At 37.7% G+C, this 288,358-nt stretch overlaps 20 protein-coding genes across 30 annotated transcripts; 9 read left to right on the plus strand and 11 right to left on the minus strand.

Moving 5' to 3' along the window:
- Positions 1-15,112: 15,112 nt before the first annotated feature.
- On the minus strand, positions 15,113-32,069 carry LOC6046089 (delta-1-pyrroline-5-carboxylate synthase). Its single transcript, XM_038263144.1, has 6 exons — positions 31,647-32,069; positions 16,860-17,841; positions 16,560-16,801; positions 16,020-16,503; positions 15,683-15,961; positions 15,113-15,620 (listed from the first exon to the last, which is right to left on the minus strand). Exons 1-6 carry the CDS (start codon positions 31,779-31,781, stop codon positions 15,361-15,363), a joined length of 2,382 nt encoding a protein of 793 aa, XP_038119072.1. The 5' UTR covers positions 31,782-32,069; the 3' UTR covers positions 15,113-15,360.
- A 7,689-nt stretch (positions 32,070-39,758) lies between these two features.
- LOC6046088 (nuclear receptor-binding factor 2) lies at positions 39,759-40,875 on the plus strand. Its single transcript, XM_038265993.1, has 3 exons — positions 39,759-39,905; positions 40,036-40,209; positions 40,269-40,875. The coding sequence occupies exons 1-3, from the start codon at positions 39,882-39,884 to the stop codon at positions 40,767-40,769; spliced, it is 699 nt and encodes a 232-aa protein (XP_038121921.1). The 5' UTR covers positions 39,759-39,881; the 3' UTR covers positions 40,770-40,875.
- A 4,412-nt stretch (positions 40,876-45,287) lies between these two features.
- On the plus strand, positions 45,288-48,937 carry LOC6046087 (NEDD4-binding protein 2). Its single transcript, XM_038263101.1, has 4 exons — positions 45,288-45,536; positions 45,640-45,750; positions 45,805-48,673; positions 48,733-48,937. The coding sequence occupies exons 2-4, from the start codon at positions 45,654-45,656 to the stop codon at positions 48,818-48,820; spliced, it is 3,054 nt and encodes a 1,017-aa protein (XP_038119029.1). The 5' UTR covers positions 45,288-45,536; positions 45,640-45,653; the 3' UTR covers positions 48,821-48,937.
- LOC6046086 (MAPK/MAK/MRK overlapping kinase) lies at positions 48,911-53,672 on the minus strand. The gene is made up of 4 exons (XM_038263102.1): positions 53,643-53,672; positions 53,377-53,581; positions 52,540-53,314; positions 48,911-49,198 (listed from the first exon to the last, which is right to left on the minus strand). Exons 1-4 carry the CDS (start codon positions 53,662-53,664, stop codon positions 48,986-48,988), a joined length of 1,215 nt encoding a protein of 404 aa, XP_038119030.1. The 5' UTR covers positions 53,665-53,672; the 3' UTR covers positions 48,911-48,985.
- A 92-nt stretch (positions 53,673-53,764) lies between these two features.
- Positions 53,765-54,766, minus strand: LOC6046084. Its single transcript, XM_001863302.2, has 2 exons — positions 54,651-54,766; positions 53,765-54,586 (listed from the first exon to the last, which is right to left on the minus strand). The coding sequence occupies exon 2, from the start codon at positions 54,535-54,537 to the stop codon at positions 53,902-53,904; it is 636 nt and encodes a 211-aa protein (XP_001863337.2). The 5' UTR covers positions 54,538-54,586; positions 54,651-54,766; the 3' UTR covers positions 53,765-53,901.
- A 2,814-nt stretch (positions 54,767-57,580) lies between these two features.
- Positions 57,581-65,900, plus strand: LOC6046083 (DCN1-like protein 4). Of its 5 annotated transcripts, none has more exons than XM_038262518.1 (6): positions 57,581-57,903; positions 58,437-58,678; positions 61,679-61,776; positions 61,834-62,087; positions 62,151-62,358; positions 64,837-65,900. In XM_038262518.1, exons 2-6 carry the CDS (start codon positions 58,578-58,580, stop codon positions 64,902-64,904), a joined length of 729 nt encoding a protein of 242 aa, XP_038118446.1. In that variant the 5' UTR covers positions 57,581-57,903; positions 58,437-58,577; the 3' UTR covers positions 64,905-65,900. The 5 variants fall into 5 exon arrangements, with proteins under 5 accessions (XP_038118446.1, XP_038118448.1, XP_038118447.1 ...); XM_038262520.1 differs by lacking the exon at positions 57,581-57,903 and adding an exon at positions 58,192-58,318; XM_038262519.1 differs by lacking the exon at positions 57,581-57,903 and adding an exon at positions 58,310-58,371.
- Positions 65,896-66,958, minus strand: LOC6046082 (protein FRG1 homolog). Its single transcript, XM_038262517.1, has 3 exons — positions 66,797-66,958; positions 66,136-66,726; positions 65,896-66,072 (listed from the first exon to the last, which is right to left on the minus strand). Exons 1-3 carry the CDS (start codon positions 66,853-66,855, stop codon positions 65,925-65,927), a joined length of 798 nt encoding a protein of 265 aa, XP_038118445.1. The 5' UTR covers positions 66,856-66,958; the 3' UTR covers positions 65,896-65,924.
- Positions 66,959-74,014: 7,056 nt separating this feature from the next.
- On the plus strand, positions 74,015-124,342 carry LOC6046078. The gene is made up of 8 exons (XM_038259243.1): positions 74,015-75,051; positions 113,803-114,356; positions 116,813-117,886; positions 117,986-118,116; positions 120,693-121,179; positions 121,238-121,915; positions 121,981-122,063; positions 122,125-124,342. The coding sequence occupies exons 2-8, from the start codon at positions 114,248-114,250 to the stop codon at positions 122,836-122,838; spliced, it is 3,276 nt and encodes a 1,091-aa protein (XP_038115171.1). The 5' UTR covers positions 74,015-75,051; positions 113,803-114,247; the 3' UTR covers positions 122,839-124,342.
- LOC6046079 (cilia- and flagella-associated protein 157) lies at positions 118,136-120,649 on the plus strand. The gene has a single exon (XM_001863298.2). The coding sequence runs from the start codon at positions 118,886-118,888 to the stop codon at positions 120,611-120,613; it is 1,728 nt and encodes a 575-aa protein (XP_001863333.2). The 5' UTR covers positions 118,136-118,885; the 3' UTR covers positions 120,614-120,649.
- Positions 124,343-124,407: 65 nt separating the features above from the next.
- LOC6046077 (actin-interacting protein 1) lies at positions 124,408-131,221 on the minus strand. Its single transcript, XM_001863296.2, has 4 exons — positions 130,911-131,221; positions 125,345-126,876; positions 125,118-125,268; positions 124,408-125,046 (listed from the first exon to the last, which is right to left on the minus strand). Exons 1-4 carry the CDS (start codon positions 130,924-130,926, stop codon positions 124,934-124,936), a joined length of 1,812 nt encoding a protein of 603 aa, XP_001863331.1. The 5' UTR covers positions 130,927-131,221; the 3' UTR covers positions 124,408-124,933.
- On the plus strand, positions 128,781-129,435 carry LOC119768687. The gene is made up of 2 exons (XM_038259245.1): positions 128,781-128,942; positions 129,001-129,435. Exons 1-2 carry the CDS (start codon positions 128,931-128,933, stop codon positions 129,331-129,333), a joined length of 345 nt encoding a protein of 114 aa, XP_038115173.1. The 5' UTR covers positions 128,781-128,930; the 3' UTR covers positions 129,334-129,435.
- A 341-nt stretch (positions 131,222-131,562) lies between the features above and the next one.
- Positions 131,563-132,626, plus strand: LOC6046076 (GPN-loop GTPase 2). The gene has a single exon (XM_001863295.2). The coding sequence runs from the start codon at positions 131,666-131,668 to the stop codon at positions 132,587-132,589; it is 924 nt and encodes a 307-aa protein (XP_001863330.2). The 5' UTR covers positions 131,563-131,665; the 3' UTR covers positions 132,590-132,626.
- A 4-nt stretch (positions 132,627-132,630) lies between these two features.
- Positions 132,631-140,446, minus strand: LOC6046075 (serine protease inhibitor 77Ba). The gene is made up of 6 exons (XM_001863294.2): positions 140,210-140,446; positions 139,867-139,988; positions 139,605-139,804; positions 139,085-139,550; positions 133,004-133,192; positions 132,631-132,946 (listed from the first exon to the last, which is right to left on the minus strand). The coding sequence occupies exons 1-6, from the start codon at positions 140,220-140,222 to the stop codon at positions 132,680-132,682; spliced, it is 1,257 nt and encodes a 418-aa protein (XP_001863329.2). The 5' UTR covers positions 140,223-140,446; the 3' UTR covers positions 132,631-132,679.
- Positions 140,447-142,730: 2,284 nt separating this feature from the next.
- On the minus strand, positions 142,731-144,283 carry LOC6046074 (peroxisomal biogenesis factor 3). Its single transcript, XM_001863293.2, has one exon. It carries the CDS (start codon positions 144,090-144,092, stop codon positions 142,944-142,946), a length of 1,149 nt encoding a protein of 382 aa, XP_001863328.1. The 5' UTR covers positions 144,093-144,283; the 3' UTR covers positions 142,731-142,943.
- Positions 144,284-146,030: 1,747 nt separating this feature from the next.
- On the plus strand, positions 146,031-151,569 carry LOC6046071 (alpha-soluble NSF attachment protein). The gene is made up of 5 exons (XM_001863292.2): positions 146,031-146,336; positions 148,068-148,254; positions 148,331-148,462; positions 148,519-148,839; positions 150,060-151,569. Exons 1-5 carry the CDS (start codon positions 146,245-146,247, stop codon positions 150,207-150,209), a joined length of 882 nt encoding a protein of 293 aa, XP_001863327.1. The 5' UTR covers positions 146,031-146,244; the 3' UTR covers positions 150,210-151,569.
- Positions 151,570-158,100: 6,531 nt separating this feature from the next.
- LOC6046070 (glycoprotein 3-alpha-L-fucosyltransferase A) lies at positions 158,101-165,903 on the plus strand. The gene is made up of 5 exons (XM_038264003.1): positions 158,101-159,268; positions 159,543-159,651; positions 163,688-164,271; positions 164,458-164,641; positions 164,697-165,903. Exons 1-5 carry the CDS (start codon positions 159,183-159,185, stop codon positions 165,210-165,212), a joined length of 1,479 nt encoding a protein of 492 aa, XP_038119931.1. The 5' UTR covers positions 158,101-159,182; the 3' UTR covers positions 165,213-165,903.
- Positions 165,904-168,465: 2,562 nt separating this feature from the next.
- On the minus strand, positions 168,466-177,134 carry LOC6046073 (probable DNA mismatch repair protein Msh6). The gene is made up of 7 exons (XM_001863290.2): positions 176,486-177,134; positions 176,343-176,429; positions 176,179-176,283; positions 174,477-176,116; positions 169,067-169,820; positions 168,849-169,004; positions 168,466-168,782 (listed from the first exon to the last, which is right to left on the minus strand). Exons 1-7 carry the CDS (start codon positions 177,014-177,016, stop codon positions 168,663-168,665), a joined length of 3,393 nt encoding a protein of 1,130 aa, XP_001863325.2. The 5' UTR covers positions 177,017-177,134; the 3' UTR covers positions 168,466-168,662.
- A 3,203-nt stretch (positions 177,135-180,337) lies between these two features.
- Positions 180,338-197,663, minus strand: LOC6046068 (protein tramtrack, beta isoform). 6 transcript variants are annotated; one of them, XM_038263710.1, is made up of 6 exons: positions 197,534-197,663; positions 197,017-197,180; positions 183,673-183,806; positions 183,291-183,608; positions 181,984-183,227; positions 180,338-181,921 (listed from the first exon to the last, which is right to left on the minus strand). In XM_038263710.1, exons 3-6 carry the CDS (start codon positions 183,751-183,753, stop codon positions 181,318-181,320), a joined length of 2,247 nt encoding a protein of 748 aa, XP_038119638.1. In that variant the 5' UTR covers positions 183,754-183,806; positions 197,017-197,180; positions 197,534-197,663; the 3' UTR covers positions 180,338-181,317. The 6 variants fall into 6 exon arrangements, with proteins under 6 accessions (XP_038119638.1, XP_038119637.1, XP_038119641.1 ...); XM_038263709.1 differs by having other exon boundaries at positions 197,381-197,663; XM_038263713.1 differs by lacking the exons at positions 197,017-197,180; positions 197,534-197,663 and adding an exon at positions 196,519-196,803.
- Positions 197,664-224,367: 26,704 nt separating this feature from the next.
- Positions 224,368-233,668, minus strand: LOC6046072 (tyrosine-protein phosphatase 69D). Its single transcript, XM_038260462.1, has 12 exons — positions 233,191-233,668; positions 232,611-232,719; positions 230,668-232,541; positions 228,614-228,853; positions 228,293-228,551; positions 227,647-228,232; positions 227,267-227,587; positions 226,949-227,101; positions 226,593-226,883; positions 226,220-226,518; positions 225,639-225,774; positions 224,368-225,576 (listed from the first exon to the last, which is right to left on the minus strand). Exons 1-12 carry the CDS (start codon positions 233,282-233,284, stop codon positions 225,493-225,495), a joined length of 4,446 nt encoding a protein of 1,481 aa, XP_038116390.1. The 5' UTR covers positions 233,285-233,668; the 3' UTR covers positions 224,368-225,492.
- A 14,197-nt stretch (positions 233,669-247,865) lies between these two features.
- LOC6046099 (upstream stimulatory factor 1) lies at positions 247,866-264,705 on the minus strand. 2 transcript variants are annotated; one of them, XM_038259792.1, is made up of 7 exons: positions 263,826-264,705; positions 263,290-263,327; positions 263,149-263,196; positions 261,133-261,252; positions 260,778-260,902; positions 250,883-250,927; positions 247,866-248,941 (listed from the first exon to the last, which is right to left on the minus strand). In XM_038259792.1, exons 1-7 carry the CDS (start codon positions 263,864-263,866, stop codon positions 248,558-248,560), a joined length of 801 nt encoding a protein of 266 aa, XP_038115720.1. In that variant the 5' UTR covers positions 263,867-264,705; the 3' UTR covers positions 247,866-248,557. The 2 variants fall into 2 exon arrangements, with proteins under 2 accessions (XP_038115720.1, XP_038115721.1); XM_038259793.1 differs by lacking the exon at positions 250,883-250,927 and having other exon boundaries at positions 263,826-264,703.
- Between the last annotated feature and the right edge of the window lie 23,653 nt (positions 264,706-288,358).

Consider the following 288,358-nt stretch of genomic DNA (forward strand, 5'->3'; position numbering starts at 1 on the left):
CAGACCTTTTTCTGGCCGTTGCCCTCGCCAGTCAACATTAATTTTCACATCTCCCTTTCCCAAGTCAAACAGGAAGGACTGGAAAGTTGAAAACCCAGGAAAAGAAAACCATTTTACAGCGCCCTTCACTTCAGGCTAGCAAAAACCAGCAAATTTTAGACATGGATTGTCTTTCACTCAGAACATCAGCCGGAAGACGAAGGACCACTTCATGGTTTTTTTTTTTCGTATTCGTTCTCCCAGAATAAGTGCTACTCAGGGGCTACGAGAGCTGCCATAATTGGCACAAACCATTAGAGCGATATTATTAAACATTCAAATAAATGGCAGTCAACAATCGTGCTTCGAAGACTCTCGCCAAATTGCCTTAATTGCCACTTGAAAACGGATTATTTGGAACATAGTAACATAGTACCACACAATCCTTCCAATTTGCAAATTCGGTTGGGTTCAATTATGCGCATGTAGGTAGGGATAGATTGTTAGGTTCTTTGTCTGAAAAAAAAAGCATCTTTCCAATTTTGTGGAATCCGACAAGATTTTGTTTTTGACAAATTGTCGGATTAGTTTTGAAAAGCCCATTTTGCATCAGTACGAAAAACCATGTTCAAAAATCAATTCTCGAAATCGTGAATTGTGGTCTTGAATATAAGAACCACGAAGGAATTTATTCATGAGTATGGTGCATTTGCACTATAAACGTGAATATATTACTTCGTGGTACGCAAATTCATGAACATAATTCACGATTTTAGGAAATGACTTTTTTTTAAAACAAATGAAATATTGTTTCAATTTGTAGAAAAACGAAAATTAGTGCCGGAGGTCACGGTGGCTCTTACGGCTTTTTGAAAGCTCACCCGAGAATTATTCTCTTGGCGTTACTTTTGTTCAAATCATTACCAAAAATAGTTCATAATAATAGCTCATACCAATGCTATTTTTCATAAATTATTTAAATTAAATGAGTTGAACAAAAGGAATTTTTATCATTTTTTTTTTATTTATGTGCAAAATTTCGTTACTCTCACTGAACTGTTACAATTTTTACCCAGTTACACTATCTTTATTTCTTTACCCTCTCATAGCTTCTGTGCAAATATCCCGCAAGAAAATTGCGATCTTAACAAGCGCGCCTGTTGCAGGACCTGGTGACAACGGCGGCGTAGATGCACTAAATCAAGGAACGCCAACGTCAGGTCACGTAGCGTTCGCCGACGCCGCCGAAGAAGAAGATCCAAGTTGGCTGGGAAATTATATGCAGCAGCAAGGAAGTGAGCGTCGTCGTCGACGTCGTGATTCCAAGGTGAACGAAGCACGCACACGTTTCGGGCAAATGCATTTTGTCACAAACTCTGCGGCTCTCCCAGGGTGGTAATTGCATTTGCACGGCAGTGCGAGCGTAATAAATGAAATTAACACTTGAGAATCCTAGAATCGGATAAAAAGACACTTTGAATTTCTTGCACGTAATCTAGCAGTGTTCAGTGGCAGCGCGCACTAATTTGCATTCTGTTTTTAATTTGGATACCGATCTAATCACTTCAAACTATTCAAATTAACCCGATTACACGCGGCTTAACTTAGATATACAATAAATAAACCAACTGGAAGATAACATGTGTAATGAACGATGTTTAATTGCAAATAATGCAAGCGTGGCTAATGAATATTTATTCATCGTTATAAATTTATCGTCCATTTGAAATGTGTAACCAAATCGATTAGTTTATTAGGGTCGCAACATCAGTTTGATGAGATATGTTACACGGAGAAAAATTTTTCTAAAAAACCGTGGAAATGGAAACTACGAACACATTGTAGGTTCCCAATTTCATGAACGCTTGGACACGATTTTAGGACCCAATTTTTCTCCGTGTAAAGCTATTTTATTTCAATTCATTTAACTTTACCCCTCAATTTAAATAGAGTACCACGCCAAAAAAAATCGCCATTCGGTGTTATCTACTCCTTGGAGTGATTGATGACGATGCCACAAGAAAAATCAAATATACGCACTGACAAGCAACGCGATAATCGTTAAATAATGAAGAATTTGATCTCGATTAGCATTCAAGATCAGGTTAAGCTAATACATACGCAGGTGGGTCTTATGGTAATCGGAGAGGAAATTACGTAGGTGTCGTTGCTCTATATACTGTCGGTTTTGCATGTTTTACTTCCGTCTCCGTATTTTTCCTCACACAAAATGATAAGACATTAATCTTCATTATACGACGACTTTTTGCACCAAATGTCCGTCGTTTAAACAAAACGACCCAAGTCAATTCTGGTAATGTGACTTTTCCGGTGGTTTCCAGAAAAGTCAATTCATTTGGCATCATTCGGTTAAACATCCACCCACGGCTGCTGTTGCCATCTCGATTCGCAAAACAGAGGCGTGGGGGCCACGACACCGAGTGTCAGAGGACGGAAATTTTCTCATCATCGTTTCAGGTTCGCAGATGTGCTTTCTTTTATTTCAGGAATCCATATGGTTCTAATGATGAGAACTGAGCATAATGCTGCAAACAAGCATGTTGTGAAGAGACAGTTCCAGAAAAGGATTCATTGATTTCACATTTCAATAGTATCAAATTAATTAACGTTCTTTTGAATTTCATGCCAAAAGGCTTCTTGAACTGTGACAATCAATTGATACCAATACACGTATAATACCGGACATGTTTGGTCTTTGATTGATTGTGTTTATTTATGTCGCTTCACCCAAAATTATTATTTCCCATTTCCTATGATTACTGTTTTGCCAGATTTGTAAACGCCTAAGCAATCGACAAGCTCCAACCCAACAGACAGCAGTATCAGCTTTCTATCCAATCAATCCGATACCTATATCCAGTGGTGTTTTCCAGTCTCGGTAAATATAATATCCAATATCCCCGGTCCATATTTGCCCGAGTGACAATGACCAGAGACCAGAACAAGGAAGAGCAGATGCTCGAGTTGAGGGTTTGGGGCAACAAGCCTCTGTCGAAAACAACCGACTACCATTTATTCACAATATTGAGAGTGGGAGCACTTGGCTTTTCGAATACGGTAGAACCGGGGTGGTTCGACACTTTTCCAACTGAAAAGTGACTCCATTCGTTTGACAACCAGCACTGCAGAACCAGCGGGGTTCTACCGTAGGCTATAAATTTGGCAAGTTGATAAATCAACCAAGCAATTCAGAGCCGACAAAAATTAAACGTTTGTAGATGAATATGCTCGGTACGCAATAAATTCCTCAAGAGTCAATCATGATGAATCGAAAAATTGTATTTTGAAAATGAAGCTTTTTTATTTGCAAGAAAAAAATGTAACACTGGGCATTTGTCAGACCGAAGATTCAACGACATGAGGACTCTCAAAATGTTTAGCAAAAAAGTAAAACGATGAAACTTTTTGTTTACCCGTACAGTAATAACAAAACCTTAAAAAACATATAAGTGGTTGTTGCCTTCCTCACTCGGCAGTGTTTCTCAATATTTATTTTAATTGATTAGTAAGACTTAGCTAAGCATTTAAAAAATCCAGGCTCGATTATCGGAAGGTTTGTATGTGAATTCTGATAAACGAATCTTGAACAACAAACACTTTGTTTCGTATTTTTATTTTCTTTCTTTCAACATCAAATTCGGTTTCGGCGACCCCATTTTAATGAAATTTGAGTTCACCAAATTCTCAATATTTCTTCACCGCCATTTTGACCACACATTTAACAACTCATAATAATTTAATTTTTTTTTTAAGATCGTGTATCGTTAGGAGACGGTGATTTTAGCGGATTGCAGACTGTATTTCACCATGTTATGATCGGCCAAGCCCAAGTTACAGTATGTAAAAAAATTATTTACAACCCTTGGGCACTATGCACATTTTGTGATGGAACATGTGAAAAATTAAAGTTTGACAGGAACCTAATACATACTACGTTTTGTTCAAAAACTCATGCCAAACATTTTGCTACAAAAAGCTCATAAAAAGATGATTTCTATAAAAAGTTATATAGCAAATACTATTACAAAAATCAAAACAGGTGCAAAACAAGTTTGTACACCTTTTGAAAAATTAACTTAAATAAAGTTCCAAATTTCCAAAGTTATATAAACTTTTATACTAAGTAGTTAGTTAACTTTATATTCAATCCAAATTGTTTTTTTAATCACTCAAGGATGCCTATTTGGAGTTGGGAGACTGGATTTATGGTGATTTGTCAACAAATAACTTTATTTATGTTAATTTTTCGAAAGGTGTACAAACTTATTTGCACCTTTTTTTTATTTTTGTAATTGTTATATAACTTTTTATAGAAATGAGCTTTTTGTAGCAAAACGTTTGGCATGAGTTTTTGAACAAAACGTAGTACTAGGTTTCTGTCAACATTAAATTGTTTAGATGTTTCATCACAATATGTACATTGTGCAAAAGGGGTGTAAATACTTTTTTTACATACTGTACCTAGAAAATGGCAATTGTCAAAAAAATGCAAAAAATACCAGCCCGGGACCATGTTGACAGCTCCCATACATTTTTTTTGTAAAGCCTTGAAACCACTGCGACCAATTATAGGAATATACATAATGAGCGTACCTCTTTTGTGTGGGCTCAGTGGGCCTAAGATGGCGGCCTTCAATATTATCTAGCCAAACTTTTGAAAATGGCGAAAATTTTAAATAAATATAGTTTTTACCTTGTTTCGGTTTAAAACGACAGAATAAGACGTCTGGAATCATTTTCTTTAACAACTTGTTTAGAGATACGCCACGTTCAAATATTAGGCTAGCACAGTTGAGATGAGCGTGCCACGAAAGCCGTCACGAAAAAAAAGTTTCCCATGCAAATTATGAGTTGCGTATTTAATGGGCGGACTGAGGCCCACTGGCCATCTGTCGGTAAATACGCGCAACTCACGAAAACTGTCATCTTAGGGTTCGGCTGAAAAATACTGACACATCACTTTTAAAAAAAATAAATATTGACTAGAATCAGGATTTCATTTCCCAGGAAGTTGGACGCTCTTGTGCTGAGAAAACATATTTAAATTTTTTGTTACACACAAATATTTGTTCAGTATTTGAAGTCGATTAGTCTTGGATTAATCCACCTAAAGGTGGCTCACTCTTTGAATTGCTTTATAGCCTGTGCTCAATAAGAAAGACGTACACTGTGATAAAATTTTATCATCGTTCAGGAAAAAAATCAGATTACGTGACATTACCCGCAGAAGAAGTGTCTGAAAAAATGGGGGTCAAAAAGATAGACGATAAATCATCGGCAGACACTTAGACAGTGCTCTATCATCGGTATGTGTGCCTTTTGATTCCTCTCCTTTTTTCACAAACATACAAAGTACACGATAAATGGCGTGAAACACCTGTAGTTCGTGTGTCTAGCAAAGTGGAGCTTGGGAACAAAGATGTCAACTTTGATTTATTGCAGTGTTCAGCGAGCTGAAAAAAAAGTTCTCGTGAGAATTTTTTGTTTAGATTCTCGGAAAGAAAATCGATCAATACAGTTTCATGGAGGATGCTGGTGAAAGTATCGTTTTAATAGAGCCATCATCACGAAATTTGATCAATAAAAACTCAACGAGCAATTTTCAACCAGTTTCTTGTACCTTTTCCACGATGTTATCACAGACCAAAGGGTGGAACACATCACACACCCCCTTTGTTGTGTGCACGTCACTTTGCGTTAATTCGACACATTATGCCACGTGGTACTTCCTGCGGTGACAACTAAAAACAGATTCAATCATGTGGAAAATTTCCCACCGCAGGTAGCAAATCCCGTGCGCCATAAATCAGTTGCTCATAATCGCACTGTCTCCGCGCGCGCTGAATATTGTCACAGCACCACGCCACCGTTCACGATAACCATCACGGGGTCACTCACAGGGGCGGTTGAATGAATGTGTTCCAGGTTAACCGCGCCGGGGCAGGTCAACGTATAGAGCCACAGCTAATTACATTTTTCCGGGCTGCCACAGGCGGCAAACCGAAAAAATACACACACACCATTATAGTCCTAGGGTTAGGAATTAGGGACACATTGTAATTTGCATAATTAATTTATAAGCCCTTTGCGAGCAAAAAAAAGTAAAGAGTCACACGCATTTGCACACAATCCAGCGCAAAGTGTGGAGCTAAAAAACGGCGGACAGCACAGAAAAGATCTACTCTCTATTGTTATCACAAAACCCGGAAAAATGGGCAGTAAAAACGCAAAGTGTTAATTAATGTCGTCCCATACAGGAGGTAAACGGTGTCTCGCACGGGACGGTGCAAAATTAATCAACATTCCAGCTTGGGAAAAAATGAGCTCAAAATGAGTTTAAACTATTAACTAGATGTATCCAGTAAGGGATTTCGACGATTAAGCTTAAAGCATAATGCTTCTCCATAATTTTGAGTGGGGTTGTTTGTTGTGATGGAGTAGCTCGATACTTCAGAAAAAAAAGTATTTGCCAGCCAGCCAAGAAAAAAAAGTGTAAATGATGTAATATTCCTCAATTTAGACTGAAAAAGTGGCCAAGCACTGAACAATAGCAATACATGAAATAGAGTTGCAAAATAAAGATTTGTCCAGCAGTCAAAAAACATCTAATCAGATAAATAAAATCAGAAAATTTTGCTAACAATTTCTACCTAAATTTTAGTTGAATCCCTACAATTTCGAAATTGTTTCGGGATTTTTAATTCAGTTTTTTATAGATTTGGATGGAACTTTACCGCCCCTGATCGCATAAATGTCCCATATGCATTTTCATCGATTTCGAGTTTTTGATGCAGTTTGGTTCAAAATCGTGTGCTCTTTCAAAAGAGCCTATAACATCCAGTACTTTGTTTCTAGAAATTAGGAGGAAATCCAGTTTTTTCGCGAAAACTTAACACGTAGCCTTATGTTTGGGACAAACTTTAAATGCGTTTTTCTCAGTTTACTGTTTTAGCATATGGGACATTTATGCGAACATGAGCAGTTTATCCATGCACGAAAAAATGTCAATTCTCGAAATCGTTAATTATGTGCATGAAATTGAGAAGCACGAAGCAATATATTCACGTTTATAGTGCAAATGCACTACACTCATGAATAAATTTCTACGTGTTGAGAACCATGTAGAAATTTATCCACGATAACGGTAACGGGAATTGATTCGTATGTAAAAATAAGTCCATTAGTCTTTTCCAAACAAGGCTCCAAAAAATGTGATGGCTGGCCATTAGGGTGACAGTAAGAAATCGACCCCTGATTTAATTTCTTAGGCAAAACAAAGTAACTGAAAATTTTGATAGAAATCGATTAAGGGATAAGAGGCGCTTTTTATCGTTTAAGTTGATGAAAAAACAAATATTTTCATACAAAAACAAGTCAAGGTTGACTTTCTGTTTGTCATAAAAGGAGAATGGGCGAATTTGGTCCAAGGATGTACACGAACGGGACCAACTTTTTTCGAAAGATCTCGCCGAGACATGAAAAAAAGTCTTCTGGACCAACTCTCTAGACCCCGGGGTTCAAAAGTTACAAGCTGTTGAAGTTTGAGCATTTTAGGTAAAAATGTATAAAAAATTGTATTTTTACTATTTCTAAAATCATTCATAAAATCTCTATTTTATTACGGATTTCGATCATCTTGACTTCATTCAAAGCGTATCAGCAAAAACTATTAGTTCTGATATGTCTTAGCATGATTGAAACATGAATTATCTTGTTTCTATCCGTTTGAAACGTTTGTGCAAGAGGTATACCATAGAAACAAGTCGAAACATCAAGATTTTTAAACCGGGTCCTACCCAGACTGCTTCAGTGAGTATGGAAGGCTACAGTGCAATGTTGTAACAACTTATTGGGATGTTCTGAGTCATCCGAGAACTCCTGGGAGTTAAGACCGGTGAATAACGCCGTAACGAACAAGACGTCGGCGGTTTTGACCGCTGATCATACCCGCATAGCTTCAGTGAGTATGGCAGACTACTTTCTAATGTGTTGAAGGTCCTGGGTCATCCAAGGACTCCCTGGAGTTAGGATCTGTAGATCTTCCGCCGTAACAAGCCAGAGGTCGACGGTGTTTGACCCCGGAACAAACTCGCAAAGCTCCAGTCAGTAGGGTAGACTGCTTAGTTAATGAGTTTTGATGTCTTGGGTCATCCTAGGATTTTCTGGAGTTAAGATATGTGGGTCACTGAAACAAGAAAAAGGTTGACGGTTTTTAACTGCGCATCATAACCGCATAGATTCATTGAGTATCGCACACTGTATTGCTGTTATATTGGGATGTTCTGAACCATTCCAGGGAGTTCTTGTAACAGCCGTAGACCCACAGATCATAACTCCAGGAAGTCCTTAGAAGATCCAAGACAGGCGAACCCAGGATATTTCAAAACATTAATAAGGTATTCTATCATACTCACTGAAGCTATGGGGGTATGATCCGTTATCAAAACCGATCGACATATTACTTGTTACGGTAAAAGACCCACAGATCTTAACTCCAGGGAGTCCTAGGATAACCCAGGACATTCCAACACATTAGCAAAGTAGTCTGCCATACTCACTGAAGCTATGCGGGTATGATCAGCGGTCAAAAACCGCCGACCTCTTGCTCGTTACGGCGGTAGATTCACCGGTCTTAATCCCAGGAGTTCTCGGATGACTCAGAACATCCCAATATGTTGTTACAACATTGCACTGTAGCCTTTCATACTCACTAAAGCAGTATGGGTAGGGGACCATCCATAAACCACGTGGACACTTTTTTGGAAATCTCGAACCCCCCCCCCCCCCCTCGTGGACAATTGTCCATACAAAAAAAATCTTTTTTGTATGGAGCGTGGACAATCGCCATACCCCCCCCTCCCCCCTACAGTGTCCACGTGGTTTATGAATGGTCCCTAGGATCTGGTTTAAAAATCTTGATGTTTCGACTTGTTTCTATGGTATACCTCTTGCACAAACGTTTCAAACGGATAGAAACAAGAGAATTCATGTTTCAATCATGCTTAGACATATCAGAACTCATAGGTTTTGCTGATACGCGTCGAATGAAGTCAAGATTATTTTAATCCATAATAAAATAGAGATTTTATTAATGATTTTAGAAACTGTAAAAATACCATTTTTATACATTTTTACCTAAAATGCTCAAACTTCAACAGCTTGTAACTTTTGAACCCCGGGGTCTAGAGAGTTGGTCCAGAAGACTTTTTTTCATGTCTCGGCGAGATCTTTCGAAAAAAGTTGGCCCCGTTCGTGTACATTCTTGGACCAGCTCCCATACAAATTTGCCCATTCTCCTTTTACATAGGAATCTCACACTTGACAATGATCCGACACATTTAACGCAACCTTTTGGCTAAATTTAAAATTTTTTGCTTTTCCCCATACATTTTTTCGAATTTTCCCATACAAACTTCTACAATAAAATGCGACCATTGACCCTACATCGATTTGGCTCAAATTGGCACAGTAGTTATTTTTACCTAAATAATCGAGCTTACAATTAAAAAAACCTTTTTTCTTGTCACCCTACTGGCCATACAACATTGACATGTGGATATTTGAAAATCTGTATGTTTAGAAGGAATTTTTCATAATAAGGACTTTTCATGACAAAATTGTTCTGATTCTTTTCTATTTTTCAAATCACTAAATGTTTAACTCCCAAAAAAAATATTTTCATTTTTTTAGGGCATTGAGGCCATTTTAAATTTTATTATTTCATTTATTTCAAACTTCTGTTCCCACCCTCCAAAAAATCCCGATAAAATCAGAGAGCTTAACAATTTAATTCAAAATGATAAAAGCAAGGCAATTTATTTTTGATTTTGAAATTTTGTTTGACAATATTTGATTTATTTCCTATAAGGTTGTTGTTGCAAATATTTTTCTAGGTTTTTGTTTATAGGCAAACTAAATATTATTTCGAATTTCAAAATTTGAATGAAAATTAAATTTAAATGAGCTGAAAACCAGTTAAAATGCATTTTCCTGCGTTCATAATCATATTAAGCATGTTTGAACTCCTTTGAAAACATTTTAAATTTTCATAAAATACCAATGGAATATTTTGAAAACTAATAACTGGAAAGCAACTGGGCGCGTGTAAAATGCATTTTAAAACACTTTTTTTCATCCAAATGTTGAAACCTACGCTTGTAATTTCAATTTTTATACGAAGAAAAGGCTATTTCCGAAAATGCAGAAAATTACATAGTTTTGGGCAGAGCCTTTATTTCTTATTCTATTGATTTATTTCTAACTATCTATGATTATTTGTTATTGACTGCTTTTTTCGAACTTGTAGGTACAGAGTTGGATCAAACAGTTGTGTCCAAGTTGTTGACACTTCACAAAAAAAACATAATTGCATTGAGGAGTTGTATACGATGCTGTATAATTGTATGGTGCAATGTACTGCTGTAATTTTAACTTAATTTGAGTGAAAATCGCATCTTTTTTTTTGTTCCTTGAATTAAGGTTGCAGCTCTGAAATTACACATTATATCAGGAGAGCTCTTGGGAACACAGTAACACAAATTCACTGCATGGTGGAAAATAGTCACATTTGAAAAACATTTATGAATTATAATATCGAAAAAGTTTTTCCTATAGTACAACGGATTAAAAATATGTCTCTGAATATTTGAAACATGTTTTTTTTTTGTTCGCACATTTTTTTTTTTCTAGGTGCTGTGCACCCCAACAGTCGGATCCACTGACTCGTCAGTATGCATTGTCAGATGTGCAGCCTTAATTCAAGGAACAAAAAAAAGTAAAACATTTTCGAAACTGAAACGATTCGTCACTCCAATTAAGATTAAATTGCAACTTGTACACAGTGACATACAATTTAACAACGTCGTGTACAACACCTCAATGTAACTGCGTGCTGCTATGTTGCGCTCTTCTAAAATGTAAATTCCAATTATTTTCATTCCCGTTGGGAGCAGCCTGAGCAGAGCAGAGCGTTTACGTTTCAATGCTTTTCCCCCTTGGCAGCGAAAGCACCATTTGGGGCGAAGTTTGTTTTCTATTTCCCTTTCGCCGAAATGATGTAATATTTTCTATTTATTGTAATGAGAGAGTGAGGGGGAGAAAGAGCTGGAAAACTCCGCGACCGGTGGTTTTCTATACGTATTTTGTCTGGATTCTTAAGCATTGTGATGCTGCGAAGAAAGGAAAATGCTTATGAATTGTGGTTTTAAATTTAATGCTCAATGGGACGTCAGATTAAAATATGACATTATAAATACACAACGTTTTTCCAGAAGTATGCAAATGGCTTTGTATTGCTTGTGCCTGCTTTCCACTTCCAGAGAATACTAATTTGAGTCATTTCTTACAACTCTGTCGCTCGAGCATCGTCCCAGAAAAGACAATCTCAACACGAAACCACGTTCTGGTGATGCAACCAACCAACCTTCACCGGATGGTTCAGAGAGCAGTTGTACGGAAGAAAATTGCAAACTGTCGACAAGCATCAGCAATTTCATCACTTGCTGCCCCATCATCCGTTTGGCATCATACGGAAAACTTTGCCACCATCATCGTTCGTCAAGAACTTACTTCTACTACTAGTACACTATACTAGTATATATATTGGCACTTTGACGTGCCCACATCACACGACGGTCGAGAAAACACTATCGCAAGTGTTAATTGGAAAACGTACTAATGAATACATTTTATGTACAAGCTTTGAGTCGCAAAACTTTGATTCATTACGCAGCGCACGATTGTTAGTGCCGAACGAAATACAAAAGCTTAGATCCGTACAGAGTAGTTGTCGAATGGGGGAAAATAGCATCCATTTCAGTTTAATAAGTCACCTCCGGCGGCAATTTGAACCACGCACAGTCGTCGGTACCATCAAATTAAGCAAATGCATTTTAATTGAACTTTCCCGCCCGCGACTTCTATTGTGTGGACGCGAAATATCGCCGGTTATCGTGATCTGTTGCTTCTCTGATTATAATGTTAATGTGCATACCAACCCGAGCCAGAGGAAATATCACGTAAAATGCGTAATAATACCTATCTGTGGTATTGTTGCTACATTTAGCTGATCCCCTACCCTTGAAAATAAGTCTTCAGGGTAAAAAAAAACTAGAAGTATTAAAAGTATTGTAGATTTTTTATGAGATGTACAGTAGGGTGGGTACGGATTTTGAGAAGTTCTCAGATCAAGTTCTGGTGTGGTTCCCCTTGTAGGGCATACCCATAGGGACTCTGACGCCAAATTTCAGCTCATTTGGTTGAAAACTATTTTATGTAGGGCATACCCATAGGGACTCCACACCAGAACTTGATCTGAAAACTTCTCAAAATCCGTACCCACCCTAATGTACAGTCATCCCTCGTATTCGAAACAGTTTACAGACCTGCCAATGTTCAACAAATCATAGAAATTCGATAATTGAACATAATGATTTGCTTTTTCCTTCATGTGAAAGCTTTTTTTGCGATCTTTCGATTGATGTATAGACTTGCTGTACATTTTTACGTTTTAAATCAAGTTTTTGAAGAAAAACTTTGACCCTTGAAATCCACAAATTCGGAACACTTTTTTCTTACGGATGTAAACAAACTTTGGATCTCTCCAGGAGTACATTTTTGTAACAAAATAATGACTTTACACTCTGAAACCAATAAAACTCATGCTAAATGATGTTTTAAACATGGTTTGATAACTTTTTTGTGAAAATATCAATTGAATTCAGGTGTCCCACAATTGTGGGAGGCACAATAACATCCAACAATCATGGAACAGGCAATTTGGAGGAAATTTTTTGCTGCTCTGGATAAAACAGTCTTGAAATGAGGTTTTTTGTTCAAAAAGTACTATTTTTACTAGTGAAATAGCAAGAGAATGTCCAAATAAAGGTCCTAAAAATAGCAGGGACGACAGAAATGCATTTTGCATCCTATTAACAAATTACCACAAAAGTGTTCCGAATTTGTGGGTGTTCCGAATATGTGGGATGACTGTACCGTTTTTATGTAATATCTACTTCAAGGTATACATTTTCCTTTTTTTGAATTTTAAAAATAATTCTAGAAAAAACACCCCCGAAAAAAATATGTTTGAAAAGCTGAGAAAATTCCCTACATTTTTTTCTCTGATGCTTTGAAAATCGGGCAATTCGTTTCTGAGATACAGCAGCACAAACAATTCGAATCGATGAAAAATGTAAAAACGTAACTTAATCCACCTTTAGATGGTTGGTGCCTTCCTCTCATGTATAGTGGTTCCAACCCCCCTAAAGTATCCACATGTGTATGGATCTCCCCTAACGTTCGCAGCACCTAAGAGGTCCTAATAAAAATAGGTGATGAGTAAAAAAACAGACTACCTACAGATTTTTTGCCAAGATTATACAGACACCGCCTTTAAGGAAAATGGCATCCCTTTACACGGCTTTTTCGTGGCGATCAGACCCAACCAGTTGAGGTTATGTGAATTTAGACCATTTCTTAAACTGCTTGTAATTTAAGATAGGTAAGTCAGATCTTGAAAATTCTTAATCCACAAGAAAGGTCATTTTAGAACCTTTCTAAAAATACACAATTTGGCAGGTTCCCATGCAAAAGCCACCCTTTTTTGCAAATTGTTAAATTTATATGCATCAGTTTTTCAAGCATAACTTTTGATGTGCTTTACTAAATTTTATAAATTTCAATAGGAACTTATGGGACCCCAAGACGAATCGAATTAGGCCAATACAGTCAAAATCGGTTCAGCTAGTGACGAGACATTCCAGTGACATTTATTTGGTACACATGCCTACATACAGCCAAACACACAGACATTTGCTCAGCTGGTGATTCTGAGTCGATATGTACAAATGAAGGTAGGTCTAAGAGGTCTAATTAAAAAGTTCATTTTCCGAGTCATTTAGCCTAACCTCAGTAAGATGAGGAAGGCAAAAAATTAAACATTTGTGAAATTTTCTGATCTTTTCAATAAAAGTAATTTCAAAATCATAGAGCCTGAAGATGATGGAAAAGATTTGAAAATTGATAGTTTCAATTCCAATTCCATAGTTCAGAAAAAATCGCGAAATTAATAAAAAAAATTGTAGAGCACTATTCCTATGTAGATTGTCCATGGCATTATTTGAAAAAAGAACTAAAGTCGATACGTTTCTCTGAATTAATTCAAAGTTTTCATTACTTTTTATCAAAATAATGGTTTAATTTCTTTAGTATGCATCAAGGGCACATTTCAACAACTTCGATGGCTGGAGGCGAAGTTATTGTAAAGTATATTTGTAACACTCTCGGTTTTAAGCTATTGCAGCATGTCTCAGTCCCAGATGTCGAGTTGTGTATTTAGACTCCAAATCGCCTTTGGAAATTAGGGATCGGCGAATATTAAATATATGATTTGTGTCATTGGTCAACTCAACACAATGAGTCAATTCACTTCTACACAGCAAAAAAAAGGATGAATTTTGGAAGGTCGAAATTGTTTATATGTATAGGTAAGAAGAAGAAGATAGATGATGAAAATTTTACCAGTCTCTGGTGTTACACTTTTTTGACACAAAATCTGGCACCATTCCCAGAAGTAATATCAATGTCATTTTGTTTTACTGTGAATTGAAATATGTATGTATTTAATATCAAAATTTGGTACTCCCGTGTTATTTTCCTCTGCTCGGGAAGTGCACACCAAGAGCACGAACCTTTTTTAATTATTCATTGCATGGTCATAAATTATTCGGATAATTAATTACGCTTTCCAATGTACCCACTGCGAGTGTGTGTTTGAACGAATTACAACTGTGCATCGGAATGCATCGAAAATGAAACACGCTACCGTCAAATTTGGTGAATAAGGATAAAGTGATGACAACACTAGTGGGTCTCGTGGCGCAGGGGTAGCGGCTTCGGCTGCCGATCCCGATGATGCTATGAGACGCGGGTTCGATTCCCGCCTTATCCACTGAGCTTCTATCGGATGGTGAAGTAAAACGTCGGTCCCGGTTTCTCCTGTCTCGTCAGAGGCGCTGGAGCAGAAATCCCACGTTAGAGGAAGGCCATGCCCCGGGGGGCGTAGTGCCAATAGTTTCGTTTTCGATGACAACACTAACTTAGAACAAAAGGGTAAAAATTAAAACACTAAAATATCTCCTTTATTCAGCTGTAATGTTCATACTCGCCCCATTTGACGGAATGACAATATTTACGGTTTATACAGGACGTTTTTGGGGGGCGGCATTAATTGTCAAAAGGTAATGGGTGTTTTTAAACAATAGCTTCTACAATTATTGCTAGAAGGTCACCATGAACTAACGAAAATTTCTCTTATAAACTAAAAATTCTTTTCACTAGAGTCCACCAACTTTTACGCAGTCATTCGACCGGCAGCGTTTCGTGAATCCATTTGCGCGAGCCCTCCGAAAAGTCTGCCGCGGCGTGGTCAACTCCGCTCAGAATCCATTTGGTAGTTAGCAGGCCCTCCACTCCCACCGGACCTCTGGCGTGGATGCGAGCAGTGGAAATTCCAACTTCCGCCCCCAGCCCAAAGCGAAAACCATCCGCAAATCGACTGCTAGCGTTGTGGAACACACAGGCACTGTCCACGTGGCTTTGAAAGTAGCGCGCGCTCGAATCTGGAAAAAAGGGAAAGGAAATTAGATTGGAAATCAATCGATTGTCGTCATTAAACGCGTACCGTTTTCCGTAACAATCACATCGGTGTGGCCACTTCCGTACGCGTGCACGTGGTCGATCGCTTCCTCCAGGTCCTTCACCACCTCGATGCTGCACTCGAGTGCACCGTACTCGTGCTTCAAAGACTTTGCCTGCGGTGGTCCGAACGTCAGCAACTGGTTCAGCTTGGGTCCCGAATTAATTTTGACACCCTCCCGCTTCAGCATGTTGCACACGTCGGCGAAGAAGCTTCCACTCAACAGTTCCTCGTGAATCAGCAGAGTTTCCATCGCGTTACAAGCTTGAAAAGAATCATTAAACTGTTAGAATTGTACAAAATTTTGGTTGATTAAACTTACCCGCCGGATAGTCACACTTGGAATCGCGAATAATTTTCAGGGCTTTCTCCAAATTTGCTTCCTTATCAACGTACACGTGGCAGATACCTTCGGCATGTCCCATAACGGGAATGTGCTGTGATTTTTCCTGAATACCACGCACAAGCTCACTCGATCCTCGCGGAATGATCAAATCAATGTGTTGATCCATGGAAAGAAGATCGCTAATCTCTTCGCGAGTAGACACCAGCGAGATTGCATTTTGGGCACCAACCGTACCGAGCGCCTCCTTAACCAGTTCCATCAACGCCCGGTTGCTGTGCGCAGCTTCCTTGCCACCCTTCAGCAGGAGACCGTTGCCGGAAGCCATAGCCAGTGCAGCGACCTGCGGCAGTGAATCCGGTCTGGACTCGAAAATCACCAACAAAACTCCAATCGGCACGGTAATTTGTTTCAGTTCAAGCCCGTCGGCTAGCTTCGTCCGGCGCAGGACGCGACCAACATTCTAAAAAGAACATTTCAATACACTCTGTCTAAACATAACATCATCAAAATACTCACCCTGTGGCTATCGTCCGCGATCTGCCGCAAGCCCACCGCAAGACTCTCCAGCTTGGCCGGAGTTAGTGAGAGGCGCGACAAAAGTGGCTTCGCCAGGCCGGACTTTTTCGCCTCGTCCAAATCCTTCGCGTTAGCTTCCAGGATTTGCGGCTGCTTGGAGATCAGCAGGTCAGCCAACGTGTTGACGCACAGGGCGCGATCGCTCGCGGAAAGATTCTGCATTACGCGGCTTCCGATGCGAGCTGTGGGAAGAATAAGGTTAACATACATTTCAAATTGATCCTTGTGATTAAATCTTACCATTCTCCGCCAACTGATCAACCGGGGTAGCCTTATCGACGGTGGACTCCGTGAAGAACGTGCCGACCTTTCGTCCAGTGAGGATGTGCTTGATCGCCTTTTCCTGAGTACCGTTGCAAATGACGACACTAACTCCGCGGTCCAACGCCCACGTTGCAGCCGTCACCTTGGAGTCCATTCCACCAGTTCCGACCTTTGATTTTTGCCCAAACTTGATCAAGTCCTTGTCGGCCGAGGTATAAGTGTGCATCAGACGTGCTCCGTCCTCCCAAGGCGGCTTGTTGTAAATTCCGTCAACATCAGACATCAAAATCAACAAATCGGCGTGGACCTCGGCCGCAAGCAGAGCAGCTAAACTGTCGTTATCCCGGATCTTGATTCCCTTCTTTATCCCCGTAGCGGACACCTCCTGGTCTACAATGAACATCGGTGGCATAACCGCATCGTTGGTGTTGATAATCGGCACAATGTTCAAACTGATCAACTCCGACAGCGTCGTGAACAAATTCCTCCTCGTTTCCTCGTTGTAGAAATCCGGTTCAGTCACTAATACTTGCGCCACCTTTATACCGTACTGGGCAAACATCGCGTCATACAGGGACATCAACCCACTCTGACCAACGGCAGCGGCCGCACGTGGTTCCAACATGGTACCAGCGTCCTGGCGGGTGTGATCGGCATGCGACAATGTTTCCCTCATCGACATGCTCATCAGCATCTCCTGGGTCAACTTCTGCTTTCCGAACGCCACCGCACCACTCGTCACCATAATACACTCGCGACCCTCCACGTGGTACTCGGCGACCTGCTCCACGATCGACGCCAACCGTCCCAGGGCCAATCCATGCTCGTCCTCGCGGGTGATGACGGCGCTGCCCAGCTTCACGACCATCCGGCGAGCAGACTTGAGCTGGCTTCGCTCGGTAATCTCTGCCCGGGTGCGATCGTGGATCGAGTGCAGCGTACGATTCTGGCGGGAAACCTTGATTGAACGAATGATTAATATTAATATTATTATCTATTACTATCTGTTACTATTTGATCTTCATCCGTATTGACTTTCTCGCATTTATGATTTTCAACGATTTTTCTATCCGCATTGACTTTTTCTTATTTCTGTCTTTCAGTTCTTCTTATGCTCTCTCTATCATCTGTCTCCTTTATGTCCTTGTTGGGGGGTCATCTTATCTTTCTTCATATTTTCCATAGTCTTTTTTCACACTAACTACCCCTCTTTGTGAGGGGATACTGAGCTCGATTTGCTCTCCAACCGCATTGACTTTTTCTCATCTATGATATTCTTATTTATTTTTGTAATTCTAGGCAACGGCTACATAAGTTTTGCTTGCACGGTGTAATTACAAATCGAAATTTTGTTTAAAGTTCACGAGAACGCCAAAAAAGATAAATCCACTTGAAATTGAAACCAATTTATCAGCAAGCGAAAAATTCACCATAAATTGTGATACATGTTTTATGTTCACAGATCGTTTCGCAAAGAAACAATCGTGGGTTTAGATTCCACTTTAACGCCAAGCGATTCAATAAAACTTGATACGATACCAGCGAACGGTGCAAACACATCTTGGTCAAGTATCTTCTTGCTCTCAACAATCAGTACCAGCTTCGATTGTGATTAAAAATTAATTGAAAAGATGAAGTGCTCCAAGCAGAAAGTAATAAAATTTGCTTTTTTTCAACCTGATTCCAGCAAGTCAATACCATTGACGTGGGCAAGGACACACAAACGTTTAGGGACATTTGCTTTTTTAAACTGTTGAAAGCTTTTCAAAGCAATTCCCTGGAGAGCTTTAATGGCTAAGCGGAATGGAAAAAAAACCTTGATTTTTTGTAAAATATTTGAATAATGTTTAAAACGAATAACTTTAATGGGTAACACAAGTATCCCAATTCCAACTGGGGCACCGCAATAGCCAGACAAAGGCAATCGCAGCAATCTGGAACAACCCCCGCACAGGAGATGAACTGATTGGGAAGTAAATAAATAAAACAGAAATCAAACAGTTCCATCCTGGCAGCCAAAGTCCAACAGGACACGTGCCTCATTTGCTCATCGCCCACTATACGTGATTTGGCCTGCGGACTGGAGTAGGGTAGAGTAGTCATCAATGAGACACGGGGAACAATGATAAAATGGCTCTCACAATTTGTAGTTTCAACCAATCAGGCTCATATTTGGGGGAAAGGTGTGTCTACTGGATACACGTCTGCCATATTAGTGGCTTTGGTTATGGACGCTCCCTTGAAAAGTAATTCATAAATGTTTGATTCTGGGGTGTAAAAGTAAATTATGGACAAAAAATACTTGTTCGCTCGTAGGCTGCCATTCACACCAAAACTAATATTTCTTCAAATTTCTTTCGACGTTCTATAGGGATTAAGTTGGGCTACAATGTCCTTTCATTAGATTTGGCCAAAATTTAGAATATACCCAGAATCCAGGGCTGTCTCATTGTTCCCCACTCATTTCAGCCCATGGGTAACAATGAGACACTTTGATTTTTCTTCAATAAACTTTTCAAAATCGATGGAAATCTTTCAAAACATGAATTAAAAGTGATTTTTGGCATATTTACAGAGTTTAAACTTCATTTAACCAAAAATACAAAGTTATTTGATATTAATATATGGATTTTACAAAATTGAAATACTTTTTAGTGTAACTTTTGTTATTAAAAGTTTCATGTTGGCAAAATTGCTCTAAAATGTTCAAGGCAAGTCACCTGCAATGGAACAATACAAAAACATGATGTTTTGCTAGAAAAATGTTGATTTTCGTAGAGTGTCTCATTGTTCCCCAGCTGTCTCATTGTTCCTGCCAAGTGCGTCTACAATGAGACAGTTGAATAACTCTGGTTATAGATGTCGGATCGATCTCATATCTTTGTCAATGTTAGAACACATTAAAAGAATGATTATGCAACTAAAAGCTCATTAAAACATGCTGATGAAAAAAATAGAAAAATCGTTGAAAGTTGAAAACCAAAAGTGTCTCATTGATGACTACCCTACCCTACTGCTGTTTAGTCGAAGTAAGCCGTTATCATGGCACTCTGTTGTCAAACAAACAGACGCTTGAAAATATAGAAAATAACGCATACTTCTACAGTGGACTCTCTCGTTGTCGATATTGAAGGGACCGTCGAGGCCGGGGGTTATCAAATTACAGCACGAAAAATCAAAGCATGCTTTTTCAATGGACTGAAAAAAAATATTGACAGCTGGTGCATTATTGATATCGAGAAGATCGACAGCCGGAGAGTCGACTGTATTTAGTTTGTCTATGAAATTTTCGATAAACATAGCGTATCTGTTTGTTTGGAATTTCCTTCCTATTGCGTCATTGCGTCCCACGGCGCATCTAGAAACAAAGGACTTCTCCGATATCCTTGGGAGATGATCAGCGTTCGATGCTCAATCGATGGAATCGGTTCGCAAACAAACAAATACAAGAGAAAGCAAGCCAACGAGCCATCGGTTGCTTTGACAGAAAACCGCACTTTGGAACGAACGGTCCTTTCCGCTGACGCAATCTGATTTCCCCGTCCCCGATCCAATGCGAAGCAATAAACACAGCAAGCCGAGCCTTATCAACGATCTGATTCTTATCATCATCCAAGTAGTCGCTACGGCTGTGTGAGAGTTGAGCTATCATCAGCGAAAACATTGTTGTTTCCCCTTATTGACTTTAGCGGTGTTATTGCCACTGACGGTCAACAAGTGGCAAAAGGTCTACTTCAAAAGCCCTCTGTCCAGGATGGCTGCAGGCTGTAGGGGCTATATAGATTGCCGCAGACAGACAACTACCCTCCTGTGCACTACGACGACGACGACGACGACGACGCCGACCGATTGCAGAAGAGTTTTACAAGTTTCACTCCCTGTTATCAGCTGGAGGGCGATGATGGCTTGGGTTTTTGCTGATACAACACACAAGTCATGATGCTCAACCGTTGAAGGGACAGTGTGGCGCGCTAACGATTGAAGGACATTCTCTCTCGCAGGATGAGTTGTGATGCCAATGAATAGGCAATGAACTTTGCTAATGATTCGTGCACGCAGCAAACCTGGGAATTTCATGTCATTTCCTATGTATTTCAAATAAAAATTAAAAAAAAAATGATGAAAATTCATTATTTTTCCCCTTTTCAAAATCAAACCATTAATTATCAACAATTTAAACAGTTTATTTTTATTTAGTTGCTTTTGGAACTGCATCACACTTTTGATCATCATCCATCATCATTCTGCACTTTAGACGAATCAGCCCTATTTCTCTTTTATTTTTCAGTAACCTCTCCTTTGAAGCGAAAATAAAGAACATTTTGCAAGTTTCTCAGCATCAACTGAGTCCATTGCGTAACTGAAACCATTATCGATCAGGTTTTTAAATCTGCTTTGCAAATAGCTACTGATGATATTTTGTTGTTTGAGCTTAACATACAAATTTTAGTTTATTTAAAATTTAAGGCATGATTGCAAAATTCTGAAAATATTTTTGTGGAAAAGTCCCACACAAACCAAAACAAAAGTGCTCGGATCGGGCTCAAATTTGGGCGGGAGGTTCTCTGGCAGTAACAATGAGACCTACGCCATGTGGCGTGGTCAAATCGGTTAAAAGGGCACAGAGTTATGATTTTCTGGAAATGCGTTTTTTTTTTTGCGACAATGGATTAAAAAACAATTGCGTACACAGTAAAAAAAATAATTAATTTCGAAGGTGTCGTTTTGGAAGGTTGAATATTACCTATTTTATGACGTAATTTTACCTCAATTTTACTGAAAAAGTTATATTAAACAGAAAAGTGTTAAAATTACATAAGATGTACCCCTCCCCAGATGAAATATTACCATGATTTTTTTTCTGTGTAGGTCACCCTAATGGCAAAACAATCAAAAATACGGGTTTTATTATTGTGGCCAAGGAACCCTAAGAAAATATTTGAGCCCGATCGGAGATTTTTTTTCTGGTTTATGCTCTTTTCAAATGAAATTGAATAAACCAGAGGGTAAAGGTCGGTCTACGAACTATCTGTGAAAAGTTCATATTTAGAGCAAAATTCCCGGGATTTTTCAAAAACCGGTTACCCTCCACTCTCCCGGGATTTTTTTTATATTTTGTCCCGGGAATTTCCGAAATTGAAAAAAAATCAAATCATGGTGTGAAAATTCAGATAGCGTTTAAATGTTAATTCAGCATATATTAGCATTTATATCAAAATGTTAAAATTTGGGTTATAGATCAGCAAAATGCCAAGCGCTTTAACTATTTTCTATTTAATTTTTATATATATTTGAAAAGAGTGAGTATAATACATAGGTATATCGTGATTTTAAATTAAAATACATAATGGGTAATTCTCTACCAACTCACACGAAATCGGGAAAAGTTGCCCCGACCCCTCTTCGATTTGCGTGAAACTTTGTCCTAAGGGGTTTTGTCCCTGATCACGAATCCGAGGTCCGTTTTTTTATATCTCGTGACGGAGGGGCGGTACGACCCCTTCCATTTTTGAACATGCGAAAAAAGAGGTGTGTTTCAATAATTTGCAGCCTGAAACGGTGATGAGATAGAAATTTGGTGTCAAAGGGACTTTTATGTAAAATTAGACGCCCGATTTGAAGGCGTACTCAGAATTCCGAAAAAACGTATTTTTCATCGAAGAAAACACTAAAAAAGTTTTCAAAATTCTCCCATTTTCCGTAACTCGACGGTAAATTTTTTTGGAACATGTCATTTTATGGGAAATTTAATGTACTTTTTGAATCTACATTGACCCAGAAGGGTAATTTTTTCATTTAGAACAAAATTTTTCATTTTAATTTTTTTTTTTATAAACATCACGAGTTATCGCGATTGTCCCGCCCGTGTGGATCAATCGGACCGCGCACTGGACTCACAATCCAGAGGTCGCCGGTTCGAATCCCGCGGCGGGCGCTCTAAAATTCTTTGTGTAAATATGGGTATTCGACGCCGTCGCTCCGTGCCATACTTTCATACACTTAGGAGCCCAGGGCGGCGAAATCCTTGTAGATAAAAGGAAGACACTAGTGGTTGGTACTAGCAATGGTGGCCGACAGCTATAAAGTCAACTTCGTTAGTTATCGCGATTTTACGAGAAAAACTTTTGAGTTTGCTTTTAAATCTGTATTCCAGATTTTTTACAGGCGGAAGTGACTTAATGATAATTTGTGAAATATTTTTAGATAAAACATGCAATTCTAAACTTATCTATCTAAATTTTTATTGACTGGTATAATTTATTTGCTGTCGCTTCTTTTTTAGACATTTTTGAAGAAAGTTTTTAAACTGCTCTAGTCAAGTCAAAAGTTCCCTTTTTGGTCCCCTTAAACGAAACTATTGGCACTACGCCCCCCGGGGCATGGCCTTCCTCTAACGTGGGATTTCTGCTCCAGCGCACAGTGGGCGAAATGGAACCCAAAATCGGACTTAATTGAACGCGGCTGGTTCCCTGGTATAAAACATAGTGTTTCTTATGTAAAAAAATCCGGGAAATCGATTGGTGATGGATTCATCCACCGCACGAAACGGCAAAGGGTCCATTTTGCCCCAATTACTCATTTTTTAACATTTTTTCTTGAAAATCGGTCTGTATTTAGAGCGGAGGCTTTTTGCGGCCTTCCAAAATGCACTTAACTTATTTGAAAATGTCCCAGGAATCCAGTAAAAATAACCACATGCACCGCAAAAATCATCTAGGGTCCATTTAACCCCAATTCCGCTATAAAATCATTTTTGGCCGTTTTCAAATGTTAGGTCAGATTTCAAAAATCTGAAAATATTTTTATCGTAAAGATCAGACAATTTTACATAAGAATGACGATTTGCACTTGAAAGTTTGACACATTTATGTTGATATAGAAATTAAACTAAATAAAAAGATTGAAGAATCACTTTTGGGCCAATTTTCCCAAACGCAGAATAAACTGCCTTTCACATACATTTTATTTTTAACAACATAAATGTGTCAAACTATCAAGTGCAAATCGTTATTCTTATGTAAAATTGTCTGATCTTTACGATAAAAATATTTTCAGATTTTTAAAATCTGACCTAACATTTGAAAACGGCCAAAAATGATTTTATAGCGGAATTGGGGTTAAATGGACCCTAGATGATTTTTGCGGTGCATGTGGTTATTTTTACTGGATTCCTGGGACATTTTCAAATAAGTTAAGTGCATTTTGGAAGGCCGCATAAAGCCTCCGCTCTGAATACAGACCGATTTTCAAGAAAAAATGTAAAAAAATGGGGAATTGGGGCAAAATGGACCCTTTGTCGTTTCGTGCGGTGGATGAAACCATCAAAAATCGATTCCTCGGACTTTTTTACATAAGAAACACTATTATTCATACCAGGGAACCAGCCGCGTTCAATTAAGTCCGATTTTGGGTTCCATTTCGCCCACTGTGCAGCGCCTCTGACGAGACAGGAGAAACCGGGACCGACGTTTTACTTCACCATCCGATAGAAGCTCAGTGGATAAGGCGGGAATCGAACCCGCGTCGCATAGCATCATCGGGATCGGCAGCCGAAGCCGCTACCCCTGCGCCACGAGACCCACATACATATTTAAAAACAAAATAAAGTTTTTGGGAATTCAACTTTTTTTGCATTTTTTAAGTTAAAATTTTTGAAAAATAATTAAATATGTAACAAGCATCAACTTAATATAGGACATTTAAAAAAAAAACTTTGAAGATTTTAGAATGCATAAAAATATATCCAAGTTTCATAATTTGTTTGTCCTATTTTCACAAAAAAAAAATAAATTTAACGGTGACAATTACTTAGCTATTTTTAGTAACAAAAAAATAGTTAAAATTCGGATAGATACTTTACAAGATAAAGTTATGGGTAATTCTCCGCCAACTCACACAGCAGTTGCCCCGACCCCTCTTCGATTTTCGTGAAACTTTGTCCTAAGAGGTAACTTTTGTCCCTGATCACGAAACCGAGGTCCGTTTTTTGATATCTCATGACGGAGGGGCGGTACGACCCCTTCCAATTTTGAACATGTGAAAAAAGAGGTGTTTTTCAATAATTTGCAGCCTGAAACGGTGATGAGATAGAAATTTGGTGTCAAAAGTACTTTTGTGTAAAATTAGACGCCCGATTTGATGACGTACTCAGAATTCCGAATAAACGTATTTTTCATCGAAAAAAACACTAAAAAAGTTTTAAAAATTCTCCCATTTTCCGTTACTCGACTGTAAAATTTTTTGAAACATGTCATTTTATGGGAAATTTAATGTACTTTTTGAATCTACATTGTCCCAGAAGGGTCATTTTTTCATTTAGAACAAAATTTTTCATTTTTAAATTTCGTGTTTTTTCTAACTTTGCAGGGTTATTTTTTAGAGTGTAACAATGTTCTACAAAGTTGTAGAACAGACAATTACAAAAAAATTTATATATAGACATAAGGGGTTTGCTTATAAACATCACGAGTTATCGCAATTTTACGAAAAAAAAGTTTTGAAAAAGTTGGTCGTCATCGATCATGGCCGTTCATGGTCACCCGCGACAGACACGGACGACGAAACAAAGAGAAACGCAAAAAGTAACTTTTTCAAAACTTTTTTTTCGTAAAATCGCGATAACTCGTGATGTTAATAAGAAAACCCCTTATGTCTATATATAATTTTTTTTGTAATTGTCTGCTCTACAACTTTGTAGAACATTGTTACACTCTAAAAAATAACCCTGCAAAGTTAGAAAAAAAACACGAAATTTTAAAATGAAAATTTTGTTCTAAATGAAAAAATGACCCTTCTGGGTCAATGTAGATTCGAAAAGTACATTAAATTTCCCATAAAATGACATGTTCCAAAAATTTTTACAGTCGAGTAACGGAAAATGGGAGAATTTTAAAACTTTTTAGTGTTTTTTCGATGAAAATACGTTTATTCGGAATTCTGAGTACGCCATCAAATTGGGCGTCTAATTTTACATAAAAGTCCCTTTGACACCAAATTTCTATCTCATCACCGTTTCAGGCTGCAAATTGTTGAAAAACACCTCTTTTTCGCATGTTCAAAATGGAAGGGGTCGTACCGCCCTCCGTCATGAGATATCAAAAAACGGACCTCGGATTCGTGATCAGGGACAAAAGTTACCCCTTAGGACAAAGTTTCACGCAAATCGAAGAGGGGTCGGGGCAACTTTTCCCGATTTCGTGTGAGTTGGTAGAGAATTACCCTTATATCAGCAGATATCGTTAACCTGATAGGCGGAAATAGCCATAAGAAGATTAAACATAGCTGTTCTGGACGATGATTAAGCTTGAATGTCAAACTTTACTTAAGAAAATATTTTGTTACAATCATCAAAACCGCGTTTATAAAAAAAAAATCTTGTTACATTTTTTTTTTTTTTTTTTTTTTTTTTTTTGGGGTTTTAAAGGTTTGTTTATTTAGACATAATTCGTGTTACAAAACTTTCCCTGCTCTAACAAATGTTCAATAAGCTTCCGAAACAAAACCTAGCGTTTTTACGTTCATTCCACCTATGCTCTCTGATTTCTTTTTTCAACACGAATAGTGATGGTTCTGATACTCTCAAGTTGTAACTAATAGTTTTTACTGCAAGCCATAAAGCTGCTTTTTCTGAAATGCTTTTTTCATCGAGTTCAAATTGAAGAATATCCTCTAAATCAACAACGTTTAAATTATAGCGATTTTGGACAATACGACTGCTCCACTCCCACACTTCCTTTGCTTTCGGGCACTCTTTTATTCTGTGTGCATTAGAGTCAATTCCACCACACTTGTCACATACACTTGAAGTCAGATTACCAATATTGTAGCTCATTAGTTTCTCTTTGTTCGGTATCAAATCATTTACAAAATCATACATCTTTGCACGGTCTTTCATTTCAAGAAAATTTGCGCTACAATTTTTCCAGATTAAATCCCACTTTAAACTAACTTTGCCTTCGACATCTGGAGAATTACTATCAAGTGAAACAAAATAGTTATAAAACAGTTTAACAGTATTGATATCAAAATTTTCAACCACCACCTTCCCTTCATTTAACCATTCTCTTGCGTTACGTGTAAGTTTTTGTTGTGAAACGAAATCTACCAAATAACTTTCATCAGTTGGAATGCCATGAACATTAAAATTACAAAAAATATGTTTAAGGAATAATGCCTTAGATTTTGCTTCCGGATCAACAAGCCTGAGACCTCCTTTGAGAAAGTCTAGATAAAGTTGTTTTCTATCCAATTTGAAAATGTATCCTTTCCAAATGAACTTGCCACACGCTGATTTTATTTGAGCTAGATGAGAATTTGCCGGTGGAAACAGTTGTGCAACGTACCATAGTTTTGATAAAATATAAGTATTTAAAATTATACACCGTTCAATTATATTAATTTTCCTTACATTATGCTGAAGCATTGATAAATTGATGTTCGTAACAAGTCGCTTATAATTATTGTTTACTGTAGTTGACCAATTTTTTCCAAAAGTGATCCCAAGAACTTTTAAAGAGTCAGTCTCTTTAAATTTCTGTGGACCAAGCAAAGCATTGTTTAGCCTTAAAAAAACTGATTTTGAAAAATTTATTCTGATCGATGCATACTTTGAAAATGTGTCAATTACTTCTATTAAACTATCAAATTCATAATCTTTCTTAACAAAAACAACAATGTCATCGGCAAAAGCTAAAACATTTATGAATTTTCCATATACTAAAACGGGAGGAATAGTAACTGCAATTTTTCTAAGCAGAGGTTCTATGTAAAGTACAAATAGGATCATGCTTAAAGGACAACCCTGTCGTACTGAACTACTAATATTTATTTCAGCAGTTAAAAATCCGTTGACCAGAACACGAGAGGCTGCATTAGAATACAAGCTTTTAAACAATTTATTAGTAGAGTAGGTAGCCCAAACTTTTCCAAAACTTTCCAGAGATAAGTGTGATTAACTCTATCAAATGCTTTGTTCAAATCCGCGCTCACTAAACAACCTTTAAATCGCTTAGACTCACATGAACGTGTGAGAATACGGCGAATATCTTTCAAATTTTCTATGCAAGAAGTATTTGGCAAACAAGCTGTTTGGCCAAAACCCAGCAATTTACTCATATAAAACTTCAAACGTTCAGCAATAATTTTCATGAATAATTTATAATCGCAATTCAACAAACTAATCGGACGATAGTCATCCAAATCTACACTATTAGCGCCTTTTTTAGGAATCAAAGTTATAATTCCGTCTGTAAAACTTTTCGACGGTCGCATATTTCCCGAAAGATATCCATTAAATAATATTAATAAATCAGCTTTCAAAGAATCAAAATTATTTATATAAAACTCATATGTTAATCCATCAGGGCCCGGTGATTTTTTACGTGTACAATTTTTTAAGATTTCCTCGATTTCAAATTCTGCTATAGGCCGCATAATGTCATCGCGGTCCTCTTGATCTAGTGAATTACTTAAACAATGTATAGGATCCTCTGCACTGAGTTGTTGAGAATCGTTATTATCTTCAGTGAATAAATTAGAATAATATTGATAAACTTTATTTTTCAAAATATTTATGTCTACGACTAAGATGTTACCCTCCTTAAGTCTTAAATTTGAACTAGAATTAAGTCTCTTTATTTGAGCTGAAACTTGGTACAAATTTACCATTTCATTCTGCAACAAATTTCCATTATTTAAATTGTTTCCTAAATGCATCAAACGGTTTGATTCAATCTCATATAAACGAGATTTAATCATTTTAATATCTAATAAGGTTTCTTCATTCTTATTTTTCTTGTCCATCCATTCTATCATTTTTCCATAAAAGTAAGATTTTTCATTAGAAATACGTTGGTTCAACTCCCAGCTCTTATTTTGATAAAATTGTTTAAACTTAATTTTTGCAATACTGTTCCACCAAAAATTTTTATCATCGGTGTACTGATGTCTTAACTTCCATACTTCAAAACATTCAGAAAATTGATCCGACACTGCATTATCGTTAACGATTGTACTGTTTATTTTCCAATAACCACGACCTCTTACAGAAAGCTCACTGCAAGATTTGATCTTCATCATAATTGCATTATGATCAGAAAATGCAACCGGGAGTGTTGCATAATCTAAAACATTTTCCAAAAAAGCAGATGGCGCATAAAAACGATCAAGCCTTGACTCTGTGTCACCCCGAAAGAAAGTAAACTGATTTTTACGTATATCAACAGCAATGTCTCTAAAATTAAAAAGTTCAACAAGTCGCTTCAAACCGGTAGAATAATTTTTATTCGAACCAGCAGTGTCGAACGCGTTCAAAATGCAGTTAAAATCTCCTCCAACCACACAGAATTTGGACCCCGCTTTATTTAAATGGATTGTCATATTGTCCAAAAATAAAACATCCCGCTCTTTCTTACGGTTTGTGCCCGAGAATGCATACACATTAATATAGTTGATGTGATTAATTATCACTGAGGATATTCTTCCATTTGGGTCGAGAAGAGGGCTGCTGAAATCAAAAGTTTTTCTAATCAAAATGGCAGTACCAGAACCACTATCACTTAAATTAACGATGGGAGCATGCGATGGAATAAACGAAAAGTTATCATAGGATACCTCTTGCAGGAAAATAACGTCTAAATCATTAATATAAATAAAATCTTTCAAGAGCTGTTTGTTAATTACACTATTCGAACTATTTAAATTTACAGATCCTAATTTATAAGTGAAATTCATCATTAAAACCTATCAATTACTAAACTAATTAAATCTAATATGCAAAATTACAACTAAAGAAAATAAATGCAAAAAAAGAAACCCTATTCTCCTACCAAATCACAGTGAAACGTCGTCCAAAACTTCCCCCACACCCCTGTTCCCCCAGTCCCCTGTTCCCCCGGTTCCCTGTCCCCCCCAGACCCCGCTACCTTCATTTCGTCGACGCCATCCACATCCATCTCACCACTACTCAGCTGCTTGGCTGCCTCGTTCGTCTCTGCCGTCACGATGATCTTCGGCTTCTTCGAGTCGCCGTTCTTCGGTGCCGATCGACTTCTGTCTCTGTTCCGCTGCGCATCACTGATAGCGGTCGGACGCGGAGTTCGCGGACGCAAAAACTTCGGATCGACCGAACCCGATGCACCCGATGAACCAGCCGAACTTGAACGCACTTTCTTTGGGTTTTTCTTGTTCTTCTCCTTCTTCGGTGGCACCACGCGCCAGCCGTCTCCATCTTGCTTGTTCTCCTGCTGTGGCTGCTGCAATTGATCTGCGACTGCTGCTAAAGCTTGAGACCAAAGATCGTCCGTCTCCTTCGCCGCTGTGATCTGCTTTCCGCTGGAAGGTCCAGCGGGGGGAGCCTTTTCCTTCACTTCCACCATACTCTGCTGCGGTTTCATCAAAGCCGTTTGAGGAAACAGAGCGTTGAGGTTCGTCATCGTTGCCTCTGGTTCCTTGCTCAAGGTCGGTTCCGCCATTTTCTGCTTGAACCACCGAGCAGCTCCACCAGCAACTGCGGCACTGTAGGAACCGCGGCTAGCATCCAACCGGGTATTGACAGTTTTCCGTTCGGGACACTCTGCCTTGATATGGTCCGTCGCACCGCAAAGGAAGCACTTGTTCACCAAACCTTCGTAGAAAACCCTTGCTCGAATGTTCCGCACATGAAGGGACGCCGGAATCTCCGTACCCTCCTTCAGCTCGATGTACGCTCCTCGGACGGATGTCCAGATAGGGAAACCCGTTTCCTCGCCGTACTTTTCGCGAATCAGCCGCTGGATTCGGCCGTACTTGGACAGAGCCGTCCCGATCTCGCGATCGTCCACCTCCGGCGGTAGGTTGAACAGCCGCACGTACTTCACCACCGCGTTTGCTGGTGACAGGCGAACCTGCGTCGACTCGTACTTGTTGTACGCAAACTCCATGGTTCCGGGCAACCTGGCCAGAGTGGCCTTGAATTCTTCCTCGTTCTTGAACTTCACGATCACAGAAGCGTCCAACTTGTCCTTGTACATGGACAGCAGATGGTCCGCCTTCAGCTTCATCTTCCCGCGCATGAAATCAAAGATTTCCGGTTCCGTAGGTTCTCGGCAGTTGCCGGCAAACCGAATCTTCAAGGAGTTGGTCTTGAGGTCACTTTCCGCCATTTTCACTCCGCGTTATCGAAATAACAAAAGAAAAAAAAAACCACTATTGTTCTTATAACAAAGAACCGGCAGCGCGCACGCTGGTCACGAATCGGAAGATTTTAGATACTCGCTCTTGAAACACGTCTAGCTGTGACAATGTCCAAACACGAACTTGAGATTGGAACTACATTTGTAATAATATTTAACTGTTTTACATGGGATTAAACGAACCAATTTTCTAGTTTCATTCTGTACAGCCAACGTACGTATAGAGCTGAGACAGTAGCATGTGTTGTTCATTTCCTGTTCGCGTGATTCGAGCTTAGTGATAGTCGGTTGAGAGCATACTTGAACTTCGTGAGTGGCAAAAGTTTGTCGGGCTAAGAAAAGCACTTATCGTGCAGACGATTTATTAAATTTCTTGGCGCACACACAAACACAAGCGCCAAGCTCGTTTGTTCGCCAGAGTATCAAATTCAATTCATAGAGGAAACTTTTCAACTGAACCGAACTGCTCATCACTCTAATTAATCTGTAGCGCAAAATTTGGAGTATCAAAGTACTCTCGAAAAATCATCCAGCCTCGAATATCTCCACTGGAGTAAAGTTTATGGAATGGAGGCAAGTTTCCGATACTTACTTGTTTCGCCAGGTACGCGCCAACGCTGGGACTGCTTACAACCGAGAAACTTTTGCCATTTTTCAGCGGCTGAAGGAATCTGCCCCGGGACATGGCACCGCGGTAAAGTCCCAAGCCACGCAAGCACATCGACATTTTTCACGTTTTTACGAGGACTTTCGTTCTATATCGATAAAACTCTTCTCGCAGCGCGACTGGACTGGACGATGTTCAACGGAAGATAACTTTTTTAACAAGATGAGAAGTTTATTCACTTTTACCGTCACTCAACTTAACTATAAATCACAGCGTTTTCATTCTAAGGCTCACTTTTCTTTCGAAACGGTTGACTGACTTGACTCTGACTCTGAGTTCAGAACCGTGGATCAGAAGGCACTTTCCAACCGACTGGCTCACACTCGACTAATGGTCGTTGGGATTAAGCTTTCAAATCATCTGCCCAGAATCGGTCATTCTGCGAAAGGGAGAACTATATACAAAGACTCCTGGTTTGTTTACACTTTATTTCCTCGCTCTTTATATTAAACACCAATAGTAATCACTCAATACCGACTGATAAGACGCGTGTACTATTTACGGTTTTGCTCTCTCTCTGTCTCGGTCTCGACCTGTGTCATGGTGCCTCATAATACATTACAATCATATGGTCATCCGGGAGCAAGGGTAGATGTACGCGTAGGTAGATGCCATACCACTTCACGGTGACAAAAAAAAAAGTTGATGAATCAACGCAACGCATATCAGGTAGGTAGGTCAGTAAATTATTTCTCGCTTGTCGAATCCAATTCGTGACATCCTACCTAAACTCCGGCTATTTTTACCTTCCTTCACTACATCGGATGCTGCCAACTGATAACCAACTGTACTACCCAGGCAAACACAGGACATGTGCATTTCGACAAACGTGACACATCAAATCCGCAGTGACAACCCAGCCAGTCGTCGGTAGGTGTCGGCGGGCTGTTTTATGACCTTAACAACATGGAAACATAAATATGATTCACTCGGTACAGCACCAGGGGCCACCACTCGACCAATCGCACGTTGGCGGTAGTTTTATGGTCGCCACCCCGTGCGTGAACGTGTCCAAGACTGATAAGCTGACGGGTATTAATACTTCAACATTTCGAACGTGATCTCAATTTTTAATCAGATTGGCCTATAATTGCGTGCGTGTGTGTGTGCGTCCCCGTACCGAAAATGTAAAACTATAAATTACGATCATGCGTCGAAATACCTATGCGTGGGCGGTGATGGTTTTGCAGATAATGCTCGTTTTGGTGTTAAAAGGCTAAATGTTCGACTTGTCACGTTTTCTGGTAGTTTTATCAAATAAAAATATGAGGTTTAAACTAGCGAACCTGTCAGAGCTATATTCTGATTCAAATTGCCGTTTTCCGAACCTATAATGATTGTCAACGTGCTGTAGAACCGCAAAAGAACATAATTATGTGCTGACATTATCCCTCGCATTTTATTTTATTTTGAAATGTTTAGAATTCACATTTTTAAACAAAATGTAAAAAAAATCAAAAAGTTAAAGATTTTTGTTAACAAATATTTGCAATCAAAGAGTACTTTAAAGAAATTTGGATAAAGTGCATACTTTTCTAATCTTAGAGATAACTTAATTTTATAAGATAACTTTTTAGAACATTTTTTAAAACTAAAATAATCAAAATGTCAAAAATTACCGAAATTACCAAATTGGCAAAAATTACCAAAATTTCCAAATTGGCAAACATTATCAAAATACCCGTAATTACCAAAATTACACAAATTACAAAAATTGCTAAATTTACCGAAATTATCAAAATAACCGAAATCATCAAAATTACCAAAGCGATTAAAATTATCAAAATTACACAAATTACACAAATTACCAAAATTACAAAAATTAACAACATGACCAAAATTACTACGATGGCCAAAGTTACACAAAATTACCAAAATGACCGAAATGAGCGAAGTAACCAAAATTAACAAAATGGCCAACGTTACCAAAATGACCGAAATGACCTAAATTACCAAAAAATAACCAAAATTACAAGAATAAAGTAAATCTTTCCGTGTTCCTGAGGAGAACACCCGTGAAGAGTATCGGGGCCGGCATTTACTAAGCGGATTCAGTGACAGTTTATTAATCAACATAATGCTCATTTTAATGTTAACATTCCATCGATTGTCTTCCCAAGGTGTCATGATAAGGTCCAGTTTGTGACGAAACACTACCTTCCCTTTACTAAGCAATCTATTCCAGAAGGGAAAACATCACCAATTGTGTTGGTCCGAGCCGGGATTTGAACCCCGATCTACCGCTTACGAGGCGGAAGCGTTACCGAAATTACAAAAATTACCAAAATTACCAAAATGGCCAAAATAACCAAAATAGAAAATTACCAAATGGCCAAAATGACCAAAATGACCAAAATGACCGAAGTGACCAAAATTACCGAAATGATTAAAATTACCAAAACGACCAAAATGGCTAAAATGACCAAAATGACCAAAATAACCAAAATGACCGAAATGACCAATATTGCCAAAGTGACCTAAATGACCAAAATTACCAAAATTACCTAAATGACAAAAAAAAACAAAATGACCATTGGTCACTTTGGTCCTTTTGGTTTTTTTGTCATTTAGGTCATTTTGGTAATTTTGGTAATTTTGGCCATTAAAGTCACTTTGGCAATATTGGTCATTTCGGTCATTTTGGTTATTTTGGTCATTTTGGTCATTTCAACCATTTTGGTCGTTTTGGTCATTTTAATCATTTCGGTAATTTTGGTCACTTCGGTAATTTTGGTCATTTTGACCAAAATGGCCGAAATGGCCAAAATGACCCAAATTAACAAAATTACCAAAATTACCAAAATGGCCAAAATGACCGAAATGTTTAAAATGACCAAAATGGCCAAAATGACGAAAATGACCAAAAAAGCCAAAATGACCGAAATTACCAAAATGACTAAAATTACCAAAATGGTCAAAATGACCAATATTATCGAAATGACCAAAATGACCAAAATGACCGAAATGACCAAAATCACCAAAATTACCAAAATGACCAAAATTACCAAAATGGTCAAATTACCAAAATTACCGAGATGACCAAAATGGTCAATATTACTGAAATGACCAAAATAACCAAAATTACCGAAATGATCAAAATAACCAAAATTACCAAAATGACCAAAATGGCCAAAATAACCAAAATGACCTAAATGGCCAAAATGACCAAAATGGTCAAAATTACTGAAATGACCGAAATGACTAAAATAACCAAAATTACCGAAATGACCAAAATGGCCAAAATGACCTAAAATGACCAAAATGGCCAAAATGGCCAAAATAACAAAAATGACCAAAATGATCTAAATGACCAAAATGACCAAAGTGACCAAAATAACCAAAATTACCAAAATGACCGAAATGGCCAAAAATTACCAAAATGACCAAAATGGCCAAAATGACCGAAGTGACCAAAATTACCGAAATGATAAAAATGACCAAAACGACCAAAATGGCTAAAATGACCAAAATAGCCAAAATGACCGAAATGACAAATATTGCCAAAATAATCCAAATTAACAAAATTACCAAAATTACCAAAATAACCAAAATGCCCAAAATAACCAAATGATCGAAATTATCAAAATTACCAAAATGACCAAAATGACCAAAATGGTCAAAATGACCGAAATGACCAAAATCACCTAAAATACCGAAATGACCAAAATGGCCAAAATGGACAAAATGGCCAAAATGGTCAAAATGGCCAGAATGACCGGAATTACCAGAATGACCGAAATTACCATAATGACCAAAATTACCAAAATGGTCAAAATTACCAAAATTACCAAAATGATCAAAACGACCAAAATTACCGAGATGACCAAAATGGCCAAAATTACCAAAATGGTCAAAATTACTGAAATGACCAAAATAACCAAAATTATCGAAATGACCAAAATGACCAAAATTACCAAAATGACCAAAATGGCCAAAATAGCAAAAATGACCAAAATGATCTAAATGGCCAAAATAACCATAATGACCAAAATGGTTAAAATGGCCAAAATGACCAAAATGGTCAAAATGACCTAAATAACCAAAATTGTCAAAATTACTGAAATGACCGAAATGACTAAAAAACCAAAATTACCGAAATGACCAAAATGTCCAAAATTACCAAAGTGGCCAAAATGACCAAAATGATCGAAATGACCAAAATTACCAAAATGACCGAAATGACCAAAATTACCAAAATTACCAAAATGGCCAAAATAACCAAAATGACCAAAATGACCAAAATGACCTAAGGCCGTTGCAAATATTTTTATTTTTTTTTTTTTAATTAAATGAATCTTTATTGAACGTTCTTATAATGATTACATTTAATTTACATTTTAAGTGGTATGGCTAAATGCTCTTCATCATTGTTGTATTTTTCGTTTTGTTATTAACTGTTCACATTCATTTATTTGCTTCGAATTGTTTTACATTTTTGCATTGAATCGAATACATTTGGGTAAAAAAGAAAAAAAAACTTCAACAACTTATCCTAACTTAAAACTAAAATAAAAATTCTTTGAAATATTTAAGATCATTAGAACGAGTAAACTACAAACTGTATTTTAAGATAAATCCTCCAAGCGTTCTCAAGAGAGCGGGATCTGTTCGAGTGGTTCCAAAATTACCAAAATGACCAAAATGAAAAAAAAATGACCAAAATGACCAAAATGGCCAAAATGGCCAAAATTACCAAAATGGTCAAAATGACCAAAATGGCCAAAATGACCAAAATGACCAAAATGAACAAAATGACCAAAATGGCCAAAATTACCAAAATGACCAAAATGGCCAAAATGACCAAAATGGCCAAAATGGTCAAAATGACCAAAATGGCCAAAATGACCAAAATGACCAAAATGACCAAAATGGCCTAAAAGATCGAAATGACCAAAATGACCAAAATAACCAAAATTACCGAAATTACCAAAATGACCAATAAGACCAAAATGGTCAAAATTACCAAAATGACCAAAATGATCAAAATTACCAAAATGGTCAAAATGACCAAAATGGCCAAAATGACCAAAATGACCAAAATGACCAAAATGACCAAAATGGCCAAAATGGCCAAAATGACCAAAATGGCCAAAATGGTCAATATTACCAAAATGGCCAAAATGACCAAAATTGCCTAAAAGACCGACATGACCAAAATGACCAAAATAACCAAAATTACCAAAATGGCCAAAATGACCAAAATGGCCAAAATGGCCAAAATGACCAAAATGGCCAAAATGACCAAAATGATCAAAATGATCAAATGATCAAAATGACCAAAATGACCAAAATGGCCAAATGACCAAAATTACCAAAATGGCCAAAATGACCAAAATGACCTAAATGGTCAAAATGACCAAAATGGCCAAATGACCAAAATGGTCTAAAAGACCGAAAAGACCGAAATGACCAAAATGACCAAAATGACCAAAATGGCCAAAATGGCCAAAAGACCAAAATGGCCAAAATGGCCAAAATGACCAAAATGACCAAAATGACCAAAATTACCAAAATGGCCAAAATGACCAAAATGACCAAAATGGGTATAAGACCGAAATGACCAAAATTACCAAAATAACCAGAATTACCAAAATGGCCAAAATGACCAAAATGACCAAAATGACCAAAATGACCAAAATGGCCAAAATGACAAAAATGATCAAAATGATCAAAATGATCAAAATGACCAAAATGACCAAAATGACCAAAATGGCCAAAATGGCCAAATGACCAAAATGGCCAAAATAACCAAAATTACCAAAATGGCCAAAATGACCAAAATGACCAAAATGGTCAAAATGACCAAAATGACCAAAATGGCCAAATGACCAAAATGGCCTAAAAGACCGAAATGACCAAAATGACCAAAATAACCAAAATTACCGAAATGACCAAAATTGCCAAAATGACCAATAAGACCAAAATGGTCAAAATGACCAAAATGACCAAAATTATCAAAATTACCAAAATGGTCAAAATGACCAAAATGGCCAAAATGACCAAAATGGCCAAAATGATTAAAATGGCCAAAATGGCCAAAATGGCCAAAATGACCAAAATGGCCAAAATGGTCAAAATTACCAAAATGACCAAAATGGCCAAAATGGCCCAAAAGACCGAAATGATCAAATTGACCAAAATAACCAGAATTACCAAAATGGCCAAAATGACCAAAATGACCAAAATGGCCAAAATGACCAAAATGGGTAAAAGACCGAAATGGCCTAAAAGACCGAAATGACCAAAATGACCAAAATAACCAAAATTACCGAAATTACCAAAATTGCCAAAATGACCAATAAGACCAAAATGGTCAAAATGACCAAAATGACCAAAATAATCAAAATTACCAAAATGGTCAAAATGACCAAAATGGCCAAAATGACCAAAATGACCAAAATGGCCAAAATGACCAAAATGACCAAAATGGCCAAAATGGTCAAAATTACCAAAATGACCAAAATGGCCAAAATGACCTAAAAGACCGAAATGATCAAATTGACCAAAATAACCAGAATTACCAAAATGGCCAAAATAACCAAAATTACCAAAATGGCCAAAATGGCCAAAATGACCAAAATGGCCAAAATGGTCAAAATTACCAAAATGGCCAAAATGACCAAAATGACCAAAATGGTCAAAATGACCAAAATGACCAAAATGGGTAAAAGACCGAAATGACCAAAATTACCAAAATAACCAGAATTACCAAAATGGCCAAAATTACCAAAATTACCAAAATTACCAAATTGGTCAAAATGACCAAAATTACCGAGATGACAAAAATGACCGAAATTACCAAAATGGTCAAAATGACCAAAATTACCAAAATGACCAAAATGAAAAAAAAAAATGACCAAAATGACCAAAATGGCCAAAATTACCAAAATGGACAAAATGACCAAATGGCCAAAATGACCAAAATTACCAAAATGGACAAAATGACCAAATGGCCAAAATGACCGAAATTACCAAAATGACCAAAATTACCGAAATGACCAAAATGACCAAAATAATCGAACTAACTAAAAAGTCTTTGCTATTTTGAGAAATAAGTTGCTGGAAGGGGAACAAAAAACATTCAAGAGTACTACTATGGTATCTTGACAAACAATCTCTACTTCAGAATAGATCACGTTTCGCGCAATCTATACACTTTAAATACATAAACACTTCAAAATGATCAAAGCTCGACCAACAGGATTGAAACTCTTTTCCCGATTCCCTGGGTGTTATCATAGACCCGACTAAAGGCAAACAGAGATTGACCACTACGGCCACAGCGCGTCTGATCCAATTATCGCGGCATCGTTAGAAATGAAAATTAAAAACAAATTGGTTTGCTTGGCAAAAAAAAAGCTGCAACTAACCATTGCTTGGTTCAAAGCTTTCCCTCTAGGCCACGCTGTTTGAATAGCACGCTATCGTATACTAACGATTTGCACCAGGAAGAACGATTGATTTTTATGGCGCATCGAATGCATCCAACTCAAACATCAAAGATAAGTTTCTGTATTAAGAGAGACTCATTAAAAACCTGTTAAAACTATCGAAATCGAAACAAAATGAAACGAAAAATGATATGTTTTTATCTAGCAAACATTTTCAAATAGAAATTGGTTTTTCAATTTGAAATTATTTATTTTTTCGTTGTAAGTTGTTAGTTTTTTTTTCTATTTCTTTGCATGATTTTTTTTTGGGAAGGTGATCCAGCCGCACATCGTTGATGTTAAAACCTCTAAACTGGGCCCTCGTCCTATCACGTCCGTCAATAGTCTTGTCGTACATTACAAATTTAAAAAAAAAATCCCACATCGGATCAAATCATACTCCTTGACAAAACAAGCATCAAACCTATGATACTCATTATGACAAAGTCCAGGGTTGCATGAAAATTTTTATTTTAAAATTACAAGTTTTATAATCGATAATCGGCAAATGTATCTTTTTTCAATTTATTTGAAAAAAAAAGAAAAACTTTTTCACTTCACTGTCATAGTTTTACTTTCAGTGTATCATCACTGACAAGAATGTCAGTGCCAGGGAACGTTTTCGTAACCTTGAATAAAATCAAAACATAAACATTCGATTGGAACAAAGGCTTTTACCAATTATTTTCAAAACAAAATCAAACCACATCTAATTATCGAACTTAAAATAATGGAAAATTCTTATTTAAATGTGGTAAGTTTTGTAGAAACACATGGAGATCACAACGGAGAAGGAGAATAGACACGACTCTACGTATAGAGTGTTGTAGGAGTTTCACCGTTTTAACAGCTTGACTTGATGCGTAAATTTCCATTTCTGACAGGCTCACGTCTACAGTAGAAAGGCGGAATACTTTTCGAAAAAAGGTCGCTACGATGAAGCAATGGAGTGCCACCGCAAAACGGTCACGAACTTGGATTTGGCCCTGAAAATCTCGCCCCCTTCTACGGTTATCTTGGAGTCGCTACAAATACAAAAGAAGTACCACTTGAAACAGGTAATATTGGCTTATTTTGTAATTATTTTGAGCGAAACTTTTTATGAAATTAATTCTAGGTGGAATCTTTAAAACTCAAAAAACAACAACACGAACGCTACATGAAAGCCCTGGAATACCAACGCCGAAGGAATCCCGAATACCTAGCCCAGCAAATGGAGAAGCTAGACAAGTACAACGAGCTGCAGATTGCCATTTATCACAACTTGGACGACACGGACACGTTGCTGGAATCGCTTCAAAAGTCCCGCCTGGGAGGACAGCCGGATCCCGCCGCTGGCAAGGCTCCGGTGGACGAGCTGGTTTCACTGAACCACGCGCTGCACCTGCTAATCCATAAAATGGCGCAAAACTTTGACGAGTACGCCACCGAGAATGAAAATCTAAAGGAGAAGCTGAGACTTTACGAAAAAGAATCCGAAAATCAACCAGCGGTTGCGAACTCGCTGGAAACAGGCCGAGATGCGCTCGAGGCGATCGAGTTCCATTCGCAGGAGCTGCCGGCGTTGGCGCCGCTGGAATTGCCGTCGTTTGATGTTTCCGGGTTTGAAAACAATTAGTGAGATTAGTGGTTTTTAAGTTAGTCTAAGGGAATAATCAATATGTTAGCATAATTAATTTGGGTAAGCTTCTTGGTTGATTTATGAAATAAATCTTGAGACATGACTTTGGCTTTGCTTCTTAGACAATTTTAATTTAATTTATGTATTATTTGAGTCCAATAGTTTTGCTACCGCATATTAGATTTGAAATGCAGAGATTTGGAGAACATTTTATGGGGCCCACATTTTTTTGATCTGCGTTCCAAATTTTAAGCTCACATGAGCTTACGGGCCAAATGTTGTTGTTTATTTTATTAACGTGACTTTAACCTAGAGAGGTCTTTCGTCACGGGCCAAATGAGAATTTCATAAAAGCTTCAGACGCGATAAGGTGGGCAGGGAGCGAATAAACAACGGAGTTTTCTCTCTTCTACGAACTTTGCTCTCTCCCTGCTCACGTCTTCATACAATAGGTCTATTCCCGTACTTGCAGAATTGCAGAATTTCTGCAGCTTCTGCAGAATTCTGCAGCCAGCATAAGTCACTTTTTTGCAGCACGTTCCCGTACTTTTCAGCTCGCTCTCTTCATCTCTCTCTTTTGCAGAAGTTCTGCAAGCTTGCAAAACCGCAAAACTTTTGCCTGGGTAGCGCGTTCCAGTACTTTTTCTGCAATATTGTACACAGCTGAGTGGATTTACTCAAATTGGGTATTAAAGTTGTTTAATTATTTCAAAATATTTAAAAAATGGTTCACAAAAAAGTAATTGAAAGAATTCTTAAGTTATGTTTACCTCTATAACGGGGATATTATTTTGTATGCAGTACAACATTTTATTTAAAAATCAAGGATGTATTATTTATTAAGTAACTAGAAATTAATTATGCTTAGGTAGAAATTAATATTAGAAACAACTCAAATTTTTCACATCAGGTAAAAAATACAAATGAGAGTGGCAGGTACGTTTAATAAATATGATTTAAAAAAAGACAAACAAAGGTTTTATATAGAAGGGACCAACACATGTTTTAATTGCAGAATGTTTGAAAGATTATTCATAATAACATAAATGAATTATGACTGGATGTCACACGAAAGAACAACGGTGACGCAGCAAAATTGACAAAATTAAAAAAATAATCAATCAAAAACTCAAAAAAAAAAATGAAACACTTAAATTAAGAAATCTGGAAATTACAAAATCCATAACTAATAATATTTAAAAAAACTAATATTTTCAAATTGAGAAACTTTTAAAAAACATACATCAGATATTTGAGAAATTTAAAAATGAAAAACAAAAAAAGAATAATAAATCACAAATTTTAAGCTTAAATATCAAATAATTATAAACTAAATATTTCAAAATGTTTTAAATTTCAAAAGAATTTTAACTTTAAAAATTCAAAATAAAAAAAAGGTTGAAAACGAAATCGGAATAAAAAAACAAAAGTTTGAATATTTATGAGTTCAGAACACCAAAAATTCAAAAGCTACAGTTAAAAATAATAAGATAGAAAATTTAAGAAAAATAATTTCAAAAATAAGTAAAATTAAAAAATTGTAAATCAAAAATTTTAAAACTCAAACATAAATTTAATAGAAACAGTCCAAATTTCCAATCTCTAGGTCGTCTAAATTTTAGTTTCTGACCTAAGATATGACTTCAATATATGTGTGTTTTTTATGATTCAAGATGGCGAAAAAATCCAGAATTTAAGAATTTAGGAACTTAAGAATTTAATAATTTGAGAATTTATGAATTTAAGAATTCAAGAATTTCAGAGTTCCAGAATTTTTACATTTACAATTACATTAATATTTTTTATGTTCATATAAGAATAAAAATTGGTAGCACCGTTTAAGGTACAATTTATTATTTTCCAATTAAATTTACCTATTATTTTAACACATATATTTAGTATATTCAAAATCAATTTAAGATCAAAAATTATTCCCAAACAAATAACCACAAGTTCTTCCAGGATGCTTTCTTCGGACTGGCTGCGCTTGTGTTCAATTAGATTAGATTAGAAAAATTATTCCCAAACAAATATTTATTTGAATTTATTAAACTCAAAAGAAATGTTCAAAAGTTTTTAAAACAATTTGTTTTTATAGTACTTTTTTTAGTTGAGGTACTAGCCGTGCTGTAATACTATGGTTTAAGCTTTCAATTTTTTTATCAGGTAAAAATAGTAACACTAAAAAAATCGCTTTATCATTTACATGACTGAACCAAGCCTGAAATCGTTAACATAAAAAATCGTTCTCAATAAAACCAGACATAAAAAAAACTACCCCAAAACATTTATTATTACAACTAATAATAAAATGCTTGATTTCACCCAACTTGCAAATTTTATGTAAGCGTGTACTCAACATCCATCACACCAAATTGCAGTAACTTTTCAACAAGAAAGAGAAGAGAGAGCTTGCAGCAAAGTACGGGAACGGGTTTGCTGCAACTTTAACCTCTCTCATTGCAGAAGTTCTGCCTGAGAGAAAAGTTACTTTTGTTGCAGAAAAGTACGGGAACGCTCTGCTGCCGTTTTTGTGCAGAATTGCAGAATTCTGCAGTACGGGAATAGACCTAATGTTGGCAGGTTTCATACAAAAATGGTACGTAAATATTCAAATAGCTGTAACTTTTGAAGGAATTTTCTGATCAATTTGGTGTCTTGCGCAAAGTTGTAGGTATTGATGATGACTTTTTCCCTGGGGGACATTCAGAACCGGTTCCAAAGTGGCCAGTGGCTATTCAATTATTTAGGTTGTCCATTTCTGAGATGTCCTTCCAAAATGAAAAAAAAAAGATTCCAATAATGACAGGTTTTGCTCTGATCAGATATTAGCCTCTTCGGTGGTTCCCCGCGAGACATTCAGTATCGGTTCTGGAGTGGCCAATGGCCACCAAATTATTTCGGAGAACCATTTCTGGAACTAGAGCACAACAAATACTGCATTTAACATCAAAAGATATTATGTTTGCATCGAAATTGCTTCTTTCAGTTGCGTTGCTTGGAGTCGCTTCTAGTCGCGTCCACTCTGGGGCAAAAATCCAGTCGCGCGTTGTCGCGTACAGTCGCTTGGTCTGTCAAATTAGTCGCGTCGCTTGTAGCATCGCTTGTAGCGTCCACTCTGTAGGCACCCTAAGAGACATTGAAGATTGGATCTCTGGTTGCTGGGATACAGCGGCTTAAAGAAAAAGAAACAGGAAATTTAAAGTTTTTTAAGTCTCACTCAAACGACCCATCAATTTCACCCTAAAATGTTCTTTCAATTTAAAAAAAAAATTCGTGAAATTTTCCGATCTTTTCGAAAACAATATTTTCAATATTTTTAAATGGCGACTAACGTTTCAAATGGGCGTAATATAATTTTGTTTATAGGCAAACTCCGGACTTTTCATCAGGGCAAGGATGGGTTGTACAAAGTAGTTGTTTAATTGGTGAAAATCAACAAATAGGATGCAGTTAGGAGTGAGTGCTTTACCTTCCGAACATATGAGAATCTCCCCTATGTAGCTTTAGACATCAGACATCATTCTCAAACAGAGTAGGCAAACTTACCCGTTGCAGCTTTCCTTGGCATCATTCAGCCACCGATCGATCGCTATCGTCGGCCGGATAGACCGTATATCAGCCTTACGTCGAGCAGTAACACATAGTCACTAACGGACTTTTTTTTTTCACTGGCACATGACTTTTTTAGCAAATTACGAAATTTTTACCATTTTCTAAAAATGCTCAGAATAGTTTAAACAACCAGCAACTTTTTTCGCATGCATTTTCGGAATAATTGCAAAAACATCGCTTTTTAAAATATTCACACACACACACTCACCACCCCCCACGAATCGACCGGGCACACTTTTTTTCTTCTGATCACCGAAACTCAAAATCTGAATCGCACGACGCACACCGAAAAGCAGAAACCGACGCGACGACGCTTGTTGGAATAATTTTATTGGCGGAGGAAAATGCCTTTTGCGGTAAACACTATCTAACACTATCACTCTGGATCACCGATTGATTAACATAACTGTTTAATATGCATTGAATGAATGGAACCACACGCAGCCATTCAAGAAAAGTGCAAAATTTTAACAAGAATGATCCAAGCCACGATCGCGATCGCGTGCTGTTGAGCTGCTGTCAGAACTGTGGCAAAGTTGCCAGATTTTCAGACATTTAAATTTTGTTGTTGCAGACCTCCAGGTAAGAGATTTTTAATTTTTTTAGGTTGAATAACGCAAAGTATGGAGAAATTAAAAGTGAGAGTGTGTGCGTGCAACATGGTGTTAAACTTTCCTAAGTGCCATGGAAATCTTCACAGCAACTGCACAGAAAGTTTAACTCCATGTTGCACACACTCTCACTTTTATTTTCTCGATAGGTACGAAACGACTCAACGACTAAGGAATTTCAGCGGAAAATCTAGTATTTTAAGACTATCCCGGACCTTCAGTGTACCTTTTTTCACGCAAGTCGTGACGTGATTTGATTATCACCCCCTTTTGCGTTCCCGATCTCTGAACGAAAACAACTGTCAAAATCCGTCGACGCGCGTGTTGTTATTTACTCGGTTTATTATTGTAAAGTTTTGCTGACTCAACTCAAAATTTCGCTCGCGCGAACCAAGCTTAAAAAATTCATTCGTAAAACGCAGTATTAAGGTGCTAGTTCTTATCACCCACAACCACTCTCTTCATTCCGGACGACGATTCCCCCCCACCTGAAACGTGTTCCAATCGTGCCTTTATTCGCGGCGAAACTCCCACCAAGGTCAGTCAGCTCAGATTAGGAAGCTTTCTCTAGATAATATTATTTATATTGCGCGCATTTTTTTGTGTTTTGACCTTCGAATGCCTTTTTGTTTTCTCAATAGCTGACTATTGCAAAATGCAGACGGACGAGATGTTGGCCCAGCTAACGGAGATGTTTGGCGATTACATGGACCAAACGCGCATTGCGACGGCCGTCCTCTGCAACAAGGATTGTGAGTATTTCGAAACATTACATAAATAAGTTTTTTAACTTATTGGTTTTTCAGTGGAATCCTGTATAGAGTTTCTGCTAAAGGACGATGCCAAAGAAGTGGCCCAACCACAGTCTACCTCAACGGGTGCCATCAAGAAGACGGTTCCTCAGAAATCGAACGGACCAGTCGATTTTGCATCATTTCTCAAGGGTGGCAACCAGCAATTTGGAGTTTTGCCCCAGCGACCAAACTCCAGAGGTGGCCGCGGGGACGATTACCCGCCGAACTTTGCCGAGATCGTCGAGATGATCTCCAAGGGGTTGCGGGTTATGGTGCTGATGCGTGGGCCGCCCGGATCTGGTAAGTCACACCTGGCCCGAGCGCTTATTGATAAAACGCTGGGCAATTCGGACTACCGGAACCATGTGTTTGGGGCAGACGATTACTTTCTGGTTAATGGGGTGTACCGGTGGCAACCGGACCGGTTGGACGACGCCCACCGCTTCAACCAGAGCAATGTCCGCAATAAGGCCATCGCCGGGTGGAGTCCGATTGTCGTGGACAATACGCATATGAAGCATTGGGAGATGCACGCGTATGTCGAGATCGCGGCGGAGAACGGGTATGTCGTGCGGGTTCTGGAACCGGTGACTCACTGGAGGAAGAGCGCGCGAGCTTTGGCGGGGAGGAATGTGCACGGTGTGCCGGAAGCGAAAATCAAAACCATGCTGTTGAACTACGAACGACTGTCGGACGTTTCGGAGCTGTTTCGGCAGTGCAAGCTGGAACGCGCACTCGATTCGCCACCCAAGATGCGACACTACCCGATTGTGCGGGAAGACTTGCTGGACGACGGGAAAACAAGCGGCGACGAAGCGCCAGTGTGGAGTACGACCTCCGACTGGGAGGCTTCTAACGATGTTCCGTCCAATTCGCCGGAAACGAGCGAGCGCGAGTGCGTTGATTTGGCCAGCATTCCATTGCCGAAACCCCCCAGGCAAACGCCAGTTCATCAGCAGTCAGCAAACAAGTCGCCTCAAGTTGAGGAAGAAATTCTCGCGGTCAACGATGGGGACGAATGGAGCTGGCCGCTGGCCAGTAACGATGGCGTGATCAGCTGGAAACCGTACGACGAGGAAAGTGCCAACTTTTGGACGGGAACCGACCACGAAGGTCAGATGGCCAGCGCCGCGCGCATCGAGCCGCAGACACCGTTCAGTTTACTGTCGAAAGTGGCCATTCCTGCCGAGTGGAAGACTCCGGACAGCTCGAGCGGAGTGACGCCGACGAAGGCCAAAGAGAAACGAAGCGAGCGGAAGAAATCGGACAAAAAGCGGATCGCGTTGGTGAGGCATCGCCGGGGTTGTGAGAATGAGAACTCTAGCTTTTCGGAGATTTGCAACCTTTATCCGCTCGTGCCGGCATCGTACCTGTGGGATCTGTTTGAAAAGTGCAACGGGGATGGAGACTGGACGGCCAATTTGCTGCTGGAGGATCAGACCGTGCACGAGTACAGCGAGGGGGAGAATGGGACGGTCGTTGAGCAAGAGGTTGGGGGAAACGTGCTCGAGTGTAGCTGTAACGAACCGGTGGCAGTGCAAGTTACTTCGACGGGAGAAGAAACTGATCGGTCGGCGGTTAACTCACCCCGGAGTACAATGAGAAAAAAGGATAAGACTATTTCGGGGGATGTCCAACTTGCCAAGAAACAGCTAGAATCGTTGGTGGTGCTGGAGAGACAGAATTACTCGAAGCACATTCAGCAAATTCGAGTGGCGAAAGGAATAATAACTAAAGAGGAGCTTGAGCAGGACGCGGATATGGAGCCGTCATGCTCCTACGAGACAATCGACCCGGTTCCGGAAGTGCTTGAGGTCACTTTAGGGGTTGAGCTGATAAAGCAGTTGTATGAAACGTTCAAAAAGAAACACTCGACGAAATCATTTTCAATTGACGACTTGACGCCGGAAAGGACCAAAGTGTTTATGGCCAGTGAAATGGCGGAGCAAATTTACCTCTCGTTTATGGACTCGGTTTATAGCCGTCGCGAGGAGGAGAGACTAGTCACAATGAAAAGGGACGCTCAAATGGCGAAGCAGATGGACGTGAAGGAGCGATATCCGACGTTGTTCAACGAAAAGCTCAATAGCTCGGACACGCCGAACCTGGCGGACATCATCGATATGGAGCAGGCCATGACGGCGTACCGGAACGAAATGAACGGATGGACCAAGGAAGCGCCCCGTGACCTGGCAGCCCAGATGACGCGCCAAAAACTTGCAGAAATGTACCCCAGCGTCGAGCAGAACGTCCTGGCGGAGATCCTCCACGCCCACGACAACAAATTCAACGACACGGTCGACGTGCTCAACAACTCCATCCCCGCCACACTCCGCAATCAGATTGCACGTGAGCGTGAAGCACTGCTCAAACGAACCGAACCCGTCCCCGTTGTACCGCCTCCCCCGCCCGGACTCGAGCAAAGCATTTCCGGCGAGGAAGCCATCAACCTGCACCTGAAAACGGCCGAAGAATGCCGCAACCTGGCCCAGCACCACCAAGATCTCAAGAACGAATGCCACGAAAAGGCACGGAACGCCATCCAGCGGGGCATCGCCGGCGTTGCCGAGTATTACGCCCAAATCGCGCGACTTCACCGCACCAAGATCGACCTGTACAACAGCAAGGCTTCAAATTCCATCATGGAAGTGCACAAGCTCACGCTGAACAACGCCGACGTCCTCGATCTGCACTACCTGCACTCGGAAGAGGCGCTGCGCTGTTTGGAGATGTTCCTGGCCGAGCACGCTCGCAAGCTGCGAACCAGGCAGCAACAGTTCAAGGAACTGTTTATCATCACGGGACGCGGCCTGCACTCGGCCGACGGAATTCCCATCATCAAACACCGCGTCAAGGCCATGTTGCGAGACTTGGGACTGAGGTGAGTTGTATTGTATTGAATGGTCCTCACACCTTACAAACATCCAATTTCCATTCTAGAGCGGTGGAACTGAACCCAGGATTCCTCAAGATCAAGGTGTACAACAATGCGGACGTGTTGGAGCGGTTATTGGTGCCTCAGTGCTAGTGTAAGTAAGACAACAGCAATAAATGCAGTAAATTAAGTGTTTTTTTGTTTTTTTTTTATCTGTTCATATAATAGCTTCAAAATAGAGTGTAAAAAATATTTTCCTACAAGAAAAAACAAATACTCAAAAATACTTTCCACGAAAGAAATCGCCCTCCCTTCCGGCTACGAGCACAACCGGGACGAGGTGGTGTGAATCTGCTGGACGAGTCGCGCCTTGCCCGGGCTGTCCGCCATGCCCCAGACGCGCTCCAGGTTCTTGTGCTTCAGCATCTCCAGCGACAGCTTTTGCTTGCCACCTGCGCCTGCGCCGGAAACGGTTGTGACGCTGCTGCTGCCGTTGCTGCGGCGGTCCCACGAGCCGGCACTTTGGGGGAACTTGAGGTGGGGGAGGGGGAATGGGATTACAATTTGAGATCCAGATTATCAAGCGAGCGATCGTTCAATTTCTGGCGTAATATAGGGTCGGCTTTATAAATTTTGAACACATCTTTATTAAGAATCCAAAATTTAAAAAAAGAAAAAAAAAACAACTGAAATATTTTTGTTTTTTGCTCTTTACGATGAAAATGATTTCGAAAATTGAAAATCAACCCTTTCAAAATGTGTTCAAGTTTCAAAATATTTCAAATAAAAAGTGCAATTTTTAAAAGTTTGATTCAAACATTGAAAATTGAACCAAAACACTGACAAAAAAAAAATCTTTTCATTTAATTCAAGCTTCGGTCAACAAAGTCTGTATAAGAAAATTGTAGCAAATTTTCTGAGCTGGCCGAAAATCTTTTTTGTAGGGGCGCTTTTCTTTCAAGAAATATTTCCAGAATTTGCAGTCCGGTAAAACTTATCAAAAAGTTTAATTAATCAAACTCGCCCATTTTTTATAGCTGCTCTGAACATCATTTTTTTTTTGTAGTTTTAGCTTAACCGGTGTTGAAAAATTGCTATACTCTCGTCTGCCGAAATCAGAACAACTTATCGATTTACCCGAGCAGACGGAAATAACTTGAGAATAAAAATTTTTGATATTTGAAAATACGAGTCCAATAACATTCAATGTTATTTATAACAAGATTTTTTATTTGCCGTTAAGTTTTTTTTGTTATTGTAATAACAGACTAAAAACATTTTTAGTTATTCTTCGAACAAATCTTCGTTATTTTTTTTTTTTTTTTTTTTTTGTTATTTTAACAACTAATCCGATCATCCCAATAACAGTTGGAGGTATTCTTCCATAAAAAAAATGTTATTCCAACACAACATTCAACAAATATCAGACTGTCAACATAATCTGTTATTAAACCCTTATGTAAAAATGGATTTTTCAAGAAGATTCCATAACATTTTCTGTTATTTTAACAGTATTTGTTATTGAAATGGCATGAATTTTGTTAATACCGTCTGCCCGGGTAGGCTTCAGGCTGTTCAAGTGTTATTGCGACAAAATTGTCACATTTACTTTTTAAATCATCTAAAAAGCTCTGGTAATAAGAAACTACTTAAACTTCTATTTTCGGAAAAATGAATTTCATAAAAATAAATAAATTATAAGAATATTTCCCAAGCGAATCAATAAAAAATTATTTGAATTTCTTATCTTCATATTTATTAAGAAATATAATGTCAATAAAATAAGTTTCATCAAGAAATTGCGCTGGATTTTCAATGATATGTAATTCATTTTGACGAAATTTGGTTCTGCCACTTCGCGTTGAAAAATTATACTTATTATTTTTTTAAATTTTTATGAAGGATTTTTTTCCTTTTTTTTAACTACACCAAATTGAAATCCAATGCAAAATCAGCTAAAATTTTTACGAAACCGGAAATGTTCTTTGCTAATTGATTTGATTTGATTTTATGTGATAACCAACAGGGCCACAAGGATGGCCTATGTAGCGATTGCCTAGAATTACGCACCCTTTTGGGGGCCTAAAAGGGCGCGTCTACCGCGCTGGAGACTGACAGAGGTCAATAGGTGTAGACATTAGACAAACCTTCAGAATTGTATAACTAATCAACTATTTCCCCGTTGTGACGTAGTTCTGGTCTTCCACAGTCTCCGCCATTACAGCATACTGTCCACTGCCCTGATGCTCCTTCCTCGATCCATCGGGAAAGCTTTTGCTTATGCAATTAAATTAAAACTAGTTCAGATTAAATTATGCAAGCTTAGAACATATCAAATTAACTAACAAAATAGTTTATCATGATTGAGCAGTATTTTTTTTTTGCATATACCTGAAAAATATTTTTTTAACCCTGCTATCATTATCGATTTTATGAAATCTGAGAAAATATTCAGAAAACTTAATTACTACAATACATTTTTAATTTCACCTATCTCAAACTAATTCTTAAATTCTTAAATTCTGAAATTCTGAAATTTCATTATCGATTTTATGAAATCTGAGAAAATATTCAGAAAACTTAATTACTACAATACATTTTTAATTTCACCTATCTCAAACTAATTCTTAAATTCTTAAATTCTGAAATTCTGAAATTCTGAAATTCTGAAATTCTGAAATTCTTAAATTCTTAAATTCTTAAATTCTTAAATTCTTAAATTCTTAAATTCTTAAATTCTTAAATTCTTAAATTCTTAAATTCTTAAATTCTTAAATTCTTAAATTCTTAAATTCTTAAATTCTTAAATTCTTAAATTCTTAAATTCTTAAATTCTTAAATTCTTAAATTCTTAAATTCTTAAATTCTTAAATTCTTAAATTCTTAAATTCTTAAATTCTTAAATTCTTAAATTCTTAAATTCTTAAATTCTTAAATTCTTAAATTCTTAAATTCTTAAATTCTTAAATTCTTAAATTCTTAAATTCTTAAATTCTTAAATTCTTAAATTCTTAAATTCTTAAATTCTTAAATTCTTAAATTCTTAAATTCTTAAATTCTTAAATTCTTAAATTCTTAAATTCTTAAATTCTTAAATTCTTAAATTCTTAAATTCTTAAATTCTTAAATTCTTAAATTCTTAAATTCTTAAATTCTTAAATTCTTAAATTCTTAAATTCTTAAATTCTTAAATTCCTCAATTCTTAAATTATTAAATTCTTAAATTCTTAAATTCTTAAATTCTTAAATTCTTAAATTCTTAAATTCTTAAATTCTTAAATTCTTAAATTCTTAAATTCTTAAATTCTTAAATTCTTAAATTCTTAAATTCTTAAATTCTTAAATTCTTAAATTCTTAAATTCTTAAATTCTTAAATTCTTAAATTCTTAAATTCTTAAATTCTTAAATTCTTAAATTCTTAAATTCTTAAATTTTAAATTCTTAAATTCTTAAATTCTTAAATTCTTAAATTCTTAAATTCTTAAATTCTTAAATTCTTAAATTCTTAAATTCTTAAATTCTTAAATTCTTAAATTCTTAAATTCTTAAATTCTTAAATTCTTAAATTCTTAAATTCCTTATTCTTTTGTTTTTGCTTTAAAATTCTTAAAAAAAAAACTCTATTATTATTATTCCTGTATGTTTGTCGCAAAATCATTTTTTTAAATATGGCGCGGATTTTTTTTCGACTTCTGCGTAACAACCCTGAAACAGGTAACAGTCGTTGGCCTCCAACGGCGCCCACCATGCCAGTTTGTATATCTCGTGGAGAAAAACAGGAATGTTAGTAAGCACAGGGGAGGAGTTTTAAAACGATCGCTTGCAATGTTCATAAGTGCGTAAATGTTAGAAGGTTGATTTTAGGTCTTACATTTTTGCTGGTTCTCCGACTTTCATTCTTGCTCCGCAAATCCGCCTCGTCCAAGCTGGGCATCGACGACGAAGATAACCGAGACGCTTTCGAACTCTTGCTAACATCTTCAAAGTACAAGTGCTGCAGAAGCCTTGCTGCGCTGATCCTCGCGTCCGGGGCATAGGAAAGCGTTCGGTTGAGCACATCGACCCCGTAATGGCTTAGCAGCGGAATCATGCTTCGAAAGTTGGTTGGTTTGCGCTTGGGAAAGTCGTAGTTCAGTTGGTTCAAATGCCGAAACTTGGCCAACATCGAAGCCGACGGTGATCCGACAATCTCGTGAATAAGGTACAGCTGGTCCAGTTCGTTTTCCCCCGGGAAGAGAGGATTCAGTGTAAGCATTTCGTAAAAACAGCATCCGACAGCCCAAATGTCCATCTTGGGTCCGTAATAACCCGAGGTCAGCAAGCATTCCGGCGAGCGATACCAGCGCGTTGAAATGTACGCCGAATACGGCGGCTGTTGGCTGGTGCTGCAAATTGACCCGAAATCTGCCAACTGGACCAACTCGTTCTCCTTGAGCTTGCGAGGAATTTTGATGAGCACGTTTTCCGGCTTTATGTCCCTGTGGAAGATTCCGTTACGATGCAGATGATGTAGCCCGCAAACCATTTGGTACAGATAACGCTTGACGCGCTTCTCCGACAGGCACCGCTTCCGGTTCTTTATGTAGTCGTACATGCTCATGTCCATTAGCTCCATAATGAGCGACAAACTTCCGGTCGCTTGGTCGCTGATGGGCAAAACAATTGGAAATTTGAATAAAATTGCGAAAAATTGGATGCAATAACTCACTGCAAAATGTCCACGAAACTGAGCACGTTTGGATGGTAGTCCAGCAGCTTCATCACCCGGATCTCCGAATCCTGGAGCGCTTCCGCCGGATCAAAGTACAGTTTGGTAAGCTTCTTGGCCGCATAGTAAAAGCCGGTTCGTTTGTGCTTCACGCGAAACACCTCCGAGAAGGAACCCTCTCCAATTTTCTCCAGTATGCTGTAGTCTAAGGGAAGGGAAACGCCGTTGAAACAGATAACCCGGAAATTGCCAAACTCGGATCTTACCGGCCAGTTCAAACTCGGGCATTTCTTTGAGCGGCCAAAATTCGAACCTGAAAACAGATCTGTCACATCGTTACCGACAGTGCGTAGTAGGCTTTGAAGAGTTTTAATTAAAAACCCAAAAATAACGTTTCAAACAGTCTTTATTTTGGTTGTTTGAATTTAGACAAATATTTATAGAGAAAAAATTAAACGTCCAACAATTCATACGATCGGACTACAAAAAGGCACATACAAAAGGCTATTTTACTTTTTCATTTATCTAATCTAGCGAGAATGTACACTTGCTATCAAACTGGTCGCTCAGGCTGTCGACGATTCCGGCGGAGGTCTTTTTCTTTGCTGCTGCTGCGTCCAGGTCCCGATCCGGAGTGGCCGGCGAGCTTCCCGGACCCGACCCGCCACCAAACAGCACCCGATTCCGCAGCGATCGTCGCAGCAGGTTGTTACCGGTACGAGACTCGAAGCCCTTCTTCGGCGGTGTCTCCAGGAATTTGTCCTCGAAAATGGTCTCCAGGTTTAGCCGGGAGCGGCTTCGTTCCGAGTCGGGTGGCGTGAGTCCGATGCGGGCGTTAATTTCCTCCAGTGAAACGAACCCGTGGCCCGGCCCCGGACTTTCGGTTGGCGTATCGAAAGCGTAAGAGTTGCGAAAGCTTCCCGGTGGCGAATCTGGCTCCAGGTCAATCGGAGACAGTGACCGCCCGGACGGAGAACGGGTGGAAAAGGCCGGCATTTCATCCAGCAAATCGCGGTTCCTCTGATCGTGCTCATCGTCACTGGAACAGCAGTACGGGGACACGTAACCTTCCTCCTCCTCGGACGATGACGAACAATCCAACTTTGGCCGGCAGATCTGGTCCGACAATGTCCTCGGATTATTACCTGGCGCAGTGCTCATCTTTTTGCAGGCGGATTTCACGACCAAATCAAACAGTGCCAGCCTATTACTGAAAAGAGGCGGAAAACGTGTTAACTTCACTCGAGCCAGGTAAACTTACAAACTAAAATTACTGAATGGACAAATCCTCGGGGAAGGCTCATTCGCAGGATCCTTTATCAACGGCGGCGAGCAGGTAAACAAGCGAATGCTGGCCCCGATGACAGACGAACGGCGTCGGGATTTTTTGTTTGCTTTTCTTGTTTTGATTCGACGGCATCGGGTCGAAAGGTCGAATTTATACGGTTCGAAGTTATGATTTCAAAAAGAGCCGATTCTCAGTATATCTCGTATAACTCAATAAAGAGTAAATTTCAATCAAGTCTAGTGGACCACAGGGTCGGTAAAAATGCTAACCTCATCCAACTTTTTGCTCATAACAACAGAGTACACCGTACAGAGTTAAACAGTTTGGCCTCGAGAGATAAGAACTTCAGTTTAAAGCGGTGTATGCACTTCGGAAGGAATCGGTTAAGAAAAAAATCAAATGGGCAGCAACAACAGCGAAAGCAGGCAGAAAGAGAGGGTGAAGAAAAGCCCCAAGAAATCTCTCCCTCTCCTTTGTTCTGCTGTTCGTGAAGCTGTTTCTTGACCCCTTTCCTTCCGATCTGCATACCAGCCTTAATGTAGAGGTGGGCAAAACCGCTCTTTTTTAGGAGCCGCTCATTTTCGTTCGCTCATTAAAAAGAGCCGCTTTTTCGAACGGCTCTTTCGCTCTTTTTCAAAATTTTGATGAAAATGTTTTTTTTTAAGAATCGTGTGATTTTAAAAGTTATTTCACACTGGACTTTTACAAATTATTTGATAAAAAAATAAAACTGAAAACGAAAAGATGTCCATGAAAACCATAGGTCTTGGCGGTCTCTATGTCAAGATTTCTACTCGACATCGACATTCGAGTATTTGAATGGCATCCAAACTTTAATCTAGGATGTTGGAAAAGTTGCTATTAACTTTAAAATTGCGCCTATTTCTGCAAGAATTGAACTAATGCTGATATTTTATTTGGAGTAAACATTCTGTGAACTCTTTTCTACATTCTGATTTATACGATAAAGTTTATAAACGCTAAAGTTGATTTGGACAGAAGGATTTTTTTTCCAAAATCTCTAAACTATTCAGAAGATTTTTGATATTATTATGCTATTTAAAATGCTTAAATTTGTTTTCCGGTAATACTTTAATTTATAATCAGTTGTCAAGTGAAAAATATTTTCATGTTGTTTAAAAAAATCTTGTTTTTTGGTTTTTTTATAGGTATTGAAATATTTGAAATTGCATTTTCAATTCTCAAAAACAAATTTAAGACTACAATTTTTTGGAAATTCAATGAATTATATTTATAACAAAAATTATGCCATCGTGGGCCGGTTCTTTCAAAAGACCGAAGTTTAAAAAAAAACCACGGTTCTTTTTTATGAGCCACGGTTCTTTCGCTCTTTTCAGTGAATCGGCTCTTAGAGCGGCTCGCTCTTGTTTTGCCCACCTCTAATTTAATGCAAGCTTTACAATAATTACTGTCGTGTTCGGGGACTTTCTTTAATAATATTAAAATATTATTAAAAACACCGTTAACTTGCAATTAACAAACAACACGTCTTATTCCACACAAAATTAACCACAAAACTGATTTGACAATCATCATTTTTTCTTTCGCCGGCCGCGCGCATCTCGTTGTTTTCTCGCTCGTTGTTCTTTCTCGCACTCAATCCGCAATCCGTCTGCTAACAAGGCAATATTCATGAAGGTGCGCACTTTTTGTTGCGCTCTTAAATCTTATTTATGAATTATATCAATCTTATAATAAATACATATTCAATCCTGCAACCTGCAACCCATAATCCCTACAATTATGTATCTGTTTCTTATATGCTTCTGTGTTTTAAGGCCCGTATGCTCGTATGCAGCTCTAAAAAAATCAAGCAACAGCAGAACAAAAAAGAGGGAGCGTTTTCTTGGAATTCTAGAGTTGTTTATAGGTCCCTTTAAAAAAAATCTCAATTTGATTTTTTTTGCCGGTTCATCCTCGTCAAACAACACACCAAAACAAGGAATCGGAACCCTGGGGTGGAAGGTTCCTTGGAGTAGAAATAGGTTTGGGTGCTCTCCCCATTCAAGCCTTGGGGCTCCTAGGTTCGAGCAGAAACTTGCAATAAAGACCACAAAAGACCTGGGGGTCGTTAAAGTGGATGGTTTGATTATTTTCAGAAATAGTACACAACCTGAGTAATTGGGTCCTAAAATGAAGCTTAGATTGCTGATATTATTGTTCACAGCGATAAAGCTTATTTTTCTGAGTACAATGACCCTTTGTACGACCATAAAGAGCTTAAAATGGATTTTTAAATCAATTTTGAAAAATTAACCTCGCGGTCCTTCTTGACAGAAAAGCTCCTACTTGACAGCTCGTTCCAAGGGGACCATAGTTGATCCATCGAAAAAATGTTGTCTTGTCAAAATAAAAATTTGCATTAAAATGAAAAAAAGTGATCAGAAATGGTTTTTAATCGTGTTTTTAACCGTTGTACATAAAAATTTACATAGGGCTTTAGTACCCAATTTTACATGTACGTGTAATTGGGTACTAAAGCCCTATGTCAATTTTAATGTACAACGGTAAAAAACACGATAAGAATCCATTTCTGATCACTTTTTTTCATTTTAATGCAAATTTTTTTTTTGACAAGACAACATTTTTTCGATGGATCAACTATGGTCCCCTTGGAACGAGTTGTCAAGTAGGAGCTTTCCTGTCAAGAAGGACCGCGAGGTTCATTTTTCAAAATTGATTTAAAAATCCATTTTAAACTCTTTGTGGTCGTACAAAGGGTCATTGTACTCAGAAAAATAAGCTTTATCGCTGTAAACAATAATTTCAGCAATCTAAGCTTCATTTTAGGACCCAATTATGTTGACAGATCTGTCGTACAGTGCCTGTGCAGACTTTAGCCAGAAACGCGTACAGATTTTCCGTAAAAAGCCAATTTCGGCAACCCTGGCTCGTACTGTCCGACGATTCGACTCGACTCCGTCCGTGTCGCTGTCGCTTGTTCGAGTTTTCCTTCGCCTTCCGTGTGTGTTGAAAACATGAAAGCTAGCCGTGTAAATTAATCACCCGCCCAGATATTCTTGCCATCTTGTGCTGCTCCCGGGGGAGGAAGTGCGAATTTCCACCGTTGCGTGGCATCGCGTTATCGAGGAAAAGTGCTAATCGGGTGAAAAGTCGTGGAAAGCCACTCCGCCTACAGCAGACGATTTGCTGCATCGCAGCAACCCTTTTTTTGCACTTTTTTTTCCTTCGAATCGATCCACTTTGGAGTCGGAAAGGTAAGTACAATAAAAATTATTTTAATCGGAATTTTGACTTTGATTTTGTTGAATTGGCCAGAAGATAGGGGAAAAAATATTGAGCTAGAAAAAAAAACAAAGATCATTTTCTGAAGATTTCCGCTGTGCGTGTACTCAATTAGGTGCGTTTCATGAGAAAGCGATCATAGCAGGTCAGGTGCAATTAATTTGAGGTAAAAAGAGAGATGGAAACGCAAAGGACCAAAATTATGTTTCGATCAGAGCCTGCTGCATTGATTCCCAGCAGCGGTGGGGGAAGAGTCCGGTGACGAAACTCGTTTCTATTTTAATGACAGTTCTTTTTGGCTAGTTGAGTGACGTTTGTAATTGTCTGGCAGGAGAAAGTAGTGTTCAGAACGTTCGATTTTTTGTGTTGTCGCGGAAGATTTTTAAGGTGTGAAAACGTCATTTTGTTTGCCCCGTCTGGCTGTGACGAAATTGCCTCGCGTAAAATCAGCTGAAGCAAACACTAACTGGTGGCACTATCTATCTCGCCGTTTGTTCACTTTTAGCACTTTGGCCGGGACGCAATCGATAAGACTGAAGAACAACAACACGCTCGGAATTTCGGGTGCCGGACGCGGAGGAAGCGACGGACATTTTATCTTGCGAAATCGAGCAAACCCCCAGCCTTCAAAATAGACAGATCACAGATGCCCAGAGGTAAACGCCGGTCCACTGCCGAAATGGGACCTAGCGAGGATGACCGACATTCTTCCAAGAGGCAACGCAACACCTACCAGAGCAGCCAGAGGTAAGTTTCGGGTTCCAGGATGATAAGGGCCTTCTTACACGCACTCCATGCATTTTATTGTAATTTTATGCTGTTACGATATCCTGGTAGTCAGACTTATTATTATGAACAAATCAATAAACAGACATATACGATGATAAGTGAGAATGGGAAAATTTACTGAAATGTTACGATTTTTAAGTGAATAATGTTACCAGACGTACTCTTTTTGAGCCATAAAAAAATGTGTGCTCTTTTTTCAAAATCAAGCTCAACACTACACTTTTTATTTTATTTTGCTGGGGACGATTGATTCTTATTTAAAAATAAAAAATAAAACAACGAGATTCGTCAGAAATATATTTTTTAAAGTGGAACGAAACCCGAGATGTGAAATTTTAGCGACATGAATTGCAACTAAAAAGTGACCATTCATAAACCACGTAAACACTTTTTTTTGAAACCTCAGACTCCTCGCAGTACAAAAAAAAAACTTTCAACACTGCGGGTTTGTTATCTAATCTAACCCTAGCTTAGGGCATCCTCGAAAATGTCTTAGGTTGATTTACGCCTAGCATCCTCTTGTCATTATTAACATTTGCAGTGCCCCATTGCATTAGATTGCATTGAAACATCACAAATGTTAAAGCGGCCAGGCCAACTTCGTAAAGTTAACCGCAAAGATGATTCGTTAAATTGGATTGAGTCTGAATGTTCAAACCACAATACATTTATGAATCTACAGGGGAGGAAGTTCTTGTTAAGAAAAGCAATGAATCGTTGGGAGCATCATGCTAAGAAGTTTGGGGGTCCGGGACCCTCTTGGATGGGACATCGTATTTCCACAAATGCCCTGGACACTATTTGCAGTGGTTATAGCGCCACAACTCGCTCAACCTTTCAACACTGCGGGTTTTGATAAATAGTAACCGGTTGTTTGCAGAATTTGCATAATTGTTTCAGCTGTCAAAATGATTCCAGATTTGGATTCAGTGGTCAAAATTACTGTTAGAAGGCATATCTTTGCTTTTACGACTTATGCTTGCAACGTAAGGTGATTAGTAGGCTTTGCCTTGAGCTGAAAAGTCACTGATTTTGATTGGACACTCAATGAAATTTGAACTTAAGAAATAAATAAAGTAAAAAGAAAAGTAGGCCATGTTTCCGAGAAATTAAAAAAAACATGTACTTTTTTCTCACTAAAATATCTTGAATCTGGAATGACAAAATTGCATTCTTTAAGCGAAAAATCTTCGTGCAAGCTGTACAAGCCTTTTGTCGGTTTAACTAGGATAAATGGAATATCCAAAATCTTATATATGGAAGACCACCACAACACGGGCGCGGCATAAACTTTGAAAAATATTTGCAACGGCCTTTTGCAAAAAAATTGACAAGACAACATTTTTTTTGGTGAATAAACAATGGTCCCCTTGGAACGAGCTGTCAAGTAGGACCTTTTTTTATCAAGAAGGGTCGCGAAGTTGTTTTGTTTTAAATTGATTTAAACAACCATTTTAAATCCTTTGCGGTCATACAAAGGGTCATTGTACTCAGAAAAATAAGCTTTATCGTTGTGAACAATAATATCACAAAACGAAACGAAACTATTGGCACTACGCCCCCCGGGGCATGGCCTTCCTCTAACGTGGGATTTCTGCTCCAGCGCCTCTGACGAGACAGGAGAAACACAAATGTAAGCTTAATTTTAGGACCCAATTGCTTTCATAGACATACTTATGCAACAGGAAAATCCACTCACCTGATGATTCCAAGTTGTTATCAGTGATATTTTTAGCCACATTTTTGATTTTTGATAAACGGGCATATGTGTGAAGTTCTTACCAAGCATCTGTAAAATAATAAGATTGAAAAATAAATGTTATTTAAATTAAACTCATTAAAAGTTGCTCAAAGCCAATTTTTCAAAGATTAAAATTACCATAAAAATACCATCAAGTTTGGCATATGAATTTCGAAATTTTTCGTTTTTTTTTTCAATATCAGAATAATGCCAAAAATGGTATATAAGACCTTGCTCTTTAATTCTATAGTAAATTTTCACACGACCTTCGAGTCATGGGATTCCAATGCAGAATATTTAATCGAGAATTATCATTGAGACTATTTTTCAAGGGTTTAAGAAAACCGTAGTTATCCTATTTGTTGAACCGTTTATATTCGAAAAAATGATTTTCTAAAATCAAGAATCGTAAACAACCAAAAGAATGCCCCGATACATGTCAGTGAAACAAAGCTTTACTTAATGGCGAAAGCTTCTATTGCGTCTGTCTAGCCAAACACTTTTCTTAGCCGTAGGTATTTTTCAAAATCTACCCATCCTTCAGTGCGGCCACTTATTTCTTTCTGATTTTCCCACACAAACACACACACACACATACATCGTGTATACCTTGAATGAACTATCTGATCTCACGGGGCAGCCACGGCGACGACGGCGGTGGTGGTGTCCTGCTCCGAAGTGGACACAGCACCACCGTCGCGCGTGTGATGACGACGAAAAAACAGAAAAGAGTGGAGGACGGTATTTTTAGCACACAACAAGAAAAAAGAGCGTATAGAGAAAAAGTAAAATGTTTTTCCTTCCGAAAATTACCGCGCGCTCACCTTAGCCGAAATTTCTCGCGCATAGCATCGTCATCACGATCAGCCAGTTCATCCGACGCTCGGCGGGATGATCCTTCAGATCTTTTTTTTCTGTCTCCATTTGTTGGCATGATCGCGCGACGATGCGATGATGCTCGTCTTTTGGTGTAGTTATCGTTGATAAGAAGTTTTCTTTGTGTTGCTCCAAAATTATTTATTTATTGCGTTATTAATTTGACGGTTGGGATAAAAAGCAGGGGAGCCGATCGAGACTTGCCGCGGAGGATTCTGGTCTAATTATGGGAGAAGAAATGTACAAAGAGGCTAGAATAATCGCGATCGCGAAATGAAAAGAAAAAGAAAGGCCAGCAGTTGAGTAATCTTTGTTGCATTGCATTATTTCTGTTTTTGCAGCTCGAGGAGGTACAGCAAAGTGGACGATGCCTTCAGCCAGAAGCGGTGCATCGCTTGGTTCCGCGAGTACACCACACCGGACGATCCGGACACTTTGGGTGAGTTTCGCTCATTATTTTTGTTAATTATATCTAATAATTTTCTGTACTGTTCAGGACCAGAAGGTATGGAAAAGTTCTGCGAGGATGTCGGCGTCGAGCCGGAGAACGTGGCGATGCTCGTGCTAGCGTACAAAATGGGCGCCAAAAATATGGGCTTCTTCACACAGAGCGAGTGGCTGAAGGGGCTGACGGATCTGCAGTGCGACACGGCCGGCAAGGTCCAGTGCAAGCTCGACTACCTGCGCAACCTGCTGAACGAGTCCAACACGTTCAAAGTGATCTACAGATATGCGTACGACTTTGCTAGGGTAAGTCGGTGCTCTTAACGTTAACGCTACTGAACAAAGTGACGGTTGTACTTCCCACCGTAGGACAAAGACCAACGCAGTATGGACATTGAAACGGCCAAGGCGATGCTGCAGCTGCTGCTCGGCAAACACTGGCCGCTGTACGCACAATTTGCCCAGTTCTTAGAGCAGTCCAAGTACAAAGTGATCAACAAGGATCAGTGGTGTAACATCCTCGAGTTTTCCCGTACTATCTCCAACGATTTAAACAACTACGACGTCGATGGAGCCTGTAAGTACCTACCGAAAAGCTGGGCCAAGTCCGGGCAGAGGGTGGCCACTCAAATCCTTTTTTTTTCAAATTCCCAAGTACGTAAAAAGCAGCATTGACGCTCTGCGGAGCAAGCAGCACCACCAGAAAAATGAAAAAAAAAAAATCGCTTCACATTTTCTCTGTGCTCTGTACACCAAAAAAATTGAACAAATAGATCCTTTTCAGGGCCGCAAAATACATCACGAAAGAGTTCTTGTTGTCTGCGCGAGATGCATGCGGGGGTACCTCAAGCCGATGCAGCCTGTCAAAATCAACGAATCAAAAACCTCATGTCCCTGAATTATCCTGTGTATTTCGGTTATGTCTCTGACATAACATCTTGTATAACCTCGTCGACATTTTGGTCACCGTATTAGATTGCAGAAAATCACATGAATAACTTTTGGAGTTATATTTTAGGACAGAGATCGAGCCAGTGATCCAAATAAAGAGAAAAAAAATATAATTTCGAGATTCGATTATCCGGAGTGAGATTTTAGCGAGCTCTTCGGATAATCGAGTATGACTGTATTATTTTTTAGATCCCTATATTTTTTAAATTAGGGGTTTTACGTTTTTTTTTTGATCAGGAGTTTTACGTTCGGGTGCAGTGCGTGGCCGAATGGTTACGCTGTCCGCTTTGTAAGCGGATGATTTTGGGTTCGATTCCCATCTGCTCCAACCTTCCATCGGATGAGGAAGTAAAATGTCGGTCCCGGCCTTGGTTGTTAGGCCGTTAAGTCATTCCAGGTGTAGGAGTCGTCTCCATGCCATAAGTACAAACAACACACCAAACCAAGCCTACTCCGGTGGAATCGCTGGCGGCGATTGGACTCGCAATCCAAAGGTCCTCAGTTCAAACACTGGGGTGGAAGGTTCCTTGGAGTAAAAAGAGGTGTGGGTGCTCTCCCCATTCAAGCCTGCGGACTCCTAGGTTCGAGCAGAAACTTGCAATAGAGACCACAAAAGACCCGGGGGTCGTTAATGTGGATGGTTTGATTGACTTTTTTTTTTTTTTTTGAATATTTATAATCAGAACTCTTGAAAAATTAAAATTTTAATGTTTGATTTTTTGAATATGTATTTATGTTTTGTTTTTTTTTTTTTAAAAAGGATTTTTTTGAGTTTTTTTTTTTTGTAATTTTTTTATTCTCGAAGTTTAGATTTTGTGTACATTTGTTTTTTAAGTACCTGTATTTTTGAAAATTTGTGTTTTTAGCATTTTTATTTTATTTTTCAAATTTCTAAATTTTAAATTATCTGCATTTTTGTATTTGAATTTCCGAAGTTTTGTTTTTTTTTATTTTATTCATTGCAGAGTTTTTATATTTGATTTTTTAAGTTATTCATTTTCATTTGTTTCAATTTGTATGGTTTTTAATGTTCGTATTTTTGAGCTTAAACATTTAATTTTTGAATTTTCCTAACCTTTATTTCTCTGCTTTTCTGAATTTTGGATTCCTTTTATTTTCCTTTTTTATTAAAATTTTCTTTTAAGAATTCTTATTGTTGTTTTTATCTCATTTTAAAATTGAATGATTTTTTTTTATTCCTTTATTTTTGTTTAAATTTTAGAAGTTTTGGATTTCTTTCTTCATTCCAGAATTTCAAAATGTGATGTTTTAAGTTTTTTCTTTCCTTTAATTTGTACGGTTTTTTTGTGTGTATTTTTGAGATTGGACATTTCTAAATTTCAAATTTTTGAAATATTTTTTTTTCTGTAAGATTTGTGTTTTTATGCTGCTTATGATTATTTATCTTATGATCAGGGTTGAAAATCCGACGACTATGATTAATTTTGCGATTAATCGCTGCTTGTTACACATCATGAACAAGACTGCTTAGAATGGTCTTTATTCTCAAATTGCCACGGCTTGCCGTCATTCGTCAAGTGTACGATCGCTGATTGTTTCACACACAGGGGAATAAGTGCGGAATAAAAGATTCCGATCATCTCTCCCATGATCACAGTCAAATGATGTCCGTCACCACGCAGCAAACACAAGGAAGTGAGATACGAAAAAACGAAAGAAAGAGATCGTCAGTAAACGCACACGAAGTTGAAACGAACGACACTATAGCTGCCGCACGACGCGAAGGCATATGATCTTTTTCTTTCATCTCTCTTTCTCGTGTTGTGCTGAGAGAGGAAATTTAGAATAGAATAGGCAATTCAATCGAATCGTAGTATAATACAAACACAAAACATAAACATTTGTCATCGATAAAGAACGGATAACACAAAGACAAAAATGAATAATATGAATCACTTGAAAAACAAACACAAATGACACAAATGACGATCAAAATTGAGCTGGAAAAGATTAATAGAAGCGTATATGACAGTTTGCTCTTTCTACCTCTTCTTTTGTTCTCTTTTTCCCGATTCCTCGACATGAGTGGCCACCCTGCTAAGCCTGTTTTGAAACCCTCAATTCATCAATATTGATTTTCCAGGGCCCGTGATGCTGGACGAGTTCGTCGAATGGTTAAGACTCGTGCGAACGCAGGCGACAATTAGCTGAGAATTGTACTACTAAGTGATTGGCCAGCAACAATCACACCCCAAAAGAACACACACACACACAACACACGTACACACACAAAAACAGCTTTTCTCGAGTCCTTGCGTCTCTTCACAATCCATGCGTCGTCACAATGTAGATTAAACCCACAGCAAAAAAAGAAGGAAAACACAACTAATGCTGCAACAAATCCCAATAATTTCAGCCCGATTGTACCGCCAACAACTGATATGGAAGAAAAACATTATCCTTGTTTGATGTATACACATTGTATTGCTCTTTCCACTAATGATAAATGTTTGTTCCAAGTAAAGAAACAAGATGAACTAGAGAGATTTACGAGTTTTTTCTTTTTGTTTCTCTCGAGCGCCAGTAGAATCCGACTTTTGTTTGTCCCGTTACGAATTATAACATACTTTTTAGCATACCAAATAGGGCACTGTCACGTCGCGTGGAACCGATCGAGGGGTGGGAGGTTCCGAAGCGCCGCGCCGCCGTACGGACTCAACAGTTGACGGAAGGGGAGGAGAAGGATAATACCAACGTATATAATAACTAATACTAAAATGGAAAGACTTGAATAGTTTTCGGAAAGGATGCAACACACAAAAACACACATATTCAGCAAATAATTAAAGGTTCGGGCAACATTTTGGCTAATCCGTAATACTATCTATCAAAAAAAAAAATCATCTAATAATCATTGAAGGCCTCCCTATTTCAGCTAACAAGAAAAAAAATAAGTAAAAGTTGCATGTTAGGAGAAATTCACGCAGTCACAAAATTAATTGAAAAGGTAGAATGAAACAAATTCCACACACAAACACACACAGAAAACAAAGAGATTAACGTAAGAAAAGATGGATAAAACGGCGCGTTTTTTTACCGGAAAAAAGCAATTGTATTTTCAAACAACAAGACAATTGAACTGTGAGAGGAGATGCATCGCAATGATATAGATAGAGTTTGGTGAATAAAAAAAAAGTCGAAGTAAGCTAAACAAAGTCTTTTTTTTTCACTTCATTTGCAGTAACGATCAGCTTTCATTTTGCTGCGTCTGTCCAGAAGCGCCTCGTGGAGCGTTCCCTCGTCTCGGGCGTTCTTCAGCGTAGTCTTGTCCTCCGTGTTGACTCGCAGCTTCTTGTCCTGGAATTTCTGGAACTTTTTCCTAAAATAGAACACACAAAAAATCAATCCTTCATTTCAACAACCTCCCTCCCCAACTACTCACACATAGTTGATCTCCACCTGGTCCAGATCGCCCTCCTCCTCAACCGCCACCTCCTTCGTATTTTTCTGCTCACGTTCGGCGCAACTCCGCACCACGCAAACCTCGTTGTCGCCCACTTTCTTCTTCAGCGCCACCACCGCGTCATCTTCCGGATCGACCGAAACGAAGCACCCGTTGGCGGCCAGCAGCGCCATCTTGCCCCCCTCGAAGACCGGCTCGAACTGCTCGACCGCGGACACGGCATCCGACCGGCCCGTAATAATGCCATCCTTTTCCACCTTGAGGTATTTGCCGTACCCGGACTTGAACGCGACCTTGTCCTCGTTGATCAGCACCGCCGTGAAGATTTCCTCCGGATGGGGCCCATCGCCCTCGTCGTGCGGGGCGCCCAGCGTAAAAAGTCCGTTGTCCAGGGCTTTGATGTAGGCGCGTTTGCCGAACTGAATCGCCACCGAGCCGGTAATGTCGGTCGTTTTAGCAATCTTCCACCAGCCGCCGTGCTTCAGGGCGTCCTCGTCAACCTCCGGGCGGGCCCGTTTGGACGAGGAATCTTTGTCTTTTTTGTGCTTCTTGTGTTTGCGTTTTGATCCCCTGCGAAATGAGCGAAAAATTCAATAACACTCAACAAAATGTTATGAAGCATCTATATTCCAATACTTACTTGGAACTTTCGCCTTTCAACACCAATTTACTGCTTTTAGCAACACTATATTCTGACATTTTTTAAACAATTTGAATTTTACAGATTTTAATTTTATTAAATTTTAAGATTCAGAGATCGAAACGAAAACGTAAACAACAAATCGATCTGTCAATCTGGTACACACTGATTTAAATTTACCAGCATTTTATACGAGCGACACCAGGAAAAATCACGTTGGTGGATTTATGTGGTTATCAACTTGAATTGTCCATACGGGACCATCCATAAACCACGTGGACACTTTTTTGGGAATCTGTTACCCCCCCCCCCCCCCTCGTGGACAATTGTCCATACAAAAAAAAACTTTTTTGTATGGATCGTGGACAATTCATACATTTAAATACCAATTTTGTATGCCAGCCCCCAACATTGCATAGAAAAACTAGTGATGCAAAATGACTCATTTCGAGAATAAATTCTGGACTTTTTTTTTTGAAAAGGTCCAATAAACCAAATTTTCAGTTTTTGCTTTTCGGGTGTTTTTAAAGCGCCTTAAGTCAGGGGCTCGGTCAGGGGTATTAAAAAACACCCAAAAAGTAAAAATTGAATTTGGTAAAACATTGTTCATTTCGGGGTTTTTTTTTTTCTTTTTTGAAAAGGTCCAATAAACCAATTTTCAGTTTTTGCTTTTCGGGTGTTTTTAAAGCGCCTTAAGTCAGGGGCTCGGTCAGGGGTATTAAAAAACACCCAAAAAGTAAAAATTGAAATTTGGTTTATTGGACCTTTTCAAAAAAGAAAAAAAAAAACCCCGAAATGAACAATGTTTTACCAAATTCAATAAAAAAGTTCCAGCGAATGTTTTATCAAATTCAAAAAAAAAAACACCGGAAATGAACAATGTTTTATCAAATTAAAAAAAAAAAAAATCGCGAGAAAATTTGTGAAATTGTAGGGAACTACATTCCACATCTCGAAGCTCAAAGTTTCGATTATCTAAAGTTCGATTGTCCGAAGGTTTTTATAAGACTTCATATAATTTGTATTTGTATTTTATTTTTCAAAAAAATACCGAAGGTACAACCTTTTTTGTATACATTGACTTAAATGATAAGGACCTTATGTTTTATTAAAACTAAAAACCAACAACTAAATTTAAAACTAAAACTAAACTAAAGAAATAAAAATGTCGATAATACGACAAATTAGGGAAAATTCTCGTATGTTTGGCAGGTTAAGAACTCGCTCCTAACTCCATCCAACTTTCTGATTTTCACTATTTAAACAACTAATTTTGCAAAACTTTTGATAGAAACTTGCTTGCTCACTTCTTATTGAGCTATTTATCACTCGAGTTCAGTTGAAAACGCTTTTAATTAGCTTTAATTGACAACATTAGATGCACGCTGGAATTAGATGCTGTTCCCCTACTTGCTTAAATAGAGTTCAGTAATAAATTTAAGACTGATTATCAGCTATTTATGTAGTTATAAAAGAGTGTTTAATACAAGGCATTGCCTAATAAAAAACCAAAACAAAACTCATATTGAATTTTTTAAATGCTCTTTACTGCCCATGATCGCATAAATGCCCCATATGCATTTTCATCGATTTTGAGTTATTGATGCAGTTTGGTTCAAAATAGCGAGTTCTTTCAGAAAAGCATATAACATCCAGTACTTTGTTCTAGAAATCAGAAGGAAATTCAGTTTTCTTCGCGAAAAATTTACACGTAGCCTTATGTGTGGGGCAAACTTGTTTTGCGTTTTTCTTAGCTTGCTGTTTTTGCATGGGACAATTATGCGAATATGGACAGTTTACACCTACGCTTGAATTCACTAAATGAAGTTATAGATTTTAAATTATGCAGCAATAAGGCCGATGCAAATATTTAAAAAAGTTTTTGTCCCTCGGCCCTGGCCAAGGTCAAGGGGGGGGGCAAAAAAATAAAAAAAATATAAAAATTTAAATAACAAGCCATAATCTTCACATTTAAATGAAAAAAGTGTTTTAAAATGCATTTTACACTAGTTCAGTTGTTTTGCAATCATTAGTTTTCAAAAAATCTAAGATCTGACAAAAACAAAAATTGTATCGAAAAAAAAGATTTTGCATCGAAAATTTTCAAAAAATCTTAAGATTTTTTAATAAACCCAAACATGTTAAAAATGATTTTAAACGCAGGAGAATGTATTTAATTTGATTTCAGCTAGTTGCCCTTGAATTTTCATTGAAATTTTGAAGTTTGTTGTAAAAATATTTTTTTTGCCCCCTGATTTTTCGGGCCAATTTTGAAGGAGGGGGGGGGGGGGTGACAAAAACTTTTAAAAACATTAGTACCAGCCTAATCAAATCATGTACCCATTTTTTTTTATTGTTTTATTTTTGTTTTCTTTTCAAGTTCTGCGACTCTATTTGAGTCAAATTTGTTCTGCGACCCCATTTTAGTAAAATTTTAATTTTGAATGCCTCTTAAATTAAAACAATGCATTTTTCCAGTATTTCATAACCGCAATTTTCAATTTTCTTAAAAATCTACAGGGTCTTTTAAATTATTTTTTGTCTGTCATATTTTAACATGAATAAATATATGTTTTTATAAATAGTATTAAGACCATTCTATAAGGGGTCATCCAGAAACCACGTAGACACATTTAGGGAGGGGGTGAATTTGAAGGGGCGGAGGTTGAGATTTCCAAAACAAAGTGTCCACGTTGTATATGGATGGTCTCTAAATTAAAGTTCCAGCGAACCAAGGCAAATTTTTGTTTCTATAATTTCCGAACAAAAGTTTTTTTAATGCTTTTTGAAAATAAAACGTATTATAGTTGGATTTTTTGGCGAATGATTAAAGCCAGGCCCGTTAAGATCGCAAAACAACAGATAAAAAAATATGTTGGCACTTTTTCGCATTTCGGTATACCGTTCGCTTTAGAACTAAATTGGAAATTGCTCAAGCACCAAAATAGGAGTAATAGTTGATATTTCTGCTGCAAACGTTTTTCTCACGGAATATTAACTGAAGCATACGATAGATTTCCTCCACCCCCCCAAAAGTCCCTGTATCGACATGTGCACTGGCACACCCGAGAAATGATTGCGAAAAGTTTCTCATTGCGCTTTTCCTTCTTCCGGGCAAAATTAAGTTCCTTCGACGATGGTGAGTATTTTTTTTTGTTGCATGTAGTTGTGCGCCACGGTTTCTTTTTTTACAATTTCACAGCGATGAAGTGGGAAAAGTTCTTTCAGGACCTGTGGAGCAAGAGAATGGGAAAAAATCTGCTCGTGATGGACTCTTTCAAGCTGGGTCTTTGCTTCCGAAAGGTACACGAGCTTGGCACTTTCTTTCTAGCCAGTTCAAACCATGGTAGAACGAGGTAGAGGAAAGGGACTTCGGCGATGCAGCACATGTTGCTCTAATAACCGTACCCGATTCCTGGATCAAATGGGAAAAGTTTTTTTTCTTCACACTTTTTTTTTTTTTTTGATTCCGTTACACCCGGGTCCGAACCGACCAAACCTGTCGCATCCGTTTGTTCCGGGTGACTTTTTGACACTTTGGAAGAAACTTTCTCCGGCATCAAGGGAAAAACTTCACACCAGGATCCGCATGACCAACTTTCGTTAGTCGCTCATCACTGATGCAGGAACACCGCAGCGGAGAAGGAGGAGGTGGGTTCACACAAAAAGTTGAATTCAATGTGATGACCATTCTTCCATTAGTTGCAGATGCACTTGAAAAGCGAACTTTGGTCGTGTGAAAACCCTTTTCAGCGCTTTAATTTAATTCGTCTTCAGGCCAAAAAGGCAAAAGTTTTACGTAAAAAGTGTTAATTCAATTAGGCTCAACATTAGGCCTAGTCGCTTTCTATGGAAGGATAAGGACTTGCTGTACCTTTGTAATTAGCTACAAAAGGGGCGGGCTAACAACTTAAATTTTTTTTGAATTGTAGCTGTTTTTGTTTTTCGTGGACCACGCAAAAACTGCTTTATTAAACATAGATTTTAACAATAATTAAGTTTTTTTTTATTGTTTGTAACTTTGTGTTGAGAATCAAATAAATGTTTGAAATTTTCAATAAAGATAAACCATTAAAATTATCCTGAAATAATATTCAAAACCAAGTGGTTAAATTAAATTTAGAAAATTTAACAGTGAATCATTTTTTATAGTGATTGTTGCACTTTTACGTCTGATAAAAAAAACTACATTTTTAAAATTAAAAAGATTGAAATCATTTTCCCGTTGTATCTCATAAAAAATCAAATAAAATTAATAAATGATAAACCATTCTTCATAGGAACAGACACTTTACTTTGTCCCCTATTTTTTCCAACATCATGCAATTGTTTACGTTCTGTGTGAAGTGGAAACTCGAAAAACAACACACACAATCATGTTTAAGAAAGGAAAAAGTTTTTCTTTGTGATGATCGCTGATTTCCATGACGGTTTCAATGCTTGAATCGGCCACGACGCATATCGTATCATCCACAAATAACGTATATTTTTGCTTTTTTTTATCGGTGACCTCCAAACCTTTCAAAATTCCTATAATTTTAACAGAAAAAAAAATCGCGGACAAAATTTAATCTACATCATTTGCGGAAGGCACCACGTCGGGATGCCAGGACGCGTGCCGCTCGATTGCCTACTTTGATGATGACCGACGCGGCGATTCAATCAAAATTAGGGGAGGGGGTGTTAATGTGTGGCACATGCGCAGCGCCGTCGTGAATGCTTACACGCGCCAAACAGTGAATGTGTGCGATGATGAAAGGGAATTTAAAAGGGGAATATTAGGGGAGAGATATGAAGAGAAAGTGAGTGTTTGTGAAGGTAACAGAGCACGCGACTGTTATTAACTTTGCGGGGGTGCAATTTGGGAAAGAGGTTTTTTTGGAAGCAAATTAGCATCATAAAATAATTACCCGGTAACTTGAATAAGGAAAGTCAACTTGATTTTTTATGGAAGTATTTGTCCATAATATCATTTAGGATTGAATGAAGCCAGTAATTTAGTTTAATTACATTCAATAGTGAAACTATCCCTTAATTCAATATGTTTAAGAGTTCTAAACTAGACGTAGGAAATACAAAAAAGCATAATTCAAAAGCTCTCCACATTGAAGATCTAGATGCAACTGCACTGCACACTTTCTCTCGGATATAATTATGAGAAAAACTTCAAAGAAATCAAAGCACCGTAATCTTTTGTGTAATGAATGGCAGAGTTCGTTCGACCAAAGTCTAAATAATGGTCCCCTTTCCAAACAAAGTATGCGTCGACAAGAACTGCATTTGCACCGGCTTCATTCGCTCACCCCACCACCACCTTCGTACAACAAACAACAGTCGTCAACAACAAAGCAGACCACGCTGCACACAGTAGGCCTTTTTCCTCGTTCTCATTCATAAAAATTTGGCTTTTCTCTTCTTTAGTCCTTTCGGGAAAACTTCGACTCTCGCTCCCACGCTCAATTTTCTCTCTCTCCTTCTCTTCTCTTGCCACCCCAGCCAGGGATGCCAGGACTGGGGGAAGTCGAATTCTTGAGTTATTTTTTTTTTTAAAGTTTCAATAAACAATTTTTTCTTGATTTTTTGATGTTTGTGAATATCCCTAACTCAAGGCGGTTTCAAAAATAAAACTTTGTGTATTGGTCCTCTATTTTCTTTTTTTAAAACTTCCGAATTCTTGATTTTTTTCAGAGGGCTGGTCTTTGAAGCCCACACATAATTTGTGCAAAGCATTTAGAAATTATCAAAAAAAAGTCTTAGATTTCTAAGAATTTTACTGATTTGCAATTTTAGAGTTTTTGAAATAATATAATAAAAATGTACGTTCAATTTCATCAAACACCCATTTATAGCAAAATCAAATTTGCATCCTACATGTACTTTACGTATTTTTTCGGTCAAATAGCGGAGAAAATTTTCTACAATTTTCATTTTAATGGTTTTGAAAATCGAGAAAATAGTTGCTGAGCTAGAGCGTTGCAAAGAATTAAAATTTTGAATAGCTTAGAAAATTTTCTACAATTTTTATTTTGAGAATTTCAAAAATCGAGAAAATTGTTGCTGAGATAGAGCGTGGCAAAAAATTAAATTGAAAGTATTGAACTTCATTAATGTTTTTCAATTAAAAATTTCAATGTTAAAAAATGAAATCTTTCTTCTTCCAGGATGCTTTCTTCGGACTGGCTGCGATTGTGTTCGATTAGATTAGATTAGATTAGAGATCTTCGTGATTTTTTTTTTCAAAGAATGTAGCTTAAATTTTATTAAACCACTTTTGATAGCAAATCAAATTTGCAATTAAAATGTACAAAAGTTTTTTTTTTTGGTAAAATTTTTGTGGGCATATTTCATGGATAGTAATTTTTGGTTTTTCTAAAATAGTGTTCATGAATGAAAATCTAAAAAAAAGAGTTTTTAAATAATTGCCTTTTGTCTATTTTTTTTAAAGATATTGAAAATCTTTATAGCTGATGATATCTCGATAATTAATGATCTGATTTGAGGCCATTGCAAAAAACTTTCAAAGTTAATGTCACCCCCTTCAAAATTGGTCTGAAAAATCAGGGGACAAAAAAAATATTTTTCCAAAAAACTTCAAAATTTCCATGAAAATAGGAGTCTAATCAACTGAAAACAATCTAAAATGCATTTTTCTGCATTGGTAATCATATTTAGCATGTTTGGGCTTGTTTAAAAATGTTTAGAATTTTTATGAAATCCCAATGTACAGCACCGCAAAAATTTCATTTTTCGCAAAAATAAAATGTTCGTCAATACTTAGATATTTTGAAAACTAATGATGGCAAAACAACTGGACAGGTATATAATGCATTTTTAAACACTTTTTTCATTAAAATGTTGAAACCATGGTTAGTAATTTCAATTTTCATTTTCATTTTCTTTTCATAAAAAAATATTTGCAACAGCCCTAATAATTGAGAAATTTCCCAAACAATCGCATTAAGTTGAAAAACAACAACAACATTAAATAAAGGTTTGTCTAATGTATTTTTTTTTTTACTTGGATGGTCGTTATGAAAAACCTGTAGATTTCGAAGGTCCTTCCATAGATCCTTAGAAGTGGATGAAATCCGTAGATATGGCATCCCTGACTACCACCCTTCGGAAAGCTCACCCTCTTTCATTTTCTCCCTTTCTCTCGATTTTGTTTTTCCACCGAGGAAAACCATCATCATCACAGCACACCACGACCACACAACAACCAGCCGGCTTTATGGTGGCGCGTTCTGGCCAACTTGGACCGATTCAGTCGCACTTCGAAAGTGGTCCGGTGTAAACGTGAAATTTTTCGCTTCGCGGCTTGCTGTGAGACAAAAAAAAAAGCCCAGCGCCACGCTCTGGACACCTGTAACAAAGAGGCGGGAAAGTGAAATTATAACATTTGCCCTTTTGGCATCGGAGTTTAATTTCGGGTGAGGGGCGGTGCGGAGAGAACCTCATCCAGTTTTTAAGCTGTGAAATGGACGCTGCGCGTAACGAGGCCTGAAAACAATTGGGAAATTTGATACTCATCACGACGGTTCGGATTGCGGCGGCTTAACCTGTGGTATTTTCATTTTTTTTTTCTTAATTCTCTCTGTTAGTTTTGTCATTTCGTTTACACATGTTCGTACCTGTGCTCGAAAATAGTGAATAAAACCATTCGTGTGAAGTGGTTTTACGCAGGCCAGCGTGAAATGTGAGCGCGCAATAGTCCAACGATTTCAGAAAAAAAAACTGCCCGGTTTAAGTTTCTGAAAAATAAAAACAAAAGGGCAAGGAATATGATTATTGTGGTATTTCACTGGAATTAAGACGTAACCATTGAGCTAGTGACGAAAAATCGGTGTTTGGTTATCTTGTTAATTGAAACTCGCCCCAGTCTAACGGAATACTCCACATCGACCAGACCAGACCAGCATCCTCATCAGCTTCGCCACGTGATTGAGTGATTTCAATTTTGCAAGATCACGAACGCGGAAGACCTGCCTGCTTCGGAAAATTCTGTGTGTACTAACCGGTGGGAAAAGAGTGGAAAATTGTGTGTTTGTTAGTGAGTGTGGCCAGCGGAAAACTAAATTTGCATAGGATTTGTGCAAACAGTTTTAATGCTTCTCAAAGTGGATTAGTGGCTCGAGACCTGGTGCTATAGTGCGTCGCGTTCCCTGTGTTCCACACCGCGCTGGTCTGGAGTTTGTTTTTTTTTTGTTCCAGTCCCACGCTTCAAACGCAACGAGGGAGGAAGCAATATCCATTCGGTAAATAAGTTTTGTTAATCAGTTTTGTTCCTTTTAGCGTAAGTTTTCCTTCACTTCACAGCGCTGGTAGATGTACCGTGACTCTCGCGTAAGGCTCGATAAAAGTTTTTGTTTAATACAGGTTGAAGTTTTCTACTAGATTAACTTTTTATTAAAAATAGAATTCAGATCATTGTTTCAACGCAATTGGTCATGAATAAATTTGCAAAAAATTAAAGGCTATACATTTAAATTGACATACATTTCATCACTGCTTTAATGAAAATGATAATATTTTCAAATAAATTATACCTAGCTCAAATCATAAATAAGTAGATCATAAATAACTGTTTACCCTTACTGTTATCAGAAAAAACCCCTCCAGAATTTTTAGAGTTGTTTTGAAGTTTTATTGAAACCAAAAACTGTCTTTTTAATAAAGTAAGATTCTTTCGAAGATTATTATTATTATTCGTTTGCAAATTTGCAAACGACAGGCCACCCAATTATCCGTACAAATTAAGAGTACACCCCAGACTCGATTATCCGAAGGTTTGTATGGGACTTCGGATAATCGGATCACGAAGAAGAAAAAAACGTATTTTATATTTTCTTACTTTTAAAATCAAATTCGAGTTTTTTAATACGCAGAATGCATTTTTTCAATAATAATGTCATAATGTCATCACCGACATTTCGGCTGCCATTTTGGACTTAAATTTTTTTAATCACTTTAGAATAGTTTAGGGCTCATCAATCAAAAATAAGACAACGATAAAAAAATCCTTTTGCGATTATCCGAAGTTTCGTTTATCCGAAATGAAATTTTGCCACGGCGTTCGGATAATCGAGTCTTGACTGTAGTAGCAGAGCTATTCTCTGAGGTTTCGGTCATTCGATTTTTTCTGTATTTTTTAATCCGGCTGAAACTTTTATGGTGCCTTCTGTATGCCCAAAAAAGCCATTTTGCATCATTGGTTTGTGCACATAATTTTCCATACAAATATGGCAGCTGTCCATACAAAAATGATGTATGAAAATACAAAAATCTGTATCTTTAGAAGGAATTTTTGATCGATTTGGTGTCTTCGGCAAAGTTGTAGGTATGGATATGGACTACAATGAAAAAAAAAAAATGATGCACGGTAAAAAAAAAATGTTGGTGATATTTAATTTCACTTTTTGTCACTAAAACTTGATTTGCAAAATAACACTATTTTTATTTTTTTTTGGTATATTTTAGAGGACATTTAATGCCAACTTTTCAGAAATTTCCAGAATGGACAAAAAATATTTGAACGAGTTAAATTTGTTTGAATCCATACATTTTTTTTCAAAAAATTTAAATATTGGTCGCAATTTTTTTCAATTTCATTTTTTGATGTAAATTGAATTTGCAATCAAAAAGTACTTTAGTGAAATTTTGATTAAGGGCACAGTTTTCAAGTTAAATCCATTTTAGGTGACTTTTTTGAAAATAATCGCAGTTTTTCATTTTTTTTAAATTAGTGCACATGTTTGCTCACTTTTGAAAAAAAATATTTTTGGAAAGCTGAAAAAAATTTCTCTATATTTTGCATTTTTGGACTTTGTTGATACGACCCTTAGTTGCTGAGATATTGCCATGCAATGGTTTAAAAACAAGAAAATTGATGTTTTTTTAGTCTCACCCAAACAACCCACCATTTTCAAATGTCGATATCTCAGCAACTAATGGTCGTATCAACAAAGTCCAAAAATGCAAAATATAGAGAAATTTCTTTTGCTTTTGAAAAAGTTGCTTTGACGTTTAGCGTTGATTAAACAAAAATCTTGATTTCCAAATCAACAAAACGTTTTGTTGATTCAAATATGCCGTATTTTTCTGCGTGTAACGTCATGATTCGAATTCCCGGACGCTTCGAAACCCGGACACCTCATCTTGTTTTATCATTTTTTGGATATAAGTTCACATTGTGAATGTCCAAACTGTGTTATTTGATGAATTCTAACGTCAACTTTTATTTAAAGTTTGTTTGAATGCTGTAGTTAATGTCAAAACAATTAAATAAATTAAAATTATAAGATTACCAAAAAATGCGAAACATTTCACTGAAATATTTTTCATAGGCGTCCGAAGCACCGGGAAGGCAAAGCTGAAATTTATGGTTTTGATTTCCATAAATTCTACCAAATTTTTTATGTAAAATATCGATTGATTTGATGTTAACAGCTAATTTGAGAGCTAAAGAATGCCATTCACTAACAATTCAGTCCAAATTTGTGCAATTCACTAGTTTAATCGAGTGTCCGGAATTCGAAGCAAAGGTGTCCCGATTTCGAATCAACCTTTATCAGTGTCCGGAATTCGAAGCACAAGTCATTTTAATTTTCAAATTCTTATGAAAAATTGTTAGAAAAGACATATTTTGCATGCATTCTCTTAAAACAGCCTGTTTATACTACATCCTGATGATATTTCTACATTTCCAACTTATTACATGATTTTTTGCCAGCTATAACAAAAATGATATGCTACTAAGTGTCCGGATTTCGAATCATGACGTTATAACTGATCGATACAAATGTGGAAATGTTCTAAATTTCAACTCTTGTATCAAAAGTAACACTTTTCAAGGTGGTTTTCATTGCTGACACGGCAAAAGGTGAATCGACTAAACACATGAGCAAAGGGTGTTTTCTGCAATTGCAAAAACTATCTGTCCATTTATCAAATAATTTGATTTTTTTTAATGTTTTATGCACATGAGACGATTCAAAATTTCATTTCAAAATCAACTGAAGAAGTCAAGAGTTTTTTTATATGTTTATAGGACCTATAAAAAAATATATAAATATATATAAATGGTCGATTCAGTTTTGTTTTCTCGAAACTTAATTATGACAGAATTTCACATGACACAACTAAGCATTTATGTGCATGTGCTAGATTTTAACGAAGCGGATAGCTTTTCGTTTAATTGAATTTTCTCCCTTTATTGCCCCTTTCACGCACGCGATGAGTTCGATGGAGACGCACGGTATTTCACACGACTATAAAAAGTCACATTTAAAGGCGCGTAATTATTGATTCTAGGAAGACCACATGGCGTTGACGACGACACCGCGCCGGAAAGATCCTAATCCGATTTGGAGGGACCAAAAAAAAGGCTTTCACTCACGCAAACACCACAAGCGCCAAATCGTGTGGCGGGATGTCCTTGTAGAAACTTTTTTTTGTTTTTTTTTCCATTTTGACCACAGAACGGATTGCCAGATCGAAATGTGGTGTGTTTTATGTGGGAGTGTGTGAGTTCTTGGGTGGCTCAAGTAGTGGACAGTGGCCATAAATAAGTAAGTGGAATGTTAGAACCTCCCACTCCGGTTCCAGGCGGGGTTTTTCGGGTGTCGGCGAGTTTCCCCTCTCGACGTATTCTAATATACATCAATTATTCAGCTGTGGACTTTCAATTTACGTTACAGTATAGAGAGTTTGTGTACTCTCTGTTTGTATGTGTACGTGTAAAGCCAGACGACAACGGTGATGATAGGAAAAAACGGGGGGAAAATTCTGACGCCAAACGCAAACAATTCGGAAAAGTCTAATTCGTTTCAGCAGAAGTAAAATAATTTTCGGCTTGAACAAAATGATTCTTTTTTCGGGTGGGTTGCTTCTGAAACAGACAAAGTTTTTCTGCCTCACATGTAAGTGAAAATCAACACGTCGTCGGTGTCGGCCTAAATCGAGAGAAAACGAACGAAGAAAGAACTGCTGCTCGTTCAGCGCGCGCGCTCACTTCTTATGTAAATGCAATCCCCCAAAAAACGATTAAGGATGTTATAAGTTCTCCATAATCTATTATGCATGGTGGTGTTTTTTATTACTCTACGTGTGGCGCGCTGGGGAGTTAGTACCACCCCCTGCTCGATGGGGGGACGAAAGACTGGTTCTTACAACGAGGATAAAAGAACGGATTAAATCGCAAAACGGGGGTTTCTTTGGACCAGCCTGATGGGATAAAATAAAGTATGTAGCAGGAGGACCATTCCGGAGGCTTTCCAAGCAAGTGCCACGAACAGGCTAGTGCAGAAGAGAGCTATTATTCTCTGCTCCAGCTTCAACTTGTTAACTGTCACAACAAGAGCTCATTAATATATTTTTTTCTGCCCGTTCCATCCGTGTGTTCCCGGGCGCGGAATTTTCTTTTTTTCTGCTTCCGGATTTCCCTAGTGGTGGTGGTTTGTGAGTTATTGTCCTCGCGGAAGCCACCCACCGCAGAAGAAAGTTGGAAAAAGAGAGAAAGTATATACGCAACGCAATTAATGCGCATTAAAAAATTAATTATATTTTGAGAGTAAACGCCGCGGCCGGGCCGGGCTTGGTTTTTGAAGGGGGTGCTGTACGGAAATCACGCCCCGATGTAATTAATACGATTTGAAATTTTCCCCTGCGACGGAAATACCTACTTGCCGAATATAGGCAGGCACAGACTGGCTAATTGTATTAGGGGAATGTGTTGGATTAATTCAGGGAAACTTAACTTGGAATACGTACTTTATACTTGTATTTTTTTTTATCAGGAATGAAAAATATTCAAGATTTTATAAACACAATGAATTTTTTTTGTAAATTTTCTTGACTGCATCAGATTGATGTGCAGCTTTTGGCTATAGAATTTTTATCAGAGTATAGAGGATTACTGGCCACATGTCGAGTATCATTTAATATTTTGGCTAGTTTGTCTTCTTGTTTGAATAATATTTTGAAATTTGAGCAACTCTCTGCGAAATCGGCCGATTTCGACCATTTCTTTTTTTATATTTTTTTTTATTTGACTCAAAATTTGTAGGGGCCTTCCCTATGACCAAATAAGCTATTTTGCGTCATTGGTTTACCCATACAAGTCTCCATACAATTTTGGCTGCTGTCCATACAAAAATGGTATGTAAATATTCAAACAGCTGTAACTTTTGAGTGAATTTTCTGATCAATTTGGTGTCTTCAGCAAAGTTGTAGGTATTGTTGAGGACTTTCGAGAAAAAAATTGTTACACGGAAAAAAAATCGCAGATTTTTTTATCAACTTTTTTTTCACTAAAACTCAATTTCCCAAAATACGTATTTTTTGATTTTCGAGATTTTTTGATATGTTTTTGGGGACAAAAATCCGCAACTTTTGAGCCATAGAGAAACATGGTCAAAAAATCTGCCGCCGAGTTATGATTTTTTTGCAAAATTGAATTTGCAATCGAAAAGTACTTTACAGATGTTTTGATAAAGGGCTCCGTTTTCAAGATATAGCCACCGAAAGTTTGATTTTAGCGAAATATTTGCAGTTTTTCAATTTTTAAAAATAGTGACCATGAGTGACCATTTCTAAAAATATTTTTTTGAAAAGTTCAGAAAATTTGCTACTGGGGTCATACTAAAGCTTAAAAATAAGACAAACATAAAGACAAAAAAAAATTTCTTGGTTCGATTATCAGGAGTGAAACTTTGCCAAGACGTTCGGATAATCGAGTCTATACTGTATTATTATAAAAACCTTTCGGCTACACGTTGCTTCTTAGCGAAACATTAATCAATTTTCTCGATCTTTAATATTCGTTGAGTATTTTGGTGCTTCATTGACGAGAAAGTTTAAACGATAAATTGATGAAAAAAATGCATAACTTTTCATGAAGCGCATCCCTATGTAACGCTGTAAAACTTGCTACTCGGCGTAACATTTGAATTAGATCATAAGACCCGCTTATATTCTTAAAAATTAACCTAGTTCATCCTAAAAGTTATCCACTTCCAAGAAGCATTAATATTTGGCTGATCCAGCATAATTAGATTGTGTGTTTCTTTATTTTTTATTTTCTTTCATTCCATTTTCTTCCGTTCGGGATTGTGCCACCCCACGAAACCGGACCCGGATATTAAAAGCAAAGTTAGCGGCCTTCCAAGCCGAACGAAAATGTGTAAAGCCTAATGCGAGCCTAATCCTAATGGAAACAAACATAAAAACCTTGATCATATAATATTATTCTTTTTCGCGCGCTTCGACGAACCTCAAAAAGAGTACGTACGACGACGACGACAAAAAAGCGAAGAACAAAACAAGGATAATAAATCCACGGGCCAATCGCATGATTTCGCGGAACGAAAAAAAAACCCAAGAAAATCATTTCCCCGTTAGGTTTTTTGCCTTACCTTCCCCTCACCACCCACGAAAAAAAAACATGGTTCCACCATATCGTACTACTTTTTTCCTATGTCGTTCTTTTTCGGTGTTTTGTTCTCTCGGTAGCTTCCAGACACGCAATATGCCGCCGCCGCCGTCTACTTTGGCAAGTTTTGTGATGGGTTTTCGTACCTGGGACAGGCCAATACACCCTGGATGGACGGTACCACTTCCGTTTTTTGTTTTTCGTTGTTTTGTTCTCTCCACTCACAATTTCAGATAAAAAGTTGTGCGAATGTTTGCCGCTTCTTGTTGTTGTTGGATGGGCTTTTGTTCCGTTTTGCTGCCCACGTGATTTTTCACGTGCGCGTAACCAAGCTTGTGATAGGCACACGCTGATTGTTGAGGCTAATGTTGGGTGAAACCATAGCTAGAGGTTAATACACTACGTTGTATAAAAAAGAGTCGAATTTAAGTTTATCCACAGACAAACAGACTTAAATCTGGTTAAAAATCCATCAATAAACAGTTTAACGGTCATTTTGAATGATCGAAAACTCAGTACGGAAACTGAGAGTTTGATTTTCGAAACCTGGAAACAAAAAATGTCACAAAATGCATCATACATCACTACTGTCAATTATGCTATAAGCAAAATAACAGTGAATTCATGAAAATATTTTCTTCCCAAACATTTATGTTATGTACTGATTTGTGATCCCAAAATTCAAAATTTGTAAATAGATTAGAAATGAACAATTTCAAATCGATTTTAAAAGTTTTGTCAATGAAAATTTAATTTAGGACAGTTAAAATTTTTTGCCTCCTATTTTTTGGGGAAACGAAAACTTAAATTAAAATATGCAATGGCCTAATGAATGACAACTTGGTTTAATTAAAACAAGTTTCTATCAATAGTTTTACAAAATAACATGTTTAAAAAATGAAAATAAGCAAACTGAATGGAGTTAGGAGCGAGCGCCTAACATACGAGAATTTCCTCCTATTTATCAATAACAGCGTTTTCTATGTTCTAAAATGTGTTAAAAAAATTCTAGGAAACCAAAAGCTAAACGGCGACATTGCATTGTTGAGTAATTAAAGTGATTCCATCAGTCATACAGCTGACCCCCAATTCATCATTCCAGCCCCCCCTTTTAACCACTCCCGGACGATAAAGTAATCCTCTAGAACGTCGGCAAATGGTGTTTCGTGGTTTCTATTGTTTGCTGGGGACAAAAAGTGTGACCTAATAAATCCCCTAACCAACCAAACAACCTTCCGTTTCCCGGCACTTTTTCTTCAAAGGAGCACCAGTCAGAATCTCGTTTTGGTCGCTCCACGCGGCAAACTGGTGTGACAAACAAAAACCCCCGGACAAACACTCCGGAGAAGCCGCGTCGTCGTCGTGAACGCGCAGAGAGGTCAATTTTGCAGTCAGTCAGCTTTTTATCTACGGTGGCCAGAAACGACCCCCGCTAGTTTGCACCACAAACACATTGCAAAAGAGGAGAGGAAGAAGAAAAAAAATGTTATAAACCCACAAAGCTTTTATGCCAGCTGGGCTGGAACGGGACGCGTTGTTCCTGGGTCCTGGGGTCGGTTCGGTCGCCCAAGTCCGGTAGCCTTCCGAGGCAAGGCATAAATGGCCTTCGTCTTTGTCATGTGTACAAACATACACATTCTTCACTCTCTGTGATTGACAACAATGGAAAGTGTGGGGACGAAAGTACAAAACCGTTGAGCCTTTTCTTGCTTTCGCGTCTCCACCGAAGAAGGGGGTTTCCCATGCCAAGACCATGCACACGGGTTTGGATTGATATGAACGCAACGTAAAACTATCCCAGCGGACCAGCATAACGTGCGTCCGTCCTTTGAGAATGTCTCCAAGCTTGAAAGAGCGCGGGCGCGTCCTTTGACTTGGCGGACATTGAAGGATTACAATTTCATATGTACTCCTCGTAACAAACAAACAGACCCACGGGTTCGTATTGTGTCGTTGGAGGGATCGTGAATATTCTGGTACTTTGTCAACTTTACTTTGAACAGCTCTATTGTGTTGTTCGCGCGCAATATCTGCCAGCTGGGGTAAGCTACATGACTTGGCTTGGCTCGGATAGTATCAGAGTATTGATTAAATTCCGAAGACATCCTTTTGTTGCTCCGCAGATACCTCCAATAGACAACAAACATTAAGGAAAAGTATCGGTATCGGGTAAATTTTCATTTGAAGTCGTCTTTTGGGTTTATGATTAATTACATAGAAACCTTAGAAAAGACTAAAAATCGTTTTTTTTTGCAATTCCGTCATGAAACTACTTACTTTTCTGACGAAACAGCCTACTTTTCTGTACCAAACATAACAGAATCGAATAGTAACCCTTTTCAAAACAAATGCTGAAAAGTTCTACTTTTCAGCACTGAAATGGATGCTGAAATGGTGAACTTTTCACCACTTGTTAGGAAAAGTTATACTTTTCAACATTTTTTTGATTTGAACGATTCATTGACTCAATGCATGGACATTTGTCCTATAATTCTGTCCAAAGGGTGTTTTTCGGAATTGCTAAAATTGTTGTATGGAACTCGTTGCAAAACTTGATTTTTCATCACTCGTCGTATTTATCTAACTCGGTGAACCTCGTTAGATAAATGTACAATTCGTGCTGAAAAAATCCTCTTTTTGCAACTTATTGCATAAACTACTATTTTGCAATTCCGTCGTGAAACTACTCACTTTTCCTGTCATTCTTGAACGACGAAATAGCCTACTTTTTTGTACCAAAAATAACAGAATCGAATAGCAACACTTTTCAAAATAAATACTGAACAGTTCTACTTTTCAGCACTCAAATAGGAGCTAAAAAGTTGAACTTTTCAGCACTTGTTTTAAAAAGTAACACTTTTCAACATTTTTTTTTGAATTAAACGATTTATTGACAAAATACATGAAAATTTGACTTAAAATTTCACTCAGTGTGTGTTTGTTGGAATTGCAAAAAAATTTGTATGGAACTCGTTGCAAAACTTGATTTTTTCAGCACTTTTCGTATTTATCCAACTCGGTGAACCTCGTTGGATAAATGTACGACTCGTGCTGAAAAAAATCATCTTTTTGCAACTTGTTGCATAAACTACTATTTCGACACTTAGATTCAGCGGGAAAAACATATAGAAGCAGTTCTCTCAGATTTCGGTCATTCGATTTTTTATTTATTTTTTAATCCGACTGAAACTTTGCTGGTGCCTTCGGTATGCCCAAAGAAGCAATTCTTGTTGTTGTTGGACTAAGACTAATATTTTAAAGGGCGTAATATTGAATATTTGGCCCTTTTGAAATGTTAGTCTGCTGAGATATCGACGTTAGAAAATGGTTGGTAGTTTGGGTGATGCTTAGAAAACGTCAATTTTCCTGTTTTTTAACCATTGCATGGCAATATTTCAGCAACTGAGGGTCGTATCAACAAAGTTCAAAAAAGCAAAATATAGAGAATTTTCTCAGCTTTTCAAAAATATTTTTTTCAAAAGTGGGCATACATGTGCACTAATTTTAAAAAATGAAAAACTACGACAATTTTCATTTTTTTTAAATGGCTTGAAAACGGTGTCTCTTATCAAAATTTCACTAAAGTGATTTTACATCGAAAATGAAGTTGAAAAAATTTTTGCGACCAATATTTCGGTTTTTTGAAAAAAATAGTATTGATTAAAAAATTCATAACTCGGTCAAAGATTTTTTGCACAACCTGAACATTTCTGAAAAGTTGGAAAAGTTGGTATGTCCTCCAAAACATGTAAAAAAAATGAAATTGTGTTTTTTTTTGCAAATCAAGTTTTAGTGACAAAAACTTAAATAAAAAATTAGCATTTTTTTACCGTGTATCATTTTTTTCAGTGTAGTCCATATCCATACCAACAACTTTCGATCAAAATAGATACAGAAAAAATACAGATTTTTGAATTTTCATACATCATTTTTGTATGGACAGCTGTATGGAAAATTATATGGAGCAATTCTCTACAAAACCGGCCGATTTCGACCATTTTTATTTTTTGTATTTTTTGATTTGGCTCAAACTTTGTGGGGGCCTTCCCTATGATCAAAGAAGCCATTTTGCATCATTAGTTTGTCCATATAAATTTCCATACAAATTTGGCAACTGTTCATACAAAAATGGTACGTAAATATTCGAAAATCTGTAACTTTTGAAGGAATTTTTTGATCATTTTTGTGTCTTCGGCAAAGTTGTAGGTATTGTTGAGGACTATTCAGAAAAAAATAGGTACACGGAAAAAAAAAATTTCCCGATTTTTTTATTAACTTTTTTTTTCACAAAAACTCAAATTCCCAAAATACGTATTTTTTGATTTTCGAGATTTTTTAAATGTTTTAGGGGACAAAATCCGCAACTTTTGAGCTATAGAGAAACATGGTCAAAAAATCTGCCGCCGAGTTATGATTTTTTGAAAAACTGGTGATTTTTGGGAAAAATTGAAATTTCATACATAAATTTTTTTTGACCTCATTTTTTTATGCAAAATTAAATTTTCAATCGAAAATTACTTTACAGATTTTTTGATAAAGGGACCCGTTTTCAAGATATAGCCACCAAAAGTTTGATTTCAGCGAAATATTTGCAGTTTTTCGATTTTTAAAAATAGTGACCATGAGTGACCATTTCTAAAAATATTTTTTTTGAAAAGTTCAGAAAATTTGCTATAAAATTGTCTAAGAGACATTGAAGATTGGACCTCTGGTTGTTGAGATACAGCGGCTTAAAGAAAAAGAAACACGAAAATTGAAGTTTTCTAAGTCTCACCCAAACAGCCCACGATTTTCTAATGACCATATCTCAGCAATTAATGGTTCAATTTTCAATGTTAATACATGAAACATTCATGAAATTTTCCGATCTTTTCGAAAAAAATATTTAAAAAAAAATTAAATCAAGACTAACATTTTAAAAGGGCCAAACATTAAATATTACGCCCATTTAAAATGCTAGTCTTGATTTAAAAATTTTCAAAATATTTTTTTCGAAAAGATCGGAAAATTTCACGAATGTTTCATGTATTAACATTGAAAATCGGACCATTAGTTGCTGAGATATCGTCATTAGAAAATCGTGGGCTGTTGGGTGAGACTTAGAAAACTTCAATTTTCGTGTTTCTTTTTCTTTAAGCCGCTGTATCTCAACAACCAGAGGTCCAATCTTCAATGTCTCTTAGACAATTTTATAGCAAATTTTCTGAACTTTTCAAAAAAAATTTTTTAGAAATGGTCACTCATGGTCACTATTTTTAAAAATCGAAAAACTGCAAATATTTCGCTGAAATCAAACTTTTGGTGGCTATATCTTGAAAACGGGGCCCTTTATCAAAAAATCTGTACAGTAATTTTCGATTGCAAATTTAATTTTGCATAAAAAAATGAGGTCAAAAAAATTTTATGTATGAAATTTCGATTTTTTCCAAAATCACCAGTTTTTCAAAAAATCATAACTCGGCGGCAGATTTTTTGACCATGTTTCTCTATAGCTCAAAAGTTGCGGATTTTTGTCCCCTAAAACATATTAAAAAATCTCGAAAATCAAAAAATACGTATTTTGGGAATTTGAGTTTTTGTGAAAAAAAAGTTAATAAAAAAATCGGGAATTTTTTTTCCGTGTACCTATTTTTTCTGAATAGTCCTTAACAATACCTACAACTTTGCCGAAGACACCAAAATGATCAAAAAATTCCTTCAAAAGTTACAGATTTTCGAATATTTACGTACCATTTTTGTATGAACAGCTGCCAAATTTGTATGGAAATTTATATGGACAAACTAATGATGCAAAATGGCTTCTTTGATCATAGGGAAGGCCCCCACAAAGTTTGAGCCAAATCAAAAAATACAAATAAAATCCATTTCCGGTTTTGGTAGAGAATTGCTCTATGGACAAACTAATGATGCAAAATGGTTTCTTTGGGCATACCGAAGGCACCAAAAAAAAATTCAGTCGGATTAAAAAATAAGAAATTAAACGTTTGAAAAAATACCGATTCCGTAGAGAATAGCTCATAGGGGAAATTCGCGTATGTTTGGCAGGAGCACTTGCTCCTAACTCAATCCATTTTGCTGATTTTCACTATATAAACAACTAACTATGCAAAACTTTTGTTAGAAACTTGCTTGCCCACATCTTATTAAGCTATTTATCACTCGATTTCAGTTGAAAACGCTTTTAATGAGCTGTAATTGTATGTCAAAGTGCTGATATGGCACGCTGGAATTACATGCTGTTCCCCTAGTTGGACAATTTTCGAATTTGATTACTAAAATTTTAAAATTTAGATATGTCGAGTTTAAGGAAAATACCCCTGAGATTTCGTAGTAGATCTCCCTTTTGAATGCATCCTGCCACTTAAAATTTAGCTTGCGCTTTTTTAAATATTTTAGTTTTAAAATTGCATCTTTTTACCAGAAAAATTGCTGCTACTTCTGAGTCCAAAATCATTTTTTCAAATCGCTAATGTTTGTTAATAAAAGCTTAAAACGTCATATTCTCTCTCGTCTCTATTCTCTAAATCCAACCGTTAATTACTACGTTCAAAAACTTTTTTTTGAGGGTTTACTTTAATGCTATAGACAGAATACTCCTGGCAAGTTAATTTTCTAAACACTTTAATAGTGAACCACTTTAAATTTCAACCAAGTCTAAAGTAGCCTTAACATTTGCAACATCTCTTATGAATACACCAAACATCCAAAACTTTACCATTATTCAGAAAATCCACTCTCCACTTAATTTTGCGATCTTGGACCACTGTGCATTGTCATTAGCCCAATCCTTTTTTTAGAAACAGCGGGTTCTATGTTCGGTGGCCAATTTTAAAGATGATCCAATGATTTCGAATGTCTCTCCAAAACCAAAAAAAAAGTAACATCGAAATCATTCATTAAACAATTATTTTTCAAAAAGTGGTCTGAAAGTCAAACTTATCAATAACTCATCGCGAGAATCAAATCTCCCGACAATTTAAATAATAAATGTCTCCATATTGACCAATTTCATATCCTTTTGAAGATACAGGGGTTAAAAGAATGTTGAAAAGACAAGAGGTTTTTCCTTCTTGTGATTTTTGGTCTTTTTTATAAGTAAGACTTGATTTTTCTAACTTGAAAATATATTTAATTTTCGTCCAATAAGTTGCTCGTAAGACTTCAGTGTTTTTTTAATTGAGTGTATTTTTTTCAAAAAGCTCGTCACATTTCTTACAAGTTTTTCTTCGATCACATTTTGATACGATGCAACGGCTTCTGGATGCACAGCAATATCAAAATTACGAAACACAAACAAATATTTTAATAAGTTGCGCCCTTCCCAAATGTTATTCTCGAGCTAATCTACGACGACTTCACATGAAACTAGCAGGATCTAGATCAAATGTTATCCATTTTGGCTCAAATATGGAATGGAAGGTGGCCAAAATAATTAAACCCATATTTTTCATGGCGATTAGGGTGGTCCGCTTCGAAATAAGGTGGTCAAAAAAAAGCGTTTTTCGACGATTTTTACAAAACATTTTTTTTTTCATCGAAAAATCATTACACACAATTTTAGCTCGCCGCTTTGCAAAAGAAATGTGATTAGCTTAGATTTAATGAAAAATACAAAAAGGCATTTTTAAAAAAACTGAATACACATTTAGATCAAATAATAACATTATTTGCTTACTTGAAGGTCTTTGGACCAAAAAGCTCACAGCTGACCATATTTATCTAAAAAAAAATCAAAATGTTTTACGTAAATTATTTAAAAATGGTGAATATCCATTAAAAGGATTCTGAGCTGTCATTTTTTGAGAAAAAGATGGATTTCATGCTCCATCGAAATAAGTTCCCAGTACATTGAATAAAGAAAGTAATATCTAGAGAGAGTAAGATCTCAGAATTCAATTCTTGATCCCAGCATACAAAGTTTTGACCTGTAGTGTTTTCATCTATGTTTTTTTTTAATTTCTTGGTTTTTGCATTGACTTTAAATTGGTTCAGATCTGGATCCTGACTTTGTTTCTTGCATCTTGCATCAAATATGATTAATTTGAGAGAATATTCGTTTCTCAGTATCCTGTTTACAGAATTCAACCATATCCGGAATTTAAAAAATAAGGCACTTTAAATTAGTTTTAGCATATGCAGCAAACCTCTGACTGGTTCTATCATAAATCCTCACCGCAAATAACTCAAATGGAGCACGCATATCACTGCGGGGAGGAGCAATCAATAACCAGCATCGCAACATAAATTTCGATTCCATCCATGGAACGAGATCACATAATAATAAAAATAGGTACCATCTTCCTCCTACTCCTTCTGGAGTCTTCGCTCTCCTTTCTTTCCCAGCACACGTCGCTCCAGTCGAAAATCAACGTCAGTGTGTTTGCCACCGGGATGCTGTCGTTCCCCCCGAAACATCGTGACTCATTCTTACTTTTTCTCGGTTTTCTTCCCCGTGTCGGAACAGGGAACGAGATGTGTCTGACGGTGTTATTTTATCCATTAAAAACACATACAACGCGCAAAACTGTAACGAATAAAGCCCACGATTGGTGGTGGATACGTCGGTACGCTCAGCAACAACAGTAAAGTTATTTTCAAAATAAAAACTTGGTCGAAAAAGGGAGAAGAGAAGCCATCGTCAGACACGAGCTCGTTGCGGGTGGAAAAGGGTGACTTTCCATCGCACGGGCCACGGATAATTGGTTCCGCTCGATCAGATGACTCGGGCGAGTCTTTCGCCCCCAAGGGTGAAACAGGGAAAGCCCAAGCCCACCGCCATCAGGTGATGGAACGAAGGATATACACACCTCGCTAGGTGCTGCTGGTTTGGCACAGGACTGCTCTAAGGAAAACTGTTGTGTTCCTAAATTCGGACAATATTTTTTCTGTAATTTAGCTTGTTTAATTTTAAAAGCTAATTTAGTCTTCAAACAAACAAGAATCTACCCACAAAACACCTCGCGTCTCCACTTCGTTCAGAACAAAATGTATTGAGTCCGGAAATTGGAACCTTACGGTACAGGATGCCTTTAACACTAGCCCTGCCGTAGCTTTCGCAGCTAGAATAGGGCTTCGCTTGCCTGTTCGAATTTTCACCCCATTGCAAAGGGTGGATCGACGACGACGACGGCGACCGGAACTGCTCGCTGCGCCTGCGAGGCAATCCTTCCGACAGTATCGCATCGCGTTTCCGGCCCTAAACGAGGAAAATATCAAGGTGTAATGTAATAATAAAAAGAAATTTCTTCGCCCAGGTGAAACTTTGGAGGAAGAGGATGTTCGCAGTATTGGCGGCACACGGATTAAGAATGTTTACAGTCGGAAAAGAGGCGAAGCTTGGAATGAAATTTTCGCGCGAAATGAGAACGAAGTAATTGAATTACCTCGAAGGGGATTAGTTTTGAGCTACAACCGTAAATTCGTTCAATTGTTTTTAAGCAAAGATATCCCGAACACCAACATATTCATGGCTTAAATGGTGTTCAATTTGGGCGCTCCCAAAAACCTATCAAACGTTAATGAGATGGAAAATCAAACTCTTCTACAAAGTGCTGTCGTACATTCCCCTACTACTCTGTCAAAAAGTCGTTATCAATTTGCATTTAGACTGTGATTTTAACATTTCCCTCCCGCCACATTACCACACGATACCCAGTCCTCCACACTCGGTGAACAATAACAACATTGGGCAAAACTTTTGCGCCTGTTCCACGTTCCAATATGCTAATGATGCAATGTTGTCAAACATGCTTATCGGGATGTGTTTGCTAGAGTAAGGGCCTTCTTGTGGGTTTGTGAATCTGAATTGCTCTTTTGTTTAATCTAGTAACGGGATTTTTTAAACTTTTATAACAACGTTAAGAAAAAAAAATAATTTGGAAAGTGTAAAATTTGATCATGATTTAATATTGCCTCAATTTATGTCGAAAAAGTGAGATTACACATAAAATGAGGCAATGTTACACATTCCCTAATGTAAAATTACAAATTTGAACAGTTCTTTCAAAAGTTTAATAAAAAAGTTTTATGCGGAATAATCTGAATTCAAATATATCTTAATGAATAATTTTGTTCTTTAAAAAAGGAGGAAGTGGGCAAGCATTTCTTCAATTTTACAAAACAAATAGTTTAAATAGTGAAAATCAGGAAACTGGATAGAGTTAGGAGCGAGTCTTCAGCCTGTCAAACATACGAGAATTATCCCTGTATTTTGATTAGGATGAAACTTTGTCCATTTATTACATATGTTTAAATAGGTCATTTTGTAGCATCATTGGTTCCCCAATACAAGTCTCCATACAAACTTAAAAGTTGTTCATACAAATGTGCTATGAAAGGTTCTGAAACTAGTTACTGAGTATTCTCAAGAATTTCTATAATTGTTGATTTAAAAAAAAAATCGAGAAATTTTGTTTTTTTATAGATTTTTTAAAACATTTAGAATATTTCAAACTTATATTTTTTACAATTTTTGAATTCATATAATTTTTCATGGCGCTTTTTTGTTATTTTAAGAATTTTGAAAAAAATAAAGAATACTAGGCATCAAAATCTATATCAATGTTCAATTTTAATAGATCAAATTATAGATTTTAGTTGCTAAGATTTTTCAAAAATGTTAGAGCTTTTGATTATTTAACGTTTTTTTCAGAAATTTTCATTTTTCTTGTTATTTTTAGGAATATTCAGATTTTGAAGAATTTTAATTCAAAATATGCGAATATTTGAAATTCTGTATTTTGAAAAGGAATTTCCTGATCGATATGCTGTCTTAGGCAAAATTTTGCAGATTATACACCATCATAAACTCTAATGTAGCGCAAAAGATCCATTTTTAAGTCTTCTTGAACATATTAAAAAATAGAATTGGGAAATTACCCTTTTAGTCGTAAAAAGTAAGCAAAAAATCGAAATATATTTAAAATTGTGTGAAATTATTATTAAGTGCACCGTTTCCAAGTTATGACCTAAAACAGTTTTAAAAAATTGTGATAATTTTTGTCCATCTCTGATTTCTAAGTGCTACTAAATTATCCCTTATTTTTCAATCGACGATATCTTAGAAACTATTGATCTGATTTTCTTCAAAAAATTAAACCGGGATTTTCTCATTTGTTAAAAAAAAACATACTTTTACATATTTCTAAACCACGTCTTACATTTCGGAAGGCGATAACTATTTTTTCTGCTTTTTTTTAATGTTTGTTAGTAGTGATTTTGCAATTTTGAAAAAAAAGTAAATGTGAAATTTCGAACTTATGTTGTAAAATAGCCACAGTTGGAGATAGATTGAATCGGTCCGATATAATTGTTTTCGATGCACAATTTCGAGAAAACTTAAAAAAAATATGGTAGAGGTCTTGGAATCTTTTTAGCAAACGAAAAAATAGTACTTTATTCAAGAATAACTATAACTCAAAAAAGACTAGTGATAGACAAACTTTTTATTAATAAAAGTTCTAACGATGTTTGGTCAACCTAAACACACCTAGTTGGCAAAAAGGAACAGTTAATATTGCTTAATAATTCAATCCGTCTCGGCAAGTCCCAAACTTCCTATGCAAACAGAGCACCGTTTACCCTAGCTAGGCCGTTCCCCACATCACTTCTAAAGCTGTCGAAAGCTCCCACTCACCCTTTTTCTCTCTGTCTCTATTTGCCAAACCGGACGGGGACAAAATTTATTTAAATTTCAACTCATATGCATACAGTGGCGGCACTGGCACTGCGGCAGTCAAATGGCCGAAAATTTGGTGTCGTCCTCCTCCTTCACTCCTCCAGGAAAGAAAAACTCCTCCCGGAATGTGTGTGTTATGATTTATGCCGCTGGACTCACTTTCCTCACAGTCCTTCCTGTCGGCTCGTTTTGTCTCCGACTCTCTGGACAAACAGACGTGTATTATATCCGTTCCCTGACCACTGCTGACTCCGGCCCCAAGTGGATGGACGTGACCGTCGTAAATTCTCACACTCTTGGTCCACTTTGTCCACACCTTTTTTATACACTTGGAAGCAATGTATAAAAGAGCTGGTTTGAAATACATGTTAATAGCGCTTAATTCAAATGAAAGGAAAAACTTATTTTTTTCAAATGAGTGTTTGTCGACATTTGATTTGAATTTATACTATTTAGCATAAAGCTCGCAAAAGTTAGTTTGGTGCCAACAAAGAAAATAATTCGTCTGGTACGTGCCAAACCACACATCACTTTGCATGTATCATTTTGTTCAACTTCTCGAGACATATTTTCTTACTTTTATTTTGCAACCCAGTGTAGGCCTAATACGGACAGTGCCCAGTGCAGGAGGCGTGTGGCCACAGATAAGGCTAGATTTATCACTGTTCGGTATTCTTGCCCAGCCAAAGTCCATCTGTTCTCCGGCTCTTTCCCTTCTCACTATTATACACTTTCTTCCAAGTATACAGATTCGCATTGAATTCTGGGACCGGCGGCCCTGCAATAACCAACGACTGTGTGTGCCATAAGGGCTTTCGGAAACTCGATTCCAGTCGGCCAGATTATCGCTCTCCGATGTAGCTGTGCCGCCGCCGGTATATATGTCATCAAAATGCTTCTGCTGCAAGGGGAAAAGCTAGGTATATGGTCGATGAAATGAAAATGAAACGAAATACAAACCCCACTCACTTGAGAACTCGGAACGCCGGAACGTGATAAAGAGCGTGCAATCTGTGTGGCCTAGTGCTGGAGTTTGGGTGGGAGGAGGAACTCAACTCGGTGCACACACCTATGAGGAAATAATTGGCCAAAAAGCCGACCGGATTATCACCTTCCGTTCGATGTCAATTACTACTTAGTCAGACTCTACAGCTCCAGTGTCACCAGTGTGGTAGTCGATTGTTGGACGGAATTCGGGGTAAAATTTTGCCACTGAAACCATATTCGTTTAGCATGTTGTTGGTGCGGTTCAGGTGGAACACGGAAAGTTAATTGATTCGTTCAAAAACCAAGCTGGGCATTATATGGTTTTTGGTACACACACATGTGCCATGCAAAAGAGCACTATGTCACTATCGATGGTATCGATGGCATAGACCGGGGGTTAGATCAAAGGTTAAACTCACTTTGAGGTATTATCCGCTGTACAGTGCGATCCATGTGCTAACGAACTCATTTTTCAATAGGGGAGGTTAAACCAATTTAGCTGAATTTCAATCAAAATTTACGTGAAATAATTGTATCCAAATTCTGCTTGCGAAGTTAACCTCAAATGGATGCATAAATCATAATCCTTACTGTACAGTCTTACCGTTGGATTCAACTTTCATGCTTCACTAGGGTGTTTTAAATTATAAATTACTAATCAACTAAACAAAACTATTTATGGATTTTTGGAGCTCTACCGTTCTAGAAAGTTTGACAATTTTTCAACAAAACTTCCAGAACAAAAATAAATGCAGGGATTTTTTTTCTAATTTTATTTTCAGTTCGATCTTCAAATACTTTTTGCTATTCTGTTTTGTAAATATTTTCCTCTCCTGTCATTCTGTAGTACCAATATGGCGTATCAAAAATAACAATGCTGAAGGTTATTTTTTCGTGAAAATAATGTTTTCTTCTATATTTTTTGATATTTTAAAACTAATGATAGCAAAACAACTGAATCGGTGAAAAAATGCATTTTTAAACTTTACCATGGCTTGCAATAGCAATTTTTGTATTTTTTTTTATTTTATTATTATATTTTTATGTCTAAGTATTCTGAATATTCTAAGGATTCCAAAAACACTAAAAATTCTGAAAATTATAAAAATTATAAAAAATATAAATATCATGATTTAAAATTTTCAAAGTTTTAGATATTTAAAGAATACTAGTAATTATAGAAATTCTTTAAAAAAAATAAAAATTCCTGAAGCTTCTAAAAATTCAATAAAAACTTAAAATTTAAAAATTTTAAAAGTTCTAAAATCTGAAAAAAATAAAATTCTGAAAATTATAACATTATGCTAGAGTTTCGAAATTTTGTAAAAAAATAAGATTGTAAAAATTAAAAACAATTAAAAATTCTAAAATCTAAAAAATTAAATTCTTAAAATTATAAATTTTAAAAATTATAACGTCATGATAGAATTATTAAATTTGTAAATAAATTTAAGATTTAAAAATTTACAATATTCAAAAAATTAAAAAATTCTAAAGCTTCTAAAGTTTAAAAAAAATCAAAAAGATCTTTGAACCAAATTTTTTTTTAAAGATTAAAATCCGAATTAAACAAAATAATACAAATGTTATAAATTTTAACATATTTTTGATGTTTTTTAAAATTGTGAAATTCTTAAAAATAAAAAAGGATGGTTGAATATTTATAAGAAATATCTTTGAATTTTTTAAGACATTGTTTTTTTTAGAAAATTCAAAATTCAAAAATATTTTAGAAATATTTTTAAAACCATAATATTTTTAAAATTATAAAATAAATTGTTTAAAAAACACATTAGAAGATTAATCGTTAAATTTTCAACAAATTCAAAAATAAAAATATCAAAATTCAAAAATATTCAAACTTATTTTTTTTTCATTTTTGTAATTTTTTAACTTGTTTTTGATTTTTGCGGTTGCCTTTTTTCCTTTGTGGGTTACCCCTAGCTGTAATGACGACGAAAAATGATTTGTATTTTCACCGTCGTTGAAAAAAGATTTAAAAAATACTACGATTAAATAGTTCAATAAAGTAGCGTCAGTGGGGTTGACTATGAGAGGAAACGATAAAGCTGTCGCAATTTCTTAATTATGTTGTGATTATTCACCAGAAAATTCATTCGAAAAAAAAACAAGTTTGTAGTATACTATCGCCAAATAGAGACATTTTTTGCAAGAAATTTGTTTTGCATCAAAATGTTTACTGTAAATGTATTCAAACAAAATAATGTTTCATTGTCAAGATGTAGAGAGCTAATGCCGTAGAAAATTAATTAAACCAATGTTTAATAAATTTACCGGTCCAAGATCATGCTGATTGTTCTACTTTTTAAATAGAATATTAATTGATATTTTGCGATTTGTTTACAGTAGCATAAAATTCCTTAGGCATTTTGAGTTTCAAAAATTTTAAATCAAACTTGAAATTTTGAAAAAATACAAATAAATTTGCTCGCAGAAACAAATCCCATAAACATTCCAGCAAAGTTCGATTTTTTGAAACAACCTAAAAGGTGAAGTATTTTATTATTAAACCAAAGTCAAAAGTGGCCAACCTCCTATCTAAAAAAAAAAACACTTCGGTTTTTAAAAATGATTCAATTTTAGCGGCTCTTGAAAAATCGATAAATTTATTGCACCCTAATGCACCGGGGGCTTTATACCATTTTGTGGCTGTCCGCCCAATCCATCCTCTGGAGTGGGGCAGGGGCGGATTCCAGCTATACTTCAACGACCCATAGCAAATTCTGTGGCCGTGGCCCGCTCCAGCCTCGCAAAACAAAGGGGTTAAATTGTGCGATGATAGTATCGGGGGGTTGCGGAATTCTAACCGAAATGTGGTGCATGTCTTGTGCTCTTTGGCACGACGACGACGACCCAGAAGTCTGGCCAGGCAGGCATAACGGACAACCAACAACGGCCTGCCTTCTTATCAAGGGCTCCCCATGCGTACATTCGGTTCAAGGCTCGAGCGAGTGGATTCAATAAAAGGGGACCAATGGGGCTCGTAATTTGTCTAACTAAACGTCCGTTGTCAATATAATATTTATAACATGATGTTTCTGTAGCAATTTAATACACTCCCCCCGTTTCGCAGACATGCTGCCTTACGGTCTTTGTATCGAATTAAATATATCCGGCAACTGTGTACATTTATACTCCTTGCTTCAAATGGTTGCTTCGATGTTCTGAACCATGCCGCAGGTCAAAGCAGGCGTCGCAGACATATATTTCCATCGGCAAAGCCATCTATGTCACCAGGCTGTATCGTCTAAGCAACCACGAAACACTTTTATGACCTGTTTGACCAGGAAGTAAACAAACGAGCCATCACCGAACACGGAGGGAAAAAATCATCCCAAAACTGCGAGATTCTACTCGAGATGTTAGATCGAAACTAGTTTCAACTTTGACTCAACGTGCATTTCACGATCCTTTCGCACTTGCACGTGATGGGGTCACGGACCGTGCGACGGACTAACGAACGGAATTTCATTGGCTTTTATGGGCTGGAAAATTCCCATGGTGGCTATTTTGATTCGGAGCGCTCCCGTAACGAGGCTGACTCGTTTTTTCCTTTGTGTTTGCAATATATATCCTGCGGAGGATGAGTTTATTCGATACAGTGATTTTGGATTTTTCGAGGATTTCCAACAAACAAATAAAGCTGACAGGAAAAAAAACGGAATTAAACAATACCATTTTATTCTGTATTTGAAACGCTTTGCCCATTATCGGATCATTTTTTAAACCATTACTTGATTTCAATCCCCTTCCCCCATCGAAAATTTACTCAACTGTCCCCTGAAAGCACTCCGATCAATTAAAATCGTATCAGTTGATTAGCCGATGAGGGTGATTACGAGTCAGTGTTCTCGCCGCTGGAAAGTTATCCACGGCTCATCACCGGAACAAAGACCCGTAGCACACCAGGAACGAACTCAAGTTTTGCACCTCGTGACACAGAGCATGTCTCGTTAAATTTTCATGCCACGGGAGTGAACGCTCATTAATTATCCAGCAAACAAAATTAACATTAAAACGATTTCGCTCCCATGGCTTTTGTTCACACTTTTATCGGCAGAGACAGAATCTCGATGAGCAGAGGAAAAAAACAAGCTAAACGACCTGGATCAGGCTCATCAAGTTTCAAATTTGCCGAACGAAATTAATTTGCAAATGTACCAACTAGTACACCCGACAAACTCCGATTAAAACTTTGTCGTCACTGTGACTGGAACACTGCACGGAGGGAAAAGTGTGAAATCTTATTGAAATTTATTATCAGTCATGACAGGAAAAAAAAACATTGATGAATTTCTGTATATGAACGCGTGAATAACTTTCATGAGTTCATGAACAATTTTTTGAATAAATCATGGCTAAGATTCATGACATCACAACGATATTCACGATATCCGGAATACATTTTTTTCGTGTGGGATCTCGTTTCAGGTCCTTGTTTTCAACTAACCTCTAGAAACATTGTGTTGGATGAAGATTTTTCGTTCTCAATTTAGTGGCTAAACTTTTCCACAATTTCATTAATCCATATCAGTTGGCTAAAGCAAGTGTTCACACGCAAACGACAAAGCCTCGATGTGAAAATAAAGTATTCAACAATTTGCCGAGTTGTATGGAAAACAAAACTTGAGCCATTTTTATGTAAATTATTTCCAAAGCATCGACATAAAACGGGAAAAGTTTTATGATTCTACGCGTTTATTGCCACCTTTTTGCCACTTGCTGATCCTTAAGGGGGGGAGGTGATACTGTTTCGGTTTTCCCCATTCGAGCAAAATGGCGAAAATTGGGCGCCACACCAGGGAATTCAATTTCGCCGCCCACCACAACAAACAATAATAACATACCAAACTGTATTCAATTATAATTTATGACCAGCCCGGAATCTCAGCGTGCAGCTCGTGGGCTGCTCTGGCAGAAAAGTTGATCTTATACATTTTCCGGGGCCGAAGGCACCAGGTTTGGATTTGTGGAAATAACTACGTCCTAATATTGCGACAAATTCCAACACTTTGCCGCTCGCCTCGAGATGCTGGAATCTTGTCGAGAATTTTCCTCATCTCGGTTCCACCTGCCGGCGCAGCAGCATTTCGTCGAGTGTTAATTTCCAAGATTTTATGTTCTTCATTCCGCGCCAGCAGCAGCGCACCTAAGAGCTTTTCTCGTACCAACTGGCTTTATATTACGAACAGAGTCATGTTTTTGCTCGCGGCAAAACGTCGGGAAAAAAACTGCCTCACACTGCGTCTCGGAAGGATGCAAACAAGTTGTATAAATACTTGGCACGAATGATTGATGGAATTTACACGGAATGATTTTTCGCGCACGAATGTCGAACAGCACTCCGGAGGTATTTCGCAATAAAATACTACAGCATGTCCCCTTAACAATCACAGCAAGTCGCGCGCAAGCGATATATTGCGACCACAGACAAACAGACTTAAATCTGTTTAAAAAAATTACTAAACTACAATTTAACGGTCAATTTGAATAATCAGTAACTCACCACTGCAAAATTATATTCACCACAGCCACACGCGTTTGACACTTCCTTGCATTTCGCGCGTTCACAACTAGCAAAGACGTCTGGTTGTCTATGGACTCGGCCAAGAAAGTCACCCTTCCTTCCGTCGCTGTCCGGGCGGAAGCAACCACTCTAAACCATAAAACCACCCACCGTCCGACGAGACGGACTGGTAAAAAGTCTTGTTTAGGGGAGTAGGGCGCGATGAAATTTTACCGATATGTATAAATTCACCCGGTTTGTGCAACATCTTCATCCACTCACCGACTCGTTTACTTCTTGTTCAAAGTGGAAGACAAAGAACGATTCCGGTGGCAGTGGCGGAACTTGAATAGTGTGGAAAATTTTCTAGAAGAAGACAATTTTTCTAGATTTTTTTTTGGGACGAAATAATGAAAAAAGTTGTTTGTTCCTGTTTTCGTCAATTTTCTGTTCAGATTTTTTTTGTGGTTTTTGCGTAAAATGACGAAAATGCCAATTTTTTTAATCACCCTAACACGGCGTGGAAATATTTTTTTGTTTGGCCATCAGAGTGACCTACGCCGTGTTAGTGTGGTTCATAAAATGTTCATTTACATCGATTTTCAAAAAAAAAAACACACCTGTAAAAAAAAATAAATCCGCGCCGTTTGAACCGATTTTGCTTCTCTCGGACGCAAATGATATGCTTTAAGAGAAATAAAAATAATTTGAGAATTTATTCGTATGTCGTACAAAGCGAAACATATTTGGGGCTACTGAGGAGATTTCCTCTCGTCACCTTAAAAAAGTGGATTATCAAGCGGTGGTGATAAGAGCGGCCGGCAATGGACGGCTTTCATGGTGCTGAGAATTTGGTACAGGTTGAATTGGTTTTATTTCTAACTATCAATTCGTGGGCAACCTGTTCTGGAAACTCATCATGCATACATGACGAAATCCAGTCTCCAATTCGCCAAAATCACCGACTCCAAGCGAAGAGGTGAAATCAGTCAAAGATTGATTTTACATCTAAAATGTGAGTCTGATCAACAATTCAAATCAAGTTTGCCGAAGACATCAAACCGATCAGAAAATTTGCTCTTGACAAAAAGTTTTTTTTACGTGTTGATAACAGATAGCAGTTTTGTTAGACAGCAACCAACATTATGATAACTTGTATGGACGAACAATTTACGCAAAATGGCTTCTTTGGTTAATCAAAAATCTAGAAAATCATTTTCATAGAAAACTGCTACGTTATTACGAAAAATGTCACTTTTTCAGTCTGAATTGAAGTATAATTACATCATAAAAGAGGTAATTTTCAACCTTCCAAAATTACATTATTTTTTACTTTGTAGTTTCCTTATTCTAGACACGTTTCTCACTTTTTTCAAACGCTGCTTTTTTGCTGCTGGATAGTACTACAACTCGTTAAAAAATTAGTCAGGTAATTTTCTAACACTAATATTGAACTTACGGAAATAAACAATATAAACTACTATCTACACGGAGAAAAAAGAGTTCCCAAAATCGTGAACAAGCGTTCATGAAAATGGAAATCTCGAACAAGGTGTTCAAATCTCATGGTATGATTTTGAAAAACGTACCATGAAATTTGAACACCTTGTTCATGGTTCCCATTTTCATGAACGCTTGTTCACGATTTTGGGAACTCTTTTTTCTCCGTGTAGTACGCCCATGAAAATGATTCCTCACCTGGACGAAGCCGGGGACCGGAGAAAACTCGCGCGGGACGGGTGAAGAGCAGTGACTCTAATGTAATTTTCTTGTGGGGGATATCCTTACACTTGAAACCCCGCAAGCAAGCAGTGTGCCGGTGATGATGGCGGCCACCAGAGTTCTGTGTGCAACGGGGGACCACCCGACTGCCGTCATAAACCGTTCCGTTGTCATCCTAGCTTCGTTATTTTGCTGTCCCCTAGTATATATAAATCCAGCTCTTCCTGGTACCGGCTAAGTTTGTACAGCTCACTAGTCTTGTGGTTGGACAGTGCGCAATAAATTATTAATTTAGGATCAGAATTAACACAAATATTGCGTTACGGTGAATTGTCCTCTTGTTGTTCTCCCTGCTTTTCGAGAAAGTATATTTTCCCTCTCTCGATAAACTTATCATCTTCAAGGATCACGCTCTGCGTGAAAACGTTTTTTCTTGAAATTTACATTTTCTTAGGATGTGTATTCTTGGTCGAAATAATTTTTAAGCAATCGTTTCTTAAAAATTCAACCAAATTTCACAAAATATTTTTTCAGATAAAACGTTCCTTTTTGAAGTTCCCAATCCCTGCTGTCGTCTCGTTACTGTGCCGTATAGCTTCCCTCAACTCACCGCACGGGCTCGTCAGTAAATTCAGACCGGCCAAGATTCGTGTGTCTGGATAGCGAGAGTGGGGGTGGTTATTTTCCATTCCATCACCCTGCTGCTAAAGTTCGACCAGCCAGCCAGCGTGTGCAGATGATCTGCGCTTGTTAGGGTGGTTATAGCACTCCTAAAAATGGCAAACTTTGAATCATTCACAACGACCGTGAACCTCCCTAGTTTTCCAACACACACATGGCACGATGAGGGTGGCGGACGTCTGGAAAATCCGTACAAGTAGGGGGTGGTTTCAATAAGTTGGAAATGCTTCCACTCACTCACTTCATTGCTACTTCCCATTTTATACAACGGAAATGCTTGCTGCCTCTAGTCGATGTAGGAGCAGCAGATAGAACCAAGCAAAAACATAGCAGGTTCTGAATGGGATTCCCCCTGTTCTGCCCTTGCCGTAATGCTTCGGGGGGAAAAAAACGAAGTATGCTTTGTGTTTTCTTTTTATGCTGCATACGTACTGCAATCGTATACTGTTGATTTGATTTAGGAGGGTTGCTTCGATGTTGAAACTTTGTTCTCGAGATATATGATTGAATGCTGGCACTCTTGAATTTTCCATTTTAAATCCTTTTTAATCTTTTGCAATGGTTTTTCTATTCTTATTTCAAAGTAAATGTCCAGGAAAGCAAGAACAAGTGCCATCCTCACAGAAAACACAAGACACATTTTGCTGCTGCCATGGAGATAAGAAACAAGAGATGCAAATTAAGTAAAATCGCCCACTTGTGTAAAAAAATACATCTCCGGTAACCGCAGGCCAAAAGTAGCCGTTTTTCCGCTCCTGCAAAATGCAAAACAAGAAAGGATAAAGGCTGCAAAAGGGGCAATGCACCCCACCTACACACCAAGGAGAGATGAAACTCCTCTCGAGGTCGCTCCAAGTGCACAAGAGGTGTTCCATCAAGAGACAACAACAAATCTGTTAGCCGACAAGTGGAGCAGCTTCTAGTGTCGTTACGGTCTGCTTTTTTCCGGATGAGTTTTTCCAACGCAAAAGCCAGGCAGGCTTGGTAGGGTTAGCTCAGCATTGCCAATGAAGGCATTGAAGAGAGTTGTGGAAAGAAGAGGCAAAAAAAACGGGGGTGCGACAGAAACTGTGAGCATAAACAAAATTATTAAGGGGTAGGTTCGTGGCGCCGCCGCTGCCTCACACCAACCCTGGCCAGTCGATCGCAGTTGGCGACGAGGAAGTAGGGTGGCACGGACTCAGTAGGGTGAGGACAGTTGGAATTGTAGCGATTAGGGGATTTTGTGTCTCGACACGCGACTCGAGGGTGTTTTTGACGAAGACACGCAACGGGAAAATTGCTGTCTATAAATCGATCGATGCGTTGAATTGGCCGGGAAAATTTTAAATCCGTCAGCTGTCAAATTTCTCTGTTCAAATTCCAATTCCTTAGTAAGAACTATACAACACATTTTTAATTAACCAATTTTCAATTTTTGTTTTTTCATGAGTGGTTCAAAATTTATTGCATTTTTTTTAGCGAATCACTCTAATTTTGTTTGAACCTTGCTTTCTCCGGTACTAGATTTTCCATCATCCTAAACTCTAGTGCTAGTCCCCTGAGACCAATAAAAAAAATAAAAATAAATACATATTTAGGGAGTTCAACTTTTGATGATAAAAGTCAAATGAAAAACGGGAATTTAATTTTTTGGTTCACCTGCATTTTTTAAAAAGTCCTAATTATAACCTACAACTGTGCCGAAGACACCAAATCGGTAAGAAAATTCCTTCTGAAACGTGGATTTCAGTTACAGAAATTACATGTTCTTCGACTTTAAAGTTTTCTTAAGGTAGAATGAGTTCAGCATTACCAGATTAAACCAATTTTTCAAGTAATCAAAATTCATACAATCTCCTCTGCATTATTTAACTATGAATGTTAATCAACATATAAAAACATAAATTGGGAAAATAAACCGTGATAAAATATTTCATAAAATTAAATTGTCCGTCGATTATTTGTTCCGCAAGCGGAGTAAATATGTACCTACAAAAGCCATACAATGCAGACATCAATCGCGTGCTGAGTTCCATTCATGCAAGGAAAAGAATGAAAAAAAAAGAACTGTGTGAAATCGATTTTGCATCCTACACCCTATTATGCGGCCGCCACCACCCTTCAAATGGTAAATAAAATCTACCCCATATTACAGCAGGCGGCGACGGCGGCAACTTTGACCACTCAGCAGACGACTCGAAAGGGAAAACCCCTGAAATTCCAAAACTCGTCGTCGGTGGCTTCCCGCGGCCAGAACTTTCAATGCCTACTAATTCTAATGGTAGTCTCATTAGTCTGTAAATTATAGCGACGATACATATGGCGTATAATTTTCGAATCCTTCACTCCCCTATGTGTAGGGTAGAGTAGTCATCAATGAGACACTTTTGGTTTTCAACTTTCAACGATTTTTCTAATTTTTTCATCAGCATGTTTTAATGAGCTTTTAGTTGCATTATCATTCTTTTAATGTGTTCTAACATTGACAAAAATATGAGATCGATCCGACATCTACAGCCAGAGTTATTCAACTGTCTCATTGTAGACGCACTTGGCAGGAACAATGAGACAGGTGGGGAACAATGAGACACTCTACGAAAATCAACATTTTTCTAGCAAAACATCATGTTTTTGTATTGTTCCATTGCAGGTGACTTGCCTTGAACATTTTAGAGCAATTTTGCCAACATGAAACTTTTAATAACAAAAGTTACACTAAAAGTATTTCAATTTTGTAAAATCCATATATTAATACCAAATAACTTTGTATTTTTGGTTTAATGAAGTTTAAACTCTATAAATATGCCAAAAATCACTTTTAATTCATGTTTTGAAAGATTTCCATCGATTTTGAAAAGTTTATTGAAGAAAAATCAAAGTGTCTCATTGTTACCCATGGGCTGAAATGAGTGGGGAACAATGAGACAGCCCTGGATTCTGAGTTTATTCTAAATTTTGGCCAAATCTAATGAAAGGACATTGTAGCCCAACTTAATCCCTATGGAACGTCGAAAGAAATTTGAAGAAATATTAGTTTTGGTGTAAATGGCAGCCTACGAGCGAAAAAGTAATTTTTGTCCATAATTTACTTTTACACCCCAGAATCAAACATTTATGAATAACTTTTCAAGGGAGCGTCCATAACCAAAGCCACTAATATGGCAGACGTGTATCCAGTAGACACACCTTTCCCCCAAATATGAGCCTGATTGGTTGAAACTACGACTTGTGAGAGCCATTTTATCATTGTTCCCCGTGTCTCATTGATGACTACTCTACCCTATTGTATAGACACACTTTAATGTTTGCATGTGCTGCAACTTTGAGGAAAAGGGAAAAGGTGCATTAACAGGGTTGCCAGATTGAAAAAAAATAAGTTCATTTAAAGTATGCAGAAAAAAATCTGTCATAATCGTTTAAATAAATTTACCTTTCAGTCTGAAAGTTTCAGCTAATGGTTAATAAAAAACATCTGGCAACCCTGGGCGCATTATAAAGTTGCATGTGGAGGGATCATCAAAGGTCCCTTCAGCGTGGTGAGGTTGCTGACAAACGCAACGACGACGATGACGATTCCTGTGAAACAATGGTACTTACAGTTCCCGAATCTTGTGCAAGCCTTAAATATCCATATGTGGTAGAGATTTGCCTTATGGCTTTCTACATTCGTACTGAAGTGCAGCATATTAGGGTGATACGGGATAAAGCTGCAGATGCATCTCGCATTCGAAAAGTGGGTGTGAGATGCATATTTCCTAGCTTATTTTTTTTTGTTTTTCATTGCCTACATTCATTTGAATCCGTCTGAAAGGCGAAGAGGAAGCATCCCGTGGCCCCCCTCCGCTCATTATGAGCTCTTTCTGCATTACTGTGTGCCATTGTCTGGCTGATGGATTATGTGGTTCATGGCGGAGATAAATAGCTATAGGAACCATTGTACCCACCCCGCCACGAGGACACGAAACGCTGCGCGCCGGTGTACAAAGTGAATGAAATTGGTTTCTTGAGAGCCTTCGTTGATAAGTGAGCCACGATTAATTTCACCCAAGCGCCTGAAATTTGAAGAGTTTGAAGCCCTGCCAGAAAATACCGACCACATTTCCGGACGTCGGATTTTCGAAATGGAAATGGAAAGCTACGGGAGATGAAACATCACAAAATGGCAGTGCCGGTGAGGAATTAATGACTCCGGTGAGGCGAAAAATTTAATTACGATTCAGGTCTAGAGTTACATGGTGGACGGGATCCAATCCGCGGTCAAATTTTGGGCGAATCGGTTTTGTTGTAATTTGAGCACCACGCAACCCCGTTCCAAATATATTCAATAAGATTGGAAGCAAAAACAAATTTAAAATACACTTTTCACATTATTTGTTTATTTATCCTTTATTTATTCACCGTTATGGCTGGATTACCAAATTATTACCATTTTTTTTTGTCGTTGGTCTCAAATTTGAACTTTATGAATACCGAAAGAAATCTAGACATATCTTATCAAAACTATGGCGATGCTTTAAGGATTATATATATTTTTTTTGCAATTCCATTCTGATTCTACTTATTGCCATAAATAACAGTACTGAAATAATAGTTAATGCAACAATTGCAAAAAAAAGATTTTTTCACCACGAGTAATACTTTTATCGCACGAGGTTTACCAAGTTGGATAATTAAAACGATTGCTGAAAAAATCATGTTTTGCAACGAACAAACACAATTTTTTTAAAAGTGAAACCGATAAGTGAAACTTCAAAAATTTTTTTTTTGTATTTACTTTTCGATGCTTTAAAGTTGAACTTTCCAGCACTCAAATAGATGCTGAAAAATATTTTTCAGCACTGTTATTTTAAGCGAAGAAATGTAGTCCGTTTCGTTATATGAAATAGTAAGTAGTTTCAAACCCGGAATGGAAAACTTTAATTTAGTACTTTAACTACTACCGTGAATTGGAGTATGAATCTCGCAATCTACAAAAAATACAAAAAATAGTTTAAGGTTTCCAAACCAAGAGAAACCAAAAGATGGAATTTTCAATAAAATTCCTTAAAACTAGTTTTTTAATAACGATATCGATTTATATAACAATTTAAACTAGATACGAAGGGACCATTCATAAACCACGTGGACACTTTTTTGGGAATCTGTTACCCCCCCCCCTCGTGGACATTTGTCCATACAAAAAAAAACTTTTTTGTATGGATCGTGGACAATCGCCATACACCCCCTAAAGTGTCCACGTGGTTTATGGATGGTCCCGAAGCACAAATCAAAAGTTCTCACATTTTTCATAACTTTCTTTTTTGTCCATTTTTTATGATTTTTTTTCCGAATAGCTTACAGTCGGTTTATAATCATTAGTTTTCAAATAATCTAAGATCTGAAAAAAATGTTTGCAAAAAAACCCTTTTTCGATCGAAAATTAGCTGACCGCGAAGAAAAGTTTTTTAATGAACTTGAATATATTAAAAACGCAGGGGAATGCATTTTAAATTACTTCAGATGATTGCACTCAAAATATCGTAATATCGGGGAGGGGGTACCACCAAATATTAAAAAAAAATATATATCATATTTGTTTTTATTTGTCCGAAACATTGTGGGGCATAATGTTAAAATCATGCCTAGAATTTCGAGAAGGCCAATTATATATTTTCAAGGTCTTTTGAAATTTTATGTTTGATTTTGAAATTAAGAAAATAGGTTTAGGCTGGTACAAATATTTTTAAAAGTTTTTGTCACCCCCCCCCCCCCCCCCTTCAAAATTGGTCCGAAAAATCAGGGGGCAAAAAAAATATTTTTACAATAAACTTCAAAATTTCAATGAAAATTCAAGTGCAACCAGCTGAAATCAAATTGAAATACATTCTCCTGCGTTTAAAATCATTTTTAACATTTTGGCCGAGCTTCCGTGGCCGTGAGGTTACGGGTTTCGCCTTGTAAGCGGAAGGTGATGGGTTCGATTCCTGTCTGGCTCGGCAAAGTCAGATCCCTTCAAAGAGTAATTCTACTCACTGGGAATACTGACCGGTAGGGGATGGGTTTCGACTAGCGGCGTGCTGGGTTTCCAATCCAGAGGTCGTGAGTTCGATTCTCGTACCGGGATGATGAAGTTTTTTTTTAAAAAAACATGTTTGGGTTTACTGTCCACCATTGAAAAAACGGCTAATATCCACTTTTGGCAAAAACGAGATATCAGCACCAGGCGGTAGAGGATGTTCCAACACATCTTCTGGAACTTGAATTTCACTGAAATAGTGTTTAGACTCGGCTGCCGATGCGAAAAACCAAACGGCTAATATGCCACTCTTATGGGAAATTGCCTTGACGGAGATTTTGTGACAAACACTTAAACGCGTTTTTCTCGGAATACTTGATTTGGCATAATAGCCGAATTTTTAATTATGGGCAGTTTATTAAAAAATCTTAAGATTTTTTGAAAATTTTCGATGCAAAATCTTTTTTTTCGATACAATTTTTGTTTTTGTCAGATCTTAGATTTTTTGAAAACTAATGATTGCAAAACAACTGAACTAGTGTAAAATGCATTTTAAAACACTTTTTTCATTTAAATATGAAGACTATGGCTTGTTATTTGAATTTTTATATTTTTTTATTTTTTGCCCCCCCCCCCCCCTCTTGACCACGGCCAGGGCCGAGGGACAAAAACTTTTTTAAATATTTGCATCGGCCTTATTTAGGAGATTTAGAACGTTTAAAATCAGACCAAGAATTGTCGAGATAAAAATTAAGGCTAATTGAAACATGAAATAAAATTTATTGATTTTAATCCATTGCAATGCTATTTCATACCAACTACTTGTTCGATTTTTTAAGTCTAAAAATGATACGGTATTTTAGAGATGGACATACATGAACATCAAAAAAAATCTTCGTCACATGAAATGGGAGACGCCGCCTTATTGCCAATCTCCAAATTTCTTTCAATTAAAGGTAGGTCGATAGTCTTAGAATGTAAAAAATCGTTCTCCAAGAATTTTCAGATGACAATAACATAAATTTGAACCCGTTGAAGTCAAAATTAAGGAAATAATTAGAAATCACACCCAAGTGTTCCCAGCTGGCCTGTCACTACGCATCAACTCCAACCCAACTGGAAAGTTGTTGCTCGCAGAGTGACAGTCGATCTCTTGATAATCCGGCCATTGTGCATGTTTCCATAATCGTGGGTTTCGTTGCCGGAAACTATCCCAAAAACCACACAGGAAGACGCCCCAGTCAGCAAGTGAAATGTGTCGCCGCGCGCACGTGATATTTTAAAATTAATTAAATCCAACGCAAAGTTTTCCCTTCTTCTACGCAATCCCACACACACACACAGAGCCAAATCCAGCAAATCACAATGCTATCAGAAATCGTTCATCAGCGGCGACCGGGGTGGAAGCGAGTGAAAAGTTGTTCGAGACCCAAGTTTTCACAACTCGGGGAAAAGCTGCGAAAAGGCAGTACTTTAGGAACATCCTCTGATGCTTTGTGGACGATCCCGGGTTGGGTTGCGCGGGAAGAGAAAAGTGTTTTGTTCGGAAGGACCCCCCGAAGGAAGAAAGTTTCCTTCACACCCCACTTGATGTACTGCAATAGGACTAACAAGGGATTGGGGGGGAGGGGGAGAAGTGGCCAACAGCGCAGAGCGGTGGGAAAATTTAATAGTGTTCCTCGAAGGAGCCAAAATTGAAGAACGTGGTGTAAAGATAAAGTTTAATGTCGTCATTTTTCGTCCCTCGTTTGCTGGGTCAGAGTGAGAGATAGAACCTGGAGCGCCAAGAAAAGTCTTGGGGTTATTGGTTGCAACGGCTGATGGCAAGATGAAGATGAAAGCTCTCATACATCGCCTTTGGGGGTTGTTTTTGTGTCCGGGTGGGTGAGCTTTCCATCAAAACATGCTACGGAGAAGCAAGAGAGAGATAGAATTGAGATCAGCATCCTATTTGGATAACACAGTTTACATTATGTCTTCTAATTTACTGTGCTGTGAGGCGACTGAGCCACTCTTGTTAATTTTTAATTTATTCTGAATGAAAGCTAATAACAAGGGGAAAACCACTCTGCTCATTGCCCTCGAGTAGGCTGTGCCCTGAAGTTGCCCAAACGTGCCCGAAGGTGCCCGAGTGAGCCCTGAAGCCAAGAAAAAACTGAACGGTGCGTAGCAACCGTGTTACTTTGTTTGTTTATAAAGTTTGAACAATTCTGTCAGATTGGGATTCGCTTAGATTAAATTAATTTTCAGTTTTGATTCACTGGAATAATTCTAATGTTGTAAAGTTTGCTCACTTCTTTTTTGGTAAGAAGCATTTAGTAAGCTATAGAATGTCATTTGATCAGATCTTTGCTCTTCCAGGAAAAAACTGAAGGAAATAATCCTAAACAAACCACTAAGAAGTGGTCCCGCCCAGCTCATTTTGTTGATGCGTATTTCAGCGATGACCCGAAGCTGGTTCCAGAACTGAACAGTTCGTGGTCGAACGTGGCCGAAAAGCTGTGTTTCGACAAAAACACCATCAGTTCAATAAAATTTAACGAAACATAAAGAAAAACGTTTTTAATTAGAGATAAAAAGGACATTGGATGAGTTTTACTTCAAACAACAGGTTGATTTTTCACCATTTTGTAATGTTCAAGTGATAAAATATTGCAATCATCGGGGTTACATCTATTCCAACAACAACCACATCGAAAGCTTCCAAATGTACATAGGGGAACAGCATCTAATTCCAGCGTGCCTCTAATGTTGGCAGGTCAGAACTTTGACATTCAATTAAAGCTGATTAAAAGCGTTTTCAACTGAAATCGAGTGATAAATAGCTCAATAAGAAGTGAGCAAGCAAGTTTGTATAAAAAGTTTTGCAAAATTAGTTGTTTAAATAGTGAAAATCAGTAAATTGGATGGAGTTAGGAGCGAGTGCTTAACCTGGCAAAGATACGAGAATTTCCCCTAAATCAACGATCTCTTATGGCGTCATCCATAAAGTGTGTCACGCTAAAATCGGCCCAAATTGACCCCCCCTTCCCCCTATGTCACACTTTGTCACGCTGGCTCCGACTCCCCTCGAAATGTACGTCACATGTTGTAGCCCCTCCCCCTCACAATCTTGTTGTTTTTGTACAATTGTTTCATGATTTACTCTGTTTCTTGAAGCCTTGTATCGTATTTGATTTCTGACTAAAGTTTATCAAACATTATGCCCCCCCCTCTAGTCACACTATGTCACGCTTGCGACAACCCCCTCCTCCCTAGAGCGTGACGTACTTTATGGATGACGCCTGTTTTAAAATTTGATCTTGATACGTGATCATTTTCTGGACTATGAAACGATTGACTCATACAAAACTATTTTCTACACCTTACACCTCTTTAGAACATAGTTTGTTTTTATTTTTATTTTGTACAATTGAAATACATTATAAAATATTGAAAAAATTAAGCCTTTCCCAAAGCCGGATTTGATTATTTTTATATTTTGCTTCACCGAATTCATCTTTAGGAACGAGTTTTTCTTTCGACATCTAGAAAACAAAAGTGGGTTTAATATTTATAAAGTTATGGTTAAGGAGCTACTTTCCATCTCACTTGAAAACAATTTGTTTCTATGGCTGGCCTATATATTTTTTTTTTTTTTGATTACAAATCAGTTTAATTGAGTGCATTTTCGCAACCAGAAACAATTCTTCGTAGCATTTAAAATGTCAGAGAAAGAAACTTGATTTCTTTAATATTTTGAAATATGTTTTTCAATTGTCAAAGTCAGAAAGAAAGGTGCCCGAGCTTGTGCCTGAAGGTGCCTGAAGGTGCCCAGAGTTGCCCCAGAACGTGCCCGATGGTGCCCAGGGCACTTTGATCAGAGTGGTTTTCCCCTTGGCTAATAACATAATTTTAATACCAAACACACTTTAGGTAAATAATGTCGTTACTTTAATCATTGTTTGATTCAAACAACTGATTGCAGTTTGATCTTCTCAGTGTTTTTTTTTTTTCACTCAATTTTTAATTAATCATTGTAAAATTCGGAACTTTTTTTATTAGTTTCTATAAACAAATGCAGCTACATCCTATACAAAAAATGGAACGTAAGTATTCGACAATTTGAGCTGTGAATTCACATATTATGACAGCACCCTTCGGCAGTGTGGCAGTGCGTGGCCGAATGGTTACGCTGTCCGCTTTGTAAGCGAATGATTCTGGGTTCGATTCCCATCTGCTGCAACCTTCCATCGGATGAGGAAGTAAAATTTCGGTCCCGGCCTTGGTTGTTAGGCCGTTAAGTCATTCCAGGTGTAGGAGTCATCTCCATGCCATGAGTACAAACAACACACCAAACCAAGCCTACTCCGGTGGAATCGCTGGCGGCGGTTGGACTCACAATCCAAAGGTCGTCAGTTCTAACACTGGGGTGGAAGGTTCCGTGGAGTAAAAGAGGTTTGGGTGCTCTCCCCATTCAAGCCTTCGGACTCCTAGGTTCGAGCAGAAACTTGCAATAGAGACCACAAAAGACCCGGGGGTCGTTAATGTGGATGGTTTGATTTTTTTTTTTTTTTTTTTGACAGCACCCTTCGACAAAGTTGTAGGGAATTGAATTTCCTACAAGAATCTAACACTTGAATAATTTTGGGCTAGATCTGCGCTACCAAAATCCTGTAACGATGCTTTTGCCCACAGGGAAAGAAATGTCAACTGGCGAAATCGTGAATTATACTCATGAATAAATTCCTTCGTGGTCCGATGAACCGATTTCGATTACGGGAATTCATTATTTTTCTTGCATACATCTTTGCGAATTTCCCCTACAAACTTCAACGATCTATCGGGACCCTTAAACCTTAACTGATTTGGCTCAATATTGGCACGGTTACTTATTTTTGCCTGAAGAATCGAGCCCGGGGATAAAACAGAGTTAAAAAAAAATCTCTGCTTTCTGATCGATTTGAGGTCTTGGGCAAAGTTATAGGTATTGATGAATGCTTAAGGAGCTACTGGACAATGGAAAAACAAACAAGCAAACTCGCACTTATTGTGTTTGACAGTTTGCCAAACTCGCAAACAAAGCCAAATGTATGCAGAAAAACAAACAAAAAGTTGCGAGTTTGTTTGTCGTAGTCTAATACTTCCCGATTTTCAAATTTACTTTTTACAAAGAGATCAAATTCTCTCTCTTTTTTATATATTTTTTTTGGAGAAAAATAACCCGCAAAATAGAATTCGCAAATTTCGCAACATGCTTATTCCTCATTACAGTTATGCTACTATAGTCCAGACTCGATTATCCGAAGGCCTTGGAAAATAAATCATTTTGGATAATCGAATCTTCGGATATCTAAATAAAATGTTTTTTTTCAGCTATTCGAATTTGACTACAATGGGGTCGTGGAACTCGAATTTGATGTTAAAAGTAAGAAAATAAAAAATCAACTTGTTTTTTTTGTTCATGATTCGATAATCGAGTCTGGACTGTATAAATGAATTTACGAAAAAATCTAATCTTTTACTTTTTGTACGGATTTCTGATACAAAAATTCATTTTGTTAAACAGAGAAAGTTTTATGTGTTTTTTTTTTTGCTTGTTTATTGAAATAGCAAAGGTAACTAAGATTGGTGACGGAAAAATCGAATTATTTGAAATTTCAAATTCCCAAAAAACAATTCTTCATTCAAACTTTGGAGAAAAACCATTCGGTCCTGTCTAAATATTTCTGAAAAATTCAAAGTTCAAGTGTTTCATGCTTCCCTTCATGCTTCATGCTTCCCTTCATGCTTCATGCTTCCCCTTTTGTCATTTTTTGTAGGTGAGTGTAATCATCCTAAATAGTCACATGACATTTTTCCTAGTAGAAAACATTCATCAATCTCACAAAGATAAGAGCACCCCACAAGACGGTCGAGTCGATGATTGCTCCTCTCCAAGCCCAACATCTCAATCTAGGATTTAGTTAAATTATGCGAAAACAATATTCATATCCCTCTTTTCTTCTTTTCTTCTCCTTCCTTTCAGGTCAAACCACTTTGTCCTTATCACCGATTCAGACCACATCCGACCCGTTTAGTCTAGTCCCTTTCCTCAATCCCAGCTCGGAAAGTGGCACACCGTCAACATAAAAAAGGAAGGAGCAAATTTCACATGTAGTGAGACACCGGACCGGAGGCACTTGGGTCACACTAGCAGCGTGTGCGTAACTCTCAACATGTCGCACGCCGCCGACCCGCAGCTCCGTCCAGATCCAGTCCAGGACACCGTGAGCCACCCCAACCTGCCTCGTCGCCGGTCGACCGGATTACGACGACGGGTGGAATCAGCAGAAAGAATGTAGAATGAAAATTCCAAGCATCAACAATTACATTGTCCACTTGTGTGCTGCTGCTGCCGTGGTTACAGCTGCTGGTGCCCCGAGGACACACTCGTCACCGGCACCACCCGGCGTTGGGTTGGACAACGCAATATGCACATCACTCTGGCAGCTGGCGGCAGTGGCGTCCGCGGCGGGGGAGGTGGGGACAGAAAAATCCTACTCGCCTGCGTACACATCCTGCTCGTGCTGATCAACGATGGTGAGAGCGTATTTTGATTTATGTTCCTGGACCCTTCTTTTTTGCTGCTGCTGTTGAGTTATTCTCTAAGTTTTCGTAAAAATACTTTTCTTTGATATTTTTTTTAATTCAATGATGAAACATTGTCTAAGCATTGCCTGTGTGAAAAAAACCATTTTGCATCATAAGTTCCAGTATCTCGGAATTGATTTTTTTTTTTGCAAAAGTGGATTTACTGTTGAGGACAGTTCAGAAAAAATAGGAATACCACTTTTTATCACTGACAGTAAAATATAAGAAAAAGCTGGTCCAAAACAAGAAACTTGTAATTGAAAATGCCTTGATATTATTATTATTATTTTTGATAAATTGACACATGCAATACTGCAGTTACTAGTAACATTTTCTTGCAATTTTTAAAATATTAAATGAAAGAAAAGCACGCCTGCCATTCCTTTTGCGAAAAGCTAAGAAAATGTCCTGCGTTTTTATTTAAATTCAATAATCGAACAACTAGCTGCAGAGATTAAGCTTTTTAAAGCATCCCGATTCCCGATTTCAAAACTTGAAAATATTTTTATTCAAAATGTCAGAAAATTTCAAAATTCAGTCCAGACTCGATTTTCTGAAATGCACTCAAAAAACCACTTTGGATAAATTGATTGAAAAAAATAAAAAAGTATAATAATTGAAATTACAAGTCAAAATTTCAACACAATTCAAAGAAAAACGTTACTTAATCCACCTTCAGGTGGTTGGTGCCTTCCTCTCATTTAAAGTGATTCCAACCCCCCTAAAGTGTCCACATTGTTTATGGATCTTCTCAGTGATGAGTAAAAAAACAGACTACCTACAGACTTTTTGTCCAGATTATACAGACACCGCCTTTGAGGAAAATGGCATCCCTCTACACGGCTTTTTCGTGGCGATCAGACGGGACCATTTGAGGTTATGTAAATTCAGACCATTTTTTAAACTGCTTGTAATTTTAGATAGGTAAGTCAGATCTTGAAAATTCTTAATCCACAAGAAAGGTCTTTTCATATGCTTTCTAAAAATATATAACATGTGAGGGTTTCATGAAAAATCCACCCTTTTTACCATAATTTTAATTTAATATGAAACAGTTTTTTTGACATAACTTTTTAAATACATGATAAAACTGCATGAATTTAAATAGCAACTAAGGGGACGTTAAGACGGATCGATTAAAACCATTCCGGCCAAAATTGGTTGAGCCTGTGACGAGATATTCCAGTGACATTGATTTGGTACACATGTCTACATACAGCCAAACACACAGACATTTGCGCAGCTCGTGATTCTGAGTCCATATGTACAAATGAAGGTAGGTCTAGGAGGTCTAATTCAAGAGTTCATTTTCCGAGTGATTTTATAGCCTTTCCTCAGTAAGGTGAGGAAGGCAAAACCAATGGAAAATGCAAAAGAAAAAAAATTGTGCCAACCTAACGGATGATAACTCGTTTTTTAACTTTTTAACTTTCTAACATTCACTTTATCTATCAGTATGTTAAATTTTCAATGCTTTCAATTATATTTTGGTATGATGTAGTAAGTTTTAAAGCATAATTAAAGCACAAAAAGGTACTAATAAATCACAAATATCCCTGTCTTTTTTTTTATTATCAAGCTTAAGTGTGGCCCCTAAACTACGCTAAAGTAAATTAGAATTTTTAAATCCAAGATGGCTGAGATCGAATATTGAAAAAAATACATTTCTTAATTTATAGGCAATCAAAACTACAACTGGCAACTAAAATTGGGTCGCTGAACTCGAATTTTATGTTTAAAACAAGAAAATGAAAAAAAAAACGATTTTTTTCGATTGCTGGATCTGCCAGGGCCAGCCGCTCATTGAACATTTTTGGTAAATTTTAACCTTAAAGTGCCTATAGCTACAAGACATTACAATTAATTTAAAAAATGAAAGGTAATTTTCGTTAAATTTCACATTTTGAAACCTTCAAAATTATGTTTGATAAAATTACTCAAAAAGAGGTTATATTCCACATTTTCAAACCTTCAAAATTATTTTTGATAAAATGACTCAAAAAGAGGTTATATTCAACAAACCATATTTTCGACCTTAAACAAAAAAAAGTACTTTTAAAAATCAAGTTACAACAATAAAAGGAATATGAAAAATAAGGATTTTTTAACATTTACTTTTTTTAATAACAGTACTAACAACTTTGCCAAAGACACCAAATCGATCATAATATCAGATAATTTTTGGTAACCAGCACGGAAAATTGTATGTAGACTTGCAAAACGACTTCTTCTTCATGGACAAAGTTATGTCCGAATCAAAAATGTTTGAAATAATTGCGAAATTCTAGAGAATTACCCCTTTGGGTCGACCCACGACGAAATGTGGGTTTGGGCGCACTCCTTTTTATCGCGTCCATCAGAGCGGAAAAAAATATTGTTCTATTTTTTTTTTTGTTTCCTTACAGCTCTTGGTCTGCGCAAGGGACGCCTCATGGTCCCGTCCAGCTATGCCGCCCAAACGGACGACCTGGACATCCAGCTGCAGGCGGATAGTGGCGAGTTGATGAAACACGAAGATGCGCTTGATTTGAGGCTGCAAATTTCGCTCGTTAGACCGTCCGGCGGAACGACCATCTCGATGCTGGATATCAGACCCGACGTGAATCACAACGTGACACAAATCAAAATACCGTGCAGTTACTTTATGTACGGTGGAATGTACGAGTTGAGCGTGGAACAGCCGGCGGGAGTGCTACTTCGGAACGACTTGGAGATGGACGAACGGCTCAGACAGCAGCTCAACGTGAGCTGGCCGGTGCCGGTTTTGAATTTAGTGCCTAATACAATCAGTACGTACCCGGAGGAGATAGTGCGGGGGAGTTTGAGCTTTCCAGACGTTCGATGTCCCGGATTGGCATCGACAATCAACGATGAATCGAGTGATGTGCCAGAGTTTTGGCTTGAACTGGTTTATTGTGGGCGGAATGAGGCGTGTCCGTTGGAAAACGTTTCAAAACCTCAAATTTTATTCTCCGAACAAGTGCGGGGGTTCCCCCGCTCTCGAGAGATTAATTTTCGTTGTGATCTGTTCGGATTGGCAGGGTACTACCTGTTGCATTTGCGTGCCTCTAATCCGGACCCATCGTTAAGGGACATGTTGAGTGGTGCGAGGGCGATCCTGAAAGCGGACTGGAGCAAGCAGTACATTTTTACTGTTCACGCTCGCAGCATATTCCCGTGTGATGTGCACGGCGACGGAATCCGGCTGCTGTTCCAGTATCCTTCCTGTATCCTCGACCAGTCCGACCGGGTTCGGGTTTACGGCAAGCTGCGAGCGGATGTAACATCCCTGGCGCCCCCAACCTCGCTCCACTACATCGCCGAACAGCGGGTAATGAAGGGGCAGCACTCTTTGTACTTTGGGTGTGACCTGTTCTATGAAAAATACATCGAGTACTGCTTCGTGTACGTGAGCCAGGCAATTTCCGGAGCTGTGGCCGACATCCGCATGGACTGTGTACCAACCCTTCCGGTGTCTCGTGAGTTTGTTTGCTGATTAAAATGAGCTTCGTTATGAGTTTGCTGCGTACTTGGCATTATTATTTTTTAAACATTCTCTTATCCCCCTTTTTTCATAGCATCCGACTCCGGCGGATGGGGACCATGGAGCAACTGGACCCACTGCTCAACCACGTGTCGCGGTGGCGTTCGCAATCGGTACCGATTTTGCGACTCACCACCACCACGCTACGGAGCGAAATTCTGCGAGGTAATTTCATTTACAATATAGTTATTAATATTACTCCAGCAAATGAATGCAAACGCTCATTACGCGTCCAAGACCACCGAGACCACATCAAAGACCGACCACGTTTTTCACCCGACTCCTGCCGGGAAAATGCCTTTATTATAGGACCACCTGTCGCAACCCCCTCGCCACCACCCCACCGGACACCCACCGTGATGGGCCTCTATTCAAAGGTGGTGCTCAGGTGCAGCTCCTTTTTCATACACTGAAAGACGCGCGCTCTGTGGTCTTCTGCTAACGACCACCGTGGCTGCTGCTGTTGCGACGGCGCACCGGTAAAATATCGAAAATTTATTGCCCTGTTCCTGACAAGGAACCGCTGCTGCGATAAAAAAAAAAAACCGAAGACCGCGCTATTCATTATTCAATTTTCTTTAAATGGTTTGACTCTTGAAAATTTCTCGCCGTGCATGGTCTTCTGTGCAGCGAATGCTCAACAGGCCCGTTGAATTACAATGTAACAATCTTTGATGTGGAGCAATGCTCTTTAACACGAATTGCGGAATGTAGGTAAATCATTTTGGCCCGCGCCATGATGGACAGATGTAGGAAAAAAATGCAAGCATGCAAGGAAATTTAATCGATAAAGTCCTGCCGACAAATATCCCTTACAACAGCTAGCCATGTAATCCCGTCATAACACCGTCTTAGCAACCCGGGGTGCGGTTTAGTTTACTGCGAACCTTCGAACAGTTCAGATCGACAAATTTTCCGTTGACGCCCCCGCGAAATGCCCAAAGAAAAGAAAGCAAAGAAGGCCAAAAAGGCTGTCCTGGACGTTCAGCCGGTCGATGGGCTGAGTGCCGTCGATCGCCAGTTCTTCGAGATCACGATCAACGATCTGAACCAGAAGTTGGCCCGCCTGCGGACGCACAATGTCAAGATCGAGGAACGTAACGAGGAGCTGGAGAGTAAGCTGAAGCAGATCGAGAATGATCGGGCGGATGTGACGGCTTTTCTGGATCGGACTCTGCAGGAAAAGCTAGCGGTCATCATCGAGCTAGAGGACAAGCTGAGCGAACTGTCCAAGGTTCGCGATCAGGAGAATGAAGAGTGCCAGAAGAAGGTGGTCAGCATGGACGCCAAGTACAAGGCAATGCACGAACAGCTAACGTCGGAGATTAAGCTGCTTACCGGTAAGCTCAACTCAATGGAGGAGTTCCGGCAGCAGCGGGATGAGCTGATGGCAAAGTTTGACGCTCAAGATACCGAGCTGAAAGAGCAGAACAAACGCCACAAGACAACGCTGTACGAGATGGAGCGAAAGGTTATTCTGGACAAGGATCGTCTCAGGAAGGACGTGGAGAACAAGCTGCTGCAGTTGTCAACGGAGTTTACAAAATCTTCGGAAATTCGCGTTGCTGCCCATACGCAGCGTCTCGTGCGGGAGAACATTGCCTTGAACAACGAGATGGACCGCATGATCTTCACCTTGGAACGTCTCGAGAAGCAATACGTACAGCTTAAGGTCCAGAACACGGAGCTGCGCAACTTGGCCGACATTGACGTCGTCGAGAAGCAACGACTGATGCAAACCTGCCAGGAGCGGTTGGACCTCGTCAAACAGCTTGCAGATCAGTACGATCAACAGCTGCAGAAAAACGCTCAGCTGAATGCTTTCAAAGATAAAGCCGATGAGTATGAGTCGGAAACTCAAACCACCAAGAAAGAGTACAACCATTTGCGGCAAAAGGTCCGCATTCTCGAGCAATACATTCACTACATCAACACGGATCGCCAAGCCCTGCGCAATGAGTCCGACCATCACCAGAAAGAGTTCGCCCGTATCTCGGAGATTCTCAAAACGGTCCGCTTTACCGTATTGTCCGCCTTCAAAGAGGACGAAGAAGCTGACGATCTACCATACCAGGAGATTAAAAGGAAACGAATCATCGCTGATTTGCTGACTGCGTTGACCAACCTGGACTTACAGCCTCGCGTTGACATCTCTGTCGCAACCCTACCAGCCCTGGAAGAAGGCTACGAGCAGGGAGATCTCGGTGTAATCCCACGCGAAACCTTGGATTCAATCATCGAAAAGACGCAGACCTTCAATCTTCCGGACACTCCGCTGATAAGCTCGAACACCTCATCATCGACGGCCGACAAGGACAGCTTGAGTGTGCGAATCGCGTCCGGAAGTGACGTTATAATCGACGTCGTCAGCGGATCCCAGCTGGTGTTCAAGGGGTCCGAGGAGTCCTTCGAAGAGGATCAACCCAAAAGCGACGCAGCTTCCGAAGGGGTTGCCGAGGAGATTGAGACTAAGGACAAAAAGGACTCGGACGGGGATGAGCAGCAGGAAGGGTCGATTGGTGATGAGGGGAGCGTTAAGGGGTCGGACGTTCGATCGGTGGTTTCGGAAAGACAGGAAGATATCATTATTGACGCCCCGGACATCATAGCGGACGAACCGATCGAGTCCGCTTCGGGTGGAAAGGAATCCGATTTTCATTGAAAATTTTGAAATAAATTCTTCTGACCAAAAAAAAAAGTTTTTTTCATTCTTACTCAATAAGAATTTCCTTCCTTCCTAGGGCTCCTCCGTCCAAACGGAACGCTGCGGAGTTCAGTCCTCGTACGACTCGTGGGAGTGCATGTTTAGTCCGGTGGCCGGCAGCAACCTGTCGATCGAGGTGTCCAACATTGGCACCGAGGTAGGACCGGCATGCCGGTGCGGTTGCGTCATTCACTTGGGCGCGGTCAAGCCGAAACGGATAGTGGCGTCCTCCTCGGAGAGCTGTCCCGAGCGCAGTCTTTGGCTGGTGCAAGGCGACGACGGCCATCGGATACGATTCTCGATGAACTACAGCCGGTTTCCGTGCGACCAGCAGTGGATCAAGGTTCGCGACGGAGAGAAATTGTCCAACGAGCTGATCCTGGAGTACGCTTCCGGTCACATCGAGTCGGGCAAGAGTGCCACTTCGAGCGGTTCTCGGCTGTTGATTGAGTTTCACTCCAGGAAAATGGAGCATTACGACGAGAACTGCATTGCGGGGTTTCTGGCACAAGCCGAACAAATTAGTAAGTTGAGCGGGATTTGTGGAGATTTATCGTAACAATAATCGTGATTTTTCTTCAGGAACAGAGAATCACCAACCAAACGTGTCAGTTTCCATCGCCAGCAAGGTGATAATGCCGTTTGTACAGTCATTTAGCTATGCCAATTTAACGTTAGCTCACATTTGTGCAATAGTATTCATTAGCGCCATAATATTCATAACATTCATACTGCTGATCCAATACCTGTTCCGCTACCGCAAGTACGAACTGGCCATCAGTCAAACGGAGGCAGATTCTCCGGCACACACGTTGTTCGGCTCGGGAAACTCCCTCAACAACGACCAACCACGGTCACGTGCCGTTTCGACGACAACCCTGATCTCCGAGATTGCTTCGTACGTCAAGTTACGTCCCAAGAATGGTTCCATCAAACATCACCGCTTCCGGGAGAGCGTAGAGTACACGCTGGAGAACAACGACCATCCATCCGACGGAAGTGCCGTCGAGTTTGCCAAGGAAGCGTCCGTGGAAAAGATGGACGGAATTCCGATGCAAGCGCTCAACAATCTGGACGCTCCAAACGGACGGCGGAGGAGCGAGTGCAGTTCACCGACGGAAATGGTCGATCAGCTCTCGGACGATCAATCGACCAACGTTAGCTCGGCGTACTCCTCACTCAACCGGGACAAGACGCCGCTGGTGTCGCGAAGGGTGGGCAAAAAGTCCCCGGAAAAGCGGAGCGAAGTCAAGAGTGAAGGTATAAAATTAGTACTAATTATTTAAAAATAAATTGAAAAATTAATAAAATAATCAAAATTTCAGGAGACTGCTCACCAAATGAAAAGGTCCCACTTGCATCTGGTTCTAGCACGATAACGCTGACCAACATTAGTCCATCCGATGTTGTAAGTATTCTTTAGAAGCAAATAGAATGCTAAATCTTAGTCACAAATCTACCCCCAACAGGAATGTTCATCACCAGCCCCGAGCATCGCAAACATCTACAAGACGCGTAACCTGAAGGAAAGCAAGGAGAAGCGAAACCTGCGCAAGTTGTTGGCCGGTTCGGACTTTTCCCTCGGCCACCCGGAAGACATGGAGATGGATTACTACGACTACAATGTGACCAACGCCGGAGCCGCTCCGGGTTCCTATCTGGGCATGGATCCTGCTTTTTTAGTCTGGATCCCTCCGCTCAACGATGAGGACATCACGGAGGAAGTCGACATGGACCGGTCCAACACAGAGGACGGGACAAACTCGGAACCCAGAAGTACCAACATTACACCGAACGAAGAAATTATAAAAATTCTTCAGCAACGCCGAAACGATTACCTAATCGTCAACAGCATCTCCAAGAGCGACATCTACTCGGAAGCGGAACAGCAAGACAACCGGTTGGCCAAACGGAACCACCTCCAAGAGCTAGCCATCAACAACGCGCGGCGGAAGCTGAGTTCCCCGGAGGAGGATTCGACCGAGGAGAAGGAAAAGGAAACGTCCTTCACCAAGTCACCCGCCGATAACAAGCAAATTGGCGATTTCTACGAACTGGCCGACATCCAGTTCGCCGACGATGAAGATGAAGACGAAGAGGACGACGAGGAAACGATAGCACGGCAAAGTGCGAAGGAAACACCGCGAAAAAGTAAAAAGGACACGAAACCGACCAAGGTGTGAAACGTACAATATTTGACATATCCGTGTAGGGATTCTGGGATCGTTGTTACGGTAGAAGATATCCAAACAGAGAATGGGACCTCTTTCTAGTCAGGAATTTTCCCCACTGGATACGCGATAGTATAGAGAATATTTACAGACCCAACTGTGTAGAAGAAGCGCAATTACTTTGCTTCCTTCTCTTAGAAGATTTTTAAATTTTTAATTTTAAGAAAACTAATCGCAGTACGCGCCGTGTAATTAGTAGGCGTTGCCCAACTGGCTTGTTTGCGCTTCCGGTACCACTGTGTTTTGGTTCGATTTCCGGTTAGATTTCAATCTCAGTTTGGTTCAAACTTTCTCTGGGTTATCTCAAGGCTTGCTCTTTTGCTGTGGTTTTGACACTCGAATCATGTTTTTGGACATTTTTCAGGTATTGAAATCACAGTTTGAAGACATTTTTACAATAAGGAATTTTATTATAAGCAAACTTGTATGGAAATGACTGATTGTAAATAGATTTTTAGCAGTATACCCTCACAAAAAAAAAAAGAAAAATGATCAACATCTTCGTCATGCCAACTAATTTGAAATTCTAATGTGGCTTTCTTCTTTTTCATAAATCAATTTTTAAAGGAATTTTTGTCCATTGATTTATTATGCCCAACTAAGCCATTTTGCATAATTGAGTGCTGAACTCGGATTTGTTCGTTTCAACTTCGTGTGCGTTCACTGACGGTCGCTTCGAAATGACGATCATGACAGACAATTTTGTTTTGCTTCTTTTTTTAATCTCGGCAATTTAAACTCAATTTTCAGAGAACTTTATATTTTTTGGGAATGGACAAAAGAGGACGCTAGGGAAATGCAAAGTTATGTAAAATAACTTATTTGGACATAAAAAAAATATGGACACAAGTTTAAGAAATCAATAAAAAGAAGAAAATACAGAAAATAATCAAATTTGTTTTTGGAGAACTGCTAATCGTTGAAAATAAATCAGTTCTGACTATCAGAACTTACTGTTTAGTCCAATATAATTCCACATAACAGCTCATTGTCGTTTCAAAGTACATTTATTTAAATTATTGAATAACTGAGGGATACTGCTTGCATGTAGAAATATATATTCCTATATTAAGAAAAGCTAACGTAACGTGTAATGTGTATAATTTTAGACGAATAGAAGCGGCATATACTTTGTTTATTTAGTAGGTAAAGTGAAGTTTAAAGCTTACGAATTTTCCACAGAGCAACATTTCCCCATACGCTTTTCATCTGCAAATAAATTAAACAAAATCAAACCATTCTTTAGGACAAACTTGAGTAATTTTGGATAGGACGGTATAATTTACGCAAAAAAAAAGTTGAGTGGCCAGTTTTACGAAACTGCAATTGTAATATTTTGGACGCAAAATTAGACAAATAAAACAGTTGACAAAATTTGTAGCGAATGAAGATTTCTCCGATGTGTTAAAGTATTGTTTCGCGATATTTTTGAGATAAAGAAAAATAATTATTTCAATCTGGTTGTGGTTTTTTTTAAATAGATGTCCGAAATTTCTTTCCAGCATAAATCAAACACTTAGATTGCTTTTCATCATTCTTATAAATATGTATAATTCGTTTCGATACAATGTGTTATGACAAAAAAAGAGTAACGGCGATATTTCGCTTCTTTCTGAATACACGCATAAAGTCATCGAAAAGACTAAACTGAAAACGGTATGTACGCTGAAATGCTTGTATTGTTAGTAGGGCTCTATTTAAAATAGAAACAAAAACTGTTTGAACATGATTCGTGTAACAAAAAATGAAAACAAAATCTTCTGATGCATTATAAATAGTATATATCGCCACTTACAAAATCTCATACAAAGTATTGAAATCACAACTAAAGGTGTAGAGCTTATAAATGTGCAATTTGGCCAGAATTTGCGCCCTGCTGCTACAGCAGCAGCATACTTTTCGGTACGGGTTTGTTTTAAATTTGTCGACTCAAGGTTGCTATTTCACTTGCAAGATGCGCAACACATAATTAGAGTGAAAAAAAGAAGAAAAAAAAACCACAAAAGTGAAATGCGTGACACACACTAATCGACAGGGGACACTCTGCTTAGGCGGCACTCTCGATGTTCCATACTTTTGTGTTGCAGTCTTGCCCGGTGGAAATCAGCGTCTCGTTGTCGAGCCAAACCAGCCCCGTAATTTGGGACTGCGGGTGGGCATCTGGAAAGGGACCATCATCGTGTGTTAGAGAGAGGAAAAATTTGCTTTAAGGAAAAATGTGTCCAACTCACTCTTGATAATGGTATGCTTGGCCGGGCTGTTGACATACCAAATGATGATTGTCGTGTCGAGCGAACCGCTGGCCACCAGCAGCGAGTTTGGCGAAAAGGCGACACAGTTGACACGGGCGTTGTGGAAGCCCCATTCTTGTTTGTGGGCAGGCTAACCGGAAATATAAGCCGTTGAGAATTCAGACGTGGACTAGAGCATGCAACTTCGAGCAGACAAAGACACTCACCTTATACTCCGGAACGCTGTAGAGGATGACCTTCCGGTTGGCATCGCACGCCACCAGCAGCTTATTGTCGGGTGAATAGCGGCAGTGGGTCACCGGTCCCAGATGATCCAGTTCCACCTTGGAGCTCAGCTCGGTTCCGTTCAAGCTGTAGACGTGCACTTTACTGTCGTCCCCACCAACGGCCACTTCCTGCGTTTCCGGATTGATGCTGACGCAGCTGGACTCAAAGTTGATCGGTACGGCGGACACCTTGCGGTTGTCCTTCAAAACGGTAATGTCCTTGACGCAACCGACGACGACAATGTTGCTTTCCTTCAAAATGTCCATGCCCCGTGGTTGGCAGCTCAGTTTAGCATCCACGCCGGTGTACCGATTGCCCTCGATGGAAATCTGCTTGATCGAATCATCGATTCCGGCCGTATACACGAAATCACCGGAAGCACAAATATCGTTGATTTGATTTCCGTGGCCGACGCCACCAACGCGATCATTAGTTCCGGAGCCAGAGTTCCAGTTGGTAACGGCTCCGTCGTGGCTTCCGGTATAGATAGTACTGCGATCATCGCTCAACGTTAGCACAGTTATTGGCTTGTTGTGGCCCTTGACCACACGTAACGGTTTGGTGGGATTGTTCACATCGAGGTAGTTGATAAAACCGGACAGCGAAACCGACAGCAGATGCTCTCCTTGCCACAGACAGGACACCTGTTGATCGTCAATCGTCGTACCCATTGGGAACTCGCTGATCAGAGTGCGCGATTCAACGTCCCACAGCTTGCAAGTTTTGTCCCCTGAACAGGTCAACAGCTGAGTTCCGTCGGGCTTCCATGCCACCCCGTAGACACCGCCAGCATGAGCCGGCGATCCAATTTCTCCCTTCAACTCCGAAGTCGTTCCGTCGTACAAAAACACCTTGCCATCAAATCCAGCTGAAGCAAACAGGTGTCCACTCGGAGAATAACGAACGGCCTGCACAAACCGGGTGTGATCCTGCTTGGTCATCTTGAACTTGAACGGCGGTCCCTCAAAGACTCCGATCGTGTTGTCCTCACTCCCAGTTATAATCCGGAACGGTCTCGCCGGTCGAAAGTCGCACGAGTTGATCGGCTTCGACTGACCGGAAATTTCACCCACCGACGTTCCGGTCTCGGCCATGAACACATGCCCAAACCGTTCCCGTCCCTCGCCCACAATCACGATCCGCTGACTGTCCGGAGACCAGCTAATGTCCTTGATCGGACCTCCAATCGGTTGAAACTCATTCTTCAGGATGTGCTCCTTGTTGACCGTGTCCCAAATCCGAATCTTGCCCGATTGATCGCCGGACGCAATGTAGAACCCACTCGGTGAATACTTGGCCACATTCACCTGGCATGAGTGCTCCGTGTAAATGTCCGCAATCTCCGGATTGTCAATGTTCCGGATGATGACCGAGTGGCCGTTGGTGTACAGGATGTTTTTACCCTTCGGATCACCGCCCAACACTATCGGTTGGCCACGCTGGGTACGCGGTAGGGTTGCGTAAATAAATTCTGTTGTTTCGGATTTTTTGATTAAATAAAAGAAGAAGAAAAAACACATTTAATTCCTCTAATAGCATTGCGTTATGCAAAAGTGAAAAGTAACAATAAAATTCCCCCATAAATAGCCCCGTTCCAGGCCAGGGGGCACCCTGTGCGTTTCAGCAGGGTGGCCACTCAAATTCGTTTCCGAATTGCTGAATTTCATTTCCATTTTTTTTACAGACTTTCTTTGATATCTTAAGGTCCTGAAATATTTTTTTTTGCAATTCCGTCGTGAAACTACTTACTTTTCCTGTCATTCTTGAACGACAAAATAGCCTACTTTTCTGTACCAAAAATAACAGAATCGAATAGCAACACTTTTCAAAATAAATGCTGAAAAGTTCTACTTTTCAGCACTGAAATGGGTGCTGAAAAGTTGAACTTTTCAGCACTTGTTTCGAAAAGTAACACTTTTCAACATTTTTTTAATTTAAACGTTTTATAGACAAAATACATGAAAAATTGACTTAAAATTTCACTCTATGGGTGTTTTTCGGAATTGCAAAAAATGTTGTACGGAACTCGTTGCAAAACTTGATTTTTTCAGCGCTCGTCGTATTTATCCATCAATGTACGACTCGTGCTGAAAAAATCCTCTTTTTGCAACTTGTTGCATAAACTACTATTAATGTATAGTTAAGCAGGTATTAGACTGTAACATACAAGCAAACTCGCACTTTTTGACATTTCGGCAGTTTGTCTGCATACATTTCGAGTTGTTTGCGAGTTTGGCCAACTGTCAAACACAAGAAAGGCTTGTTCAAATATTACGTTCAGTGATTTTCGGGATTTCATATCAGACCAATATTTGACCTTTAATAAAAAAGTTTCCGAACCAAAATTTTACATATTTCCAGCTTTCATTGATCTAATACAGTCCACTGGCCCTTCCTTCACTGGACTGGGCTCGAAGAGGTGTCTGGCGTAGACAAATGCTAAACGTAATTCTTGGGCGGTGAATTGTCATCATCAATTTGGAGAGGAACGGAACGGATTCTCCGAAAGTGCAACAGCGTTCCGTGGAAGTTAAGTGTGTGCGTGTTGTTTAGATGTTTTATTTTTAATTTTCATTATTTTTTGAAAATATTTGAAGAGACCTTCCGCTGGAATTGACGACAAAGCGGATTCGATATCACGAATCACGATACAGATTGTGGGTTCGTATCAGGGTTGCCAGGTTGCCAGATAAATCTGGGAATGCCAGATTTTTCAAGTGTCAGCCAGAATAAAACTTCACCCTTCTCTGTGCCAGATTTTTCACTTTATGCCCAATTTGAACAACTTTTAGATTAAAATGAACAAATTTAATAAAAAATCAAAAAAATAAGAACGTGTTTTTCTTAACGAAAATGTAAGTTCAACATTTTTGAGGCCATAAAATCAGTTGAACCATCTGAATTCTACAAACATTAGAAATAATTCATATTCTCCCTCCCCTTCACTATTTAGAATTGTTTGATTTTCGTCTGTCAGATTTTTCCAGATTTTTATCGATACTTTGCCAGATTTTTCAAATTTTGACCTGGTAACCCTGGTTCTTATATCCATAAGATACTTCAAGGGCCATGTTATGGGAAAGGATAGCTGGGAAATGTGTGACCCTGTGTGGCGAGATTTAACAAAAAAAAAACTGTCCGCCACATGGTTTATGGATGGTCCCTAAAAGAACGCAAAATTTGGGATTTTGACCCCGGCACTCAAAATAATCCACACGTTGATGCTACCTGAAAAATCACGTAACCCCGATTTTCCCCTCGCTAGGCTCGTTTTACGTGACGCACGTAAAAATAATGTGAAAGTGTACTGGCAAAAAAATTTTTTCACGTTGACGTTACGTGAAAAGCTTTATGGTATTTTTCCACTAAGTTCTTTGGTGTAGCTTTTATGTGATTTGAAATGTAACTTCAACAAGACTCGAGTGCGCCATTCTGTCGAATTTCTACGTGATTATTTTAGTATGAAAATTGATGGCGAACGGTGAAGTTTGCTGCTGAAGTTATGCTCGAGAAATTTAATTTAAAATGGAACAGACGGTAAGTTAAGTTTGATTTATTTTAGTTATAGTTTATAATTATTATTATTTTTTTGCAGAATGTTACTCCTGGAAACAAGAATTTTCTTTCCGGGCGGCCACCGGATTTCTGGCCAGTTCTAACCTTAGCGGCCGATGTTACCGTGGTGCTTAAACCCACAAAAAATTGCACGGAGTTCTTGGGCATCCAGCTGGTGGTTAGATCGTCTAGGCTTCCGGTTGTGATTCTGCACGTGGCCAAGAGACTCGACCATTCGCAGATTCGTCGGGAGGTCATAATCAAGGACATCACCAAGGTGCCGAGGATCATTGAACACAACAATAGCAGCGGGACTATTGTTGGGACTGGTGAACAAAAAAAGTCTTCTGCGTGTTACCGGCGAGAGGCATGACATTTCGGCCAGAATGAGCACCATGACCAGTCAGACCAGCGGTCAGTTCAGCCGCTGACCCCACCGGACCAATCACGTTACGGTCAACTTCGGTTCAAACTGGTGGCTAAACTTCGACACGGAGCATCGTGAAATCGTGAATTTGAAATATTTATTGAATATTAATAAAAGAAGAATTCAATAAAACATTGATTTGAAATTAAAAACTGCATTACTTTTTTTACATTTTTAACAGCAGAAAAAAGCTCTTAACCTCATTAGTACTAGAAAATTCTGATAACGATTACTAAAACGTTCATTTAGAGTTCACCAGCTTATAGATTTAGCATTTACGTGTGAAACACGTAGAATCAATGTGAAATGATCTGGCCCAGCAAATTCCGTTTCTACTAGGGCCACCTCGTAGAAGTTACGTGAAAAGTCTAGTGGAAAAAAACCACATAGTTTTTCACGTAACTTCAACGTGTGGATTTTTTTGAGTGCCCTCCCCACCCACTTTGTAACAAATCGTTACAGATGAGCGTTGCCCCCTACCCTCCCTGTAACGCGTAACACAAGGTCTTTTTGCATTTTTTTTCTATGAATGCTTATATAAAAATTTAGCGTTACGTAACATAATGTTTCATCACAAGTCATAATTCCTTCATCTAATTCCGACTTGAGTGGTCACCCTGCTCGTTGGGCGACTCTCCCCGTTCCCCCCAGTGCCCTTTTTGTATTTTTATCAGATAAGCTTCGTTGCACATCATCGCGATTGACTCACACACACACACTTTCCGCACACCCAAATTCCTTCCTTTACATTCTCCGTTCCCTATCAATGCAGCGATCGGATGAAAAAAATGTTCAATTTTTATCATTTTATAGAACATGAATGATAAAAAGATTGTAAGAAATTTGTTGATTTTTCTATTTAGGGGTCAATGTTGGTATGATTAATTTAAAGTGAATCTCTTCATACACAGTCCAATTTATTCAGTTTTTTTTCCAAAATTTTTTTCAACCAAGCAAGGGCTGCCAACCCCCTCCTATGTTCCTCCACCCTTGCAACGTTTACCCAAAATAGGGAGTCTCTCCAATCTAAGCATGCCGGTCGCTCGCACCGAGAGTGGGGTTTATTTTTAAACTTCTCCTGGTGGACACTTCCGCCTACTACCACCGACATTTACTACACAAATTGATGCAATCTGCTGCGCCGAAAAAAATAAGTGCAATCTCAGCAACTGGGGACGTGGAGTTCATTGCCACACAGATAAATGAAGAGACCTTCTAGAGGCGATGGCTTGCTGAGGTTAGTCATCAGAAGAAGGGAACAAAAAAAAACCTGTCTGACTGATGAATCATTGCGAAGAAAGTCAACCTATTTGTTTGAAATTTTCCATTTCCTCCGGCTAGCCGGCTTTAGTAGTTCCTCCCTCAACCTCAAAGGGGCGGCGACGGCAAACGCAAGTTGGGTGTTGGTTTACGGATTCTCCCCCATTTTCAGTTCCACTGCGCGTATCGCATGACTCTCTTCGATAAAAGAAAATTCCACAATCCCAGCAGACTGCCAAATTTGGTCATATTTTTGTACTCACTGTTCGAGTAGGCCATGACTCGCTGCTCGTCTGACTATCCAAAGTGGGGCTGAGAAGGCTGATCCGGAACGTCGCTGCTGCTGCTGCTACTGCACACACTTTTCACCGTAATTAAGTTACGCGCGACCCGAAAGAAACGAAAACCTAGCGGACGCACCGAATTAACCGTTTCGACTAGATGGAGGGAGGGAGGTGCTTCAAGAATCGCCACCGCCGCCGTCAGAAAACACTACGCGTAAGAAAAAAAAAGCTGTCGACGACCAAACCCGCGACCCGGCACTTGCTTGAGTAATCGCGAACACTGGACTTTGGGGAAGGGAGAAGGGTTGCCAGCAGAGTTGGTTGGTGTTGGGAAACAAAATTTGATTAAAAAATTTAATTAAAAAAGTCACAACATTAAGATAAAAGTGGGGCAAAATCTTAATTATTTTTGTATTTATAAATTGCGTTTGGCAAATTATTATTTTTATTCGGTTTCTCAACCAAAACAGTCGAAAAAATGCAAAAGAATTTGTTTCCTGAATAATATGAAATATTAAAACTAGCACCACTGTAAAATTTGCGAGAGAGTGACGAGAGAAAGTCGGCAGATTTGACAGTAAAATTCGAACATCATATTTGAAAAGGGAACAAGCAACTCGCGTCAAACGGCTCACATCTCTATTGAAACTTTAAAAAAAAGTTTGGAGTGAAATCAAAACAACAAGCATTCGTTCGGTGGCGGTTCTCCCGCGGCAACAAGAAAAAATCGCAAAATGCAGAAGCAAGTGGCCACCCTCCAGACCAGGAAGCCGCTGTTCGGTCAGCTGGTGATCGGTCCACCGGGCTCGGGCAAAACCAGCTACTGCAGTCGAATGAAGACGTTTCTCGGCAAGCTGGAACGCGAAGTGACCGTAGTTAATCTGGATCCGGCCAACGATAACATGGAGTACGAAAGTGCCATCGACATTATGCAGCTCGTAACGGTGCAGGACGTGATGGAGCAGTTCGGACTGGGGCCAAACGGAGCATTGATTTACTGCATGGAGTTCCTGGAGGCCAATTTTGGATGGCTGCTGGAACAGCTGAAGGCAAGCAGTTGTAAGTACTTTATCTTTGATTGCCCGGGGCAGGTTGAGCTGTACACGCACCACAATGCCATGCGGAATATATTCGATAAGCTGGACCAGTTGGGTTACCGCCTGTGCACGGTTCACCTCGTAGAATCGCATCACTGCTCGGAACCGCACAAGTTCATCTCGACACTGCTGTTGTCCCTGCACACGATGCTACAGATGGGTCTGCCCCACGTAAATGTCCTCAGCAAGGCCGACCTGTTGAAGGAGTATGAATCCAAGCTGGCATTCAACGTCGAGTATTACACCGAGGTTCTGGATCTGAACTATCTGTTGGAGTGCATTGAACACTCGTCAATCGGAGGAATCAACAGGACCAAGTACAAAAAGCTGGACGCGGCCATCGTGTCCATGGTGGAGGACTACGGTCTTGTGTCGTTCCATTTGCTAGACTCAAACAAGGACGAGAGTCTGCTGCGCCTTAAGAATGCCGTAGACAAAGCTAACGGGTACGTGTACGGAGCCGGAGAAGAACAAAACGTGAACACGCTGCTGGCATGCGCCGTAGGCGCAGAAACGCAGACCGAACGGATGGAACGCGAAGTAGATCCATATCGGAGTTAGGGCTTTCGGAATTAAATTCTTAATTTGCAAAAAAAAACTTCTCCCAACTGTGAAAGAAAGTCCCTGACATTTTATTACCCTTTGCCACTCTCACACCGCCAGCGGATTCTTCACCTGGCCCATAAACAGAATCACGTCGAACCGCTTGTCCACGATCAAGAAAGCGAACGGTCGGTTCGCGAAGAACCGTGGCGGCGTGGCCTTGTTGGCGAAGATCGCGGCCGTCGACGCCGAAGCCGTCGTTCCCTCTTCGTTCACGACGATCCTGGCCTTCTGCACGATATCGCCAAGGAAGATATCGTTGGCCATCCGATCAAACTGAGCCGTCTCCTTGCTCATGGCCGCTTTGACTCCCATCTAAAATTTTCGAGATTAATACAAGATCATTTAAAACTCTTCACCAATTGATCATACATCAAACAGTGGCGCCTTCAGCTTGTAGTCCGCAGTGATTTCAAACCTCGGCAGGTACACCTCCACTTCATCGTCTTCGTACTCTTCGGCGGCCGTTCGCAGCTCCTGGTAGATTGTCTGCATGCTGAAGTTCGCCAACCGGCCGATCACGTCCTTCAGGGGCACTCCTTTCCGCGGCAAAATAACCATCTGAGAATTTTAGAAATTACCAAAATTATTCAAATTTCAACTCACAACTCGTTGCATTACGATGGTCAGTAGATCTGCGGTCTAACGATACAATCGTTTAATTCGGATCTTTGATTTGGATTAACCTTTCAATCGACAATGTCACACAAAACAACATGCGCAAATTCACCATAATGATTTTTTTTTTAAATCTATTTTTACATTTTAAAGATTAAATTTCTAAAACTATGATAATTCCACAATTTAAAAATATGAAACTCTAAACTTTAAAATTTCTTTTACTTAAAATCTCAAAAAGAATTATTATAAAAATAGTTTTTTTACCAAAATTACCGAAATGACGAAAATGACGAAAATGGCGAAATGACGAAAAAAAAAAAGAAAATTACGAAATGACCGAAATAACCAAAATGACAAAAAAGACAAAATTTACTAATATGGCGAAAATGACTAAAATGACCGAAATGACCGAAAACACGAAAATGGCCAAAATGACCGAAATGGCCTTAATGACGAAAATGGCGAAAATGACCAAAATGACAAAAATGACGAAAACGACCGAAATAACCAAAATTACCAGATTTACCGAAATTACCGAAATGACCAAAATGACCGAAATGGCCAAAATGACAAAAATTACCAAAATGACGAAAATGACAAAAATTACGAAAATGACGAAATGATCAAAATGACAAACATGACTAAAATGACCGAAATGACCGAAAACACGAAAATGACTGAGATGACCGAAATGGCCCTAATGACGAAAATTGCGAAAATGACCAAAATGACGAAAACGACCGAAATGACCAAAATTACGAAAATGACGAAAATGATCGAAATGACCAAAATGAAAGAAATGACAAAAATTACGAAAATTACGAAAATGACGAAATGATCAAAATGACGAAAATGACTAAAATGACCGAAAACACGAAAATGACTGAAATGACCGAAATGACGAAAATGACCGAAATGACCAAAATTACCAGCTTTACCGAAATTACCGAAATGACCGAAATGGCCAAAATGAAAGAAATGACAAAAATTACGAAAATTACGAAAATGACGAAAATGACAAAAATGACAAAAATGACGAAAATGACCGAAATAACCAAAATGACCGAAATGGCCTTAATGACGAAAATGGCGAAAACAACCAAAATGACGAAAACGACCGAAATAACCAAAATTACCGAAATTACGAAAATGACGAAAATGACAAAAATGACGAAAACGACCGAAATGACCAAAATGACCGAAATTACGAAAATGACAAAAATGACCGAAATGACCAAAATTACCAGATTTACCGAAATGACTAAAATGGCCAAAATGAAAGAAATGACAAAAATTACGAATATTACGAAAATTACGAAATGATCAAAATGACTAAAATGACCGAAATGACCGAAAACACGAAAATGGCCAAAATGACCGAAATGGCCTTAATGACGAAAATGGCGAAAATAACCAAAATGACAAAAATGACGAAAACGACCGAAATAACCAAAATGACCGAAATTACGAAAATGACGAAAATGACAAAAATGACGAAAATGACCGAAATGACCGAAAACACGAAAATGACTGAAATGACCGAAATGGCGAAAATGACCAAAATGACGAAAACGACCGAAATGACCAAAATGACAGAAATTACGAAAACGACGAAAATGATCGAAATGACCAAAATTACCAGATTTACCGAAATTACCGAAATGACCAAAATGACCGAAATGGCCTAAATGACCAAAATGACAAAAATTACAAAAATGACCAAAATGACGAAAATGACAAAAAATACGAAAATTACGAAAATGACGAAATGATCAAAATGACTAAAATGACCGAAATGACCGAAATTACGAAAATCACGAAAACGACCGAAATGACGAAAATTACCGAAATGACCAAAATTACCAGATTTACCGCAATTACCGAAATGACCAAAATTACCAAAATGACAAAAATGACAAAAAAGACAAAAATGACCAAAATGACCAAAATGACAAAAATGACAGAAATGACCGAAATGACGAAAAAGACGAAAATGACCAAAATTACCAGATTTACCGAAATTACCGAAATGACCAAAATGACCGAAATGGCCAAAATGACCAAAATGACAAAAATGACAAAAATGACCAAAATGACAAAAATGACAGAAAGGACCGAAATGACGAAAAAGACGAAAATTACGAATATAACGGAAATGGCGAAAATGACGAAACGACCGAAATGACCAAAATTACCAAAATCACGAATATTACGAAAATTACGGAAATGACGAAAGTTACGAAAATGACCTAAATGACGAAAATGCCGAAAATTACGAAAATTAAGAAATGATCAAGACGGCGAAAAAGACGAAAATGACCGAAATGAAGAAAATGACCGAAATGACGAAAACTACGAAAATGACGTAAATTCGCAATTCGCAATTTTCAGTGTAAGAACGGGCCTTGACCGATCTTATGCACTAGGTTCCCGACGAACACGCACTGCCCTTACACCTACATCTCACCCTTGCTCTGAGTCAGTACGAGCAGCACGCTAGAACACGCTTTGAGTGTTCGTGCCAGGCATGCACACCTTCTTTTCCGGTTACGCATTTTAACTCGGCCGGGGGTGGTACATTACGTAGGGTTTGATGTAAGTATAAGCGCCTAACCATTTATAGTGTGCCTATCAACTTTCATTAAAGCAAAAACTGTTTTATTTTTAGTTTGAATTCAAAAACTAGTTGTTATTTTACTGTGTTTTGTTTTCTCCTGAAATCTTTCCTAGTGTTGAGTCGTGTTTTATGTTGCTATTTCTTTTGTCGCGGTGTTTTGTTACAACTTTGGTCCTAAGCATTTTATAAAAGTTTTTCAAAAGTACAATAGTAATATTTGTGTTAATTCTTTGATCACTCCAAAAATTGAGTAAGGGCTCGAACCTCATTTGTTTGAAGAAAAGGGTGAAGATTGAAAACAATGGACAGTGAAAGAAATATACTATTTGAAGAATCAATAGTAAAAGAAAGATAGTAATTTATGAAGTAGATAAATAAATTAACAATAATTAATAAATAAAGGTAACAAACAAGCTTAGATTGTATTGAGGGCAATTTATAGGGCAAATGAAAAATTATTCAAATAGATAAATAAAGAAAAGGCAGATGATAACAAAATTGACATCGCTGCCAAATTAAGGAAAGCAGAAAGTATGTTACAGCAGCATCAATTGGTAAAATAGAGTGAAAAAGCGTTGAGAAATAAGAGAATCAAATGAGTAAAATCGAAATCAAATGGAGGATTGTAAACAGAAGCCGCGTTAGAAAATCAGTGAAACAAAATAAACAGAAGATAGGTGGTAGCTGAGAATGAAGAGAAGAGAAACCCCGTTGTGCGATGTTTCAGGTACATCCACAGCAGTTGACTCAACATACTGTGAATCAAAACAATACCGTCTACAATCACAAATTACTTCCCTTTCCCACATTGTCGCGCCCCTTTCTTTTAGCCGTCTCGACTTTGACTTTGGTCAAAGGTTTACGATCCGTTTCCACAGGCCACCAGCTAGGTCATCATGAAAACCAAGCCAACGTGGAGGTAAGAAAATAGGACACTTGCAAGGAACCAGAGCTATACTGTCTTGATCAATTAGATCTAACAGGACTACGGACGTAGTCAGTGACGCTCCTTCCAGGATGTTCCTCGCCTGAGCGTCAACTGAAGAGGTATCATCAGCATCATTCGCACTTGGCCTGCAAAAAAAAAACTACGAAAATGACGTAAATGACGAAATAACCGAAATGATCGAAATAACCGAAATGACCCAAATGACTGAAATTATCCAAATGACCGAAATGACCAAAATGACGAAAACGACCGAAAAGACGAAAATGAAGCAAATGACAAAAATGACGAAAATGACCGAACGACGAAAACGGCGAAAATGAGACGAAAAAACAACACTTACATTCTAAAATTCTATAGAATGCAAAGCATTCAATAATCCGAAAATTTCTATTTTTTCCTAGATCTTATTCCTAATGGGTAATTCTCCGCCAACTCACACAGCAGTTGCCCCGACCCCTCTTCGATTTGCGTGAAACTTTGTCCTAAGGGGTAACTTTTGTCCCTGATCACGAATCCGAGGTCCGTTTTTTGATATCTCGTGACGGAGGGGCGGTACGACCCCTTCCATTTTGCACATGCGAAAAAGAGGTGTTTTTCAATAATTTGCAGCCTGAAACGGTGATGAGATAGAAATTTGGTGTCAAAGGGACTTTTATGTAAAATTAGACGCCCGATTTGATGGCGTAATCAGAATTCGAAAAAACGTATTTTCATCGAAAAAACACTAAAAAGTTTTAAAAATTCTCCCATTTTCCGTTACTCGACTGTAAAAATTTTGGAACATGTCATTTTATGGGAAATTTAATGTACTTTTCAAATCTACATTGTCCCAGAAGGGTCATTTTTTCATTTAGAACAAAATTTTTCATTTTAAAATTTCGTGTTTTTCTAACTTTGCAGGGTTATTTTTAGAGTGTAACAATGTTCTACAAAGTTGTAGAGCAGACAATTACAAAAATTTTGATATACATACATAAGGGGTTTGCTTATAAACATCACAAATTATCACGATTTTACGAAAAAAAGTTTTAAAAAGTTGGTCGTCATCGATCATGGCCGTTCATGGTCACCCGCGACAGACACGGACGACGAAACAAAGAGAAACGAAAAGTAACTTTTTCAAAACTTTTTCGTAAAATCGCGATAACTTGTGATGTTTATAAGCAAACCCCTATGTCTATATATCAAAATTTTTGTAATTGTCTGCTCTACAACTTTGCAGAACATTGTTACACTCTAAAAATAACCCTGCAAAGTTAGAAAAAACACGAAATTTTAAAATGAAAAATTTTGTTCTAAATGAAAAAATGACCCTTCTGGGACAATGTAGATTCGAAAAGTACATTAAATTTCCCATAAAATGACATGTTCCAAAATTTTTACAGTCGAGTAACGGAAAATGGGAGAATTTTTAAAACTTTTTGTTGTTTCGATGAAAATACGTTTTTCGGAATTCTGAGTACGTCATCAAATCGGGCGTCTAATTTTACATAAAAGTCCCTTTGATGCCAAATTTCTATCTCATCACCGTTTCAGGCTGCAAATTATTGAAAAACACCTCTTTTTCGCATGTTCAAAATGGAAGGGTCGTACCGCCCTCCGTCACGAGATATCAAAAAACGGACCTCGGATTCGTGATCAGGGACAAAAGTTACCCCTTAGGACAAAGTTTCACGCAAATCGAAGAGGGGTCGGGGCAACTTTTTCCGATTTCGTGTGAGTTGGTAGAGAATTACCCTAATTTCAAAATCTGAATCTGAATCTTAAACTTTAAAATTCTAAAATATTAATTATGAATTCCTTTTTCCACAATTCTAAAATTTCAAAGAATTCTTAAACTGTAAGGATCCACATATTTTGTTTAATTCTTTAGGTCCAATAACTCTAAAATTCTGTGTATCTACAACATAGAATTTTACCCCGAGTAGGCCGCGGGTAATCGGCTCCCCTCCCACTAACATTTACACACAAGATCCTCTGTAATTATTAAGTCAAATGTAATTACAAAAGCCGACTCGGTCCTAACCAGGTCCCAGTACCGAAAGAACCTAAAAAAAATAATTTTATGAAAAAAAACATAGAATTTTAAAAAAAATCTTGATTCCAAAATTCTAAAATAAAATGTAAAACTGTTTAGTTTATGATTTTCATTTAAATTTTTTTGAAATTTTACGTTTCGTTTTAAAATAATTGTTGAGATCAGTCAAATATTTAGACCAACGATCTAAATATTACAATCAAAAATGAAACAATCACCCGCACTCACCATGCTCAGGTGACGATCGCTCCCGTACGGCAGCTCGACGATTTGCGCCTCAAGCTCGCGGAACGCGGCGAACGGGAAGACGGCCTTGCTGTACATCATCGGAACCGGTCCCACCGTGACGTCGTTCTCGTTCAGGAACGGCGTATCGACCGTCTGCGACCGGTTGAACGGAAGCGTCCAGTCTCCCTTGAAGAACAGCACCGACAGGATGAGCATTTTGGCATCTTTGAGATCGCTCGGGTGGATCGCCTTTTCGATCTGACCCTTGGTGGCGTTCGAGACGATCCCGTTGATGGTTTCGTAGCTGTTTTTGCGCGCCTGCGGTGAGCTGTTAAAGTCCAGCGATCGCAGCAGATCCTGGCCGTAGAACTGCACGATGCTATCGTCGAAGGCCTGTTGTCTTTGCTGTGTGATGTCGGTGAATATGAGCTGCAGTGAGGAGATTTCCACTTCACTCGTGTTGACACTGGAATGGGAACATGAATCGTAGATTTAAATTTTTCAAAATTGAAGATCTTACTTGATCGTATCGATGAGGTTCTTGAAGTTGTATTTGATGTCATTTTGGTTGTCCACATTCAGCACATCGAGCAGTTCGCGGAGCGTTTTCCCATCTGCTCCCTCGGTCAGTAATGCTAGCAGAGTCCAAACAGAGAGCGGTGAAATGATGATGTTGGTAGTCGTTACGCTCGGATCCGAGTCGACAAATTCGCTAATTTTCTGAAATGATCATCAAAAACTGGGTAAAACCATTACGACCATCCGGATAATCACCGAGTTACCTTGAAAAAGTTGAGTGCAAACTTTTGCGAGCCCTCGTACAGCTTCTGGCTCACCGTAGATTGTTGACTCATAACAGCACAAATCAACCCCAAAACGATCGTCCACCTAAGTAATCCACCATCTGCAAGTGTTATCAAACAGAAGGTGATCGCGGCTTATCACAGCTATTCAGAAAAGCTCGCGCTTAGCATAAATAAATGGTACGCAGAAACCGGTTTTGCGATCGATAAGTGCCTTCTTCCCTCTCCCCAAGTTTACGTCATCGATGATCGCCGTCGAAAATACAGCCAAGGTCACGATCGCTGGACGTCTCCCCAAAATACCGTGAATAAAATGACCTACCTTTTCGGGCCATGGTGCAGCTTTGCAGGGTGCGATCGATTCTACTTAATCCCGGTTGATCACGCACCAGATCGAACAACTATAATAACTAGTCCCGACAGCAGCTATTAGCAAGTTCCGCACACGCACACACGATGATCGCGATCGCGACGAGATTGATCTGGAGAGTGTCGGGCTGGACGCGAATGTCCAGCGCAAGGGTGAGATCGCGACTAAACTGGCGTCATCCAGCTCTCGCGCGAGCGGTGAAGATCAGCTGCGTAGCGAGAGAGAGGGAGGTTTAGATGCGATCTTGTGCGTTCTCTCACTCTCCCTCTCGGTTTGGATGATCTCGAGTTTTCATTGATGCCGTTAGTAAATATGGTATGTAATCGAACGAATTCTGCATCGTGATTAAATGATCGATTGTTTGATTAGATCGAACATCTTAATATTACGATCATTTGATCTAGATCTTCTTTAATCTAAATATTGATATCGTCATCCTTATATTTAGTACTTCGATCGCAGATCTAAATACACGATTTTTTTTGTAACAAGACTTGGAACATTTCAGATGAAATATTAATATTCAAAAAAAAAACTGAATTATTAAACAAACCTTTTTTTAGTAAAAAGAAAACAATATTCGTAGCGAACAAAATTTTTAAACCATGAATTTTAAAAAAGTCAAAAATGTTTATTTTCTATGTTTATGTGCACCATTCAAAAATTCAGGCTTGGAAACAATCGACATTTTGTGTGACAGTTGACTGAACTCGTCTTTAATTTTCGCTGCGTCTGTTTGCCTTTGATACGCTGCATTCGCTTGCACACATCCGAACAAACGAGCGCAACGCAAAGTCACCCACACAGTCATTTCTTCTTTCTTTCGCGCAGTGCTCGTTCGTTTGAAATCTACCAAAACTCCGATCACTTGTCCCATGACTGCATTCAACTGATTGCTGTCACCAAGCAGCACCTCACGAGAAAGAGAGAAGGAAGAAAGATATAGAGCAGGTGTCGTCGTGTCTCCCGGCTGTTAGTATTGTGCTTGACATTCTTTCGTGTCAACTTCGTGTGTGTCAACTGACGGTCCCATCCAAATGACGATCGCAGTCAGTGAACTTTTTTTTTCAATTAGAAATATAAATAGAAATATTTTAAAAACATAATGCTATTTTAACAACACTTAAACAAGCGCAACAAATAAACGGGTTTTATTAAATTTTTATTTATTCTTTCATTCAACCAATCCAAAATTTATTTTATTTATTTCCTCTTCAAAATATTGCCAAAAATCAGAAGGCAAATAAATATTGCAAAAATTGAAATTCTCATTGAAAATTTTTGTAACAAGTTCCTTCGTGCACTTCCTAGCTATTTTTTTTTTAATTTTTTGCCCTATTTAAATTTTTAAGTTTAAGTTAGGATTTGCGTTTGCTAAATAAAAATTAAAACGTATTAAATTTCATAAACAATAGTTTTTGAACATTGATTTTTTTTTATTCAAAACATTTAAATTTATGATTTTTTTTAAGTTTGAAATTTAAAAAAAATCTATAAAATAATATTTTAAATCAAGCATTAAATTACAAATACAGTCATCCCACATATTCGGAACGGTTTCCAGATCGGCCAATGTTCAAAAAATCATAGCAAATCGATAATTGAACTTAATGATTCGCTTTTACCTTCATTTGAAAGATTTTCTTGCGATCTTTCGAATGCTGTGTCAAACATCTGCAAATTTTAACTTTTATATGAAGTTTTTGAAGAATTACTTTGACCCTTGAAATCCACAAATTCGGAACACTTTTTTCTTACGAATGTAAACAAACTTTGGTTCTCTCCAGGAGTACATATTTATTACCAAATAATGACCTCACACACAGAAACCAATGAAACTCAAGCTTAGTGATGTTTTATACATTGTTTGATAACTTTTTTTGTGAAAATATCACTTAAATTCGAGTGTTCCACAATTGTGGGAGGCACAATAACATCCCACAATTATGAAACAGGTCATTTGGAGGCAGTGTTTTGCTGCTCTGGACAAAATAGTCTTGGAATGAAGTTTTTTGTTCAAAAAGTACTACTTTTACTAGTGAAATAGCAAGATAATGTCCAAATGAAGGTTCTAAAAATAGTAAGGTCGACAGAAAAGCTACTTTTGGCAAGCTATTGACAAATTATCATAAAAGTGTTCCAAATTTGTGGGTGTTCCGAATATGTGGGATGACTGTATTGTATTTTTTGTAACTTCTCAACGAAACTAAATTCCAATAAATGTAAGTTTTAAACGTTAAATTTAAACAGAAATCAATTACTGGATCAACAAGCAGAGTGCTAAATTGGAGTTTCTCTTTTCAAAATGACATTTCGATGTCTAACTTTCTTCTTCAACATCACGCTGCAAAGAAAAAAAATGTTGCTTGGGAGATAACGCGAGCGTGGGCGTATCGGATTAGGCACGTTATCTCCAGGAGGTTTCACGATTTGGGGTGATTATTTTGGTTTGGTATTAATCAAAAGCACTCACGAAAAGCATTGAATGTGCCTTTATTCTCGTTTACACAATGTAATACAGTTTAATATCGCTATCCCTTTCGCTGCCGCTTATTTAAAATTGATTTGCCTCACCTAAACCTCGAAGAAGAGAATACAGCCTAGCTCTAGTTTTTAATAGAATGTTTCAGTTTATAAATTTTCTGTCTCAGGTTACATTTTTGTTTAGAAAAGAAAAAGAAATCTCCTACTGACAAAACGTCTCGTAGACGTTCACGCCGAGAGTTTTCAACTTTTCCGTTTGCATGAAGCGCGCCACCAGCGAGGCCATCATGTCCCCGTTCCGGTGCTGGTCGAACCCGTTGGTCAACCCATTGGTTCCTGGGGCACCACCCGCTGAGCTGCCCAGGGCCTTCGAGGAGAGCCCGTTGACGATCGGGATGAGCTTGGCGAGTGAAATTTTAATATTGTTAATGTTGGAAACGCCACAATCCGCCGCCACCACGTTCAGTGCCGCCTTCGTCGACGCTCCGTTCTGCTGCGTGGCCGCTGGTTCCGCCTCGGCATAGTACTCGGCCAGCTTGTCGACAATCAGCGAGAATCCGTTGGAAATGTTGGACAAACACACGTCGCTCACTTCGGCACTCTCCAGAACGTCCAGCGTTTCGTCGTACATCTTGCTCAGCAGGTCGCTCCGGTTGATCTCCTTCGGGAGCGTGTAGCTGGCAATGCACTTGGTTGGACTGTTGTCCTCACTACTCAGCGCCACCTGGATGGACCAAAACAACGTCTCCGCATCGGCCAGGGTCAGCTGCTGCTTCAGACTGTACCGCTGCATCACCGTCGTAACGTTCTTCCGGATCGTGTCCATCAGTTCGTCCAACCCATCACCCATAAAGTGCTGGATCATCGACAAATACGTCGTCTGGATGTCCACCGTGACCTGTTTGTCGTCCTGCTCGACCGTATCTTTGTACAGATACCCTCCGAGCAGGTTGATCTGCGTCTTCAGCGTCACCGCCAGCATCGAAGAGGCGTACACCAGCGTCACGATCCGCGCAAACGCCAAGATCTTCAGCTCTTCCCACAGCTCCAACTTGTTGTCCGGATTAGACCGTAACTTTTCCAGTATCTCCGCCGTACCCAAGTTCTTCAGCGCCTTCTCCGACACCGTCGGAGCCAACCCCACGATCGTCTGATTGCAGGTCCGTTCGGTCGACTCGTAGTGCTGCATCCGCTTGAACCGCTCCGCTATTTCTTTGGCCTGCCGCTCCTGGAACTCGCGCAGCTTGTACTGGATGATTTTGATCAGGAACACTCCACTTCCCAGCACAATTCCGGTCACGACAAACTTCCTCCGGTGGCGGGTGAAGAAATTTTTGACTGCGGCCAACATGCTGTTCACGGACAAAGGTCAAGTCGAAAGTTCAACCAGGTCACGATCGTACCGTTTTTTTTTTTGTGTCGGTCCCGATAATTTTCCGATAGATTGGACAGACGGACGGACACTCTTCTTCTCTGACGGGTCTGTACTGCGACGATATGCGTGTTTAATGTTGTTTTCTGTGTTGTTTTCAGGTGTTGTCAGAGGAAAATCCACCAGCCAACGATAGACTGGCGTTCCGATCTAACAGGGGAAATGTTTCAAGCTGGGAATGGCCCTTGCAATACCGACTGCATTGAAGTTTTGATAACACTTATTAGATCCACTACATTCTTCAGGATAATATTATGGGTTTCTTTTAATTAAAATTGAGAATCAAACTTGGAATCAAATAACCTTAAAGTTCAACGAATCCAGGCTCAATTTAGACAACGGATTCGTTCTGTAAGAAAATGAAGCATAATTTTAAATGGACTAAGAATAGAATATTTGTCTTAAAATGGTTGTAAACAGTACAATTTAGTCATGTCCTGAAAAAAATCTGCTCCGATTAATAACCCTCCCGGTATTTGGGATCGACCTCAAAACATTTCTTATTTTTATGCTATTTTTATTGAGCAATTCTCCTTGAAATCTTCAAATATTGAAAATTTGAAAGATACCTGTCACTCGAAAATTCCTTAAAATAAAAATTGATTAATAAAATATAAAATTATAAGATTCAGAACATTAAATGTTAAATTTCACCATTTTAATAATTAATAATCTAAAATAATCGAAAATTCCAAAACCAAAAAAAACTTTTTTATTTACACTCAAACCCCGATGGTTTGACACCTTTACATGGAGTTCACACACACTACCAAACGATTGATGTGATAGTGTGCGTAAGCGCCGTGTAAAAAGCGACAGTTCGTCACTTTTTAGTTTGACTTTGACCAGCCGTTGGTACAAACTAAAACAGTTTCAAACGAAAATGTGATCAACCACCGGGGGTTGAGTGTACTTGATTATCGACATTAAATAAAATAAATTTTATTTTTGAAGTGAAAAAAAAAAAACCGTGAAAAAACTTCATTATACAAACAAGTTCTTCTTGAATTGATAGTTCTTTAATTAATAGAAAATCTGTTTCTTTATAAATGAATTTCTGATAGACTTGGTGACTTCGGCAATCTTAGAGGTTTTTCATGAGAAAATTAAAAAAAGCAGTTACACACAAAAAATATTGATTGGTACAAAAGCACAGACAAACAAAAGCTAAGTGCAGAGCTCGGAAGTGACGCGGTCAACAAAAATAGCGTTCTTTTCTTCATCTGCTGAGACCAGGTTATTACCGGAGGGCTTTTGTTAATTTGATTTGGTTAACCGCGGTGGATTTTCTTGAAATAATTCGAACTGTCAAAAATCCACCAAAGCATCTACCACATTGATCGCAGAAAAATCTGTGGTAGAAAAGTATCCACCGGTAGATGCTTTGGTGGATTTTTGACAGTTCAAATTATTTCAAGAAAATCCACCGCGGTTAACCAAATCAAATTAACAAAAGCCCTCGGGTATCTACATTTTGAAGTTGAATCTAAAAATAATTAATAATAATCAAGATAATAATACAAAATAACTGTGGACAATGCCGAGTTCTCTGCGAGGTTCTTGGTGACTCCCTTGAAGAAAGGTATCAACGGCTCGAGAAGCAATCTTGTTGGTTTACTCAAAACCGACCGAACCCTTTCCAAAATTTTGGAAAAGGGTATTCGGTGGTCTTCAGGCTGCCCATCCTGCCACCAAAATGCAGCTTCCGGCTTGGAGGTTGAGACTGGAGGAAACACACGGTGGTCTTTTAAGTAAAATTAAACAAAATTTCCATGACTTGTTTTGGTCGTGTTCTGGCAACATTTCAAAACGTCAAACGACGTCTGATTCCAAATGTCACCGATAGGGGCGCCCATCACACACCACGACACACAATCAACTCAACGCAACGACAAAAGCAGTCTCTTCTTCGATCAGTGAGGAGAAAAATCAATAATAAAAGTTTTCCCAGCACTTTGCGAAGGAGTGTTTAGTCCGCGGTGGAGAAAAAAGGTGCAAATTGTGTTTAATCGGAGTGCAAATTGGTGATTTACATTAGGAACAGCAGCAGCGGAAGAGGACGACGACGACGATGGCCGATAACGAGCAAAAGGCGCTGCAGCTGATTGCCGAGGCGGAGAAGAAACTCACCTCGTCCAAGGGCTTTCTGGGGTCGCTTTTTGGGTAGGTACAAAGGGATTCATTCTTTTCCATCTGGGGAGGGAGAAGGGCCTGGACATTGGAGTGCCCAGCTGCAACAGTTGCTGACGGATTGTGCAATAAAGATTGTTCATTAGATCTATTTTGGAATGACTCATCTGGAACTACGATTTGCTGATGCATACAATCATCGCTATAGATTTCACCTTCCAAGCAAATGGGTAGCGAAAAAAAAAAACATTCACACTGTGGGCTGAAGACTAGAAATAGCATTTATTTATTTAGTACATATCGGAAGTTTTAAATAACAAGATAAAATCTCTAGTTTTTTTTAAAGGGTCCAATAAACCAAATTTCCAGTTTTTGCTTTTTGGGCCCAAAACCCAAAAAGCAAAAACTGAAATTTTAGTTCACTGGACCTTTAAAAAAAACTCCAGAAATTAAAAAAGCAGCCTGAAAAAGTTTAACCATGGCATTCACCAAAATTTGATAACATGATCTTCCTTTTTTCTCTATATGTTAACTTTCTACAACGTAACCCCGCCTCCACGCGAGCTTTAATTTAAAAATTTGCCAAAAATCCTTTTTTCAACTAATTTTTAATCCTTAAAATGTAAATTATAAATTTAAAAAATTTGTAGAACTTGTGGGTTGAAATTTGATATGTTTTTCCAATGTTTAAAAAAATGTTTTTGGTGTATTTTTTTTATATAATTTAAGCAAAATAAGTATGATATAATTTTTGTAATGTCCTAGACTATGTCTCTACGCATTTTTTTTAAATTCAAAAATAATAACGGTACCATTCTGTAATAGAATATGTGAAAAACAAGCAAACAAAAAAAAATAGAGGTGACTGCAACATGAAAAATTAAAAAAAAAAACATGTGCTGAAACCTGGACTGGGGGTTCCCGTTTTTTGGGCAAAACCTTACCTTTCAAAAAAAAAATCGTTAAAAAAATTAATCGCTTTTGTCGGATTACTCGGAATGTCCACGCCTTCTTCCTTTCCTGATTATTCGATGAAATGTGGGTTCCGTTCACAGAATCTGTCTCATGCGAATAATGCAACGCAGTAAGCCTGGACATTTTAATAAGTGTAATATAATTCGGAGGTTTTCGAAGGTACTTTAATCGATAATGAAATTTTGGGTTCATTCCTTGATAACTTTTGATTTGCAAAAAATGATAATTTGATTCAATAGATGTTTTGTCAACAAAATTCTTGCAATATGAAATTAAAAGAGAGTGCACTATCTACCGGTTGAATTGCTAAATAATCCCGATTCGAATTCTGGAAGATAACTATTTAATATTTATTAGTGATACATTTTGTAACAGAATATTCATGGAGCTTGTTCATCAATTGTGCTCGTGTGTAAACATTTTCAATTAAAATTTGTTGGTTAAAGCCTCGTTCTAAATGGATCACGATATTGCCTCATGTTCTAGTGTGCAAACTCATTTATGCCCAGGAATCAAAGGTTACAATCAGCTGAGTTAGAATATTGCGCATTGCAAACCTCGGCAAAGGTCGACATCAATATAGTGCAAAACGTTTAGCCCACAGTCGGGCGAGACACAATGATAAGCAAGCAGCTGCACGGCAAACACCGTAACCGTGGCTGGCTGGACGGTCGTCGAAAGGAAAATCGATAATTTAAACTTTTTGTTCTCGCTTCTTCTGCTCGCCGTGCCAATCAACCAATTGACCGAAGAAGTTTAAACATTTGTTTTTTTTTCTAATGTTTTCAGCAATAGCTCCAACAAGGTCGAGGAAGCCGTGGACTGCTACCAGCGGGCGGCCAACCTCTTCAAGATGGCCAAAAAGTGGTCCCAAGCGGGATCGGCCTTTTGCGAGGCGGCCAGCCTGCACGCCAAGGCCGGAAGCCGCCACGACGCGGCAACTAACTACGTCGATGCGTCAAACTGCTACAAGAAGGTACGGTATCAATGATCCAGTGGTTGGTTTGTGAATTGTGTGAGTTCAACTCTTGACTTCTCTCTCTCGATTGCAGACCGACCCGAATGAGGCTGTCAACTGCCTGCTAAAGTCCATTGATATTTACACCGACATGGGCCGGTTCACGATGGCTGCCAAGCATCACCAGAGCATTGCCGAGATGTACGAAAATGAGGCAAATGATTTGGTGAGTTCAAGAAGACCTTCGAAGGAGAATAGCTGGACTAATCTTGCCCCTTTCAGGCACGCGCCGTTCAACACTACGAGCAGGCCGCCGACTACTTCAAGGGCGAAGAGTCGACCAGTTCGGCCAACAAGTGCATGCTGAAGGTGGCCCAGTACGCGGCCCAGCTCGAGGACTACGAGAAGGCGATCCAGATCTACGAGCAGGTGGCCGGTTCCTGTCTGGAGAGCTCGCTGCTCAAGTACAGCGCCAAGGAGTACTTCTTCCGGGCTGCGCTCTGCCATCTCAGCGTCGATCTGCTGAACGCTCAGCACGCGCTCGAGAAGTACGCACAACAGTATCCGGCCTTCCAGGACTCGCGGGAGTACAAGCTGGTCAAGGTAGGTTTCGGAAGGATTGCACTGGCAAATTTTACACTCCCACTTTTTGAAGATCGGAATATTAAAAAAAAATTAATTGTAAAATTGTTGGACTCCAAAATTTAAAAAAAAAATCATTCTTCAAATTTTTAAACTCCTTAATCAAAAAAAAAAAAAAAAAAATCAAGCTACAATTCTAAAATTCAAAAATTCAGAAATTCGAAAAAAATAAAATTTGTAAATACTGAAATTTTTAAATTGTAAAATTTTACTCATTCTAAATTTTAAAATCCTAAAAATCTAGAATTGTTAAACTAAAAAAAAATAAAATTTTTTTTTGAAAAATTTTAAAATTTTCAAATTTTAAAATTCTAAAATTCTAAACATTAAAAATCTAAAATTCAAAAAATACTAAAATTCTCAAATTATAAATTTTAAAATTCTAAAATTCTAAATTTTAAAAATTTCAAAATTCTAAAATTTTTAGATTCTGAAATTTTAAAATTCTGAAATTCTAAAACTTTCAAATTCCTAAATTTTAAAATTCTTAATTTTAAAAATTCTAAAAAATTAAAATTTTAAGATCCTAGGATTCTAAAATTTTAAGATTCTAAAATCCTAAAATTCTTAAGTTCTAAATTTTAAAATTTTAAAATTCTAGAACTCTAAAATTACAAAATTCTAAAATTTTAAAATTCAAAATGTCTACAATTTTAAAATTCTTAAACATTAAAATTTAAAAATTCTAACATTTTATAATTGCAAAATTCCGAAAATTGAAAATTCTAAACTTTGAAAATAACCAAAAATTCTTAAGTTTTTAATTCTTAGCCAAATAAATTTTAAAATTAATAAAATCATAATTATTAGTCTAATTACGCCTGGCCACCTTTTTTTTCTTTTTTTTTTAAAAAAAAGCTCCAAATTGGTAGAGCGCCATTTTATGAAAATTCTTTAAAGTACCAAATACGTGAAAGCGGCTAGGCCTACTGCGTCAAGTTTACCGCGGAGATGATGCATTGAATTGGATTTAGTTTTAGCGTTAACATTCAAACAACAACACAGTGTTTTGAATCTACCAATGGCTTAGTCTAACAAGAGAAATTTCAACTCCTTATAAGTTTTTTCAAGATTGAAAACGCGATTGAAAATTAATTCAGTGGACGAATCCGGTTCTTTTTGTTCAAAGTCCTATAGAATTTCTCAATAAGCCTAACACCGTCTTTCTCATCCGCTTACAGACTCTCTGCGAACATCTGGAGGAGCAAAACGTGGACGGGTTCACCGACGCGGTCAAGGATTACGACAGCATTTCCCGGCTCGACCAGTGGTACACCACAATCTTGCTCAGAATCAAAAAGCAAGCCAACGATAATCCCGACCTGCGATAAATTGCGTTCCGGTTGGCACGAGATCAGAGGAAGAAAGGAAGGATGAGAATACACAAACACGAAAAACTTCAGTGTAGTCGATCACTTAACCCCCCCATCTATCTCTACTAATTACAACACACAGACAGAAACACACACACAAACTTGTTTGATTCATAGATATTTGTTAAAAAGAAAACATATAACAGAAGAAAGAGTACTCTACTATTCGATGGATGTGTGCGTGCTTTGAAAAAATCAACAGGATCGCAAAAAACGTGTTTTGTCCTCGTTTCCAATAATATTATATCAACAATTATATACAGATTAGCGTTAAGTGCAAAGACTTTACCTTGATATGATATCTTTAGCAGAAGTCGGAGCAATTGTACTGTACAGTTGGTTCAGTTGTTTTCATATTGTTTACGGCGGAAACATTCCGTTTTAGTTGTTGAATCACTCGATAAAAAATCTAACATGTTATGGCACTCTCGCTAACCAAGTGTTTTTATTTGTATTGTTCGTTACAATCAGAGCAAATTCGTGCTTTTATTTCGACTATGTTCCTTTTCCAAACATTGCCCTCTCTTTTTAAATTTCCTAGTCAGCGACAAGAAAAATCACACAACTCAATCGAACTTATCGGGAAGAGAAAAAAAGTACAGAAAATAATATGCAAGCGTTACAATTATTACTAGCACTCAACTCGGAAAACAAATCAATGCTTTGAAACCGCTGCTAAAATAGTGCAATTTTGCGCCACTAATGTGAGTGCAGTAATTTGGAAGAAGAGAAAAAACACACACAGGCATATTCGAGCATCAGAAGAAAAAAAAAGTAGTTATTCATCAGTACTAAGTATAGCAAAAAATGAACCGACAGAAAACTACCCACTCTATGGAGGAATCAGAGGCGACTCGTGCCCGAATGTAGTACCTGTTCAATGTTATTTTTTTACATTCTTTATTATAGAGTTTTTCAGCCGGAGGCTGGTTCAACTCTTTTGGATGATTTGACTTCGTGCTTGAAGTCGACCCGGTTACAATGTTGTTTTAATAAATATTGTTATAATAATAGATCGTAGTAAATTTTTGAATCTCAATGTTAAAAAATGTTTTTGAAGCTTTTTTCTTTCCAATGGCTTCTATTTTTATGTTTTATTATTTTTATGCTATTATAATTTTCTGTTTATGCAAATAATTAATTACACTTATGATTAAGACTTTTTTATTTCGGTAAAATGTATTTTTAAGACTCAATCATTAGCGTGGCAAATGTGGAAAAATAGAGCAATCGCTCTGCCATCCTTATCGAAATTCAAGGAAAGTTATTGAACATTGTACTAAAATTCAAAACTCTTCATCAGGATGTTCAGAAAAAATACCACATCCTTCACAAAGGAAAACTGTTTGTTGGGCTTTTTAAGGCCCAACTAATATTGAGCTAACTTGGTTACTATTTAAAAATACAATTGACATTTTACTTTATACTTTTTAGAACCAGGTCGTATCGCTTTTGATCCTTTGTCAAATTTTTAGAGAATTGAATTTACTCACTGTTATGTCCTCATGGTTTTGGAATTTAATTTCTGAATAAAAAGAAGAGCTTCTTCTGATGTTAAGAACAAAACTATATTGACATGAATCCGAAATAATGAAAATATTTGATTTTAGCATCAGTGAAAAAAAAGTTTTCAGAACAAATTCATGCTACAATATATGATAATAATATATTCAACTAGAGTGAACCGGACCAACAGTCTGAATAAACACAGTCGTTTTTGGAGCATTTAATGGCATCAAATCTTGCACTTTTAGAACTGCATCCGCTTTAAATACAATTATCCTGAAAATAAAATAACGATCATGGTTGAATCTACGATCATAATTCTTCTCATGTGTCCCGAGTCTGGAAAAAACACAGTACTTTTTTGTTTCAATTGTTTCAATTCAATCTATCAATCACACTATCTAAACTTAACATTACATCACTTTCCAGTAGAGCAAGAATCCACTAGTTACCTAGAAGATCGAAGAGGTTCAACGCGCGCAGTTGAACATTCCAGTTTTAAAACAAGCCATCACCAGTCTGCGCAAAACAGCCTGATGCCTAAAAGTGCGCCAAATATAGAGCAATATCTGTGGTGCTCTCGCGCTCTCTCATTTATTCATGCTCTCAACGTGCTGTCAACGCGCTGGCTTGTTTACCTTTTGCAAGCAGCTCCTGCAGAGCTGAGCGAGCTAAGTCAGCTGGGGCCTGGGGTGGCATTTCGCTCTCTCCCAAAAATGCTGTCAGTTCACGCTCTCAGATTGAACCAGATTTACCAACACATCGATAATGCCGCTGCGTATGAATAGGATGCTCTTTACATGTGTTGAATTTTTTCCGTATGGAGATTTTTTCCCCGACGTTCACAGGGTCGGTTTGAACGCGACGAGCATTTGCGCCTGGCCCGTCAGGCTGGCTCGCTTTAGTATTGGTGGGTTGTAAAGAGAGGTAAAGAGTAAAGGGTGGCGGACCAATGCTTTTTTGGTGCATGCAGCGCTGCTGAACATAGGACGTCGATTTTGTTAACGTTTATTCAAACAAAAATTGTAATTGTATGTTGCTGGTTGAAAAAGCACCGCGGTACTTAAATAAAAAAATATCCGCATGAAATCGGCTACCTGTTCAATGAACAGGTTGAACAGGTGGACGAGTCGCCTCTGGGAGGAATAATTAAAAACAAAAAAATAATGAAATAACAATTTATCTTTAGCTACTATAGTAAAAAAAGTAAACTAATTTTAATAGACAGCGACTCAATTTTGAACATAAAAAAAACCTTACGTTGTTGCAGAACTTTCGTCAGCATCGCGCTGACCGCGGTGGAATAGTAAATTATGTCAAAACAAAAAATACAACTACTAAACGAATGAAAAAAAAATCTATCATAACGAACAGACAATTCCAACATTTAAACTACACCAACGCCAGACTTGCATGGAAGCTCCTCTTGGACAATGGGAAGGGAAGAGGGCACGAAATTATTGAAGAAAAAAGAAAGCACTTTACCATACACGTGCGTTGACAGAGCATCTCCGCGTAAATAAATTTGTGACTATAGAAGAAGAAATCTTACATGTTTCCGAATTGCAATAAATAAAAAAACAACAAAGTACTCTAAAATATCAAATCAGCAAAGGTGTTTTATTTCTCAAGAGACAAGCCGATCGAATATCTGGCTGTGTCTTCTGAAGATTTTATATAACTGATTATATTTTCCTATATTATAATACTGTAAATTAAATAATCCTTTTGCCCGTTCCCCACTTTCCCAGTCCCCAATCCCATTTTTTCCAAATTTCACTTCTCCCCTAAAAATACAATTATCTGCCACACTAACACTCCACACCTTACTGATCCGGTGCGTTTGGTGCGGTATGTCCACGCATCCTTCCTCCCCTGTTGATTCTGTGAAATATGATCCGTTCACAGAATCTGTCTAGGCGATTAATGCAACGCAGTAGGCCTCTCTTCCTTGTGTTTGCTGCGTGGTGACAGTAGTCATTTGAATGCGATCATGCGAGTGATAATCGGAATCTCGGTAGAATGTCAAACGACTGTTCTCTGAGCGAATGTTTTTCTAGATTTTTGACGATTTCATGAACAGCGTGAAATTCGTGAAATTTATAAATTTTCTCAAATCATTTATTTTAAATAACAACTTAATAAATATTTCATCCAAAAAGACTATTTAAGTAAATTTTATTTGTTTTCAATTAAAAAGCTTGAATATATATTTATGTCAAGTTGATATGAACCATTTGAAGAATTGCTCAGATTTTTAAGTGTTTTTAGAAACTAACTGAATTTAGTAATATTTGCATACGCTGTATTAAAAATTATACTGCTATTTTATTTCAAAGATTCAGTTTTGAACAAAAAAAAAATAAAAGAATCAAGGTTTGTTTTATTCAAAATAAAATGAAGAGTATTTTGATCTTTGGAATCACATTCAATTATTTTTTGGGCCTGTTTAATTTTAACGATATTTGTTTATTTGGGTGGATAATTCCCGTGAAAGTAAAAACAAATCTACTTTTTTTGTTTTCTTTTCTTACTTAGAATAAAAATTTCGATTTTGTTTTAAATCATATTATTTTTGCAAATTTATTTTAATGTAGTTTTTGAAAAGTGAGCTAAAACTCTAAAAAAATATGTTTAATTGGCTAAATGATGCAGAAAATTCTATTTATTTTATTCATTTTGACTGGACAAGATTGTTAAATCTTGCTTTGATATGAAATTCATTAAAATGTAAAAAGATATCGAGAAATTAAAAGTGCAACATGGAGTTAAACTTTCTGTCAAGCTTCTGTGAAGTTTACCATGGCAGTTGCGAAAGTTTAACTCCATGTTACCGGCTCACATCTCTCTTTTTAATTTCTCGATAGAAGCAAATTTGCGAAAACATTTTAGCATTATTAGTCGAAAATTAAAAGAGCAGTTTAGTAAATGAGAATACGCGTGCCCTACGTATTTATAAAAAAATAATCCATAAACTAGGAGGTTTTTTTTAAATTGGGAGAGTTTTTTTCTGTCGCATTCAAGTTTAGTGATTTTGTTTAGTTTATTGAACAATAATATATAATGAAGCATAACAAAAAGTATCTGTGATTTAAACATAGGATTTTCAAAATAATTTTAACATTTTTTTAACTTCCGCGAAATTTGCGTGAAATTTGATGTTTTTAAATTGAGGTCCCCGTGAAATTTACGATTTTCAAGCGTGAAAAATCACTAAGCCCATTTATTATTGATTATCTTGCAAGAAACCCTGCCATGATAGATTTCAAAATTCGTGAAATTGAAGATATGATAAACCATGGTTATTAGTAGTGTAACCAAAATGACTTTTTGGCGGTACAGGAGCTGGCGACTTGCATTTCTGGAGTTTTTTTTTAAGGTGCAATAAACCAAATTTTCAGTTTTTTTGCTTTTTGGGTGTTTTTTAGGACCCCTGACTCAAGGCGGTTTCAAAAACACCCAAAAAGCAAGCACCCAAAAGCAGATTTTAAAAGTTCGTAAAATTCACCTTCAAATGACTTGTCCCAAATTATTTTGAATTATTTTCATCAAATAAATTATTTAATATCACCACACTTCTCGTAACTCCCCTAACTATTGCTACTAGGTGATCGCCACCCTCTCACACACGACACACGTCAGTTTCAGTCTCTTCCAATCAGACTTCCAATCTGTTTTATTTTTTTTTTTTCGCAACACCGGTAAACCGTACACGGTACACACGTTTATGTGTGTGCTGTGCAACAACAACTTTTGCTCTCCTTTCCTTCATACCAGGAAAAACTCACACACACGCAAGGAAAGCGCCAAGAACCAGAGAGAAAACAACATTTTCCGCGAGGTTCGCGAGAGTTAAACGAGATTTTTCAACCCCTATTTTTTGTGTAAATTAGGGTGGTAATGGAATTTTGCGTGTTGATGTTGTTGCATCGGTTGCAAACTTGCTTTAATTTTGGAGTTTTGTTTTTTGAAAAGTTCCAATTACCCATATTTCCAATTTTTGCTTTTTGGGGTTTTTTGAAACCGCCTTGAGTCAGAGGTATTAAAAAACACCCCAAAAGCAAAAACTGAGAATTTGGTTTATTGGACCTTTAAAAAAAAACTCCAGCAAAATGTTGAGTTTTTTACAAAATTCCTTGAAACCATGGGAATATTTTGTCCAAATTTGACGAGGTCATTTATTTTACAAAATTACATTTCAAAACGAACGCTGTCATAAGCTGTATAGGGGAACTATACCCTTTCTCAGCCTATTTCTATTATCGGCCTATCAGCACTTTGATCATGAATTACAGCTTAAATAAAGTGTTTTTGACTGTTCCAAAGTAATAAACAGCTCAAATAAAAGTGAGCAAGCAACTTATCATTGTTGATACATCTGAAAATGTTGATTTAATAGCGAAAAACGGCAAAAGTGATGAGAATTGGTCGAACGGCTTAGTGTGATTAAAATGGGTATATTTCCTCTATATAAACTTCGGAAGGAACCGGTCAAGAAAAAAATCAAATGGGCAGCGGCGGCGAGAGCAAGCCAGTGAGGGTAAAGAATGCCCCAAGAAATCGCTCTCTCCTCTTTGTTCTGATGTTCGTTAAGTTGTTTCTTGACCCCTTTCCTTCCGAACACCATACTAGCCTATACACAATATAAGCCGTAAGGAAATTTATTGAATCTGTGAAGAAATTTCAGGTTTGATACCCAATTTTGTTTTTTTCTTCTGGTATGTTAGTTATAACAATTTCTTCAGAAACTATGATAATTTGAAACTATAATTTTGACCAAACTAACAATTAAAAACAAATGCATGCATTGTAAATAAAAAAAATCATAGTATTTCTTAAAAATTATTGTTATACATTACAAACAACCTATTTTTTTAATTCGTTTAAAATTCTCGAAGTAAGAATATCAAATTTTGATATTATTGTGGTATTATTTTTTCCGAATTTCTTTACAATTGTTTTCGTAGTGGCTTTGTGATAAACGTCATATGATAGTTTTGTTGACACTTTTGGTGAACCCAATTTTATTTTAATAACATTTATTCCTGAGTATTTTTCAGATGCTTGGCCAAGAAAGGGCTTCAACGATATACCGTTAATCAATGACAGATTTTATGAAAGATTTTTCACTTGCGCTGACATAAACTGCTTTATAAATAAAAAAAAACGGAATGAAAATACCAAATTTTAGTATTACTTTGACATATAACAGCAACCAAATAAACAACATGATTTGGTATTGTTTTGGTGTTGCCTTCCTCACCTCACTGAGGAAAGGCTATAAAATCACTCAAAAAATGAACTTCTCAATTAGATCTCCTAGACCCACCGTCATGTATACCTATCGACTCAGAATCAAATGCTGAGCCAATGTCTGTGTGTGTGGTGGGATGTTGATCAAAAAATTATCACTCGATTATCTCGACATTGGCTGAATCGATTTTGTCCATTTTGGCCTCATTCGATCCGTCTTGGGGTCCCATAAGTCGCTATTAAAAATTATGCAGTTTAGTTAAGTACTTCAAACGTTATGCTAAAAAAACGATTATGACTAAAGTTCGGAAAATTGTCAAAAGGGTGGTTTTTGTAAGAAAACCCTTCATGCTATACATTTTTAGAAAGGTATTTGAAAGACCTTTCCAACGCTTCCATTGAAGATCTGACAACCCTATCAAAAGTTATTAGCACTTAAGTGTTATTTATGCACTTTTTGGAGGCCGGATTTCAGATATTTTGATGAAAACATTGTCCAGATATATCATGCGACCTATCTTTGGATTGGTAATTAAAAGACTTTTTCAACGAACACGAATTGAATTGGAGATTTGACTCCCCTATCATAAGCTGTTAGCACATAAGTGCTCCGAAATATGAAGATCTGAATACCCAATCTGATGGTATGAATAATGAGTCAAGTTTATAGAACGCTGAAAGGTCCGCCCTTTTGTGTCTATTTCGGATAGCATTACCCTTTAAATGTGGATTAAGGATGGATTAAGTAACGTTTTTTACAAACAAACCATCTGTTATTGAGCAACCAAGCCACATTTTGGTAGATGTCTTACTGAAGTTATGCATAAATGTGTATTCCCGTGTAATTTTCCCTGGATCGGGAAAAGTTTCAGGCAAGTCTGTGAGGTAGGAAGTTTGTTATTTTTTTTATGTGATTCAAATAATAAAAATTACCCAACATCCATCATAAATCAACAAAATCCTGAAAATGTTCCACCCTAATCTCACACACTCCCAGCCAGCTACGATCGCACACACCGCATCGCTCCGTCCCGTCAAAGGACGAAAACGCTCTCGCGCAAAAACACACATTCAAACAACTCAGCGCCGCGCACCCATTGCCAGAGCCTGCTAAGAACGAAACGGGGAGGGATGCCTTTTTCGATAGGGCAGTGGCATCGCACTGTCGAAGGGTGGTGAAATCTTTTTGCATCACGTTTTACCGTAGAAAAATACGGCGATAATGCAGCGTTTATCGGTTTCCAAACTAGCAAACTAGCGAAAAATTGGTTTGATTCCATGTGAAAACGTGGCGCGCGCTCGTAGTGGCTCGATTTGTGGCGTCGCGACGCTCTTTTTTTGTGGGAGCAAAAAAAGAGGCGTATTTTTGGTGAAATTTGTGTTATCAATTTAATGACCATACCATAGAATGAAATAAGTGGAGAGTGAAAAAAAAAACGCGTTTTGAATGCCTTTCTCTGTCGGACAAATAATTACGGGATAACGAAGAGGGGGCAGTTTAGTTATTGTGGAGCGCGAGAGTCGGACTGTGTGTGATTTTTTTTTTGCGTGGCATGCTGCGTCTAAGCACCATCTAAGCACTACACTGTCCATTGTAGATGCTTATCGGGAATAAAAGGGGTGGCACGCGGGGCGAGAGCAGAAGGCAATAGTTTGTTCTATTTGTATCGGATCGGAAGCGAGAGTTGTAGTCGGTTCTCAGTCGTGATGCGGTGCACAGATTCGCCGTGCGCCCTTTAATAACAAATGCTAATTGTAATTTAGAGAGTGGGGTGGAAAAATGGTGCAAGGAACGACTCCACCAGTGCAAATCTTTAGCACGTGAAAATCTCGCCAGTGCAGCTTCGCCGGGGCTCGGAAGTTATATAAGCCACCAAATTTAGAGTGTGATGAAAACAACGGAAAAAAAACTTTACAAAAACAAGAAAAATCGATTACCTCAGTAAACTGTCAAATGTCGAGTAAAAGAAGCCACTTGAAGTGAATATTCCTAATTTGAAAAGCACCGATTCTAATGTCCGCCCACATTCCCACGTCCTTCCCTCACGTGACAACTGCTGGCAATTTCCGAACGACCGTGGTCTTTTGACCACCCAAAACCCAAAACCACCAGAAAGTTCAGTGGAAAAAGGGGTGCAAGTTCAGACTGAGTCAAATTGAAATGCATCGATCATGAGATTCCCCAAGGTATCGCCGAAAAAGTGTTTCTTTCTTATTTTATGTTTCGCCGTGCTGGTGCTGCTCGTGTTCAACTTAAGGTGAGCAAAACTCGGAAAAACGCCGAACCACCCCGGATGCCGTCATGATTATTCATAATTTAAGCGCTCGCTGACGAAGAAGCAAGACGAAGACGGTGCGTGTGGTGGTATCGATTTTCCAAAACAACCCTCGCACCGTGACGCGCGCGATGAGGAACCACCCTTTTGGCCCAATTCGCATTCGTCTGGTCTGGTCTGGTCTGATCGCGTGTATAAATTTCTCCTTTTCTCTTTCTCTCTGTGCTGGTGAATTTGTTGGGGACATTCTTCACAGAGACAAGGAGCTTAGCAGCAAGGGAACACATCCCGTGTACAGCCGGGACGAGTACCAGGTGGAGTACAACAACAACAACAACAATCAGGACAGCGCCAAGGATGGGGAGGTGAGATTTGGTTTAGGCTGAATAAACACCGCATTTGGTACTGCATTTTTATACTTGAATGAAACTGTATCCAGAGAAATAATTTTGAATCAATTGAGTCACCATTCAAAATTAGGACTTTTCATGGAAGTTTTCAAGTTTAATTAAAAACAAAGGACCATAATTGACGGTGTATTTATCCAAGCACTTTCTCCAAAATTCCTGGTTATCTTTGCTAATATAGGACCAAATTTTATATTTTTCTTTAGAGAACTTGGTCGGGAAACTGTTTACCTCTTGATTATTTCGATAATTTGTCGTGGTGTACCTAGGGTGGCCAAATCTCGTTTTCGAATTCCCAGCTTTTTCCCGGCTTTTCAAGAACCTCAAATAAAGGCATTTATTACCCAATGCATGATTGCAAAACAAAATCTGTTTACATCAACCATCGACCAAATTTGAAAAAAACTACAAATTTCTTTAAAAAAAAAATCATACTTAAATTTGATTAGAAGAGAAAAGTAACGCCTCAAACAATAATTTAAAGCTATACTCAAAATAAAAAAAAAATATTTTCATTAAAATATACAACATTATTTGAAAAACTGTGCCATTTTTTGTTACTCAACTGTAAGAAATGTGGGACATGTCATTAGAAAGGAAATTTAATATATTTTTTTAGCAATCAATAACCCAGAAGGTTATTTTTCCCATTTTTTGTTTTCGTAGTTAAAAAAAAGCAAATTTTAAGATGAAAATGTTGTTTTAAAGAAAAACTACCTTTCTCGATAATTGAAGATCCTAAAAGAACATCAAATTTTCCTTCCAATTCACGAGTGGAAGGGGGAGGAGAGGTGTTTATCATTTATTTTTCAAACTTATTTGATCATTGTTTCATTTGATTGATTGATATTTTTTCTTCGTCATTTTTTGAGACATTTGTAAAAAAATTTAAAATAGTTGCAAAATGAAAAAAAAGCTTATAGTTAACTCAAACTATAGTTTGAAACCTTCTTTTCAAGCAAAATTTCATTCCTGAAAAAATACATATTTTTTTGCGGAACCTTGTTGACTCATTCTATAAAAATTATAAGTTTTATTCATGTTTCTCAAAAAGTAAACTACAACAATACATTGTAACCAACGATGTAAGTGTTTTCATATATTTTACTTTTTTTTCATATATATATATAAAATTAGATAAAAAAGAATGAAATAATTTGTTTTCAATTGAATCTGGAATATAAATTTCAAAAAAACATAAATGTTTTTGTCCTAAAACAAAATCCAATTGATACGTTCAATTCACAATATTTGATAAACTAAAATATAAAAAACAAACAAAATTTTTTTTATAATTTTTTTTTGTTTCAAAGCGTCAAAATTTGATCTCAGGCTTATTGTTTTTAATTGAGACACTCAACTTATTTACTCGATATTCAATGATTGGCCAAGCCGCAGCGAAGATTGAACGCTGTGCTTTGACTCAAATTTTAAGTCGAATGTTTCACCCAAGTTTCACCATTTGGATGATTTTTTTTAAAGTAATACAGTTATCCCACATATTCGGAACACCCACAAATTCGGAACACTTTGTGATAATCTGTCAATAGCATGCCAAATGCAACTTTTCTGTCGACCCTACTATTTTTAGAACCTTTATTCGGACATTCTCTTGCTAATTTCACTTGTAAAAGTAGTACTTTAAAACAAAAAACCTCATTTCAAGACTATTTTATCAAGAGCAGTAAAACACTGCCACCAAATTGCCTGTTCCATAATTGTGGGATGTTATTGTACCTCCGAGTCCGAGCCACGTAGCCCAGTGGTAACGCTTCCGCCTCGTAAGCGGTAGATCGGGGTTCAAATCCCGGCTCGGACCAACACAACTGGTAATCTTTTCCCTTCTGGAATCGATTGCTTAGTAAAGGAAAGGTAGTGTATCGTCACAAACTGGACCTTATCACGACACCTTAGGGAGGCGCCCTATGGAATGTTAACATTAACCTTAACATGTTAACATTAAGTTGAGAATGAAACTGCCACTGAATCCGCTTTGTAAATGCCGGGATACTCTTCAAGGGTGTTCCCCTCAGGAACTGGGAAAGATTTACTTTTTTTTTATTGTACCTCCCACAATCGTAGAACACCTGAATTTAACTGATATTTTCACAAAAAAGTTATTAGACCATTCATAAATCATCACTAAGCTTGAGTTTTATTGGTTTCAGTGTGTGAAGTTATTACTTTGTAAATATTATGTACTCATGGAGAGAACCAAAGTTTGTTTACATCCGTAGGAAAAAAATGTTCCGAATTTGTGGATTTCAGTTTAATTAAAGTTTATTAAAGTTAAAATTGCCATTGTTAGATAAAGTATTCAAAAGATCGCAAGAAAAGCTTTCAAATGAAGGTAAAACCGAATCATTGCGTTCAATTATCGATTTGCTATGATTTTTTGAACATTGGACGATCTGTAAACTGTTCGGAATATGAGGAATGACTGTACTTTTCGGTACAACAGCTGAAAAATTGAAAAATTGAACTTACCGGACTTGGACTGACTTGATCCTAGCTGTCCCACCTCGCTCCGTAAAAAAAGAGCTGAAGAATTGAACTTTTCAGCACACTTTTCAGAGCAGAAAATTATAACTTTTCAGCTCTTGTATCGACAAGTTTTACTTTCGATTCTTTTATTTTTCGTAGAGAAAAGTAGGCCGATTCTTTGACGAGAATTGCAAAAAAAAACCTGTTTGTATTTTTTTTTCAAATAAAAATATGGTTTTAATGAATTTTTTAGTACGCCTTCAAATCGAGCGTCCAATTTTACATAAAAGTCTTTTTGGTACCAAATTTCCAAATCATAACCATTTTTCGAGTACAGTCATCCTAAATATCCGGAACGCCCATAAACTCGAAACACTTTTGTGAAAATTTGTCAATAGCATGTCAAATGCATCTTATCTGTCGACCCTAATATTTTAGAATCTTTGTTTGAACATTTTCTTGATATTTCACTAGTAAAAGTTGTGTTGTTTAAACGAAATACTGCATTTCAAGACGATTTTATCAAGAGCATTAAAACACTGTTCTCAAATTGCCTGTTCCACAATTAAAAAAGTTACAAAAAAGTTTTCAGACCATTAATAAAACGTCAATAAGCTTGAGTTCTATTGGCATCAGTGTGTGAAGTCATTATTTTGTAAAAAAAATGTACTCCTGGAGAGAATCAATGTTTTTTTTACATTCATGAGAAAAAAGTGTTTCGAATTTGTGGATTTCAAGGGTCAATGTTTTTTCTTTAAAAACTCGACATCAATCAAAAGATCACAAGAAAAGCTTTCACATAAAGGTAAACGCAAATCATTATGTTAAATTTTCGATATTCTATGGTTTTTTTTAAACATTGGTCGATCTTTAAACTGTTCCGAATAAGTGGGATGACTGTTTTCAATATTTATTGAATGTTTTCATACCGCCCCTCCTTCACGAGATATCGAAAACTAGACCTCGAAGTCATGATCAAAGTTTCACTCAAATCGAAGAGGGCCAACTACAATGCAAGTCGACGGAGAATTCCCCTTTTGGAATTCGAGGCCTGGACTTTGATCTGGACACGAGATTTCAGATATAATTATAAATCTGACAACAACCTTTTATTTCGAGAAAATCTATTTTTGAAGTTTGATAGTAAATATTTTTGAAACTATTATTGATGAAGTCAGACTTTTTGAAGCAACTGACAATTATACTATCGATAAGCAAAGGCTCACAGTTTAAACTTATTTGGCTTTTTCAGTTGAATAATGTAAACAAAAATCTAAAAAGCACATGTCACAAGTGTGTTTTGAAAGTAAAAAATGTGCTAGTACGTTTCACTAGTGTGCACAGAATTTCCAAAACGTTTAATTAACTCATACACCAAAATGATCGTTGTCAAAACGAACGAGTTTGATCGAAATAGTACAAAAACGTAATATTTAATTTTGAAACAACTAAAATAAAATAATAAAATTGTAAATAGTACAATATAATATAAAAATTCCCATATTTTCAGCTATTCGGCACGACAGAGGACGCCGACCAGGGCAGGTTGGACAGGGCCTCAAGCAAGCTGGACAACGGATACGACGCGTCCTTGAATGAACTATCCCTAGCCGGTCCCAATCAGATGAGCAGTCTCAACGAGAGACCATGGTACTTTTCGAACGGCGTACGCTACCCAAAAGCGGTCAGCCGGAACCGGAAGACCAACAAACGGAACGCCCGACTGCTCCCGTCGGAGACCTCCCGAACCGATCGAATCTCGAACCAGCTGATGTACGTTCCCGCGAACTACGAGACTATCAAAAGAAAGGGCAAATTGAAGTCGATTCTGCTGTACAACGGACTGGGGCCGTGGAACGTCAAGGCCGGCCGCGATGTGTTCCTCACGTCCAAGTGTCCCGTGACCACGTGCAGCATCACGTCCGCCCGGGAAAAGGCGGTGTCGGCCGATCTCATCCTGTACAAAGATCACTACATTCCGCCGGCGGTTCCGCGATCGGCGCATCAAATTTTTATGATGTACTTTTTGGAATGCCCGTTTCACACGCAACACGTTAAATTTCCCGATGCTTTCAATTGGACGGCCACCTACAGGTAATTAGAGCATGCATATTTTTTATTTGTATCCAAACGACATCTGATAGCTGGTTGCTCGTTACGCGGTTGACCACCCACACCGTAACGAACTTGAATGCTACGGAAATGGTCAATTATTTGGTGTTTTTTTTGTTGTTATCTTTTCAAACCAGAACTCGTAACTAAACGTTCCACTTTACACAGGAAAGACAGTGACGTGGTGGCACCGTACGAAAAGTGGGAATACTTTGACCCGCGGATTCGGCAGATCGAGCAGGACCGCAACTACGCGCTGAACAAAACCCGGAAGGTGGCCTGGTTTGTGTCCAACTGTGGCGCCCGGAATGGCCGGCTGCAGTACGCCCACGAGCTGCAGAAGCACATTCAGGTGAGTTGAACCTAAAAACGAGTCTCAGTTGTCAACCTCTTCTTTTTCGCACCAGGTGGACATTTACGGTGCCTGCGGTACGTACAAATGCTCCCGCACGACTGCCGAAAAGTGCTTCGAGATTCTGGACCGGGACTACAAGTTCTACCTGGCGTTCGAGAACTCCAACTGCAAGGACTACATCACGGAAAAGTTCTTTGTGAATGCCTTAAACCGTAACATCCTACCGATCGTGATGGGCGCCCGGCCGGAGGATTACGAAGCGAGTTCGCCGCAAAAGTCGTACATCCACGTGGACGAGTTTGCCTCGCCGAAAGAGCTGGCCGAGTACCTGAACATTCTCGACCGGAACGACGAGCTGTACAACTCGTACTTCAAGTGGAAGGGCACCGGCGAGTTCATCAACACCTACTTCTGGTGCCGGTTGTGTGCGATGCTGCACGACGAGTCCTCCTTCCAGAAGCCCAAGTGGTACGAGGACATCAACGACTGGTGGCGGGGCCCGGGAGTGTGCACAAACGGCTCCTGGCGAAACTTTCGCGCCCGCAAGGATGCCATCAGCGAGGAATAATCAAACAAAACCAAAAAAGAGAACAGACTACTTACGACAAGCGAAAGGAATTAGTGTGTACGTCTCTAGTTTAGGAATTTCAATTAAACAAAAAAAACAAAACTTTGTTCGATCAATTACCAGGTAAGAGGAAGAGAACCCAAGAAATGATCTAGTCCAACTTTACACGCACGAGATAATAAGCGAGTGATCTCCGAAGTGCAGAATCCGCAAATCAAACTAAACAAAATAAAATACTTAAAAAAACTGTACTTTACATTAAGCAGAAGGAGGAGGAAACGTTCCGTATGTGGATTGTGTCGAGAGACGAAACGAAAACTTTCCTCTCGTTTGTGATTTTAGTTGCGTTAAATTGACTGTTACCTTAGTTTAAAGTTTAGTTTAATCTATAGTGCACACCATTTATCAGTATTACTTGACCAGAGAGCTGGCGGCCGTACTTGAACATTTCTCACACAAAGCTGAACTGGCGATAATTTTAGTTAGTTTAGTCATTCCTTAGTATAAGTTGGTCGGAGTAGCACAAAAAAAACTCATCTCGCCATAAGAATCTCATGCTCGTGAATCCACAGTCCACAGTCGAATGATATTGTTCGAGTAAGTTTATGTTACTTGAGGATAGAATTATTAATTTCACGATAATAAACAGAAGATATCAATCTTTTTTGGTGTAGACCTTGAATTCAATCAAGTTTATTGAGGAATGCTGTTTTCAGTTGATGACAATCCTTCTGTCTTTGATTGCTAACTTCACATATATGCCCTTGTTTACATCGTTTCAATAGAGATTCCTTGGTCTGCGAGAAGCGTGCCCAGAATTATCATTGGTTTAAATTAGCTTGAAATAAATTTTGAATGATCTTTTGCAAAACATTCAAAACAAAATAAAAACTTAAAAAAAATCTAGGTAATTTGGGAGAAAGATGTTTTTACTTAATTCTAAAACAAAAACGAAGAAACATTGAATTTTCTCAGTTTGCAGAGATTTCTATTGAAACAGCAATTGACACTTTATCCGAATACAATTTTTTTCCTTATTGTTTTTTTTTGTACACAATTATTTTTTCTTTATTTTTGTTGTCATTCATTCTATTTTTGCAACATTGCTTCAATTTCAACAAATAAACTATTTTTTTAAAGGTAAAATTACTGATTCATTCAACATATTGACTCCCAACGATTACTCAAACAAACTGGAACGTTTGTGCCCAAACTCAATCCACTTCAACGAATAACCCTATAGGGCATTCTCAAGCAGGTCTTGTGACAATTTGACATTTTACGCAAATGGTGACTGAGCGCTTCGGTCGCTTTCATAATTGCCATTCTGCCTTCGTTGCTCACACACAAACGAATGAGCGCTATGTGGAGTTCGTTCGTTCGTTTGACATTCTACCGAAAATTCCGATCACCTCCCTCATGACTGCGTTCAAAGATTGCTATCGCCACACAACAACCCCGAATGAGCAAGATAGAAAGGGGTTGAGAGAGAGAGAGAGAGAGAGAGAGAGAGAGAGAGAGAGAGAGAAAACATGAGTGCTAGGTTTCGTTCGTTTCAACCTGGTGTACAGTTACTGACAGTCTTTAGCTTTTTTTAAAATTCAGGGTTGTTACGGAAAAGCCGAAAAAAAATCCACGCCTTAGGGCCGGTATGCTCTTCAAAAGAAAGGGGGTCAAGGAACAGCTCTACGAACGGCGTAACAAAAGAGAGGGAACGTTTTCTTGGGGCTTTTCTTCACCCTCTCTGGCTTGCATTCGCTACCGCTGCTGCCCATTTGAAATTTTTCTTGACCGGTTTCACATACATACATAATATAACATACATACCTTACATTAATATAACAAAATTATAAAAAAATAGTAGTTTTACATTACAGAATCTTAAATCGCCGAAAATGAAAAGGATTTATGAATTTTTGAATTTTGATTTTTGTTTATTTGAAATTCATGAATTTCAGATTTTTGAATGTTATTCTTTTAATTTCAAAATATGGCTCGGAAAAAAATAAGAAATTAAAATTTGTAATTTTATAAATTTTTGAATTTTGATTTTTTTTTATTTGAAATTCATGAATTTAAGATTTTTGAATGTTATACTTTTAATTTTAAAATATGGTTCGGAAGAAAAAACATTACACTAAATTAAAAAAAAGTTGACTTTTAAATCGATTTCGTGCCTTTGGCAGTGTTATAGGTATGATTTTTTAAATCACTGTTCGTGTTGAAAATTAATTTAAAAAATATCAAAATTTACAGCTTTTTTATTAATTTTTAAGGGGGCATAAAAGTCATCTTTTTTTTAAATAATACTAGATTTTGGGCAAAAAATAATTGACATTTTTTCAAATATATATTTTTAAAAGGAAATAAAAAATGCTAAAAAAAATTTACTGCGTTGTTTTTTTATGTAAAATAAAATTTGCAATCAAAAAGTACTAAAGTGATTTTTTGATAAAGTTCGCCGTTTTCAATTTATAGTCATTTTTAGTTTATCTTTTTCGAAAAAAGTTGCCCCAATTAGAAAAAATATATTTCCGAAATGCTGAGAAAAATCCTTAAATTTTGCTTTTTTGAATACTTTTGGTACGGTCATCGCTGCTACGATATGGTCATTAGGGCGACAATAAAAAATCGACATTAGGAAAAAAATTAGAATCAAGTCTAACATTTTAAAACCATAAGAATAAGCATAAGCATTGGCTACTGAGTTTTTGACCAGGACCTCCAGAAGTTACATCCACGAGCCGTGGAAGATGAGTGGGGACTATCTTTCCTCGCTTTGCAACTTCTCAAAGGCCCCTATCATGCTGATCAATACCGGCGTAGTGTATGGGAATGTTAGTCCGATTTTTCAAAATTTTCTTGTCACCCTAATGGTCAAGCAAAGATGAAAACACAGGAAATATGAGATGAATATTTGGCCCTTTTGAAATGTTAGACTTCATTTTAAAATTTTCAATTTTTCTATCGAGAGGTTCAGAAAATCTAAAGAATGTTTAAAAATGTCCAAGTGTAACTTTTTTTTAAAACTTGTGTCACTGAGATTTTTTTAAAGGTATTTTTCAATAAGCCTACATGATGGAAAAAAATCCAAGATTAGATGGAATAAGCTGTTTCAGCTTATTCTAAGTTTGAATGATACAAATTATAATTTTCATAATTTCGTTGCCGGCCAGCGGTGTTGGATTGTTCTTAGCAAATGTAAGGTAAATGACATTCTTTCATTCTATTCCACAAACGAAATCCGACCTGCTTGAATGTCGTTTAGAATCGCACGGATTTATTTGGAACATGAACAACCGAAACTCTAACATCGTATACGTGTAGTAAAACAGAAAAAAATATCAACTCCTGGTTGCTAATAATAATACTTGAGATTTTTAAATGGGTATGTTTTAGTGTTTTGTACTTACGGCACTGGAGAGTTATCGGGCGATGCGGTTTGCGGACCTAGAGCCGGCATCCCTTCAGCTTCCGCAGCAGATCCTGCACCTCGGTGCGATCTGCTTGGAGCAGCGATTTTGTGAAGGTTTTGCGCTTAAGCGCTTCCGCCTCGACCGTTTTGGAGAGCTGGAATGACAGATGTTCGTCAAAATTTTGAAGGTGTGAATTGAATTTTTGATGAAAACAACTCACCTCGTATGCACGCTTGATGATCTGCGGTGGCATTCCGGCCAGCTTGGCTGCGTTGAACCCGTACGACTTGGGGCACGATCCGGGAGCGTACTTGTACAGGAATGTAACCGTTTCCTGGGTCGGATCTTCGTCGTCCTCCTTCTCAACCATGCATGCCTGTTGGGATGAGCAAGGTTAATTTTATTTCAATCTTAAAAATTTTATAACCAGTTCCTTACCATGTGCCCCAGCAGGATGCGCTCGTCCCGTTCGAAGTTATCAACCAAATTGTGATAATGCGTGGAAAACATCGATCGACACTTGAGTTCCGCCAGAAACTGGACCACGGCTCCGGCGATCGACGTTCCATCGTACGTAGCGGTTCCTCGTCCCAACTCGTCCAGCAGCACCAGACTCTTCTCCGTGGCGTGCTTCAAAATCGTCGAAGTTTCGTTCAGCTCAACCAGGAACGTGCTGTGACCAGCCATGATGTCGTCGTTTGCCCCCAAGCGTGTAAAAATGCGGTCAATCAGTGTCAAACGGCAGCTCTCGGCCGGAATCGGAGCACCAATCTGAGCCATGATCGCCAACACTCCAACCTGCCTCATGAGCGTACTCTTTCCGCCCATGTTCGGCCCGGTCAGCAGGATCAACCGCGTCCCATCCTGGCCAAGACTCACTCCGTTCGGGATGTAGTTTTCCGGATCGCTCACACACGGGTGAATTCCTTCGCTGAGCTCGAAAATCTGCCCTTTCTCCTCGTCGGTGTCCAGAATCTCCGGGAAGCACGTACTGCCCGAGCTGCGTCCAAACTCGGCCAGCGCAGTCAGCACGTCGAGCGTTCCCACCAAATCAACGCACGTCTTCCACATGTCGTACGCGCTGGAGAATTTTTCGAAGATACGCCGGGCCAAGTCCTTCAGTACGACTTTCCGCTGGTCCTCGGTTTGCATCATGCGCTTCAGGAACTCGCGCGTCTCGTCCGTGTGGTATCTGAGACAAAACAAAATGGATTTTTAATTTATTTTAGTGTTGTTTTTAAAATTTTGAATATTTTTCAATGTTTTTCCACTTTATAATTAAGGGAGCATTTTTTTATTCTATTTGTAGATATTTTAAATTTCTAATCACAAAAAGATATTTTTTTTTATTTTAGATTTTTATGAATAGTGGATTTTTTAATTTAAGTAGCAGTAGTCACTTACTTAAAAAAATGTCTTCTTTTTGAAGTCAAATTTGAGCTAAGCGACCACAAATAAGCTAAATTTAATTCATAAAAAGCCTCAAAAAAATTGAATGTTCTGAAATGTTTTCAAAGTGCAGAGATTTGGCAAGCAAAATGAGCCCTTCCCTATCACCGACGCCAAGGTCAAGTACCTAGTATGTATTAAATTGCAGGGTTGTTACGGAAAAGTCGAAAAAAAATCCGCGCCAGATCCGCGCCGACCCCAAAACCCAATCCGCGCGAAATCCGCGCCATATAAAAAAAATTGCGACAAACATAGAAGAGAGTAACATAATGAATGAAATTTTAAACGAAAAAAGAATAATACAGAAGGCATTTGGATCAGTACCGTTGATCAGTTGTGGATTCATATCCCACCTGTACCAAATGGAACCTTTATTGCCATTTCTGAAACAATATTAGCATTTTTTGCAACACTTTAAATATCGTTGCTTTAAAACAAATTCAGAAAAAAATTAAAGCCATAAAATAAATCACCAAATTATAAAATCTAGGATTTAATACTTGATAATTCTCGCCAAAACTTAACTCTGGAAAATCGAACCACGAAATTTCTATTATTTTCTTCTCTAAATTTTTCTAAACTAAAATATGACTCCGAAAATTATCCGAACTAAGAAAATGGCAAAAATAATAATTTCTGCAGTTTTTTTAAAGGACCAGTAAACCAAATTTTCAGTTTTGTTTTCTGGGTGTTTTTCAATACCCTGACTCAAGGCGGTTCTAAAAACACCCAAAAGCAAAAACTGGAAATTTGGTTTATTGGAACTTTTCAAAAAAAACACCAGATTAAATAATTTAAAAATTTAATAATTTAGTACTTTAGAAATTTAATAATTTAATAATTTAATAATTTAATAATTTAATAATTTAATAATTTAATAATTTAATAATTTAATAATTTAATAATTTAATAATTTAATAATTAAATAATTCAATAATTTAATAATTTAATAATTTAATAATTTAATAATTTAATAATTTAATAATTTAATAATTCAATAATATAATAATTTAATAATTTAATAATTTAATAATTTAATAATTTAATAATTTAATAATTTAATAATTTAATAATTTAATAATTTAATAAATTAATAATTTAATAATTAAATAATTTAAAAATTTAAAAATTTAAAAATTTAAAAATTTAATAATTTAATAATTTAATAATTTAATAATTTAATAATTTAATAATTTAATAATTTAATAATTTAATAATTTAATAATTTAATAATTTAATAATTTAATAATTTAATAATTTAATAATTTAATAATTTAATAATTTTATAATTTTATAATTTTATAATTTAATAATTTAATAATTTAATAATTTAATAATTTAATAATTTAATAATTTAATAAATTAATAATTTAATAATTAAATAATTTAAAAATTTAAAAATTTAAAAATTTAGAAATTTAATAATTTAATAATTTAATAATTTAATAATTTAATAATTTAATAATTTAATAATTTAATAATTTAATAATTTAATAATTTAATAATTTAATAATTTAATAATTTAATAATTTAATAATTTAATAATTTAATAATTTAATAATTTAATAATTTAATAATTTAATAATTTAATAATTTAATAATTTTATAATTTAATAATTTAATAATTTAATAATTTAATAATTTAATAATTTAATAATTTAATAATTTAATAATTTAATAATTTAATAATTTAATAATTTAATAATTTAATAATTTAATAATTTAATAATTCAATAATTTAATAATTTAATAATTTAATAATTTAATAATTTAATAATTTAATAATTTAATAATTTAATAATTTAATAATTTAATAATTTAATAATTTAATAATTTAATAATTTAATAAGTGTTAGATTAGATTAGATTAGATTAGATTAATAATTTAATAATTTAATAATTTACTAATTTAATAATTTAATAATTTAATAGTTTAATAATTAAATAGTTTAACAATAATTTAATAATTTAAAAATTTAATAATTCAATAATTTAATCATTTAAAAATTCAATAATTTCTTCTTAAAACATTAAAAATTAACCAAACAATCAATTGTAATATTTTCGTAATTTTTCAATTGAATAATTCGTACTTTTAAGTTTTTTGAGTCTGTATGTTTTGACAAGTTCAAATTATGAATTCTTTTTTTATGATTTGAACTTGTAAATTCTGAAGTTTCAAATAGTTGAATTCCAGATTTCTTTTTTTTTAATTTTAACATTACATTTTGCTTTTAGACGGAGATTTTAGCAGATTTCTAAGTGGATTTCGTCATGTTGTGATAATTGGGAATAGAATCAATTCTACCTGAATCAGAGTGGCAACAGAATTTTTATTTTTTTCAATAAACCAAAATTAAAAAAAAACATTTTTATATTGAAAAACATAGAGAATCTAAAAGTTTCATAGCTTCAAATTTTTAAAATTCTGTAATTTTTCGAATTTTGTTATTTTGATTTTAAAAAAATTGGTATTTTTTTGAATTGTTAAGCAGATGTTTTAATAATAATGAGTTCTAATGTTATGTTAAATTTATATAACAAATTTCAATACATTAAAAAAATCGCTCCTTGAAGATTATTTCAATGTTTCGTATTAAGAAAAAAAGCAATCAATAAATTTTAGAAGAAAATTTTCTTCATTTACAACTTCTTAGAAATTGATATTTTCGCACTTAACGAAAAAGATTGAATTCATTTAATTCCTAATAATATTTTCCTTTGTAATGTGAAAGAATTTCTATCGTTTTCAATTATTTTGTTTATCAAAATTGCTATCCGCGCGAAATCCGCGCCTGAGCAAAATTAGCCAGCAAATCCGCGCCAGATCCGCGCGATACGCGCCATCCGCGCGATCCGCGCCGTCCGTAACAACCCTGAAATTGGCCATCAAATAAGTGATTCCCTAACACGGATGTGAACTTCAAGAACCAAGAGTGCATAACATTTTGAAGGGAATCTAGCGTTTACCAAACTCATCTTTGCATTTCTGGATGAACTTTATGTCAATTAAAGAATTTTAATGTTTGAAAATATATAAATTTGATATTTTTTTGAAATAGAGTCCTTATTTGTTCAGATTTCTGATTTTATTTATTATGTTGAGTGGTTAGAGTTTTATTTTAATTTTTGGCTTTTCCAGAATTCAAATTCACTTTTTCCATCCAAATTTTGAAACCTAGGCTTGTATTTAACATTTTTATATTTTTTTTTGCCCCCCTCCTCGAATTTAGTCAGAGCCGAGGGACATAAACTTCAAAAAATATTTGCAACGGCCTTAAACAATAAAAAATACTTTGTAATTTCACTGCTTTTTAAAAATATTGTTCATATTAAGATGCCTCTGTGATTTTTTCTTCTTCTCGCTCGAATTCCAACACTGGAGCACAGGCATCGATTAGTTATTTTTTTCATTTCACTTTTTCAATTATTTTAATTAATCTGATTTGTTTTTATTTTCGAATATGTAGCCATTTAATAATTTTAAAGCCTTAATTTTTTTAACATAAAATAAATCTAGGCCATTTTATATTTTGTTTCCAGATTTTTAAAAATTGCATAAAATTAGAATTGTATTTTTTTATCATAAAATTTTTGAGATTAAAGTTTTTTTTTATTTGTGTTAAGCCATTTTAAAAAATTAAAGAGTTTGAAAATTTTGTTAAATTTTAGTTTCTAGATTTTTAAATAAGTAAAAAAAGTTTTATTTTACTTTTGGTAGGTTGGTCAGTTACTTCAAGTATATATTTTTCTTATTGAAACAATATAAAAATAGTTTTTTTTTTCAATTTTGTAGTTTTACAATTTTAAAACTATTTTTTTTAAGAACTCGTTTTTTTTAGCTTTTATATTACAGAAATTCAGGCTATTTAAAAAAATGTTTGTTGAATTTTAGAAATAGTAGTTTGTGCAATTAATAACATTTTATTTTATTATAGATCAGGCTTAAAAACATAATTTATATGATTTTATAAACTTAATTTTTTGAGCCAATTGAAATTGTTAAAAAAGCATTTTTGAATAAGTTTTTAGAGTTAATTAAACGAATATCTTTCTCCGTTTTCGGAAATTTAACTTTATAAATATAATATTGAAATTATTTATTGATAGGTATCTGATAATTTAATGTTTTACCATGTTAGAAATTCAAAAGTTATGTTTTTTTTAAATATATATTTTTTACAATTATAGAATTTTTTAATATGTTTGTTGGAATTTTAAAATTATGAAATTTTAGAACATTCAAATGTTAGAAATATGGAAGGTTTCCGATATTTTTTCAAAAACATTTTTTTCTTCTTAATATTGTGACCATTTTGGATTTTTTTTTTCATCACGTTAAGCTGTCCAATTCAAACAAGGGCGTCTGTGTGCATCAACAAGTCAATATTTTACTCACCGTTTAACTCCGTTTTTGCCCTTCTTTTGTCCCTCCAGCGAGTACCCGCTATTGGCTTTCTTCGCCGCTCCCTCGGGAATCTCCAGCTGGAACCGCTTCTTATCGCTGCCAAAGAAGTCGATCTTGCAGCCAAAATACTTTTCCTGCTTGCGCTTGTACTCCTCCAGCTCGTCCAGAATTCCCTGAATATCGCGCTGCACCGCATCGTACTCCGTGTCCAAACCTTTTTCCGGCGCAATGACGCCGGTTTTCAGGGCCGCTTCGTGGTCGAACGATTCCTCGAAGAAGCTTATCTTGCTCGCCATGTCCGGGAAGACACCGCCTTTTGGGGTTAGTTGTGTCAGACGAATTAGGAGGTCGGATTTGACCCCAGCGAATAGTTCAGGGAGTCGGGTTAGGGCCTTGAATCCTCGCAGGGTACAGATGAAGTCTTGGATTTTCTTCTTGCTGTACGTCTGCTCTTCGTACAGGATGGCCCGGCCGTCCGGATGGTTTTTCATGCGCTCCGCATTTCCAAAGCTGTGAATTTGGGCCAGCATTCGCTCGAGGTCTGGCAGCTCTCCTAGAATTTGACGGACATCCTGCAGGAGGTTGATGTCCTCTACAAGTTCTTTGATGGCGTCTTGGCGTTGAATGATGATTTCGCGCTCGCAGCTCGGAGAACAAACCCAGTGATGAAGCAGCCGTTTGCCAAACTTTGTGCAGCAGTGATCCAGGCGGTTCAGCAGCGACAACTCGCCATCCGTGAGACGCAGGTTGCTCAGCGTAATCGCATCGAGCACCATGAACCGGTTGCTGTTGGAGATCTTCAACTGCTTCCGAGTCACATTGTCATCCGGGGGAATGTACAGCTCGAATTTGGCCAGGGCAACTATTTGTTGGTCGAGCAGGCAGCGCTTCAGGTACCAGATGCAACCGCCTAGCGCCTTCAGTGATAGCTCAGAGTTTTCGTTGGGCGTTAGACCGAGATGGTCGTTTTTGTCGAGCAGGCATCGGACCGCTTCCGGCCACTTGGCCGACTTTTCGTCGCTCGAGCTGCCGTAATGGTTCTCCGCCAAGTATTTCAACGTTTTCTCCGCCGACCAAAACTGGGACTCGTTGGTGAGTGGTTCCTTGCGCACTCCGGCCAGCACCGTCTTGAAGATCTGGTGGATGCCCGGCGAAACCAAGCTGCGCTCGTGCAGAACCAGCGCCGGAGCGTAGTGGGACAACAGGGTCAACAAGCGAGACGCCTGGCCATCGTCATCAAACTCTCCGAGGTGGAAAATACCCAACGAAGTGTCAATGAAGCAGACGCCGTAACGGACTCCACCAGATTTACCCTTCCCGGCGCTGCGCTCCGCAATCGCAAGCATGTAATTGGGGTCTGCGCTTTGGGTCATCTGGACCTGTTGGCCGTAAACTTCTGTGCCCTTGAGCGACACCTGGCAAATCTCGCGCTTCACGACTTTGTCGTACTTGCTGTTGGTTTTGTTCTTCTTGCACCGTTCCGACATCATATCCGGTGTCTCCGTTTGCTCAACTCGGGCCACCTTGTAGCCCCGTTCGACCAGCGATGTGGCCATTCGCTCGTACGCCTGCTCTGGAAATCCGCTGTGGGCAAACTCGCCCTTCATGTACGAAAAACCCAGCTCCTTCACCTGTGAGGTATTTCTCGAAATTGATAAGTTGTATAAATTATGAGCTAAAACATTTATCTTACCCCGACAGAGGCATCCATGTGGTAAAGCTCGTAGAATTTGCCAACTTTGAAGAACAACACGCAATCGTAGTGTCGCGACTTCAACTCCCACCATTGCCGCATAGCCTGAATCAATCGTAAGTTTTCATTATAATTTAAATCTGATAAAATAGTAGATAACGAACCGGCGTCAACGTTGCGAGGTAGCTCTCCGGTACGAACAGAGTCCTTGGGTCATACTTTTCACTGTTGGCCTTGTTTCCTTGAATGTCCTAAAATTGAAAATGCATTAAACTTAATTTATATTTACAAGTAACGCAAATTCCACCTTAATTTTGTCCGGCTTCAAAAAGTCCAACTTTTGATGCAGCCAAATCGTCGGTTCCTCCAGCACCGGCCCATCATCGTCGTCCTCCTTCGCCGCCGGCAGCTCCTTCGCTGCTTCCACCCCAACCTCAAGCTTTATCTTCTTCTGCACCGGCGATTCCCCGCCGTTCTTCGGCGTTTCAACCCGCTTGAACGCGGCCAGTTGAACAACCTTCGGGGGTGTCTTCTCATTTTTGACCTTATTTTCGGAATCGTCGTCGCCGTCGTCCTCGGACTCGTCCATGATGATCCGGCGGCGCTTCTTCATCGGCTGCACTTCTTCCTCGTCCTCCTCATCTTTGGGAACCTTTTCCGGAACCACGGATTCCTTGCGTGCCGGCGACGGGGTCACTTTCTCCTGCTTGACCGTCTTCGGAGTTCCTCCCCCGCCCGAGCTCGATGGTTTGAGCTTGGGCGTTGTTGCGGGTGACTTGGCAAAGTAATTGAAAAGCGTATTGGAGCTGGTGTTTAGTTTATCTTTGTTCTTGGACATGATTTAATTATTTATCTGAACAGAATGGCGAGATTTAATTTTAATTCGTCGCAAAACAACGTGAGCAGCGAGACTCCGGCGAATGCGCGCGCTCTGCGGTTTCAGTTTGACGTCTGAGCAACACAGCAAACAAAATCGCTTCATTTGGATAGTTCGATTTTCGCCCTTTTCATACGAATTTGAACCCGAATAACCAAACGGGAATGTTGTTTGATGAAAAGTCTGCAAGGTCGTGTGTGCAAAGTCTGTGCATCGTTGGTGGAGAACGAAACAACTGGCTGCGTTCTGATTTATGGATTGTTTTGAAATCAGGGCAACATAAAAAAGCGCGCGAAACTTTACCTCTCCGGTAATCGCACGGTTCTTCGGATGATCGGAATCGCTCCGTTTGTGTTTCCTTCCGGCTTTTCTGCATTTGTAGGTGAATAGTTTGTTGTTTTATTGAACGGAATACAGTTAATAAATCAAATCGCACGTAGTGATTCGTTTTTGGTGAAGTTTCAATGTCAATATTCAAATCAAAGAAGTCTAACAAGTGTTTTTAAAAATGAATTTGGGGAATCAAATTTTAGTCACGATGGCCAGTGTTCAATTTCCGCCGTATCAAATGTAGTGTTCCTTGGATCTATCACCCTCTTAAATGGCCAGCGGTTCATCCTGACAGTGATTACCACAGGTGAGCAAAAAACGAATCTTTTATTGACTCTTCAGCAGCCCTTTCACGTCCTTCTTGCCCAGATAAAAAGTCTAACAGAATATCGGTGCCGAATGAAAATACTATCACAATTACAAATTTTATTAAAATTTAGTTATCTCATATAAAAATTTTATTTTCGATTCGTACATATTTTCTTAGAAGGCCTGTGCTGCTTTAATAATTTTCTGATCAATTCGTTATTTTTTTATTTGATTTTGTTAACACATTTTTTTTTTTTTTTGCAAAATTGAGATTATTTTTTAAACCAACTTTTGGGCTTTGGTGAATGATGGATTAATTGTTTGTGTCAAGTAAAGATTAAATTTTAAATCGACGATTTTTGAAAACTTAGAATCTAATTTTCATTGTAAAAACCCGTAAAATTTCTTCTTAAAAAATCACAATTTTAAAATCACGAACATCAAGTTGTTGCGGTCACACGTGGCATCGCAGGAGTAACAAAATGATAGAGTGCTGAGTTTGGTTTTATTCGTTTCAACTTCGTGTGCGTTCACTGACGGTCACTTCGTCGGAATGACGATGAAACAGTGAGTCAAATATATGTCCGTACCCCGGAAACGGAAAGTTTTTTTTATGTAAAAGTAGGTACATAAAATTCTACTAGAGTATCAACATTTATACATCTATCGACGCGACAGAATGTCCTCTTCAAGATTATGTTACTGTATTTGTACAAATTAATTCTTAACAAATACAAAATTGTTTACTGAATAAACTTAAAAAATAGGTTAAATAATTGTCCGTACTACGAAATAAAATAAAACTACGAAATCTAATCGATTTGAGTGAATTATTTTAGTAAATGATGTTGCCGTGTCAAATACAAGTATCTCAAGCTAGTTTGTGAAAATTTTGAGCTTCTGAAAACCTTTGTTTAGTGAGTTTGTATTATTATTATTTTTTTCAAGTAAAACTTATCAAAACATTAGTTTATGAAAATCTGTTATTATTTTTGTATTCGTAGAACCTCTGTAGAACAAGTTTCCACGATATTTGTTAAAAAAAACATAGTTTATATCATTTTTAATAACATTTTTCCATGAAAATAATACTACTTCGGAACAAAACCGTCAAACCATTCGGATTGTCTCGGAACCAGTTTGACCAACCCTGGGAAATTTTGTTCTGTTCATATAGAGGACAAAAAAAACCCCACGTTTTGCCATTTGAAGCTTCCAAATCGGTCTACTACAGCCCCCATATATAAATACGGGACCAAATCACGTGGACACTTTTTTGCCTTCCTCACCTTACTGAGGAAAGGCTACAAAATCACTCGGAAACTGAACTTCTCAATTAGACCTCCTAGACCCACCTTCATGTATACCTATCGACTCAGAATCAAATTCTGAGCAAATGTCTGTGTGTGTGGTGGGATGTTGATCAAAAAATTGTCACTCGATTATCTTGACATTGGCTGAACCGATTTTGTCCGTTTTGGCGTCATTCGATCCGGCTTGGGATCCCATAATTCGCTATTAAAACTTATGCGGTTTTTTTACTTCAAAAGTTATGCTAAAAAACGATTTTAACAAGAGCCCAGAAGATTGTAAAAAGGGTGGTTTTTGTAACAAAACATTTTTTTTATACATTTTAAGAAAGGTATTTAAAATACCATATTTTATTAATTATTTAAAAAAAAGAATAGATTTCGGATTTACAAAAAAAAAACACTGGGAAATATATCATGGCGTTGCTTTTTGTTGTTAATCAGCTTCGATAAACAACATGATAAAAATAAGGCCTTCTACATACAGAACTTTTTTCTTTTTCAATCTTTGTTATTCACTCTTATTTGAAATTAATAAAATACTGTTATAATAGATTATATTTAAATAGTAAATAGTTTCGTTGAAAAAGTACAATTTAAAAAAATCAATTACTTAATTACTCAAAATTTACTTTAATCACCAATTAATTACATTAAGTTACTCTTATTACCATGAATTCCTAAGTAATTAAATAATTACTTAATTACCAGCTAAAAATCAAAGTAATTATTAATTACTTGCCAGTCTGAGGCCTTGCTGGAAACCCTTGATGATGAACACGTTGTCCGGATCAATCATGCAACCTGTCATTGAACAGGTAATCAAAAGACCTTTCCAACGCGTCCAAAACATTGAAAATCTGATAACCCTATCAAAAGTTATAATCACTTAAGTGTTATTTATGCACTTTTTGGAGGCCGGATCGCAGATATTTTGATGAAAACTATGTCCGGATCTATCATGCGACATGTCGTTGGATAGGTTATTAAAAGAACTTTCCAATGCGTTCAAAACATTGAAAATCTGACAAACCTATCAAAAGTTATACGCACTTAAGTGTTATTTATACACTTTTTGGAGGCCAGATCTCAGATATTTTGATGAAAACGTTGTCCAAATATATCATTAAATGACCTTTCCAACGAATGTGAGGAAGGCACCAACCATCTAAGGGTGGATTAAGTAACGTTAGTAAATCTCAATCTGTAGATAGTGCCTCCCTTAAGGTGTACACGTGGTTTACCAAACAAAAAAAAAACTGTGGAACGGTAAATCCTGATGGACAGTGTCCTAGAAAACAGTGATATTATAAAGCGATTTCCAGGTAAACAAACCAAATTTATTTTCCGTCTTATTGATAATTTTATTACAAAGGAGCTAGAAAACAAAAAAAAAAAAACATTCCTTACATTTTAACGCTTCGTGAAGATGTTAAATGTGTCATTATCATTTGAGAGTATAGTGTTTTTTGATTTTGCCTCAAAAGTTGGTTAGTTTCACTAACAAGAGTAAAGAAACAGTGGTGTGGTAACATGCTCGATCAATAATTATTTTTATATCTTAATGCCTAGCAAAAACTTTGTGTCAATAGTTTATTTTAAATAAAAAAAACAGCTAAATTCCTTATTTGTCCTACTTGGTATTGTCTTTTTCACGTTTCACATCTTTTTTTCTTCATAATTACATTACTTAGAGAGGTTATCGTATTGTATGTTTAGATTAAAATCTCTTTTTTGGTTATTTTTTGCTAACTTTTTTAATAATTATTGTAGAAAGGCACTGGTACAAATATAATTTTCTTTTAACGATTAAGTGAGGCACATTGCTTACAGACGATGAGATGGGGACTGTAGTGTCTTTTACAAGTTTTTTTTTTTGTTCTAGAGAATAGTTGTAGACTGTAGTCGAATATGGTTTTCAGGACTAGCAATTGGAGGTTTAGTAACGATTGCTTTAAATTTTGTGAGGTAGGTAAAGTACTCAACACGAATTTGAAAATAAAAAAAATGGGTTTCTTTGGCTTTCAAGGTCTTTGGGATTGGGAAGTATTGTGCATTGTAGTACGTTGAAATTGATTGAAGTTGTTGTTCAAATTAAGTCTATACGATTGAATGACTATCACAGCTAGGGAAGTAGATTATAAACAACAAAAAAGTGAAATTAAAACCTTCATATGTTAGGGACGTTTTGACTATCTTCAATAGATCTGTGTAATAGCTTAATTGTTTACTTTAAATTAATGTCTTTTATGAGAGTGGTTCCGTTTGATTGTTTGATGTAGCTAGCTACCGCGTTTCGACATTTGACTAGTTTTACAACGCAGCGCCGTTTGGCTTGGCCTCTTCTGGCACAGAAGCTCCCTCGTCCATGCGTTCTGGGGAACCGTTGTCCAGCTTTTTGGACGTCGAAGCTGAGGTTCCGTTGGCACCGCTGTCCAACGTTAGCATTGGGTTGTTGCTCAAATCCTTTGGCTGGGATAGTGTGGCGCAAACATCGGCGGGCATTTGGGAGGGCGGTGCGGCCAGCGCCGTTGAAATGGGTTGGGGAGCGTTGAAAAGCATCGATTTGGACGAGAACGCGGACTGCATTGATGCGGCCTGCTGGAGGAAGCTGGGAATCACGATCGAGTTTCCTTGGGAGGTCAAATTGGCCAGCAGTTGGTTGGTGTGGTGTTGTTGTTGCTGCTGGGTTGACATGTTTTGCTGGTCGTTCATGATTTCCTGCTTGATCAGCTGGTTCATCTGTCCCTGGTCGTTGAGCAGCTCTTGCTTGATCATCTGTCCGAGATTCGCCTTGGAGCGCTTTCGCTTGGTGTCGGGATCGCACGGACTTGGCGTTCCCGGGTGACGGTAGGACACGTGCTTCCTCAGAGCGTCTTTGCTGCGGGACACGTGCGAACAAACGGTGCAGGCGTATCTGTTTAGAATAAACTTGGTTTGAATTTGAGATCCGAATGGCATACCTGATAGCTTACTCACCTAACGTTCTGATGCGTTTCCAGGTGAACTCGTAGGTTGTACTGGTTGCTGAGCTGCTTGTTACAGATGAAGCACGTGGCGTACAGTTTGGTGGGTGGCTTCTGTTGTTGTTGCTGCTGCTGTTGCTGTTGGGGGCTGAGATGATGGGCGGCGGCCTTCAGCATACCGCTCGCCCCAACCAGGTCCATCGCCATTGACGGTGTGATCGTGGTGGAAGACGAACAGGTTGAGGAGGAGGCAGCGCCTGGCGAAGTGATTGCATGGTTCAGGGCTCCCGTACCGGGACTGGGGTGGACAGATTCCAGAATCAGATTTTCGGGCGTTTTCGATGCAGATTCGTTCGTTAGAAAGTGATGGGCTAGGAAGGATGGCTGCTGGTTGCTGCTGACCGGTGTCGCCGTGGGTGGTTTGCTAAACAGATGCAGCTGTGACAGCGACTGGGAACTCGGGGGAAATGATTTCAACGATTGGAGCAAGTGCTTGTTGAAGGAAGCAGCTGCTGCTGCCGCCGCTGCGGCTGCCGTCGCCGCCGATGCGGTGGTTTGGGTTCGGAGATTTTCCGCAATCTTGTCGATTTTCTTTCGTTTGTTTTCCTGACTGGCAGATTTTTTCGTCGAACAAGTGTTCAGGGACGACTGCTGCTGATGCATTCGGTGCTCGTCCGGATTGCTGGAGGGAGTAGATGGTGCGGTGGAATCGTGGTGGAGATGGTTGGTGTCGAAATTAAATTTAGGACTAGTGTTGGCGGATTCTGTCTCGTTTTTTGGTGTGTTTTGCTGCTTCTCATCGTCACTGGCCTGACCAGCAGTGGTACCGGTACCGGTGGAGCTGTTGTTCTTATTATTAGCATTGACGGATTGTCGATCCTCTAAGCTCGTTCCACTGGGACCGATGTTGGTGCCACTTTTGTTGTCTCTATTTATAGCTTCGCTTTCCTCATTCATCTTCCAAAGCGCTTCGTTCGCCATCATATCACACTTCTGTGGAAGAAATCGTGAAAAGAGATCTGCCGATTTATTCGTCCCAGCACCGCCACTATTGTGGTTGTTGTTGGTGCTGTTGTTGCTATTGTTGTTTGTCGCAAGGTTTAGCGCTTGCGGGAAAAGTGGCGAGTGGAAGTTGAACGGGCGTGGAAAGAAGGGTTCCCCTGGGGATTCCATCTTGATGGCGGCCTGGTAGGGCGATGGAATTTCCGATTCCCGCGAAGAGGCCTCCGTCGTTGGTGTGGTAGATTTGTGCGAGTTCTGTAAATGATGGACGGTTTACTGAACACGTGGTCGCGGCTAAGAAAGACGGTCGATACTTACGCCACTAAAGTCGGCCAGTCCCTTGATGCCCAGCGTCTCGGCCAGCGAGAGTAGGGTTGATATCTGCTCCTCGTAGACATTCACCTCGCCCGAGTACATGAACGTGAGCAGAGCGACCACGGCGGGAAAGGACGCCCCCGGCAGGACAATCACTGGATACAGGGGACCATCGAGCGTTCGGAACAGTTCCGAAAAGAACGTACTGCACGCGCTTAGCACTACCCGGTGGGCTTTGATGTTGCGACCTTCGGCTATCAACGTTACGTCGGTCAGATGCGACTGATCCAACAGCAGTGGCAACGAACTGAGTAAACTTGTCTGTGAATTCAGGTGAAAAAGCAATGTAGAACCAAATCGACCTTTCCCCTAGAGAAATTTTCACCTGATGATTATGCCATCGAAGGCAAAACTGCTGGGGACTGCCCCCGTTGGCCGTTCCACCGCCATGCGGTTGCGTGTCCATGCTGCTCCGATTGTTTTCACGACTGGTGGTGCTGGCTCACTTTTTAGGCCAAGCTGAAATAGAAAAGAGAAACGATACACTCATCGATCTACGTTGATCATGATCCTTCATCCTTGATCCTTGATCGACCACCTTCGTTACGCACATTCACACACGCAATCACACAGCAGTGACTACTCACTGAGCGACACTTTTCATGTGCATTCCGTGTAATGTTCGAGGGAAAAACAGGCAGTTGCGAAAAAGCAATAAAATTGGACGACCACTTGTTACACACCCATCATCATTAGGCGATCACAGTCTTTGGCGGCGACCGGAGACCAAATCTGTCTCCCCTCTCTTGCTCTTCAAGTATGTATTCCGATGAAGCTGGGACGAATTTGGATTTGATCGAGTGCTTTTCTCCTGGTGGCAGTCGGCAATCCATCAACGGACGACGCGACGACGACGAATTGAGTTTGAGGAAAAATAAAAATAACGCACACGGTGACCATCAGCCAAACTCAACACAACAACTGTGAGATCGGAAAATAAAGGACAGCGCCGCCGTTTTGTATATGTGTGTCTCCGCTGGCTGATGAAAATTCTCCACACGAACGAGCGGAGGAAAATTGCTGGTTGTCACCACACACAAACACCCGAGAGCAGCTAGCGCGCCAGGCCAGGAAAAGTGTGAACGACACACGACACGACGATGATGATCGCGGAGAAGGAGGCAGAGAGATCGCGCCAAACAATACGGAAAATCGAGCGCGCGCGCTCGGACAGGATTGTGTGCGGCGAGAGAAATTTAGAAAGTGCGCTCCTTCGTCGCCGGTGGAAAAATAGAGATCGGCCCCGATAGTAGCAGCTACTAACACACCAGGCCAGCGGCAAAAAAAAAGACAACTAGAAAATAGAGAAAGGGGCAGCCGCGAATCCAAACGAAAACAAGGCAGAATTATATTTTATACGCATTGTATTGCAAGCCGAGATCGGGCTAAAATTAGATAATTTAATTATATGCTACTTGGGGCCACTTCACGCCACACATCTAATAAGGAGAGACATGATCGCGTGGTCAATTTGGACAGGGAGAAAGTAGCAAGAAAAAAAACAGCCAAACGACCGTTTGTCGACAATTAGACCTAGGTGAGAAGTATGCCACCACCAGTGCGGAGTGAAATATGCCGGAAAATTATGAAAAAGCTAACGATCATTCAGCGGCCTAACGATGCGAGGAAACTTTTATTCTTTTGTAGCTGTTTATGAAAGCGGTGGGGTGCTAATATGATTGTCTCATTTGCAGATTTTAAACAGGATGTTTGATCTCCGCTGTGTAGCTATTTTACTGCCCATCAAAAACGCATGTTGAAGAAAGTACCTACATGTTTTGCAATGTGTCATGTCTAACCCGAGCAGGTGTAAATAACAAGGGAAATGCGTACCTTTCTATGGTATCTGACATCGAAAAAAAAAAAAATGAAAAAAAAAAAAGTTCGGATAAAAAATTGGTATTTAAAGCTGTGAGAAGTCTAAAGATATAAAACTTTGGTACTTTTGGTGGTATTTCCGTATTTTTTCCGAGCTTGTTTATTTTTAGTTCTCATTCCAATAACCTACTTTACATCATAATGACAACTTAAAACAAGTGCTTTGGTTAACAAGTCATTTAAGCAATTCTTTACTAAACTGGTCGATTTGTGCATTTTTATTTTATGCAGTTTTCATTTTGGATCAAACTTCGTGGGGGCTTTTCCTATGACTAAAGAAGCCATTTTATGCCATTGGCTCACCCATACAAGTCTTCATACAATTTTGGCAGCTGTCCATACAAAAATGGTACGTACATATTCGAAAATTTGTATCCTTTGAAGAAATTTTTTGATCGATTTATTCAAATTTGTTCAAATAATCGAATAATCGGATTTTTTTATGTACATTAAGCGGTTTCAAACATTTTTGATAGTTTTGTCACCTCCATTCAAAATCGAATAAAAAAACCAGGTTACAAAACTAAATATTTTTTTTCAAAAAAAAAAAAAAAACAAAAAGTGCAATCAGCTGAAATTGGAATATTTTTTAGCACGTTAAAGTTTATTCAAAAATCATTTAATTTTTTGTGAATTTTCGATATTCAGTAAAAAAGTTTTTTTTTTGGGAAAAAAAAAGTTTTTCCCCAATCTTACATTTTTGAAAAAACTAATGATTGCAATCAACTTTAAAAGCGTAAGATAGGGGAACAGCATCTAACTCCAGCGTGCCTCTAATGTTGCCGTATCAGCACTTTGACGTTCATTTACAGCTCATGAAAAGCTTTTTCAACTGAAATCGAGTGATAAAAAGCTCAATAAGAAGTTAGCAAGCAAGTTTATATCAACAGTTTCGCAAAATACGTTTTTTAAATAGCGAAAACCACCAAATTGGATAGAGTTAGGTGCGACTGCTTAACCTGCCAAACATACGATAATTCCCCGAAACGAAACGAAACTATTGGCACTACGCCCCCCGGGGCATGGCCTTCCTCTAACGTGGGATTTCTGCTCCAGCGCCTCTGACGAGACAGGAGATAATTCCCCCTACATTCCCATTAGCCTGTCTCATCGAGGAATTCTAGATTCTAAATCCTTTTTTTTTCAAAACTTTTCTCAGAAATGCTCATTTACCCTAAATGCCAATTTTGCTCAGAATAACCAATGCATGCTACTTGTAGGAAAAATTCGAATTCAGCGGCCAAAATTACTAAATAAGAAAGATTAATTGAACTGCTTGAAATGTATTCATATACCTATTCATACCCCATCTAAGGAACTTGTAAAACAAAAAAAATAATTTAATTTCAATCCTATTAAAAAAAAAAAATAATCAGAAGGTATCTTAATTCTTAAAGACATTGTAAAAGTTATAATGCTATTTTTTTTTTCAAAAAACTGTGTCATGGCATGACAGCCACACTTTTTTTCTAATGTTGGTACCTTTGCGCGATTTTGACATTTCGGGCGTGCACCATTCGTAACGCCATCTTCACTTAAAAATCTGGATAAACATTTGTTGGACTTTTTGTCTGCTCGCTGAGCAATCAAATACTGACAATAGAAAAATAAACGTTGCCTAATTAGTTTATAATCAATTGCTTGAGGTTTTTTTTAAATGTGAAACTGTTAAGTGTTGGTAACATTTCCTCGCCATCGTGCTAACTAATTGAGTTAAGAACGCCATTTTGTGTAGCTCACATTGCCTCACCTTTTGACCTTCACAGATCCCCAAAATTCGATTTCAATCCTGAGATATTCAACGAAATCCGAAAAAACTCCGTGCGTTTCTGTCACTTTACATATGACAGTAGTTTCAATCTTGTCGTGTTATCTTGTCACTCCCTGAAAATTCATGTAATCAGGGTTACCAGGCTAAAATTAGAAAAATCTGGCAAATTATCGATAAAAAAATCTGGAAAAATCTGGCATACGAAAATCTAACCATTCTGAATGATAAAGGATTGGAAGGATATGAATGAATTCAAATGAATGTAGAATTCGAAGATATAACTGGCTTCTGTATTTTTTTATCCGGCTGAAACTTTTTTGGTGCCTTCGGTATGCCCAAAGAAGCAATTTTGCATCATTAGTTTGTCCATATAATTTTCTATACAAATTTGGCAGCTGTCCATACAAAAATGATATATGAAAATTCAAAAATCTGTGTCTTTTGAAGGAATTTTTTGATCGATTTTCTACTCCAAGGAACCTTCCACCCCAGTGTTTGAACTGTCGACCTTCGGATTGCGAGTCCAACCGCCGCCAGCGATTCCACCGGAGTAGGCTTGGTTTGGTGTGTTGTTTGTACTTATGGCATGGAGACGACTCCTACACCTGGAATGACTTAACGGCCTAACAACCAAGGCCGGGACCGACATTTTACTTCCTCATCCGATGGAAGGTTGCAGCAGATGGGAATCGAACCCAGAATCATCCGCTTACAAAGCGGACAGCGTAACTATTCGGCCACGCACTGCCACTGATCGATTTGGTGTTGGTGTTGAATAATTAGTTGCTTTTTCAAATTGGGCAAACATGTGCACTAACTAAAAAAAATGGAATACTGCGACTATTTTCAAAAAAGTTACCTAAAAATGGCTATAACTTTAAAACGGTGCACTTTATGAAAATTTCACTAAAGTACTTTTTGATTGCAAATTAGATTTTACATCGAAAAATGAAGTTGAAATTTTTTTGTGAGCGAGTTGTGGCGCGCGGTTATAGCGGCAAATAGTGTCCAGGGCATTCGTGGAAATACAATGTCCCATCCCAGAGGGGGTCCCGGAGTACCAAACCTTCTTAGCATGGTGCTCCCAACGAATACAACCAAATCTCGGAGCGTATGGTGGTGTGTCCCCACGCTTCTTCTTCCCCTATCGATTCAGAATTGTGTTGTTGTTCGAACACTTAGTGCTCAAACTCAACCCAATTCCGAGTCATCTCTGCGATACGGCTTTACGCAGTAGGCCTGGCCGCTTTAACGCTTGTGATGTTTCAATGCATTCCGATGCAATGGCGCACTACAAATGTTAATAAATGACAAGAAGAGTGCTAGGCGTCATCTAACCTAAGGCACTCTCCAGGATCCCTTCGAAAGATTGGCTGCGCTAGGGTCTGATTAGATTAGATTAGATTAGAAAAATGAAGTTGAAAAATTTTTGCGACCAATATTTCGATTTTTTGAAAAAATAGTGTTGGTTCGAAAATTCATAACACGGTCAATGATTTTTTGCACAACCTGGAAATTTCTGAAAAGTTGTCATTTTATGTCCCCTAAAATATATAAAAAAAAATTGAAAACAGTTTTTTTTGCAAATCAAGATTTAGTGACAAAAAGTGAAATTAAAAATCATCAATTTTTTTTTACCGTGTATCATTTATTTTCAGTGTAGTCCTTATCCATACCTACAACTTTGCCGAAGACACCAAATCGATCAAAAAATTCCTTCAAAAGACACATATTTTTGAATTTTCATATATCATTTTTGTATGGACAGCTGCCAAATTTGTATGAAAAATTATATGAACAAACTAATGATGCAAAATGGCTTCTTCGGGCATACCACAGGCACCAAAAAAGTTTCAGCCAGATTAAAAAATACAAAAAAAAATCGAAGTATCGAAATCTCAGAGAATTGCTCATAATGGTCAGCCAAAACAAAACGTTTTTGTTATTGTTTACATTGCGTGCTTTCGTTTTTGTTTATTCAATGTCAAAAATTAAAAATCGTTTTTCTCAGAACGTCGAAATGGCGGGTGCGACAAGATAGCACGACGACGTCGATTTAATTTATCTTCTTCTATATATATTAGGGTGTTTCATCCAAACAAAAAAGTTCTCAGAATCAGGCAAACCGAGGTTCCCCTAGTAGAGGATACCCATAGGGACTCTCATGCCAAATATCAGCCCATTTGGTTGAGAATTGGCCTGTCCCCAGCGGTTTAAATTTTACATGGAAATTACTATGGGATTTTTGTGCTTTTCGTTCAATCGTTCTTGCAGGTCTGGGGACAACATGGATTCACTCGGAATAAAGACAGGTGTGTAGGGGATGGTCCAATGAACACATTCCAGAAGGAATTAGGCTTGTCCATTCTGTCCCCAAGGTGCGCATTGGATCGACGTCCGGTGTCTCCAGAATCATCGATTCACCCTTCAAATGTACGCATTGTCCTTAGTATGCTATGACGGCTAGGTGAAAATTACGACGCCCCATGTCAGACGGTGAACACGTGGCAGAGCATCTACTCGAGTTTTGGTTCAGAAACATTCTTTAAAGCACTAAAATTGTAATTATTGATGTTCCTGGAAGAATTTCAACTATTCTAAATAAAGTAAAATGATGATTATGTGTTAATAATGCAATCGATGCCTCTCCACGTGTTCACCGTCTCATATGGGGCGTCGTGGTTTCACCGTCTCATATGGGGCGTCGTGGTTTCCACCTAACCGTCATAGCATACTAAGGAAATGCGATGCTTTTGAAGGATGAATCGTTGGTTTTGGAGACACCGGACGTCGATCCAATGCGCACCTTGGGGACAGAATGGACAAGCCTAATTCCTTCTGGAATGTGTTCATTGGACCATCCCCTACACACCTGTCTTTATTCCGAGTGAATCCATGTTGTCCCCAGACCTGTAGGAACGATTGAACGAAAAGCACAAAAATCCCATAGTAATTTACATGTAAACTTTAAACCGCTGGGGACAGGCCAATTCTCAACCAAATGGGCTGATATTTGGCATGAGAGTCCCTATGGGTATCCTCTACTAGGGGAACCTCGGTTTTCCTGATTCTGAGAACTTTTGGTTTTGGATGAAACACCCTAATATATATAAAAAAAGATTTCGACGGTTTTGTTCGAACGCGAATCAATTCAACACGGAACGTCGGATCGAGGTGCTTTTTGTTGCCTTGGGTTCGTAAACATCCAAGGAAGGTTCTTACGCCAAAAAGTTACAACTTTGGCCACTCTGGAACCGGTTCCGGAAAATCTTCAGATTGTATGGGAAAAGTTACGTAAAATCAAATTTTGATCACAGGAGGCTGAATAAGCAAAAAGGTTAAAAACGTCAACAAACGAAAAAAGGCAGAACGAAGTTTGTCGGGTAAGGCTTGTTTATTTATATTTTTTTGGGATAATTTTGTACAACAAATCTAAACTTTTGTGTTTCGTATGTTTAAAGGACCTTTAAAAAAAACTTTAGAAGTGTTTATGAAATCAGATGGTCAGTAAGGTCCAACAGTTTTATATTAATTTTTATACGTATTTTTGGCAACACGCATTTTCCAAAATGGCAAAACGTGATGATAATGTTATTAAAATTTCAAGATGCCAATGCATTGATTTGTTCAGTGCAGTGGCATCAACTCTCCGATAGTATAGGACAAACCAAGCGATCTAACAAGTGTCACACCTTTCTGTGTTTACAATTGTGTCGTGTTTTTTTTGTTGTGGGGGAAATGTCTCTGAATTGTGTTATGCAGGATATATAAGCTCCCCCCACTCCCACTCGACATCATGTGGCAGGTCTTTTCGGTTTGGGATTTGTCTTGCCTTGTGTAGTGGGTGTATTTTGATGTTTTTTTTTCTTCTTTTTTTTTGCTATGGGGATATAGAAAAGTACATGAAAACATACCTCCTGCTCTCTCTCCCTCAGTCTCTTCTGTGTGTCTGTGTTCAAGTGTGGGTGCGTGTGTTGTTTCTTTTCCGCGGTGATCGCGTCCGGGTCTCGTGCCACTTGTCGTTATCGACCCAGTCGACCTAGCGAATCCTTCGGGGTGGTGGGGGGTCGAAGTGTTTCTCTTCTTTCGGCGGGGGGTGAGTGATTCATGGGAGGTACTCATTTTTTTGTGTGGCTCATTTGGGGTCGATCGGTTTGGATATTATTCCGACCATGTGTGTCTGTCATGTGACCATCTTGGACTAGGTTTTTGGATGCGCACGATTTAGTCACCGAAAGTGCTGCTGATGCTGGCCAAAAGTATGCTCTCGTTTCTGCGGTGGCCGGCATTGTATCCATCTGGCAGTGTTGTTGGGTGTGTGCGCTCGTGGAAGTGTTGGTTGGTCATTCACTGACGAGTGTGTGTCGTGTTTTTCTTCTTGTGGTCGCATTGTGGGAAAACAGTCGGTTTAAATGGATTGGAGTTTCGGTTGAACTTTTCTTCTTTTATTTATCACAGTTATTTTAGCTTTTTTAACTTATAAAAATGTGTGAACATAATTCTGTCAATTCTGTCGACTGAAAGGAATGAAGTTCATCATCGGTGGGCAGTATAGCTGACAATGGATATCAGTAGCTGTTATTTATGCTGATTTCAATGTTAAAATCACCCAGATCCAATTCGGCATTCTTTTTCAAACAATCTGTCCATAGTGCACAGCCGTCGACGCGAACGCGACAACGATGGGCCACGGTTGACGAAAAAACACGGACACTCCTGACGATGATGGTTCGTTCGCTCACTCTCTCTCGAATCTCTGCCTGCAGCAGGCAGGCAGGCCAGCCAGGCGGTTAGTCAGTCGGTTCAGTTCAGTCAGTGTTGTAGAGGATTCGTATTTTTAAATTTTCCATACTCTCACTGCTGGCTGAAAATCGGTACCACTGCTGATAGAATTTCTTAAAATAAACCGCGTCAGACAAAAGATGGTGATAACCACCTCTGGTATGTGTCCACTCGCCAAGAGAAGAGCGCGCCGCTGGGTCCGAGAAGAACCGGGTTCTCTAGCGCTCTTCACCAGAAATCGCCGTAAAAAATCGAGGAAGTTGATATTTTTAGGGCTTTCCGCATCCGACCAGCAAACAACCACCATCACCATCAGCAAATCTTTTGCGACGAAATGGAAAATCGGCCAGCCAAAAAACGGTGATCAATTTCCACACTTTTGTTCATTTCACGTCTCACGTTTTCGTTCGTTCGTTGTTGATCTTCCTCGTCGGTCGAGAGACGATCGAGGTTACGAGACACAACGCGATTTATTTTCCCCCATGGAATGGTCGTCGGCGTCGTGAAAAATCCACCGAACCGAAAGGATGACCAAAGGGCCACAAAAAAGGTGGTGTTGGAGCGGGGCAGCGCGCGGAGCATTGCAAGAGTGTGTGATTAAATGCTTACGCGAGATTATACGAAGAAGTGAAAAGCCAACACAAGAGTTGGCTTTCAAGACCTGGCCCGAGAGAAAGGGGCGGGAGAGATTGCGAAGATTGGAGATACTCCGGGCCCGGTACACGGTAGGTTGGAAATGTTTGGATCCGGGCAAAATGTTGGTTTTGTTTAAATTATTTATCAACAACATGTTTTTTTTTGCTCACCAAATAACCTTTGAAGTAAAAGTAACAATTAGTACTTACAGTCCTTCTTTAAAATAATCGGGAGTATAAAAAATGATTTATCAATTGAATTCCCTCAGTCAAAGAAATCTAAAAAAAAACTTAATTCAAAAATTTCTTCCAAAACATATAAAAAAAATTAAAACAAACCAAAAATGAGTTTTTATGATAAAATTTGCCATCTTTTTTTTCTGTGCGTATCCTTCCTCGAGCCGGGACCGTGGTGTAGGGGTAAGCGTGGTTGCCTCTCACCCAGTCGGCCTGGGTTTGATCCCAGAAGGTCCCGGTGGCAAATTTTGAGACGAGATTTGTCTGATCACGCCTTCCGTCGGACAGGGAAGTAAATGTTGGCCCCGGTCTAACCTAGAGGTTAGGTCGTTAGCTCAGTCCAGGTGTAGGAGTCGCCTCCCTGGGTCCTGCCTCGGTGGAGTCGCTGGTAGGCAGTTGGACTCTCAATCCAAAGGTCGTCGGTTCGAATCCCGGGGTGGATGGAAGCTTAGGTGTAAAAAGAGGTTTGCATTTGCCTCAACAATCAAGCCTTCGGACACCTACACGGAGAAAAAAGAGTTCTCAAAATCGTGAACAAGCGTTCATGAAATTCGGAACCACGAACAAAGTGTTCAAATTTCATGGTACGTTTTTCAAAATCGTACCATGGAATTTGAACACTTTGTTCGTGGTTCCGAATTTCATGAACGCTTGTTCACGATTTTGGGAACTCTTTTTTCTCCGTGTAGTTTCGAGTAGGAATCTCGCAATCGAGAACGCCAAGGCAATGCTGTAGAGCGAATAATTTGATTTTTTGATCCTTCCTCAACACTCTACAAATGTGTTAAACTGTCCCTAAAACCAGCTCTATCAGAAAAATATGAAATTTTAATTTTGAGAGATATCTGAAGTAACACGAGAAAATGACGGAAAAGCAGTTGGAACTATTCAGCTAATTCTCAGCTACCTATCAACACTTCTGGACTTTATTTTTATTAGGTAGCATTGAGTGTATCCCGCTTACTCCGATGGATATTGACATTGTGAAAGGGATAAACTCAATGTTTACATTTATTTATTTACAGTAAAAAATTTGTAAGTTTGAAGGTTGAAATTTTTCTGACATAAAAGATGTACCTCTTCCGGATGATTTAATGGTGAAATTTTTTAGCTGTTGTATTACAACCAATGGCAACTGATTTTATGTTAAAAAGTGTAATATTATTGCCAATGAATTTCTGCATGTACCATTTTCAAATATTGCTGTTACCAATTTCATTCTTAATTTATATAAGATTAGATGCACCCAAAATTTTGTATCTTTTAATTCTGTTTTTTTTTTTTAATTTGTTTTAAAAAGGTAATATAATAGTGGAATTTCTCGTTTGTTTGGCAATTCGCTGCTAACTCCGTCCTATTAGATGATTTTCACTATTTAAACAAATTATTTTGTAAAACTGTTGATAAAACTTTGCTTGCTCACTTCCTATTGAGCTCGATTTCATTTGAAAACGCTTTTTATGGCAATATTAGAGGCACGATGGTGCAAGATGCAATGCAATAACACAAAAACGAATTTATTTAATTTTCTTGAATTTTCAAGAAATTGAAAATAATCAAATTGGTCGTATCACATAAACTAATTAACAAATATAGTGTATTCGAAAAATTGAAAGCACGGCTCGAGTCCTCGAAAGCAGTTTTAAGGAAAATTCAGTATTTTAAACAAGTTATGTGCGTTGTATACGCTAAAATCAAAGAAAGCAAGCAATCTGTCGAGTTCAGAAACTGATTTCAGTTAAGGCCGATGCAAATATTTAAAAAGTTTTTGTCCCTCGGCCCTGGCCGAGGTCAAGGGGGGGGGGCAAAAAATAAAAAAATATAAAAATTTAAATAACAAGCCGTAGTCTTCATATTTAAATGAAAAAAAAAGTGTTTTAAAATGCATTTTACACTAGTTCAGTTGTTTTGCAATCATTAGTTTTCAAAAAATCTAAGATCTGAAAAAACAAAAATTTTATCGAAAAAAAAAGATTTTGCATCGAAAATTGCATTTTCAAAAAATCTTAAGATTTTTTAATAAACCCAAACATGCTAAAAATGATTTTAAACGCAGAAGAATGTATTTTAATTTGATTTCAGCTGGTTGCACTTGATTTTCCATTGAAATTTTGAAGTTTATTGTAAAAATTTTTTTTTTGCCCCCTGATTTTTCGGGTCAATTTTGAAGGGGGACAAAAACTTTTAAAAATATTAGTACCAGCCTAATCGGAAGTTTTATAAGGATTATTAGCGTCACGCACACCGTAATTTGAATCAGTACTTGGTCTTATTTTTCAGATTAAGGATGGTTACGGTTAAGGAGGTTAAGGAATTATAGTTATCATTAAAAAAACCAATAATTTTCAAAGCCTCGCATTAGTTTTCAAAAGACGTAAGAGCCATTGGTAAACGAATCCCTTTTTGCATCGGTATTCAACCTAGATAAGAAAAACCAAGTTCGAAAATGCTTATGAATTATGAAATTTTGTTTCAATTTGGAGAAAAACGAAAATTAGTGTCGGAGGTGTCGGTGGCTCTTAGAAAATTCATCCAAGAAGCTTTTGATAGGCATTCATTTGCTTAGGGATCCATCGTACAACTAAATCGTATAAAGCTCTAGCATGTGCCCACAATTTAAAAATGTCATAAATCTACTTTGAAGAGATTAATCATTCATTTTCAAAATTTAAAATGTGTGGCATTTAATCAAAAACTGACAGCCCAGAATCACAAAAGAAACTTTTTTTTCGATGGCTTAGTTTTGATTGTCTAGCCTAAGATTCGAATATCCGAAGTCTCATACAAACCTTCGGATAATCGAAATCCGTACAACTTCGAACCTTCGGATAATCTAGGCTTCGGAAAATCGAGTCTGGGCTGTATAACTATTTGAAGATTACAGCTTCAGAAAACGGGTGCCGGCTCATATTGATGATTCGTCAAGTGGGTATTGTAAACATGACAATAGCCAAATATCAAAAAGTTCATTTCAGAAAGCATCATTCTTTTTTTACGGTTTTTCATATTAAAAATCGCAAGCATCTGATTTTTAAATAATTTTTGTGAAAATTCTCCCAAATCGTCGGATAGTTTGGCGATTTTCGTGTTTCCTGATATACGCGTTGCAAGTTAAGTGGGTTGTAAAAATAAATAGAAACAAACCTGTTTATGTATTGTTGGTATTTATTGATGTTTGAAACCATTTGTTATTGTGTACAATTTCTTCTCTAGCATTAAATTTCTAATTTTGATAAAATTGAAAAAGATTTTTTGGCTATGTCACTGCCAGCATATTCCCAAGTTCATCCAGACATTTCCAACCCACAGTGTCCAGCGGAAAACAGTGGTGTGCAAGTATTGTGTCCCCCCGTTGTTGCACACGCGCCGCCACACCAATCGCGAGAACGAGACGATTTCAATTGTATTCCCAAAAATATCCATAAAGTAGCCCAGAATGGCTTCAGCGTGTATATCACACCTCGGACACAACACTGTTCCTTTTTCCCACCTTTTTCCACACTCATCAGTGGGTTTTTTTTTGTGTTCGTGTGTGTGTGTGTGTGTGTGTGTGTGGATATTTATATTGTTATTATTTTCCCCATTTTCATCTGATGGAATGTACTTTTGCGACTTGCGACACTTGCAGCAGCACCAGCAATGACTTGTTTCTTCTACGTTGTTTTTGTTTCGGTCAGAAACTTCCACCGCAGCGCTGTCGTTTTTTGATTGAGTAAAAACGAAATTTATTTATAACTGGTATTGAATTGAAAATTAAGAGCAAAAATCGAGTGTCACCAGTGCCGGCCGTCGTCCAACGACTTCTTCGGAACTGCTGTTGCCACACAGAGTTGCTGGGAAATTCAATTATCTTGCTCACCACACTCACTGGTCAACTGGTCTTCGGTCACACGAGTAAAAGTCAAGTCGGAGGTGGAAAACTGAGCTGATTTGACATTTTTTTTCTTTCTGCTCGGTGATGGTGCGATTTTGTCTTTTGAACGGAACTGTTGGAAAACACTTGGCTTGTTTGGAATTTATTCAGCACCGGTTTTTTTTCGCTTTGGTTCTTGTTACGAGTACCGAAACCGTTCAACGCGACAGAGAGGAACCACGAACGATACACGACGCACTGCTTATCGTAGACATAGTTGATCGGTGACTAATTAGCTAATGAGCTCAGGATCCGCGCGAACGACCCACATGTGAGAGAGATACTACGGCGCTTGTACTACTTGTTCAGACACACATACACTCACTCACACATACACAGACACATATGTGGATCTTAATTCAAATACACACACACACGTGGTCGATGGTGGTACCGACTAGGATCTCGGTGAGGAAAATGAAAATATGGGTGACGAGGATTAGCTTTGATCACCTTTTGATTTACGCACGCACGAAACAGGAACAGGATAACGACACTGACTACTGATTGGCTCAAAAGTTCCGTCTAACTGACACGACTTATGGACTGCTGGCTGTACTAAGCGTAGTAGAGAAGACGGGCACTAAAAGTTGGTCCGACGCGACGATCACCACGTTCTGCAATAAATAGATTTGTCGAAAAAAGTGCCAATGCTGGGCCCACCGAACAGCAGAGTCACAGTCGCGACGACCAGCCGCGCTCAGCTACTATGACATCTCCCAAAAATCCAGGCCGTATTGTACTATTTTTAGTCTTTGGTGGCCTGGAGAACTACTACCACCACACCCCAGGCTACTACTAGTCACCGTGCCCGTACTAGTCAACGGTCGAATCGCACGCGTGCTCATCTATCTCTGTGACTGTGTTTGTGTTTGTGCGCGCGCGCGCGAAAGAAGAAGATCTGCGCGCTCTTTGCGATCTTCTCAAAAGTGTCTTGGACACTAAGCCCCGCTCAGCCAGCTCAACACACCACAAAACCGCGAGTATTTTCCATTCCACAAGCGCGCGCCTGGATCGTCGTCGCCGCCGTGGTGTCCCCCGGGGGTTCAAAATGGACCGAGCGCGATCGCGAGTTGGCACCTCGCACCCTGACTGATGACCGAAAGCAACTGAGAAGCAGCTGCCCGATTTCCCGAGGAAAAATCTGCGGTCTTCTCGACTCGCGAGAAAATTCGCGCGCGAGATCGCGAGAGAAGGACTGAGAACATGCGGGCGTGTTGTGTCCTGGCCGCGAGATCGTTCAGATGTTTTTCTCTATCGGGAATGCAGTCTCCCGAGATGCTGTAGTGTTGTTACTACATCGTTGCCTTCGTTGGTATGGTGTTTTATTTGACTCTGATTACTGCTCGAAAGCGGAATGTTTCGAATGCACGGCTTTCTGAGCAACAATCAAAATTTTATAGAAACACTCTTTTGATAGTTGCTATTTGTTTCGCTGAAGGTTCACTCTAATCTATTTGTAACTTGTAATTTATTTCGTTTTAGATTTATTTTACATCACATATCCAAAAATTATAAAGTTTTTTTTAACAGGATTCCTACATACGATTTTTTAATTTTTTTTTGCCTAATTTCATATTCGATGGAGAGGTAAATTTTTCAGTTGACAGTTGGATGCATGTTTGTTGCCCAATAAAAAAAAACAATTGTTCGACTTTTCCAATTTATTACAATTTCTTTTTTGCAAACTTTAGAAGCATGCCTTGGGAAAGATATTACAGTTTTTCAAACATGTATTTCGAAAAAAAGAGTAAGGTCGCAGCGCTTGCTTTGAGCGTATCCTAGAGCTTTTGTCTACAGAACAGTTGTCCAACTTAGGAGAGGCCAACTTTTGGAGAGGCGGAAAACATTCGAGTGATAAGACCTTGCAAGAATATGGTTGGAATAACTTTGATATTTGATTATAAAAGTGGTGAAACTGTATTTTTTGTATTAATTAAAATTGCAATCAAAAATTTTACAATATTAATATTTAAAAAAAATTAAAATGATTCGAACAAAAAAATTTATTTGAAGAAATAAATTTGTAGATGTAGATTTCTATTTCTAAACTTTTTAATTTAAATACGTCTGCCTTTTTAAGGTTTCTAATCATCAACGATCAGGCACGTCAGAACACTTGGTATAACTTAATTGTCTAAAAGTTTAGGTTTAATCTTATTTTATACTAACATAAGCAGCCATGTAGACATTTTTTGAATATTCTAAACCCAGCTTGAGAAAGTTTGAATACCAATATATTGAACCATGAACAATCGCTGTCCGAGTAACATTTAAGGTTTTATGTAGCCAAATAACGTTTTAGGATATTTTTCAAAATCACAATTAAGTTGATATTGGTTTGAGTTTATGAAAAAAATGAGAAAAATACTCAAATTAAGGTTACGGCGGTAGACCCATCGGACGTAGCTCCTGAGACTCTACAGAAGATCCAGAACATCACCACATATCGGTAGACTAGTCCCTGAACCTCCCTGTGGCTATCCAGATATGATCTGTGATCAAAAACCTCAGTCAAAATCGCCTACCTCATACTCGTACGGCGTTGAACACATAGGTCTTAACTTGACGAAGTTTCGGACTGTACTGTACTTAAAAAAAAACAATGCGCCATGGGTTTCCTACGTACTTAGGATCTTTTGAAAAAGTAAGCGAGTAAGCAATTTATAGAACTTTATATACATATAAACAAAAACTTAACAGATAAATTTATGTAAAAATTTTCAGTACTTTTCAGTTTTCAGTTTTCGTAGAACAAAAGGAGCTTAAAATGTTCTGTTAAATATGGGAAAATATTTCAGAAACAGTGGGCAGTTCAAGAAATATTTTTTTTCTTTATACCAAAATGTTGTAATATTTACTCGACAAAAAAACCTGTTTAAAAATTTTTAGAAACTATTAAAGAAACCATTTTCATAACTCAATAAATAAAATATCATCAATTCATATACATCAAACCAGGTAGAAAAGTCCATAATTTTTCATATAAATTCATACAAATACCGAACGATACACAAAATAAGGTTCAAGGACTATTTTCTACTCAGTTTGGTTAAAGAAATTTGGTTCTGAATAAATAGCACATCATCAAATATAAACTTAGTAGTTTATTAAATAGTAATAAGTGTTCAACTTTTCTCATACTTACAATATTTTAACCATGTTTCATTTCTAAGTTTCACAAAGTATATTTTAAGTATGCACTTCCTACCATCACAACATTCTCAACACCAAACTCCACCTGAACACTGCAACTCGGATGCAACAACCCTGCCGCTGCCACAGCTGACTGCGAACTGACTGCACCGAGTCGGAAACCGGAAAAAGCTTAACCATTCGATGAGCTTTTGCTGCCGGCTGGCCACCATATATCCTGCAGTTGGTTGTAAATAAGCTCGTATCGAAAGTGCCCTAAGAAGAAGGCAGCAGCGCATGCACAGCAGCACGGGTTTTGCATCGCCATATGTAACCGAATGTAACGAATAGTAATCATGTGCCGAAATGCGCGAAAAGTGATAGTTTCTTGTGTCTTTTGAGCATATCGCGGGAAGATTTGTAGCTAGCAAAAATGTCCGGTTGCAACATTATATCTGTTTTGGGAGGCGGGTTAAATCTCATTTGACAATTCTTATTGGAATGCATTTTGGGGCTTTTTTCTTTTTCTGATCAGTTCCGCCCACAATTGTCACAGGCGAAAGGCACGTGTGTCGCGAATTCGAACATATTGAACAGTTTTCATGTGCATCAGATGTAGTTACATAGTTTTACGAACATAGATTTTTTTTTATTGACGCTAGCAAAAATTTATCATGAATTCTTAGTTGACATTTCACTTCAATTAAGATTACGGATAAGATAAATTTACAATAAAACATCTATTTCTTAAAATTATCTCACTTCACTGCAAATATTTGTTGCGATATTTGTTTAATAATGACAGAGCTAAATGTTCAAAAGCGTAAAAATTTGAACATTAAATAAATCAAAATGATATTTAGTGATAAGATATTGTGACACCGGATTTAACAATTTTTTTTTACCGAATGATACTTCAATAAAATTTTGGGCAGCTGTTACTTTATGTTATATCACTCAATAAGTATTTGAAAAAAATGTGGGTTCTTCTTACATTTAGAAAATTTTTCTAAGCAAATGTCTGTAAGTGTGTGTGTAGGGATGGTTATAAAAATGAAAAATGTTACTCCGTTTTTTCCGAACAGACTAGACGGATTTTGTCCGGATCGGTGTTTTTCGATCCTTCTCCTTCCGGATACTGGAATATTATAAAAAAAAACACTCCCAATACCAAGTTATGATACATATTTATACGATATTTTCAAGGTTCAAGTTCCTTGGGCATGAGTAAGGACCTCGACGCCGTTAGCAATGTTGGCTTTAAAATAAAATTTCGTGATAATATCACTTCCCCCCCAGCCAACATTTTTGCCATGCGAAGCGGGCCTCGACGCTGTGTCTAGGTTTAATTCCTAGCTAGGAGCCATCAGTGTCTTAAGAGGTGGTCCCAAGGCCGAGTAGGAGTTCATGAAGCAAATTAGTCGTCTCCCACCCCTTTTAAATTGAAAAATGAACTCTGAAACCAGCGCTTACTCACAACAGAAACAGAGGCCTCTTCTAGGCATTGTAAGATAGAATAGATTTTGAAATTTATTTTAAAAAAAATATTATTACGTAACATTTTGGTATGTCAAAAATTCCATAGAGTCTCGGTCAATCAATAGTGCGATGATATCGGACAAAATTCGTTAATCTGTTGAACTAACGGTTTTCGGATTATGGTTGTATCGACCATTGGTGCGAATCGAGGGTCTACTGGAGCCTTGACGATCAAATGGAGCCTAACATTTCAAAAGGGCGCATGGGTTTTGTGAACAGGAGTGTGTCTCCTTCACTCAAATGACAGTTTACATAAGGTATAATAGAGATGCACTCTTGTTTGCAAAGCTCTATGCCCTAATGAAATGAATGGCATGAAATAGTCGTCTTAATTACTAGTGTTAAACTTATGAACTGTTCATTTATGTTTATTGGTTTTTGGAAGCGGCAAGACTGGTTTTAAAACAAGATCCTTTACCTTATTTGACGTTATAATAAAACATTCGGGGATTTGAGATTAAATTTACTTTCAGACAGTTTAGTTTAGGTTGTTGATTAAAGTTAGATAGTTTTCCGTAGATGAATAATTGGACTTAAATGATTAGTTGATTTGAACGAAGTGTAACATTTCATTGGCAGATCTGTTTCTAGTTGTAATGTACGACAAGACTATTGACGGACGTGACAGGTCGGCAGTTAGTTTTCATCTTTTTCTCTAGTATTTTTATTTCCTTTAAATTTGGAATACATCATAGGTTACTTTTGTATAGATCTCCGATTAGTTACATTTTCTTATTTAATTAACTAATAATTTAATTTATTCCGGGCCTTCTTACTTTGAATCACAATTTCAGATTTTCTTTATTCAGTGTTAAACTTAGATTACCGTAACTGCTCAAATCATCCAAGTTCTTACTACTCACATCAACACTAAAAACATAACATAACCTAACCTAAAACTAACTTAATCTTACCATAAACTAAACCAATCCTTGAATCAAGGTGTATTCAGATATAGCACATTTTTCCCTGAATTTCAAACATTTTTCTTGAATCTTCTGATCCAACATTTTTACTTCTGCTAATTCATGAACCTCACTTGATCTAGTCCAGCCAGGAACATTCAAAACCATTTTGAGTACCTTGTTTTGGACACGCTGGAGCTTCAATTTATGAGTTCTAGCGCAACACTCCCAAACAGGTACTGCATACTCAATAACGGGGTAAATTATTTGTTTGTAAACTGCTAGCTTATTTTTCAAAGATAACTTTGATTTTCTGTTAATTAAAGGATACAAACACCTGATGAGAATGCTGCACTTGTTCAATATTTTATCTACATGCTGTCGAAACAATAGTTTCGAGTCAAGTATGAGACCTAAATATACAACTTCCTTTGACCAGGGTATTGAAACATCATTCATTTTAATCAAAACATCATCCTTTGGGACAAATCGGGCCGATTTGGAAAGTGGAAAAATGATGGTTTGAGTTTTGGCTGCATTTATGCGAATTTTCCAGTCGCCAAAGTATTCGGAAAGAACGTCAAGACCCTTCTGAAGACGGCCAACTAAATATCTGGTTATTTTACCCTTATAAATAACGGCAGTGTCATCAGCAAAAAGTGACAACACACCATTACCAGGAAGAGTAGGCAAATCAGATGTAAAAATATTGTACAGAAGTGGGCCAAGAATACTTCCTTGGGGAACCCCAGCATCAATGTTGAATAATCCAGAAGCAATCCCATTCAGAAAAACCTGAACGATCTCTCCGAAAGATAGTGCTGGATAATTTTGATAAGATACATTGGAAAACCGTATAAATACAGTTTATGTATCAAACCATCATGCCAAACATTGTCAAAAGCCTTCTCAACATCCAACAAAGCCATAGCAGTTGATTTAGACTCAAGCTTGTTCTGCTTGATGATTTTAGTTACTCTCGTAAGCTGATGAGCAGTATTATGCCCCTTTCGGAAGCCAAACTGCTCATTCAAAATTATATTATTATCGTTGGTAAAATCCAAAAGCCTTGAATAGATGACCTTCTCAAAGAGTTTGGACAGACTACTCAAAAGACTAATGGGACGATAACTTGTTGGCGATGTTGGATCTTTTGAGGCTTCAAAATTGGTATGACTTTGCCCAGCTTCCAATTGGTGGGGAAGTAACCAAGTTGCAAACATTTATTGAAAATATTGGCTAGATGTTGAAAGAACTGATCACTCTGTTTTTTCAACACTAGATTAAAATGTTATCAAAGCCAGGAGCTTTCATATTTTTCATTTGTTTAACTGCAACTTTGACTTCCTCACCAGAAACATGGGAATCTGCAGGAAATTCAAAGGTAGAGTCATTGATTGTTGAAATACTATTGGCAACTGATGTTTCTTTACGGCTGGTCATGGAAGCGCCAAGATTATGTGAACTAACAAAATGAAGCCCAAGTGCATTTGCCTTTTCCTCGGATGTAATCAAAGGAGAATCCTCAACAATAAGAGGAGGAATAGGCTTTGGTTTGTTTTTAAGAACTTTTGAAAGTTTCCAAAATGGTTTTGAATAATTCCCAAGCTGGCTTACATGTTTTGAAAATTCTTGATTTCTGATATTGTCAAGTCGGTCTTGTATGATTTTGTTCAAATTGTTAACTGAAATCTTTTGTCATAGTCCCCAGTCCGTTGATATTGTCTCCTATAAACATTCCTAAGTCTAATCAAGTGTTTAGTATCTACGTCAATATCAGTTACCTTAAAATTAACAGGAACCTCCCGAACGTTGGCAGCCTCTGCTTGGTTGATAGCCTGCTGGATCACCTCCAGCGAACGATCAATATCAGCAGAAGTTTCCGGGTGTTGATCATAGTCGATGTTGCTGTCTACCACTTGCTGAAACTGCTGCCAGTCAACGTTGTGGTAATCTTTCCGGGTTGGTTGCCGCTGCGGAGTAACGGAAGCTCCAACCTCCACAACCACCGGATAGTGATCAGAACTCAACTCTTCAAACACCTCAGGATGAGCCACGTTCTCAGCCATATTGGTAATGAAGAAGTCGATGATTGAGTGATTCCCAGACCGAGCCACCCTCGTTGGACGATCCGGACTCACAACGTTGTAGTATCCGTTTTGCAGATCGTTGTGCAGAATCACTCCGTTCCGATTCCTCCTGCTGTTGCCCCAAACTTCATGCTTCGCGTTGAGGTCACCAGCGATGATGTACTTTGCGCTCCGCCGTGTCAGCTTCTGGATATCGCTCTTCAGTTTTGCTGCTGAACCATCTCTGGCATTCACCTGACGTGGGCAGTATGCAGCAATGAAGAGTACTGGGCCAACCGAAGTGGGAATTTCCACTCCAACGGCCTCGATGATGTCCAGCTTAAAGTGTGGCAGCCGGCGTGGCTTGAGATCACGATGAACAGCGACAAGCACACCTCCTCCTCCAGAGGTGGTCCTGTCGAGCTGCGTCGCGATCTTGTAGTTTTGCAGATAAACTTTTTCACCGGGCTTCAGATGAGTTTCCGTGATGGCAGCTACGTCGATCTCCTTCTCGCGAAGAAAATCCACCAGCTCTAAGTTCTTCCTCCTAATGGAGCAAGCGTTCCAATTCAGCAGCTTGAGGGACCTACGATCCATACTGGATGACGAACGAGGTCAGCACTTCAATCTGCTGGGTCTTGGTTTTGCATCCACGCAGTGCAGCGGACATCTGTTTGAAAATATTGAGGAGTTCGGTTGAGGTGTAAAGATCATTACCATTTTCCTCAACTGCTGGTTCTTGGGTTGGTCTTGGCTCCTGGCTGAAGCCCGGTGGTGGCGGTCTCGGCTCCTGGCTGGAACCCGGCCGTGGATGATTCATCTCAGCTCTCTTCCTGGGATCCAACGGCAACGGTGCCAAGTTCGGGACCTGGCGTCGCGGTTGAAGAGGTGGAAAATTTTGCTCCACCAGGGCTGGAGGAGTTCTACGACGCTGAGGCTGATTCTTCGTCGATGCTTGCTGCCGAATTTTCACGAACTCAGCTCTCTTGGGGCACTTTCGGTCGGTTGACGAGTGCTCACCGTTGCAGTTGAGGCACTTCACCAGCGAATCTTGGATGCACTGGGATGTGATGTGCGCATCGGTACCACATTTGGCGCAACGACGCTTCAGGTGGCAGTTCTTACCTCCGTGCCCGAAGCCCAGGCAGTTGAAGCATTGTGTGACGTCACGATGCACTGGTCGGTATCGCTCCCACGACACGATAATGTTGAAAACCGCTCGGATTGCCTTCAGCTCAGGAAGCGTCGTCGATCCCTTAGCCAAATGCAGCAGGTAGAGCTGGTCACGGTACTTGATGTCTTTGTTGCGTCGGCTCATTTTGTGCACGGCCAACACATCCAGTTTCAAAACTTTTAGCTCGGCAGCTAATTCCTCCACTGGCATGTCGTACAGACCTCTGACGACGATTTTGTACGGCTTATCCATGACGACATCATGGGTAAAGTACTCCGCCTCGTTTTCGGTCAAGTAATCCTTGACCAGTTGATAGTGCTGCCTGGATTGCACCAGCACCTTAAATCCGTCCTGACACAGACGAATGTTGCCTTGGACTTTCCCAGACTTGATGAGTTCAACCAGCCCCGCACGAAAGTCGATCGTTGCTGCTGATTGCCTCACATAAAAAGGAGGCAGTTTCTCCTTTCGCTGTTTCACTTCATTCTCCTTTGCTTCCGCTACCTGGTCCTCGTCAGGCAGTCCAGCGAACTTGTTGTTCTTCAAAAGCTGCTCCTCGTGCGATGAAGAGTTCTCCTCCTCCTCATCCATCGGTACAGTACCGTCGCTCTTTTTCGTCTTTTTGCTGTTCGATGTCACTTCCAAAAGCACCTTCCTTTTGGAAATTCCCGGTTTTTGGCCATCAGTTGAGGCCTCAACCTTCCTTTTGGAAATTCCCACTTTTTTGCCTGCTTGAGCCGCAGGTAGGGCAATATTGCCGGCGTTTTGCGCCGGGACGCGACGAGTCATGTTGATTCAGACAACCTTCACCAACGAATGCTCGGATAACAATGATCACATCAACACTAATTTTCTTTCACCTTCCCCCTCCCGATCCCCTATATCTTCCGGTGGTGTTCATTTGGTATGCAATACTAGTTCGGCCACTACCCTTTTTTCCACAAGAAACCGGACTTGGACTGACTTGAGGCCGCGTCCCCCACCTTGCTCCGTAAAACGAAAACGAAAACGAAAACGATATTTTCAAGGTTCAAGTTAAAGTTCAACATTTTAATGTTTAAATTATCAAATGTTTCAGTACAGTCCAGACATGATTATCCAAAGGCCATGGCAAAATTTCACTTCGGATAATCGAATCACGAAAAAAATATTTTTTTTTTCGTTGTCATATTTTTGATTGTTGAGCTTTAGTAGGACCCCTGAACTACTGTAAAGTGATTTTGATTTTTAAAATCCATGATGGTGGCCAAAATGGCGGTGATGAAATATTTAAAAAATACATTTTTAAGTCCCATACAAACCTTCGGATAAACGAAACATCGGATAACCGAAAACTCGGATAATCGAGTCTGGACTGTTCTTTATTTGTTTTTATTTGTAAATTTAAATTGTAATTCAGAATTATTAGTTTAGATTACGAAAAAAAAAACTATTTATTTGAAAATTATTATAACTGCCGCTGTGCTAAATGATGATGCCAAAAATGCATCAATGTAATCTGAATACGTGTAATCCTACATGGTGATGGTAGAATATTATTACTTTTAATTTATTACACAGCTCGACATTTTTTTAGTTGATATCAGTAAACCCTTCCGTTTCGTGAAGGTATGATAGATTTGGGCTTCCCGAACTTTCTACTATCGACAGAACTAAGTTTTATTGAATTTTCTGTTAATAAATAAAATTGTAAATTTCGGGTATAAACAGCATGGAATCATCTTAAGCAACCATGCGCACCCCCTTATTTTGTAACAGGCATCCAATAATTGAAATTTGATCTCGAATTTCATGTAAATAAAAACGATAAAATAAATTAATCCGATTTTTTTGTCCATTATTCGATTATCCACACTTACTTAGGTATAACATCGGATAATCGAGTCTGGACTGTATCAGGTTTGAAATCTTTCCCAGTAACATGTCGATTCCATGATTCAAGCTCCGTTAATTGAGCAAAATTAACACATTTTTCGCTTCAGATCTGATTGCCAAACGGTGTTACTTTTCAATTAGGGTCATCCCGAGCTGTCCAATTTATGAATCTGCTTTATGGAATCCATAATTTCTCCACGATGTCAAAATTGTCCAGCTAAAAGCAATCATTTTGAATTGCTAATTACGTCAGGCGTCATCCATGACGATGTCAACACTTTATGCAGCACTTAGCTATTTCGACAGCTTCATATCACCTGGTCGAGCAGGAAGGGAAGTCTGTCAGCCACGTGTTGAACCAGCCATCTCCACTCAATCGGTTCGGCATCCTGATAGATGTTCTGATTCGCTGGACCTCACAATGGCTCTTGATGCAGTTTTCGTGTCGAGTTTTTTTTCCTCTGCCGTGTGAAAAACTGTGCTGCATAATTAAATAAATTATTGTGTGGATATAACCTGACAGCTGTGGAAACTGACATTTTACCGTCTGTCCTAAACGCTCTGCATAAATTATGGTCGTTTTCCTCCGAAAATGCAACTCTGCCAATTGACTTGCCGGGGTTTTCAATCCGAACGAATAAAAAAAAAAGACAATCGCCAGAACCCGGAATCCGTTCCGACCATTTAGACTGGCAAATTTGCACTTATTATAACTGGCAGGATCATGATCCTGGTTTCCAACCTCAGACCCAACCTTCGTCGTCGTCTCTAGCGCAAAAAGGGGTTTCCGAAATGCGAAATGTTCGTTCACACTGCTTGCTTACCGATTGGTATTTATAAAACATTCACGAATGTGTCACTTTTCACAGCCAACCAGCTACCGGGACCGGGAAATGCATATTGTTGTCGGAAGCAATTGGCACTCGTTACTCGGGATTGCTTTCGAAAGTGTGGTGGTTCCACAGAGCAACTAAAGTGCAACCATATTTCACATTAACAAACAAATTCTTCGCGAGCCACCTCGGTTCGAGAGCTCAACTCCAGCCAACGCCACCGAATGAATGATTAATAATTTAACCCTTCTACCTTAATTTCGAATGAGCGGTGGAAAATACCATCAATCAAATGTTGTTTTACCTCAACACAGCACAAACATATTCACTTCCTCACTAGACAAATCCTGTTCCGTGCTACCTTCGTTTCTCAACATCCAGCTTCTTCGATGTTCTTCCGTCCTGCTGCAGCCTTCTGGTCCCTCTCTGCTCAATGTCAACCAAAAGGAAATAAAAAAGGGTGGATTGCCCTACATTGGCATAGGTAATTCCCTTCGACTAGGGCGCACACACCTTTCTTTATTGTACCTTTTTTAAACATTTTTCAGACAGGGTTCTGATTTATCCTGGCGCAACGAACTTTTTTTAAGGGACACCAAATGAATTATTTTATTGTTGCCTCACTTGAAGCAGTCGAGAACGGTTGGTTCTCATGAATGATATTGAATAGAATAGGAATTAAATTAATTTGTAGCATCGGATTTTTTTCTTATTTATACTGATTAAAAATATGCAAGAAACTTTTTACTATTTTGCTTTTCTCATTGAAGAAAGGGTATAACCATGCTCTGAAAATCAATTTTTCATAGATGGGTCGTATACTGAAATGAGAACTGAACAAAAATATCTCTGTCCTTATTTTGGTATCCTGTATAATTTCCTCATGGTCTTCCATTTTAAAACCATTGTTTATGCTATTTTGAGCCTCCTTTCCAAATTTGCATAGCATTGAAGGTAAAATCGGGTAGAAAAACTTTCCGTGCAAAAGATAATTTTTCTACCAATAACTGTTCGCGATTAAGTCGTAGAGCTTGCGATCCTACTACAAAGTGTTATATTTGCCATAAGAATGAAACATTTTGTGTTTTGAACTTGAAGCAAGTTTTCATCAATGACATCTGTAAAAATATGTTTCTCCTTAAATTTTCAAAAAAAAAAGTTATACAAACTTGGAAGTGGACCAGTTCTTTTAACAAATATCAAATTCTAAGCTCGCCCCTCATTTAAAAATGTTAAAAAATCAGGTAGCAATTTTTTTTTAAGAAGCTTTAAAATTTCAATGAAGTCAGAAGAATTTCAGGAAATATTTTTTATCTAAAAAAGAAAATTATTATTTTTACATTTATATAACCTCTATCTAATAGATTCCGAGGCAACGGCGTTTAAATATATTTTAATTTATATGTGAAACTTAGACTGATTTATGCTCTTTGGTTTTGAAGTTACATCTTAAGGAGCTTTTACACTACGGCAAACAAACTAGCATTTTTTGACAGTGTGCCAGTTTGATTTTTAAGGGGTTACATATATGTAGAAAATCACAAAATTTCATATTACAGAAAATGTATTAAATCCTCTTAAAAGATGCTTTTCAATCACTCCTGAAAGTTTCATGAAGATATTTCATGATTTAACTGAGTTAGAGACGATTTTAGCTCAGAATTTTGCCATGCGCAAAGCAAACTGTCTAACTTTCTGAGCGTTCTTCTCTGAACATCAAGTTGATTTACGGGTGCCACGATATCTTGAGATGGGATGGACCAAATTGGCTGAAATTTTGGGTGAAGACTCCCAAGACATACCCCGTGTGCATGACGAAGCCCGATTTTGAAATTTTGAATTTTCAAGAAATACAAGAATCAACTGGCGATTTTTTATATGAAAAACTGAAAAATATTTTTGTCTTTTTTTAAATATACTTTTTGAAAATCGGCCTTCGTCATGCACATGGGACCGGTTTAACGAGTCTTCACCAAAATTTTGAGCCGATTTGGTCAAAGCAATGTTAAGATATCGTGGCACTCGTTTTTTGAAACTGCTAACTTCAAATAGCTATATCTCGGCCATGATACAACCAAATATCTTCAAATTTGTTTTGTTAATAGTTGAAAATGTATATGTTAGTGCCCTAAAAACAGATTTTGAAAAATGTTTAAGTGTGTGCTCAAACCAATCTCTGACATTTTTGCCGATTTACATGTATGTAGCCCCTTAATTTATTTTTTTTAAATCCGAAAACAGAAATAAAGTATTTTTTTACAATTCTGTTGTGAGACTTCTTACTTTTCCTTTCATTCTAGAATGACTTATCGGCCTACTTTCCGTCGCCAAATCAACAGAATGGAAAATTGATACCTTTCCACAAAAGCTAAAAAGTTCTACTTTTTACAGTACTAGTGCACTGTATCAATCTGGGAATAGGTGCATCTTTTATGTAAGTAAAAACTGTGTAATTTTAATACTTTTCTGGTGTAATGTCACTTTTTCAGTCTAAATTGTGGTAAAATTACATCATAAAAGAGGTAAATATCAACCTTCTAAAAATACTCCTTTCAAATTTACAACATTTTTTACTGTGTATCTAAAAGTAACATAAAACAAATTATTGTAATGGTGAATTTACTTAACACATGGATGTTTGACATAAAATTCCATTCAAAATGTGTTACCGTAAACCGGGATGACTTTGATAGGATTTCAATTTATTTTTGGAATATTTTTCAACTGGTAGGATAATTATTTTTAAAAAATGTACTGGGGTCGGCCACACAAAGTCCATGCATTATTTTTGAAAAAAAAAGTTATTTCAATAGTGTTTAGAAAAAATGTTTACGTCAAAAATTATTATTTTCAATCTTGTTCAAATCAGATTTATGGTGTTTACGTCAAATGTATCATCACGAAGGTTGCTGACATAGTTTTTACGAAAAAAAAAATCAATGTTTATTATTTGTTAACTAAGTTTACAAGCTTTAAAAAAATACATTTAAATTTTAGTTAAATTGGTTAAAAATTTGGATTTTTTCTTGAAATTTTTTTATAAATTTTTTATAAAAATTTATAAAATTATCGATTTATATTGCATTTTAAACTGAAATTAAAACACGAATCACAAGTTTTCAAATTTTACATGATATTTGTTCAACTGAAATTGCCTATAAATTTGGAGATTATATTAAATTGTGTTTCAAAAACACATAAAATTTATTATTTTCAACTTATTTTACCTTCTACTAGTGGAACATTGTCTAAAGAATCATTTTGCGGAAGAGTCTTAAATTTATAAAAAAAAAAATCAAAGTTTTACGGTATTTGGAATTGCCAAAAAAAAATGTTTTTGCAACCTTGTAAAGTATAAAAAATTACCTCAATGTGAATCATTGATGATCTATTTTTTGGACTTGAAATTTTGAGGAAATTTTGGAGGAATTTTTTTGCGGATAATTTGGCTAAATGTTGGCTTTTTTTATTGAACATTGATTATTAAGCTATGCCATTTCTATTTTGCTTGAAACTGTAAAAAATTATTGCCATATTAAATCATACTGTATTAATATTTTACGATTGGTTTCTTCAGAAATTGCCCGAGGTTTTTCATGTATCATGAAATATGTTATTGGGTATCAAACGTTTGAGTATCTACTATTGAACATTTCACCTTAGTCCTTAGTCAACATTTTGCGTAATGTTTAACTTTTGGGCCCAATTTCCGGCAAATTACTATACTTATCTGAGAAATAATTGCACTTTCTTGAAGTTTTCCATAGAAGGACGTTGTGCAATACCATTTAGCCATTGTTTACTTTCCGGGAATAACCCTTATTGTTTGGTCATTGTTCATTGCCTCCCACATAAACACTTGTTTTATAATTTTTTGCTACCCGTTGGATGCAACATCGATAGAACAACCTTTTGCAATAGTTTTCATACGAGTTTTCCATCACTAAACAACACATTTGGATCCACGTTTACAGAATTGTTACACAATGCGGACGCCATCTTCACTTTTCTACGCACAATTTGGCCATGGCATGGAACCACGTTGATGATGGTGGTAGTGGAGGCAATACGCATGATGCTGACCACCACCTTCTCGTTTTTATTGAAATTCACACATAGTTTTGTTGATTTGGTGTACTTTTGCGAAATATTTTTCGAAAATGATGTTTTTGCTGCACTGTTTGTTGCTTGTGGTGTAATTTCAGTGCACAAAAGTTCACAAAAAACACACAAATTGTTGCCGATTTCCCGGTTTTTCTCGACTCCTCAACCCACTTTGGTGGAGCCATTTTGCCACGCGGGTTCTCACCCCCGGCGCTACTACTTGTGGGTGGTCGATGGGTGAGGGTAAACATTTTCGCTCTCTCGCTCTGGGTTGTCTCTCTCTTTCTCATCTTTGTCGGCACTCTCTTGTGGGTGGTGCTGGGTGGGTGACACACTATCCTCTGTCCCTTCGTATCGCGCGGCGTTCTAATTCTCTAATCATTGTTGCTTGAGGACACACACGCACAAGCAAGCAAAAAAAAAAGGAAAATAATCTTCGAAAGCACTCTTTTCGGCTGTTGCGACGTCGATGCGATGCGCACGCACTACTGCTTCCGATCGGACTGAAGCTCACCTTTGGTTGGAATGGCGCGCGAAGGGGTGCTGCTGCTGCCAAAAGTTCCGGCCGACGACCAAAAGCATCCCTTTTTTACGTGTGTAAGTAATTCCAGCAGCACGGTAAAAAACGGGTTGCACACGCACCACGACTTTCAACTTTTTTGGGCGCTTTTTTACACAGACTCTCGCTCGCTCCCTTTTGATCCGTCATCCCTTTTTTCCTGTGTTTGTTGTTCCACGGGAAACGGGGCTTCGGGTTCGTAATTATTGTTACGCGCGTACCCCTACCCTGGTGTGGTGTTTTATTCGCTGCAAAAGTCCAGAGATCGAGGTTCAAAGTGGGCTCGGTTAGTTTGAGTACGGCAAAACCGGAGAAACACGTTCCTTGCGCGGCAGTGACGTTTTCGAGAAGATCGGAGATTGATCCCCCTAAATGATCCCGACTCATTTAATTTCTTAGCACTAGCAGATTGTCCGACCATGCGTCTCCAACAAGTTTTTTTTTACACGCCATAATGAGATCATTCGTTTCTGGTTATAGTAAATTTCAGTCTTGATACATACATGGTAATAAAGTGTTAAAAATTAACAAAAGTCGACAACAATTAGAGCATGTTAAAAATTAAGTTAAATTCCAAATCATCACATTTTTACGATTTTATACATAAACAAACTACACAGAAAAAAATCAATTCCCGTAATCGTGAATTAAGTTCATGAATGTGAGATCCACGAAGGAATTTATTCATGAGTATGGTGCATTTGCACCATAAACGTGAATATATTCCTTCGTGGTTCTCATAATCGTGAACTGACTCCACGGTTTCGAGAATTGATTTTTTTCTGTGTATGTTGAAGACTCAAAAATAACATTTCAGACTACATGAACTGTTCAAACTTGTGATAGTCCAAAGTTAGATTTGGCGAAGGTCTTGAAGGAAAATTTGGATTAGGCTGAAATATTTTTTTTTGTTCCTCAGCTACAGTCTTTATCTGAATCAATATGCATAAATATCTTAATCTGAATCAATATGCATAAATAAACGTTATGCATTTTTTTCCAAATAGTTTGCAATCAATGTTTCAAGTTTTCTCAATAAAAATTTAAATTTATGGCAATATTTTTTGCCTACTGGTTTTTGGAGAAATTTTCATAAATTTATAGATAAAATTCAAGTTATGCTTACTCAAATATGTCAGATTGGAGTGGTAATTGACTGTAACATTACCAAAAAATAAACAAATCCAGTAAAATATTTTAAATTTTCTGGTTGTGAAAAATAAAATAAAAACTAGATAATGTTCATATTGTATGTATTTGAAAAAATATTTAGGGATTTATGTCGCCTTAAAAAAAACTATTTTTACAGTACAATTCTATATTTTCATGATTTTTTTTTAAATGTTTGAATGGATTGTTGCAGTAAAATCAACTAGGTAATATTATTCAAATATATTAAAACCCCGAGCGATAAAATTCATTAAAACGACGTGGGTATGGTTTTTTTTCAAATGTATTTCTTTGCGTTTTTTTTACGAAATTGAATTTTTTTCAGGAAAATCTAACAAGGTCAGTGTGTCCGCTCTGTCAAGGCAATTTTCTATCTTTGTAAATTCAATTCAATTCAGTTTTTATTTTGTAAATAATCAATTCACAATTTGTTTAGCAATTTAACCTAATAGAGATTGGAGGTCCTTTCAGCTATGTGTTGATAAATTTGTCTTACGACACAATTCTAAAGGCCATCTTTGGAAATAGAAAAGGAAATTTGACCTATTTTTTTATCAATTTTTTAAGTTCTTTTAACTGAAAATGGGAATACTGTTCTCAGAAACATCGTGATTGGTAATTTACAACTCTGAAGAACGATAAAATAAATTGAGTCAAAATTGGAAAAAAATACATAATTGTTTCAAAATCCTTGAATGATTTAAACTTAAAAAAATCACGCCATACGTTACATTGATTGGTAAAAAAAAATCTAAGCTTAGATAAGGACAACATTAGAATGAGATTCATATAATATTTTTATCAATCTTCAAAAGAGTTGAGAAATAATTACAAAAGTTCGATTTATGGAATGTTTAAGAGGAGGATTATCTTCAAAAATATAAATAAATACGATCGTTTTTTTTTGAAGTCAGATTTTTCTTAGGATCTCTTGTGACCATGCAAGATAGATTGAAAAAGGATAGAAAACTTGAAACAATACTTAAGAAGCAAGACTTTTTTCATTTTTCCAAGCCATACATTTTAAAAATGTAAATGTTAAAATGTCTAAAATATTTCAACGATATTTATAAATAAAATCAAAACTTGTACAATATTTTAGAAGTAGTATTTAAAAAAAACCGCTTATATTTGCAAGAATTGAAAAAAAATTCAAAGTCATCACGACAGTCAAGAAAAGGGTTTTAAAAATAAAATAAAAACATGAAAAATATTTTAAAATTCGAACTTTTTTTGGAAGAACTGCTCATATTTGAAAGATCGATAACTCAGAATAGACCGCCGCACTTTGCGCAGTAGCCAGACTGACGCTCTCTAGAACCGCAGAATGTTAACTTATCTTGCCAGGCATAATATCAAAAATAAAAAGAAACTGCTCATGTTTGAAAAAATAGAAAAACTCACAAAAATATTTTGACTATCAAGATTGGGTTGTTATTATAAATAAAAAATAAACTTCAAAAATATTTTAGAAGGTGTTTTTTTTCAAAGCACTGCGCATGTTAAAAGAATGGAAAAACTCACAAAAACATTTTGAAAATCAAGAATAGGTTGATCTTAAAAATCAAAACCTTGTCGAATTTTTTATTGAAGAATTGCTAATGTTTGAAAGAATGGAAAAACTCACAAAAATATGTTGACAATCAAGAAAAGTTTGTTTTCAGAAATAAAAAAAATGGAAAATATTTTAGAAGTTGAACATATTTATCAAAGAAAAAAAATATTAAAATATTAAAAATTGAAATTACGAGTCATGGTTTCAACATTTTAATGAAAAAAGTGTTTTAAAATGCATTATACACCTGTCCAGTTGTTTTGTCATCATTAGTTTCCAAAATAGCTAAGTATTGACGAAAATTTTATTTTTTTGCGAATTTTTTTTTTTTTGCGGTGCTGTACATTGGAATTTTATAAAAATGCAAAACAAGCCCAAACATGCTAAATATGATTATCAATGCAGAAAAATGCATTTTAGATTGTTTTCAGTTGATTAGACTTCTAATTTCATGGAAATATTGAATTTTGTCGGAAATAATATTTTTTTGCCCCCTGATTTTTCAGACCAATTATGAAGGGGGGGGGGGGGTTACATAAACTTGAAAAATATTTGCAACGGCCTTATTTTCGTTATTTAAAAAACACTGAAAAACGGTGTGCTTTATCATACACGGAAAAAGTCAATTCTAGAAATCATGAAATTTAGAACCACCAAGAAACATATTCACGTTTATAGTGCAAATGCACCATACCCATGAATAAATTCCTTCTTGGTTCTCATATTCATGAACACAATTCACGACTACGGAAATTGTTTTTTTTTTCGGTGTTGTTTCAAAATAGTACTTTTTGATTGCAAATACGATACATCTTCAAAAAATAAAAAAGGAACTAAAGCTCAAAAACGACTTGTTATAAAGTATAACCCAAATCGACCGCTTCTTAAGACGAAAATTTTGAATATGTTCAGACACTCGTCTAGAAAAGTAATGTTGTCCTCTGCAATGAATCTCCTTGTTTCCCTACCCAAGTAAACAGATTCAAAGCAAAGGTAAGGGTGATGTGCATCTTACGTGCACGTTAGCTCAGGCATGATATATTGGTACTGGACCCTATAAGGTAAAAGGTAAAAAAAATCTTAACTCACACCCATCAGCTGCTGTTTCGGGTTCAATGATTCTTCCCAGACGTCTCCCTTTCATTCTGTAGGGTTTGAGTTCGTTGATCTTGAATTTAATTGCTATATATTTGATGCAGTGATTTTTTGTGGAACGAGATTTTTTATTTTTCAGTGGATATTTTGCAACATAAATCTTTTTTTTTTTGCTCTCATTTTTTTATATCTCTGATCTAATCTGATAAACTACCGATTTTTTCAATTTTGGCACAGCTGCCGAAAGTAACACGATCGAGAGGGTCCAAAAGTTTACTGCAAAATAATGAAATAACCCACTTTATGGTCACCCCTTGCACACCCTTCCCTAATGTTCTCCTAAAAAGAAGGACCTGCGATGCATTTTTCTCCCTTTTTTTCAAAATATCAAAAAAGTCCAACATAAAAAATCGAATTTTCGACTGCTGACTGAGTGACGTCAGCAAAACATCGATGCTGCGCGCGCAAAAAAAACGAAAACGATGCTGCACGCTTCCGCATGGCTTCGTCCGCGCGCCGGCCGGTTTGCGCGTCGATCCTTTTGAGATCCTGAGAGTTGGGTGAAACGAAAAGGGGTCCTTCGCGCAGCAGAATGGATTACGATTAGGTTCGGGTTGCGTTTTTTCCCCCTTTTTTATTTGCGAACCCCTTATTTTAAAGTGCTGTCTGTTCGGTCCCTGAACAAACCCCTTTTCAGTGAAAACCTTGGGATTAACGCAATTTTGTTCCGTTTTTTCTTCTTCTTTTTCACTTTTTGTTCTTTTCTCTTGGTCCAGGTTTGTGCCTGCAAGGTTTTCGTATCCTTATTTTTTAACGGTTTTGTGCTGATGAATAGTGCGACCTCTCGTCGATCAGGAAGGAGAGGAACACATTGTGAGAATGATATTGTACTTTTTTTTCCTCTCATTCTAGACGTGTAGTCAGACGTTTTAAAATTGGCGGATCACGCAGACAAATCTGTGAATTAAACTAAATTGTAACTCGTTGTATGATGGCGCGTTTTTTTACTTCGTTCTTTTTCTTTGTTTTGTTTTCAAAAAACCGACGGTTTGTGCAGCTGCCGTGTCGCGAACCTTGAACAATATGCGCTAGGAAATGTATCTCTCGCACTCTCGAAACTAGTTTCGTGAGTTGATGATTATAGCAATGCAGTTGACTGGTTGTTTTGTAGTGAAGTCTTGTTTGCAGTTTGTCGTGCGTGTGCGTGAGAATGCAAATTACAACTGAGCCGTGAACTGCATTGGTGTTGAAACAACTGTTATCATAATTAATGCGAATTGTCATAATTAATGCGCCTTAACATTCATTTTTCAGAAACTTTAGTGACATTTTACTATAAACTTGTCCTAGGTAATGATTTGCTTTGTTTAATTCAAACAAAAATCTTCTATTTGGGTAATTCTCTACCAACTCACACGAAATCGGGAAAAGTTGCCCCGACCCCTCTTCGATTTGCGTGAAACTTTGTCCTAAGGGGTAACTTTTGTCCCTGATCACGAATCCGAGGTCCGTTTTTTGATATCTCGTGACGGAGGGCGGTACGACCCTTCCATTTTGAACATGCGAAAAAGAGGTGTTTTTCAATAATTTGCAGCCTGAAACGGTGATGAGATAGAAATTTGGTGTCAAAGGGACTTTTATGTAAAATTAGACGCCCGATTTGATGGCGTACTCAGAATTCCGAAAAACGTATTTTCATCGAAAAAACACTAAAAAGTTTTAAAATTCTCCCATTTTCCGTTACTCGACTGTAAAAATTTTGGAACATGTCATTTTATGGGAAATTTAATGTACTTTTCGAATCTACATTGTCCCAGAAGGGTCATTTTTCATTTAGAACAAAATTTTTCATTTTAAAATTTCGTGTTTTTCTAACTTTGCAGGGTTATTTTTAGAGTGTAACAATGTTCTACAAAGTTGTAGAGCAGACAATTCCAAAAATTTTGATATATAGACATAAGGGGTTTGCTTATAAACATCACAAGTTATCGCGATTTTACGAAAAAAAGTTTTGAAAAAGTTACTTTTTGCGTTTCTCTTTGTTTCGTCGTCCGTGTCTGTCGCGGGTGACCATGAACGGCCATGATCGATGACGACCAACTTTTTTAAAACTTTTTTTCGTAAAATCGTGATAATTTGTGATGTTTATAAGCAAACCCCTTATGTATGTATATCAAAATTTTTGTAATTGTCTGCTCTACAACTTTGTAGAGCATTGTGACACTCTAAAAAATAACCCTGCAAAGTTAGAAAAAACACGAAATTTTAAAATGAAAAATTTTGTTCTAAATGAAAAAATGACCCTTCTGGGACAATGTAAATTCGAAAAGTACATTAAATTTCCCATAAAATGACATGTTCCAAATATTTTTACAGTCGAGTAACGGAAAATGGGAGAATTTTTAAAACTTTTTTAGTGTTTTTTCAATGAAAAATACGTTTTTTCGGAATTCTGAGTACGCCATCAAATCGGGCGTCTAATTTTACATAAAAGTCCCTTTGACACCAAATTTCTATCTCATCACCGTTTCAGGCTGCAAATTATTGAAAAACACCTCTTTTTTCGCATGTGCAAAAATGGAAGGGGTCGTACCGCCCCTCCGTCACGAGATATCAAAAAACGGACCTCGGATTCGTGATCAGGGACAAAAGTTACCCCTTAGGACAAAGTTTCACGCAAATCGAAGAGGGGTCGGGGCAACTGCTGTGTGAGTTGGCAGAGAATTACCCATTTCTGAAACTATTGTTTTCTATCAAAATATTAGAATGAGAGGAAACGGTTAGGCTGGTAACAATTTTATTTATAGTTCTACAGTAGATCTACTAGATGGTAAAAAAATCAATCCTGATTTTCGAAATTTCGAAACAGCAAAGTATCACAGTTATGCTACTATCAAAAATTTGCCCTAACCTAACATCAATGAATTTATAATATTTTTTCCTCTAAACATTTGAGTATTGTATCGATTGGGACTACAAAATCCAAAATTTGTAAAATGATAAAAAAAAGTTTCGAATGGATTAAACATGCATAAAAAATGTTAAACATCCTGGAAATTTCAATTTAAGTAAAATTTCTCTTTTTTGGGGAACAAAACATTGAAATAATATTTGCAATGGCTTTATCAAAATTTTAAATTTTTCAGAAAATCTCAGGATTATTTGGTTGTCGTTGGGTTTTGAATAACACAAATATAAAAACAAATAATTCAAATGCTTTTGTTGATGTTAATAAGTTAAAAGTTTTGGGATGATTGTTTTAAATTTTGAATTTAAGAAAGTATATGAATAAATCAAGTAATTGAAACCATGTCTAATGGTAGTTGATCACAACAAAGCTTCATTGCATATATTTAAAAAATCCTTCTTCAAATCAGCAGTTAATTTTTTTAAATATATCATAAATTGACAAATTTGTACACTTTTTCCACTATTTGTATTCTTCTATTATTATTTTTTGATAGCTGATATTTGAATGTCTTTAAACAAAATTATGATTACTAGGACCGATTCTTGGCATGGATTTTGACTAAGCGAAAAAAATATTCACGAATAACGTTTTAAAAAAAATACAACGTGAAATGAAAACACTGCATGCAGTCAAGACTTGATTTTCCCAAGTTTCGATTATCCGAAGTCCGATTATCCGAAAGTTTGTATAGGACTTCGACTCATGATTATTTTTTTTGTTTTTTAATTTTCTCACTTTTAACATTCAATTCATGTTCTGCGACCCCATGGTAGTCAAATTTGAATAGTTGACTGCCTATTATATTACATAATGCATTTTTCCATTATTAAATCATTGAAATTTTTGCCGCAATCTTGGATTTAAAAATCCTTTACTTTCCTTAATCAAAGTACTAGATATTTTTGGTTTTTCTAAAACAGCACGCAGTGATTAAAATGCATCTGTGACATTTATGCGAACAGGAAAAGTTCAGGGTTTATACCGACAGCCGGTGTGAATCGGGACTACAGTCTGAATAGAGACATTAATAAGCGGTTAAAAGCTTCAAGTTTGAAAAAACTGTCCTTTTAATATTTCATAGAAAATATACTGTCCAGCTAAAGAAGAAACAGGATAGTATAATATGATTTAATTTATTATGATTTAGGTCGTGAACTCGCAAACCTGAATATGGAGTTTATTAAATTTAAAAAAAATAATAAAACTATCCATTTAAGAAAATGTACAAATTGTCCAACCAAAACATAATTGATTGAAATATTATAATTTTGATCAAATTCGCTGGAAAAGAAGATTACATACCATTAATTTTAAAGAACACATGTTACATTATTTGTGTTTAGCGATTTTTGAAATTTTGAAAAGAACTCTCTACATTTAAAACGTAATTAACGCTAACTATTTTGTTTGAAAATCGATTCTTATAATAAACCGGTCAAGCATGTCATCCTGAACTGTTAATTGAAACTAAGCTTTCCACGCCAGTTAAAAAGTGGGCGGAGCACTCTTCCTTCATTGCACCGCTGGACTGTCCAGCTCATCGCCATTGGTCAGTGCAGTCCGTTTTGGGATCTTTGCTTTGCGCTTTTCAACGTTTCCTTTTGTTTGTGTGTTCGTATGAGGTTATGTAGAGAAAGGGAACAGTGTGTCGTGAAATAGTATTAAATTAATAATATCTTTAGTTTTGTTAGTGAAACTTGAATGAAATGCATGCCATCAATCAGCTAAATGTAGTTTTTTTTTTAAATGAAATAACACTTTGCATTCATAGAGAATTTTTGTTTTTTTTTATAACATTGGTTTATAGCAATCTAATTGAATCAATTTTTGATCTTAAGTTTTATTTTTAATCGTGTATTTATATTGGATTTCATAAAATATCAAGTTACTATCGATTAATTATGGCGAAGCACGACAATTAGATTTAAGGATCTTTTTTATATCGTTTATGGAATTTACAAGGAATACGGTTTTATAAACCTTACAACCATTAACAAGTTTTATGGTTATAATTTTTACGAGCCAAATAAATTTTGGGACGCAAATATAACAAGTTTTGTGTTACTGATTGAGCTATTTGTTTGTGTTATTTTTAAAATCAAATCAAATTATTCGCTCTACAGCATTGCCTTGGCGTTCTCGATTGCGAGATTCCTACTCGAAACTAAGTGTCCGAAGGCTTGATTGTTGAGGCAATTGCAAACCTCTTTTAACACCTTAGCTTTCATCCACCCCGGGATTCGAACTGACGACCTTTGGATTGTTAGTCCAACTGCCTACCAGCGGCTCCACCGCGGCAGGACCCAGGGAGACGACTCCTCCACCTGGACTGAGCTAACGACCTAACCTTTTTAGGTTAGTCCGGGGCCAACATTTACTTTCCGTCCGACGGAAGGCGTGATCAGACAAATCTCGTCTCGAAAAATGCCACCAGGACCTTCTGGGATCGAACCCAGGCCGACTGGGTGAGAGGCAGACGTGCATCGGCACTCCATAGCACTTGACATTTTTTCAAGGCCATGGCTTGGAAAAGGCACCATATCATTTTGTTTTGTGCCTAAAGCATGTTTTTTTCATTGCACTATGAGGTTCTGAACGACCGAAACCTTGAGCTTCACTTATTCGCTAGTTTTAGTGATGAAGTGCTATTTGAGTGCTAATTAGCACATTTAGCACTTGAAATTTTTGTGATTTTCAAATCACTATAATTTTTTTTGCTAATCCAAACTGCATAATGAACAACGATTATTAAAAGCATCGAACTAAAGCTTGTTTTGATGCACAGTGAGCAAAGATTCACTCTGCCGGTTTACGAAGGCAATCATCTCAAAATGTGGTGAAGTGCTATTGAGTGCTGATGCACGTCTGCGAGAGGCAATCACGCTTACCTCTACACCACGGGTCCCGGCTGTGTTATTTTTAATAGGCATTAAAAAAATATAAAAATAGGTTCAGTATTTTTTTTCAATCATTAGTTTTCAAAATATTTTTAATCAAGATCAATCATGCTAAATATGATTATCAACGCAGCATTTCCAATTGTTTTCAGTTGATGAATCTTCTGTTTTCATTAAACTATGATTTTTTTTTGAAGCTCCTCTATTTTTGAGCCGATTCTGAACCTTGAAAAATATTTGCAGTTGGCTTAGTGTTTGAAGTTTGGTTAACTATTCAATTGATGATGGATTTTTAGCTTTTGCATTGTTTGAAAAATTCAGATAATTATTGCGCAATAATTTATTGTTGCATAGAAAGGAAACTCAGCGGGAATAATTTAAGGGATTATACAATAGAGTGACCAGAAAATAAATATTTTGAGCACCCATCGACAAAGTTGATGAGCATCAAATATCCAATAGGAATCTTATTAATTAAAATTATTTGGCATAACTTAAAAATAAGGCCTGACTCGACTATTCGAGCGCCTCATATAAATTTTACTTTTTATAATCGAATCATGGGATATATTGGAATCATTAAATAATCCGTTGTTTGATCATATAGTTGTGCAACTCAAAATGTACTTAAAAATAAGTTCAACTTTTTAGCACTTGCATCGAAAAGTAACACTCTTAACACTGTTTTGGTTTTTGCGTTGACCAATCACACGTTTTTGGAATTCCAAAAAAAAACGTTACTTAATCCACCTTTAGGTGGTTGGTGCCTTCCTCGCATTCATAAAGTAAATACACTAAAGTACTTATAACTATTGACAGGGTTGTCAAATCTTTAATCTTTTGGACTCGTTGGAAAGGTCTTTTGATTACCTATCCAACGATGTATATTGTGTGCAACTCGTTGCCAAACTAGATTTTCAGTTTTTTTTTCGACTACTATAAATTGGCTGGGAGTTTGTAACTCAAGATGGTGAGGGTGGAATATTGAGAATATTTTATTGGTTTGTTTGCATGATTCAATCAACTATACGAATTTGAACCATGTAATTCGAAAATGATGACGAGAGATTCTAAAGCAAAATGCTGAATCATTAAATTGATTGAAATTGAAGTTTTAAATTTTCTAATAAGAATGTTATTTTTTTTCTCTCAAGAAAACCTAAACAAGCGTTCCTTTATAATGTAACGCATTTTTTAGACCCATCCCATTCTCGTACACTCAACCCCCGGTGGTTGGTCACTTTTTCGTTTGACACTGTTTTAGTTTGTACCTCGTTGGTTGGTAAAAGTCAAACTAAAAACTGACGAACTGTCACCTTTTTACGGCGCTCACGGACACTTTCAAAACAAACGTTTGGTAGTGTGTGTGAACTCCGTGTAAAAGGGGTGTCAAACTAAAAAGTGACCCCGTTCGTTTCATAACAGTTGATGTCTAACCATCGGGGTTTGAGTGTATCATGCTTCCGCTAAAATTGCGTTACGTACACAGAAAAAATAATGTAAATTTGGAAGCTTTAATTTTGGAAGGTTGAATATTACCTCTTTTATGATGTAATTTTACCTAAATTTAGACTGAAAAAGTGACATTACAACAGAAAAGTGGTAAAATTAGACATTTCCAGAGGTAAAATTACACCTTTTTCTGACATAAAAGATGTACCCCTTCCCAGATGTAATATTACCATGATTTTTTTTCTGTGTACTTAAAGAACGTTGACTCTTATTTGATTCTGTTTAGAGTCACAAGCCGATGAAGACAATACCTATTGGAAGTTGTTTTTTAAAGTCGTTTTTTGTAGGCATTTTTTAACTTGAAAAACATACTGTTTGACCTTTTTTGTGAAAATTTTTAAATGTTTTTTTTTCAATCTAATTTCATTTAAAGGAATTATTTCGGATATCAAAAAAGTAAAACAACAACAATTGTACACAAGTTTATCTTTACTGCTCATTGTTGATAATTTTTGATAAATACAAACATTATAATGTAGTAAATTGTAGGTTGTTCAGCACACAAGACATTTCTGGTTTCTTGTTTCGTGTTTTTTCTTTCTTTCTGTGTATCATCATTTTGTGTTTTCCATTATTCATTACTCATAGAAATATCATACTGGTACAGATACCTTAATAGTTATTGACTTTTACACACAGATAGAGGTATATTTTGCATCTTCTGTCTTATTTAGTGTCATTGTTTTACTTGTTATGATTGTATTTTCCATCGGTTTTCAACGTGAAAAATATCTAGCTTTAGCTCCTAACGTTTTCTTTTGCATCGCACGCTGTTATTCCTCTACATTTTGATCACACACTCTCGATTCTTCAACCATTTTTCTACAATTTGCTTTTTTTGTTGTTTGCAATCTGCTCCTACCTATCTCTCTGCTGCTGCTGACGCCAATCTATTGTATTGGGTTGTTCTTGTCTGGAATAGTATAAAAGTTACCTGCTTGTTTTCTTGTCCTAGTTGTATCATGGTTTTTATTAGTTACTTCAATGACTATTTATAAATGTAGTGTTTTCTTTTTCCGTAAACGGAGAGTTGCGGTGAATTAAACAGAGTATGGCTTATAGAAGAACGTAATTAGGGAAGATTTTTTTAACTCACATTTCACTTAAAAAGGGAGGGAGTTATTTTGTTTTTTTTTTCATTTAAAATAGTATGACCAAGAACAAAGAAACCCTGAACGCTGCCATCATACTAATCTCAGTTTTTTTAGTTTCGTTTGACGTCGCATGCAATAAATTGTTCGATAAGTTTAACTCATGCAGGTTTACTGGTTTTAAAAAGCTAAAAATTACATACATTACATATATTGCGTACTAGAAGCTTCTGCATGAAATTGTCACATGTATTTCTGTTTTGTTTCGTCTGGGATTTACTTGCAAACTTATCTGTGTGTAGAAGTGGCTTCTTCAGTGTGTATTGGCGGCGTGTGGCATGTGTGTGTGTGTGTGTTTGTGTAATGGGGTTGCGCGATCTATACGTATTATGTTTCACGACATTATGTTATGTTTACCTTATTACATTATCACTACATCAGCTTATCAACAGTCGGAAGCTATGCCTAGCGAGATTTTGTATAAGTCAGCGAAATTTACAATAGCTCTATGCAGAAATTCGTATTGTGCCTGAAACAATTTAGAGATGGTAAGAAAAGGATCCATTTGCTGTATAGGCAACAAATACTTACATATGTTTCTATCATTAGACTACGTTGTGCTCGAAGCTTTCTGACTATAGAGCAAATGTCAATTCGTTTTTCGGTTTTAAGCTGCATAACTAGTATGCACATGGCAACGAATAAGGAGCTTTTGTCCGTTCCCAAGCTGTGAATTGAGAAATAAGATTGTTGAATTGAAAATTTCATGATTACGGATGAACAATTTCCAGAATAAATAAATTCATAAATTTACATCAAAAGAAATCTTTAATTCGAAAGGGGTTTTCAAGAATTTCAAATTTCATGAATGTTATAGCTGAAATTAAGAATCTTTTCTTGAATTTTATTCAAGAAATCATGATTTTTATTCATGAAATCATGAATTCCATTCATGAAATCCGAGATCGATGTCATGAAGTCTTTTTATTTGGGTTCGTGAATTTTATTGATAAAATCATTAATGTTTTTCTTGACTTACGAATGAAGTTCATGAATTTGGTTCACGAAACCATCAATTTTATTCATTAAATTATGAATTTTATTCATCAAATTATGAATTTTATTCATAAAATTATGAATTTTGTTCACGAAATCATGAATAATAAATTTACCTGCAATGAACGGCAATGGTGAACATGTCCTCCTGCTGGGTGCTGTGCTTTTGTGCTTGGTTGACTATTTCGATCATGCCCCGCGTGACCTCGGGAACCTCGCCCTCGACGGTGGGCCAACCGTTGTACTGGAACTGCGTTACCTGGATGGTGTCCTTCGTTTTACAGTTTGTTACCGTAAACTCGCGCTTGGTGTAGTAGGGACCGCTCTCACTTTGGATGTACGTTACGAGCAGATTCTCGTACTGCATCTCCTCGTCGGCCCAGTACCGGGGACACTTGTTGGGACCGTCGCCAATCTGTAAGGTTTGATTGGGTTCATTCACAGCTCAATTCTGAGAAAGTAAATGAAAAAGCAAATTCTTCAAACTACCTCCGAGAACATGACGATCGTCTTTATCCGCTGCTCGAAGATCATTCGCCAAAAGTCGAAAATGGTGTTCTCCAGCGGATCCTGCGTGATGACAAAGTTGTTCTCGTCGTCGTACCCATCGATGAAGGACGCGTTGATGTAGGTGCAGTTGTCATGGCCCGGAATCGGCGCCAGAATCACGCGATTCTTGTCGTAAGGAACACAGCTGTCGGAACGATTCTTGGCTTTGTTCTCCTCGCTACTGCCAATGGCCACCGTCCGGCGGGTGTCGTCTTGGAACGATTTTATTCGCTGAAAAAAAAAACAGGGTTGATGAAATATTTCAAGGTGGGTCGAGTGAAACATTTCAGCCTTACTTGATATTGCGCTTCTAGCTTGCAAATATCGGCGTTCTCGGTTGATGGCTGCTTGAGATTTTCAACGGTGGTTGCGAGTGACTTTTGATCAATTTCTGTGTCGCCAAAGTACGCCAGCTCGGTGAGGGCACGGTACAGGAAAATGTATTGTTTCTAGAAGAAAGAATCACGTGAATTATGGATTCTAGTCTGCAACATTTGATGGATTATTCATGAAAAATTTCATCCGTTAATTTCGACAGTTCATATCGTTTTGACATCTGTCAATGTTGATTGATGAAATATTTCATAAATAATCGCGATGTTATTTCCACCTACCAAGGACTGCACAAGGAAATTTCTTTGATATCTCATATCACATATTGTGTTGAAGATCGACACTTGGCCTTCCTCGTTCAGCTGCTGCGTGAGTGTGTCCAGGGCTACGAATGTTCCGGTTCTGCCAACGCCGGCACTACAATGAACCAGGATGGGACCGCGTTGCAATGAGTATTCCGAGTTGATGCGTTTGATGAATTTGGTGATTCCTTGCGGGTGTTCCGGGGCCATAAAGTCCTTCCAGGTTAGGTAGTGGAACTGGGAAATATAGCGCGTATCTTCGACTTCGTCACCGGCAGAGTTGACCGAGCGTTTGGTGACCTGTAAAAAAAAGTTGTTTTGGACCTCCACTGAAAATCAATAATGACAGAATTGCCTACCTTCAAGTTTCTCACGATGTAGTCCGCATAGAAGCTATCTGAAGTGAACGTAATCAGTAAATCTCCGTACTGGGTTGAATCGTTTATATTTTCCGGCCAATACTTGGCGCACTTGGTCTTGTTATACTCCTCCAAATTGGTCAGCATAACGATAATCTCCAGATGCTGCTCCCAAATCATTCGCCAGAAATCGTTGATCGTGCTGTCCATCGGACCTTGAGCGCAGATGAACTTTTTACGTTCCTTGTAGCCGATCACAAAATTCGCGTTAATATAGTCCGATCCGCACAGACCATTCATCGTTGACAGCTTGACCCGAGTCTGATCATAGGACTTGATATCCGGATAACGATTCTTGTGGATGTTCTCCTTAAGATCGGAATTTTTTGTCGTCCGATCGACAAACTTGTCCGGAAGCAGCTCAAACTCGTGCTGGAAGCCATAGTCAGAGTCCTTATGTTTCTCGTAGTATGCTTTTGGAAGATCGTCCTTCGATATCGGTGGAATCGTCGGTGGTTTGACGCTGTTCGATCCGAGCAGATGCCGGTGGTGCATGTTCGCATTGCGTCCGTGGCAGAGAGCTCTTCTGCAAGAAATAATGTTATTTTCGTTTCGTCTTTCCCCCCTAAAAGGTCGTTCTACGTACCTCAGTGAGTCTCCCAAGCTGATTGCTTCCCCTTCTTGGGCGATATTCTTGCTAAAGTGTTTGTGCAGCAGACAGAGCGTAAGCAAGACCAGCAAAACAATCAGGATGAGACCGCACAGGATTTGAATAACGATGTTCAGTATAAAAGATAGATCTTTTCCGTTTAGTTCGCTGGGCGACGGGGCTCCAGCATTCATTTCCTGGAAGTACTCGCTGAAGCTTGAAATGTACTGAGGACCGCTGTCGCCTTCGGTTTTCACTGAAATGGAATTCGTATGATCAGTTATGTCCTCCTGTAAAAACAATCAAAAGCATTCTTACCAACTACTTCCACGAATCCGGTGTAGTTGCTGGTGGCATCCAGCACACCGTCGTACACCGTTTCCAGCTGGTAGGTGCCGCCGTCGTAGCTGTTGTAGCTGGTTATCTCGCGCTTCTCGTGACTAGATACTTTCAGCTCGTCCTGAACCGAGACGGCTTCGTTCCCGGTGCGAATGGGATTCGCCGTCGTTGTGGTGGCAGTGGCGTTCTGGCCGACTTCTTCCTCATCCTTGTTAATGGCTGCAAAATGGAGAATCGGGAATCAGTAACAAACTAGAGCGCTTAGAATAGAAGTTCAAACTGGTACACAGAAAAATTAATCACATGTAAACTCGGTTGATTTAAACTTGAAATTCGATGTAAACGGTATAATCACACGTAAAATTATTTTTTTAAGTATAACTTGTTGCAAATTTTCTACAAATTGCATGTAAATTTAAAGGTTTAATGACGTGCAAAAGTGTTACATCATAAATGATGTAACATTCGGAAATATTTTTTTATGTGTACGTTTTCACCCTTATTAGCGTATTTTAACAATTTTTGATGACCTTAGGCTTTATCCATAAAATTTGTCACTCTAAAATCAGCCTAAATTTGCCTCCTGATGACAGTTGAGACTCGATAATCCGGAGTTTCGATTATCCGAAGGTTTGTATGGGACATTGGTTTATCGAATCACAAGCGAACAATTTTTTTGATTTTTTGAAATTTTCTTGCTTATACCTACATCAAATTCGAGTTTCGCCATCCCATTTTAGTCAAATTTGAATAGCTGATTACCTTTTCAAAATGCATTTTTTTCAATATTCCATCACTGCCATTTTGGCCGACATCTTGGATTTTAAATTTTTTAATCACTTTAAAAAAAATTTTCGTGATTTGATTATCCGAAGATTCTATTATATGAAGTAAATTTTTTCCGAGGCCTTAGGATATTCGATTCTGGAATGTTACCGTATTTTTTAGAAAACACCTCAATTTTAATAATTCGCAATATGGGTATCAAACGAAACAAAATTGAATGCTTTTTCACCTCTTTACAGATTTGTTTTGTAAAATATTAACATTTTTGATAACATACCGTAATTTTTCGAAAATCGAAGTTTTAAAGTTTTCATCATTCGCAATATTGGTATCAAAAGTCGATATTTTTATCGTTGCTATTTTGGGATGTTAGGCCGATCAAAGTGATTGAGGGCCAATCATGCTAAATGGCATTTCCACAAAAAAAGTACAATTATTAAGGGACCATCCATAAATTACGTGGACATTTTAGGGCCCCCCCCCCACGCTTCATACAAAACAGATTTTTTGTATGGACAATTGTCCACGAGGGAGGGGGGAGGGGTTTGTGGATGGTCCCTTAAACTTTAATTAATCTTTAGTTTCACTAGTTACTGCAAAAATTCCGATTTTCGGTTCAATGATCAGAAATCTTTCACTCATTGAGAATGAAATCATTATCGATTGAAGCGCGAAACCATTCGTGAGCTACCACGATTTGCAAGCTGTAAAAAATGTGATTATTCGTGAAATGTTTGGCCTACTCCGCCCGTCGACGACAGTGACAAAATAATATGCTCTGAGAGGCGTTCATTTGGACCGCACTAGCACCAAATATTGGTTACAAGTGATTTATTCAAAAATTAAAACAAAGTCGATCACAAACTATTACGAATGAGCAAAAAGCGACGTCAATCATTCGCTGTACTAACCGATTAAAGCGAGAGAGAGAGAGATAGAGCAGAAGAGAGAGTTTTCAAACAAACGGTAGGAATTCATCAGAGCAGTTTTGCATCGTGTCCGATTTGTGCTCGGCAGTGAAATCGTCGATTTTGAGCAATTTTGTTTACATCTGATAGGGAAAAGTGTGTCAAATTGGTGGATTTCAAGGGCCAATGTTTTTTTTTTTTTTATTTTTCAATCGGTAGATTGGAAGCTTTACATTTTGAGAATTGGAAAATCTCTAAACTGTTGGAAATTTTTGGGATGTTGATCACCAAGATTTGAGCCAGTTTCACCACTCTAGCGTATTAGAATCCACTACTTACCACTGGTTTTGTCAATCTGGTGAAATCTGGTCTTGTGCAGACATTGCGGGCAGAAGGTCAGATCCTGAACTTCATTGTTCTTTCCATCGCCCAGGAATACCTCCGAGCTGTAATTTACGCTGGAGAATATCTCGGCAAGGTACGTCCCCCCGTGGGTGTTGTTTAGCGAATGAACGTCGGCGTAGCTCGTGACGGCAAGATTCTCCGGCTCCGGAAGGGAGCCATTTTTGTGCACCAGCCGGGTGAGATAGATTTTGTAGCAGCAGATCGGACCGTTGCGTTCGGAAACCCGCGGTAGGAAGAGTTTGAAGATCCACTGGTTATCTTCGGTGCGCAGCTTGCCCCACATTAGGCGGCCGATGTTGTCGGGGGTTGTCGATGGCATCGTGCACGTGGCACTTGCCATCTTTCCCGGACGTTTGGTACGCGTGACCGCTGCGACTCGTACGGTGTAGTTGGTGTTGGGTGGAATTCCGTCGTACTCGGTTTTGGTGAACTGGGCTTGTACGTTTTTGATTTTGGGTCCCCAGGTTTCGTTTTTGAGCGTTCCGTGCTCGCTACGGTACTGAGAGAGGCCGTCCAGAATAACTTGGTAGGAAACGACCTTTCCGTTGGGTTTGCTCGGTGGGTTCCAGTGGATTCGTACGCTGTTCCGGCGGGAGATGTTGAAGTGAGAGCAGGTAATGTTGAGATCGAGAGGTTCGGAGGATGTTCCATCGCTGGTGGTTCCATTTACCTCCTCTGACCAGTTTCCGCACACTTTTGCGAGTTCGCTGCAGGCTCGCACTCGGAAGCTGTACTCTGTGGCGGTTTCCAGGTTGTCGAACATGTAGGGCAGATTTCGACTGTTTTGTGGGTAGTATGTTTCCCACTTGGAAGAGTTTTCGCCGGCAACGGACACCGTAAGATCGTAGTACTGAATGTACTCTAGCAGGTCGGTTGGTGGTGGTGCCCATCCGATCGTGATCGTTGAGTGGGTGTTGCCTTTGACTTCAACGACTGGGGTGAAGCTGGGATCGGTTTCTAACGTGCGAACCTTTTGAGGTGGTGAAGCCGGGCCGCTTCCCTGACTGTTTTGAGCTGTTAGTTTAATTTCATAATCGGTGGCAGGTTCAAAATTTTCGAGCACGAATGATGTGTTTTGGCCATCAATACGAGTGGCGTAATACGTAAAGGTGGAGTCGCCCTTTTTCATGAACTGGGCCATGTAATGTTTCACCGGATCGTTTCCATCGTTGATGGTCCAGTTAAGATAGATCTTGTTTGCGCCCACCGCTTTCATGTACTCAATCGCAACCTGGGGTTTGTCCAGCACAAGCAAAGCCATCGACTTTTTATCGACAGCTGAACTTTCGTCCAACATCGCCGACGGGCCAACATTGCAGGAATAGGTTCCATTGTGAGTTTTGCTTACTCCGGCAATCGTCAGCGTGACGTTCACATGAGTTCCATTCAAAATGCGCACGGAAGTGTTTTTGAAAAAGTTGTTCTCGGTGGTATCGTCTTCCTTGAACCATTGTATTGAATTGTTAAAGTATTCCAGTGGGTACATTTGTATCACGCAGTACAGCTCGACCTTCTTCTCGAGCTTGGTCCGCGTGCGCTCCGGGCTCGATGCAGTAATCTTTGGTAGAATGACCTCATGAACGGTGTAATTCGCGAGGATACTTTTGCCCTCTCCATGGCAGACGTACTTTCCGGTGTCCGCCTTTGTAAAATTGTGTATCGTTAAGGTTGAAATCGCTGTATTGGCCGGTAGTACGCTTGCATCCGTCGTATCCGACTGCTGCTCTTCCGCGGGCTTTCCTTCGTCCCCATCGGACAACTTCTCCACGTCTCTTTCAGAGTCAACGATCATAAATGAAAACTTTCCGCTAAAAAGACGAAATATTGATTAGTTTCTAGAAGCAGCAGCAGCTTGGAGGTGGGGGCGTGTGACTCACCTGCCATCGGTAAGATTTTTCCCGTCCTTGTGCCATGTGGGAATCTCCGCACCGGTGTACTTGCACGACAGTGTTCCATTTCTACCAGCCAAGAAGTAACGCGGTTCAACTGAAATATTAAAGGATCATCAGGAAAGTGAAAAAAGGAGTCGCTTATTCATGAGAAGTCGCTGTGACCAACAATGAAGTGTCGTTCAATTGAACCCAAGTGGCCATCCAAGTGGCGAAACATGGTCAAACGTCGCTCACACATAGACGGACGTCTGGAGTCTCGACGTCGTCTCAGTTGCATATACAACACACAACATCAAGAGCATAATGCTAGGCACCTTCTCTACATATAGAGGAGATGCTACATACAACCACAAACCACTGCTGCTGCACACTGAGCTGAGAGTGTGTGTGGATGGTTAGAAAGAGAGAATCTGTGTTGATGTTGCGGGAGTATGAGGAGTGTAGTGAGTAGAGTACAGAATGGATGAAAAATGGGATTCCGATAGCGGGCCGCAACCCTAATTTCGCTATGAATCTGAGGAACCCCCCGGAACTGCCCGTACTCCGTTAGATATCTTGCGCTCACCTGTACTACCGGTCGCACGGACTTCGACGATCTGATGGCTCAAACTGTATATACAAACAACTAGAAAGCACAAGTGGGCTTGGTTCTTCCACATTGCTCTCCCTCCTTGTCGCAAGTGTGTAGATCCTGTCGTCCGTCCGTCCGTCTTATTTTTTTGCAGAGGGCCCCGCTCTCGCCGATTTTTGATTGCGTTTTGCTCCGATAGAGGACAGATGAAACACCGGCACCACTACTTTACACCATTCTCGCACTTATGACGCATCCAATCTACACGGTTTGACTCATGCTGGGCCGATTCGGATCGGTTTAATTCCGCGACAAAATAATGGAAAACAAAAACGAAGGAGGTTTATTGAAAAGAATAATGGACACTCTCGCACTTCTACTTCTACACTCCTTTTTTTCCTCCTTCTTTCTTGTGCCACTGGCAGGCCGAACTTCTAGCTGGGTCCCTGCCGGATAGTGTGGACCAGGGAAAAGGGCCTTTACGTCTGACATCTGCGAGACATCATTTGCGGTACATTTACGTATACGGTACACCCAGAACTTACGTCTGTGTTAGTGGACACCGGCATGGGCAGAGTAACAAAGTCATGTACGAGCTCGCATCGGTGAGAAAAGGCCTCATGAATGGGTCGATGTTGTATTTCTATGATTATTTTTTTTTTCAATTTGACCGTTAAAATCTATGAATAAAACCCATTTTAATTATGAAAATGAGTCACTGCTTTTGTGAAAATTTTCTTACCCTGTTCGCTTTTAAAACACAATTTTAACAACTACACAGTAAAATAATTTGTAAATTAGGAAGGTGAAATTTTGGCAGGTTGAATATGACCTCCTGCCTCAATTTGGACTGAAAAAGTGACACTACACCAGAAAAGTGGTAAAATTACATATTTTCAGAGATAAATTACAATTTTTTTCTGACATAAAAAATGTACCCTTCCAAGATTACCATGTTTTGGTGAAACATCGTTTTATTTGGATTCGTTTGGACCTTTTTTAACCAGTTTTTCAGGATTGTCAGTGTGTTTTCTTTTGTGAATAATAAACATATTTTTCTGGAAACCCTTTTTTTAATCATATTATATTAAATATTATGTATGTTAAGAGTACTTTGTTTACTATTGAAGCTGGTAATCTACAACGTACTATTTAAAATTATTTTCGATTTCACATTATGATTTATAGTCACAGCAACACGTTGCGTCACCTTTTTCATACATTCTTGCCGAAACTGAAATGCAAAGCCAAATTTATTTTACTAAATTAAACCATGTCAAAAACAACAAAATTATCCTCACCGAAAAAATTTAGGCAAAATAAAACAAATTGTACACAGTAAAATTAAATCATCATACACGGATAGACTTTGTGTAGATCAAAAATCGATAAAAAAAATTGCTTGAGTTTGAAGGAAAGGTGTCAATTCCAATTATATATAAAAAAATAAGTTAAGTGTTTAATAATTTCACATTGTATGGAATTTAAAGGAAAGCAAAGATAAGGGACCATCCATAAACCACGAGGACACTTTTTTTGGGAATCTGTTACCCCCCTCGTGGACCGCCATACCCCCCCCCCCCCAAAGTGTCCACGTGGTTTATGGATGGTCCCTTAATAAGTGGGCTTGTTATACAATAAAGATACTAACCAAAAAGTTTAATTCTAATGTTGGCTCCCTCTCTTCAAAAAATTTTCAAAAAAGGAAGATGTAATATTAACTGAAAATATTTATACATGAAAAATAATAATAATAATAAATAATTAGATGTAAAATCAGCGTTTTTTTTATACTTTTTGCAAAATAAAAAAATATAGTTGGAAAAAATTCTTTAGGGAAGGTGACAAAATTTCGAACTAATTTCTGTTTTGACTTTGCTTATCGGACTGCTGGTTGGTGAGATACAGCATCTTAACATCTTTTTGTGAAAAATGAGTTTTTCTCAGTGCTACTCAATTAGCTTTTATTTATCAACTAGCGATAACTCGGAAATCATTGGTTCGATGTTTAAAAACTAAACTTTTGAGATTTTTTGGTGAAATGTTGACACAACTTTTGAGCAAGAGAAAACATATTAGGCGTTGTTTCAATTTGTTGAAGGTGTCAAAATTATTGTTTTAAACATCCCGAAAACCAACGATTTTTTGCATGGATATTGGATGTTGCATTTAAAGAAACAGTTCGTATAGGTGAGAATTTTTAGAATAGTTTTCTGAGAAATTTCTTGAGATTCATGTTTACCGTTGTACAACGCCTGAAGTAGAATCATTTTTGCCTACAAGTCGAAATGCTTGGTAAATTGTGTTTTATCTATATTTTCTTCCCTGATTGCCTTCGGGCTTACCCAATTCATCATTTACCCACTATAGGCACTTATACCTACATTGTTCGTTTAAGTCTCGCGTTATCATTCACTGCTGGAACGAGTGCTCGATTGGGGCTCAAACATGAAATGTTGATGGACTACTTGAAGTTGAGGGTGTCAGATTTTGAAACCTTTTAACGGGGTGAGTTGAATATGCTACAAATTTGTTGAAAACACTTCAGAACTGATGGACGGGTTATAATGCAATAACATACGTTTGGTACCAAGATAATCACTGATGAATCTTATGCATCTTGGCGCGTGCACTGCACTTTAACAGCTGTTAAGATGCAAAAGTGTATATTTTTGGAATTTGACATATTTAAAGCTTCGATAAGTGACTTACCTTGCCGATGGAAAAGAGTACCAATGGCTTATCGAAGTTATTCTCGAACACGAACCCATTGAATGGATTGTTTCTCTCGGTTGCTACTTTCGTCAACGTCGGTTATCAGTACTTCCAAGTCACGAGCATTTTTCAAGTACGGCCCCTGCCTGATGGTGATAATGAATTTATGATCTGGTAATACGACGCAACGTGCATTTATCATCATCAACAATAACAGCAACAATTCTCCACCATTTCTTCGATAGCCAACGACAATCAGTAACTCGAGAATCGGTTTGTCAAAATTTATAACCGATTATTGAAGCAGCGGTGTTCAAAAACCGTGGACCATATCAGCCAATCATAATTAGCCAATCTATTGATCCTCGTGCACGTTGAATTGACCAGTATATTTTATATTTACTGGCACAGTAATCCTTCGGTTGATACGGTAGAAATTTGTTATGGAATATTCCATGTTTATTCGAAGACTTTGGACTGTCTTTAGGTATTTATTTTGATTCTTGTATTTCCTCCGGTTTAACGTCCGAAGAAGCCTCGACCCAAAAAATCGCACGCGTTTCAATAATCTCACGATTAAACAACCTGCGCCGATAACCGTGGTCTCTGTCGTCTATAGATTAGCTGCTAGTGTTCCGAAATAAGATAGTCGCCGTTGGACCGACGTCAATGGGTATTAGCCTAAAGTTATCTAATGGAACCGCCAAAGGGAATCTTGAAGCGACCGGCGCTCGTTGCATTCTGTGCCTGTCGTCGTCCAGCCGGGTTTGTGTTATTATTAGTTTAGCAGACTTTGCGATTGATAATACCACAAAAATTAAAAAATAGATAATCCAACTAAGCCTGTCTGTTCGACGACGACGACGGTGCTGCACTCGTGCATGCCTGGAACGAATCTTGTCCCCGAAAAAAAACGTGGGGATTTAGATGGAAAGCTTCTTCTATTTCGTGAGGGAGCATGCAAAAATCCTTGATTCGATCGACTCTGTCGCTGATGTGATTTACTACAGACATGTGCGAATCGCGCTGTAACCTTTACCGATCGTACCTGACCGGTTGAAAAGTGACGCTCGACGCGTTCGGGTGTAATTGTTTTTTAAAACCGTTTATTGTTGGAGTGCTAATATGTCCCCACTGACGGCTGGTGGCACACGCGACGACGTGTCCGGAATCGTTAACTGGCCATCATCATCATCGGTGCGAATAATCAATTTTGGGTTTGCCAAAAAAGAGACCCTACCTGATGTTGTAACTCGATTTCTTTTGTAGGTTGAATGGATTTTGTACCGACCATTGTGTTTTTAGGAAGGTAATGATGTCCACTAATTTCACTGCAAACCTAAAAATTTTGACTCTAGTGAGTTGGTGGGTGGTTTTGTTAAAACCGTACAATGATTCATGTTAAGCTTCATATAAACATTGATTTCTTGGAACATTAATACACTCTTAGAGGGATTGTTTTTTTTTTAAATTGATTTTTCGTTGTTTATGTTTCAAATGACAACTTGATTATTAACAGCTTTATCCAGGTTTAAGACCAAAAATGTTTTTTTAATCGAGCGATAAAATTTAACATATCTTAGAGAAATCGATTTTTTTTTGCTGTTAGGTAATAAAATGCTGTCAACTTTGTGAGTAATGCTTTTGATTTTTTGAATATTTTCTTAGATATTTTCAAATTACGGATAATTCTATTGTTTGTGCAATAACACAAGATATTCAAAATTCGCCTATTGATTTTATTTTTTTCTAAAAACATTAAAAAAAATCGCCTGTTTTTGCATTTTCAGTCAAATATAAATCTTTTGCCCTTTCTCCAAATTTTGATCCTTTTTAAGGACGAGACTAGATTTTAGAATTTGAAAAATATTTGTTTCGGAGAAACTGGAAAATTTCATAAAAAATCAGTTTTTTTGCATTCAAAATCTTTCGTCAGTTATCGAACTATTATCTTTGGAAAAATAAGGTGTCACTGGACGCTTAGAAACCCCTCATTTTATACATTTTTAATATTTGCAAAGCTGTATCTCAGCACAAATTGTCCGATTTTGAAAGGCCAAGAAACATTATTGGGATTTTTCTCATTTTTTTCGAGAACATTATTTTAAGAAATGGACAGAAATGGACAGAAATGGACACTTAAATCAAAAATGTTTCTATTTTTACCATAAACTAGGTTAAAAAGGCTATAACTTGTAAATGATGCATTATATAAAAAAAGTACTTTACGATAGCCAATTCGATTTAAGATTAAAAATTGATCTCACGTAGTTCATGGATGGCCCCAATACCGATTACTGCAAAATTGTTATGAAATATTACAGATAACTTAGATCAAATTTACTCCTTTCACACTCTGACAGTTTGTTGAAAAGTTTGCCATGAATCTCGGAAATTGACACAAATGTCGAAGGTTTAAGCGGTTACATACATGTAAATTGGCTGAAATGTCAAGGGTTGCTATCTGCACACACTATTTTTTTTAATTTGTTTCCAGGGCATTAAAATATACATTTCCATCTATTATCAAAATAAATATGAAGACATTTGGATGTACCATTGCCGAGATATAGCTATTTTAAGTTAGCAGTTTCAAAAAACGGGTGCCACTATATCTCAACACTGCGTTGACCAAATTGGCTCAAAATGTTGGTGAAGACTCACTAAACAGGTCCAGTGTGTATGACGAAGGCCGATTCTCAAAAAGTTTATTTTAAAAAATGATATAAATATTGTTCTGCTTTTCATATAAAAAATCAGCAGTTTTTTGATTTTTTGTAATTTTTTGAAAACCTTTATTTCTAAATCGGGCTTTGTCATGCACACGGGTTATGTCTTGAGAGTCCTCACTCCAAATTTCAGCCGATTTGGTCCATCCCATCTCGATATCAACTCGGTGTTCTGAGAAAAATGCTCACAAAGTTTGACGGTTCGCTTTGCGCATGGCAAAACTTTAAACTTCAAAAACTTTAACTAATCGTCTTCGACTCACTTAAGGTGAAGCCGTTGATCATTTTCGAAGAAAATTGATCATCACTATAAAATATTCTGTATTAAATTCAATTTAACGAATTTCAGCACCAAAAAGAATCAGCATGTGCCGGTTGTTGCCTTCTTGAAGCCACTGAAGGAATTTTTGATCTAAATCAATTGTGCTTTAAAATTTATATAATTTTGTGGCACAGTCATTGACGTCCTAGTTGACAATCATTGATTAATGACGATTTCCATAACTTTACAAGGAATGGGATAATCGTTACCAAAAGGAATCAGCATGTGTAGGGCACTATTCTAAACAACTTGTTGAAGGAATTTTGTAAAAATATTGAAAGCGACGCAAAATTTATATCTTTGAACGAAAAATCATGACAATGATGGAAGTCTTCACGTTAAATCGTGAAATATCTTTATGAAACTTTCAGGAGTGATTGAAAATCATCTTATGAAAGGATTTAATAAATAATCGTAAATAAGATTTTTTTAGATTTTTTTACATGTATGTAACCCCTTAAGGACCAATAAGCAAATGTAAACATTGAGGGTATCCCGCTTACTTCGATGGGCGTTGACATGAGGTTTGAGGCGATAATCTCAATGTTTACAATTGCTTATTGAACCTTAACAAAAATAGTCCAGAAGTCTTGTCTAGTTTGCAAACAATGTTTTCGTAGTGGAATACCATCTTTAGATTTTTTGTCATGCCTTATCTTTAAATTTGTCTGAACGAGATTATGCGGATTTTTTTTCTCGAAAATCGTTAAAAAGCAATTTTAGTTTATGCAACAAGTTGCAAAAAGAGGATTTTTTCAGCACGAGTCGTACATTTATCCAACGAGGTTCACCGAGTTGGATAAATACGAAGAGTGCTGAAAAAATCAAGTTTTGCAACGAGTTCCATACAACATTTTTTGCAATTCCAAAAAACACACACTGAGTGAAGTTTTATGTAAAATTTCATGTATTTTGTCAATAAATCGTTTAAATCAAAAAAAATGTTGAAAAGTGTTACTTTTCGAAACAAGTGCTGAAAAGTTCAACTTTTCAGCACCCATTTGAGTGCTGAAAAGTAGAACTTTTCAGCATTTATTTTGAAAAGTGTTGCTATTCGATTCTGTTATTTTTGGTACAGAAAAGTAGGCTATTTCTTCGTTCAAGAATGACAGGAAAAGTAAGTAGTTTCACGACGGAATTGCAAAAATAGCTTTTTCATCAATTTCGACAGTGATTGTTAAACGATAAAATGATTTCGGATGGGTCTAGTAGACCGTGCAGAGACAAATAAAACCACATTTTTTGTTTCATTTTTTCATCGTCATAATTTGTTTGTATTTTTTTTCTCACAATATTTCACGGCTTTGACGCCGCCATCTTGCCTGCTTCACAATCGCGGCTGGTTCTCACCTTTTTTTTTAAACTTCACTGTGTTGTCTTTTTGTTTAACTTGTGGTTGTGTGTGTAATGCTGCTTGTTCAACTTGTGTGTGTTTGTGTTTCGTAAAACTATGCTTTAGGTTTACTTTAATGTATATTTGCGCATTTTTTCCTTTTTTTTAATTCACTTAATAAATTTAACCATAATTATCATTACGATGCAACGATTCGTTTTTTTCGAAACGGGTTTTTTTCTTGGGACAAGTCTTTTTCTGCTGTTTGTGTGTGAGTTTTTAACGGTGTTTTTCATCTTATAAACATGGTAAGTAACTAAATCAAAGATCATATGAACTGTGTGATTTTTTTTTATTCATTCGCCTATAGGAAATAGGTGTTTGGATCATTTCAACGACATCGATCGTAACTTGAATATTTAAATGATTTTCTATATATGATTTAGGTTTCTGTGTATATGATTTTGCGTTTGTAAACTTTTTGCATCAATATGTTTATGTGTCGATCATATGATAAATATTGATACGTTTTCTGGTTGCTTTGCTTTTTTTATTAAGTATATTTAATGTAATAGCAATAATTTATTAACTCCTTGAAAAGTTCAATGATAACTATAATTTAATTATTGTATCTGATTTCGTTATTTTAGATTTTTTTGTTAGTAATATGCTTAGTAAAAGTTTGTTTTAGTATATTTTGCTTTTCTTTTTAAGTATATTATTCACTTCACTCGTTTCTTTGATTTGTATGATTTTCATCCTGCTAGCAACAAATCTTACTAAATATTATTGCAATAGTAACTCGCACTCCATCTGTTCTGTCCTCACAACTTTTGTACATAGACCAATACTTTATATATAATAATATATCAGTAAAATACTTACGTTTAGTAGTTAATGATTCAATAAAATAATAACACTATTATTGCATTTATCCGCATATATATATATTTAGGTATTCTTCTCTTTAGTCTTTACTAAAATCTTTTCTGTTGTATTTGTTTGATTCTTAGTCTATGTATCGCATTTTCATGTATAGTATATTTTCAACAACACGATGTTTGCTAACGGTAACGGAAAACATTAAATCGTTTTAAACAAAAAGAAAAGATTTAACGCAAAAATAAAACAATAACAATCTGAGCATGGCTGTGTATGACTTTCGTTTATTGTTACTACAACACTGAAATCAACAAATGTTTTATCAAAATTATTTAACTAGTTTTCTTTCGCTTGATCAAATGGCCTTTCGAAACATAATTTGCAATTGAATCTCAGTGACTACGTTCTAGGCTCAGTTATCACTAATTTATCTAACAGATAGGAGCCATCATTGTCTTCTGTTTCAAACTCGTTATGCTTTCTTGATTGATTAACCTCTCTCTCTCCCTATCGTGCTACACGGGGAAAAATCAAGTTCCGAAATCGTGAACAAACGTTCGTAAATTAGGGAACCATGCACTTTTTTTTTCATGGTGCCGAGTTTTATGAAAGCTTGTTCACGATTTTGGAAACTGGTTTTTCTCCGTGTACAGCACCGGATTTCGTTCAATTTTCTTGAAGAATCCAAGATTGAGTCTGCTTAATTGGCTTCGCATATTTGCTGGCGCCAACCAGCCAGAGATGTGTGTTTGGAATAGTTTTCAAATGTGTAAGAACAATCCTGCTGGATTGAATGTCAGATCGTGACGAAAGCCTTGATTGCTCACAATGCATCATCAGCGACGACCTCCAGCTGTCCAACGGTTTGAATTTTCCGCGTGCTCGCATGACTCGCATGTCGCTCATTTCTCATCGATAATGAAACATAACTATCGTGATTGTATAATGCACCTTTTTTTTCTAATGAATGTCTAGAATCTGCCTGCTGTGGCATTTTCCCGATAAATCAATCATCTCCCGCGATTCCAGCTTCGAAGTCCGGGCTCGGAACGCGATTTCCATGCGCACACGTGAATCGTCGTTGCGGTTGTTGTTTTGTCGTTGAAAGATAGTAAATTAGCCGATCAGCGGCAAAAAATTGTAAATATCATACAGCTACAGAGTCCCAGATATCGCGGTGTTTCGCCACAGACATCAGACGTATCGGCCAGAACCTTGTTGTGTGAAAACACTCAACGGCTTTATCTACACACTCACCTCAAATAAATAATTTCTGAGTTCTGAGTTAAATCTGGTTTCGTCAAAAACGAATCTACTCAAAAATGGGTTGAAGAATTTTTTTCGTTTTATTTACAAGAGTTCTAAGTTAAGTTTACGCAAATTAGTTTACCCCAATGGTGACAAGCCACTCGTGGCGTTGCCGTCGCAGAGAAAATCTGTCGAAACTCAACCTTGCAGCATCTGTTGTCTGTGGCGTCACTAAGTGCCTGCCTGAATGCAGTTGTAGAGCCCATTCAGCAGAACTTCCGCTAGCGCTGGCTGGCCCGTTTTGATGGACTGGAGCTGAAAATAATTGAGCCACCCTATTCAGCAAACCGAGAGACAGTATAGTGCAAAAGCTAGCAAATTGTCCAAATCATTTTTGCTGCTGCCGGTCGATCGGTGTGTTTGTGTGCCACCCACCATTATCAACAAACTCAAAATGACTCTCCGGCATTTGTGTAATCTATATTTAATGTGTATTGTACACTTGAACAACCGTGAACGGTGAAGGTAGCGGGAGGTAAAAACACTTTATTTTTGTTTTGTTTCAAGTACAAACATCAGTTGAGTAGGTACTCTTTCCCTACGATACCGAACTGTATCACTGGATGAGTAATTTATGAGTTATGGCTGAACGTATAATTTCGAAAAACAGTCGCGGACTCTATCTGACCACGCCTATCCGACAACGAAACAGATAAACTGAACATCTCCCCCTCAGCGTGATACGCGCCGGTTGTCGTTTGTCTGGCCAAGGTCCCAATAAAACGCCAATCGACCGATTAGCCCTCTATAATCAATTGTTACAATTTGCAGGCAATTAACAGTTATGACGGTGATATTTTGCCAATGTTTGCCTGTGTGTTTGACGCATTAGACGATTCGATTCTTCCAGCAAAGCTGCTGGCCGTCTCAATTATGTGACCAACTAATTTACTACCGAGAAATATTGAGATACAGAGAAAAAAAACGTGACACTCTGCTTAGCGCCGATGAAGTGATTAAGAGCGAGTCCACGAGCAAAGCATACCCATCTCGCATCGACCTCTCCAATCTGCCTGAAATTTTCAGAGGTTGTTTGTACATATAAAACTAGCATCTGGCCAAAATATGAGCACTCTAGGTTAACGGGAAGTGGGGCAAATCGGGACACAAAGTTTGAAGGTTCAAAAACGTCAAAAATCGTAAAAAAGCTGTAACTTGGGCAAAATTCAATTTAATTTCAAAATTCAAAATGCATCTGAAAGGGCTCAAAAAATGCAACAAAATGCAGGGTAGAGCATCCCGATTGGTTAAATCTAAAGAAAGTTATTGGCATTTTAGTGAAAAAATAGCATAATTTTCAAACTCAAATAAAAAAGTGTTCCATCCAGATATCAACTCGGTTCGACCTGCAGCTTGTAGGGGACATCTGGGACTACCATCTGAGGATGAGAACGCTTTGGGTAAGGCAGTTTAACGTATTAAATAGACACTTTTACTTTTAGTGAAGTTTTTTGGTTGTAAATTTTTGCTCGGGGGACCCCTTAGATCCCATTTTCTGGTGATAATTTTATCATATTCGTGTTCCTGAGACAATTTCACAATAGAAACATACATAAAAATGTTTATTTTGATCCATCTTAACCCTTAAAAAAAAAAGTAAAAAAAAATCTTCGATTCACATTTATTGAAAATCAAGCTCGTTTCCAAGGATACTAGATGACACCAGAAAAAAGCAGCTTCATAATTTTTTTTAACTTTTATTTTTTAAAGGGTTAAAATGGATCAAAATAAACATTTTTATGTATGTTTCTATAGTGAAATTGTCTCAGGAACACGAATATGATAAAATTATCACCAGAAAATGGGATCTAAGGGGTCCCCCCAGCAAAAATTTACAACCAAAAACTTCACTAAAAGTAAAAGTGTCTATTTAATACGTTAAACTGCCTTACCCAAAGCGTTCTCATCCTCAGATGGTAGTCCCAGATGTCCCCTACAAGCTGCAGGTCGAACCGAGTTGATATCTGGATGGAACACTTTTTATTTGAGTTTGAAAATTATGCTATTTTTTCACTAAAATGCCAATAACTTTCTTTAGATTTAACCAATCGGGATGCTCTACCCTGCATTTTGTTGCATTTTTGAGCCCTTTCAGATGCATTTTGAATTTTGAAATTGAATTTTGCCCAAGTTACAGCTTTTACGATTTTTGACGTTTTTGAACCTTCAAACTTTGTGTCCCGATTTGCCCCACTTCCCGTTGACCTAGAGTGCTCATATTTTGGCCAGATGCTAATTTTATATGTACAAACAACCTCTGAAAATTTCAGGCAGATTGGTGAGGTCCAAACGACGTCCCATACAAAGGGGTATGCCCTGTTCGTGGACTCGCTCTTAAAATGCGCGCGGTAGGAAAATTTGCAATTCTATCGCATCGTTTAGTATTTCGACGGTCGGTCGGGCGGTGTTCATCAATAAGGGTGATGTATTTGCACAGGTTGACATTTAAGCCAGTTGCTGGAAAAGGTTCTTGCAATTAGGGATTACTTGGGATTCGCTTTTGCTAGCACGACATTACATTTTTTCACTATCTTTGCGCTTTTTAGCAAGAATATCCGGAATCCCATTGTATATTTTAATATTTCAACCATTTCTGCTATTAAAATTTTGCTATTTGTATAAAAATCAAAATTAAGTCAAATTAAATGCAATTAACACGTGCAACAATTTCCGCTTCACCCGTGTGGGAAGTCGATATTGGGGTAGTTTATCCGATCGAGGCTGTCAAAACTCAAAACGTCATCGCTCATTTTCGATTCGCAGCCTTTTTACTTTTGATATTTCGGATCGAGTGATTGACGCAGATTCAACATGTTTTTGAGAGTTATTGAAAATTTAAAGCAAAATGTGTGTAGTCAAGTTGCGAAATAAAGTGGAAGACAACCATCCTAACGCGTAAGTAAACAAAGTCATTGTCTGATTGCATTTTGCAAGCAGAACATAGCCAAACTTTTCGGCACCCTCAGCAAACGTCCAATCAATACATTGTATGTTTTGACGTTTGCGAAGGGTACCAAAAAAAGGTAAACAAATCACTTCGTGCCTTCGGCCAATACCAAAAATTTTTGAGATCCGGCAGCAACTTTGTAATGAATAGGGTCCAAAAGCCAGAGTTGAATTGTTATGTACAACGATTAAAACACGTTTAAAAATCATTTATGGTAACTTTTTTTCATTTTAATGCAAACAAAATAAATTGACAAGACAACATTTTTTCGATGGATCAACTGTGGTCCCCTTGGAACGAGCTGTCAAGAAGGACCTTTTTTGTCAAGAAGGGCCGCGAAATTTATTTTAAAAATTGATTTAAAAATCCATTTTAAATCCTTTGCGGTCGTACAAAGGGTCTTTATACTCAGAAAAATAAGCTTTATCGTTGTAAACAATAATATCACAAAACTAAGTTTAATTTCAGGACCCAATTGAGGTTTGCTGAAGGAGTCGAAGATAGGAAAACAAATCACTTCGTGCACCAGTCAATAAAACAGTAACTGAAGTGTGAAGAAAATCATTGGCAGCTTGTCAAACCATTTAAAACAGTGTGTTTGACCGAAAAATTGTAAAAAATTAAAGATTCTAGCTCAGGGATATTCAAAAACACCCAATAAGCAAAAAAAACTAAAGTTTTGTTTATTGGACCTTTGAAAAATCTTGATTTTCAGATAGCTTAAAAACGTCACGACGGTGGAAACTGAATTAATGTCAAACCGCTTATATCAAAATTGCCATAACGGACGTTAACAATAACTGCTTATCGATGACTCTGTGCTCTCTTGTTCTAAGCATCGTTATGATGCAAATTCTGTTTTGGGGTTTTGAAAAGTCTCTACGTTGAATGTTTAAAAAATCATTTACGGTAAAAAAATATGAAATTTGTTTCACGTCCGTTTGTCCGCGGACTAACGCTAAGCCGGCGCCGGCTGTCAACTCACCGCGGTTCATCGCTCGGAAGCTTTCTTGATTCCCTTTAGGAAATACCGATTAATTTTGCGCTATACCTTAAACATGCTTATATTCTTAAGCCACGTTTTACGATAAGATAGAACGGGGTGGGGGCACACAAAACTGAACCGTAAGATGTGTCGCGTTCAAAGTTTGTCCAGAAGAATGTGAAGAGTCTAGTGTCTAATCCCGTCACGATTCGTTACACAAACAGCGCCCGAAACCGCGTGGAAGCACCTGAAACTAAAGGTACTCCGCTCCGCCGAACTTGATAACGACAACAACACGTCATCCAAATCATATGAATGAAATACGTCGCTCAGCGCTGATAAACAATATCACACCCACTTGGTGTCCGGCCTCGATGTTTTGCGTTCCAACTCGTTTCGCTTATGAAGATGTCGCCGCTTCGGAAGATGATTGAATTGATTGGATTGGTCTTTCTGAAGTTAATTTAATTACAAAACAGATGCCACACAATTGAGATGTACGATGGCACAATGTGACAAGATAAGTTTTTTTTTCGGGTAGGTTAAACAACTCTTATCAGTTGAATGGTGAAGGATTTCCCAACTTTAAATAAGCAGCTGCAGCGATCTGGGACGGGCCAAGATAACTGACTGTAAATTAGAAGAGTAGACTGGAATGAGAGACGCGCGAGGTCAGACCGGTGAGGAAGTTCCCTGAAGGACACGGAAAAAAACGATCTCCGCGCGTAGACTAGACAAATATTTGTCACCGTCGCGAGCAGAGCTCAGCTAGACTCGGTCGCCAAGTGCCTTCGCTTTACGGCCGTTGTTACCGATCGCCACTTGCTCGACATACCTCGGGGATAAATCAATTATCACCCTTTTCGAAACAGCGAATCGATATCGTGGAGACACATCGCTTTACAGAGAAATCGATCACGACCTTACATTGATCGCGCTCCATCGAGCCTAGAAACGATTCCAGTTTGTGTGTGCGGTCCCGATGCCTAATAGCTCGAGTTAGCACCTTTTGGTTCGCTACAGCGCCATTATTGCTGCTGCTCCATGATCAGCATGGCTTGTGAGATGTGGCCAAATATTGCCACTAACCACCCCAAATACCTCTCCGCGCGCAGCTAAGTGATATTGTACACAAATTTCTATACTTCACACAACTTCGTGAGGGACACAAGATTAAGAGAGTTGCTGTATGCTTTATGTTATCATCATAATAATTGGAGCTGAATGCAGCAGCGTAACTTGCCAACAAAACGTGGCTTTGAAAACTAAATTTGGAAAGCGTCTCCGAAAACTATTCCAGAACAACTTTAACCAACTATCGACCAACGTTCTGACGTCCAAGCAGCAGTTAAAAAAAAACTTTCCCAAACACAAACTAAAATCAACACAACACTACAGACTGGTAGGTTCCTCCATTAGTTATGAACTACGAAAACAAAAGACAAATATTTACAGTTAAAAGCACCTATATTAAACTTAGGCAGGAATTTTGTATCATCGCGAAACAAAAACGGGAGCTGTTCTACAAGAACCGAGAAGGAAGGGGACATCGACGAATAAAGAAGCGCGCCTCATCAAATACATGACAATGTTGGGCAAATTTGGCCAAATCGTGGTGGTGTATTGTGTTGTTCGTTCTGACTATGGTTTTTTTTGGATAGAGTATTCTGTGGGTAGGTTTACACTTAATTCCTCCAATATAGGGGCTCAACAATGTACGTCTAGACGTTTGAATTCGATTTTTTGTGTGATTGAGTGTGTGACACTTCTTCTTCTTCTTCTTCATATGTTTGGCTTTTCCGTTCCTCCGTTCTTGCGGCTCACAACAGTTTCGTTCGTATGTATGTATGTATATGTCTGGTTCGATCCGTGCAATAATAGTTTAACAAATAACGCTTTATGGTAAATTGATCGAATAATCAACTCGGATGATGAATACTTACAACTTACTGATTCCGTTTCTGGCGCGCGGTGGATTGAGTTTGATTCGCGCGCACAACATTCGTTAATGTGTTTTTTTTTTTCTAAGTTACTCACTTTCTTTCTCACTCGTTCCGCTCACACCTCCCTAATACCTATTATACAGTTGCGTGTGTGTAATTTAAACTATGATAACATGGTAATGACTGTTTGACGATGGCTACGACTCGATCTTGACGTTGGTGGCGAGCGCAAACTGCAGCTCCGACTGTAACCGCTTGTTCTCCGTCAGCAGCTGGTTTATGCTCTCCTTGAGCTGCAGATTCTCCAGCAGGATCTGGTCCTTCTCGGCAAGGCACTCGGTGAGTTTGTCGCTGGTGTCCTTCAACCGGGTGATGTACTCGCAGGCCTTGGCCAGGATGCCACCCTTGGAGAGGTTGTCGCCGGTGCCACCGTTCTGCTTGTTTTGCTGCGAGTCCGACGGCGGGCTGTTCATATGCTCCGCCGGGATGATCTTGTTCAGCTCGTGGATCCAGTTGTTGATCTTGTCCCGCCGTCGTCGCTCGATTTCGTTGTGGTTGGCTCGTCGTCGGTCATCTCGTTGCTGAAACAGAAGGAGAGAAAAAAACGGGCTTGTTACTTAAAAACTGAATTTTCAAAAGTTCGAACTCGATTTTCCTAAGCCTGTTTTGAAAAGTTATTTTCACGAAAAACTTTGTTCTATCCAAAATTTCACACGGTTATCCAAACGAGCCAGGTACACGGAGAAAAAAGAGTTCCCAAAATCGTGAACAAGCGTTCATGAAAATGGAAACCACGAACAAAGTGGTCAAATCCCATGGTACGATTTTGAATAATTTTGAGCAACTTTTGTTCTACGAAAACCTTTACTTTTCTGGTTCTATGTTTTTCTTGTTTCATTTTATGTATTTTAATTTGCATTTATCTTCTTTAGTTTATGTTTGTTTTAAGTAGTATTTGGCCTATTCCTCCACCTCCTATCATTACATTCAATTCAATTTTGTGCTTGGTTTTCACATTTTCTGCTATAAAATGGCACCATTATCATCAAAATTGTTTAAAAAATCGTAGAGGCATTTTTACATCAAAGCCCGTCTAAAGGCGGGGTTGGGTTGTAGAGGGTTAAGGTTTAAGGGTCGCTATTGATCGTTCCCGAGAAGTTTGTATGGGGAAAATCGCAAAAATGTATGGAATGCGTCTGATTGGCAAGTATGAGATTCTTATGCAAAATTTTATAACAAACAACTTTGTCCAAGACCGCAAAACGATCCGAGCTAACCCTGACGAATTATTAACGATTTAAAGAAGATGTTGTTGTATGAAAAGATTGTTTTTCACCAACTTTAACGATCTATAACGGCACAGTTACTTATTTTTGCCTAAGGAATCGAGTCAGAAGGTATCCCTCATATCGATATTGTTATTGTCACCCTACTGGTGATCTTTTCCCTTTTGGATTGATTAGTAACGGGAAGGTGGTGTATCGTCACAAGCTGGACCTCATCATTACAATTTAAGGAAGGCGACCTATGGAATCTTAACCTTAACATGTTAAAATTAAGTTAAGAAATAGCCCCTTTACACATTCCAAAAAATGTCAATATAAAATCCATCCAATTTTTGTACAGACTCTTCTTTTGTTTAAAAAGTTTCGTAGTTTTGAATTTACGATTTTGAATAATTTTAATTTTTGAATTTCCAGATATTCACATTTTTACGATTGTTTACAACTTCACCCTTGTACTGAATAATCGAATTTTCACTTTTTTGAATTTAAAAATCTAGAGTAATATTTGAAAAGGCCACATACGCATTTCAACAATTGGAACTGCCGAATTTTTTGATCATTATCTAGTCCACACATTAATTTGTAACTCTAAACCAGTTGAAGAAATAAAAAAATGTCTTTTTCTGATCCGTTTGCACCTAAGTCAAAAACCAAGATTGTTTACTTTTTACTCGTTGGTCTGACAGATTTGGTCTGAAAGCTCTATCATGGACCAAACGAGGGACAGGACACAGCACCCTTTTGGTTTTAAAAATGATCTGTGGAGGCCAGCTGAATTTGTTTTACTTTTCGAGTTCTTTTTTGAAAAATGTTACTTATTATCTTGGACTTGGTTGAAAGACGCTACTTTTGGGTATCAAACGTAAAGGTCATTGCGGAAATTTTAATGTTATAGCAGTTTTAGTGAAAACGTAGATTCTTTTTCTCGTTTTCGTCCTTTTCTCATTTTTTGCGCGAGAGCAATGTTAATGAACTCCTCCCATTTTCGAGTATGTTAGATAAAATTTACCGAGGAATCAGATAAAAATATTTTCAGATTTAGGTTTTTTGGTATAGACACCGTAATTTTAAAGTTTACACGACTTTGTCAAATGTTGGGTAAGATATTTAAACTCGAAACTATTTTTTATTTAGCAATTCGGCCATATTCTGAAGAAAAAAAACTTTAAAATAGTAAATAATTCGCGATTTGTCACCATCAATACTGTCAGATCTTGTTTGTTCTAATTTATTCACCTCTTTCACTCCTCGTTTGTCGTCAGTTTGGTGATGAGTTTTTCCCTGCGAAGAAATACAGAAAAATACTCGAAATTATCATTGGGAAGAGTGTTTTCAATAGTTCTGGTGCACGGACTGGAGGCTCTACGAGGACTAAGAGAATAAAGCACGCGACAACTGAGAGTTTATTTCTCAAAAGAGTCCTCCCATCCAAAAAAAATCAACATCAGAATCTCGAGTTCTTCGATAAGAACCATAAGCCTCTCAATGAGATAAACTATTTAAATGAACAAAAAAACAACTTGTTGGTGTGTGTGTTTAAACTTGAGAGACATTTTCTCTAGGAACGAGCATTATTTTCAGTTAAATTCGACATCTTTTTTTCTCGATAGTTTGTTGTGGGTATAGAATTCTCCAAAGTCACTCTGAGACTGAGTATAATATTGAATATGAATATTATTAATATTCCTCCTCCGCCATCTTTGATTACACTTTCTAGATCACATGGTATAAACAAATCAAGTCTCTCCTTTACTTTAATCTGGTCTTATGAAACTCCCAATTTTATCCAGTTTAACCAAACCGCAGAAAAAGGAAGTAAAAGAGGAAACGTCCGGTTTTAACACCACAAAGTAACCGCATTTCAAAGCCGCCAGCCTGTTGCCACCTGAGCCGGCTTCTTAAGAAGCAGCTTAGCCGCGCGTTATCTTATCACCATTGGATCAATCGACGCGGTGCATACCCCAGGGCCTACTACGACGACGACGACGGTGCCGAGGAGTGGGTTTTGGTAACAACCTTCGATCCTCGACGAGTGGTGTTTACCTTCGTGCATGTGCTCTTTGGGAGACATGCCAGATTGGTGGTGGAGGCATCAGAAAACTATACTACTCCCTTTTTAATGCGCAATTCAGGTCATTCTGATAACTGTGTGAACGATTTCGTCGTTGGCTGCGAGACAGACACTGTTGTTACTGTTGCGCAAAGGAAGCGAGCACTTTGGTGGTTGTTCAAGTGCTTCATAATACCAAGATCTGAAGCTTGGCTTGACTGACGCATACCATACACATTAATCTTATTAGGTACCCCTTTTTGTTACCTGGTCACTTCTAGTCACCTACTAGCATTAGCCAGGTGGGTGCATTTTGAACCGGTGATGGTGATCGGATCGGTTTTGCTATAATCAATGCAGAACGAAATCGATTAGTAATTAATGAATTCTTCCTCCCCACACAGCCCGTGGCGTGTGGCTCTACAAATTTGCTAACGCGATCTAAATCAACGCTTTCCCACTAGAAGCTGTCACACTGGGTGGGTTGCCCAAGCGCAGAACAAGTATAATGTGACGAACGGTGTTGCAAGTACCGACCGAGTATGTCCTCATATAACACTGCGACGACTAGCGCACGGGATGGCCGCAGCGTTTTGCAGCGCGATTAGCAACACAAATTACCGCAAGGTTATCATAATTTTATTAAGTCAATTACATAATTTATTGTTCACGAGCTCGTTCGCTCGCTGAACTCAACTCAACTCAACTGACGGCCAAATCTTCCACGCCACTCAGGTATTCCGACTGCAGCCCAGTCTGGAGCGGCATTTGGTGTGGTTTCTAATGACGTAATGTGACACACTTCACATGTGCAGGGCACGTTGTGAATCCTGCAGGCGTTTGCACAAAACTGAGGTGAAACTCCCCGTCCCTGTGTCGAATCACACCGTTAGTTGATAGTCGAGAGTCAAAAGTCGCGCCAGACCTCGATTAGTCAACCAGCACCATCATGCGCGGAGATATTCAGAATGCAGAACCGATGATGCTGGTGGCGCAAAGCTGTATTATAATAATTGCCCAGTTTGGCGCCGCGAGGAGGAGATTAATTAGACATCCCCGCGCCGCCGCTGATAAGTCGACACCGAAATGCGCTCTGTCATTGCCCTCCGCAAAGTTAGAAGGTTCAGCTTTATTTTGGCCCGGGGCATCATACCAGTTTCGAAACTGACTGACTTCCACTTTCCACTTTTGTTTTTTTCCTAAACGCAATAACGTGAATCGCAAATTAGTCTACATTAGATAATTTAGATTATTTGGCGAATTTTGTGGCAATTAGCAACGTTCATAATTTTCGGTGATCACAAGACGTACCGTCATCTGGGGCGAATCGGGACTACAGTCTGAATAGGGACAGCAGTGTTTAGAGCACTTAAAGGTTTCAAATTTGGAAATGGATGTACACATTTTGTTGGTCTGAGTATGTTCTATCTGAAACCTACCAGAAAAATCAAAATATTGTGCTCTAACATGGTTAAAACTGCTGTCCCAATTCGCCCCATGTGTCCCAGTTCGCCCCACTTGACGGTAGTTTGTGAAAAACTAATATTTTGTTAAATAAGTTTTTCATCATTATTTTTTAATCATAACAATAAAAAATATCAAAATATTGATATTGAATTTAGGATTGTAAAAACCTAATTTGCTAATAAAATGTATGGCAAAATGTAACCAAGAAGGAACTCTACAATCGCAAAAACCAAACAAAAATGCTTCATGGTGATGGAACGTTCTTGAATAAATTCTCGAAATTATCAAATTAACAGTCTCAAAAAACCTTCAGATTTCATGTTTGAAACTTTTCATGTGCAGTGTTGTAAATGTGTGATAGAAAAAACTATCAATTGATGATTCCTGCACCAAAATATCAGAAGGTATAGCGACCGTCACTAAAGCTAGTGTGTTCTCATCTTTTATCTCGTGATACTTGATAATGAGCGTCCAGCATGAGCATTCTCTTTTTATCACTTCTTCTCTTTTCCTCGTTCACGAACACTCGCCGAAGATTCTTTTGTTTTCCGCAATAAAAAACGAGAGATTGCGAACCTACCACGCATTACTTCCCGTTAAACTGCGTCACACGGAATTGTGGAATTGGCAATTCATTTTGCTAAGAATTTTGCGACCGAAAGAAAAGCAGTGAAAGTTGGGAGATGAAATTTCGACGGTTCGATGATAATTGTAGTTGCTGAGAACTGAAAGTTTGATACCTTGTAAAAGTATCTGTTTTTTTGTAACAGGTGTGAATTTACTAAATATTCAGTCGTTTTTTTAATCCTGCAAGAAAATAAAAAATTACCCAAAATACCCGTATTAATTTAATTTTTAAGTATCAGTATCTAGTCTTTCCAGCTATAAATTCTTGAAATAAAATACTGAATTAAATCTAAATTTAAAAAAAAAATGTATATCCAATACATTCATTTACTAATTACATTTATGTTTCAGAAAGAGTCTTATTTTTCTCAAATTCCTAATGAAATCATAATTGAAGCAATTGTAAATGTTCCATGTCGAACTTTAAAAAAAAAATGCTCTCATTAACTCCAAATACGCTTTTAAAAATATGGTATATACATGTTAGAAATACCTAATAATTAAATTTAGTTGAATAGAGAAATAATAATGGAATGAAAAAATTATGCAAAAAATGGGCAGTACAGATTTAAGGTTTTCGTTTGTATGCTATTTTGTGACAAGTCTGCTGTGAAAGATAGGACCTGCTTCTTTTTATTTATTTTTTTTTAAGTTCTGAAGCAGATAAAAAAAGTTTAGACACTTATACTCGATTAACTGAAGACATTAGAAACAGTTCACTAATCTTTTTTATCTAACCAAATCATGATTTTTTTTCGTTGTCTCAATGTTGATAGTCCACTAAACCACACTGAACTGTTTAAGAATTTTTAGATTCAAGATGGCAGCTAAAATGGTGATGATGAATTCCCGGACGCTTCGAAACCCCGACACCTCATCTTGTTTTATAATTTACTTGGATATATGTTTGTATTTTGGATGTCACATCTGTGTAATTTGATGAATTCTGACATCAACTTTCATTTAAAGTTTGTTTGAACGCTGTAGTTAATGCCAAAACAATAAAATAAAAATTTATAAGTTTACCAAAAATGTGAAACATTTCACTGAAACATTTCATAGGCGTCCGAAGCACCGGAAAGGCAAAGCAGAAATTTATGGTTTTGATTTCCTTAAATTCCAGCAAATTTTTATATAAAATGACGATTATTTTGATATTTACAGCTTATTTGAGACCTAAAGAATGCCATTCACTAACAATTCAGTCCAAATTTGTGCGATTCATAAGCAACATCGAGTGTCCGGAATTCGAAGCAATAGTGTCCGGATTTCCAATCAGCTTTAATCGGTGTCCGGGATTCGGAGCACAACAAAATAAAATTATAAAATAATTATTGTTAGAAAAGACATATTTTGCATGCATTCTCTTAAAACTGGCTGTTTATACTATATTCTGATGTTATTTCTACATTGATGTTATTTTCTTACATTTCCAACTTATTACATGATTTTTTGCCAGCTATAAAAAAATGATATGCTACTAAGTGTCCGGATTTCGAATCATGACGTTAATCGAGTCTGGACGTAATAAAAAGCGATTCATTAAATTCTAAAAAACCAAATGCAAAAAAAATCATTTTAATGATTTGCAATGACATGTAATCTAATATATTCTCCACAATTTGCATTTTGAAAAGATTTTTTTGAACATGCTCAAAAAGTATTCTAAACGCAGAGGAATGCATTTTAAATTGATTTAGCTGACTGCACTTGAGTTTGCTTTTAAATTTAAAGTGTTTGTTTGAACAATATTTGTAACAGCCATTTATTCCCAAATATTTTTTTTTATTTTTGAAGGAGGAAACTGGAAAAATAAAAATTAAATCAAATAGACTACAATATTTTCAAGAAAAAAAAAACACTGATCGTAAACATTAGGGTTAGTGAATTTTCACGATTTTGCGGACAGCGTGAAATTTGAAGATTTCCGTGAAATCCCGTGAAATTTATCAGTTTTCTCAAATCAATTCAGTGAAATAACAACATGATAAATATTTCATCCATTAAGACTTTTTACGAAAATTTCATTAGAATTAATTAATTTTAAATTGTTACAATAATTATTGTGAAGTAAATGCTGCGAATACTTAAATGATGTTAACAAAAATTAGTTAAATTAAAACACATATTTTTGGAAGCATCAAGTAATCACAAAGATAGTTTATTAGTTTTTTAAAGGAAATAAGTAAATTTAGAACGATTTTCATTCGCATAACAATTTCATACCTTTTTTATGTGATAGGAATACTTTGAAAAAAAAAAAATCAAGCTTGATTTATTCAAGATTTAATAAGAAGTTTTTTTTTAAATCTTTCACACCTGAAACTCCCAAGCTCGGGAAAAAGGGTGAATTTCTATAAAAAAAATCCCCCTTCATCTCAAGCTTGATAGTTTAGGTCATAGAGTCACATTTTATGAACATTTCAGATTTTTTCGGAGTCTCTTCAATTTTCACAAAATTTGATTATTTGGGTGAATAATTCCCGTGGAAGGTAAAAAAAACACTTTTTTTGTTTGATATTGAATAACATTTTGTATATTTCGTAATAGATTAAATTATTTTTGCCTATTGATTTTTAATTTAGTATTTTGAATAGTCAGCTGATCCATAACCACGAAACATTTTTTTTGTGTAAATTTCACGTTGCGCGAAATTTCCGTGAAATTTTGTGTTTTAAAATTAGGGTCTCCGTGAAATTTGCCATTTCTTCGCGTGAAAAATCACTAAGCCTAGTAAACATGTTTGAATCGTTGACAAATTTACTTTGCTAGGATTCTCGAGTGGTATGCAAACTCTTAATTGTCAATTTAAAATTACTGAAGAACTAATGAAGAAGTTTTCCAAAAAAATCAAAATTATAAAATCTAAATATTTTAATATTTAATTCGACGTTGCACCCCTGTTGCCCCTAATTAAAGCCCTCATGCAGCGGCCGCAGCATCCGCCGCCGTCCGAGAAAGGTAAACCGGCAAAAGCTTGTCGATTATTATGGAAGCACGCGATCGGCACTCCGAGCTTTATACAAAGTGTGTGTAGAGTGCATGCGTTCTGTTCTGTTTTTTTTTTTATAAACCAAGCGTGCGCACCTGAAAAAGGTTGACTCTGTGTAGAAGATTAAGATCATACACACGAGACTTTTGTGCACTGATTGCAGAGACTGTAGTTTTAGACCTCTGACGCACGGTTAAAAATATATAAATTCTGATTTTTTTTATTTTTCATGATTTTCTGAAAAGGTTTTATGTACTTCTAATTTGAAATAATATTTCTAAAGAGTTAAATTAAAACTTTTTTCTGTGCACAAAAAACTGCAACATTTGCTGCACACAATCAAGCGCCCATTCACCAGTGATTGAAGGTGTGTGCGTACAAAAATTCTGAAATGCGCGTCTAATTGATCGATTCGCACGCGGGGTGTGCTATTTTTTATGTTTTGTTCGGAGCCAGGCGAGCCTTGACATCGATTAAGGTAACAACACGAAACGCGCCAACTGCAACCGACAGGGCAATCTCTTTGAGTGGTCGATTAACCACCGCCAAAACTGATTTATTCCTTCACTCAGTATTTTAATCGATTGTTAAGAAAAACTAAAAATGCCCTCAAATTTCGGATCGAAATTACATGTCAAAATATGGAAGGTCCTCATTGTAACGAACAATTACCTGACGACTCTCTTTCATCAAATTTCCGTTGCTTTCTACTCGGTAAACTGCTGGCTCTAGGCAGTCTGTCTCACTCGAAAGTTGAGTCAAAGCCCAAGCCCCAGTGTGTAGGCGTTCAGAGACCCAAATTGTCGGGTCTGTTTGGCGGCCGATTTGCAAATGAAGCGATTAATGTCGTCGAATCGGTTTGGAGACGGTTTGGTTGGATTTTTCATGCAAGCGCTCGCAGCAACAACAAGTCGATTTCTTTTTCTTTGGGCGTATTTTTTTGGAGAATTGTCTCGAAATTGGGAACGAATTTAGCATGGACTTACGGCTTACGGCCAATCGGCGGCAGGCCAGTTCGCATTGAGCGTGACATTGCTCGCGTTTACCCCGAATGATTTATCAATGGGGGAAGTTGTTTTGAAACGGCGACTTACAACAGTTACAGTGAAATAAATGGTTATTCAGTTGAAAAGAAGAAATTTAGACAAAATTCAAATCAAAGGTAAGTTTTTTTTTTTCAAAGGAGCAGTTTGTAAATTTTGTAAATTTTGTAAATTTAGCAAATTTTGCAAATTTTGTAAATTTTGTAAATTTTGTAAATTTTGTAAATTTTGTAAATTTTGTAAATTTTGTAAATTTTGTAAATTTTGTAAATTTTGTAAATTTTGTAAATTTTGTAAATTTTGTAAATTTTGTAAATTTTGTAAATTTTGTAAATTTTGTAAATTTTGTAAATTTTGTAAATTTTGTAAATTTTGTAAATTTTGTAAATTTTGTAAATTTTGTAAATTTTGTAAATTTTGTAAATTTTGTAAATTTTGTAAATTTTGTAAATTTTGTAAATTTTGTAAATTTTGTAAATTTTGTAAATTTTGTAAATTTTGTAAATTTTGTAAATTTTGTAAATTTTGTAAATTTTGTAAATTTTGTAAATTTTGTAAATTTTGTAAATTTTGTAAATTTTGTAAATTTTGTAAATTTTGTAAATTTTGTAAATTTTGTAAATTTTGTAAATTTTGTAAATTTTGTAAATTTTGTAAATTTTGTAAATTTTGTAAATTTTGTAAATTTTGTAAATTTTGTAAATTTTGTAAATTTTGTAAATTTTGTAAATTTTGTAAATTTTGTAAATTTTGTAAATTTTGTAAATTTTGTAAATTTTGTAAATTTTGTAAATTTTGTAAATTTTGTAAATTTTGTAAATTTTGTAAATTTTGTAAATTTTGTAAATTTTGTAAATTTTGTAAATTTTGTAAATTTTGTAAATTTTGTAAATTTTGTAAATTTTGTAAATTTTGTAAATTTTGTAAATTTTGTAAATTTTGTAAATTTTGTAAATTTTGTAAATTTTGTAAATTTTGTAAATTTTGTAAATTTTGTAAATTTTGTAAATTTTGTAAATTTTGTAAATTTTGTAAATTTTGTAAATTTTGTAAATTTTGTAAATTTTGTAAATTTTGTAAATTTTGTAAATTTTGTAAATTTTGTAAATTTTGTAAATTTTGTAAATTTTGTAAATTTTGTAAATTTTGTAAATTTTGTAAATTTTGTAAATTTTGTAAATTTTGTAAATTTTGTAAATTTTGTAAATTTTGTTTCCTCTGGGAGCAACCCTACCATTAAGAACGCCAATTCTCGAGATTGCCTTCAAATTAAACTAACTCTCTTAATTAATAGTCCGCAGTTGTTTCTATTTTGTTTTTTTACCCCTCTCAATACACGGCACTCCATACATCAATGACTGTGGTCAATACTTGTGCAAAACGAAGAGAGAGATAAAAAAAAGTGAACTCAAACATCAGCAAATCGACCGTAAGGTTGAGCCCGCAGCTATAGAAGAGCTTGAAAAAGAAATAAATTCGTCAAGTTCACACAACCTGTTTCCATTCCAGTACGCTCAGCATAACAAACACTGACTGCTGAACCGGTCAGGTCACCGCAGCACTACCAAGTAGCACGGGGAGAGGTCAGGAAGAGGTATGAGGGTACAAACACCACACTCTTGACCGACTCTCTGACTCAGCTCAGCTCAGGTTGAGTTCCATCGAGACAAAGTCGATCAGACAGCAGCGATCAGACTGTGCAGACCGCCACAATTGCGACGACGACGACGAGAGGAGAGTCAGCCACTCTGTCTGATCAGTGTCTATACGGTGTGGCGAGCCTGCCCGCCTGACCCTTCCTCCGTCACCCCAAAAACTGCAGTTCCACACAGGCCAATTGCAGTGTCATTCTGCGCCGGCACCTCGGAATAAGTGCATTTCAACATAATTAATTACCTACTCAGTGATCGCGACAAGAGTCGGAGTCGGATCGCGGCGCGCACGTGTAAGTGTATGGTATTAAGGTGCGCTATCATTTGACGCACCGCGGGGGGTTGGTGGGATGAGGGGGTGGTATTGATCGGGGTCCCTCTTCCGGTCACCCGCACCCCGCATCAGCACCAGTAAGTACTTGAGTGGTGCGTACAGTGCAGGCTGAATGCGTGTCACTCTACAGCTGCGATGATTGTGCTTGGTTAAGGTGCGAAAGGTTACGGCGGCATGACAGGTTAGGGCAGTGTGGGGTGAAATCGAGATTTGTCCAAAGAATTGCCTGAAATTTATTTTTTACAGATTTTCCTTGTTTTGTTGTTATTTTATTATCCAACAATGGTTTTTGTCACCTGCATATTTTGAAGAACGAGTAAAACTTTTTTAGCGTTATTTTGTGTGTGTTTGTGTGCTGGCCGGCAGCGAAATTATTGAAAAGTATAATATGTATCAGACTTGGATTAAGTTGTTAAGAACCATAGAACCTAACTGTTTTTGCTAACTCCAAGAAACTTTATTTAAGACCCTTCAAACTTCAACGTCTCAAAGAGCAACTCAGCACGTCTTGTGCAAACGTCGTACATACGTCCCACAAGGGGGCTGGGGTGGGTTCAATTGATCGTTTACGAAAATGTTCGACTTTCGTCGTGGCCAATCTATGTAACGCATCAGAGTGAAGAAGCTTGTAGCGGCCGTTTGATTGTATTGCCTGGGAACAAATTAATAGACCAAGAACTTTGAGACGTGGGGTCAAGGTTTACACCGAATTCATTTTGCTTCCACGCAAGCATTAGCATTTAACTCTATACACAACTTCGCCACTACTGCATGCCTCTTATCAACGCTCGCCGAGATCTGTCTGGCGTTCTATATGGTTCTCCCTGCCGGACAGAGGAAGCTGAAAATTAGCGGCAATTTCATGCCGATGACTAATTGTTTATTATACTACTGATAATGTGTTGTGACTAGTGTGCCCATACAGCACAGAATAACCCTTCCAGATATCGTTCTTCTTCTTCTTACCTTTCTGTTGAGGTTCGAGTCACTGGGGCAGTCCGCAGGCCGGGGACCAGTTCTGCTGATGTTGACGGAGGGTCGGCGGTCCTGCTTGGCATTGTCATTGTTTTTCTTGATCACAAAGAATGAGCCTGCATGGGTGAAAATAATATTAGTAATCGCTCACCATCGAACAGCTCAGCTCAAAGTCAATCGTTGCCAACACTCGGAATTCGACTAGGTTGTCAAGTTCAGGTCGAGTTTGTGCCATACAAACATGCAAAAACACTCAAATTAACAAAGTGTTTTGCGTGTAGCAACGATTAGCTCTTGCTGAGCAAAAAATCTAGCAAAAAAAATAAAATTAAGAAAAACTCATTACATTGATTAGGATCGTTGCTGGAGTTGGTTAGCGTTGGATAGGAATTAGCTGGTGATCCTGTGATAAAGTTTGGTGAGTCTAAACTATCTGCCACTTGGATTAATCTGAGTGCTAGCATTCCTGTGAGGATAGTAGTTGTTGTTTGAATAGAGAACAGGAAACGAGAGAGAGAGAAAATAAAAATAATTAAAATCAAAACATCTGGTGCTGGTGGTAAAAAAAGTAAATCATTCTTTGTGTGGTACAACGAAAACACTGGATGGTGGCTTAGTAAATGTTGTTGACATATTTTTTTTTACTTTTGCAGGTATTGCAGTAAACGTTTTCATAATCAGTAAGTAATATATCGCCTTTTAACGCTACCCTCCCTTCATTGTGAAAAAAAAAATCAAGTGAAAGTAAACAACATCTCGAGACATCTAGGCTTTTCACACACAAAAAAACGAAAATAACAAAAAGAAAAAAAAAACATTCAACAGTCTTATCATTGGAATAAAGAAAGTGTTGTAAAATTGAATTTTACACTAGTTCACTTGTTTTGCAATCATTAGTTTTTAAAAAAATGTAAGATTCAACAAAAACAAACATTTTAGATAAGAAAACTATTTGCGGTACTGTACAACGAAAATTTTCAAAAATTCAAAAGATTTTTGAATAAACCCAAAAATGCTAAAAATTATTCTTAAGGTAGGGGAATGCATTTTAAATTAATTTCCATTAAAATGATGATGTTTTTGTTCCTGCTTTCCGATCCGATTTTAAAGGGTGGGGGTGACAAAAACCCTTTAAAATATTTGTGCTAGCCTAAATATGCACTGATTTAACTAATTTTGATAATAAGTGAATTTATAAAGTACGTTTACAATTTTTTCCTGGGAAATATTGATTTTTCATCATACCTACGTTTTTAAAAACTTTATTCATTAAAATTTTCGAATCCATGACTTGCAATTTAAATTTTCATATTCTTATTCTTGCCCAGAAGTGAGAAACATAAATTTTCAAAATATGTGTAACTGACCAATAATAAATTATCGTTTTAATTTTGATGAAAATTTACATAAATTTTTGTATTTTTTGCTGCACGGTCTCTAGAAGTTTATCTCATTTTTGTTTATTAAGTGTCATCATTACAGTCACAGCCGACAATATTTTGCATCAGGAATCATAGTACGGTTTCTAGTGAAATTTTTGCATATTTAAAATCACAAAAATTTGCTCAAAATAGTCTGAACTACGAGTATCAATTTAAAAAACCCGGTTTTTTTTTTATTTATGATAAAACAGTTTAACACATTTTCAGGTACAGCCGGATTATGCATTAATTTTTGTATGTATTTTACCTCTCCGCTCAAATTTATCTCATTACTCTTTTCAAAATGTTTCTATTTAAAAAAGATTTAAAAACTATTTTTCAAAAATTTTGACCAATTATGAGCACATCTGGTTGCGAATTGTGATTCAACAGCAATAATTTCACTAGGATCACTGACATCGAACATTATCAAACTTCAACTTTGACCACTATCAATCGGCACTCTCACCCCAAACAATAAGTAAACGTGCTAACAGGTAAACCACAAATATTCGTTCGACCACAGTCAGCAATCACATCTGTCGTCTATTTTCGTTAGTCGGAAATAAACGCAAAAAAAAAGTCGGAACATGCTCGCGGCTTGCATTGTGCAATTTGACACTTGTTCACGGATTCTCAAACTACAGAGTAGATAAAAAGAAAGAAGAACAATTCACAATTTTCTTACGCACGTATTCTCTTTGAGTCGGGGTTTTCTCGTTTTTTTTGTTGCTTTTGTTGCACAGAGTCGAGAAGAATAAAATTATTTCCGTTCACTTGCGCGAATGCATTTTTTGCCTTTTCGAACTACGCAATTTTCATTTCACTTTCGCACAAATTGTTCCTTTTTCACGTCTTTTTGTGATACAAAAAAAAAAGATAAGTTGACTCGGCACACACCACACAAAGAATGGCTTCACAAAAATGATAAAGAATATTACCGTCATTTTTTACAAACTGCAGTTCATCGTCGATATGTGAAAAGTCACCTGCGGGGGAGAGAAAATGGGGAGAGAGAGAGAGGGTGGAAAATTTCTTAGAATAAAGGCGAGTTTTGTGGATTTTTGAATTTTTCAACTCACCTAGCGTATTGTCCTCGGCCATGCTTATCAGGTCGTCACTGTGGACAAAAGAAAGGTGGGAAAACTAGTAGATATTTGGGGATTTTTTTAAATTCTTTTTTGGAGGGACTCTTTTGCGTTGCAAAAAGTGATCGGGGGGAGAAAGGATCTTTAAAATTTTCGCTTTTGTTATATAGTAGGACTGCACTTGGCTGACCCTGTTTCACTTGACATTGTTCACTAGAACGTCAATCTCGTGTCTCGTTTTTCGCTTTCTTATGCAAAAAAAAGACGAAGGGCTTTTATGGCACCTCAGAAAACCACACAGACACACTGTTTAATTTGCACAAATCGTCTTGCAAATCGCTGTGCGATGAGATTTTACGTGTGATTTTTGCAGTGTGGGTGGAATCAAAGGGGGTGGAAGGCAACACAGAGTCAGAGTGCGAGAAGAAAAGAAGGAAAAAAAGTAGCTAATGCTAAATACTATAGAGAGGAAAATTAAGGGGCTAGTCTCCTATAATCAATAATCTGCTGTGTGCTGGTAGCTTAATTACCTTATTTCTAAGCAATCTACATCGTAGTCCAGCTTATTCATCTTGGATAGCGTTGGATGGGTTCCCGGATCCAACGAAATCTATTGTCTCACTAGGGTTTTGCGGAATTAAACTATATAAACACTAAATAACACTTGAGCTCCGTTTCTGTGCAGCGAAATTTCCGTTTTCGCTTCTTGTGTTCTCTTCCTATGCACTAAACTCTCGATCCTTGCGCTTTTCCTTTTTCGCTGGGAGCGTTTTTCCTCCCAAAGTGTCAGATTCGCTCCGATTTACTCCAAAAACTGCTCGCCAACATACACAATCCACCACTGGCGGCACTGTTCTCTTTCTCTCACCACAGTGCTCCTCTCTCTTTTCTTGTTTTTCCCAGCAGTGGCAGCCCCTTAATCAAAACCATACACATTCATACACTGAGCCTCCTCACACAGCAGGCTGGGGTGGATAGAGCAAGAGATGATACCGCGCTGGCAAGCTCAAAACAAACAAGGTCAGAATGACAGACGACCGAGCTCTCGAGAGTCTCCCATAAAACTGGGGTTGCCAGATGAAATGTTTGGCCGAAATGCTGCCGCCGCCCGGTACGTTTCACTGAAAATGTCTTCTTGTCCCACAAAAGCGCGTATCTTATCACACGAAACACACTCGTACGAACGATTTGTGTGTTGAGAAAATTATCACCGATTGATTATAAAATGAACGAAAAAAAAAAATCCGAACCAAAATAGAACAACAACAATAAAACAAAAAAAAAGTACGAAAGAAACAGTGAAAACGAAAAAAACAAATCGACACTAGTCAAAACTCAAGTCGCACACGAAAACCTTTGAGGAGAGACGAAGTGTGCACCGCGACGGTTGTTTCACTACTGACAGTGATAACTGGCCGCAACACTTGTGGGACCCTGCTGCTGCTGGTCTGGCTGTCCCGTCCCGTCTCGATGATGGTCGCTCGTTGCGGCGTCGTCGTCATTCACTCACAGTAGGCTGATCTACACGTTCATTTTGGCCGATTCATTTGACGCCGGTTTTGGTTGTTGACTGGTACTCCGCGGTCGGTAGACATCGTTTGTCAAATTACGCTCCATTACACCGCCGCCGTCAAAACGAATGGCAGATCATGAACTACTTACCGCGGTGCTTTCATTAGTTCGGGTTATTTAATTATCTGCAAATGAGAGAGAGATGTCTTTTATGATTTGTTTTGTGATAAATTATGCCTCGAGATTATAAATGATTATCTTAAGAAAGATTGGTCGTAAATCCCAATCCTAAGTCCTATCATATCCAAAATTGTTACATTTCCTGTGATTAAACACCCTGCGCCTCCGTTTAATATATGAGCTCCATTATTTATCGAGGAGGCGCATGGTGGTTCAACAACCATGGCCTACTTGCATTTTAATCCTTTCAGGCCTGATGGGGCATGTATGACCCAAAAATCAAAATTTTCGAAACTAGCCTATAATTTTCGTATGACATCAATCGTTTCTCATTATTAACCCTCTACTGCTCAATTTTTTTTTCGATTTTTTTTCTATTTTCCCGTGTTTAGGATGTCATTTTGAGCAACTTTTGTTCTACGAAAAACTTTACTTCTCTTGTTTTATGTTTTTCTTCTTTATTTTTTAGTATTTAATTTTTCATTTATCTTGTTTAGTTAATGTTTGTTATTGGTAGTATTTGGCCTATTCTACCACCTCCTATCATTACATTTTGCCTATCTTCTTTCATGTTTTTACAGTCACTTTTTCATTTTTTTTTATAGAATGGCACCATTATTATTTAAATTGTTTGAAAATGTGTAAAAACTTTAAGAGTTCTTCTTTCCAATGCTTTTTAAATGTCAAAAATTGGTTGAAATTGGATTTTTGCGATTTTTTAAATTGAAGCGCGTCTAAAGGCGAGGTTGAGTTGTAGATGGTTAACATATGTTCAGGCCTGAATCTTCAGTAAAACTGGTATGAAACCTAATTTAAACCGGAGCAATACCGAATTATAATAGGTTGTTCAGAATGATTGAATCTGCAGGTCGAAAATCAATTTAAATTGCAATGTTCTCAAAACTTGATTCATTATTTCTGGAGTTTTTGTAAAGGTCCAATAAACGAAATGTTCAAGTATACTATTTTGGAAAATCCTATCGAAAGCCAAAACATTACCAACGTTAAGGATGTGTGTGTGTGAGTGAATGATTTCTACCATGGCATATTCGCTCAACAAACTAGCATTAATCGAATGCCCTGCGGGGTTGGGGTAGAGGAGAACCCATCTTGCATATTAAATCACTCACAGAAGGAAAAAGCAATAAATACAATCTATTTAATCCGCTCGCGCTCGCACACTTCAGCCAATAAAACAAACAACCGCAACCATTCGTTCAACGCAGCAGAAGAGAGCTTGGAGGAGTGCAAAAAAATTTGAAGGGAAGGTCAGTTGTTTCGGAGTCCGGTGGAGTTTTGCAGGTTCAAAATTGTGACACAAATTAGTACGTGCCCGTCAGTGGGCACACGTTTTGGAGGGAAGCTTTCGGTTTGTTTTGGAATTCTGGCGTAATTAATGGTCAATTGTTTTCTTAAATTAACATGACAATTTACATTGATCCAAACGTTTTGTTATGTATACATTAATTTTATAAATTTTTTAATATTAAAATGTTTTAGGTTATGCCCACACAGATTTTTCGAAATCACACCAACAGTTCACCCTATCCGAGTTAGGTCAGTACAGAACAGTATATTTCGTCCGCTGTCAACGCTCGTTAAGGCGAGACATTTGGAATTTTACCAAAAAACTGAACAATAAAATTACATTTTGGGTCAGACTTAGCACGTATGTCGCTGGTGCAAACCGGTTCGCGTGAAATGATTTTGTTTTTTTTTTGCGCAGAAAAAAAGTAATCATTGCCCAATAAGCCACCATGCGTCTCCGTGATGCAAGTATTTGCTGCTTTTTTACGACTTTTATTTTAATAGTTTGAAATTAATCATGATAAAGTGATGGCAGAAAAACAGTTTTATACACTGTCGTGTAGTGGTCATAAAGTTCAGTTATTATTGGTTCATTGTCACGAGGGTGGAAAAAAAGCTTAACCATTATAGCGAGTGGCGTGGCAGAGGTTATGATTAATCGATTATTACTATGAATAATAATTTTAACACGTTTGCGCCTCGACTTGCCGAAAAAATGGCACCCGCTGGGGGTCAATTTGAGCGGTACAATCTAGCAGTAGAATTATGGCTTGAGATAAAAACGAAGGTTGGCCTCCGAAGGGGAGGTATCCACGTGTTGGCAATGAAAGAGTAAGCTAGGAGGAGGGGATCATTCATAGATTGTTTTGCTGGTGAAACTTTTCCAGCTAGAGATATATTTGTAGCGCTTAGTTAAAAATGGCTACCGCCGGACTACCGGACATTGTCAATTTATAGCGATAATTACTTTTCAAAACCGTACTCAGAACGTACGGCCACAAACACACGTGCGAGATAGCAGCGCGCGTTTAGGGGAGCGCAACCTATTCTGGTCAGCAAGCTTTTTTTTCAAGTAGACGTAGAAAGATCCACGGCAAGTTTTGCTTCGCTTACCCTAAATTGGCTATAATAGATTTCTGGCATCCATCAGTTAGTTTGAGGGAAAATATGTACACACAGAACCGGTGGCCACCGGCACAGCCCGCGGGAAAAGTGGTTAGTGTCAATGTCGTGTGATGGCAAGCGCAACGAGTGTGATGGAAAAATAAAAATGAAAAACAGTTCTCGGTTCGCGGGACAGTGGGTCAGGCTGCGGTTGGGAGGTTAATATCATTGGGCCTCATTATCTACACAGTAATTGGAAATCAATCATTTTCTTTTCTACATTTAATTACTCAACAGGCTACAGATTTACAGTTCGTCACTCAATCATTTAGCATGTAGCGAAAAAAAGGTGCAATTTTGTGCGTCACAGCGTGTGACACCAAAACAAAAAAAAAAAGGAACCGTCGTCCAATGTCAAGAGAGTGGCGTTTGATTGCATATTGGCCAAATGGCCAATACCTGCGGCGGCGGTGCGGCCATCGAGCGCGCGTTATCTTGTTGCCGTGACTGGAATAAAACACACAGAAATACCCACTATTCAAGCACAAGTACAATTGATGCACGCGGACAGCACGCGATAAGTTTGTCTAGCGTAGGAAAGCATGTGAAAACCTACGTCAGCACCGACCAACCAACGACATGAGGGAGACAAAAGTCAAGCCCGGGCTTTATCACTCGATGTGGGCTCCCATTTTGCTGTCAGCGGATGTTTGGGTTTTATTTCGTAAGATTATTCAGCCTATGTTTCTGGGAACAAGCCTTTTACACCATCAGCTACAATATAATGTAAGAACATCGGAACGGAAAGCATAAGCCGTTTTGCAGATTATCGAAACAGTGACAGAATGCAACATTAACCTTAAAGCTGCGAAGGCTTTAAATGCATTCTGATATCGGGAGCTTATTAAAATTGCATAACATCCGCTGCATATGGCAGCGCAACGCAAGATAAGATTGACACCGTATTTTCTGGTTGAATGCTAATAAAGATGTTCGCCTTTCAATAGAACAAGAATTGTGAATGCAATTGATTAGCTAACATGCGACTTACTAGCTGTTCATTAAAGCTCAAAAATTTCTGGCCGCTTTTTTGATTTATATATTGAAAAAAAAGTAAAAAAGAATACATATGTGTTCGGGCCCATTTTTTTTTGGTTCATAGTCAAAATTAGGAATTTATGTAATTGGAAATGTCCGAATCAATCATGCGGTCATTTGGTCATTTTGTTCATTTTGGTCATTTTGGTCATTTTGGTCATTTTGGTCATTTTGGCCATTTAAGTCATTTTGGTCATTTTGGTCATTTCGGTCATTTTTGTCATTTTTGTCATTTTGGTCATTTTTGTCATTTTTGTCATTTTTGTCATTTTTATCATTTTTGTCATTTTGGTCATTTTGGTCATTATGGTATTTCGGTCATTTTTTGTCATTTTGGTCATTTTGGTCATTTTGGTCTTTTGGTCATTTTGGTCATTTTGGTCATTTTGGCCATTTAAGTCATTTTGGTCATTTTGGTCATTTCGGTCATTTTTGTCATTTTTGTCATTTTGGTCATTTTTGTCATTTTTGTCATTTTTGTCATTTTTATCATTTTTGTCATTTTGGTCATTTTGGTCATTATGGTATTTCGGTCATTTTTTGTCATTTTGGTCATTTTGGTCATTTTGGTCTTTTGGTCATTTTGGTCATTTCGGTCATTTTGGTAATTTTGGTTATTTTGATCATTTTGGTTATTTTGATCATTTTGATCATTTTGATCATTTTGGTCATTTTGGTCATTTTGGTCATTTTGGTCATTTTGGTCATTTTGGTCATTTTGGTCATTTTGGTCATTTTGGTCATTTTGGTCATTTTGGTCATTTTGGTCATTTTGGTCATTTTGGTCATTTTGGTCATTTTGGTCATTTTGGTCATTTTGGTCATTTTGGTCATTTCGGTCATTTCGGTCATTTTGGTCATTTTGGTCATTTTGGTCATTTTGGTCATTTCGGTCATTTTGATCATTTTGGTCATTTTGGTCATTTTGGTCATTTTGGTCATTTTGGTCATTTTGGTCATTTTGGTCATTTTGGTCATTTTGGTCATTTTGGCCATTTTGGTCATTTTGGTCATTTTGGTCATTTTGGTCATTTTGGTCATTTTGGTCATTTTGGTCATTTTGGTTATTTTGGTCATTTTGATCATTTTGGTCATTTTGGTCATTTTGGTCATTTTGGTCATTTTGGTCATTTTGGTCATTTTGGTCATTTTGGTCATTTTGGTCATTTTGGTCATTTTGGTCATTTTGGTCATTTTGGTCATTTCGGTCATTTTGGTCATTTTGGTCATTTTGGTCATTTTGGTCATTTTGGTCATTTTGGTCATTTTGGTCATTTTGGTCATTTTTGTCATTTTTGTCATTTTTGTCACTTTTGTCATTTTGGTCATTTTGGTCATTTTGGTCATTTTGGTCATTTCGTCATTTTGGTCATTTTGGTCATTTTGGTAATTTTGGTCATTTCGGTCATTTTAGTCATTTTTGTTTTTTTTGTCATTTTGGTCATTTTGGTCATTTTTGTCACTTTTGTCATTTTGGTCATTTTGGTCATTTCAGTCATTCTTGTCATTTTTGTCACTTTTGTCATTTTGGTCATTTTGGTCATTTTGGTCATTTTGGTCATTTTGGTCATTTTGGTCATTTTGGTCGTTTTGGTCATTTTGGTAATTTTGGTCATTTCGGTCATTTTAGTCATTTTTGTTTTTTTTTTTTGTCATTTTGGTCATTTTGGTCATTTCGGTCATTTCGGGCATTTTGGTCATTTTGGTCATTTTGGTCATTTCGGGCGTTTTGGTCATTTCGGTCTTTTTGGTCATTTTGGTCATTTCGGTCATTTCGGTCATTTCGGACATTTCGGTCATTTTGGTCATTTTGGTCATTTTTGTTTTTTTTTGTCATTTTGGTCATTTTGGTCATTTTTGTCACTTTTGTCATTTTGGTCATTTTGGTCATTTCAGTCATTCTTGTCATTTTTGTCACTTTTGTCATTTTGGTCATTTTGGTCATTTTGGTCATTTTGGTCATTTCGTCATTTTGGTCGTTTTGGTCATTTTGGTAATTTTGGTCATTTCGGTCATTTTAGTCATTTTTGTTTTTTTTTTTGTCATTTTGGTCATTTTGGTCATTTCGGTCATTTCGGGCATTTTGGTCATTTTGGTCATTTTGGTCATTTCGGGCGTTTTGGTCATTTCGGTCTTTTTGGTCATTTTGGTCATTTCGGTCATTTCGGTCATTTCGGACATTTCGGTCATTTTGGTCATTTTGGTCATTTTGGTCATTTTAGTCATTTTTGTTTTTTTTTGTCATTTTGGTCATTTTTGTCATTTTGGTCATTTTGGTCATTTTGGTCATTTTAATCATTTTAGTCATTTTGGTCATTTTGGTATTTTTTTCATTTTTGTCATTTTGGTAATTTTGGTAATTTTGGTAATTTTGGTAATTTTGGTAATTTTGGTCATTTTGGTCATTTTGGTCATTTTCGTCATTTCGGTCATTTTGGTAATTTTGGTCATTTGGTCATTTCGATCATTTTGGTCATTTTAATCATTTTAGTCATTTCGGTCATTTTGGTAATTTTGGTAATTTTGGTCATTTTTTTTATTTTCGTCATTTCGGTCATTTTGGTAATTTTGGTCATTTGGTCATTTTTGTCATTTTGGTCATTTCGGTCTTTTTGGTCATTTTGGTAATTTTGGTCATTTTTGTCATTTTTGTCATTTTGGTCATTTTGGTCATTTTTGTCATTTTTGTCATTTGCGTAACTACACTATACCTGCCAAGTTGTCCCCTCTTGTAATCACAAATAGTCCCAACAAAACTGCATTCGTGTTTCGTTTGCACTTCACATATCACGTTTCACACTTAATCGCGCGCTCCTCTCACCACTCACTCACTCGCTCCCGTCCAATTTCAAGGAAGAAGAAGCCCCCCTCGGGCTACCTGGGAGGGCACTTAGCGAAACCAAACATACATCAAAATCCAATCAGCTGCAGTTACTCTCATTAATTGATTTTGCTACGCCAAAGTCAAAGTGTTGCGGCCGCACGACTTGATGTTGTCCCAACGCGCGCTAAACCGCTGAGACAATGTCAATGCCATCGATCGTCATCGATCGATCGATGACTGAACCTGCCGGCGAGAACGGTTGAAGCTTGGAGGTGACCAGATTTACGATATAAGGTTGGTTAGTACGCGGATTACGCACTTTACAAATTGGTCGATCTTTTGATAATTGCTTTTTCATGCGACTAACTATGATAAAATTTCCTACAAAATTACAAAAATACTAAAAAAGTCCATGCAAGAACATGCTAATCAAAACAGACAACCCTCTCGAGAGATTTAATGAGATGCCCGCAGGTCGCTTAGTATTCACCGTCGGTTCCTCCAACGTCCAAATCCCGTTTTTTTCTATTCGTAAACACGACCATCGACGTGCGACTGTTGTTGATGGGCAGCCAGCCAGCTTAAAAAGTGTTTACATCTTGTGCATCCAGTTCGTGTTGCCCCTGACAATTGGTAATGCCACGCTATAAAGCGAAAACGAGTTTGCTCGCCAGTTCTTGGGAATTACCCTTGCAAAGTGACGAGAAGGTGCGAGAGACGCGCGAAAAGCGAGAGTGAGACCGATTGATCCGGCCAAAACGACGAGGACCCGTGGTGGTGGTGACGCATACCGTCACAACCTGCCCTGTCCTCCCCTTAATTCCGGTTTTTTGGAGCGTTTGCCCTCGAGGGATTTTAGCGCGTGCGACTAATCATTCTTCCGCTCGACTTGAGATTTTGTTGTTGTTCAAGGATGCGATGCAATCGAGGGTAGCTCAACCAAATTTGAACTAATTTTATTGACGTAGGACTACGTCTTACTCGAAGGTACTGGAGTGCCAGTTTGCAGGATTATTTGAAAGGATTTTCAAACTATGACCTGCCCATACCACAGGCAAATGAAAGGTTCTCCACCGGATCAGGCTGGAGGATGGCGGCGAATCTGTGTTACTGTGACGACGACCGCGCGCGCAGTCAGTAAATGTGTAGTGAATAACCTCGCGTGTCGCGTGCAACCGCCAACACATGTGCACGGAGTGCTTTTTTATGAGCTGTGCACGTTTAACTTGGGACGAGATAAGTTCCACGATAATATAAAGGTAGCTAACATTCCTAGGTGTTTGACACGAATAGAGACTTAAAAATTGAAGTTATTTTAAGTAACGTTTCATACTGTTATAAATTTTTAATATACCAAATAAGATTAAGTTTATCAAGAACAGATTACAGAGATTATTTGAAGAATTTTGACACAACGCATGTCATGGCTGTGTTACGGTAATTTGAACCGGTTCGACCAAATCATTTTAATCATTTTTTTTTTCAAGATTTATCTAAAAACGAGCCCACAGATTAAAAATTGGAATTTTGACAACATTACAAAGAGTTCTTATTCTAATTGATTTTTGACTGTCCCAATTACGTCGTGCACACTCACGGTCTTCGTGAATGAGTGAACGAGTGAGTGAGCGGGAGGATAACCGTCAAAAATCAGCTGCAAACAAAAAAGTCTCGTTTGTGCCGTTCAAATCCCCGCACGCCGCGCCAAACGAGATACGACATCTCGATCGTGATGTGATTTTTTTCTTCAATTTGCTTCATCATCATCATCCTTCTCTCGCTTCAGCAGAATCAGCTATCGACAGCCTCCAAGAGCATTCTCTTCGCTGGTGCTGGCGGGAACCTCCCCTTCCTTTCTTCCTTCCTTCCGTCCTGCTTCCGCCGAATGCATCGATCAGGTCTGCAGGTCGTAAATCTACCAGTTTTGATTCAATTTAGTATCTAATATAGTGAATGTGTGCTACGTCGCCCGGAGGCATTCGACGACCCCCTCTGAATCTAACTCTGACCGACTGAGGCGGAGAGTGGAGGTGACCTTTTCAAGTTCAAGTGTGGCAAAATGAGACAAAAAATCCACAACCACAAACTCAAAGTCAGCGAGTCGCTTCGGAAATCTATAACCAAAATAATAATTATAGCTGCAGGTAACACCACCACATCGATTTATGCCACCGAGACGCAGCCAGGGTCTCTCAGATTGACTCACTTGTTCATTCGCTCTCAATGGCTAAAGTTTGAATGAAAACAACCTTTCGCCTGTCCTGCTGGCTGCTGTGGAAGAGTGTACCTCGGGTGGCTCAAAGTGATAAATTGGATTGGATTTTATGGCAATTTGTGTGGCCTGTCAATGGCACGTACGACACATTAGTTAAATTAGGCTAACATAAATAGTTGGAATTCGACACGTCAACCGCCCTAGGGCTTTGATGAGGAACCGATTTTGGGCCCTACAAATTACCTGCTGTGTGTGTTCACTCACTGTTTTGGAATTTTACTATTTTGTCGTTAACTGTCGAGGGCTTGAAAATTAATTGTTTGCCTTATCTAAATTGTAATCCTAGTTATTTATTCGAGCAGTCAATTTTATATTTTCCTCTTTCGAATAAAATGGGATTTACAATGCAAAATAACTCACAGCTCTCCAAAATTCGATTTAAAACTTGAGATATTTAACAAAAACGAAAGAAGTTTAGATCTAATCGTGATATCTTGACACATCCTGAAAATTGCTGTAAGTGCGACAACCGGACAAAAGAATTTTAGTCAGAACGCGTATGACACACGTTCTTACCTGACTACTATAAACACCAAACTTCGTGACACTGCACATTATGGTCAGCCAAACCAGACGTGTTTGTTATTGTTTACATTGCGTGTTCTAGTTTTTGGTTATTGTAATTATTTTTATGTCAATCTGATGAAAATTCACCAGTTTCTGATATAATATAAAACATTTTTGGAAACAAAATCTGTCTCCATTCTCTGATAAATATAACCATCATTTTTTTTTGTGCATTTTAAAATGCAGTTTTGACCATGTCTGGACTGAAGAGCGTGTACTCTGACGAGTTTTACCTGGTTAATTAGCAATACATTTTTTAAGCGGGCTTCATAAGCCTGATTCAAAATTGTTTATTAATTTTTTTCCAAACACAAATACATTTTCAACCCGACGTTGCCGTGCTATCTTGTCGCACGTCGGTTTTTGACGTTTAGAGAAACATTTTCAAACATTAATTTTGAAATTAAAATAAACGGGACCACGGGGCCGCTTCTTACAAATTGAGTTGCTTCCATGTATTTTTAGGTCTACATTTTATACACGCAAAAACTCGCGTAGACGCATAGACGTCTGTCGAGCTTCGGTGACCCATTTCTACGCTGGCTAGCCGAGCGCGAGGTACCTTAGCTCTTATCGACAAGCCCCGCCCTAAAATACGTTTGCATCAATTGGATTCTAACGTTATTTTGAATTTCCGAACCCTTGTCAAATGGACCCAGCGCGTATATAGTTGGTAGTAACAGTATTCCTAATTCCAGCTACAGCTCACCAAGTCGCGATGGCCTAGCGGTTAGCATTTTTGCTCACCAATCCAAAGGACTGGGGATCGAACCCCGACTCGAGCCACTTTGATTTTTCGTTCAAGTTCAGAGTTTCTAGATTTATATTTCCTATACTTTCTCATCGAGAGCAGATGGGAATCGAACCCAGGACCATTCGCTTACAAAGCGAACACCGTAACCAGTCCGTGACCGCTCCGCTCCCTTAATTCTGAAATTTAAAAAAAATATAAAAATACAGCAATTCCCCACGAAAACAGCATTATTCGACAAAAAAGTTCTCCGATCGGGCTAAAAATTTTTCTGGGGGTTCCTTGGCCGAAATAATTAGACCCGTATTTTTTGTTTGGCTATTAGGGTGACCTACGCCATGTTAGGGTGGTCCGAAAAATGGCAATTTTCGTCGATTTTCGCAAAAACCTTTTTTTTAAATCATATCTCCGTGCAATTTCATCCGATTTCAGCTGTCTTAGGCGCAAAAGAAAGTTGATTAGTTTGGCTTTTTGGGAAAAATAGTAAGAAGTTCCAAAAATCTAGCTTAACATTTGAAAAGGTCGTATGAAAACTTAAAATGCTGTTTTGAAGGTCTCGGGACCAAAGAGCCTATGTCTGAAAATATTTTTATCAGATTCCTCGGAAAGTTTTACATGACATATAAAAAAATGGTGAAGTTATGTTTTCAATACTCTGAGATACGATTTTTTGAAAATAAAAACTGGGTTTTTCGACGAGCCACGCGCAAAAATGGGAAAATTACGAAAACGGGAAAAAATCTACTTTTTTCACTAAAACTGCGATAACTTCAAAATTTCAGCGATGATCTATACATGTTACGGTACCAAAAGTTTTTTTTTTTAAGTTCCTGACAAATTTTGCGAGCTGGTCATACAAAGTGGGTGTTTGTGTCTTCGGCAAAGTTGTAGGTTAAATTAGGAATTTTCAGAAAAAAGGCTCATGAAAAAAAAATATTGCGAATTATATTTGATCTCACGAGTTAAAAAAATTAGGGTTGACTAGATGACACTGAGAAAAGCACAAAATGTATACTTTAAAACGTTATATGTTAACAATCAGCACTGCCGCTCAAATCATGTCCGTCCCATATTTTTTTTTGTCAATATTAAGAAAACCTGATAAACTTAAGTACTTTGTTCCACAAAACCGTAGAAAATTCACTTTTACATGAAATTCTAACACGTACCCTTATGGGCGGGACAAATTTGGCTTGTGTTTTACTCGGCTTGCTGTTTTTACATATGGGACGGACTCGATTAGAGCGGCAGAGCAGTCCGATCAACAAAATAGAAAAAAAAGTAATTTCATGTTATTTTCAGTTGATTTGACTTCTATTTTCTTTAAAAAATTTGAGTCTTTAAAAAAAAAACATTTTTTTGCCCCCTGTTTTTTCGAACCAAATTTGGAAGGGAACTTTGAAAAATGTTTGCTTCGGTCTAAATTACTAAAAACCTCCAATTTTTTTTTAATTGGTATCGGCGTAAAAATAGAAACACTTTTTTCTTTAAAAAATATTTTAACCGATACAACATTTTGAATCGTAAATATTCTTTAATCAGGTGGTGAAAAACAACAATCTACGTAAAATTCTCAAAATGATTCTGACACGTGACTATAAAGGTGATTTTTTTATAATTTATTCGTTTCTCCGCAGTTTTGACGAATCTGTGACAAAGATGCTTTCAAAGTAATTCACCGACTTATTAAAAAGGTTATTCAAATCACGCGTTCACTGCATAATTTGTTCGTTCAGAGAAAAAAACGTTACTTTCCATGACGCAGTGTGATGTACAGTTGCACGATTAATCGACAAATAAGTCTGCGTGTTCTGTATCCATTTCCAGTTTCTGAATTCAGGGTCAAAATAAAAGGAGACAAGGTACCAGAGGAAGCATTTTTCACAGTGAGTGTTTCTGGCAAGTTTATTTTTTACGGTCGATAAGATCGATCGTCGCCGTCGTCGCATGGTCGGTGATCTCATTTTGGATCTTTGCCGCTGGTTTCATCAGTTGGGGAAGGTACCTACTTGTGTTATTAAATGTTCGCCAAAAAGGTCACCCTCGTAAAAGGGAAAACCAATAAGCCTCGTCGTCTGGTGTAACAGCGCGACATTGGGCTTCAACGGGGCAACAATACCTGCCCCTTCGATAAATATTACATCAGCCATGTTCGGGGTGGTTGACGGGGTTGGCGCAGAGGTCCTCGACGGGGAGAATAAATGAAACCTGATTGTGCGTATTATATGTTGGTATATAAACACATAAATAGGTCAACAAAACGTTGATGAATCAATGAATGAAAAGGTTGACTGGAAGGCGTTGCTGTTCTTTGTTCCAAGTCCTGCTACTTCCAACCACTGTCAGCATGCTGAATTTGGGATTTACAGCATCGTCATCGGTCAAAAGTCGTTTACGTCGCATTGCTTGTGATCCTGCGACACCACGCCAGCAACTGCTGCTGCTAGTTTACCTTTAACTTTGTTTTGACATTGTCCGACCGCGCGCGTTCAGTTACAAGCTCACCTGGCTCACCTGAATTGCGCTCAAATTGGCCCCTTTTTCGCCTTACGCACCGATCGACCAATCACGTCGTCGGCTGATTGTTGGAGGTTAGAGTTGCGCGCAGTCAGTAGTAGGTACCTACTTGCTCAGCATGCAAACTCGAGGGCGGCAGGACGACCGGGGATAGGTCCGGTTCGGTCCGGTTGTGTGGCTATCTTGTAAATATCTCGTTAATAATTTAGTCGCGGCGACCGCGCGCCGCGGTGACTTTCATGCTGACTGACGCCGGGTGCGAACACGGATTTTTAAGGTTGAAAGATGTTTGCAATCGATCAGACATCTGAACAATATTTTGAACGGATAAATATTGTTTCAAAGATTAAAATGTACTTTTGAAAAACGCTGGCAAACTATTTTTTCTGAGATTAAGGGTGCACAGCAGCCAAAGAAGTTGTTGTCTTCATAGTCCAAAATTGTCAAACTTACGGAACCAATCCTGCAAGAATCTGATTGTAAAAATAGTCAAACTTTGTTGTAAATAACATTGAAGTAGAGTGTCCAATTTCCTGCTTGTAAAAAATAATGCAACTTTGAGGTAATATATGAATTTTCAAACTTTTTATGCTGTCTTTCAAATCGTACCAAATCAAAAACAATTATTATGAGTATTTTTTGCTGAGGAGTATTTTTTAATCAAAGTGTTTGGACAATAAAAATCTATGCTCCACAACAATAAAATTGCCTTTAAATTTGTCTCAGACAGCAAGCAGAAGTAATGTTTTTCTATGCAAATAACTTATTCCAGAACAAGTATTTTCAACGTGTGAATATAAAGATAATCGTTGAATCGTTGAAAAAATCGAATTTCTAGCGCTATTTAACTCAAAATACTATTTCATTAAATCACAACTTAAAGTTTTAAAATATTTGAAACGAGTTTTTGAAACATGGTTGCATTCTTTGGGTAAATTTCATATTTTTTTATAAGGTCCTATAAATATATGTGGCAGTGCGTGGCCGAATGGTTACGCTGTCCGCTTTGTAAGCGGATGTTTCTGGGTTCGATACCCATCTGCTGCAACCTTCCATCGGATGAGGAAGTAAAATGTCGGTCCCGGCCTTGGTTGTTAGGCCGTTAAGTCATTCCAGGTGTAGGAGTTGTCTCCATGCCATAAGTACAAACAACACACCAAACCAAGCCTACTCCGGTGGAATCGCTGGCGGCGGTTGGACTCGCAATCCAAAGGTCGTCAGTTCAAACATTGGGGTGGAAGGTTCCTTGGAGTAAAAAGAGGTTTGGGTGTTCTCCCCATTCAAGCCTTCGGACTCCTAGGTTCGAGCAGAAACTTGCAATAGAGACCACAAAAGACCCGGGGGTCGTTAATGTGGATGGTTTGATTTTTTTTTTTGAAATATATGGTAGACAATAGTTTATAGGACCTTTCCAAAAAAAACTCTAGTTATGAACAGTATATTGAAATGAATAAAATCAAATCAGGTACTCTAATTATTATTTTTGTATGATTTCAAAACATTGGTGCCAAAAAGGTAGGAAAATGTACACTTCCGCTTGTATTTCGAGAATTCCCGGGAAATTTACAAATTTCCTGGGAAACGGGAAGTATTTTTTTCCTGGAATTCCCGGGATTTTTTTTTCCTGGGATGGGAAATTGGACGCTCTTCATTAAAGACAGTAATTTAGGGGATGAATAAAAAATCATATCGATAGTACTCGTAGTTTTGAAGACACTAAAATGTCTGTAGCAGAAATCTGGGTGCAAAAGCTATGGTTGATGTGTACCGTTAAATTTTATAATAGGCAATTAATTATCCAATTTTTAAATTTCTAAAATTAAAACAGAATATTTTGTTCCGACAATCGGGATAGATAATTCAAAATTATACCTATTTTCACGTTGAATTAATTCCTAAATGGTTCAAGTTATAGACTTGAGAACGTTATAATTTTATTTAAATTGTTATGTAAATCTCACTGCAAATTTATATTTTAAACATGAATATGATCGATAACTAATACATTTTCACTCTATTTGTTTTTTTTTAACATAAAATTTCATTTCAGAAACCCTAAATTAGTCTTTAGTAGATTCAGAAACAATTCAAAATGCTAATATTCAAATTTCAAGCCTGATTTTCAAAAAACGCGAAATTTAGACACATTACAGTTATGCTTGAAGCAATGATGCAAAATTTCAATAAATTTATCAAAATATTTTTTTATGCAATTCCGTCGTGGAACTACTTACTTTTCCTGTCATTCTTGAATGACGAAAAAGCTTACTTTTCTGTACCAAAAATTTAACAGAATCGAATAGCAACACTTTTCACAATAAATGCTGAAAAGTTCTAGTTCTAAATTTGAACTTTTCAGTACTTGTTTCGAAAAGCAACACTTTTCAACATTTTTTAGATTTAATTGTTTTATTGACATTTATTACTTAAAATTTCACTCAATGGGTGTTTTTCGGAATTGCAAAAAATGTTGTATGGAACTCGTTGCAAAACTTGATTTTTTCAGCACTCTTCGTATTTATCCAACTCGGTGAACCTCGTTAGATAAATGTACGACTCGTGCTGAAAAAATCCTATTTTTGCAACTTGTTGCATAATAGTAGTTTATGCAACAAGTTGCAAAAAGAAGTTTTTTCAGCACGAGTTGTACATTTATCCAACGAGGTTTACCGAGTTGGATAAATACGACAAGTGCTGAAAAAATCAAGTTTTGCAACGAGTTGCTTACAACATTTTTTGCAATTCCGAAAAACGCTTATTTAATGGAATTTTATGTCAAACATTCATGTGTTTAGTAAATTCATCGTTCAAAACAAAACAATATTGAAAAATGTTACTTTTCGAAACTAGTGCTGAAAAGTTCAACTTTTCAGCACCCATTTCAGTGCTGAAAAGTAGAACTTTTCAGCACTGTTAGTAGAACTAGAAGTAGAACTTTTCAGCACTGTTATTGAAAGGTATTAATTTTCCATTCTGTTATTTTTGGTAGGGAAAAGTAGGCCGTTTCGTTTCTCCAGAAGGGCAGGAAAAGTTGACAGTTTCACACTGGAATTGCAAAAACTACTATTTTCTAATGCTTCAGCGCCTGTGGTTCTAAAATGCAAAATTTGCAGAACGATGAAAAGGTCTTTAAATAATAATAAATATGCAAAATATTCTGAATAGTTTACAATAGATTTTACAAGTTTTTCAATGATTAAATAAATCGTTATTTTATTTTGCCCCTCTTTTTTAGAGAAATGTTGAAGAGATGGGGCACAAAATCATAAAATAAAATTTGCAATAGCCTTATTGTTTTGCATGATCTGGTCAATATAAAATAAGAATAAAATTTTTCTTTCAAAAAATATAAATGAAACAATGAGCAAATTCATGATATACAAGAATGTGTCATATATTTAATACATATTTATCCAACGCCATCTGATACTTTTAGCTATTTTTTTTAATAAAATGTTGTCTCAATTTTTTTTGAGCTTGGCTAAAGACTAATCGTTAAATGATGTTTTACATCTGTTCAGCTCATGGCGGTCGTCGTTATTTGCTACAAAAAATAATGTGGGACAAATATGCATTAACATATAATAAATTACACCATAACAATTATGATTGCGTTCATCAATGATTGCCAAGCCTTTTTCAAAAAATTATTTTAATGTTTGTTTTGTTTTCAAACAAAAGACAGAGTTTTTGCCTTTTTTAAATTATTATTTGAAAAATATTTTGAAATTAAAAATGTCTGCAAATTTTCAAAACATCGTTTACAAAGGTGGCGCCTCCGCCAACCATGTCAACTCCGAAACATTGATAAATTAAGTTTGCAAAAGTGCACTCGCACGTTCTCATCTATCTCCCGCATCCTCTCGGAGCCGCTAAATTGATTTATGACACTAAAATATTGGAGGAAAACATCCAAAGGTCACCTCGGACGCGGTGCGCTGCAAAAAGTGCGTATTTCCATACTGGCGAGATTGTTGGCTTTCTGAATTTTAATTAACTAGTTAAATTCACCATTTCATGACGCCTACGCTACCGCGAGCCTCAAACGAGAGCACAAGTTTCCGAGAGAATATCTGCCAGCTGCGACACGACACGTTTTATATTATGGAAAAAGTCAATGACGTTCCACTTCTGTGTGTTGCATAATGGTTGATATTTACTGATAAATTGACGGCGATAGCAATTGATTCCATAATTTAAATTATCGATCTGGCGCTCCTTGGAGCAACTTATCGGTTCTGCTTGAAATGTGCGGTGTATAATGCGATAATTTAATTACGGCGGATTCGTGTAAAATTAACAAATCTTCTCTTTTTATCACGAGCCTGCGCTTTTTATCACATCAATGAGATGCTGCAGTCGGGTGTCGATAGTTTGAAAATATTTATTTTGGGTAGTTTCAAAGAAATTCATTATTTAGATTTTTAAAACGTTGATATTTATATTTTTGATCCAACGTTTTGAAATAATTTGTTTGGTCTTAAATCACAATGTTTTGTCTAAAAAAATGTTTAGTTTTTAATTTGAACTTCAATCCAACAAACGAGGTTTTACCATAGTGACCATCGCGCATGACTTGTAACTAAAATTAAACCAATTTTTTCACTCTTTTGGAACGGTGACGTTTGTTTATATTATTTAGGATGCCAGTTTCGATGATTTATAGAGCATCTAAAATAAAATGGCGGCTTTTTGGAGTTTGCGCACAGCATGCTTTATAACGTAGATTTTCCCTGTTTTCGCGTTGCACGTGCCAAACTGAGTGACTTCAATGATGCGTTGATCGGGAGCGTTTAGAATATTCAAGAAAATCGATAAATATTGATCAATCGGCCAAAACTAGTACAGTTCTCACTAAAATTAATACAAATTTCCCACCATTTGCAACCGTCGGTGGCAATCATTAACCGCGTACTAATTTGAGGGCATCAACAATCGTCGATACGAGACCAGACTTCCATGCCCCAAGATGGTGTCGCGGTGTGACGGTGAAAAATGACCAAACCAGAGTCGTGCCACAACGACATAATTATAATGCATTTCGGAAATTGATACCCTTCAAGTGCAGCAGCAGCAGCATTTCTTAATTACGCATAATGACTTTTGTTGGGGTGTGTGCAACCCGCAAGACCCACTGATTGACCCAGGGCAGCAACAGTGCGAAAACTGCAAAAAAAAGGTTGACCTTTTGGTCGTATTTTGAATTCATAAATTTCAACCCTGCCCTGCCGAGAGGGTGTAAAATTCCTGTCAAGGATCGGACTACCAGCTCAGGCTCGTAAATTCAGCCCAGCCCTGAATGTGGAGCACTCCAAGAGATAGAGTGAGAGAGATGCCAAGGCAATTCAAAATACTTGGCTTAACTCGGTGCACACGAGCCACCCAGGGAAGCGGAGCTTGGCCGAATATTTGCTCAAGTATTTAAAATTGAAATCACACTTTAGCGCCCTCAGGCTATATAGTTGCTCCCGTTCGTCAGAGCTCTTCTACTTCATATTGTTACAAAATTTGCATCTCAGTACAAACGCTCGTCATGGTGTTTATCTTTCGCTGCTTTCGTAACTGATTTGATGAAGGTACCCAACTACCCGGAGTCTCTCTCTCTGTTATCACATCCACACACACACACAACACAGTCAGTGGTGGCACCAAATCATCTTCTCCCTAGCAAAGCAGAGGTATTCCACGGCCCGGCGCGCAAGATGTGATAATTTAAATTGTCAACATTTTTTGATAAGGTTTGAGCAAAGCAGAGCACACTCTCGTGAGATCACTTTCGTCATACCAAAGTTTGTCCCGGTTGCTGGCTGCGGACAAAATGTACGAGAATAGGGTAAGTTTGATTTTGTTATTTTTTGTGGAAAATTTCTGTTCGATGATTTTATAGGTAAACAATCTCTGTTTTTGAAAACATGTTCCTCACCTTACTAAGGAAAGGTTATAAAATGAACTTCTTAAGAAGATCTTCTTGACTCACCAGCCGTGATTTAAAAAATAAAATTGTATAAATCAATTGTAACAAAACACGGTGTCAAATGGCTGGTAGGTACATCATTTTTCTCTTTAGGTGAAATATCCATCAAAAACATTTTTTTTTTCATTTTTTTTATTATGAACAGATTGATAAGAATTTTACAAGTTCTCAGAAAAGTGTATTAAATAAGTTACAAATCCAGCCGCTATCGGTACGTTTTCGTTTAAATTCACATTTTTAACTCAGGCCTTGAAAAGGGCCTAATTTTACATCCTATGCCCTTTACAAATGTTTGAACGTTGAGTACAATTTGACTGATAACCAAAACACATACTTTTCCACAATAATTTGTTTCTATTTAAGGGGTTACATACATGAAAATCGACAAAAAAGTCAGAGGTTGGTGAGAGCACACACTTAATATTATTTAAAATCTGTTTTCAAATTTGAAGACATTTGGTTGTATCATTGCCGAGATATAGCTATTTGAAGTTAGCAGTTTCAAAAAACGAGTGCAACGATATCGCAACACAGCCTTGACCAAATCGGCTCAAATTTTGGTGAAGACCTGTTAAACCAGTCTTGTGTGCATGACGAAGGCCGATTTTCAAAAAACTTATTTAAAAAAAAATGTGTTTTTCATATGAAAAATCGTCAATTCTTGATTTTTGTATTATTTTTTTTTAAAGCAAAATTTCAAAATCAAGCTTCGTTATGCACACAGGATAAGTCTTGAGAGTCTTCACCCCGAATTTCAGCTATTTCGGTCCATTCCATCTCGAGATATCGCTCAGAAGGTTTGACAGTCCGCTTTGCGCATGGCAAAATGTTGATCTTAAAATCGTCTCTAACTCAGTTTAATCATGTAATATCTTCATGAAACTTTCAGGGGTGATTGTAAGTCATGTTTTTAGTGCATTCAATAAATTGTCTGTAATAAGAAATTTTGTGAGCACCTTAAGCATGTACCTCAGCATCAAGGAGGTCGAATCTTAGATAAGTTTATAGGAAATTATCGAAAAACATATTTTTGCGATTCCGTGTTGATACTACATACTTTTCCTTTCATTCTCGAACGACCTACTCTGCCAAAAATAACAGAATCGAATAGAAATACTTTTCAAAACAAATGCCAACAAAATCTATTTCAAACTTGGAAAAATGCCAAAAAAATTCTTGAGTTTCTTCCTGTCTATTAAATTTCTGTATAATTCTTTTTAATATCAGGTCCGATTTTGAAAAAAATGGCAACACTGACAAATATTGTTTTTCCTCAAAACTTTTCTTTGTTGATCCTCTTAAGGTGAAGCCGTTGATCATTTTTGAAGAAATTTGATCATCACTATAAAATATTCTGTATTAAATTCAATTTTTAGAATTTCAGCACCAAAAGGAATCAGCATGTGCTGGTTGTTGCCTTCTTGAAGCCACTGAAAGAGTTTTTGATCTAAATCAAATGTGCTTCAAAATTTATATAATTTTGTGGCACAGTCATTGACGTCCTAGTTGGCAATCATTGATTAATGACGATTTCCATAACTTTACAAAGAATGGGATAATCGTTACCAAAAGGAATCAGCATGTGTAGGGCACTATTCTAAACAACTTGTTGAAGAAATTTTGTCAAAATATTGAAAGCGACGCAAAATTTATATTTTTGAACCAAAAATCATGACAATGATGGAAGTCTTTACGTAAAAAATATCAAAATAGTTAAAATTTCAAAAATAATGTTTCAATGTTTCTGTTACAATAACAAAAAGAATTGTTTTAGTTTGTGCGAATTGTCATGTTTGCCTAAAAATTTGCCGAAGACACCAAATTCATTAGGAAAAACGTTCTCAAGATACAGATTCTACACTACTTAGATACCAATAAAAATAAACAAAATGGATGGTTTCTGGTTGAGTTGCCCAACTATAAGTTTTCTTTGCAGGTGCGATTAAAAAATCTTTTGTTTGTTTACATTTACTCAAAACGGCTTTTGGTTTTATTTTCTTCATAAAATCTTAAAAGTAAAAAAGAATGTCTGTAGACCTAACACATGAAATTATTCCAGTTTAAAGAAACCGTTGCAAATCATTAAAAAAATATCAGCTTTACTTTTATTAAAGAGCAGTCAAAAAACTAAATGGACTCACAAAATTGATTGGAAATGGAAATTAGCTGATCAAAACATGACAAAAATCCTGACGTACTAAATTATGGCAATATTATTTCTTTTGTGCTCTATTTTTGACCGGAAAAAGTCCAATGAACCAATTTTGTTTTTGATGTTTTCGGTGTTGTTTTTTTCAAAAAAGGCTCAAGAATTCTGCTTTTTCAACAAAAATCAGTTTTTTCAGTGTTGTTTCAGTGTTCAGATGTTTAAAAGTTATACTTATTTTTTTATCTGACTCGAAAACTACGGATCCAAATTAACTCTCGTATTTTTTTGTTTTATTTCAGAAAAGGTTTGAAAGGATTATTTTATTTTCAAAGATTCAAATTTCATTTGACCAGAGATGATGGACAAAAACTTTAAATAAAATGTGCCAAAAAAACACAGGTACTTCAAGGATATAAAATATGGTGATTGGTTTCAATTTATCTAGGAAAGCTGCGATGACAGCTCAAAAATACGATTTTTCAATTAACACGAAAACGATAATAATCATGAGAATGTAGATATTATAATCAAAATTATAGATGCAAAACGATTTAACAATTTTTTTATTGCTATATTTTATTTTGATAATTCCGGGTGTTAGCTGAATCATCACTAACAAATTAGCAAGTTTATAGAAGAGAATTCAAAACTGAAAACAGGCTCGTGTCTTTGAGCAACAGGTAAAATCTAAATAAATAAACACAATGCAATCTTCGTACAAGATGTGTTCACATATATCAAGATTACGTCTTAAATATTGTTTCCAACGACGACGGTGGCACCGTTACGATAAACCTGCCATCTATATTTACCTTCCTAATTAAATCAAGTCGCACACGATAAGGAAACAAAATGGAAACAAATCATTCTAAATTATTCAACGCGCTTCTTCACATCATCCCCCTCTGGGTTCCATATCACACGAATGTGTACAGAAGAAGTACGTCCATCGTACAGTCTACGTACATCTCAGCGCCAAACAGAAGAGTTGGAGGAAAAGTCGGAAAAATCCGCTTCAGACTGGCCACGAACTCGGTGTGTTAATTTCTAGCGCCTGACTCGGGTAATACGCGCGGAGAGATAACTTGAGCCAAGTTGAAGGATGCCATCTAATCATGCTAATCTCCCGGGCCCTAATCCGAAAAACGTTCCGCGTGTGGCCTATTTCAATGTTCGAGAATTTGGGTTTTGCTTCGATTTGATTGTGGGTCTCGTGGCGCAGGGGTAGCGGCTTCGGCTGCCGATCCCGATGATGCTATGAGACGCGGGATCGATTCCCGCCTTATCCACTGAGCTTCTATCGGATGGTGAAGTAAAACGTCGGTCCCGGTTTCTCCTGTCTCGTCAGAGGCGCTGGAGCAGAAATCCCACGTTAGAGGAAGGCCATGCCCCGGGGGGCGTAGTGCCAATAGTTTCGTTTCGTTTCGATTTGATTTGAGCTGGTTTATTTTTCAGTGCGCTTTGATATTTAAAGCTTGCATTAAGGTGTAAACTGGCAGAAGTTGTCGTGATGGTAATGTTTTGAGCTATTTAAATCCAAGTAATTTAGAAAATTTCGATACCAACGCGAATACGGAACGTCGGATCGAGGGGCCCTTTGTTGCGTTGGGTTCGTATAAGTCCATGGAAGGTTCTTATGCCAAAAAGTGACAACTTTAACCAATTATTCAACCTCCTGTTGATCACAGGAGGCTGAATAAGGAAACAAGCTAAAAACGTCAAGAAACATAAAAAAAACAAGACGAAGTTTGTCGGGTTTAGCTTGTTAATAAGACAGACGACTCTCTGGCTGTCGATCTTCTCGATATCAATAATTCTCCATCTATCAATGAATTCTTCAGTTCCTTCAATCTGCATACTTCAATTACCTTCATTCCTCGATATTTTCCCTTGCTTGAAGGATCTCTTCCTCGACGGTCCCTTGGATTCTGTTTGCTTTAAACATCTCTTCCGGTTGTCAATAATTTCACTTTCTCATGGCTTGCATAGACATTTTTCTTGGCGAAACGAAGCTTTGAAGGGTGTTTGACATTAGTTTGTTTTTGTTTGATGGACGTTGATATTTTCAATCAAGTTTTCATTTTTCATCGTTCTATAAACTGATGATTCTCTTCCTCGACAGTCCCTTGGATATTGACAACCAGAGAGTCGACTGTAAATGATTAAAAAACTGATTACATAAATTATACAAAAACGTTCAAAATGCGTGAATCCTGCAATAAAACCCTTTAAAAAACAGAAATATCGGATGACCCTGGCTGGTCATCTCTGGCGAAGGTTGAGCTGATAGCTGTGTCGAGTGTGGCTCCTCGGCCACGTTTGATGGATTGATTCCGGGACAGCGACAGCACGACACGAGATTCATTTTTTAAGGTGTCAGTTCCACCTATTTTTGAACACTTCCAATTGCTCTCATCCATCATCACTGGACGTCGCACCGTGCTCGTGTTTTAATTAGATTGCACTATTGTACACTGCATATTGCTACTGATGCTGCTGCTATTGGAGTTCCCGTCTTTTTTTAATATTATTATTTTTTTTATAATTGATTCGATACGACGTCGCGACGCCCTCTGAGATATACCGCGAAGCTGGTTGACCCGGTTGTGCGGGAGATAAAAATTCTGCAAAAATTATGCAGGTGCAGTCGAGACAGTTTTTTTTTCTTGAACCAGGGCAGCGTGTTTGCGATTTTGCAGTTCTTGCTCGGGGGGGAAAGGTGAGTTATGCAAAGGTCAGCTCTGCGACGCGTATAGATCGGGCAACTTGAAATGAAAAAAAAGGTCAACTAAATCCTGCTCCGT

The sequence above is a fragment of the Culex quinquefasciatus genome, chromosome 3 (genome assembly GCF_015732765.1).
Source record: "Culex quinquefasciatus strain JHB chromosome 3, VPISU_Cqui_1.0_pri_paternal, whole genome shotgun sequence".
NCBI lineage: Eukaryota > Metazoa > Arthropoda > Insecta > Diptera > Culicidae > Culex > Culex quinquefasciatus.

Bases quoted from the DNA above. Each gene is read 5' to 3' on its own strand.
- LOC6046089 (XM_038263144.1), bottom strand. From the start codon at position 31,781: ATGTCGATGTGCTTGCGTGGCTTGGGACTTTACCGCGGTGCCATGTCC. The intron at 17,842-31,646 runs GTAAGTATCGGA...CGTTCAATCAAG, and splicing joins GCGCGTACCTGGCGAAACAA to GTTTCCCGCCAGAATCGTAC. The intron at 16,504-16,559 runs GTGAGTATTTTG...TGTTCTTTTTAG, and splicing joins TCGCGGACGATAGCCACAGG to AATGTTGGTCGCGTCCTGCG.
- LOC6046088 (XM_038265993.1), top strand. From the start codon at position 39,882: ATGGAAAATTCTTATTTAAATGTG. The intron at 39,906-40,035 runs GTAAGTTTTGTA...CATTTCTGACAG, and splicing joins AAAATTCTTATTTAAATGTG to GCTCACGTCTACAGTAGAAA. The intron at 40,210-40,268 runs GTAATATTGGCT...AATTAATTCTAG, and splicing joins AGAAGTACCACTTGAAACAG to GTGGAATCTTTAAAACTCAA.
- LOC6046087 (XM_038263101.1), top strand. From the start codon at position 45,654: ATGCAGACGGACGAGATGTTGGCCCAGCTAACGGAGATGTTTGGCGAT. The intron at 45,751-45,804 runs GTGAGTATTTCG...TTGGTTTTTCAG, and splicing joins CGTCCTCTGCAACAAGGATT to TGGAATCCTGTATAGAGTTT. The intron at 48,674-48,732 runs GTGAGTTGTATT...TTTCCATTCTAG, and splicing joins TTGCGAGACTTGGGACTGAG to AGCGGTGGAACTGAACCCAG.
- LOC6046086 (XM_038263102.1), bottom strand. From the start codon at position 53,664: ATGCCCGAGTTTGAACTGGCCG. The intron at 53,315-53,376 runs GTGAGTTATTGC...TTTGCCCATCAG, and splicing joins AGTTTCGTGGACATTTTGCA to CGACCAAGCGACCGGAAGTT. The intron at 49,199-52,539 runs GTAAGACCTAAA...CCCCACCTCAAG, and splicing joins GTCGGAGAACCAGCAAAAAT to TTCCCCCAAAGTGCCGGCTC.
- LOC6046084 (XM_001863302.2), bottom strand. From the start codon at position 54,537: ATGAGCACTGCGCCAGGTAATAATCCGAGGACATTGTCGGACCAGATC.
- LOC6046083 (XM_038262518.1), top strand. From the start codon at position 58,578: ATGCCCAGAGGTAAACGCCGGTCCACTGCCGAAATGGGACCTAGCGAG. The intron at 58,679-61,678 runs GTAAGTTTCGGG...CTGTTTTTGCAG, and splicing joins ACCTACCAGAGCAGCCAGAG to CTCGAGGAGGTACAGCAAAG. The intron at 62,088-62,150 runs GTAAGTCGGTGC...TTCCCACCGTAG, and splicing joins ATGCGTACGACTTTGCTAGG to GACAAAGACCAACGCAGTAT.
- LOC6046082 (XM_038262517.1), bottom strand. From the start codon at position 66,855: ATGTCAGAATATAGTGTTGCTAAAAGCAGTAAATTGGTGTTGAAAGGC. The intron at 66,727-66,796 runs GTAAGTATTGGA...CTCATTTCGCAG, and splicing joins TTGAAAGGCGAAAGTTCCAA to GGGATCAAAACGCAAACACA. The intron at 66,073-66,135 runs GTGAGTAGTTGG...GTTCTATTTTAG, and splicing joins CAGGTGGAGATCAACTATGT to GAAAAAGTTCCAGAAATTCC.
- LOC6046078 (XM_038259243.1), top strand. From the start codon at position 114,248: ATGCACATCACTCTGGCAGCTGGCGGCAGTGGCGTCCGCGGCGGGGGA. The intron at 118,117-120,692 runs GTAATTTCATTT...CTTCCTTCCTAG, and splicing joins ACGGAGCGAAATTCTGCGAG to GGCTCCTCCGTCCAAACGGA. The intron at 121,180-121,237 runs GTAAGTTGAGCG...ATTTTTCTTCAG, and splicing joins GGCACAAGCCGAACAAATTA to GAACAGAGAATCACCAACCA.
- LOC6046079 (XM_001863298.2), top strand. From the start codon at position 118,886: ATGCCCAAAGAAAAGAAAGCAAAGAAGGCCAAAAAGGCTGTCCTGGAC.
- LOC6046077 (XM_001863296.2), bottom strand. The intron at 125,269-125,344 runs GTGAGTGTCTTT...ATTTCCGGTTAG, and splicing joins ACAGCGTTCCGGAGTATAAG to CCTGCCCACAAACAAGAATG. The intron at 125,047-125,117 runs GTGAGTTGGACA...GTCCCTTTCCAG, and splicing joins CAAGCATACCATTATCAAGA to ATGCCCACCCGCAGTCCCAA.
- LOC6046076 (XM_001863295.2), top strand. From the start codon at position 131,666: ATGCAGAAGCAAGTGGCCACCCTCCAGACCAGGAAGCCGCTGTTCGGT.
- LOC6046075 (XM_001863294.2), bottom strand. The intron at 139,805-139,866 runs GTAACTCGGTGA...TGATCATTTCAG, and splicing joins TTGCACTCAACTTTTTCAAG to AAAATTAGCGAATTTGTCGA. The intron at 133,193-139,084 runs GTGAGTGCGGGT...TAAAATTCTCAG, and splicing joins GCGATCGTCACCTGAGCATG to ATGGTTATTTTGCCGCGGAA.
- LOC6046074 (XM_001863293.2), bottom strand. From the start codon at position 144,092: ATGTTGGCCGCAGTCAAAAATTTCTTCACCCGCCACCGGAGGAAGTTT.
- LOC6046071 (XM_001863292.2), top strand. From the start codon at position 146,245: ATGGCCGATAACGAGCAAAAGGCGCTGCAGCTGATTGCCGAGGCGGAG. The intron at 148,255-148,330 runs GTACGGTATCAA...TCTCGATTGCAG, and splicing joins CGTCAAACTGCTACAAGAAG to ACCGACCCGAATGAGGCTGT. The intron at 148,840-150,059 runs GTAGGTTTCGGA...ATCCGCTTACAG, and splicing joins GGGAGTACAAGCTGGTCAAG to ACTCTCTGCGAACATCTGGA.
- LOC6046070 (XM_038264003.1), top strand. From the start codon at position 159,183: ATGAGATTCCCCAAGGTATCGCCGAAAAAGTGTTTCTTTCTTATTTTA. The intron at 164,272-164,457 runs GTAATTAGAGCA...CACTTTACACAG, and splicing joins AATTGGACGGCCACCTACAG to GAAAGACAGTGACGTGGTGG. The intron at 164,642-164,696 runs GTGAGTTGAACC...TTTTCGCACCAG, and splicing joins AGCTGCAGAAGCACATTCAG to GTGGACATTTACGGTGCCTG.
- LOC6046073 (XM_001863290.2), bottom strand. From the start codon at position 177,016: ATGTCCAAGAACAAAGATAAACTAAACACCAGCTCCAATACGCTTTTC. The intron at 176,430-176,485 runs GTGGAATTTGCG...TTTCAATTTTAG, and splicing joins TGAAGCCGGACAAAATTAAG to GACATTCAAGGAAACAAGGC. The intron at 176,117-176,178 runs GTAAGATAAATG...AATACCTCACAG, and splicing joins ACATGGATGCCTCTGTCGGG to GTGAAGGAGCTGGGTTTTTC.
- LOC6046068 (XM_038263710.1), bottom strand. From the start codon at position 183,753: ATGGACACGCAACCGCATGGCGGTGGAACGGCCAACGGGGGCAGTCCC. The intron at 183,228-183,290 runs GTAAGTATCGAC...CATCATTTACAG, and splicing joins GACTGGCCGACTTTAGTGGC to AACTCGCACAAATCTACCAC. The intron at 181,922-181,983 runs GTGAGTAAGCTA...TATTCTAAACAG, and splicing joins GAAACGCATCAGAACGTTAG to ATACGCCTGCACCGTTTGTT.
- LOC6046072 (XM_038260462.1), bottom strand. From the start codon at position 233,284: ATGTGGAAGAACCAAGCCCACTTGTGCTTTCTAGTTGTTTGTATATAC. The intron at 225,775-226,219 runs GTAAATTTATTA...CTCAATTCACAG, and splicing joins ACCATTGCCGTTCATTGCAG to CTTGGGAACGGACAAAAGCT. The intron at 225,577-225,638 runs GTAAGTATTTGT...AAATTGTTTCAG, and splicing joins GTCTAATGATAGAAACATAT to GCACAATACGAATTTCTGCA.
- LOC6046099 (XM_038259792.1), bottom strand. From the start codon at position 263,866: ATGAATAAGCTGGACTACGATGTAGATTGCTTAGAAATAAG. The intron at 261,253-263,148 runs GTAATATTCTTT...CTATCCTCACAG, and splicing joins GCAGTTTGTAAAAAATGACG to GAATGCTAGCACTCAGATTA. The intron at 248,942-250,882 runs GTGAATAAATTA...CTTCTGTTTCAG, and splicing joins ACAAACGAGGAGTGAAAGAG to CAACGAGATGACCGACGACG.